We start from the raw sequence: 281,700 nt of genomic DNA on the forward strand, positions 1-281,700 counted from the left end.
TCTAATCATCGTTTGTCTGAATCAAATAAGTCATTTGTAAATCAATTATTTACTGTATCTATTCATAACAGTGTGCAGGAAGCCTTAGCTGATCCAAGGTGGAAAGCAATCATGAATGAAGAGATGAAATCATTGCAGAAGAATAAAACATGGGAACTCGTAGAATGTCCACCAGGAAAAAAGCCAGTTGGGTGTCGTTGGATTTATATTGTGAAGTACAAGGCAAATGGTTGTATTGAACGATTTAAAGCAATGCTGGTAGCAAAAGGGTACACTCAAACTTATGAAATTGACTACACAAAAACATTTGCACTTGTGGCTAAGATCAACATAGTTCGAGTATTATTGTCTTTAGCTGCAAACTTGGATTGACCATTACAACAGTTTGATGTGAAAAATGCCTTTCTGCATGGCGAGTTATCTGAAGAAGTATATATGGATCTTCCACAAGGATGCATGGTGTCAGAAAAGCAATGTTAGAAGGTGTGCAAATTGAAGAAGTCATTGTATGGGTTGAAGCAATCCCTGATAGCATGGTTTGGAAGGTTCACAAAGTCAATCAGAGTTTTTGGCTATTGTCAAAATAATTTAGATCACACTTTGTTCCTGAAAAAGCAACATGGTAAGATTACGACACTCATCGTATATATGGATGATATGGTAGTTATAGGAAATGATCCTAGAGAAAGAAAAGCTCTGCAAAATTATCTATTTGGAGAATTTGAAATGAAAGATCTAGGTCCTCTGAAATACTTTCTTAGGATTGAAGTTTCTCGATCAAGTGAAGGAATTTTTCCGTCTCAAAGAAAGTATGCCTTAGATCTTTTACAGGAGACTGAAATGTCGGATGTCAACCTATTGATACACCAATAGAAGAAGATTTGAAATTGTGTGTTGAGCCTAATCAAGTATCAACCGATAAGGGAAGATACCAGAGACTTGTGGGAAGATTAATATACTTAGTTCATACAAGACTATATCTTGCTTATGCATTGAGTGTAGTAAGTCAATACATGCATAATCCTGGAGAGCAACATATGAATGCAGTCATGCGTATTTTGAGGTATTTGAAGAATACTCATGGGAATGAAATTTTGTTCACTAAAAATGTTGATCATCAGAGTATAGAAGTATATACTGATGCTGATTGGGCCGGTGTAGTGGATGATAGATGATCTACATCTGATTACTTTACCTTTGTAGGTGGTAATCTTGTGACATGGAAAAGTAAGAAGTAGAATGTTGTCGTTCGTTCAAGTGTAGAAGCGGAATTTAAGGGTATGACTCTAGGTCTTTGTGAGACATTATGGCTAAGACTCCTCTTATAGGATTTAGGTTACCTATCTAGGCAACCAATCCGATTATTTTGTGACAATAAAGTCGCATGTGATATTGCTCATAATCCAGTACAACATGATCGTACAAAGCATGTCGAGGTGGATAGATTCTTCATTAAGGAGAAGTTGGATGGATAAGATTGTGGAATTGCCTAAGATTCGATCAGAAGATCAATTGACCGATATCCTCACCAAAGTTGCAGTCTCAAGTCGAGTGTTCTATAATTTTTTAGACAAGTTGGGCATGTGTGACATCTATGCACCAACTTGAGAGGGAGTGTTGAGATATTAAGAATGTTGAGATATTATGATATTAGTTGTTCTTTCCTTATATTATTATTTTCTTGTATCATTCTTTCCTATTCTAATAATGGTGATTACCTTCTATATATACTTTGTACATGAATGAATGAAATAATTAATGAAAAACTACCATTCATCAATTTGAAGAATTATTTAGAACAAAAATTTGATTTAAAACTTGGGGTATGGCCAGCTTGCTTTTCTATATTTTTAATTTTTTATATCTAGTGTTTTATTTAAAATATTTTCGTATCTATATTAAATAAATAAATAATTACAAAATCATAAAAAAGTCATAAAAATCATTTTAAAAGGTTTTTTTATTTTGCATTATATAATTACAAAATATGTTTTTTTTTTCTCTTAAAAGCAAAAAGCAAAGCTATAACTATCAGGCATGTTTAATATTTACAAAAAAATAATAGTAATAAAATAAAAATATTTATATTTAAAATAAAAATAAAGATGGGAGTTTATTCAATCAGTACCTTAATTACCAAGGTACCTTTAGACATATTTCTAATTTTATTAGCTTTTAAAAAATAGAAACTACATGTTATTTTTCATTCATGCTTTTAGTTTTTTTAAATATTAAGCATGCTTAATAATTATAATTTCATTTTTTATTTTTAAATAAAAGTAAACACATTTTTATAGCTATATAATAATAAAAGAAAAAATGGACCATTTTCATAATTTTCCACAAATTTTCAATTTTCACGTTGGGAAGCATTAAATCATTAGTTTGATGAAAAAGAATAAATGTGGATGAGTGTGTTTTAAAAATTATTTTAAAAAAAATTTACAAATAATTTTTTTATATCTTTTAATTTCTACTATAAAAAAGATAAAATTTGAGAAAAATAGTATAACTCAATTTATCCTTCTTTAAGCCTAGGAGTTGACATTTTAGGGTTGATAAAATAGAAGACAAAGATAGTATTTGGTAAAACTTAATAACTTAAAGTGAGTTGATAACTTAAATTAAGTAGATTAAGTATGTTTGGTAAAACAATTTAATATTATAATTTAAATTTAAAAATGACTTTAAGTATTAAGTTAAAGTAGTTAATTTATTATTGGAAACTTAATATTATAATTTAAAGTTAAAAATGAATTAAAGTATTAAGTTAAAATAGCTAACTTATTCTTAATCCTATTTTTTTTTTGTCTTATATGATAATTTCTAATGAAAAAATATTTAACAATGATAACTCCAAATTCATTACTCAATTTTTTTAGTAAATATTTTAAAGTTATTTTTATAAATCTACAATACTTTAATAAGTATGAATGTTTAATAAACAAGTTTGTTAATTAAAATTAAATGAATATTAGTTAAATTTTTAATAATAAATATTAATTACAACCAATGGGATAACCTTAATACTTAAAGTAAAAAATAAGTAATAAATTTTAAGTTAACAATTTAAAAATAATTTTATTTAAAGTCAATATAAGTTATTAAGTAATAAGTATTAAGATTTACCAAACATCCACAAATAATTCGGATAAATTATATAATATTTTACTAAATTAAAATTATAATATACAAAATACAAAAATCCAGTAGTAGCCTGTTGGGCTTGCTGAAGTTTGGGCCGAATTGGGCCAGGTGTATGTGGGTCAGGGGTTGGGGCTAGTATGGGTCCAGCTAAACCAGCTGAAGGTCCAAGTCCTGCCCAGTATGATGGGTTCTGAGGATTGGGACTTTTGCTAGACATGCTGCATTTGAGGCCCAAGAAAGGCTCAATTAGTAACATGATTTCAGTTGGGTCCAATTTATGGAGCTGACTGGCCCATTAAAAACCTGTAGAAACAAATCTACTTGATTAGCTGGCCCAAACCAGTTGGTTTCATTGAGGGCATGAACCTGTTTGGGTTTCCTCCATCCCTGTGACCCGTATTACCTAACTTCAGGCCACTTAGCCCAACTCTGTTTTTTCTTTAACAGGGAAAAAAAAAAAAAACCTCAAGGGCCTGTTTGGTTGTTGTTTTTGAAAACTGTTCTGGAAAATAGTTTTTGAGAACAGTTTTTAAGAACAGTTTTTGGTGTTTTTTAAAAAAAAATTATGTTTGGGAACTGAATTTTAAAAAACAGTTTTTGTTCTCAAAAACAAAAAAACATGTTTGGTTGAGTTAATAAAAAAAAAATTTAGAACAAATAAAACAAAAGGCATGTTTGAAAGATGTTTTTTTTTTCTTTTCTAATTAATAAAATATTTTCTTCAAGTAATTTTATATTATAAATTTATAAATAATTTTTAGATATATAGTTCATTTAAATTAAAAAAATTATTTATTTTATTAATTTATAAATAAAAATATTTTTTATATTTTTTTAAAATAAATCAAACATAATAAAATTATTTTTATTAATATTTTTTATTTAATCTTTAACTTTATTAAAAATTATAGCATATTCTATTAAATTGAGATAAAATTGTTCTCGATTTGTTAATTTTTTTTTTATCTCTACTAAAACCAAAAATTAAAAATGCCACCCACTTCTCTCTCTCTCGGGCATCAAGAAGCCCTTTTCTGAAGTTGCCCTCCATCGGGCATCAAGAAGCCCTTTTCTGAAGTTGCCCTCCAGCCGAGAGAATCCCTAAAAGGCCCTATTTTCCTCTGCCACTCTCAATCCTCGCAGGTACTAATCTAATCATGTTATTATTATTATTATTTTTTTTGCAACCCCCGTTTGATTCCCAAGAAAATCCATCCCCCATTCGATTTCCGGGAAAATTCATCCTCGTTTGATTTCCGAGAAAATCCAAGCAAAAACCCCAAGGAAAACAAAAAAAAAATGGATTTTCTTTTGCTCCCTGTGTTTTCTGGATCCGTTTTAGGGGTCTCTTTGCTATTGTGCCATTGGATTTAAATTTCACGAACCTTGAATCAAGACTGAGACTGTGCTGGAGAAGAGATGAGAACGGGAAGAAAAAAAAAACACGGAGAACATATGGTTTTTTTTTGTTTAATTTTGTTCTGTAAACAGTAAAAAAACGGGGAAAACAACATTTTGTTGTTCTCTAAACAGTGCCATTTTGAGAACACGGGAAACAACAAAAACAAAAATGACCCTCTCAACCAAACGAGTTTTTTGTGTTTTTTGTTTTCAAGAACAGAAAACAGTTCTTGAAAACACACTAAACAAACAGGCTCCAAATTTCCCTCCACTTTGGCCAAATTTTCCAAAAAAAAAAAAAAGAGAGAAATAAACCCCAAAACTCTAAGCAAATTAAACAATACTAATTGGAAATAAAATATTTTAAATATATTAATTTAGATAAAGCACTGAAATAATTTTATAGAAAATATTTTATTAAGAATTTAAGAGATTTGACCCAAAAGGTAGAAATAATGAAAGAAAAGACAAAAAATAGGGAAGTGGGCTATTGAATGCATGGTAGGGGAGAACTGTAAAAGGATGGACATGGTGAATGGTTATGAGATGTCAAAATCACATTTCCACCATTAGGCAGAGAGTCAAAACTCAAAAGCCCTGACAGCTTCAAGGATAACCGACACTTGTGATTCATTTATGGTCACCAATCACCATACATATCTTTGTCCTATTAAAACTTAAATATTGTAAAATCAATAAATACACAAATAAAAAGAAAATATTAGAAAAAAAAAAAAAAACTAAATGTCACATGCCCCTCAGGGTTGTTCACAAGGTAGGGCCCCCAAGATTCATCTCTGCCATTGATTTTATTTATTTATTTATTGGGTTGACATTGAGCCCACACGAAAAGGTTGTAGGCCCAATTATTGCTTACCTACCATCAGTCCTTTTAAATCCATCTCTTTCTCTCTTTTCTAACTTTTTTTTTTTTTTTCTCTGTTGAGTGCACGAAAACTTATGAGAAATATGTACAAATATGTAAACAAATTTGGCAAAGCAAGAAACACCCACCATACAGTATGGGCTTTCTCTAGTGGCATTAGAAAAGCTTAAAAACTCAAAGTGGGAGATTAATTTGAACGGAGATTTGATCATTTATTGAAGAGGAAACACAAGATTTTCAACACTATTTGAATGCATGCACCCAAACAAAACTTAAGAAAAGAACACATATACAAACCAATCCCCAAACCCCAATTCCCAAACTAAGAAAACCCATACCACCCCACTGTTTGAATTCCAAACAGAATTCCTAAAAAAGAAAAAGAAAAAAAGAAGAAAAAAAGACTTACACTTGATGGGATGCTATCACTCATTTTCATGCAGAGAAGTGATGGCCACAACTGCAAGCTTCTGAAGATTGAGCTTCACGACAGTGTCCACAAACATCTTGGTGTCTTCTCCTGTGTTCCCTTCTGGTATGTCCACAATATAAGACTCCAAAACGATGGTGTAATCCTTCCCTTCTTTGGAAAAATCGTTTACTGAAGTCACTGATCGATAATTATTCAGTCTGTGCTCCCCTCCAACAACTCTGAAGCTTAGGATATGCTTCTCATCATCCAGAATCTCAAGCCTCTCTGTGCTGGTGGAGGCTGGAAGCCCAGAAACCACAGTGACTTCTCTTATACTCCCAACCCCACCATCACCCCTCATGGTGCAATCCTTGATGAAGTGCTTGTACTTCTGGGGGTTCTCAAAGCTTCTCACAAAGGGCCAGACCACTTGGGCTGGGGCATCAATCTTCTGTGTTATGAGAGAAGTGCAGGTGTTTGGAGATGGCTCAAAGGTGTGGTAGTTTTGGATGATGGGCTCAAGGGCTCTGAATTCTTCTTCTGTGAGGCCATGGTGATGGTGGGGGTCCATGGAGGGACCGAGGTTGTGTGTTACACTATTGAGTTTGAGCGTTGTTCAAGAAGAAGAAGAAGAAGAAGAATGGAACATGGATATGAATGTGAATATTTTTTGAGGGGAGGTTTGTGGATTTATATTGTGGGGCTTGTGGGGTTGTTTCTAGGACATGTTTGCCCTTAGGCTTTCCATTTTATAGCCAACTTGTGGGGGCCAATGTTTGTTTGTTTCCCTAGAAATGGAAACAACTACTAAATCAAGGGTTTCTTGGGACAACTAGATTAAGGTTTGTATTTTATTGGGTTGGCCTTACCCTTTTAGTGCATGTCAAAAGGGTATCCCTTTTTATTTTATTAGTTTTTTTTTGAAAGCCATGAAATTCACGGTGGTGTATTACAATCCATGGGAAAATTTTTCTTATTTATTTATTTATTTATTTTTGTTTTATGTAGTCAATATTGATGTCTTGACTTTGAAAAAATTGAGGTAGTAGTCAAATTTAAATGCAACAGACAAGATGTCTTGATCAATCCTCTTGTTATTAGGTCGTGAGTTGATTGATTTGTTTATAAACAAAGGAGATAACAAAAATCATTTTTACTAAAAAAAGATTTTTAAATGTTTTAATGTTATTTATTTGTTTATTAAAAATAAATATTTCATCGACTTAAAATATTAAACTTATAAAAAAAATCTAATTATCCAAACATTATAGTTAATATTATTATAACATGTTAGCATATTTTATCGTACTAATATCATCTTTACCCTACAAAAAACCCTAATTACAACATCACGAACAACAATTTGATCAAACTTTGATACTTGAATCCTATTATATGTGCATTTTAGATTGAATTTCATCATCTTATTTGAAAATTAATTTGTCCCGTTATTGATGAAATTTTGTTGGGAAAAAAAGAGATGGGATGGAGGAGGAAAAAGGGGACAAGAAAGGGAGAAAGGGGGAAGGGGGAAAGGGACAAGTGCCCTAAAAGAAGGGTATAGTCTCAATCGTTGAAAAGGGCAAGGTGTAGACTGGTGGATCATGTGACAACTCTAACAAACTACCCGCGTGATCCCTAACTCCACTTTGCAGGATTCCCCAAACACACACCTGGCCAGTGGCCGCCCCCACCACCCTCCATCCCTTTTTTGTTTATTTATTTATTTATTTTATGCCACATATAGATATTATATTCCTATATTTATTATGTGAAAAAATGTATGGGAATTAATTAATTAATTAATACTTCCTATCAATATATACAATTGTGTCCAATTCAGAGCTGGTGTGTGCCAATGGATGACCAAAGTGCTGTGGCCATTTTCCAGTCTGACAAACACACCCCAGAAAAAAGGCTTATTGGACTTTACTATATCTTTTATCTTCTTCTGCTTCGCCTAATTTCCTTACCAAAGCACCATTGAGAAATTTTGGGTCTTGGGTTTCTCTCCCTTTACTTCTACCTATTTTAATGCCTCCATGGATATACATCATTTGTCTGCATTTCTGGCCTTTCCTCTCTTCACGTAACTGAACTGCTTCTCTGACAGATATACCATGAAAATTTTCAGTTCATTTAAAAAGTGAATAATTTTAAACAATTTTTTTAATATATTTATACTAAAATTTAAACAATAAATGAAACAATATTTCCAAACAATAATAATAAAAATATAAAAATATTCATTTTTCCACGTAAAAAAAAATAATAATGTGATGTTTATTTCCTTAATTTTTTTATAAATTTTATAAACATTATATCATGTTCCAGTTAGGCTCGGGTTGCTCAAACCTTAACCCGTACTCAATCAAATTGAATTTAGATATATATATATATATATATACCTCAACCTAGGGTTGGCTTTTGTTGGGTTGGACCAAAGTTGCACTCCTAGTGGCCCAATAAAAAGCCCAATGCCGGGGTGGCTTTGCTCTGTCAATGTACTATGACCACATGCATATCCTGGTCTCAGCCCAACCCTGGTGGCCCAACTCTCCAAGAAAATTGAATTTTCTTGGGTCCTTAACAGAAAATCCAATCCAGCATAAGCCCAATAAAATTTCATTGATTGTGTTACCTAGCTCAATGATCATGCCCTTTAAAGATGAACCACTGTTAGATGCTTATGTACTAATCATGATTTAAAGGGTAAAGTCCACATTTTTGCATTAATAAATGTGATAAAATACAAATATTGATTTGTTCCCACTTTCCCATTGACTAAAACTAAAAATACTTAGGTTATGTTCGGTCGGTAAGAAACATGATGAGTAATTTATCATAATCTCCATAACATATTTGAAGATCTCATATTTTTTTTTCAATTTTATATTACTCACTTTAAATATAAGTTATAAGAATTATTAGAGACATATATTGTTTAAAAAAAATTTGAAGTATTAAGAAATTTTTATTACCTCAACTCTATATATTTTGCACAAGATGCTTTATTTTTATATAAAAGTTTATAATTTTAAGAAACAAAAAATAGTAAGTACATCCAAATGAAAATCAAGGGCCAATTAGTTAATTATTTTTGAAAACAATTTTTTTTCAGAACAAAAAAATTAGAAAACATATTTGAAAATAAGAAAATTGTTTTTTGTTTTCTATTCTCAAAAACAAAAAATGAGATGTTTTTGGACAACATTTTTTAATTGTTTTCACTTTTCTTTTAAGAGCAGTTTTAAAAAATAATTATATAAACATGTATAATGATTAAAAATAAAACTCTAAAAAAAAAAAAATTTAAAACATATTTAAAAATGTTAAAAACATTTCAGATTTCCAAATAAATTTTTGTTATACAAAACATTAGATAACGACTTTCAAAAATTGTATCATTTAATATAATATTTAATAGATATAGAATGTTTTTATATAAATGTATGTTTTTAGTTTGAAATAAAAATTACCTACAAATTATGAATTATGGAATAATTTTTAAATAATATTAAAAATATGGGATATTTCATATTTTTAATAACAAATATTGTGATGTAATCTATTTTGTATTTAAAAAAATCAAACATTGAAATGGAATATTTTCCACTCCATTTTTATTCATTCTACAACTCGAATTTAGGAATAGTATAACATATTTTATTAAATATAACATCTAAAAATATCATATCTAGTTGAAAATAATATTGTAGAATATGATTATTTTATCATATCCAGCTAACCAAACATAGTCTTGAAATTTGTAATACTTTATAAGCTAAATTATTACAGAATTGACTCAAAACCCTTAAGCTATGATTTTTTCTCGAGAGATACAACTCAAAAATTTATGGGATATATTGGGTGTTATTTAATTTTATGGGCTAGGGGCTAAGGCATGGAACAAAACAGAACATGTCTCAAGGGAATCATGCAACAAAGAAGATGTTTCTCTTTTAAAGATGCATGCATCTTCAAAGCATCAAACATGTATTCACATCTCCACATGTTTTTAAAGAAAATTGAGGTGCAAAATGGGCTGTTTTAGCTGTCAATGAATAGAGAAGAATGTCATGTGTCGACTTGACATGATCGTTGGGCAGCAGAAGAATTGGACTGTAATTACTTTGGTTTGTATTTTCAACAAATAAATTGACCTTTTTCCCTGATAAAAAACATGGGGATACTGCTTGGGCAGCCAAAAGGGTGTCACATGCCATGATTGCAACCCTTCAAAAAAAAAAAATCATATTATTATGCCCTTAATGGTCCCATATTTTAACCCATAAGTCTTCCTACTAGTATCTCCTTTAAGGGACTAGGGATTGGCTCCCACGACCATAATTTTCCCTCTTTGCTGTTGGTTTCAAATATGGGGGCTTGGAAATGGATCTAAAATGTTTGACTTATATAATAAATTTTGAAACGTGAAAAATGATAAGTTTATTTAATTATTTCATTTTTTTATTTATAAAATTAACGATATTTATATATGATATTAACTTGAAAAAAAATATCAAATAAAAAAATATTTAAAAACTTAAAATTATTAGCAGTTGTTGACATATTCATCTCAAAATTTGATCTTGTAATACGGTTCAATGAATTGACAAATAAAACAAATGAAACTTTAAAATATAGGAAAAATGAGCTCTTTAGCTTCTTTAGTAGAAGAAAGGGATTGATCCATCATCCATAATCCATTATCTATTATCCATTATTCATTTAGGATAATTTAAGAAAAAGATATAATATGCTCATGCTATAAGTACCCCAAAAAAGAAAAAAAAAGAAAACCATAACTCTAGAAGGGGAAAATGTTTTGTGGTGTGATATTTTTATTTTTATTTTTTGTGGATTTTGGATGACTCTTAGTGGGATTATAGTGCATTGTCACCATACCATGAAAACTTTATAATAAAAAGAATATAGCATAATAATTTATAATCATATGCAACTGAGGTGACAGGGACATGCATGCATTCTGTATACATTAGTTGTGGTCATATCCCAAATTGGATTGTGACCTCATGTGGTCCCTTTTGATAATTCTACAATCCTCCATTGTGAAACTTGGGAATGAAAATTTTGCTGCATAAATGCCCTAATTTTCAATCATTTTCAGGTATTTTCCCATTGATTTCTTCCCTAGGAAAATGATATTTCACTATGAACTCCAAGGAATGGATAAAGAATTGGGATATGATAAGATGGGTTGCCAAACATTGTGAGTGAATGTCAATCACGAATGATAGGTTAATCTGTTGGTAATTCTTAATAGTGGTTAGGATGAAGTGATGGTTCAATCCATTGGTCTACAAAAAGGCAATCTATCAATTATGATCCACTGCCATACTAAGAGGAAAAAGATAAAGAAAAATAATAAATATTACTGTAAATGGACAATGCTTGTTGTGTTTTGTTTGGAGTGAGGGAATGTGGGAGAAAGACAATGATTCACTTAAAAATAGTCGAGTTTCACTGTTTGGTATCAATGAAATATGTGAATGAAATGATTAAGGGGTCTGTTTGGAATGAGGGAATTTGGGAGAAAAGAAATAGTTCATCTAAAAAATAGTTGAGTTCCACAATGAAATTAGTTCATAAAATGATTAAGGGTTTGTTTGGTAGTAAGGAATTTGGGAGAAAGAAATGATCTATGTTGAAATAGTTGACTTCCACTGTTTGTCATCAGTGAAATTTGTAATTGAAATGATTAGGAAGAGAACATACATCTTTGAATTCTATGAAAAATAATGAAAAAAAAAGTAAGGAAAAGAAAAAGGTGAGATTCAATTCATTTTTTCATGAGAGCGAAAGGGAAAAATGAGGAGCAAGAGAAGGTAAGACCCCATCTAGAGGTGTGATGTGAATTTGACTGCCTACCCTGCATTCATAACCTATTGATTGAAGTGAGAGATGTCAAATGTTTCTAAAGTTTTAGCTTTTATATTTGGACTTTACCTACCTTGCATAGCTGATATTAGATAGGAGCTTCTTATCATCCATTGGAAAAAAACTTCAATAATTTGAATAGTTTGAAATAAATTTATATATATATATATATTGTAAGTCAAATAAGAGGCTTGGATTCGACAAAATGTTAATTTCAACTATATGATATCACAATTAATATTTAACTCTGAATAAGAATGAAGTTTAAAATATATTCCACATTTTAAATAATTAGATTAATTAAAATAATATATCTCAATCTCACATCAACAAGATAGATTTGAAACACTAACCAATTAATTTAGTTGACTGTCCTCTCTTGCTACCTATATTCAATTGTAAAATTACACAACGGTTAAGATAATATAAATTATAGGGGCAAATAATTAGAATTAGACTTATATTATGCACTTTTTTTTAATTTATTTTTTATAGAAAGAGATTGCAAGGTAAGAATCTACACATTTTATTAAATCACACTAATATTCAAACTCAAACTTTATAATATCTTTTTTTTTAAAATAGACCTTCAAATTATAGAATTTATAACACAAACATCTTTCTTAACTAAGTAATATATTCTTCTATTTATTTCTCAATAAATATTATGATATTTTTAAATATCTAACACTTAAATTAACTTCTAAATATATTTCATCAATAAACTAATAGAATTAGAAATGTTACATTTTTTTTAGCCACATTTAATCTCCATATTTAAGAATCTATTATTCTAAACACTTGCCATGTCGGCTCTTAAAGTCATATATTTTATAAAAATTATTAATGCATTACCTAAATGTCTATTTGTTACCATTTTTATAATTTCATTAGAGTCTCTTATCACCCATCTTAAGCGCTTTTATTGTCTATCTTTGATTCATCAAAATTTAGATTAAATTTTTTATTGATTTCCATTGATTGTGTTAACTTGGTAACTAAGTGCAAATAACTTCCTTTAAGGTACGTAAAAGTGACCAAAGACACAAGGGATTCTTTTTTTTTTTTTAAAAAATAAATTATTAAGAATAGTTATTTAAAAATAAATATAAAAATTCATTACTTGTTTTATTTTGACATTGAACTTGACTTCTTTTATAATAAACTTATATTTTGAAAAGACAAATTCACTTTTTACACTTAAAATTCCCCTTTTTACCTTCAAAGCTTTTATATTGAACTTATATTTTTAAATGAGTTTACGTTTTTTACATTGAATTTGTCTTTTGAAAAGATGTATTCATTTATATATTGAACAATTTTTTTTTTTTTAAAAGACGAGTTCTATTTGACACTCAAAAGAGCCACAATTTTAGAATTATTTTTTGTGACATGTTTCTTTTTAAAAATTATTCTACTTGTGTAGCCCAAACAAGAAAGGGATATATGGATTTCATTAGTCAAAGTGTTCATTTACTTAAAAAATGTGAAAAGTAGGATCCTCTTGTACTTGAGATTCAATCTTCTCCCAACTTGCATCGTGGGTGATACAAAGACACTTCTAGGTTCATTGCCTTTTCCTAAAGTTGAAGTCTCTTTGGCACTCCACAACCAAACACATAAGTTTTATAGAAATGAAAATTCCTACTTAAATTTTACTCAAAATACTATGAAGATCAATTAAATAATTTTTTATTGATATAAAGAGGATTACGTGATTAGGAAGATAATGTAGTTTACCTAATCATAATTAGAATTCAAGTAGCACACGCAATTAAATAAACTATTTTCTCACAAAGGTTGATCTTTTTCAAGATTTTTCGCCGTCACATTAGCACACATGTGATTAATATAATTAAGTCCAAAGATTATCATAATCTAGAAAAGAAATCCCAACTTGAGTTCATTTTTTTAGTGAATCCAAAAGCACTTTAGACATGATTTTGACCCTTATTATAATCAATGGTCCCAAGCCAATAGAAGCTTACCAAAAATTTATTATACTTCCCATTAGAAAAAAGATACCTCTCTCATGATAATGCCAATAGGGTGTGATTGCATTAGCCTTATGGCATTGTTTTTCAAGTCTAAATAGGTGAGAAAGCAATTTAAAAAGGGGTTATTTGATTAAAAGAGTCTCTCAAAATCTAATTTTTGAAAAATAACCTTCTACCGTTTTTTAGCATCCGTTGGACAAAAATATCATTATTTTTTTATATAAAAATAACCCTTTATTTTAAAACTTACATGTAAATACTTAAAATAGAAAATAACATTTATGTAAAAAATGAATTACTTTTTCAGAAAAGATATAAGTAGGGTTAGATTTCTGATTTTAGGGATTATTTCATCCCTTTTAACCAAATATTTCTTAAAAAAATGACCTCAACTTGGTACTCATATACATGGAAACTATGGATTAAGAAAACCATTAACTAAAAGCACTCAATGAGACAAGTAGCTAATAAAAAAATTAATATAATTGGGGTTTAGCTTCAATCAAAAAATAAATTTATTTACTTTACTTCAATGGGAAAGAATATGATATCCTTCGTTTTCCTTTATTCTATGACATGTTTTACACAACCTTGGGCAGGTGGGCTAAAGTCATTGGATGACATGGAGACAAAAACAAAAAGATATCATATGCCAAACCCCTTTGAAAAAAAGCTCTTTCTTTCTTTCTTTTTGTTTCATTTTTCAATTTCCTTAATAGGAAGATAAAATGTTTACCTCACTATGTAGACTTTATATGCTAACCACACAAAATTTATAAAACCCATTTTCTATTGCATTCTAGAGTGTTATGCATTGACGTGACATGATTTTTTTTGCTCACAAATCAACCATTTCAATAATATATTCCCTATCATTTCATATGGACAAGAGAAGGGTTGATTCCCCATTGGTGGAGTAATGACTTTTGTCACTCAGAATATGGTTTTTCTAATACATTACACAAGACCCTTGTTCAGTCCATGTCATTGGCCCAGGGAATTGAATGGTTTGGTTTTATATTATATGTGGTAAGGTGGCCTTTCCATATAAGAGTAGATCACTTGGTCCTTCATGTAGTTTCCTTAAGAAATTGGACAAGAAACCAATGAATGCTAAGGGCCTGTTGAGTTCTTAAAAATAGTCAATAATTTTCTAGTTTGAAAAACATGTTTGCCTAACTATAGACATAAAACAAGTATTTTCAAAATAATTTTAAAAACAAATTGTTTTTTTAGTAACAATAAAATGCATGCATTATATATAACTACATGCAGAGAATAAGTCAAGAAAATTATTTATCATATTTGATTTTTTAAATAAAATTTTATTTCTAAAATAATTAAGAATTAATTTCAATAATCGTTGTCAAACAAATCCTAAATTTTCTAATTTATGAGTGTGTTCTTATAGTTTAGACCTTACAAACAATGGTTTACTTCTAGCTAAATTTCCAACTAAAAAAATGGTGTTGCCTCATCAACATCATCTTTCCATTCCCAATCTTCCCCTACTCTAAGACATTTCAGCTACCCACTTGGTGGATTTTGCCTTGTCTTAACCACCATTCCTCTCTCATTTTTCTTTGTATGCACTCCCCATAAACTAAACGTGCCCATATGTTTAGGGCATCACTCCAAGACATTGAGTTATATATTTCAGATATGGGGGCACCCTTGTAACTTGTAAGTGAAGCATACATCCCCATTATTAAACCCTTTTTCTACATCAGATACAGTAATCAAAGGAATTTCAACTTTTAAATGGAAATGACAAGCTAATTATCAAAACCAGAAGCCAAAAAATCACTTACTTTAAGGGTCATTGAGGCCTTAGAGAAGGCCATGAGCACTGGTTGGATAATAAGGTCATGTACAAAAATTTAATAAAAGTTAAGAGTAAATTTGAAAATATTTTCACTTAAAAGTGTTTTTAGTAAATACATTTTTTTCTAGAATTATATTTCGAAGAATCATTTATTTAAATGTTTCTCTAAAAAATATTAAAATTCTTAGAGTTTATTTGACAATGCTTTTAAAAGCTACTTTTAGGCTAAATATTATTTTTGAAGTAAAATAACGTGTTTTGGGAATATTTAGAAAATATTTTTTAAAAATTGTAAAATTATTTATTGGTGATTTTCCCAAAAAATACTTCTAAGAAAAACTAAAAGTATTTCGAAAAGAAATAGGCACAAACTTCCCAAGCCAAATGCCTCAATACATAGTTGTGTAGAATGCAGTAATGTTACTGCATATGCATGAATAGGAAACAAATTATAGGAGGTCCCCACATTCTCCATTTTGTACCCAGAAAAATATTCCATCCATATGATAAGATAAGTTTCTTCTTTTTTCATTAAAGAGATGGAAAAGAAAAACAATCCTTAATATTCACACAGGGCCCTTGACTTAACTTTTTGACACAAACACTTGGGTGGAAAATATCCTCATCAATCATTATATATAACAACACCAAATGTATTGCTCATTAGAGCCTTCTGAGATTCATCTCTGAGTCTGTTTTCTTTTGTGGGTGTTGGTGGTTGGCCTGTGAAGTAAGAGATTTGTCCGAGAATGGGTAGGAAATGCTCACACTGTGGGAACATTGGTCATAATTCAAGGACTTGCACCACTCTCAGAGGGAGTAGTGGTGTTAGTAGTAGTAGTCTTACTGGTGGGGTGAAGCTCTTTGGGGTGCAGCTTGAGATGCCTTCTACAACTCCTCTTCCAATGAAGAAAAGCTTTAGCTTGGATTGCTTGCCATCTTCATCATCCACACCCTCCTCGTCAACATCTTCTCGAGTTTCGGCCGACGAAAATTCTGATAAATTCTCCCGTGGTTACCTCTCTGATGGCCTAATTGCCAGAACCCAAGAGAGAAAGAAAGGTTAGTTCTTATATCCATTTTGTTGTGGTTGTTCTGCTAAAAGGGTTTTGGTAAAGGAAAATTTTCCTACTTGTAAATACTCCAGTATTCTTTCTTCTTCATTGATCTTTAAGGTACTTTCAACAACCTATTTTCTACCATTTCTTCTCTTCCCAAAAAGGGGGAAATCTCTATGATTTGGCCAGTTACATGTATGGTAGTTTGGCCTATTATATAGGCTCTTTTTCTGCAAATTCCAGTTCCATCACTAGGTTACTGTTTTCTTTCGAACTTTCACTGTATTTTTCTTCTTCAATCATACTTTGCTTCAGATGGGGAACCAAATTTTCCTTTTCTGCCAAATGGTCAGGTGTTCCATGGACTGAGGAGGAGCACAGGACTTTCCTCCTGGGGCTTGAAAAGCTTGGAAGGGGTGATTGGAGGGGCATCTCCAGGAACTTTGTGACTACTAGAACTCCAACCCAAGTAGCCAGTCATGCCCAGAAGTATTTTCTTAGACAGAGCAGCCTCAACAAGAAGAAGCGCAGACCCAGCCTCTTTGATTTGGTAAGAGCTTGTTTGGCAGTGATTTTAGGAAGCGTTTTCTTCGTTCTAGCACTTGAAAACAAAAATTTTTAAGTACTAGAAAGGTTAAAAGCACTCCTTAAAAACTCTCACTTTCCCTGGATCCAATTTACTGTTTGATTGTCATTCTTCAATACAAAACCCTTAACCATCTTTTCCTTCTCCATCATCCTACTCTGGCAGGTGGAAAGCAGCAAATTCTCATTTCATCTGGTCAATCCCAGCATTCCTCAACCCAATCAGCCCTCCATTCCATGTGGGTTTTCACTGAAGACCACAAATTCTACTCTGTTAGATCTCAATTTCTGATCAAGATTCCAAGTGGGGGCAACAGGAAAAACTGGCCATTGCCCTTCAGGCTAATATCTTCGAATTCAATAAAAGCCTCTCTGTGTTCAAGGAGCAGCAGCCCCCTGGAAAAAATGCAAACATCAGTTGAAAATCAGTCTTGGAACCTCATCCTCACACTGATAAGAATGATGTTATCTTGGGAATCTACACACGTTTATGCAGCAAAAAAAACAAGCTTATTATCCACAGTAGATTAACCGTTTTTGTTTTGTTAATGAAAGTAGTCATTGGATTGATTTGTTCATCAGCCTAAACATAACTAATCAAGCTTTTTTCACAAGCTATGGAGATTGACCAAGACTAGTTCTCTGCCCTCTCATTGATTATTAGATCCACGGCTCTGTTAGGAGCCCTGCTGTTGGGACACAAACCACTGCTGAATTTCATCAATCAAAAGCACATGGGCCTGGTTTAATTGTTGGTTCTGATGTTTTCATTGTATCAGTAATGATTCTTGATCATGCAGCATTCAGTTTTAGAGGACTGTCCTCTCTGGCTACAGCTTGAATCTGATTTGAATTCATGAATTCTCACAGCTTTTTGTATTTTCCAAAATCCTCCAATAAAGTTCACCATTTTTCCTAGTCTTCCATTATAACCCCTTTGTAATTAACTCAAGCAATGAAATTTAAGGGTTCTTTTTTAAAAAAAAAAAAGAAAAAAAGAAAAATAAAATTACTTCCAATTGTGGGGAAAGCGAGAAATAAAGAAAAGAAAAGAGTGCCAACTTTAATATGTAGACAATGAGGAAGCCATACGGGAGGTGGGCATCCATCACTTTTTGAGTATCAAGTGGAGTAAGTATTCAACTTTGAGGCAATTTAATACGGCTTATACCATGTAACTCCTCTATAAGATTGGTCAGCTTATGGAGGAGTCTTGGGCTAAATATGCTCATGAAACTATGAACATCCATCATTTAACCACAACCTCAAACGTCATACTCTTAAGTTGTCACATGTTCGACACTAAAGATTGATATCTGTCAAATACAACCACGTCAATCCCCTAGAAGTACGTGGAATGGTTTATTCTAAATACTTCGTAATAAACTCAAAAATGATCCTTTCAACCACAAAATAGTCAATAATCTCATCAGACACACAATCGACCAACTACATTGATTTATTCAACAAATATATAGTCTTCACCGACAGATTCGGATAATCTTTGAAATTTCATCGTGATAGGGATAGATAATTACAATCGTTGGTCTTTAATGAAGAATTCTGAATAAGGAAAATATTTTTAAAAATAGTTCTCAAAAACCAGTTTTTAAGAGTAGTCTTAAAAACAATTCTCAAAATTTTGTTTGAGAACTCAAATATAAAATACAAACTTTTTCGTAGTTACAATACAAAAGTTTTTAAACCATTCTTAGAACATTTCATAAAAAAATTTGAGAACTTAGTAAAGTCCGTCAAAAGTTTGACAATCTGCTGTAAAAATTGAATGAAGACGATGTTGGGTGGAGCATAAACATGGAAATGAAGATTTAAATTGAAGGAACTGATCAAAAGTAGTTGTTGATGATTAAGAGAAGTCAAGCCTAACCAGATTTTCAGAAATCTAAGCCATCTCCATGGTACTGTTTATTTTCTCTGATCTCTGAAATAGAATTGAAGTGATTTGTCGTCTTCGATGGGTGCTTTGAAGAAATAGTGACGTGTGAACTACCTAGCATGGCTTCTTTACTCCCTGTAACAATCAATATGGTCTCTCTCAACGATAAATTCTATCCTGAAACCCTCCACGTGACCATTTTCACACCCACAGAACAATTATTAGAAAGACTTACTCTTTTTTAAAGGACAATTTTACTATTCAATATATAAATTTGAGATTGTAAATGATGTGGTCCTCATACATGATGATTAGTACAAGTAATCAATAGTATATTTCTCGGACCCGAAAAAATTATTGTTCATTTTTTGAACAATCAAATGACTGTTTAAAAATTTGCTTAATTTTTTTTTCAAAAAAATTGAGATTTTTTAAAGAACCTTATAAAAAAAATAATTTTCAATATCTCTTAAATAAAAACCATATCCTAAGTTATTATATTGTTTTATATATAGAACATATAATTAAAAACTTTGTTACCATAATATTATGAATAATTATTTTCTACGAGCACTCATCAATTGAATAATATATAAATATTCAATTGATTAACACACAACTATTAAATGAAATAACTCACAATTATTCATTGAGTAATATAGCATGTGAAAAAATTAAATAAAAATAAATTAAATTATGTTATAATATATCGTAATGATAGTGTATTTATATTGTAAGTATAATGTATTTATATCATACATATTTCATTACAAAAATAATAATTCTAAAAATATTTATTCATACCCTATTGGTATTAATATACCGTATCAATATATTTATTAAAAAAAATTAGGAGTTTCGTGAATTCAAATTAGTATTTCATTTAGTTTCAAAACTTATTTATGATATAAGTATGTTGTGAAATATGGTATGATCATACAAAATTATCATTTTTATAAAAAAAATTCAAAATTTTCCTAATTAGATTTTATTGTAATGTAAGTATATTTTTATTGTAATTATAACATATATTTTTTGTACCTGTATTTTATAATAAAAGTAATAATATTGAAGATCACTTTTTATACCCTATTAATATTCAACATATCAAATGTATTAACATCATCCACTCAATGCATTGAGAAAAAAAAAATTATATATGAAAATTAAGAATAAAAATACTATGCAAAGGAAAAAAAATAAAAAATGATTGAACATTCTCCATTTTTTTTCTTATTCTTTTTAGATAATCTTAATGAAAAATTAAACATTTTATCTCCCTTGAATTTAATACAAAAACATAATTTAACAATTTAAAATTAATATATATATATATGAAAAAATCATCATTTTTATTATATAATTATAAAACTTATTTTTTTCTTAATAAAACAAAAAAATTAAATAAAAAACATATAAAAAAGAAGAAGCAAAAAAATGATATTTTGAAAATATTTTTTAGAAGTATTTTTGTTTTAAATAGTAAATTTAAATAACAAATTATACTATCATTATATATAATAATTGTAAGGGTTAAAACCCAAAATTTTGATTTAAAATTTGAATGTCAATAATTACAATAAATGTGGGGCCCACACACCATAAATGTCTTGAAAAATCAATTGAACTGCTTTAAATGTTTTTGAATTTTAAAAGTTTCTGTTGAATGATAGTTTTAATATTTAAGTCTATTAAAGTCCTCCCTAAAAATTGTTAGAAAAGACCACCTAATTATTCCAATCCAACCAACCCTATTAGATAATTCTTCCTTTTTTATTTCCCATAATAACAAAATAGAAAAAAAAAAAAAAAAAAGATTTTACAACAATGCAAAAAAAAAAGAAAAAAAAAGATCGGTTTGGTTTGGTTTGGTTTTTAAAAGCATAGTATTTTATGTATGGGTGCTTTTCTAGTATATCATTATAATAATAAAAATATAAAAACTAATAATAATTTGAATTGTATTGTACATTAACTAGGAATAATTATTTTCATAATTAAGTTTTCAAACAAAATTTTGTTTCTAAAAAATGGTTTTTAAAATTTATTTTTGAGAATTATTCCATGAAAACAGTTTTTCATTCTAAAGAGCCTAAAATAGTTTTCTAACTTAGAAAATAAGTTCAATAAACTTTTTAGAGGATTTTTTTTTTAATTTGTTTTAACAAAAAGTTATTTTTTAAAAGAAATATAAGATGTTATTGTAAAGCATTTTGAGTAACGATTTAGAAAAGATTAGGTCGGAAGGCATAGTCAAAAGGAAACATATGAATATTCTTATATTATCCCTTATTGGTCTAGAAGGATTGAGGAGACTAGGTTAACCAAAAGATAATTACTTCAAAATAGTATATAAATGTATGATATGGATGAATAATTGAAAAAACTATTTTTCACTATGCAACGAAGTTTTGTTTTTTAAAAACAAGTAATATCCATTTTTTAAAATTACTTTCAAAAAATGTTCTAGAAAACCTTTGACAAAAGGTAGCTAAATTACTTCAACATTTTCAATGCAACTCATATGATGTTTTTCATGTCCAAGTCCCGCATGGGCGCCGAATCTATTCAACCAATGACTCAGTCGTGTGTGAAAATTCAACTCATTAACTCTAAAATCATAATATTCCTTGGCAAGTTTCTATTTTCAGCGTTTTGAGCTTGACCCTACTTGCCAATTTGCAGGCTTTTAATACCTTTCTTGACATATAATGAATGCCTAATCTTATTTTTTGTGTAAACTAATTGACCAAGCTGCACATAAGTAAGTATCATCATGGTCTTTGAAGGTTTTTCTTTCAGGCTCTGAATCTCGACTCTCCATTCCAAACCACATCCATTCATTTGACATTTCATTAATACGTGATTAACCTAATTCAAAAAAATGATTACTTATTCTACTATAAAGTAGCATTTTTTCTATTTTTTCAAATTTATTTCTTTATACTTATCCTAGATCAATGAATAAATCCTTCCTTGATGATTGTTTTTTAAAATAATTTTTTGTTTTATAAGACAAAAAAAGAAAAAAGAAAAAATACATTTGATAATCGAAAAAAATAAAAATATTTATTTGTTAAAAAAAAAAAGAAGAAGATATTTTTAAGCAACAGAATGTTTTTAGATAACATATTTTAATTAATTTTAATTATTTTCACTTATTTTCTAAATATCATTTAAAAAAAATAATTATTCAAATATGAATATTAATGTATAAAAATTATTTTTAAAACATATTTAAAAACATAAAAAATAAACTAAAAACATTTCAAGTTTCCAAAATAGAAATATTTTAAAAATCACTTCTCAAGCTAGGCTTAAGATTTTATTATCCACTTCAACAATCCATTTTTTGTTTTTATACCAAAAAGTGTTTCTTGATCCCAAATTATTATGGATCCAAAAGGGTCTATTGCTTTGTAGTCAAGTTCAAATTTTTCTATCTCCGTCTCTTCTTTTTGTGAGCCATCATTGAACAGTCAAGATTTTATCATACACTGTCACGGGTCAAATTATGAGTCGGTATGGTACAATTGCAAGTGAATCCAAAATATTCCTTCAGAGAAGGAAGAAGATAAATCATTTTCAAGTTTGGCATCACCCATGAATAAGGACATCAAGGACTACAGGAATGGACATTAAGCAAGATGCTTTCTCCACAATGAATGAATTTCTTTTTTCCTTCCTATTTTCTATCACAACCAAACAACAATAGTGCTTTTTTCTCATTCAAATGTTAGGACAGATTCATCACATTTTAAAACAATCCCCAACCTATAAAGAATCCATCAAGCATGAATCTAACAATTATCAAAATAATCAATAGAGTCAAGTAAGAGAATGATTGGTATTCCACACATGGGATGGGGTTCTAACAAGCCAAACAGATCCGCCTTGTGAAGAGATGGACAAGCTGAATATATTTCACAAGGACATCACCAGTGGCCATGTCTTTCTACACACATATATGGAACTTCGATTTCTTCTGTTTACCTTCATTTTCTTGGCAACCAAACAATGTTGCATGCAAATTACGAGTGATATTCTTGACTTCCCCTCTGAGTTTACATAGTTTAGATGATGATCACAAACAGTGAGGCAACATCGGTTTCCAGTACAGTGATTTTGCTGTAAATATTTAGGGTTTTGTTGTAATCCTTGAGAGATGGAGACAGGGGATCACTTCATTTAAGTTTCAAGGTATAAATTCAGAACAGAAGCTTGATATGAGACTCAGAGAGGATTGTAAAACATACAATATGAATTCTCACTCCTCACCAGAACGCATAAACACAAGTGGTAAGAATCAATATCACAATGTTGCTAACCTGATTTAATGTCACAGACCCATGAACCATTACCTCATAATTACATGCCAAACACAACTGCTCTGAATATACATTCTCCTCAATATTTCTTATAGGGTTTGTCATACAAATAGTTACAGTATTACATATGATGATGATCGACTAATACACGCTCGTTTTGAACATATGTACAGAAAACCAAGAAACTGTGCCCCAACCTTGCAATAATTGGTAAGTAAACATTTTCATGAAAGCTATTGTAAAGAAGTAACATGGAACTTTGTAGAATAACTACTACATATAATAGTATTACTTTTAACCCCGGGAATGAGAACTCCCAGTGTCTATCAAGCATTTCCTCGACAGGTTTACTATTGAATCTGCTATTACTTTGGCACTGGATTTCATATAACCACCTGAATCATGGAACAGTTGAATCATGGAACAGTCAGGTTAGATTATGGGCGTGCAAGTACTCAAATCAGGTGGAAAAGACAGCCTGATGAACCATTTTTCCTAATGGTTTGCACAGGATTGCTATGTGAATCATAGCATGAGTAACCTGAGAATGATTCTATTCCCATACTGGTATTAGAAAGCTGTTTAACAAACAGGACATAACAATATAAAGCTCCTCTTCCTGCTGCACAAGGGACATATAGGTTCCTCCATTGGAGGATTAGCCCTAAGAAAAATCAAAGCAAGAGGCTAATAATTTGGTGAAAATACTTTCAACCATTGTAGGTGTCATGTTGGAATAGATGCAGAGTGCTCTAGAATGCAAGTGTTATGCCTCTGCAAGGTGACTTCAAACTTCTAATCTATCTAAAGAGGAAAGACATTTTCCTAGACCAAAAAATTTAGGATTATTTGTAATTTTCTTTTCAGTTCATGCTTGCCACCTACGTGGGAGAAGTGGAAAGTTAAAAGAATCATGAACTTTGGGACCCCGGGGGTGGTTTAGAGGTGGTGAGGATCTTTGTACTCAAAAGGCCTCAGATACAAAACCCAGCATGAGAACCAGATGGGTCCTCATTGAATGTTAGTTATCCCCTGGTTCATTTTTGCAAAACAGAGAACTAATATGATAAGTTTGGAGTTCACTGAACCTGATGTGAGCATGATGAGAGGAATTTTCTTCTCACGAGCAAATCTGAAAACCTTCTCATCTCTACTAGTTACCCCTTCAGGACTGATCTGCACAAGAAAGGATGAACCTTTTAAATACTCGTTAAAGCAATGCTATCTTGAACAGAACATCAAGCTAAGAACAAAGAAACAAAAAGGTGCAAAGAGCCTATTTTTACTTGCACGAAGAGCGCACATAGCCATGCCAAGAAAAAAGCTTGATGGTAGGAAAAGTGAGGCTATATTTGGTTCAAGGAAGGTACTAAGAAACATTGTTTCCTTATGTTTGGATACCATGAAAAACGAAAATGAAAAAAAAAAAAAAGTAAGAAGGAAAAGAGGGATAATGCTAAAAGATTTTTCTCCTCATTTTTCTACGAAAAGTGAGGAAAGCTTTGAGGAAGTGCATTCCTCAATTATTTAAGTTTCTTTCCCTCAAGCAAACCAACAAAAAGGGAAATAAAATTGGAAATAAAGTTCAGACACAAAAACAAAAATGAAAAAAAAAAAAGGAAACAACTTGATATGCAGTCATCACATCTCAACTTAGACATTAGGATTATGAATAGAGGAGAGAGGAAATAATATATCCTGGCAAATGAAATTAAGAGAGGAAAGGCTTCCTAGTTGGCTAAACAGATCCAAGGCCAAAATTACCTTCAACCTTCCCAGTGGATCTCCATCTAGGATATCAGTGCCAGCATTATACACCACCAACTCAGGATCAAACATGCGTCCAGCAACCTAATTTCAAATTAAAAAATTCTGAATGTTACATGACAATACTTTCAATAGTTATTTATTATAACTTATAGATAAACTCTACATGCCCAGACACCAAACTTCATGAGACATTTTCAGTCTCATAAGAATAGGTTGACAAAGATAATTGTGACTGCAAAATGAAGATATAATTTATCACAAACGAGCAATCACAAAAAAAAGGCAAATTTCCTTTACCTTCTACAATGATAAGTTTGTTCAGTCCTTAAGATTCATGCCTCTGCATATGTCATTCTTTTCTCAAAACTTTGGAAATTTTGAGTGAGAGGATCTCTTTCTAGAACTTTTCTATACTGAGTTCCACAGTTAGATGCCTTTAGATCATTTTTCTATATTAAGATGTACTCCAAGATGAATATGTTCAAGCTTCTCAACTATCCAAACTCACTTGTGGCTATTTTGATGCTCCATCACAAGAGAATCACGAGTCTTATGAACTTTTGAGCAAGAAGAGGAGGAGGAGGATTGCCTAATATAGACAAGTCCGGCAACTATAGTCCAACCCTACGTCATGATCCTACGTTCACATGTATAAGACACATTGTACAAATGCTAAAAACAGCTTATACAAGAATATAGCTGTTCTTGAGTTATTCCCAAAAGTATAAAATATGCTCATGATGTGGCCTAACATTAAGCTACAGACAACGTAAAAGAACATTAACCGCAAACCTACTTGTAAAAGAAAATTTCCAGAATGTCATTAACAAGAAGTGACAGATAATGTGGACAATGAACTTGTATAAAGATGATGTTTTAATCATTGGAGATACAAAGTAGAATATTTATTCCTGTCATACCACTCTTAGGTAGAATGAGAAACAGTGGCCTAAGGTGTTCCATGAATAAAGATAAAATGTATTCCATCCAGGCATAATGTGCATCGCTATCTAAGATGGTGAAAAAATTGACAGCAAACTTAAAATCCCAGAGGCTTACAAAATGTGAAGGGATAAATGATTGGAAAAAAGACAGCAGCTCAAAACATGTAAGTATTGATGATTGGCCAATAAGCCCTCATGAAGGCACATTCAAATTTTTTACTTTCCAATTGACTTGAATAGATGCAGCAGGATCTGGGGAACTTGAGAAAGGTAAAGACAAAAGCAGAAATGGTCATAAACAACAGCAATATGGTAATAAATACATACCTTGAGTGCTTCATCTAATTTTGTCAGGTACTCATTAGTTGTGGTCCCACTCTGTTGATGCCAAAGAAAAGGAATAAGTAGCAAACAAAGAAAAAATGAAGAAAAAAACAGTTGCGAATCTTATGATATAATTTTACCAGCCAAATATTCTTGGCTTACCACTACTTCAACCTTCTGATCAATATATCTCCTTGCCTCAAAATCCTGAAGAAGGAAACAAAACAATGCAGGAGTAAGATTATATGATCATGACACTTCTCTTGCATTAACAATAAAAACTAGTGGGAATCACATCTCATAATACCAAAGCACAAGATATGACCAAAAAAACGTGACTATTTACTCAAAGGAATAAGAAGAAAATTTTGCACCCAGAGAATGCAATGCAATTTCCATAAAAGGCGACTTACAGATGGATATATCCCAGGGTTGTACATATCCAGAATATAAACTCGTCCTGTTAGCACAGAAAATATAAGTGAAATTTCTAAAAAAGCAACACACCATGAGGAGAGATAAGAAATCATACTGTCATTGGAAAAATCCAATTCATGGCCATTTCCTTGATGTGCATCAAGATCAATTATCATCACCCTGTACAATTTTGCAGATAATGAGAATGAGATCCCATGCTTGAAGGTAACAATTTAAAATTGACATTCTGACAGAATAAACAATAAATGCAAGGGCTGCATCTATTACATATGAGCTTCAACAGTCCATACCTAGAAATATTCAACCGGATAAAGGCATAGTGTATGCAAAGAGAAATATCTGCATAAGCACAGAATCCACCACCTTTTCCTGCAGAACAGTGATGGAACCCTCCACCGACATTGATGGCCCATCCTCGCTCTTTTGCAAGCTTTGCAGCCAAAATGGTTCCCCCAACCTTTAGAACACATTTAAATTATTTTAGACCCTATATGGAAAGAAAACACAATCCAAGACAAATAATGATCTCACCTGCTTGCGAAATGGATAAAGAACTTTCTGCTGCACAAGACAATTGGGCAGTAATGCAACAGGGGGGACCTATATATCATAGCAATTCAAATTAGACAGGAATGTTAATGAAGCTGAAACTTTCTGGCATATTACAAGCACATATTTGATTGGGGGTATATGGATGTCCCATGGAACCAACAGCCATGATATTGACCTTAAAAGTAACATCAGCTAAATTTTTAAATTATGTAACTTTTTATTTTATCACCCTTAAAAACAAAAGCATCTCAAATAATGGACATTCAACAATCAATAAGGTCCATATGTACAGTTGCAAAGCAGCTCACTTAGAAAAAACAGATGATATCAGACACAAGCTAGATAAAATCTCCATAAAGTAATTATCAATCAAATATTTAGACACCAGGAAAAATACTTCAAGTACCTCAATTATAACAGCAACATTGAGACTGGTTTTCAGACTATTCAAGTATGATTCTGAATGTACCTGTATCAAGATTATTAAAAGATATTAGTTAAGTTTATGGATGCTAGTCCTCATGCAAGCAAAAAGCATTTTGTCTCGATGTCATGGAATCTCTCACGTTAATCCATTCCATGTTGGTTCTTAACATGATGGGGAAGGACAATGGACACATAAAAGAAGAGAATAAGAGTGGAGTCTTGGAGGAATTTGAATGCCTACCACTAGGAGATCATCCTTTGAAGCTTCCAGAGGCTCAACAATATGGTTTTTCTCCAAAGCACCATCCAAGATAAGGAACCGGCATATGCGACCCCACTTAGAAGAATCAAATGGGTGCCTACATCAATTGCATTTATAACTCGTAAATATTAAAATTACAATTTCAAATTCAAGGTGCAACCTAGGACCAAATCTCAACAGAGATTCCAGTTTTCAATTGGTGGCCAACAGAGCTCATCAAAATTCATTCATTTCCCATCATTACCCAAAGATAAAATATACCACTCAGCTTCTTCATAAGACAAACAGTAAAAAAAATACTATCCATCCATCTTATTGGATGTCTATAGCTATGGCCACGAAGATGGAAAAGAGGGTTTGTTACAGAATGGTACATGTTCAAGTATCACTTGGTTCAAAGAATGTCTGCTTTTCCAAATTCCTGGGAGCTTAAAAATTGATCTCTCTCTGTGATGGTCAAAGCCCATTCAATGAATAGCCATCACACCCTCATTGACAAAAGGCTACAGAACCAAACTAAGGAAATTTCTGAGGAAGTTAGCAACATTTCCAAACCTGGTGGCTGTAAGTTATGAAGGGTATTTACCAGGGTGTTTCATGGCCAGCTTGATTTTGGAGGAAAGTGGTCCCTCAATACCATTATAGTTAGACAAATGGTATCAGAATAATCACCCCTGATTATCTTCCGGGGAGTAGACCTTGGTGCCTCTTAATTTTCACTCCTTGAGCTCACGTGGTGTCAATTTTTCCAAATGCATCCACAGGATTAGTAATTAGACTCGGTACAGCAGTTAATTGACGTGTTCTATGAGGTTCCAGCTAGGCTTCAATAATTATGGAAATCAAACCACCCCCCCCCCCCCCCTTCTTTTTTCTTAATTTTTGACTCATTCTCGTATTCATCCAAACCTCAGGTACTAAAAAAATAGAGTGAAAACATCAACTGCTCGAAAACATAGAAGCAATAGACGCAGCAATGGAGTTTCACATGTTCTTACAGTTTTTCCATGCCAAGAAACGCAATGTCGTACGACGACGAGTAAATAATTGGAACCTAAAAAACCAAAATCTAGTTAAAATATTATTCAAATTCAAGCAGAAATGAATTGAATTACAGGCAAGAAAACGAATTTGAACAAGGGAGGGTACCTTAGTGAGAGGCACATCGAAGTAGAGCTTGCTTGAGAGGATACGGCCTCGCCGGAGAGTCTCCGCGTCGCTTGCAGAAGTTGAGGAAGAAACGGAAGCGGGATTTACAGGCGCGGTGGACATCCTTACACAGAATTGAAGGATTGGAGAATATGTGGCGACAAAGAGATTGGGATGTTTTAATTGCGGAATATATGAACAAAGAAGACGAACAATCCTTACAGAAAATTTGTTTTCTTTTTATTCCTTTTGGCTTTCTCGCGACGCGCCCAGAATATTAGGGTTTTGGAATTTCAGAGATTCTGTGGCAGTCTGCCAGGCAGTTCCCCTGCTTCGAGCCACGTCATCAAGATTCTTTTTCGGTTTTTCCCTAGATAAAGCGAAATATAAAATAAAAGATAAAAATATCTGCCAATTTTAAGTTTTTTTTTCTTTTTAAGAAACCTTAATGAAAATGATATTGTGCATCTGATTTTTTCTCGTAAGTTCTCAGTTGAACGGTTATATTCGTTTTTCTTATTTATGAATATTTTATTTTATTTTTGAACGGTTGTACTTGTTATTTATTTTAATTTTTTAAAAGATAAAATAAAATAAAAAATAAATTTTGTGTGACTCCTTATTTAAACAAAAATTGAGTTTAAATTCAGAACTCGGGTTACCTGTAGAGAAGTTATAGTGATAAGTCGTCACCTCTCTAAATTTGTATATCACCGGCCTCTACTAAATGAATAGAAAGAACGGTAATAATTAATTAAAGAATGGATACCGAAAAAAATCACCTCTCTAAGTTTGTATATCATCGGTCTCAACTAAATGAATAAAGAGAATTATAACATCAAATTATAAGAATAGATAAAATAAATAATAGGAAAGACATGAATTAATTTATTAAATTAATTTTAAAAATATTTTATTATTAAAAAAATAAATTTAGGTTAATTATTTCAATTTATTTATTTTAAAAAATGTTTAAATTTGTTTTTAATAAATGATTTGATTTGATTCAATTTTTAAGGAAGTCATTTATGCTTATTATTGTTAAAAAAAAATTATTAATTGCAATTTTATTAAAAAAGAGAAAAAAAGATTTGATTTTATTTATAAGAAAATGATTTGAAGATAATGAATTTTTATAATTTTATGTATGAAAGTATTTCAAATTGAATTTTTTTTAAAGTGATTTTTACAAATTATTTAGAAAAAAATATTAGTGGAAATGAATTTTAAATAATAAATTTTTTTTTCTACAAAACATATTTCAATCCCTTTTTATTTACCAAAAAATGTTTTGAAATATATATATAAGAAATATTTTTTATTAATATATAAACTGGATCGAATGTTAAGTGTTAGGATAAAATCATAATATTCCAACAAACACCAGAATTTTTCCATTATTTCTTTGTGCAAAATTATATAGGGAATAACAACTAACATCAATAAATAAATAAATTCATGCAATAGAGAAATAAATTAGACAACATAATTTTTATGTGAAAAACCCCCAAATTCAAAGAGAAAAATCACGGGACTTGTTCCATTTCAAACTTTCACTATCAATAATAATGGGTTACACTTGTCTTTTCTAGAATAATCTCTAAAGGTTGTCAAATACATCGAGTGCACGTATAGCCTTGAATTATACAATCTCTCCTAACAAAAAAAAAACAAAGAAAATTGGAGAAAGTATGCCATAAAAACATTTTTACTGTTTACGGATAGTAACACTAGTTTTCGAGCTCAAAATCTGATCTTCATCATTTAGATTGTAGCTGCTCAAACTTCAAACCTCTCCTTCAACTTTCAACTTGATCGGATCACAAATGAAGTAAGATCAATTTGTTGATAAAATCCGAGTAGATACGTTTTTCCTCTCTCTCCTCTAATTGACTTGGTCCCCAAGCACATGGGGCTCACTCCCTTGCATACGACGGAGCCCATCATGAGGGAGGGTCAACAATACCAATGGGCGGTGGGCGTGGGCCTCGAGCTGCCATTCAGTACGCCACTTTCCATTAGCGTATTCCTTTCATATCTTTTCTCTCATTTTCACTTCACTTTTTAAGTACGCGCTCCTTCACCTGTGGTGTGCGACGTTGCACTGTAGGAAAATCTATTTCAACTAGCCATAGGAAGGACAAATTCTGGCACGGACCATCAAAAGTGTAGAGTAAAATTTAGATGATTTGACGATGACACAAATATATGTTATTAAAATAGCCAAATAGGGCACTCTAAAAGGAAAGATTTTTAGAAGACATATGATAACTTAATTAATATAATCATTTAATAATTTAATAATTTAATTTAAATCATTTAATAGATTAAATATATTTAATACCATAATATAAAATTAAAAATAACACCTACATATTAAATTAAAATAATAAACTTATTTTGAATCTTAAATCACTTATGTCTTATTACTCACATATGTGGTAACAAGTATTACTAGACTTATTTTCTTTAAGGTAAATATTTTGTAATTATTTTATATATTTAGGATACAACGAATAAATTTATTACTAAAAGGTAAATATTACTTAAAATAAATAAAATTAATATGTAAATTTGATAATTTCAAAATATTAATTCAATTTGACCACACAAACTTGATATTAAAATAAAAATCTAATAAAAATATTTGAGATTAAAAATAAACTAATTATTTTAATTTAATACTTAAAGTTATTTTTCAATTTTAAGTTATAATATTAAATTATTTTACCAAACATATCTAATTTATTTAATAACTTAAATTAAGTTATTAAGTCACTTAAAGTCATTAAATTGATTTATCAAGCACTATTATAATATGCATAAAATATAACATACAATATTAATATATGCTACTATAAGTTATTATACCATATTTATTCATTGTTTTATTTTATTGTTGTTTTATTATGTTTTTATTTTAAAATAATATAAAAATTATTTAAATATATTTTTATAATTAATTCTAAAGATAATTTTCTATTTTTAAGTTGATTGAAAACCATTGTCAAAAGAAAATTTTAAAAACATCAAATTAGTATTTTTATTTTTAACCTTTTCCAAACTCAATTTTTCAAAAAAAAAAAAAAATATCTAAACATGTTTCACACAAAGCAAGGATTTTTTTTTTTTCATTTTTTTTAAAAATTATATTCATTTTTTTATCTAAATAAATAAATAAATGAGAAGCTTTCATCACTAGTTGGGTTATTAAAGTAATTAAGCCATTTGACAGACACCATGTATGACCCATAGGAGAAAAAAATATGATAATAAAGGAAAGGAAATGAGATTTTGTTAAAATTCATTTTCAGAATTTTAAAATTTGAAATAATAAAAAATTTTAATATCTCACTTTTTTAAAATAGTTTTTAAAAATTATAATATTTTTTAAACTTAATTTGCAAGAATTCTTATATTTGATATAAAAGTTATTATAATTTTTTATTCTTAAAAAATAGAAACCATAAAGTAAACATTTAAAGTGTCAAACTTTTCAAATTACAAAGAGAAAAAAATTCTAAAATGATGGGAAATAAATCAAAATGGTAATGGGCTAATATAAATAAATAATAGAAAAATTATTATTTAATATTTATTTTCATATACCATTAGATGTTTTTTCATAAAATAAAAAAACTAAAAAAGGGTAAAAAGGTAAAAGTTGATTATGCTTGTTACTACAGTATCCAAAGAAACTTATTAAATTTCCAGGAATATAATTCTGATTTATAAAATTTCTTTAGTAAAACTATTAGAAAAATAATTGTAAAAATTTGAAAATAAGACTCATATTATGAAAATATTAGAAAATGTTATAATTTAATCACAAAGATAATGAGGAGTATGAATAAGTTTAGGAAAAGAGATTTTATAAAAAAAATTATTTTGAAGTATCTTACATAGATTCAATAAATCAATATTTTAGCTTTTATTTATATTGATTTTTATTCAAATTTTAAACAATTTCATGCTAAAAAAACCATAATGCTAGCTAAATCTAATCTTGTAACCTAGTATTTTGTTCTTAGAAAATTTGAGTGAAATGGGGAAGAAGAAAAAAAGATTTAAAATTACTATATATATATATATTTTTTTTTTATTATTATTTTTTTTTATTTTATTTTGGCCGCTCCTCAAATTAAGCTTCATGCCTCAAAGATGAAAGGGACCACCAATCACGCATGATCTCACGATCAATGGTTAGATTAGTTGATCCGTGGGAGTATCACAAAACACCGAGTTCATTGGTCGTGGACTCGTGGCTCCTTCGTAATTAATCCCAACACACAGGTCAGTTTGTAAAATTCAGTAAAATAAACTCTGACAGCCCACCACATTTTGAAATTGAACCGTTGGTTTCCATCCATTTCCCGGCCATCTTCCTCGCTCCTCAGTGTCCTCACAGAGAATCCGGTGAAGAACTCAATGTCACAAAAATGCCGAAACCACCTTTTTTTTTTTTTTGCCAAAATTCCATTCCCCGCTCTGTTTCTCCTCCTAGTCCTGTCCTCTCTTTACCCTTTCTAGTAATTTCCCAAAATCTGGACGATGAACGATCCATCCTACTAGACGTTAAACAACAACTGGCAATCCCCGTCACTCCAATCGTGGAATTCCTTATCCTCGCCCTGTGATTGGCCGGAAATTACATGCATCGACAATACCGTCACTGCAATTTTACTCCGCAACAAGACCATCACCAAGAAAATTGGCGCCAGAATTTGTAACCTCAAGAATCTTATCGTACTTGACGTCTCCAACAATTACATTCAAGGCGAGTTTTCGGATATTCTCAATTGTTCTCAGCTCGAATATCTGCTCTTGTTGCAAAACTCCTTCGTGGGTCCAATTCCAGCTGATATTGATCGACTTTCACGTCTCCGGTACCTAGACCTCACCGCAAACAACTTCTCTGGAGATATTCCCATAACAATTGGGAGGCTACGGGATCTGTTCTACTTGTTTCTGGTTCAAAATGAGTTCAACGGCACCTGGCCAACGGAGATTGGTAATTTGGCGAATCTTGAACATTTGGCCATGGCCTATAATGACAAATTCCTACCTTCAGTCATTCCAAAAGAGTTTGGCGCATTGAAGAGCTGAAGTATCTGTGGATGACGGAGGCGAATTTGATCGGCGAAATACCGGAGAGCTTCAACAATCTGTCGAGTCTGGAACACTTGGATCTCTTACTCAACAAATTGGAAGGTACGATTCCGGGAGGCATGCTTACGTTGAAGAATTTGACCTATTTGTATTTATTCAATAATAGATTGTCCGGCCGAGTTCCTTCATCGATAGAAGCTCTCAACTTGAAAGAAATTGATATTTCCAAGAACTATTAGACGGGCCGATACCAGCGGGTTTCGGGAAGCTACAAAATTTGACGGGTTTGAATCTTTTCTGGAATCAGTTGTCAGGAAAGATACCAGGAAATCTAAGCCTCGTTCCTACACTGAAAATCTTCAAAGTTTTTTGCAATCGATTGAGTGGGGTTTTGCCTCCAGCATTTGGCATTCATTCGGAGCTCAAACGCTTTGAGGTTTCCGAGAATAATCTAAGCGAGGAATTACCGCAACATTTATGTGCTAGGGGGCTTTGATTGGAGTGGTTGCTTCCAACAACAATCTCAGCGGGGAAGTGCTCAAGTCCCTCGGGAATTGCAGAAATTTGCTCACAATTCAGCTTTCCATCAATCGCTTTTTAGGTGAGATTCCTTCCGGCATCTGGACATCACCGGACATGATATCGGTGATGTTAGGCTGAAATTCATTCTCGGGGACACTTCCAAGTAAATTGGCAGGGAATTTGTCCAGAGTGGAGATCAGTAACAAGAAGTTTTCTGGTCCAATTCCTGCTGAAATATCTTCTTGGATGAACAAATCTGTGCTCAACGCCAGCAACAATATGTAGTCAGGAAAAATTCCAGCGGAATTGACCAGTCTTTGCAACATCTCTGTTCTGTTGCTTGATGGGAATCAATTTTCGGGTGAACTTCCATCCCAGATCATCTCATGGAAGTGGCTCAATAATTTGAATCTCTCAAGAAACAAACTTTCTGGCCTAATTCCCAAGGCATTAGGTTCTTTACCTAGCCTTAATTACCTCGACCTGTCAGAAAACCAATTCTCAGGTCAAATTCCTCCTGAAACTGGTCAATTGAAGCTTGTTGTCCTCAATCTTTCGTCCAACCAACTCTCTGGGATGGTCCCCATTGAGTTTCAAAATGGAGCATATGAAAGACAGTTTCTTGAACAATGCCAAGCTGTGTGTCAATGTTCCCACTCTGAACCTCCTTAAATGTGATGCCAAACCGGTCGACTCCGACAAATTGTCAACCAAATATCTCGTTATGATCCTAATTTTTGCTCTATCTGGTTTCGTAGCTGTTGTTTTCTTCACCCTGTTCATGGAACCGGAGACCCAATTGCTGCGGGAATATCTCCAGAGAAGTTGTTTGCGGTGAGGTCTAGGTACCGGAGACGTGAAAGTCGATCAATATCAGCTGGAATTGGAACCACGAAGGAGTTTTGCAACAAGAGGAGATATTCGAGCTTAAAACAATTGAGAATAACCGGGAACTCGCCTGGAATGTAATTGTTGGAGACGTCAAGTACGACAAGGTTCTTGAGGTCACAAATTCTGGCCCGAATTTTCTTGGTGATGGTATTGTTGCGGAGTGAAATTGCAGTGACGGTATTGTCGATGCATGTAATTTCCGGCCAATCACAGGGCGAGGATGAGGAATTCCACGATTGGAGTGAGGGGGGATTGCTAGTTGTTGTTTAACGTCTAGTAGGATTGGTCGTTCATCGTCCAGATTTTGGGAAATTACTTGAAAGGGTAAGGAGAGGACTAGGAGGAGAAACAGAGCGGGGAATGGAATTTTGGCTAATAAAAAGGGTGGTTTAGCCATTGTTGTGACGTTGAGTTCGTCACCGGCTTCTCTGTGAGGACACTGAGGAGGGAGGAAGATGGCCGGGAAAGAGATGGAAACCAACGGTTCAATTTCAAAATCTGGTGGGCTGTCAGAATTTATTTTACTGAATTTTGCAAACTGCCCTGTGTATTGGGATTAAATTCCGAATGAGCCACGACCAATGAAACTCGGTGTTTTGTGCTACTCACAGTCGAGACCATAGAACTTGGAAGCTTACTCAATTCCAAAAACTGGATTTCGATGAACACGACACATTGTCCAGTTTGACAGAAAATAATTTGATCGGACGTGGTGGGTCAGGGACAGTATACCGAATTACTAATAACCGTTCTGGTGAACTCCTAGCGGTTAAAAGGATTTGTAATAATTACAGGAGATTGGATCACAAGGTTCAGAAACAATTCATAGCAGAAGTCGAGATATTGGGCACCATACGCCACTCCAATATAGTGAAGTTGTTGTGCTGCATATCAAATGAAAGCTCAAGCCTTCTTGTTTGAGTACATGGAGAAGCAGAGTTTGGATAGATGGCTTCATGGGAAGAAGCAGAGGACATCGTCCATAACTTTGTCTTGAATTGGCCTACAAGGTTGCAGATTGCCATCGGAGCTGCAAAAGGCCTACGCCACATGCATGAATACTGTTCTGCCCTGATTATACATCGAGATGTAAAGGCCAGCAACATCTTGCTAGACGCAAATTCAACGCGAAAATTGAGGATTTTGGATTGGCCAAGATGTTGGTCAGGCAAGGGGAGCCCAACACCCAGTCAGAAGTTGCAGGCACTTACGGATATCTTGCCCCTGGTAAGGCCATCAAGGTCCTCCTTTCCACATATTTTCATTTCCATAATGTATGGATGATTTTTATAATACAATTCTTGTATACTTGGATGACAGAGTATGCTTACGCAACAAAGGTGAACGAGAAGAACGATGTATATGGCTTTGGAGTAGTCCTGCCTGAGCTGGTGACGGGGAGAGAACGCAACGGCGAGCACATGTGCCTTGTAGAATGGGCATGGGGTCAGTTCAGGAAGGTTTTGGAAATTCTTCAACGGTGCAGTCCTCAGCAGGGCCATCGAAGAAAGAAAAAGGACCATGAAGTTGCACCCCTGCTTCGAAATGGCACTTAACCCACCACTCACAAGCATAGCGACAAGGGATCAGACAACGGAGATGACGATATCTTGGTTTGAAATTTACAGTCTGTACCTTAATCTCATAAGAAAGCTTGTAAATTAAGCCAATGGCTGGCTTCCCTAGCAAAATCCATGGTACAAATGCGTTGTTTCTTCAATGGAGTCTCACGCAATTTTGTTTCTTCGATGGTTGAAGGCCACTGTGCTGTCTACCAAAGAATGTCTTGTTTACTGTAAAAAAATAATCAAAGAAAATTAAATATGCCTATTGAAATTATTTATTCTTTATGTAGATAGTAAATAAATGAATAAAATAAATTTAAAGAAATATATAAAATAATTTAATAATATTAAACATGTTTTTTATTTTTTTATTTTCTTTTTCTTGTATTTTCTTTTAAATTTTTAAGCACCAAACATTAAAATTACATTCTTAAAAAATACTAAAAAAGAAAAATATCAAATAAAATAATTCTTTTCATATATGGTTTACTATAAAATCACACACAAAAAAAAAATCAAATATAATTAATAACTAGTAAAAAAACTTATATATTTTAAAATTTATTTATTCTTTATTTTAAAAATAAAACATATAAAACTAATTTATTAGTATCAAATCTCTTTTTGGTTTATGTTTTTCTTTAGAAATTCTAGAATTGAAAGTCAATATCAATATTTGAGATGTATAATTGAATTGTTGGTTTCATAATTGAAGAGTAGAGAAGAAAGGATGTGATAAACAAGTGGTTTGAACTCAACGGACAATGACAAAATTTTACCCTTTTTTGTGGTGCAAAATTTGTAGCATTGTTGCCACCAATAATTGGGGGTAGCCAATTTTCTGCCCACCAACTATAATAGAAGAATAGATAACCGTGAATACAAATTCAAGCAAAATATATATATATAAAATAAATAAATAAAAGATGAAAGTGAATATTTTATTATAGTTGAATGAAAATTAAGGCTTTGTTGGAATAAAATTATTATTATTATTATTATTATTATTAAAGAATAAGGGTATCAAGATTTTATTATAGTTGAATGAAAATAAATGTTTTGTTTGGATAAAATTACTATTATTTTCTGTTTTTTTTTATAGAAATTCTAGAATTGAAAGTCAATATCAATATTTGAGATGTATGATTAAATTGTTGGTTTCATAATTGAAGAGTAGAGAATAAAGAATGTGATAAACAAGTGACTTGGACCCTACGGACAATTGATTATGACAAAATTTTACCATTTTTTGTGGTGTAAAATTTGTAGCATTGTTGCCACCAATAATTGGGAGAGGTCGCCAATTTTCTACCCACCAACTATAATAGAAGAATAGATAACCGTTAATACAAATTTAAACAATATATATATAATAAATAAAAGATGAAAGTGAAGATTTTCTTATAGTTGAATGAAAATTAAGGCTTTGTTTGGATAAAATTATTATTATTATTATTATTATTATTAAAGATTAAGGATATCAAGATTTTATTATAGTTGAATGAAAATTAAGGTTTTGTTTGGATAAAATTACTATTATTTTCTGTTTTTCTTTAAAAATTCTAGAATCAAAAGTCAATATCAATATTTGAGATATATGATTGAATTGTTGATTTCATAATTAAAGAGTAGAGAAGAAAGAATGTGATAAACAAGTGGCTTTGACCCTATGGACAATTGATTATGATAAAATTTTACCTTTTTTTGTGATGCAAAATTTATAGCACAATAATTGGGAGAGGTCGCCAATTTTCTACCCACCAACTATAATAGAAGAATAGATAAGCATTAATACAAATTCAAGCAAAAAAATAAATAAATAAATAAACAAATAAAAGATGAAAGTGAAGATTTTATTATAGTTGAATGAAAATTAAGACTTTGTTTGGATAAAATTATTATTATTATTATTATTAAAGAATAAGGGTATCAAGATTTTATTATAGTTGAATAAAAATTAAGGTTTTGTTTGGATAAAATTACTACTACTATTATTATTATTATTATTATTAAAGAATAAAGATATCTTCGGAATTTCTTTTTAGACTAGTTGTTAAAAAGTAAATTTTTTACTACCATTTTTTAAAATATATTTGATAAATATTTTTTTATGAAAATAGTTTTTAGAGATTTTTTTTGTTTTTTAAAACAACTTTGATATGTTTTTAAATATTCTTTTTATAAAGTATTCCCAAAATAATAAAAAATATGAAAAATATTTTAAAAACTTTTATATTAAATATATTATATGCAACTGTTTTTCATATTTAACTTTTTAGAAAACTAAGTGTTTCTTTATTTTTCCCTTTGAGAACATTAAAAATTATTTTTATATGTTTCTTGAAACTCATTTAACTTATTTTTCTTTATCATATAAAAATTAAATAATTTTAAAATGTATAAATTTTTATAATTTTAATTATATTTGGTTTTATTTCATATTTTTCATAGTGAAAATAAGCCTAAGGAAATTATTTTTTTTTAATATTTTTTCCTTTTTGTAATAATTTTTGGGTACCAAATATAGCCTATAAGTGGAAAGGTGTTTCTTCAACAACTTATTAGTTTTGCTAACAACAAGTTTCCAAATTATGTCTTTCAATTAAAAAAAAAAGGTTATTTATAATTTAAAGCAAGCTCTAAGAACTTGGTATTTATGGCTAGATTCATATTAATTTAGGTTATGTTTGGTTTTAGAAAATTTGAAGAAAAATGTAAGAGAAATGAATTAGAGAAGAAAAGTGAAAGGAAAAAAAAATTAAAATCAATAAATTATTTGTAAATATTTTTTCAAACTCATTTCATTTATTTTTCTCAATTATATAAAGATCAAATGCTTTTAAATTATATAAATTTCTAATTAATTTTAATTATATTTAATTTTTTTATATAGTAAAATTAAACAAAAAATCATTTTCTTTTCACATTTTTTAAAGTACTTTCCGGGTGGATGGGTTGGTTAGATGTCTCAATTTACACGACTTGACCCAAATCTTTAATAGGCCCACTGGGCCAGGCCCATTCAGAATGGTTTGGACTCCATGATTGGTAGTCATTATCAATCACATAATGCTTCATCATCTACAATTTACACTTCTAGATTCTTCATTACATAATTATCATTCCTTTTGTTTTCCCTTTTTTTTTTTTTTTTTTAATTTAATATTTTACTATTCAAGGATTTTTTTCACCACTTCCAGATTCTTCGTTTCACTATTTTTTATTTTTTATTTTAACATTTTTCTACTGAAGGAATTTTACACCACTTCTAGACTCTTCCTCACATTATCATCAATTCATCATTCCTCTTGATTTTAGTATAGTATTATTAAAAGATGTTTTTTTAATAAATTTTCATTAAAATTTTAAAAAATGGCGGCTGAGTAACAAGAGTCCATTTGTAATTATATGAAACATTTTTTGTATAAAAAGTATTTTTTTGAAAAAAAAAATTTAAAAGTGTGTTTGATTGTGATTATAGAAAGTATTCGATAAAATTTAGAAAATATTTTTAAAATTTTGAAAAATTATTCATAGTATTAGAAAACCACTTATAAAGTCCATTTAAGAGTGATTCTTATAAGTGTATTTAGTCTTTTAACACTTTAAAATTTTTATCTTTTAAATATTAAAAATATAAGAAACACTTCCTAAAATCACTATCAAATATGAGCATAGTATTTTTTTAGAAAAATACTTTGAGTGCGTTTGACAATGATTCTGAAAAGTGTTTATAGTCTTTTTAACACTTTAAAATTTTTATTTTTCAAATGCTAAAAAAACTAAAAACACTTTTCATAATCACTGTCAAACGCACTCTTAATATATGATTCTCCTAAAAACACTTACACAAAAAATATTTTCACTCAAAATATTTCGAGTAGAAAAAATGTTAAACACACTCCTAATTTTTAAAAAACCATGTTATAGTATTTTTCTAGTTTATATCTTAATACTAAATGTTTTTTCTTAAATACATTTATAATAAAAATTCTATTAATAAAAACATGATAGTTTAAAAGCATTTGAATCATAATCTCCATCAAATGTATTAATCTATGATGCTTTTGTTAGTAGTATTTTCTATTAGAAATCCTTTTTAAGAAAAAACACTTAGGCCTATTTGACAACTCTTTTGAAGAACATATTTATATCCTTCAAAACAAAAAATTCGTTTGATAATCAAAAATTGTTTTTTATTTCTATTATTTTAAATAACATCTTTTAATTATTTTATAAGGGCTGTTTAAAAAAATAATTATACAACCATATAGAATGATTAAAAATAAAATACTAAACTTAAAAATTATTTTAAAAATATATTCAAAAATATTAAAAATAGGTTAAAAACATTTTAGGTTTCAAACGAGCTTTTGTTTTCAAAAATTATTTTCAAAAATTATTTTCTAAAATTATTTTTGAAAATAATTACCAAAGAGGTCCTTATTACTCATATATGAATTAAAAAAAAAAAACAAAATGAAAATGATTTTTCAAAAAGCATTCATTGAGTGATTATCCAAAAATTATTTTAAGCTATTCTCCAAAATTTATTAAATAATTCACTTTTATTGAAAATAAAAAATAAAACTTCTAAACATTAAGACTATGTTTGATTCTCATAATGTTTGAAGGAAAATACAAACTATATATATATATAATGAAAGAAAAAGTAAAAGAAAATAAAAATTATATTTAAAATTAATAAATTATTTTTATATATTACTTCAAACTTTTTAAAATTATCTTTTTAATAGATAAAAACTGGAATATAAGATAAGACATGGATTTAAAATTTATGATCCAAATAAAATATCGAAAAAATATCAACAATCAGATTTCATATATATATTTTCAAATATCATTATTTACATTATAATTTCATTAAATCTTATTATTTATACCCTAATTCCATTTGCTTATACCATTTTACTTTAGTCTCATTTGTTCATATGCTCATCCAACAACCTAAATTTCATTATATATATTTAGTAATTTAGATTTTTTGTTTTATATGTAATACTATACCTTAATATTTTCTCAAATATATATATATATTAGAAGTTTGCTTCATTTATCCCTCCGAATAAAATACCTATCCTTGAGAGTCAAGACCACTTGAACCTGAACTCGATGATAGATCTTCGGCCACCATCTCTTGTCCCTTAATAGGAGAAATATTATTAGTGTTTTTTTTTTTTTATTCTCTGACCCACTTTAAACAAAAGACAAGATCTTTTTATTTATTTATTTTTTTCAATGGGAAAAAGGTTCTTTTCTTCTTTCATTTCCTTACTTTCAACTTAGTACTTATTAAAATATTATGAAAAGACTTACTTATCTTTATTTATGATATTTTTTTTAAAATAATTCAACTTTATTAAAGCTTACATTCTTCCAAAGTTAGATATAAATTCAGATTATTCCAAATATACTAGTGAGTAAAATAACTCAAACAAAACAAAAAACTAAAAAGACAAACCAAGTACCAGTTAAAATAGGGAATAAATAACTCAAACATTTTATAAGACATACTTAATATAAAAAAATGAAAATAATTTTTTTTTTTAAATAATCATTGCTTTGTGTGAAACAAAAGTACTATTATTTTTACATTATCTTATGTTGTCCATAAAATAACACAATAATTTCAATGGTTTGAATGCTCTCCAATTTTTAAAATTCATTCTCACACTTCCAATCTATATTTACTAAAGTTATTTGTTCAATCCTAAAAACAAGAGAATATGTAAGTTAATGGATGAAAATTTGCTTTTTAACATAAGGATCTGGTTCAATACTCATACATGTACAAAAAACGAGACCAATCATATGGCATCACATAAACATTTTAAGTTTTATTACTTTATACATAAATTTAATATTATTATTTTATATATTGATCTTAATCCTTTATATTTGATCTTATCTATTTATACTTTAATTTCATATATCTTTATTTTTATTTAATAACTTAAATCTTATGATAAATTCTCGAGGACAAAAATGGATGTCGATTTGATACCTAAACTTTTTCTGATATTAGTAAATATGATTTCACAAATTTCAATTTTTTATTATCTTTACCTAAATCCAACGGGATTGATCACTTTTTTTTACATTCCATGGTTTGATAGCATGAATATGATTTTGCCACCAATCATATACTAAGTTGTGAATCTTGTGATACCCATTTTTCTACACCAACTCAAAAACTCCACTTTGTTGATCATATAAAAAAGTCACCTTCCACTCACTCATGTTAATCAATTTTAATAATTTTTATTTGCATAAAAATTTACATGAATGTAAGTGCTTTTGTTGAGTAATTTCATAAGATCCAACGTGGCCAACATTTCATCGTGCGTGTAGATATAGCATGGGAATAAGGACAAGTCTCCTTTTTTACTATTCCTTGTTTGGACTATATGAACACTTGTGAAAGCAACCTTCCCTCGTCTTATTCAAGCAAGCTGCTGCTACTTCCACGCCCTTCAACAGAGCGTGCAAACACCCTTAGTGACGCACACTCCTTTTTTATTTTTATTTTTGTTATTTGTTTATTCTGTTCCCTGTTTTTATTTTTAAAGAAAATAAAAACCATAATGCTTGCTAAATCTAATCTTGTAACCTAGTGTTTTGTTCTTAGAGAATTTGAGTGAAATGTGGTTAAAAAAAATTAAGAAGAAAAAATAAAAATCGATTTAAAATTAATAAATTATAAAGTAAAAGGAGAAGAAAATAAGAAAGAGAAATCAAAATATAGGAAAACTCTCTTGAATTTCATTAGGGGTCTCTCCCTTTTATAGGGAGTTACACAAGATATTTATGGATGATCATCCACAAGTTACTATAGTGGTACAAAATCTCATGTTTTATAACACTCCCTCTTGGATGATCATAAGAATATGTCTCATTAAAACCTTACTAGGAAAAACCCTATGGGATAAACCCTAATGAAGGAAAAATAGTATAATATTCTTTTGGATTACTATAACTAACTCGTTAAAAACCTTATCAGTAAAACCCAATGGGACAAAACCTGGACGAAGGAAAAAAAGAGTGCAGTATATCCATATTATCATTATCCCCCTCATGTAAACATGATTACGATTTCTTCAATATTTCAAATGGTAGATCTCTCAATCTTCGTATTCCAAAGTCATATCTTAACTTTTTCAATGTGGTCAAAAGTAACGCCTTTGTAAATAGATATGCTAGATTATTATTGCATGACCGAATCTGTTGAACATCAATCTCACATTTCTTTTGGAGCTCATGAATATAAAAGAATTTAGGGGAGATATGTTTAGTTCTGTCACCTTTTATGAATCCTCCTTTAATTTGTGCAATACAAGCAACATTATCTTCATGTAACACGGTTGCATTGCCTTTGATGGAAGGTAGTCCACATGTTTCTTGTATATGTTGGATCATTGACCTTAGTTATACACATTCATGACTTGCTTCATGAATTACAAGAATTTCTGAATGATTTGATGATGTGACCACCATTGTTTGTTAGATAAATCTCCATGAGATAACAATACCATTATAATTAAACACATACCATGTTTGTGACTTACATTTATATGGATCTGAAAGATATCCTACATCTATATATCTAAGCAATTGTTTCTTTAATTCCCTTGAGTAAAATAAACCCATATAAGTAGCTCTACAAAGATAACGTAATATATGTTTGATACCATTCCAATGTCTTCTAGTTGGAGCGGAACTATATCTTGCTAATAAATTGACAAAAAAAACAATGGTTGGACATATACAATTGGCAAGACACATAAGTGCACCAATAGCATTAAGATATGATACTTCAGGACCAAAGAATTCTTCATCATTTTTCCCAATAACGAAATGGGTCTTTTTTCACATCAAGTGATCAGACAACCATTGGAGAACTTAAAAAATGCGTTTTATCCATATAAAAACGCTTCCAAACTTTCTTAATGTATGTTGATTGATGTATTAAAACTTCATTTGGAAAATGCTCAATCTGCAGACCGAGACAAAATTTTGTTTTTCCAAGATCTTTCATCTCAAATTTTTTTTTTCAAGTAATTTGTTATTCCAAACTTTCAATTTTTTTTCAAATCTTTCATCCAACAAGATTTAAGTCATCAACATACACTGCAATAATTGCAAATTCGATTTCTAATTTCTTAATGAAGATGCATGGGTATATAGGATTATTTATATACCCTTCTTTTAGCAAGTATTCGCTAAAGCGATTGTACCACATGCATCCAGAGTGCTTTAATCCATACAAGAATCGTTGTAACTTGATTGAGTACATGCTACGAGGCTTTGTACAATTTGTTTCAGGCAACTTAAATCCTTCAGGGATTTTCATGTATATATCATTATCCATGGATCCATATAAATATACTGTAATAACATTCATGAGACGCATATCTAGTCCTTCTGGGACTGCCAAACTAATTAAGAAATTATATGTGATTACGTCCATGACGGGAGAGAATGTTTCCTCATAGTCAATACCAGGTTTCTGTGAGAAACCTTGTACTACTAATCACACTTTATATCTTATGATCTCATTATTCTCATTGCGTTTTTGTACAAATGCCCATTTTTACCCAACAACCTTTACATTTTTAGGTGTTTGACAATAGGTCCAAAAACTTTTCATTTTGTTAATGAGTTTAAATTTTCCTGTATAACTTCTTTCCATTTTGGCCAATCATTTCTATGTCGACATTCTTCCACATTTTGTGGTTTAAGATCTTCATCATTTCTTATGGAGGCCACTTGGAAAGTGAAAATAATATTATTTTGATCCCATTTTTCTCCTATGTATACATGACTTACTGAGATCTCACAATTTTCAGGTACCTATGCCTCTTCAAGGGTTTCTCATTTAATATGTGTCTCTTCAAGGGCTTCTTGTTCAATATATGTGCCTCTTCAGGGGCTTCTTGTATTATTTGTGCCTCTTCTAGGGTTATAGATTTTTCCATTTTAAACTGATCAGTTATTTTTTATGGCCTCTTTTAGAGTGCCAAGTTTTTCTTGGGTTCTACTCTTTTGGGGAGTTACATCCTTTAAGCTAACAGGTCCACTGTGTTTCAGGAGTATCTTAGATTAATTTGTTAACTATCTTATAGGAACATCAATCTGAGCTGGAGTATTTGTAGCCAGGATATATGACTTTGTCACTTTCTTTGTATCAATGAATGCATTTTGTAATTGATTTGCAAGATTTTGCAAATGAATGATCATTTGAACTTCTAGTTCACGTTGATTTGTATGAGAATCAAGATGAGTCAAAGTCAATGCATTCCAAATAATTTCACGTCGTTCTTCTGGAACCGACTCTTATCACCCTAACGGTGAAAAAATTGTCTCATTAAAATGATAATCTGCACAACATGTCATTCTACCTTTTAAGTGTATAGGTAGACTAATCACTAATTAAAAACTTCTGGTTTTGTAATATATATCAATATGACCTTTTACCCTGGGAGACCAAGTTAGTCTTAAAAGATTCTTCTGGATTTATCATCATATAAAGTGTTATTCACATGGAATCAAATACTACTAGTGACATAGTATAAGCTCTTTTGGAGCCTTTAATTAGGTTTCTATCACCTGATATAGTATTAACATTGTTTGACATCAATGTTGTGCAATTAATGAGACAAGAGTTTCGTCAAAATAACAAGTCATAAAACATTGTCATAAAGACTTCGTCTTTATAGATTTGAATAAATATTATCATAGAGAAAAAGTTAAAATCAATGGAAAAATATTAGTCATTGATGATAACTTAGCTTAATAAGTTGTGTAAAAGCAATGAGAGCATATATAACACAATAAAACAAATATGAAAAGATAATTTAAAATTATATATTTCGTAAGTATCTCACACATTTGATTTTGTAAGTATCAAACTAACTGTAGTGATGGATAAAGGTATGAGATAGATTCATGCATCTTCAAGTATAAATAAAGAAAATAATTTAAATGATAAATAATAAAATGTGAAATAAACTATAAAAGATGAATAATAAACAATGTGTTCAAAGATGATAACAAAGTAAACCTATTTGCAAAGAACTAAATAAAAGCATAACGTTTAATCATAACAAACATTTTCATCACCAATTAGATAGTCAATTTTCCTATTAGGATTCTCAAAGAAATCCGAAACATCTAAATGGGTTAGATCTACTTGGCCATCACTATCAATGAAGTTCATTTCAACTTCCTTTCCTTTTGTTGATGCTTGGTAAAAGTCGGCCAAATGTTTGGGCATACGATAGGTACGCAACCAAGACCCTTCATACCACATCTATAACACTTATTTTCATGGTTCTTAAGAGGTTTATCTTGTAAACACTTCCCATTTTCTTGTTTTACCTCAGTATTATTCCACTTCTAGTGGTGCAATGAGACTTTCCTTTTCTGAGAATTTGGTGAATTATTACTATAAGAATCATGGTATCGGGGATTTCTTCCACGACCACGAGTTTGGGACAATATTGCATTCACTTTAGGGAATGATTCAGATCTAGTTGGACGAGACTGGTGATTTCTCATCAAAAACTCATTTTTTGTTAAATCTTCATGGAGATGATGATGAAGGAAAATCAATGTTTTTGCGCAATCTTGTAGGGATGCTTGATTTCCTTCTTTGATCATAACTCCAAGATTCATTGACAATTTTGTTTTGAATAACTTCTGGTTATATAAGAAAATTAGAAATTGTATGCATAACTTCTGGTTATGAAACAATTGTTAATAAAATTGTTTTCCATAATTCCTATTGTGAAAAATAAATGAGTACGAAATAAAAATTAAATCCAATATTTTTCATAATTTTGAATTATGATTATTTTGTCAAAACAAGAAAATATTCAAATTTGTACATAGCTTCAGACTATGAACTATTTATGTATAACTTCTAGTTACACAATATTATTAAAAGAAATTAAAAGTTAATATCTTTCATAATTTCAGGCCATAATTATTTTGTCAGAACAATAAAATATTTAAATTTGTACATAACTTAGGCTATGAACTGTTTTTTTATATAAATTTGTATATAGCTTCAGGCTATGAACTATTCATTGGGTAGATTTGTGCATAGCTTCGGGCTATGAACTTTCATTATGTAGATTTGTACAAAACTTCAGGCTATGAACATTGATTTATTTATTTATTTTATAGTTTTTAGCTATATAATATTGTTTGGTATAACATCCAATTATTCCGTATAATTAAAAACAAATAATTAGAGATCATATACATAACTTCTGGTCATGTATCTGCAATTCTGTAATAGAAGTTATGAATTTACCCCATAATTTATCATTTACCCCATAACTTTTGGTTATAAAGATTATACATATTTATGTATTCACATAAAATAAATGAAAATAGAAATCAAAGGGTAATAAAATATAAAATCATGATATAAGTTTATCACATACCTTTTTGTAAGATTAGTCATGCTGATGACATGTTATAAAATTATAAAGTAAAAGGAAAAGAAAACAAGAAAGAGAAATCAGAATATAGAAAAATTCTCTTAAATTTTATTAGGGGTCTCTCTCTTTTATAGGAAGTTACACAAGATATTTATGGATGATCATTCACAAGTTACTATAGTGGTATAAAATCTCATATTTTATAACATTTATATATTAAAAAAAATTATTTATTTTTCCTTATCTATATAAAACTTAAATAACTAAAAATAAAAATCTAAGGTAACAAATCCACACCAACCAATTAGGTCATTTGAAGTGTACGGTAAAACATGAGTAATAGAAAAATGAAATTAAGATAAATAAAAAAAAAGATTAAGATATAAAGTAATAGAATCAAGATATTAAAGTGTGCTTAATGCGTCGGAGATGAAAAGGACTACCAATAAGGTATCAATGGTCAGATCAAAATTATTTGATCCGTGTGAGTAACACAAAACACCGATTCCATTGGACGTGGACTCGTGGCTCCTTCGTAATTAATCTCAACACACAGGTCAGTTTGTATAATTCAGTAAAATAAATTCTGACACCCCCTAGATTTTGAAATTGAACCGTTGGTTTCCATCTCTTTCCCGGCCATCTTCCTCCCTCATCGAGAAGCCGGTTACGAACTCAACGCCACAAAAATGCCGAAACTAACCTTTTTATTTGCCAAAATTCCACTCCCCGCTCTGTTTCTCCTCCTCGTCCTCTCCTTACCCTTTCAAGTAATTTCCCAGGACGATGAACGATCAATCCTACTAGACGTTAAACAACAACTCGGCAATCCACCGTCACTCCAATCGTGGAATTCCTCATCCTCGCCCTGTGATTGGCCGGAAATTAAATGCACCGACAATACCGTCACTGCAATTTCACTCCACAATAAGGCCATCAGCGAGAAAATTCCAGCCACAATTTGTGACCTCAAGAACCTCATCGTACTTGACCTCTCCAACAATGACATTCCCGGCGAGTTCCCGAATATTCTCAATTGTTCCAAGCTTGAATATCTGCGCTTGTTGCAAAACTTCTTCGCGGGTCCAATTCCAGCTGATATTGATCGACTTTCACGTCTCCGGTACCTGGACCTCACCGCAAACTTCTTCTCTGGAGATATTCCCGCAGCAATTGGGCAGCTACGGGAGCTGTTCTACTTGTTTCTGGTCGAAAATGAGTTCAACGGCACCTGGCCAACAGAGATTGGTAATTTGGCGAATCTTGAACAATTGGCCATGGCCTATAATGACAAATTCATGCCCTCAGCCCTTCCAAAAGAGTTTGGCGCATTGAAGAAGCTGAAGTATCTGTGGATGACGGACGCGAATTTGATCGGCGGAATACCGGAGAGCTTCAACAATCTGTCGAGTCTGGAACACTTGGATCTCTCACTCAACAAATTGGAAGGTACGATCCCGGGAGGCATGCTTACGTTGAAGAATTTGACCAATTTGTATTTATTCAATAATAGATTGTCCGGCCGCATTCCTTTATCCATAGAAGCTCTCAACTTGAAAGAAATTGATCTTTCAAAGAACTATTTGACGGGGCCGATACCAACGGGTTTCGGGAAGCTACAAAATTTGACGGGTTTGAATCTTTTCTGGAATCAGTTGGCAGGAGAGATACCAACAAATATAAGCCTCATTCCTACACTGGAAACCTTCAAAGTTTTTAGCAATCAATTGAGTGGAGTTTTGCCTCCAGCATTTGGCCTTCATTCGGAGCTCAAAAGCTTTGAGGTTTCCGAGAATAAACTAAGCGGGGAATTACCTCAACATTTATGCGCTAGGGGGGCTTTGCTTGGAGTGGTGGCTTCCAACAACAATCTCAGCGGGGAAGTGCCCAAGTCCCTCGGGAATTGCACAAGTTTGCTCACAATTCAGCTTTCCAACAATCGCTTTTCAGGTGAGATTCCTTCCGGCATCTGGACATCCCCGGACATGGTATGGCTGATGTTAGCTGGAAATTCATTCTCGGGGACACTTCCAAGTAAATTGGCAAGGTATTTGTCCAGAGTGGAGATCAGTAACAACAAGTTTTCTGGTCCAATTCCTACTGAAATCTCTTCTTGGATGAACATAGCTGTGCTCAATGCCAGCAACAATATGTTGTCAGGAAAAATTCCAGTGGAATTCACCAGTCTTTGGAACATCTCTGTTCTGTTGCTTGATGGGAATCAATTCTCGGGTGAGCTTCCATCGGAGATCATCTCATGGAAGTCGCTCAATGATTTGAATCTCTCAAGAAACAAACTTTCTGGCCCAATTCCCAAGGCATTAGGTTCTTTACCTAACCTTAATTACCTCGACCTGTCGGAAAACCAGTTCTTAGGTCAAATTCCTTCTGAACTTGGTCATTTGAAGCTTACTATCCTCGATCTTTCGTCCAACCAACTCTCTGGGATGGTCCCCATTGAGTTTCAAAATGGAGCATACCAAGACAGTTTCTTGAACAATCCCAAGCTGTGTGTCCATGTTCCCACTCTGAACCTCCCTAGATGTGGTGCCAAACCCGTTGACCCCAACAAATTGTCAACCAAATATCTCGTTATGTTCCTAATTTTCGCTCTATCTGGTTTCCTAGGTGTTGTTTTCTTTACCCTGTTCATGGTTCGAGACTATCACAGGAAGAATCACAGTCGAGACCATACAACTTGGAAGCTTACTCCATTCCAAAATCTGGATTTCGATGAACAGAACATATTGTCCGGTTTGACAGAAAATAATTTGATCGGACGTGGTGGGTCAGGGGAATTATACCGAATTGCTAATAACCGTTCTGGTGAACTCCTAGCGGTTAAAAGGATTTTTAATAAAAGGAAATTGGATCACAAGCTTCAGAAACAATTCATAGCAGAAGTCGGGATATTGGGCGCCATACGCCATTCCAATATAGTGAAGTTGTTGGGTTGCATATCAAATGAAAGTTCATGCCTTCTTGTTTATGAGTACATGGAAAAGCAGAGTTTGGATAGATGGATTCATGGGAAGAAGCAGAGAACATCGTCCATGACAAGTTCAGTCCATAACTTTGTCTTGGATTGGCCAACAAGGTTGCAGATTGCCATCGGAGCTGCAGAAGGCCTACGCCACATGCATGAATACTATTCTGCCCCGATCATACATCGAGATGTGAAGTCCAGCAACATCTTGCTAGATGCTGAGTTCAACGCGAAAATTGCTGATTTTGGATTGGCCAAGATGTTGGTCAAGCGAGGAGAGCCCAACACCATGTCAGGAATTGCAGGCTCTTATGGATATATTGCCCCTGGTAAGACCATCAAGACCCTCCTTTCCACATGTTTTCATTTCCATAATTTATCGATAATTTTTATCATACAATTCTTGTATACTTGGATGACAGAGTTTGCTTATACAAGAAAGGTGAACGAGAAGATTGATGTATACAGCTTTGGAGTAGTCTTGCTTGAGCTGGTGAGTGGGAGAGAACCCAACAGCGTGAACGAGCACAAGTGCCTCGTAGAATGGGCATGGGATCAGTTCAGAGAAGAGAAAAGCATTGAGGAAGTGGTGGATGAGGAGATCAAGGAACAATGTGACAGAGCACAAGTGACCACTCTCTTCAACCTAGGCGTCAGGTGCACTCAGACATCACCATCAGATAGGCCCACAATGAAGAAGGTTCTGGAAATTCTTCAACGGTGTAGTCAGCACTCAGCAGGGCCATTGAAGAAAGAAAAAGGACCATGAAGTAGCACCCCTGCTTCGAAATGGCACTTAACCCGCCACTCACAACGGAGATGACGATATCTTGGTTTAAAATTTACAGCTTGTACGTTAATTTCATAAGAAAGATTGTAAATTAAGCCAATGGCTGGCTTCCCTAGCAAAATGCATGGTACAAATGCGTTGTTTCTTTAGTGGAGTCTCATGCAATTTTGTTTCTTCCCTGGTTTCAGGCCACTGTGCTGTCTACCAAAGAATGTTTTGTTTACTGTAAAAAAATAATCAAAGAAAATTAAATATGCATGTTGAAATTATTTATTCTTTATGTAGATAGAAAATAAATTTAAAGAAATATATAAATAATTTATTAATACTAAATATATTTTTTATTTTTTTCTTGTATTTTCTTTCAAATTTTTTAAGTACCAAACATTAAAATTACATTCTTAAAAAGCACTAAGAAAAAAAAATATTAAGTAAAATAATTCTTTTCATATCTGGTTCAATATAAAAACACAAGAAAAAAAAATCAAATATAATTAATAACTAGTAAAAACAACTTATGTATTTTTTAAATTATATATTCTTTATTTTAAAAATAAAACATATAAAAACAATTTATTAGTATCAAATCTCTTTTTGGTTTTTGTTTTTCTTTAGAAAATCTAGAATTGAAAGTTAACATCAATATTTCACATGTATGATTGAATTGTTAATTTCATAATTGAAGAGTAGAGAAGAAAGAGAGAATGTGAGAAACAAGTGGTTTGGAGACAATTGATTATGACAAAATTTTGCCCTTTTTTGTGGTGCAAAATTTGTAGCATTGTTGCCACCAATAATTGGGAGAGGCCGCCAATTTTCTTCCCACCAACTATAATAGAAGAATAGATAACGATTAATACAAATTCAAGCAAAAAAAAAAAGGGGGGATAAAAGTGAAGATTTTATCATATTGTTTGGATAAAATTATTATTATTATTAAAGAATAAGGGTATCAAGATTTTATTATAGTTGAATAAAAATTAAGGTTTTGTTTGGATAAAATTACTATTATTATTATTCTTAAAGAATAAAGATGTCTTCGAAGCTTTTTTGTAGACTAGTCGTTGAAAAGTAAATTTTTTACAACATTTTTTAAAATATATTTGATAAATACTTTTTATGAAAATAGTTTTTAGAGAATTTTTTTGTTTTCTAAAACAACTTTGATATGTTTTTAAATATTCCTTTTGTAAAGTATTCCCAAAATATGAAAAATATTATATACAACTATTTCTCATATTTAACTTTTTAGAAAACTAAGTGTTTCTTTATTTTTTTCTCCTTTGAGAACATTAAAAATATTTTTTATATGTTTATTGAAACTCATTTAACTTATTTTTATTTATTATATAAAAATTAAATAATTTTAAAATGTATAAATTTTTATAATTTTAACTATATTTGGTTTTATTTCAGATTTTTCATAGTGAAAATAAACATAAGAAAATTATTAGTTTTGCTAACAAGTCTCCAAATTATGTCTTTAAATTAAAAAAAAAAAAAAGTTATTTATGATTTAAAGCAAGCTCTAAGAGCTTGGTATTTATGGCTAGACTCATATTAATTTATGTTATGTTTGGTTCTAGAAAGTTTGAAGAAAAATGTGAGAAAAAAGAATTAGAGAAGAAAAGTGAAAAGAAAAAAAAATAATAAAAAAATAAAAAAATAAATTTAAAATCAATAAATTTTTTATAGATATTTTTTCAAATTTGTTTCATTTATTTTCTTCAATTATATAAAAAATAAATACTTTTAAAATGTATAAATTTATAATTAATTTTAATTATATTTAATTTTTTATATATATTTTTATAGTAACACTAAACATGAAAAAAACCATTTTCTTTTAACATTTTTTTAAAGTACTTTCCGCGTGGGTGGGTTGGTTAGATGTCTCAATTTACATGGCTTGACCCAAATCTTTAATAGGCCCACTGGCCAGGCCCATCTTTGGACTCCATGATTGGTAGTTATTATCAATCACATAAAGCTGCATCGTCTACAATTTACACTTCTAGATTCTTCATTACATAACCATCATTCCTTTTGTTTTCACTATTTTATTTACTTTTAATATTTTACCATTCAAGGATTTTTTTCACCACTTCATTCTTCATTACATCATCATCATTCCTTTTTTTCACTAGACTTTTTAATCATAGGAAACCATGTAAGATGAATGTATGGGTGTATTTAGGATTTTTATATCGTTTCATGCATATTTGAAAACTCGATTTATGCATTAAAGTCACATTTTCATCAAAATCCGAGTTCTATTAAATGAACTTTAGGCAAAACGTTTCAAAATTAGTATATTATTTCATCTAAAGACCTTGCCTAAATGCTAGAAGCAAAAAGACCAGAAAAATATAGGTTTTCGAGTAAAAAATGGTGAACTGGTTGAGGTACTGACCAACCGGTTAGAGTACCGATCGACCGATTACTCCTTCCCGGTCGAGGTCCAATCGAAGGTAACAGTCACCTGCCAAGCATTTAATACTTCAACAGTTAGTGAACCAATCGACCCCCAACTTGATTGATCGATATTGATTTTTGGCTCCCGAAGTTAGAAACTTATAAATTGATAGCTCTACTTTATTTATGAGTAAAAGAACACATGCATTTATTTGTTTATCTACTTGTTCATGTCATAAAAGCTCTCGTTCTTTTATTGGTATATTAAATCTTCATTTGCATATTCTTTAGTGCACCTTTGTGATTCATCCTAACCTTGAGTTGTATTTAAGCCATTGCTGAGTAAGGTTGAGAGATTCAAACTTGTTAATTGAGTGTTAAAACCTTTAAGTGAGTAAAAACTTGAAGAGGTTATATAAAAGCCTATTGAAGCCGAAATCCAAGTATAAAAGGTGATTAGAAGCTTGGTTGAAGTTTCAAGTATAAATGGAACTTCACTCGATTAGGAGTTTAAGAAGAGTGGATGTAAGCAAAAAAATATTGAACCACTATAAATCTGAATTTGTTTTCTATAATCTTTCTCTTTGTTTATGTACTTCTTGTCCTTAATTTTATTGTGTTTAATAAGATTTTTTTTTTTTATAACTCCAATTCACCATGTTTTTATCTATTTAGATTAACCCCTTATTTCCTCAAGTACCAAACAAATTCTTAAGTGGTGTTTGTTTTTTTTACTTTTTATTGAAAGCAATTTAATTTTACAATTTAGGTTGTTTATTTTTCTATTTTTTTTATGACTTATTATAAACTTTTTACTAAATAAAAAAAATCAAAATATATAGCTTTTTTCTAAATAAAAAAAATAATATATTAGTTTTTTTATTTTTTAATACTTAATAGAAATAAAATACTATAAAAATAAACAACCTAATATTTAACACTATTAAATATTAAAATTCTATTTAAAATTAAATAAAAAAACAAACACCGTTTTGCAAGCGCATCTTAGAAGAAATTATGTCGGCTACCACAAGAGAAAGAGAGTTGGTGGAATGAGATATGACTCCTCTTGACAATATGAAAAAATTGAGCAAAAAAATGTGATGTGATGTGATGTGCAGTGCAATGCAATTGATACGTGGGCCCGAAAAGATTTGAAACTCAAAGAGAAATATATTGGATGCAGAAAATTGGTAGAAAAAGAATCCAATGACGCTTTGCACATTAAAGCCAGTTTGGTAACATAGGAACATAAAAAACATGTTAAACAATTAAAAAATAAAAAAAAAATTATCTTCTTAGAAACATAAAATATATTTTTATTATTTTCACTTATTTTTTAAGAACGATTTTAAAAAATAATTAAAAATAAAATATTACACACAAAAATTGCTTTTAAAACGTATTTAAAAACAAAAAAAAATAAGTGTAGACCCCCTTTTGAGGAGAAAAAGGGTTATAGTTTTTTTTAAGGGTTTTATATAGCATTGGAAGGGAGTATTCTGGAGGAGCTGACAGCACCCGAGAAGTGTGGGGGGACCCCTCTCCATGCATGGGACCAGCTGCAAGAGATATGGACGGCCATGCTAATGTACAGGGACTCGATCCTTGCTGACGAGAGGAGCAGTAGAGCTGGTGATGACTTGCTGAGGAAGCTAAGCAAGAGAAAAGGGGAGAGGAACGGGCGTGGTACCGGCGAGAGAGGGGATCTTATTCAACTTAGGAGGCTAAGGAAAGGCTCTCAGGTATGACTTCATGGACTCATTTTTATTCTTCAGTTTATTTTACTTCTCCTGGTTATCGTTTCTTTGGTTTGGATGTGGGATTTTCGTTGGAAGTTTTGCATTTACTAGTGTTGTTTTTGGATCTATTTTGATGCCACCATTTAGTTTTCAAGCTCAACATTGCTTTGTCTTAGATTATTTGCCCTATTTTCATGCACATAGCCCCCCCTTCTTACCAATATCCACTGTTATGTTCCAATATATCCAGCACCATGCGTGGCCATGCATGGCCACATCTTACCTGCACCAAGGATTGCATCTTCACCACCCTATACTCTCTCTCTCAATGGTTCTTCTCATTCTTCTTTCCCTTGCTTCACTCTTCTCTTTTCTCACCTTGGTTCATGCTTGAATCCTCGGCGTTTGTGCCAATGGTGCCACTCCGGCAGCCCCCTCCATCTTCGTCACCGCCACCAACTTCTGCCCGCCGGGCTACGCTCTTCCCAGCTACAATGGCGGCTGATGCAACTCTCCTTGTCCTCACTTCAACCTTGCCATGCCCGTGCTTCTCGAGATCGCCGGGTACCGGGCCCGAATTATCCCCGTTGTCCTCCGTCGTGTACCCTGCTGGAAGAGTGGCTGCTTGTAGAGCTGGTTCAGCTATCCCGCTGTCCACTGATCACAAACCTGATAGATCTGACGAACGTCAAAGGATTGAAGACGCTGGAGGTTTCATTATTTGGGCAGGAACCTGGCGGGTTGGTGGTGTTCTTGCTGTTTCTCGTGCATGAGAGGTGCTCCATTGGTGGTGAGGGAAAAGCCCAAACATTGTTGATGGAGGGCCTCATGCTCCCATGCTAGCCACCCTCATGGCCCAAGTCCATGTTGGGTTAGCCCATTTGGCTGTCTCATTTCTAAAAAAAAAGAAATCTCTAAACCCCTAATCTTCATAATCTATTAATCTATTATTTAATTTTATTTACATCTTATTATATTTTTACCTACCTTCTTTAACTCGACTTAAGCATAATTAAAAGACAAATTATTAAGGTTGAATATTATTTTTAAAACTTAAAATAATTTATATTTTATCTTCATAGCTTTAGTTTTGTCTAATCATCATGTATGAAAATTTCTATATAATTGTTTTATGTTGATCTCAATGAATTTTCTACATTCCGAATTTTAAGTCCCATATTCAAAACCTATGTCTTTTAAAACCATTCTTCAAAAATTCGACTTCCTAAATTAATTTTCAATTTCAAATATTCGACTGTTTAGAAATTATTCCTGGTATTATTATTATTAGTCCGTATTCATGTATTTATTTCTTTTAAAAATTCCAATCACTAAAATTCATTTCTTCAAAAATTCGACTTCCTAAATTAATTTTCAATTTCAAATATTCGACTGTTTAGAAAATATTCCTGGTATTATTATTATTAGTTCGTATTCATGTATTTAATTCTTTTAAAAATTCCAATCACTAAAATTCATTTCTTCAAAAATTCGACTTCCTAAATTAATTTTCAATTTCAAATATCCGACTATTTACTTTCATCCGTTTAAATATTATTCTTGTTATTATTATTATTAGCTCGTATTTATGTATTTAATTCTTCTAAAAACTCCAATCATTAAAATTTAATTCTTCAAAAACCTGACTTCTTAAATTAATTTTCAATCTCAAAATTTCCACTATTCAATTTCACTCACTTAAATATTATGTTTGTTAATTATTATTATTACTCCATATATATTTATTCATCCTCTTCTAAGATTCGCACTCATTAAAGTCCAATTCCTTCAAAAATCCAATATCCTAATTTAATGTTCAACCCTAAAATCCCACTATTTGTCTAAATGTTATTTTCTTTAATTAGAATTAGTATCCTATTTTCATTTATTTATTTATTTATCTATACCAATCCTCCAAAAATCTCATGCTTTAATTTAATTCTTCAAGTACTTGTTTAAATCTTGTTCTCATAAATCGAATTGTTATCTCATGTTTATTTAGTTATTTAAAATCTAATCTTTCAAAAATCCTTTGTCGTAATTTAGTTTCTCAGTAATTCGTTTAAATCTTATTTTCATCAATTAGGATTATCATCTCGTATTCGTCTATTTATCTAAAACCTAGTTCTTCAAAAATCTCTTGTCTTAACTCAATTTGTTAACCCTAAAAATTCTACAGTTCGTCTAAATTTTATCTTCATCAATTAGAATCATTATTTCCATGTCTATTTAAAGTCCAATCTTCCGAAAACCCCATGCCTTAATTAAAACTCCAATCCCAAAATCCTACTATCCATCTTTATTCGCCTAAATATTATTCTCATTAATTAGTATTATAATCTCATACCTACCTATTTATTCAAAGTCATATCCTTTAAAAATCCAACGCCCTAATTCAAATTCTTAATTAGAAAAATTCTACTATTCTTTTTTTACTCGTTTAAACATTATTTTTGCTAATTAGTATCATTACTCCATACTTATTTACTTATTTATTTCAATCATTAAAATTCAATTCTTCAAAACCGGACTTCCAAATTTAACCTTGAGACTCAAAAATTCCACCGCTCACTTTTATTCATTCAAATATCATCTTTGTTATCATTGTCATAAATTACACGTTTACTTATTTCTTTCTTCTAAAAATTCCAATAATTAGAGTCCAATTATTCAGAGATCCGACTTTCAAACTTAAATTTTCAAAATCCCACTATTCACTATTCATCCGTCCAAATATCGTTTTGATTAATCAATAATATTATTCCATATTTACCTATTTATTTCTCTTAAAAATCTCAACCATTAAGGTCTAATTCTTCAAAATTCCGATTTTTAAATTTAGCTATTTGAAACTCCAATTGTCCAATCTCCGAACTTAATTTTCAGTTTCCCATGCTCTAATTCCCGTATTTATCCCGCTACTCATTATTATCATTATCATTATCATCTTATTCATTATTTCTATAAATTCTGCCTTCGAATGATTTCTAAGATTTCCAATTTTTACACACCAACTTTCATAATTTCTACGCCTCAAATAACTTACGATTCTGATCTCTTTCAAAATTTAACTCCCATAATCCCAATTTTCGTAACTTATTTTTTCTTAAAAATCCCGAACTTTCAAATAATTCTTCAAAATCCCAATTTTCTTTCAAATCTAATTTCTAAAAGTTCTCATTCTTACATCTAATTCCTAAGAATCCAATTTTCAAATAATCTCTAAGATTCCGATTCTCAAATGAATTTCAAAAATCCAGTTTTCCTTCGAACAATTTTAATCCCTGTTTAGCGATGCATGTGATATGTTTTGTGCTCTATATGGTGTACTAACCCTCTCTATTTATAGCGTATGGTGGCTCGTGGCCCAGGTATGTACCCATTTTCCCTCTAATCGTTGTCTATGCATGTCTCAATTCTTATGTGTGCATGATCATTTAGGATATTCATTGATTTACTCATCAATTGCCACGTCAGCTTCATTTTATTAGTAGAGACCCGACTTTAGGGACTTAGAGGGGTGCTATGGTTTTTACCGTACCTTCCTGATAAGTAACCTGACCCCCGAACTCGATCCGGTTTTTCACAGACCACCTTTTCCAAAACAAGGAGTCACACTTAGGGTCTTTCTTTCTTATTTTGTTTACCCTTTGAAAATAAAACAAAAATAAGTGGCGACTCAAAGTCATTATTTTAATAAATAAAATCATTTTCAAATTAAAATCGAGCTCGTCATCGAGTGGAAAACGCATGAGCCGAAATACGGGGTCCACAAAATGGCGACTCCAAGTCATTATTTTAATAAATAAAATCATTTTCAAATTAAAATCGAGCTCGTCATTGAGTGGAAAACGCATGAGCCGAAATGCGGGGTCCACAATAAGTTAAAATCATTTTAAGTTTTTAAACAAATTTTTATTTTATAAAATATCATAAAATAATTTTTAAAAATATTTTTCATATAAAGTCTTATCATTCTTTCTCAAATTGAAAGTCTCTTCTTTCCATTCAGGTCATGTTTTGTATGTGATAATAGGAATTAAAATAAAATAAAAATGAAAAAACAAATTATAACACATGTAAGAGAAATCGATCAAAATTATAGTAAAAGTAAAATTTGATTTCTATAATAATGATATTTTTAGTTATATTCTCATTTAAAAAACAACCAAAATGCATAAATGAATAAAATATATAATTGATTTTATATATTTTTGTTCTATTCCAGGTTCTAACATTCCAAACGTGGCCACATGTTTTAGCCATATGTTATAGCTCGGAGATATCTCACACAACGCTTTCATTTTGCTTTCAAAATTACATTATTGGCTTTTGGCTTTTTGTGAGTATTGACAAAAGAAATATTAGGGGACAAGAACCCCCGCAATAATCGAAACATCGTTTCAATACCATGATATAACCATCAATTCATCAATTTAATTATTTCATCCGATTTAGGATTCTTAATGTCATGATTGTTGAGGCCTCGCGTCCCTGGTAATCCATGTAGTTGCCAAATGGATGGACGCACGATCTCAACCAATTAGATTCCTGGTTCAGTTGTTCCTACAAAAGGCGTCCGGACAAGGTGTCCGGACGCACCCTCCGATGGTTTTGTCAGCCATGGTTCAGAGAGATAAATCAGTTGGCCTTTTACTAGGTATTGCAAGCTTACCTTCTTCTTTGTGTGAAGGTCCATATATATCGTATCAGAAACTCTGTCTCCCTCTTTAATGATAGGGAGATATTTTGGCTTGTCATGATGTCTCTAGGTGGTGACAGGGCCATCATCACTCGTAGGGTGGCTGACAGAGATTGTAGGAGGCGCCGCAGCTGTCAGAGATCGTAGGAAGTGACTTGCCATCATTCCTGTCCTTTCACTCTGCAGGTGGTAGAACGTGGGCCGTGACAGGCTGTTGGAATGACGTAGTAAGACTTGCTTACTTTAGTCAACGATCCGGACAAACATATCCGGATAGGATATGTCGGTCGTCCGAATGTGATATGACGATCGTCCGGATGTGATGTTTGCGAGTGTCGTGTGCTTCTCCCTGAGGAAGTCCGGATAGGAGAAGCGCGCCACGTGTCTCATTTGGGGGAGATCCGGATGGAGCTAATCTGAATAGAAATGCGTGCCACGTGGCATCAGGGGGAGAGGTCCCTACAATGCCCTCCTTTTAACCTGCCCATTTTGCCCTGGCAAAATGGGCGGGTTAAAAAATGATTGTTTTTCTGAAACTGAAGTTGACTTTTTTGCTTGATTGGGCCACGTGGCGAGCGGGGGTGAAGAGGTAGAAAAGCATTTATGATGAGCCGCCGACTCTGGGTATTCCCAGGCAGCGTGTCGTTTCAATAATGGTGCAGCTTGAACGGTTAGAATACCGAGAGGCTTTGTCTCGCTATAAATAGCAGACTGTTTCTTCCTCTTGCACTTTTCCTTCTGCGTTTTTTTTCTGGTAGTGCGTTCTCTTCTACTTTCTGCGTATCTTCGTTCTTGAGTGAAGCTCTAGGGTTTTCTGCCGACAATACTCGTGTTGTGACGGTGACTGCATTGTGGTTCTCATCCCTATTTTCCCAGTTTACATTCGGTACGTTTTCTATTTCTGTTTTTCTCTTTGTTGTGTTTGGTTTGTTTGGTTGTGCCTGGCTTGCTGGGCAAGTTGTTTGCAACTGGGTGTCGATATTGGTTTCTGGGGTTTTTTTGGGGGGTTTTGCCTGTGTTTTTGGGTGTGTTTAGGGTTCCTGTTGTCCTCCTGTACCTTTTGTGGGCTATTGATTCTTGTTTGGGGTAGAGTTAAGGTTGTGGGGTCGGATTTTGCTGCTTTTGATTGTTAGCATTCCTCCATGCAGATTCCTTTTCAGCCCCAACCTAAAAAATGTCTACGAACAAGGAGGCTACTTCATCCAGTTCTTTCGGCGATGCTCAAGCTGAGAAAGCCGTGGATAAGCTGAATGTGAGGGAGTTCCGCAAACGCTTCTATATCCCAAATGGCGTGCTCGTGAAACTTATGGACGGAGAGGTCATGACGATTGAGAAATCTGAGAACAATGCCATCATTTTTACAAAGGAGCAATTCAATGCTGGGCTCCGGTTTCCCCTCCCGTCACTGTTCAAGGAATTTCTTCACTTCACCCAGATTCCTCCAGTTTACATCCATCCCAACATGGTCCGGGTGCTGATGGGATGCAGCATTCTAAGCATGTTGTTCAACCTGGACCTCTCACTGCTAGAGATTCTTTTCGTCTACTCCCTCAAGAAGGGGAAAAATGACATTTTTAGCATGGTTGCCCACTTGCCCTCTCTTCAACTAGTGACTGAGCTGCCGGATTCGACGAAGGGAGGAGCCAAGGGACATGTGTTGGTCCGGGGTGCCTGGGATGGGCTACTGGAGCATCCGGAGAGGCCATTTTCCCCAAACCGTTCTTTGGTGCTTCCAGGTAAGGCAGCTTGCGGGGTTTGTCCGACATTCGTCTTGTTGTTCTTCTTGCTTTGGTTAGTAGATGACTTAATATCTTTGGTTGCTGATAATGCAGGTCCGGACAAGAGGGGTCGCGTAGTCGAGTGGGTAGAAAGAGGGTCGTTCGCTCGACTGAACAAGTTATTTGAGATTATTGCCGCTGAGAGGCATCATGAGACGCTGCTCACTGCGCGAAACCTGTTGGCCGTTGTCCGAGAGGCCCAAGCGTACGTCATCAATATTCTCCCTAGGAAACTGCCAAAGAAGGTAGTGCCTAGGGAGCATTACGTTCTAAAAGACCTCCCTTTCTACAAGGAGGTGCGTAAAGCAGATGCTCAGAAACACCAAGCACTCCTCGACGATTGGGAGGGAAGGAGGAAAGAGGGAACTTTGCGGAAGACCCCGGTAAAAAATGCTCTGCATCCTCTCTTCCTGCTGGCGCCCCAGCGAAAAAGAAGAACAAAGAAGAAGCTGGTCCTCAATAAGGGGAAAGAAATAAAACTTCCAACTCCCCCAAAGGAAGTGGTAATGCTGCCTCCAACTTTTGTGAAGGAAAGAACAATAAGAGAGCTAGAGCTCCCCGCCTTTCCCTCTGTTTCAAGCGGCTTCGGACGTCTCGCGGGACTGAACCATTCGGGGCCTTCATTGCCAGCATCCGGACGGCTGGCTCTTCTGGCTGAGGGAGCGACTTCAGTAAATCAGCCCGGCTCTCCCCATCCGAATGCGGATGCAACCGGGGCCTTTTGTGTTGAAGCCTTGCCTCCTACGGCACCCCCAACGGAAGAAACGGGGGCAGAAAGTCAGGGTTTGCCTCCTTGCGAGCCAAGCCCCCTTGCCTTTGTACCGGTGAAGGGGCCAGCTACAAGGAGGTCTCATCCGACGCGCGACTTAAAGTCTGGCCTCATCGGTCGGCTTCAGGATCGTTTTCTGGAAGCCATCGAAGTTAGCTGCTCGTCCATCCAGGAAGATCATCCGGAGGGGAGTGAGACGGAGATGGCAGAAGCGAACCCAACCGCCCCGGTGGTGGTCCCGGATGGGGGTGCACCCGGAGAGACCCAGCCGGCCGAGAAAGATGGGGCCCCGGACCCGGGGGAGGAGTCACTTCCCAATGCCTCGTCAGGGGGAGTCCCATTGATGATGCAGCTTGCATCTTCGCTAGTGCCTTCAGCTATGTGGAGTTGGGAGAGATGCTGAAACGGATTCCATCCGGCTCAGATGTTGCTGTGCCTTTAGCAAAAATGTTCGAAGCGGCGAAAATGGTATAGTTTACTTCTTGATTTTGCTCGCCATACTGATGTGTTTGCCACATGGGTTTGTAATTTTTGCACTTCTTGTTTGTGTGTTTTTCTGCAGCTAGTGAGCGGTATTCGTGGCATGACTCAACAATGTGATTTTTTTTCTGACCTGTTGCGGATTGCTGACTATATGAAGGCCTTCGTTTCTCAACGCATAAACAGTGAAGGGGAACTGCGCTTGAGATTGAAGCAGGCCGATGCCAGTTTATCCGCTGCTCGAGATGACAACGAAGCCCTCCAGATGGATCTAGCTGAGGCAAAGAGCCGGGAGGAGTCTATGGACGCCCGCCTGCTTGAGGCGGAGGACGAGGTGGCCCTGTTGAGGGGAGAGGTGAGGCAACTTCGAACGGAGGTGTCTATTGAGAAAAAGCAGAGAGAGGATTTGTAGTTACGTTTATCAACCCAAAAAAAAAGAGTTGGAGGTTGAGTTTGCTGCGAAAGAGAGGAACTTGAAGCGGACTACCAAAAGCAAATAGACGACATGTACTTCTTCGGCTATCGCTGCTGTATGAAGAAACATGGTATCAAGCGGGACGTCCCTTCGATTCCCCCGGGTAAGGAGGAGAAGCTGCGCGGCAAGCCTTCCCAATGAGAGCTTTTCTTTTTGTAATTTTTTACTACTATCTTCTCTCTGTATTTTGTAGTCCGGAGAACTCTTTGTATACAACTTTACAAGTATTAATAAAACATACTTATTCATATTGTACTTGTCTCTTTCTGTGTTTTGTAGTCCGGATAACTCTTTGCATATAACTTCACAAGTATTAATAAAACATACTTATTCATATTGTACTTGTATATTTCTTTCACTGGTAATACTGCTTTAAATTGGACACATTCCATGGTCTGAGTAATGAGATGTCGTCTAGCTTTTGCAGATGATAAGCTCCACTTTCACTTGTTTTAGATACTATATAGGAGCCTTCCCAATTGGCTTGAAACTTTCCTGCTCCTATCTCAGCAGTATTTTCGAAAACATTTCTAAGGACCAGCGTACCATTTTTGAAGCTTCGGGGCCTTGCCTTGCGATTGTAGTAAGCGGATGCCCTTTGCTGATAGTCTGCCATCCGGATGGATGCAGTTTCTCTTACTTCGTCTGCCCAGTCCAAGTTTTTTCCTAACTCCGCATTTGCATCATCCTGCCTTCCTGCCTCGGTCCGGATAGTAGGTAGCCCTATTTCAGTAGGAATGATTGCGTCCATACCGTATGCGAGGGCGAAGGGAGTGTTTCCTGTCGGATGTCCGAGTGTGGTTCGATAAGCCCATAGGACGCCGGGTAACTCTTCCACCCACTTTCCTTTGGCTTGCTCGAACCTCTTCTTTAAGGCAGTGATTAGAGTCTTGTTTGTGGCCTCTGCTTGCCCATTACTTTGAGGATAACGTGGTATGGAGTATGAATTCCGGATGTTTAGTTCCGAACAGAAATTCCGGAAAGCGATGCTATCAAACTGTGGACCGTTATCGGCTATAATAGTTTGGGGGATTCCGAAGCGGCAAATGATGTTTTTCCACACGAACTTGGTGACATCTTTGTCTTTGATGCTAGCGTGTGCTTCAGCTTCCACCCATTTACTGAAGTAATCTGTGGCGATGAGCAGGAATTTTTTTTGAGCGAGTGCGGCTGGCAGGAGTCCTACTATGTCAATGCCCCACTACGCGAAGGGCTAGGGGCTTGAAATTGGCCTCAATGTCCCCGACGACACATGTGGTATGTGGGCATGCCTTTGACATTTGTCACATTTTTTGACATAGGCTACCACATCTTTCTTCATCGTGGGCCAGTAATATCCTTGCGAATGGGCCCTATGCGCTAGAGATCGTCCGCCAGAATGGTTTCCACATACCCCCTCGTGCAATTCGGCTAACACATACAAGGCTTCTGCGTGGTTTAGGCACCGAAGATAGGGGCCTGTGAAGGACCCTTTGTACAAGTGCCCCCCAATCAGAGTGAAACGGGCGGCTTGCACCCGGATCTTGTGTGCCTGTTTGGGCTCTTCGGGCAGAGTGTCTGTCCGGAGATATCTTATAATGTCGTTCGTCCACTCTTGGACGTTTGCTTAGCTTGCCTCAATGGTATTGCAAGTGGAAGCTTCCGCAACGGAAGGGTTGACTTGCACATGTATAGACAATAATATGGCTTCTTTGATGGGAAGGGAAGCAGCTATGCCTACTAATGTGTCGACGCGTCCATTTTCGGCCCGTTTAATCTTTTCGACCGTCCATTCGGAGAACTGTTGTAAGGTATCTCTCACCTTAGCCAGGTATAGCGCCATACGCTCATCCTTAGCTTTGTATTCCTTCTGGACGTGTCCGACCACAAGTTGAGAATCGCTACAGACACGGAGCTTGGAGACGGATAGAGCCAGGGCGAGGTCCAATCCGGATAGGATGACTTCATATTTTGCTTCATTGTTTAAGGCGAGGAACCCCAGCCGGATGGCTTGCTCCAGATGTTCTCCTGTTGGTGATTGCAACAGGAGCCCTACTCCGGATCCTGATGATCGTGAGGCTCCATCAACCCGCAAAGTCCACCACTCTTTTTCACCTGGTTCCTTGCGCTGGATAGGCCTTCGGGAGTATTCCAGCACGAAGTCAGCCATAACTTGGCCTTTCGTGGACAACCTAGGTTGAAACTCAATTCCATATTCGCTTAACTCTATGGCCCATTGAAGCATTCTGCCGGTTAGGTCCGGCTTGTGCAGAATGTTGCGAAAGGGCTGGTCAGTTAGGACAACCACCGGGTGGGCTTGGAAGTAGGGGCGGAGCTTTTGGGCTGCACTTCGAAGAGCTAAGGCCGTTAGCTCCATTTTTGAATACCTGGTTTCTACGTCCGCCAATGCTCTGCTGACGTAGTAGATAGGTTTCTGCTCCTTGGGCGAGGGGCATCGGAATAGAGCAGCGTTGATTACCCATTCTGATACAGCTAGATACATATACAATTTTTCACCAGTGATGGGGCTGCTCAGGATGAGCGGTTGCATGAGGCAATGTTTAATTTTTTTAAAAGCGCTTTGACAACTGTCTGTCCATCCATTGGCTCCAACTTTTCGTATTGCCAAAAAGAATGGTTGCAGTTCATCAGTGAAGTGGGCTATAAAACGTCATAGCGCGACAAGCTTGCCTGTGAGGCGTTGTAATTCTTTTTTGTTCTTGGGGGGAGGTGTATCTATGACCGCCTTCACTTGATCCGGGCTAACCTCTATCCCCCTTTGGCTGACCATAAATCCTAGGAATTTGCCAGCACTTACGCCGAAGGCGCATTTGGAAGGATTTAGCTTCATGCCATACTTCCTTAAGAGTTGGAAGACTTCTTGTAAATGGAGGACATGCTCCTCTCGAGTTTTGCTTTTAACCACAATATCGTCAATATATACCTCTACTGTGCGGCCGACCAGAGGTTTGAAGATCTTCGTCATCAGTCTCTGATAAGTGGCGCCAGCGTTTTTGAGTCTGAATGACATGACTTTGTAGCAATAGAGACCATATGGTGTTATGAAGACTGTTTTTTCTTCGTCATCCGGGGACATGAGGATTTGGTGGTATCCGGAGAAGGCGTCCAAGAATGAGAACATCCCTTGCCCAGCAGTGGAATCCACAATTTGATCTATCCGTGGCAAAGGAAAACTGTCTTTTGGGCATGCATTATTGAGGTTGGTGTAATCGACGCACACCCGCCATTTGCCTTCTTTTTTGGGTACCACCACTACATTTGCCAACCAGTCCGGGTAATCCACTTCTCTGACGAATCCGGCTTCTAGCAATTTGTCAATCTCGTTCCGAATAATTTTTTGCCTATCCGGGTGAAAACGTCTAACCTTCTGCCGGATAGGTCTGGTTGTTGGCAAGACGTTAAGCCTATGAGATGTAATGGAGGGATGAATTCCCTTCATATCAGAATGTGCCCATGCAAAGACGTCATGGTTTTGTCTGAGGGCGTTCTGCATGTTTCGGGTCTCTTCTAGTGTTAGGAGGGAACTGATATTCGTAAGGTGATTACCTTCTTTCGAAATTTGGACCATCTGCAATGGATCCGTTACCGGGGGGTCTTTGTCCGTCAGACTCAGTGATTGCTATTGGTCCCGCGCGTTGGAGGATTCAGGGAGGGGTTCGTCCTTCTGACTGGTTCCTGCCTCTCGTGCTATCTGGTAGCATTGGCGAGCGGCTAACTGGCTGCCATATAGGTCTATTTGCCCATCTTTGGTAAGGAAGCTTACCATTTGATGATACATGGAGGGGATGACTTTCATGTAGTGCAGCCATGTGCGCCCCAAGATGACATTGAAGGGTGATAAATCTTGTACCACCGAAAATTGTACGTTGAGAGTGACTGGACCAGCTTGGACCGGCAGTACAATATCTCCCAAGGAAGTAGTTGATGACTCATTGAATCCGGACAAGATTAGCCCTAAATTTTCTAGGTCTGTGAGACTGTGCCCTATGTGGCTAACGACCGATGCTTATACAAGATCGGCCGAGCTGCCCGGGTCAATCAGGATGCGTCTGACGTCGAAGTCTCTTATCTTTAAGGACATGATGGGGGCGTCGTGGTGCGGGTGCAATATCCGGGTGGGGTCTACTGGTGGGAAAATGATTGTCTCATCTATGGGGCAAGGGCCCCCCCAATCATCCCAGGTCGGATGGAGTTGACACGCTCGCGCACCGATGCTGCCCGTAACAACTTTTGTCTCTTTCGTTTGGAGTCGTACTCTTCGTTAGATGGGTCTCCGTTAATATAGTTTATAACGGCTTTGGGGGCGGTTGGGGCCCTGGGGGCTCCAGAGTTGTGATTTCGGAAAGCGTCTCTACCTCCAGCATCTGAGCAGAGGTATTGCTTTAAATGTTCCGCCTTTATGAGCCTTTCGACCAAATAATGGAGGCATCTGCATGTCTCCGTTGTGTGACCATGCTCCTTATGGAAGACACATTTTTTACTATGATCTCTTCTGAATAGGTCTGTTCCGAGGGGTCTAGGCCACCTGAAGTCGGCCATGTCTTGGATCATAGGGAGAAGCTTCTCATAGGATATGGAAAAGGGTGTGAGGGGTGGCCTTTCCGGGTGACTTGGCCCTTCCTGCCTTCGATAGGACGGCCTTGGCCGATCCGGAAATTTGGCATTACTTCCCGCGCCACTTCTGGATGTCTGTCCCGCAACCAAGACTTGCTGGGTGGCTGCTCGCATGTCATCTTCGAGCATTGAGTATTTGTTCGCACGCCGGAACTAGTCGTCCATCGTCGCAGGAGGCTTTTTAGCGAGCGATTCAAAAAATGGGGTGTCCGGACAGATGCTTCGCTTGAAGATCTGCAGGACAACATCCATGCTGTAAGCCTCTACCTGTAGTATGGCCTGACCAAATCGCTTCACGAACTCCCTTAAGGATTCGTTATCCTGCATTTTTATGTTTTGCAAAGTGCTGATGTTTTGCCTATGTCGAGCGGAGCACAAATATTGTCCCATGAAGGCCTTTGATAGGTCTCTGAAATTACCAACAGAGTTGGGAGGTAGGCGATGAAACCATGAGAGGGTCTGCCCTTGTAGGCTGGCGGAAAATACTTTGCATAGCAGCGCGTCGTTGCCTATATCGAGAGTCATGAGCTGTCGATAATGCATGATATGATCGAAGAGGTCGCTGAACCCATTGTTTGTGGAGAATTTGGGCACTAGGAATTCCCTTAGGGGCTCGTAATGAATGATATGAGAGCAGAAAAGCGTGAAGAGCATGTCGTCCAACCTTTTGCTGATGGAGCTAATGGGCAGCTCATTTGGGAAATTTTTCCCAGCTTGTCGTACTGCTAGGTGCGGTTGAACGTTCTGCACCATAGGGGTGACCATGGGGTCAGGGTGCGCTCCCCAGGTTGTGGCTACTGGCGGCCTTGGCCTCTTAGGCTCTTATGGGCCTAGTCTCGCGCGCATTGAGTTTGACAACTGGGGTCTTTTATCGCGTTGTCTTTTTGCTGAAAAATGAGTGGAGTCTGAGCCTTCCTCATGGGGAGCTCGGTGCATGGGAGTGTGTGGCTCATGTGACCTAACGTTGCTTGTTTCTGGAACGGCTCCTGCTGTCCCAGGGTATATTGACTCTGGTTCTGGCCTTGAGTTTGCTACCTGGCCTCTTGAACGCTGACGACGGGGAGGCCCCGTCGATGAAGCCTGGATGCGTAGCACCGAGTTTTCTTCTCTTAACCTTTCGGTCTTCTGGAGGAGAGCTTGCAGTTGTCGTTCGCTTGCCAACTGTCTTCTTTCGATGGCTTGGCGCCATTCATAATTATCTTCCTCTCCCCTACCAGATGAACGGCTTTGGGAAGGTGTGACCATCTTTTCCGGTGATTGAATCAGCGATTTTCCCACAGATGGCGCCAATGTTGAGACCTCGCGTCCCTGGTGATCCATGTAGTTGCCAAATGGATGGACGCACGATCTCAACCAATATAGATTCCTAGTTCAGTTGTTCCTGCAAAAGGCGTCCGGACACCCTCCGATGGTTTTGTCAACCATGGTTCAGAGAGATAAATCAGTTGACCTTTTACTAGGTATTGCAAGCTTACCTTCCTCTTTGTGTGAAGGTCCATATATATCGTATCAGAAGCTCTGTCTCCCTCTTTAATGATAGGGAGATATTTTGGCTTGTCATGATGTCTCTAGGTGGTGACAGGGCCATCATCACTCGTAGGGTGGCTGATAGAGATTATGGGAGGTGTCGCAGCTGTCAGAGATCGTAGGAAGTGACTTGCCATCATTCCTATCATTTCACTCTGCAGGTGGCGAAACGTGGACCGTGACAGGCTGTTGGAATGACGTAGTAAGACTTGCTTACTTTAGTCAACGATCCGGACAAACATATCCGGATAGGATATGTCGGTCGTCCGGATGTGATATGACGATCGTCCGGATGTGATGTTTGCGAGTGTCGTGTACTTCCCCCTGAGGAAGTCTGGATAGGAGAAGCGCGCCACGTGTCTCCTTTGGGGGAGATCCGGATGGAGCTAATCCGGATAGGAAATGCGTGCCACGTGGCATCAGGGGGAGAGGTCCCTACAATGATTATCGATTTAATCCATTCAAATCAATTTTTTGTTCAACACCACTTACATTTATAATGTTTTTTAAAATAATTTGTAAATAATTCATTTTTTTTTCAATCATTGTTTAGTAAACTTAACAAAAAAGAAATCAAAACATATTGAATTTAGTCTCAAAAATATTTCCAGAACAAATTCTAAAAAAACTAGTTTCTATCAAACTCCGCTTTTATATTAGAAAATAATTTTTATTTTAGATAACAAAAAATTATTTTAAAAACATTTACCAAAAAATTAAAGAAAATAATCAATAGGATGCACAAAATAAAAATAATGAAAGAGATATATAGAATGGAAATAATCAAGGAAATACCCAAAATAAAAGACTTAATGGAAAAGAATTATTAATAATTCCACAATCATAAGCAATTAAATATTAATAATATTTTATTATCTTAATTTAAAAAAAAAATCTTTTATAACTCTGCATATGTTCTTATCTAAACTTTGAAAAATAAGTAATAAAAGGAAGCATATTCATTACCAAATTATTCGATAACCATCAAGTCAAATGATAGGTCATTCGAGAAAAGCTTAACCTACTCTCACAAACCATCACTTTACTAGTTTTGTGACATTAGTGTTCTTTATCACTTTAAGCGAAGAACAGTGAGAAAAACAATAGTTCTATCTCGCAATATCAACTATGATTCAATGACTTATTTTTTATATGAACGAATATATTGTAAGTATTATATTTGGTATTGAAAAGGTATATGAGATATGAGGTATAGACTTCTCACCTAAAAAACATGTTGAAGATTCTCAGAGAATTAAAAAAAAAAACAAAAAAACCCATACTCTCTTGAAATATATTTAAGGTACTTTAAATATAAAACTATCTTATCATTCCTTTGGCAAAGGCTTTCATTTTGCTCAAGCTTAGTATGCCAAAATAGGAATTAAAATAAAATAAAAATGAAAAAATATATCAAAACACCGTATAATATAAATGAATCAAAATTATAATAAAAGTAAAATTAAAATTTAATTTTTATAATAATAAATTTTTTATTTATATTCTCGTTTTAAAATACAATCCAAAAACATAAATAAATAAAATATAAAATCGATTATACATTTCCATTTTCTATCCCTACATTCCAAACATGCCCTCGTATCACAATTTCAATAACTCTTTCATAGTAAAACTTGACTCACACAACTTCATCCATTGTTGCTTTCAAAGTAGCATTATTGGAATGAACCCCTCTTCAATTATTTGGATTAGCTTTTGACTTCTTATGAGTACTGACGTAAGAAATGTTAGGGCACAATGAACCTCTAAAGGGTAGTAATCAAACATCATTTCAATAATACCATCATATAATCAATTTGTCAATTTGATTATTTCATCCGATGTGGGATTCTTAACGTCATGATATTTGATTTATTCCATTCATCCAATTACATTTATAATGTTTTCGAAGTGAGAAAAACAAATATTCTATCTCAAACAATGCCAATTATGATTCAACTTTGATACTATTTTTAATAAAAACAATTTTTTTTTTTTTTAAAGAATCAACTAATGTCTATATATAAATCAAAAAGTATTTTTGAATTATTTTCTATAATGGGATATATAACAAAAAAAAAATGCTATTTTTGGAAGAAATATTTATTAATACCCAATCTAAAAATCACTTCAAGTAGTTTTTTAGAATTTTAAAGTTAATTATTTAAATTTAACTATGTACCTATTTTTTTAATAAGAAAAATTGTAAACGCAATTGAAGATTTTGACCCTTTTGTCATCTTTTTCAAAAATAATTATAATGAAAAAAGTTTCATATGCCACATGACAACTAATAATGATAATGATGATAACGATACTTGAACCTAAGTTTTATCATTTGCAATTCATTACTCAAGGTGAAAATTTTCTTTACTTGAATCATTATGCTTTTAAACCAAAAAAAAAAATAAAAATTATTATACCTGCCTACAAACAAACAAAACCATAATCATAATGGGATATAACAAAATGGAATAAGGGAATAGGAAATAATACTTCTAAATCTTTTTTATTCATAATTATATTATTTCTAAATTACATTGAGAAAATAATTTTTTTTCAATACTCAAGCTTGCCTTTTCCAAAAACCAGAAATCCTACTTAGTAATTAGGATGTAAATTTCATGATTTTATCAACGTGGACAAAAGGAAAATACAATATAGTTGAAGAATAATTTGGTTCCTAGGGGCTAAATGGGAATTATAAATAAAATCAATTACATATTTTGACACCTCAAGTTTATTATTTGGCCATGTCATGTAACGAATGGGGCCATGATGTCTTCCACATTAATGCTTCCAAACATTTTTCTAACTAGAAAATAAAAATTATTTGAGTTTTGAATGATTGATTTAGGTACAATGATTTCATCAATATCATAAATTCAAAGCAATTAAACAAAAAAAAAAAAAAAAGAACATTTATAAGAACCTTTTTTTTCTTGTCATTATCTAAAACTATCTGTCTGGAATGTTATGGACACAAAATTGATGGGGTATTATTATGAGATTGATAGTAAACAGCGCAATGATTAATTTAAAAAATTATTGATTACTTGTATCGAACAAATACGTAATCTAAAACCCCAATAATAATAATAATAATAATAATAATTATTATTATTATTATTATTATTAAATGTGTTTAAATATTTTTATAAAATATTTCGTATAATAATTAAAGATACGGAAAACCTTCAAAGGTAATAAATCTATAAAATTATTTTTTATATTTAAGTTTTTAAGTAAAATTTTATTTATAAAAATAATTAAAAATTATTATTTTTTAAATATTAATCAAACGAAACGATATTCATAAAAATAAATCAAATGCTGATGTAATCATCATGTGCAAGCCATAGTTGTGGGTGATGTAATATTCTGTGTCACAGTGTAAGTCGTGGACTCATGGCCAAATTGGACAGCTTGGAAGTTAAAAAAATTAAAAAAGACCCACAGCCATACCTAGTCGCCTTATTTAAAATCAATAATTGAATTGTTTCCTAATAATATTTACACTAGTGATCCTCACTTTATTTAAAAAATAATAACCCTTTCTTTTTAGTCATAATTCATTAATATTCCCGATAATCATAGGATGAAATTAATATTTTATATCTTGTCCGAGGTATATCTTGGTGACCATATGGGACATGGAACTTCCCTGCCCTCACATTTTAAATGACATGGTAGATGGCTAAAACTTAAACATTTTATTACAAATTATTCTTAAAAATTCGGACAACCGATTCATAAATAACCATTTTATTGGTGATTTTTTTCAAAAGTTATTATATGATATCGTATTACACTTTTTAATCATCTTATTTAAATAAGATATTGTTATCTTTGTTACCTTTTTAAATTGACGTTATTTTTTTATTTTCTACGAGAAATCTAAATTATGGTGCTATAATAACTTTTTTGACACATTCATCTCTACAATGTTCTTGTCGTGTCTAATTGAATCATGAACTATTAAATAATCTTATATCGAGATTGGAGATTGGTTCGGATAACATAAAAGACGATTCATTTTTTTTTTATATATAAATATTATTTATTTTTTAATGGATACATCGTTATGACTTTAAGATGTGCATATGATTAAGAGAAAATATTATTTTTTTAAAGTCTAATGGTTGCTCGAGACTTTAGACTTTACAATGCTTTTACCCGATCACATGTACAGGGTTAAATTTTTTTCACGTACGCAACTCTCGCAATGATGAAAGGGAAATGACAAATGACTTATGGAAGTATATAGTGGGAAAAAAAATGATTTGAATAACGTGTAGCTAAGTTGTATCACAATGACGGAAAAGGACATGACTGAAATCCATCCCGTACACGTGTCGCTTTCCTATTTGTCACAGTAACAGACACGTTACATGAATAAAACACGGCATCATTAAATCTCCCTTAAAGACGCCATCGGGACAACCGTTTCATCTCTCTCCGATAATCCAAGAGAGGAAATTCTGGAGAGAGAAAGGAGCTGGGATGAGTTCTTGGCAGGGAACGGCGAACTCTACATACAATTATTTGGTATACAAACAAACCCATTATCATCAGTTTCTTGAATTCTTCCTTTCCAGAGAGTTTGGTTTAAATTTTTGGTGAATCTATAGTTGGGATCTGTTGTTTTTTTGACAGAGATCGAGCTCTCTCACAATAGGAGAGAAGTTATGTGCTGCTTTTATACCGTTTATAGGCATAATTGAAGCTCTGGTATTCGCTGTGGCCGGTTGCTGCGACTTCCACAAAAACAAGCATCACAAGAAACTGAGATACGGGTTCAGAGAGCTCTCGCAACTCGCCCGTGAATCGCAATGTAATGTTCTCTATTTTTATTTCTTTTGGGTTACAAAAAAAATGAGGGGGAAATGTTGTTTGGTTATGGGAGAATGGGGAAAAAGGGAGAAAGCCTTTAGGGTGGTGAATTAGCAACGCAATATTTCGTTATTCGTTGATTTTATTTATTTATTTATTTATTTATTTCGTTGTTGTTTTGGATTTGAGTTGGGATTTGAAAAATTGATGGGAAATGTTGTTTGTTTGGTGGGAAAAATGTGGCAAGAAAAAGGAAATTGAGTTGGTTCAGTGGATTAATGGATCTTTGATTTTTGATTTTATGTCTTATTGCTTCAGTTTTGGATTAAATTAAGGTGTTGTTGGTAATGGTGCAGTTACTGTCAATGAAGTGGAGGCACTGTATGAGTTGTTTAAGAAGTTAAGTAGCTCAATTATTGACGATGGCTTGATTCACAAGGTAAATTCAAAAGGGTTATGATTTGATTTGGGTAATTTCTCTAGGTTTGAATTTGTTATTGATTAGTTGGGATAATGATTATTGATCAGTGAAGAACATATGGAAACCATCAAAAGAGCCAATTGAGTTCTGTATGGGTCTTGGAAGGTGGTCATTGTGTTTCAATAATTTGATTTTGTCAACATTTTTTTTGAAGTTCGGGCATATATATCTTGGTTGGATTCTGATGTCTTGTTTCATTGAATTGGGTTTATTTGGTGGAGAGTTGGAGCATTCTGCCATGGGTACCAAGTCATTATATGAGAAAAAGAAAAATCTATAATTGGAAATAAAAGGATGTTCCATTTCGAATGGAGTTTCTAGCAAAAATTAAGGCTATGCTTGGTTCTTGGAAAATTTGAGAGAAGATGTAAGGGAAAGAAAATAGAGATGAAAAACAAAAGGAAAAAATAAGTTCAGGAAAATATAAAGTAGATTTAAAGTATACTACTTCAAATTTATTTAACTTATTTTAACTCTTTTGTATAAAGATTAAATAATTTAAAAATGTATAAGTTTTTAACTAATTTTAATTATATTTGATTTTCTTTCATATTTTCATAGTAAAATCAAATATGAGAAAATCATTTTCTCTAATATTTTTTTTTTCTTTAGTACTTTCAAGGAACCAAAAATATCATAAAAGTATTCTGCAGAATCTTGATGATCAATCCGTGAATAGTTAAGTGGTTCTGAGGCCAGTGGTTTTGCAATTTCTTATTTAGAAGTTTATCCATAGACAAGCTAGGCAAGACTGAAAAGCTATTAATGACACTTGCTCTCAGTTAGCCAGTTACAGACTTCTAACTCATATTGCAATTCTCAATTGTCTGGCCTGCTAGATTGATATTCTCTTTATTATATTCAAGGGTGTGTGCTTATCTTTTTGTTGATATTTTTCATGTTGTAGGAAGAGCTTCAATTGGCATTGTTCAAGTCTCCGCATAGTGAGAATCTTTTCCTAGACAGGGTAAAGGAACTTTGACAACTTTTCATATTCTATTGCAAGGTTTCTGGACATTTCTTTGAATTTGTTTAGCACAACAACACTTGGATTAGAGTTTGGAGAAATGAAGTTTCATATCAAAAACCACTTGGAAGATTAAGTAGAAATACTTCCAATTTTATCTTCTTGTAGGAAGAGCTTCAGTTTGCACCATTCAAGTATCCATATGGAGAGATTTTTTTTTTTTTCTAAACAGGGTAAATGGATTGTGACAGTTTTTTATTTTTTATTTTTTGTCTGGCACAACCACACTTGGATCAGAGTTTGGAGAAATGTAGTTTCATGGAAAATCTCACTTGGAAGAAAAAATTAGATCACTATGGAAAAAAAAATTCTATTCATTATTGAAAAATGATTTAGAATCATGTGTTTTTTTTCTCATCATCTAGTTGGAGTTCCATGTAAACTATTTACAACTTCGGTGTTTCTTTTGTATAGCTGGGAAGGCCAAAGGATGCAGTAGTTTCTTTACCCTAGAATGGAAAACCCTCTTTAATACTAATCCAAAGAGTCAATTTGTTGGTAATATTTGATCAAAAGTTTTTTACCATAAGCAAGCCTCTTTGCCTATGGATGGAAAAATATCATGAGTTCATGTCATACTTGTAGTTACTATTCTAGAATGACTAGTTGTGACAGGTTAAATGTTTACTATGTGCTTAATCACATACATAATGATGGGTAAGGTGGCACCAGAATAAGTTTCAGTATGGGATCCTTTCCTTTTTATTTTTTGGCATATCAATTTGTAGGACTTTGTTTTTTTAACCATGTTTAAGTCTTCCTTTAGAACTAGATGAGCCCTCTGCTTGATAACTACTGCCATTTAGGAAATAGGAATAGGAATTGCTTTCACCCAACTGACTGCACTGACCAAGAACAAACTAGGTGTGAACAAAAATTCTGTGTCAGTAATTTGTGTGCTTGGGCTGTTCATCTAATCTAAAATCTGGACACATTTATGAAATTCGATGGATCCGTGTTCCTATGGCTACAATCATATTTTTATTACTTTATTTTTCTTGCTAGTTGCTGAAGTTAAATTCAATCAATTGGCTAGTAAGTACAGAAAATTGCTGAAGTTAAATTCAATCAATTGGCTAATAAGTACAGAAAATCATTCTTCTCTTTTATAGTTTAAATTATTGAGAGTTTTTATTTTTATATTTTTTCTGATTCATAAGACTATTTTGCAAGCAACTTTTCTTTGGTTTTTAATTAATATTATGTATTCAATGATTTGCCTTTCTTATCTAGGTTTTTTATCTTTTTGATGAAAAGAAAAATGGTGTGATTGAATTTGACGAATTTGTCCATGCACTCAATGTCTTCCATCCCTATGCTCCTACAGAAGACAAAATAGATTGTAAGAGTTCAAATGACAATTTTTCTTTTTTTTTTTTGGGTACAGATAATGAAAATATATCACGTGCTTATAACAAATCTGGGTTTCCTTTTTTTCTTGCAGTTGCATTTAGGTTGTATGATTTGAGACAAACTGGATTTATCGAGCGCGAGGAAGTGAGTAGACATTTTTTTTTCGTATCGGTTGTTGCCAAAAACTAGTAAGAGTATACATTCTGAAAATTATTGGTAAATTGTTCTAATAATATTCCATTTTTGGGGCTTTTTGCTAATTGAGGCCTCTACTTGTGTTGGCTTTTAGCTTTTGCACTATTTGTTTTCATTGAGAGTTAGGATGTTGGTTTTGTTACAAATACATCTGTTTGATAAAAATTACATATAGACTCTTCCAAAATGGGGGTTGGGTTGACCATCTCATTTGAAAATCAATTGAGACATCACACCTCACGTGGGTGACACATTAAGAGCAGTACATTGTTTCACCCAAACAATCCCTCCCCCAACATGACTCTCCTATGGCTCGAAGTCATGACCCTTGGCTCTGATATCAATTCTTGGTTCAAACTTGGATCATATTAGTTGAAAACCAATTGGTATCCAGTGAGGGTAGTTCAAACCTTTAATGACATGCGACATCACATTTCATGTGCTTGTTCTAAGAGCTATCATTTGGGTGAACCCATTCCTAGGCTTAAGAGCGATATTGTTACACCCCAACAAGTAGATCTTTAACACCATCAATACAATAGTTTTATCTGGTGGCTGCTCGAACTTGTCCGGATATTGTAGGCCTCTGAACTTAAGTTATGCAAGATGCTTTATCGTATACTCTAGCTTTTAGTTGCTGATACTTTTTACCTTTGAAATTTTCTCATTTTCATGAATATGTAAATTATAAGTTGGATTTATTCCCTTTGGATATACAACATATCTACGTGGGTTGCTGTGGTTTTATTTAGGCAGTCAAGCACTTGGTCATTAGTATTTTCTTGGTTCGAACATTTTAATACCATACTATTTCTTCAACTAAATCATCACAGAATATTCATCATAATCTAAAATTTCTGTTGATTTCAGGTTAAGCAAATGGTTATTGCCATTTTGTTGGAATCTGATATGAATCTATCAGATGATCTTCTTGAGGCTATCATTGACAAGGTGTTGTTTAAATTATAATTTACTTAACTCATAATCTCTCTTATATTGCTTAATATGCTTATGTGATCTTCATTCTATTTAGACATTTGCTGATGCTGATGCTGACAATGATGGTAAAATCAACAAAGAAGAATGGAAAGCTTTTGTACTTCGACACCCGAACCTCTTGAAGAACATGACTCTTCCTTATTTGAAGTAAGCAACCAGTTTATATGTCCCCTAATATCCTCTTTTTCCTCTTCTATATAATACTTCTTTCAATGTTTGAGGTCCATTATCTTCTTCTTAAACAACTAAAATCCACTGTTAAGCATCTTGCAAAAAACATCTTAAAAGGATATTTAGAATCCCATTGACTTCTTTTTGGGTTATGTTTGGTTTCTAGAAAGTATTAAGGAAGGAAATAAAATGTTAAGGATTTTCTAATGTTTGGTCATACCATCAAAAATGCCAAAGAAAATCACATATAATTAAAACTAATTAGAAATTTATGCATTTTGAAACTATTTAATCTTTATATCGAGGAGTTAAAATAGGTGAAATTGGTTTTGAAGTAGTAAATAAAAATAATTTATTGACTTTAAATCTATATTTTATTTTATTTTACTTTTTCTTTCCTTCTACTTTTCCTCTCTATTTTCTTTCAAATTTTCCAGGAATCAAACATGGCCTTAATGTAATTCCATCTCACTTCAGGGACATCACCACAGTATTTCCAAGCTTTGTTTTCAATACTGAGGTTGAAGAATGAGAATCCAAAGCTTTTTTTGGGCAAGGAATGCAGTCACTTTTGTAGATGCTTGAAGGGGGTGATCCAGAGCTTCAATTCTGTACAGAGCTGCTCTGTGTTGTCAATTCTACTCAATCTTTCTGCCCAGAAGGTTTTGGTCCATGTCAAAACATTGTTGCATCACTGCTGGAGATGGTGATGGTGCCGTGCCTTTGATCTATGAAAGCAAGGCCAGAACAGGCAGGTCAGTCAGATTCCTTCTCATTACCAGCTTCACCATTCATCTCCTACAGCATAACTCAAGCCCAGGGTTGTAGAGTAACAAACAGAACAGGTTTTTGTAATGTATGTATGTATTGATGTCTTTGGTTACCATTGTAAATGTTATTTTTCCTGGTAATCAAATGTTGGTTGATTGTGTTGAGCATTGTCTAAATCATGAATCATCTGTCAAATTAGGATTAGGATTATATTTAGGTTATGTTTGGTTTTTGGGAAATTTGAGGGAAAATAAGGTTAAAAAAAAGTGAAAGGAAATAAAAAGTGAAAGAAAATAAAAAATAAATTTTAAGTAAATAAATGATTTTTATATGTTACTTCAAAATTTCAGGTTTTGGATATTAAAATTAAATAATTTGAAAATGTATAAATTCCTAATTAATTTTATTTATATTTGATTTTTTTTTTACTATTTTTTGTAGTACAACCAAACATCAAAAAACCATTTTTTTTTTCTTTTCTTGCCATTTTTTGTGGTCTAACATAACTTTGAAGATTAACCCATATTTAGTAACTATTTTCAAAAACAGTTATTTGTTATCTGAAACACAATAAACAGGAAAATATGTTTAAGCAATTAGAATTGTAAAAAATAATTATACAAATATAAAAAATTATTAAATATACAATGCTATATTGAAAAATTATTTTTAAAACATATTTTAAAAAACATAAAAAATGTATTAAAGACATATCAGATTCTAAACAAATTTTTGTTCCATAAAACTACTTTTCAAAACTATTATCGGAAATGATTTTACATTTTTTAGAATAAAAAATATTTCTAACTCCAAAAATAGTTTGTTCTAACTTTTAATTGAAAACAAGATAATTTTTTAAAATAAATTAGAGGTATTTTTAATTGTTTTTTATAAGGTGTTCCAAGTAACAACCAAAAGAATAAAAAATATTTTAAAAACTTGTGTGATGTCGATAAATATACAATACTTTATAAACAATAAATCGAGAAAATTATTTATCATAAATAAATTTCTTTTTTTTAAAAAAATTAGAGTTATTCTTCAGAACTATTTTTTAAAAATATTATAGAAAATATTACTTATGACTTCTTTGACAATTATTTTGTAATTTAAAAAATATTTTAAAACTTATTTCGAAAATAGTTCGTGGTTTGTTTTTCAAGATAAGGAAAAAGCAAAAAATGCAAATTAGTGGGGTATGTGGAGGTACCTTTTATGATAGCACATGCCTTTTTTTTTTTTTTTAAATTAGGGTTTATGAGTTGTGGACCATTCTTCATATGATAAGATCATATTTCCATTTTTGGAGGGACAAACACAGTGGATGAGAAGAGAAAAGGAGTCCTAATGTCCTATCTTATTAATTTTCTCAAATAAACCATGCATCTTGAATCAGTCATATCAAAAAGAAGATTAAGATTGGGCTTTAGCTTATCTGTTTGATCTAAAATAATTAATTATTTGATACCCCATCAATAATTTATTCTAACACCCATCTTATCCAACCCGGTTTGATATACCTACCAAATACCATTTTAAGAAATAATCTAAAAATAAAATAAACAATCTTCAATGAAATGCTAATTTTAGTTACCTGGTTTGTTTGACAACGATTTGAAAAGTAGTTTTCGAAAAGAAAATTTGAGAATAGTTTTATAAATATCTAAAAATAATGATAAAATTGTATATTTTCTTCATGAAAAATAAATAAAAAAAGAAATTATTTTTCATATTTATATATATATTTAAAATAAATTTAAGGTGTTTTTTACAAAAATGTTATGACCAATAATTAAACATACAAGAATAATTTGAAAATTTTTGTATTATATGTAAATATACCATATCTTTTATAAAAAAACTAGAACTATTTTCACAAATTAATTTTTAATAATTATTTAATGCTGAAATATTTGTTAAAGGCTTTTAAATAAACATTAACATGATAATTAGATAGAAAATATTTTTATCAACTCAAAATTTAATTAAAAGATAAAGTCAAAAAAGGAAAAGAAAAATTATTTATGCATGAGTGTATTTTACATTTAAAATATTAATAAAATTTTAATAATTCTAATGAACAAAAAATTATTTCAAACCGATTAAATATAAAACCTTTTTTTTAATTAGATTTTGTCATTTTGATAGTCATAATGTTCATCATTTTAACGTTAAGAAAAAGTTTTCAAATATGCAAATTTAATATAAAAATATTACAAGAAGAAATTCCAGACAAAACAAGTCGTATGGATGGTTCAGTAATGAGAGGCCACGCGGTTTTTCCCGTTTCGTCTTTACACGTGTCACTTTTCTTTTGGTCACCAGTCATAACAGCTTGACATAAATAAAAATAGCATCATCCCAATAAATGGCAATATCTATCCATCTGGGCCGCCATTTTCGTCTCTTTCTGATAATTATAGAGAGAGAAAGTAGTTGCTATGATTTTTTTTGCAGTCGACAATGAACTCTACGGAGAGTTCTTGGGTAAGCAAACAAGCCCACCATCATTAATTTCTTCAGTTTCTTCGATCTCAGAAGTTTAGTTCATATTTTTGTGTTCATTTATGGTTGGGATATGTTGTTTTCGACAGAGATCGAGCCCTGTAACAATGGGTGGGAGGTTTTGTGCTTCTTTCATACCATTCTTCTCCATAATTGAAGGTCTGGTGTTCGCTGTAGCCAATTTCTGCAGTATTCACCGCACCCACCACCACAGGAATTTACGGTACGGGCTCAGAGAGCTGACGCAGCTCGCCGGTGAAACGCAATGTAATGTTTTCTGTTTTGTTGATCTTTTGTTCTCGTTCGGTTGTAGATACTCTTGAAAAAAAAGGGGGAACTGTTGTTTGGTTGGCGGGAAAACGTGGGAAGAGAAAGAGTGATTTTACGTGGTTTAACGGCAATATAATGTTCCGTTATTTGTTTGTCCTAGTTTTTTATTTGGGTTTGAATTGAAATTTAGATTAATGATAATAATGATAATAATAATGGGAAAATGTTGTTTGGTTGGTGCGAAAAGAGAAGTGAACTCTTAAGTTGGCGTGTCGCAGATGTTGATTTTAGTTTTAATTTGTAGGGGTTGATGTTGTGTTTGTGGCAGGGGTAGGGGTGGGTTTTGGTTGGTGGGAATTTACATGAATGTATTGCAATGTAAGTTTTGTTGTTTGTTAAATTTAGTTTCAGCTTGTGCTTGTTGCTTTGAGTTTGAAATGAAATTTGAAAAAAGAAAAAGGATGGAAAATATTATTTAGTTTCTGGGAAAATGAGGGAAAAGAAACGAAAACATTTACATAGTTGAATAGTATATTTCTGTTGTGAAAAACTAAGATAAGTAACAATGACACGGAGCAAAGAATCACAGAACACATTAGTACTCAATGATTCAAGTGATCTGGCCTAAAGACTACATCCAGGAGTGAATGCAAAAGCTCTTTGAACTCTTTCCTATAGAATTCCATGCCATTGTCATTTTCAAGTGCTTGATCTGTTTCTTATTTGCTTCTCGATCAAAACTAATTCCTTAATAATTAAAGATATCTAGGATATTTATTTTATGATAAGAAGAAAGTCTCTTACAAGAATAGATCCTAATAGGAAAATATCAAGGACTTACAAATTGACGCAAAAGAGACTTTCAGGCACTTTCCAATAGTTTTAGTTTTAATTTGTTGTTGTTTGTTATTTCAATTTGAATAAGAAATTTAGAAAATAAAAAGGATGATAGGGACATGTTTGGTTATTGGGAAATTGTGGAAAAAGAAAATAGAGATCTGATAGTGAATTGTAATATATTGTTATATTGTTGTTCAATTTTAGTTTTGATTTATTTTTTTGTTTCAGATTTGAACTGAGCCAGTGTTTGTTTTTTGGCTAAATAGAAAAAGCCAAGTTGACTTTTTCTATTCAACTAAAAATAATATGTTGATATCAACCAACATAATTAAACTAAATTTATTGATAGTAAGTTCACTTTAGTTATGTTGGTTGATGTCAATGTGTTACTTTTAACTGAATAGAAAATGCCAAATATTTTGGCGTTTACTATTCAGCTAAAAAAAACATCACTTGAGTTTTGGAAAAAATGATGGGAAAATGTAGGAAACAAAAAGAAATTATCTGCGCCTGGGTTGATTGATTGTAGTTTGTTGTTTATGTTTTGAAGCGAGAATTAAATTGACTGATTGTTGGTATGCAGTTACTGTTAATGAAGTGGAGGCTTTGTATGAGTTGTTTAAGAAGTTAAGTAGCTCAATTATTGATGATGGCTTGATTCACAAGGTAAATTGAAAAAGAGTAATTAACTTGTGGGAATTAATCAAATTTAATTTTTTAATGATTTGCTTGGGTAATTTTTCCTCTATTTGAATGTGTTATTTTTATTGGGGTAATGCTAATGAAGAAATTATAGAAATTGAAAGAGGCAATTTAGTTCTATATAAGCTTTGGAAGCAGGTCATTGTGTTTTGTAGCATTGTAACAAGTAATTTGATTTTCTTAACATTTATTTAATTGTTAGACTCTGATGTCTTTTTGATTCAATTGGCTTATTTGGTGGGGAATTCGAACATTCCACCATCTGTCTGGGGTATATAGCATTTATTGGAGAACAAGAAATCCATAATTGGAATTAAAAGGTATATTGCAGTTGGGGTTTTCTTGCAGAAATTTTGTATCTCTCAGGCTCTTGATAGTCACTCTGAATGTTTAAGTGATATTGAGGCTGATGCTGAGTGTTTAGCAAATTTTCATTTACAAGTTTATTCACAAACACGCTAGGTATGACAAAAAAAACACAAATGATGCTTGCTTTCTACTAGCAGGTTATGTACCTATAAATTGCATATTGCAATTGTCAATTATCACACCAGCTTCTAATCCTAATATACAATCAAATAGATTGATCATTTCATTCTTATAAACAATGATCGCTATTTCTTACTCCTATGCTTTTGTGTGTGTGTGTGTGTGTGCTACATCTAAGGGCCTATGCTTATCTTTTATTTTCTTTGATGTTTATTATCTTGTAGGAAGAGCTCCAATTAGCACTTCTCAAGTCTCCATGTGGCCAGAACCTTTTTTTAGACAGGGTAAAAAGCTGTGATAATTTTTCCTAATCCATTATTCAATTTCTAGACATTTCTTTGATTCTGTTTGACCCATAAAACTTGGATTAGAGTTTGAAGAAATGCACTGTCATGTCAAATCCCATTTGGAAGATTAAATAAATGAACTACCATCGAAATGAAATTCTGTTCTCTATCACCACGTAAAAAACAAAAAAAAGGCTGGAAAGAAGGAGGAGTAAAGGTATTGTGTTTCTTTTCAATGTCTAGTTGGAGCTCCATGTAGAATTGTTGACTACTTTGGTATTTCTTTCATATGCTTTGGTGGGGTGGGGAAAGTAACATTTATTTCTCAGAAAGAAAACTTTATTTTATCTGCAATTCAAGCAACACTAGTTGAACTAATCCAAAGAGTCAGTTTGTTGAAAAGTTTAGCAGAGAAAAGCTTATTACCAGCACTATTGTAGAATTACTAGTTGCTGCTCCTTAAACATTGACCTTGAGCTTAATAATTATACACAGTGATGGGTATGGTGGGAATAGGAAATGCTTGCCTTTTCTTGGCATGTAAATTTGTAGGACATTTAACCCTGTTATTTTTTCTTCCAAAGCTAGATGGACCCTCTGCTTGACATCTAGTGCCATCTAATGACAAAATTGCTTCTTTAATTGTAGTATATTTAGTCTGTTATTTGGAATTATTTAAAATAATACAAATGTATGATTTGGACTTGGATTCGTTCAAAATTTTAACCTGGGTTGGTTTCAATAACTGGCTTTTATGAAATTTAGCTTCATTTTGGCCTTGATTAACACATTCTTTAACATGTGCTCCACACACAATTTGATACTGGATATTTGTCCACCTCAAGAGATTTTGGAATCTGAAGTTTGCCTTATGTTTTGTTTAAAACTTAGTATTGCCTCAAATTCAGCTGTAGAAATCTGCTCATTTTCTTTGCCATAAGTTGGAGAGCTGTTTTCGAGGAAGAACTATCTGAACTCTACAAATTCTAATAAACCTCCTGTGCAATTGAGTAAGCTGAACCATCTGATAGAGTTTACTGAGTAGTACTGACTTGTACACATTAAAACTTAGTTATGATAAAAGATGTTATGTGGCAATGTACTTAACATATTATACTGGATCCCTGCTCCTTGATATGTGGTCATTTTTTATGACACTATTTTCTCACTAGTCTCAGAAGGTACTATAACTATTGGCTAATTCTATGGAAGATTATCCCTATCTTACTTCTAAGATATAAAATATGGGGTTTCTTTAATCCATAGCAATATTTTGCAAGCAACTTGTGTTTGGTTTCTAATTAATGCAAGTATTCAGCCATTGCCTTTTCTCCTCTAGGTATTTTATCTTTTTGATGAAAGGAAAAATGGTGCAATTGAGTTTGATGAATTTGTCCGTGCACTCAGTGTCTTCCATCCCTATGCCCCAATGGAAGACAAAATAGATTGTAAGAGTCCAAATGTCAAACCTTTTTTCTTTTTTGGGATTGATTGTGAAGATATGTCACATGGTTATAATACATCTGTGTTTTCCTTTATTTCTTGCAGTTGCATTTAGGCTGTATGACCTGAGACAAACCGGATTTATTGAGAGAGAAGATGTGAGTATAGTTTTCTCATCAATTGTTGCCAAAAATTAATAATGCAATACATCTGAAGAAATATTGATTAATGTTCTGATAAATATTCCATTTTCAGGATTTTAGCTGATTGGGTTTATTGTAAAGGCTGCCTGTGTTGGCTTGTTTGTTTTGTTACAAAGATATTCCAGGATCATGAAAATTTCACATAATTTCACATATTTGAAGGGGGGTGTAGAGAGCAATCAAAATCAATCTCTGAATCACATGTTTGTTGTAGTTTTGACGAGTGGCTGCCTGAAAATTTCAGGATGTTATGGGCCTCTGATCTTAAAGTTATGCTAGATGCTCTAACCCATACTCTAGCATTTAATTGGATAATAGCTTTCAGTCATGAACTTCTCCTACTTTATGAATAAAGAATTATAAATTGGATTTAGACCCTTGGAGTAAGGGAAGTCTACATGGCTTGCTCTTGTTTTGCTAGGTAATTAAGTGCTTAGTCATTAGTATTTTTGCAGGTTTATTATTCCTGTATGATATTTGTGATATCTTATAGCGGTTAAGAGAAGAAGTTCCTGACAAAATATGCAATAGTCTCCTCTTAATTATATGTATGCATTTTGAGGGGAGGGAGGGAGAGGGGAGGTGTTTGATTGTGATATCCCTCTTTAAGTTTTTAAGCACATTTTAAAGCTGTGAGCGGATAACATCTATACAAGTAGAGGAAGCAGGTCGTTACATATGAAACTCATAATCTAAAAGATGTCATTGTCTTTAGGTTAAGCAAATGGTAATTGTCACTTTGATGGAATCGGAGATGGATCTGTCAGATGATCTTCTTGAGGCTATCATTGACAAGGTATTGGGTTTACTTGATCCTTGATCTTTCTTTTGGAGCATGTATCCTCACATGATCTTCATTCTACCCACAGACATTTGTTGATGCTGATGCTGACAGGGATGGCAAAATCAGTAAAGAAGAATGGAGGGCTTTTGTACTTAGACACCCAAATCTCTTAAACAACATGAGTCTTTCTTATTTGAAGTAAGCCACCAGTTTATATGTCTTTAATATTTCCTTTAGTTACTTCTTTCACTGCTTCAAGTCTTCAATCTTCTTTCACTAAACCCAGAACTAAGGTTCGATCCCATCTCCCAGTTTCACCTTCAATCTCTTAAACTTGTTTCTCCTTATTGATTAATTACTTCTCAAACATAATTTGGTCATTTTCTAGGGATGTCACTACAGTATTTCCGAGTTTTGTCATCAATTCTGAGGTTGAGGACTGAGAATCTGAAGGTTTTCTCACAAGGGTTGCTAAGAGGCGATCTAGAGCTTCATTTCTCACAAGGGTGCTGTCAACTCCATTCAATCAGTATCGTCACTGGAGATGGTGAAGATGCCATTCCTTTTTCTCAAAGCAAACAAGATCAGAATAGCAGCATCACTCAAGTTCCTTGTCTATAAGAGTTCCACCATTCATCTCTTGTGATATAACAGGAGAACAGTTGTTTGTAATGGATGTGTACATTGATACCTTTTCTTTCTATTGTGATGGTATTTTTCCTGGGAATGAAATGATCATGTTGATTCTGTTGTGAATTGTCTAAATTTTGAGTCTTCCAAACCCTGAGACTAAGGTTAGAGATTCAGGAAAAGGCAACTTGACACTACTCTTTCTGTAACGCATCTTCCATGCCTAAAACCCTAAAATCTTCCTATCTCCCTCAGTATTGCATTTGGCAGTACCTGGTTTCCGGTTTCAAGAATGATAACAATATTATTTGATGAAATGCATGTCATTGTTCACATTATCAGTATAATAAATCATTGACACATAGAACAACAGACTCCCACCCAGGTCATTCATCCTGGAGTGTATACTTACAATCATATAACTGAAAAAAAAAAAAAAAAAGAGAGAAAAAGATTATCTAAGATCTATCCACTTCCATTCACTTCTTGTATTGCCCACATGAAACTGTCATTTTCCAGATCTGCTTTTATGCAAAAACAAGAAGGTAATAAGCTGGAACACATACACCCAGATCACTATCATCAGCATAGACTACAAACAGTGAGGGAAATACTTTTAAAAGAAGACATCCATAAACTTCTAGGAAACCCACTCTGAAGTGGGTCTCTAAAGACTCTTTAACAATTTATGAACCTTTATGACATATTGATAAGATCTGTACAGTTGATCCACTGCTGTGGTTCTTAACGGTATTTGATCAGTATCTGCTCACAAAAGACATGTCAGAAATCCACCTCCCAAGCAAGATCCCAAAATAAATAAATAAATAAATAAATAATCAGTTTTTCATTAACAGAAAAGTCCTGGATTTCTTATTTGTTCATAAGCTTATTTTTGGTGGGGCAAACACAAATGTGAGAACATGAACAAGGAGGGTGGGATGTTGATTTTCACAAATAGAAAGGAATATTAAGCTCAAGTAAATCAGAAGATTTGGCTTTGACGAAGGCACATGTATACTTCAACTTGATGTCTGCAAGTGACATCAGAATCAGTGATCAAGATTCAGCTGTCATGGCTTAGAATAACTTAAAAATGAAAGCACACATGCATGCAGGCAAGCAGGAAGGCACTGAGGTGGCTAGTGAGTTTTGTGTTCAATGTGGAAGGTGTCCAAAAAGAAGGTTAATTTAACTGCAACCATCACTTGAGAGATGAGACTCAAACTGGTCTCCTCTCTGAAATGTTGCAGCTCCTTCTGTTCCATCTGAGTGAACTTGAGGTGCCTGCTATGGGGAAATATGTAATGGACGAGACACCCAGATGACTCTCAAACAGGCACACAAACCCCACAAACACACACAGAGGGAGAGAGAGAGAGAGAGAGAGAGAGAGAGAGAGAGAGAGAGGACAGATGACAGATAGAGAGTGAGCACGCAGAGCTTCAAGCATGGACCCATGCAAGAACAGACCATGTGTGCTCACTCTCTTCTGTCACCTATTCCTTACCATTTGTAACTCCCATACAAACATAAGCCTGTTGGAGAAGACAAACCTACCCTCTTTTGGCCTCCTCCTCCTCCCACCTGAACTGTTCCATTACATTAAAACACTGCCTTGGTTCGGTGTATGGAGAAATGAAGATGTGCTCCCTTTATATAGGATGAAAAAGGGTAGGATTCATGGACATTGGAATAAATGTGAGTTTAACTTTTATTGGCCTTCCCTAATATTTTAATACTATTTAGCGGGGGGTGGAGGTGGGGGGAGAGAGAGAGAGAGAAAAGTACTTACCTTTTGATTTCTTCCCATACAAATCTAACCAGACTCATTTATTCAATTACTGTTACCAATGCATCTTGTAATTCTAAATCTCTAGCCACCCAATCTTCACTCTTCCTCCTTTATCACCTTCACCTCCCAATCTTCTCTCTCTCCCCATGCTTTAGTCTGGTCTTCCTCATTAAATGGTTTCCATAGAAAAACTTTGAACACCCAGAGAGACAAAGAGACAAAGCGACAAAGAGAGAGACAAAGAGAGAGAGAGAGAGATTATCTTTCTTTTAATAAAAAAAATGTCAAGCTTTATATGAGGGACTGTTTGGACATTCCATCAGAATAGACTTGCTCCACTGTTGTCAATGAAAGCTCCCACACTACACACACAGATGATATAGTAATGAGTAGAATGGCATCAGTTTAATTTGTATCTTCAAATACTAGTGAAACAACTTGAAGATCCATACTTAAACTCCAATGAAGTCTGTTTCATTGAAATTGAATTATACTCCTATGTTCTACTTGTAATTTGTCCAATGACAGTGCCTTCTTCAATAAACGAGAAGTCTTATACAATATAATAGGGAGCTCCACAGACCAGTCATGGAAAGCCTAATAAAGATGATGAGGCCTCTCATGTGGCTTCAGCAGCAGCAGCTTCATTAACACATAACGCATTTTAGCTAAGTTTCTCAAAGACTATACATGCAAAGCTGGCTAATCAGAAGTTAGAAGTAATCCATTTTGCCTCCGATCAGAAGAAAAGCAAAATACATCAAGGAAAATTCAGTTGCCATGGTCATTCAAATGCCATATCACTTCAATCCTGTAAGTGGGACTTTTATGCTTTACATATATACCATTGTGTTTGGTTGAGTAGAAAATTATTTAGGATTTGTTGAAATGGAATTGATGACTACTCAAGAGACTGGTCTATGTCTTGAATAGCTAGCTATGATTAATCAAAATGGAATCATTTAATTGCCAAGGAACATCCAAAGGTGCCTAGATTTATACTAACTAGAAATCAATTTGAATATAAAACAAGGAATTATTTGTAATGGTTGGCACCTTCCCTTTAGAAAAAGAAAAAGTAAAAGGAAAAGTTATCCGTAATGAATCGATCAGCCAATAAGAGTGCAACAGAGCCTCAATGACACAAGCCTGCTCAAAGACATAATACGGCGCTCGCTAAAGGAGCACAAAGTATATATGCTTTATATTAATCCAATGTATAATAATGCAAAGAATCATTGACAATGTTCAAACCAATCACTACAAACGCGTAGTTAATTACCGAACGTCATACCTTTTCCACATTCCATATTGTGCCTAATATTAATAGTGTGATTAGATATGATACTCGCATAGAGTAAACATGAGCAATGATAATTGGTTCACTAAGGCATTTCCTCAAATCATGCATGCACCTCATGTCACGTAATGATTCGGGGAAGTTAACCAGAGATTAAGATATCATAACAGAAGCGACTTTCGTGTTTGATGGAGCAGGCATTCAAATGATTGAACAGTGAGGATGATAGCTAGGAAGGAGCCATTAATGGTGGAAAACCTAAAATTCCTATTCCATAACATGAAGACTCTGGCTCCCATGATGACAAATGGTGGGCTCAGCTAAAGATATAAAATCTCTTTCCCTTTAGGGAAGTGGGCTATTGTTTAATGTGCTGTGGACTTTCCCTTTCAAGAGTGGGAGATGAGGGGAGTGCTGACATACATGTTGATTCCTAACAGCTTTGCTTAAAAAAAATTATGTGTGGAAAAAGAGTACAACCCACTTGCCTCACTTATGAGAAGCATCTTCTCTCTGCCACGAAGCCCTTTTCCAGGTTGCTCTAATGGCAGTTAAAGGTCTTGTGGCTTAGCATGTTCTGATCCTATCTTCTTCTACTTTCGGCTAAGAAAATGGATATGGACTTGTCGGGTTTTCCTAGACTTCCAAGTGGTGCCCTAGGGTAAGCCTCCTGGTGGCCTGAGCCCAGCCATAAGTTCCCTATCTAGTATGCTCTGATTTGCACCATCCAAGTGATTTTGAGTGAATGATATGAGAATCCTACTCTTCCCATTTGCCAAGTGTGATCAATCCTCAGGAATAAGTCCTAGAATTCTTGATATATTGATAAACACTTCGATTTTCTTAGCATTTATTCAACTGTTTCATAGCATTAAACAACCAGCCCTGGAGCTAACATCTATATTGGATGTTATATCAAGAATTTCAAACTCATAAACCGCAGTTGTTCGGTTATTATGGTAGAGATTAGAGGCAAGCCCACATATAATTCTTCCTAAACGTAGCTAGTATAAGAACTATTAGTAATTGAGCTTGAAGACAGAACAACCAATAAAAGTTGTACTCCTAGAAGGTGGATCAAACTGCTACTTTCAACAGACAGCAGAGGTGCAGCCGTGCAGCATCATCTAGAAGGAAGATTCTAGTAAGAGAACTTTTCGCTTCACTAAATCCTCATATTCCCACTCATTGGAAACCCTTTTAATCAGTTGTGATAGATCAATAAGATCATATTTGATGCTGCTCCATGAGGATAGATATAAAGGAAACAATAAAATATTTTCCATTCGTTATCACCGTACCAAAAAATATTAATTAAAATTTTCAATCAATATCTTCATCATATTCATATGCCATGTTCTCATTCTGTTTCAGTCCTTTTGGTCACCGTGAACAGAGACCTACTGGGTGTCTTATTCTGTTTGCTGCTTAAATTAAATTTGCACTATCATGTTTGGAGAATAAGAAAATAAGCATAGAAAAATGAGTAACTTTAATGTTAAACCTTATCCAGAATGAAGACTACTCCCATTTCTCATCACTAAGTCACTCATGGGAACAAAATCTTTTCCTCAGAAAAGAATATTTGATGATAGAATCACAAATATAGGCAATGCCACTAGTAAGTGTAAAACTTCCCTTTTAGACCGGTCAAAATTCTATCCATATGAAGTTAAGAAGTCTCAAAACAGGTACAAGATTTGAACCATGGGGCATGTTTCCCACAGTAACAAGATCATCAAATCTATATTGAGAAACCATAACTAAAATTAATATCAACCAAATTAGCAACATACTCTTGACTCTTTTTAGTAACTGTCAAACAAGTACCTCCTCTCATCCAAGTAATTCTAAAACATTTGCAGGCAGATCCTCAATCACAGAGTTGTAAAAGTTCTGGATTTCAAACAACATCCTTTCAGTGTCGCGAGTCACAAAGTTGATTGCTGTTGGATTTAAGGGTATGGAAACAAAATATTAGCTCAAAAGACACAAACAAGGAACAGAATGAATAAAAAGAAAAAACTTATCGACTGAGGCATGACAAACACTGTTCTTGAAATAGATCCACCCTCCTCGAAGACGAACTCGGTACACTAGGGTACCGGTGGTCTACCTCCAATATTCAACAACCAGATCTTGCCTTGGATGCACTCTGTAAGCGAGATGTGTACAACTCGGGTTTTTGAATAAATTCCTCCAAATAGATGTATGAAAATACTCCCTGAAAAACTCTCTGAAAAATTGGTATTCCTGTATAGAGATGGGTGACTTGCTTTTATAGGCCACCAACACAGTCCCATGAAAATCTACTTGTAATTAGAAGATGACACAAAGTGGAAGGTGATTCTACTTATAAAATAAATGAGACTCCACTAACACAATTTCATTAGGACTCTTCCAAAAAATATAACACTAATAGAATAAAATAAAATATAATAAAATAAAAAATAATTCTCGATAGGACATTTCCCAAAAATATAAAACTAATAGAATAAAATAAAATAAATTAAAAATAATTTCCAAAAATAAAAATATAAATTATTTACACTCTTCTTACAATCCCCCACAGAGTGTAAACGTAATTTTTTATTTTTTTTTTAAGAAAAAAAGAATCTAATGCATCAATATTGGTGCTAAAGGCTATGAACCAGTCTTAGGACAAATAAGTATTGAATCACAAAACATGGTGAAAATAAATTTCTATGAACCAATGTTTCTTTATGTAACTCAAGGGACTTTTATCCACATTAGTTTTCTCAACTACACTATGAGCTGTATAAAACGGGTTGGCACAAATAGGTCATGCACCCTACTTGGATATTCATGAAAGCTCTAGAGAACTTGCCTAAGTTCTCATAGGAAGCGGCCCCACCTCCACTCTCATATAGGTGAATCCATCAAATATGTTCTGCATTTAAACATACCATCCATAAGGAATATGGTATTCATTAAGAGTAAACACTCAACCTTAGTCAATGTAGAATACACTCAATCTACACCATAGGGATGGACTCTCATACACTTAGAGTTGATAGAGCACCTCAAGTCAACAAGTGATTTGTTATTACCCATATGAACCTACTTCATGGAATTTCCATTCTAATAGGTTGGGTTACCACCACTCTTGACTTTTGTAATAAACATAAGCCCCATCCCACTCGATGTTTCTTCCACTAGTTTCTTATTTAGTGGTTTGGTCAAAGGATCGGCTAAATTTAACTTTGACCTCACAAATTCTAGGGATATAACCCCTGTTTCAAGGGGTTACCGCACAATATTGTGTCTTAGGCTTATATGTCTGTTCTTCCCATTAAATATTTTACTCTTAGCCTTAGCAATTGCAGCTTGGCTATCACAACGCATAGACACAGACGAGGTTGGTCACGTTGATATCTGGTGAGAGGTTTCTAAGCCACTTAGCCTCAAAACTTGCCTTTTCTAAGGTAATAAACTCAACCTCCATAGTAGACCGAGTAATGCAAGTTTGCTTGGCAGATTTCCAAAAAACCACACTCCCACCAAGAATGAAAACATATCCACTAGTGGATTTCATCTCATCTGAATGAGAGATCCAATTTGCATCACTAAATCCTTCAAGGACACTTGGAAATCCACTAAAACACAAATCATAGTTAATGGTGCCTCTCAAATACTTAAGGACTCTACGAACAGTAGTCCAATGGTCCTAATTAGGACTTTGGGTGTACTGACTCAATCTACCTACTGCATAAGCAATGTCAGGTCTGGTACAATTTATTAAGTACATTAGACTCCCTATGATTTGAGCATACTCTATTTGGGAACCACTATGTTCTCTATTTTTCTTTAGTTGTGAGCTGGGATCATAAGGAGTTGACACTAGTTTACAACCAAAGTGTTCAAACTTCCTTAAGATATTTTCAATATAACACTCTTAAGAAAGTTTAAGTTTATTAGGTGTTCTAGTTATTTTAATTCCTAGAATCACATTTGTCTCTCCTATGTCTTTCATATCAAACTTAAAACTTAGGAATTTCTTGTAAGGTATTCTATTTTGAATATGGCATGCAAATAGGATAACTTCCCCCACAAGTTCAAGGGTTCTCCTGAACTTACCAAGATGGCATCAAAGGTTTTAGGACCTTGTTTTCGTTTTTTTAGGTTTAGGGAGAAGAACTTTAGCTAAATACCCCCACACTTTCAGGTATGCTATATTAGATGCATAACCCTTCCACAACTCATTAGAAGTTTTACCAGTTTTCCAGGTTGATAACAGATGAGAACCATCTTTTGGTTTTAGGTCAGTCAAAATGTGTTCTAAGTTCACCACATCAATTGCAGAGAAAACCCTTTCCTATCATCTCTTAAAGAATGTCCCATTGAAGGGATCAATTTTAGAGGTGTCAAGATGAGTGTAAACTAAGGAAGCTTCCATTTGGATGTATTTCAAGATTGTTGGATTTAAGGGTATGGAAACAAAAGACTAGCCCAAAAGGCACAAACAAAGAATATAATGAATAAAAAGAAAAACTTATCGGCTGAGGCGTGACAAACACTGTCCTTGAAATAGATCCATCTTCCTCGAAGACGAACTCAATGCGCTAGGGTATCACTCTCCTCGAAGACGAACTCGATGCACTAGGGTACCAGTGGTCTACCTCCAGGATTCAACAGCTAGATCTCGTGTACAACTCAGGTTTTTGAATAAATTCCTCCAAATGGATATATGAAAATACTCCCGGAAAAACTCTCTGAAAATTTGGTATTCCTGTATAAAGAGGGGTGACCTGCTTTTATAGGTCACTAATACAATCCCAATGGGAATCTACTTGTAATTAGAAGATGACACAAAGTAGAAGGTGAATTTACTTATAATTAGAAGATGATACAAAGTGGAAGGTGAATTTACTTGTAATTAGAAGATGACACAAAGTGAAAGGTGATTCTACTTATAAAAGGAATGAGACTCCACTAACACAATGACTCTTCCAAAAATAAAAAATAATTCTTAATATGACACTTTCCAAGAATATAAGATAAAATAAAATAAATTAAAAGTAATTTCCAAAAATAAAAATAAAAATTATTTACACTACGATTGCAACACCTTTCCTTCCAAGTCTCCTACTCCTTCCAATCCGGTGAAGGTAGTTCTCTGGTTGAGTAGGTAAGTCATAGTTGATAACCAGAAAGACCTGCTGGACATCAATCCCACGGGTGGTCGGTAGTGATGAGCACGTGAGAGGATCCAGAACGAAACTCTCGCATGGATCCAGAACGAAACTCTCGCATGATCAGATCCCTGGTCTTCTGGTCCATGTCCCCATGAGTTGCTGACACTGTATGGTCACGGCTCCGCAATTGGTCAGTGAAACAATCGACCTTACGCCTAGTGTTTGCGAAGATTACACTCTGGCCAATTGCCAAGGTTTAATAAAGATCACATAGTGTTTCTAACCTCCCTCTCAACATTGACATGAAACTGCCTGATTCCTTCAAGGGTCAGCTCTTCTCGCTTCACAAGAATCCTCACAGGCTTGTTCATGAACTTCTTGGTAATCTCAAGAACCTCAGGGGGCATTGTAGCAGAGAAAACACCCACCTGGATTCTTTCTGGCAGAAGCTGGAAAATCTCATAGATCTGCAGGCAAGAAAACAATTTAGGAACACAAGTTTTGGCTACAAAAATTCTTATGAAAACACGGACAAGAGCTAGATAAAGACCTGATCCTTAAAGCCTCTAGAGAGCATTTCATCAGCCTCATCCAGAACAAACATCTTGATGGAGTCAGCATGGAGAGAGCCCCGCCTCAGCGTGTCAAAAGCACCCGGGAGTACCGGCATGGACACCAGCAGAGAGGATTCTCTGATCCTCCCTGACCACAGTCCCACCAACACAAGAATGAACCTTAACATTCAAGTGATCACCAAGGGCTCTCATGACCTTCTCAATTTGCTGGGCAAGCTCTCTAGTAGGAGCAAGGACCAAAGCCTGACACTGGGTTAATTCCTCATTCAACTGCTGCAGGATCCCTGAGCAGAAAGTCGCGGTTTTCCCAGTACCGGATTGGGCCTGCTGAATCACATCCAGACCCTTACAGAAGGGTACAATTCCCTTTTGTTGAATTGCAGATGGCTTCTCGATCCCTTCACACAGAACATTCAACAAGCACCTAATCAGAAATCAAATCTTCCAGACCACAAAGATGAAATTGGATTAAAAAAGAATGAGGACTAGTGCAGTACCATATGCATAAATGCCTCTCAAAAGGTTTTCTTTCAATCCCATATCATCAAAAGTATCACAAATTTCATCATATGTTGTGAGAAACTCTCCCTCTTGCTTCTCTAAATCCCTTTAATCATGAACAAACAAACTTCTAAAACCCGAAAAACAATTAAGAAAAACATTAATATACAGAAATTAAATCAACTCCATTGGAACAACTTACAATCCATTCATGTTGCTGTCATGCTGATGAGAATCAGAGTTTGATGTTTCAGAAGATTTTGCCATCACTATCGAAAAAGGAAAAACAAAAGAAAATTACAATGAATCCGTAGGAAAACAGCTATTATCAATATAAAGCCTTCCAAATCAAAATCCATATTAAAAACACAGAAATATATGAACTGAATACAGACCAAAAATCACCACTTTACCGAGCATGAACATGAGAAGAAATCATTGATCTTGTTATTAAGAAAAGGGTGATGATAAATCTCATGGAAAAGGAGATATGTTATAATTATTGGCCTTTTTTTTTTTTTTAACAAAATGCTATTATTTTCTTACTAAGTTAAGTTTATACATATCAAGTCTAAAGCCCAACACTGAACAAGAAAATTCTAAGTATAAAAAATGCCTAGAATTAGTATTTTTTTTCCTCATTTTACTACCAAAATAGTTGTCTTTTTCAAATCTTTGATAATATTTCATCTATGTTTTCAAAAAAATAATTTATAAAATCAACTCATAAGTAATATTGCTTTTTCTCATATTGTTTACTTCATAATCTACTCAGCCAAGAGACTGAAGCCATCCAAAGAACATGAAAGTTATACCAGGACCACTTGCATGCATTACATAAAAAGGAAAATTTAAACACCATGCAGGAAAAATTTTCTCATGGACGGTTTTCTGGGAAACAAACGGACTTAAGAATCAAAACCCATGAAGAGAAAAGCAGATTACACTGAAAAAACAATGAAATCACAGAAGATTAAGTAAACCAACAAAATAAAAAATTAGAAACATATTGCTTTTCTTTCAAATTCAGAAGAAAATTTCAGAAGTTGGAGGTTGAGAGAACTCTTAACAGTTTTCTGAGCAGTGTGAGTAGATTTTTGGAGAATGAGTCGACTGATTTACACTGTGGGGGAATTGATTTAATTTTTAATTATAATTAATTACGTAACTAATCAGTTTCCTTTCCTGTTTGCTTAATGTGCCTTTGTGTCTTCAGTGCTTGTCAACCAATCGGATTACACCACGTCAGTACTGGTTTCCTATACTTCTGGCGGCGGCGGCGGCCGTCATTCTTTAAAAAACAATTGCACAATTTTTTATTTTTTATTTTTTTAAAAAGGAAATATCCAACTTGTACTTTATGCTATGTGAAGAAGACAAGTGTGGATTTGATTACAATTAACACCCATTATTATAATTGCATGTTAATTTATGATTTTCTTGATTATTTCTAACTATTTCAAGTAGTGAATAGAGTTATTTATTTGTCCCGCTTAAATATCTATATCTATTTGAAAATTTTTAAATTAAAATTTTGATCATGTTAGGAACTTTTTTTAGGTCACATTTGTTTTTTTATTTAATAAAAAAAATCAAAAGATTTAGTTTTTCTATTATATTAAAAGAAATCTTATTATCGATAAATTTAATTTAATTATATTAATTGATATTATCCAATTATTTTTAATTAAATATTTTAATTTTTTCTATGAAGTCAAAAATCAAACATTACCGACTTATGTATTTGATAAAAAAAAATTATTTCAACTTTAATCCAATACAAAAATTTGACATAATATATTAAAATAATAAGTCATTTTGTGAATTGAATATCAAACAATGTGTCAACATTGGATAACGTGCTTGTACGATTCTTATTAAAAAATTTATAATTCAATAAGGATAATATCATGAAATATTAAGTATACAAATTAAAATTCATGTTTTCCAAAATTTAGTTAATGCAAGCAAATCCATTCAGATTTCTACTTATTTTATTGCAAAATAATTAATTACTTCAACAAAAACATTTAAATAATGTCGATACTGAGTCTTACATTTTCTATTTTAAAAAATAAAAAATATTATAATACGTTGAACAACTATTTTCAATAATAATTTTTTTATTCAAAGAACGTGTGCGTCATATACTTACATCTCTTTTTTTCATAATACATTTAGCAACTAAAAAACTATTTCTGTTTTCTATTATTAAAAATAGAAAATAATGTGTGTTTTACATAGTATTTTTTTTTAGTTGTTTTTACTTATTTTTTAAAGATTGTTTTAAAAAATAATTATATAAATATGTAAAATAATTAAAAATAAGATAATAGATATAAAAATTAATTTTAAAACACATTTAAAATATTAAAAATAGGTTAAAAGCGTTTCATGTTCTTAAAGAGATTTTTATTTTAAAAAACATTAAAAAATAGTTTTTAAAAATTGTTTTCATATATAAAAAGTATAAAATTAAGTTTATTTTTAAATTTTGAGTGAGTAATTTTTTATTAATTCCTTCACTTTTTAAAAATTACTGTCATTTTAAGGTAAATTTTAAAGAATCCTTATATTAATTTTTAGAAATTATTATTTAAAGACAAAAAATAACAAGTGTATCAAAATAAAATGTAAATAAATCAAACGAAAAATTACAATCCATTTCTATTTCTTTTTTTAATGTTAAAATTAATTGGAAACCGAATTTTTTTAGATATTAGCATTATAAAAAAACTTCTAAATATGGGCCTCCTATTTACAAATATAATTTCTATATAATTTATAATTTAGAAAAATAGAAAATCCACCTCTTCAAACGGCGTCGTATTGAAAATTACAAACCAGTAAATAATATCAAACCCGGGGGCAAAATAAGGAAAGAAGATGAATATAAATCCCTCGCCCAGTCTCTTTCGATCTCTCTTAACGTTGCCTTAACTCCTCTTCACTGCGTGCGGATCCGAGGAGTTTGGGGAAACCCTAATCCTAACCCTAGCCCTAATCCACCTCTTGCTCTTCGCTTTCAGGTGCTCACTACTTTACTTCTCTATTTGTTTATAGCTTAGCTACCAGATCTTACTCTCGTATTCTGCATGTTTATTTTTTACTTTTTCTCCACATCTCTTACTGATTTTTTTTATTTTTTTTAATATAAAATTTTCTGAATCTGTCTTGAATGGCGCCATATTTTCTGTGATTGAATGATTGGTTGCTATATTTATTGCTAATGTTCCGTTGATTAAAGTTTTGTAATGCCCAAATTTTTAGGGAGAAAATTGGTTCCTTTTATTCGCGGTATGCCGAAGGCCTCTGGAAAATTATGTTTGAATATGGTTGATATTTGCTTTATTTGAACGCTTATACCATATATTTATCAGTAGTTTTCCATACATTGAAGCTTTACTGTAGAATTTATATATTTATAAGGGTTAATTTCACTCATCTTTCCTGAGGTTTTGGTTTTGGTTAAATAGACCTAACACCCATTGGTTTGAAATTTCATTAGGTACATCCCCCATCCTTCTTATTTGTTGTTTTCACTAACCTCCCCTCTCACTCAAAATAAGAAAGGTTTTGGCGAAATTTTAAACCAATGGGGGCTAGATGTACTTGGCTAAAACCTTGAGAGGGGTGAGTGAAATCAACCCTATTTATGATGTTTAGGAATGCGGGGAAAGTCTCTGGAAAATTTTGTAATCTCTATTGAATTTGCTTACTATTTGCTTTATTGAATGCTTATGTCATGTTTATCATTAATATCCCAAAGAATTTAAATTTTTCCTAAGTTATTCCATATATATTGTGAAGCTAGTTGGTTTCTGATGTTTACCAATGTGGCAAAAGCGTTTGGATTATTTTACGTGGAAAATTTTAAGCATTATCAGTGGTTGGTTTGTAGGTTGTGATTGACTTGTGAGGAAACCCTAATGCTTATATTCGAGATTTTTTTTTTCAAAGTTATCGAGTAGGAATTTAATTGGTTGGCAATTGTATAATGCGAATTGGGATTTTTTTTATTTTATATTATTACATAAGATAGGAGGTGTAAGTATTTATTAAATTCTTAGTCCGTGGGTTTATATCAACTTATTAGGAATTTGTAGTTTACAAATTAGTTTCTAATGTTTACCAATAAGCCAACAGTGTCTGAATTGATGGAACACAATAAATGTTGAAAGTCATTAGTTTTTAGGTTAAGATTGACTTATGAGGAAACCCTTATGATTATATTTGAGATTTGATTTAATTATTTTCTTTTTTTAAAGTTAGTTGAGCAGGAATCTGATCCAATCTATGACGTGAATTAAGAATTTGTATATTGTTGTCACATTAGATAATATGTGTAAATATTTGTTAAATTATTACTTTATAGGTCAGTATCGACCTACGAGGAAGCTATGGTGATTTTTTTTTTTAAATTAAGATTTTTTTACATTATTGTTACATGAGACAATATGTGTAAGTATTTATTAAATTATTAGTTTATTATATTATGAGCAAACTATGTTGCTTATTTTTTAAGTCAATTTATTTTTCAGTTAGTCAAGTAGTAGTAGAATGAAAGGCATGGAAATTTATTATTGGTTTTCCTTTGGATTCAATAGTTTGTCATGGAGGTGGCTTGTTCTAGTCTTTAATCGAGTATATAATGTAAAAGCTTTGACATTTCTTTTCTAGTATTATTGTTAAAGATGACACATTTGTAAATATTTATCAATTACTAGTTTATAGTTTCATATAGACTTGTAAGGTTAACAATAATGCTTATTTTTTAAATTCAGCATATTTCTTTTTGTGTTTAGTAATTTGATTGTTTGTGTCATGTGACATGTTGACCTATCAGTTTTTCCTTTTGTGTGATAGTTTATTAAGGTTGTGGGTTGTTTTCGGTCTTTAAGATCCAAAATGTTTTATGAATACATACTTTCTATTGATAGTTATGAAAGAATGTATAATGAATGCACAAGAGTGTGTATGTGTCCTTTCATGAATTCATCACAAGTGTTCAGGAATAAATCAATTTTGTAATTAAATTTGGTGTTGTTTCTATTCATGGGTTGATTTCATTACCACTCTTCAAAATATGTTTATAACTCATGTGCTTGCTATAGTCATGGCTGGCTTGGCACCGGAAGGATCACAATTTGATGCTCGTCAATATGATAGCAAAATGAATGAGTTGTAAGTTTTGTTTTCTATCCCTTAATCAGATGGTTGTTGCTGTTGCATTAGCAGTAATTTTCCTTGTTTCTTTATGTTTTATTGACACAAGAACTTTTGTGGATGTGATGCTAACGCTGTAATGTTATTAATTGAATTTCATGTTATTTTTGAATAATTGATGGGAGCAGACTTGGGACTGATGGACAAGATTTCTTCACATCATATGATGAGGTCTATGAAAGTTTTGATGCAATGGGGTTGCAAGAGAATCTCCTGAGAGGCATTTATGCATACGGTAGTTTACCTTTAATACCTCTTTAAGTAGGAAATATGTCTGTTGTCTAGGATAGCTCTCTTGAGGACATTCCACTTGTCAGTTGATTCAAAATGGTAAATTTAAGCTTTAACCATGCTTATATATATATGGTTCAAAAGTTTGTGGTTCAGGAGTAGTAAAATTCTACATTTTGCTGCATCATAAATCACTGCCTGATTTTTATTGTTATTTATGTTTTGAGCCACCTTCATGGAAAAATGAAAAGCTGAAAGTTGGATCTAACTTTCTTGGTAGGTTTTGAGAAGCCCTCTGCAATTCAGCAAAGAGGTATTGTTCCCTTCATCAAGGGGCTTGATGTAATTCAGCAAGCACAGTCTGGAACTGGAAAAACAGCAACTTTCTGCTCTGGAATTTTGCAGCAGCTTGATTATGGCTTAGTTGAATGCCAGGCATTGGTCCTTGCACCCACTCGGGAACTTGCCCAACAAATTGAAAAGGTTATGCGAGCACTAGGTGATTATCTTGGTGTGAAGGTTCATGCTTGTGTTGGTGGGACCAGTGTCCGTGAAGACCAGCGCATTCTCTCAAGTGGGGTTCATGTCGTTGTGGGTACTCCTGGTAGGGTTTTTGACATGTTGCGCAGGCAATCACTTCGTCCTGATTACATTAAGATGTTTGTGTTAGATGAAGCAGATGAAATGCTTTCACGAGGTTTCAAGGATCAGGTCCTTCCTTTGCCTTTGCTCTGTATATCTTTTTGTTGTGCTGTTTGCTACTACTCTCTATAACTGTCAGTATGATGTTGTCAGATTTTTGTCTGGATATGGTATAGTGGCATATTTCTATGACGTATTTTTTTATTCAGTGTGATATAAAACTATGCAGGAAAGGGAACACATTTGTTTATTACAATTTGGGTTCTGGTCTTTAGTTGGATATATCTAAGTTTTAGGCAGACAAGCTTTTTGTATATTTTAGCTATGTGGTTGCAAGCATTTTGTTGTGGGTTTTCTGACTTTCATGTGCATTCTAATGCTGATTTCTTGTCTTGATACTGAAATTTCATTTGGCAGATCTATGATATTTTCCAGTTGCTGCCATCAAAGATTCAGGTTGGGGTGTTCTCTGCCACGATGCCACCTGAGGCCCTTGAGATCACAAGGAAATTCATGAATAAACCTGTGAGGATTCTGGTGAAACGTGATGAGCTCACCCTTGAGGGTATCAAACAGTTCTATGTCAATGTTGATAAAGAGGAATGGAAGCTTGAGACACTTTGTGATCTCTATGAGACGCTGGCGATCACCCAGAGCGTCATCTTTGTGAACACCCGGCGCAAGGTTGACTGGCTGACGGACAAGATGCGCAGCCGTGACCACACAGTCTCTGCCACCCACGGAGACATGGATCAAAACACAAGAGACATCATCATGCGTGAATTCCGATCTGGTTCCTCTCGTGTGCTCATCACTACTGATCTATTGGCCCGTGGTATTGATGTCCAGCAAGTCTCTCTTGTGATAAACTATGACCTCCCAACACAGCCAGAAAACTACCTCCATCGAATTGGGCGTAGTGGACGATTTGGGAGGAAGGGGGTGGCAATCAACTTTGTGACCAAGGATGATGAGAGGATGCTTTTTGATATCCAAAGGTTTTATAATGTGGTGGTTGAGGAGCTGCCATCAAATGTTGCTGATCTCCTGTGATGAAGTTTTTGCTCATGGAGGTAAATGACTTTTATTTGAAAAGTCATATTTATTATGTTCGTTCTCATAGGTCTGGCATCTTAATTTATCATGGAATGAACTTGCCGTACAATTGGGAGATACAGGTCCTGCGCATTTCACATCGGGACACATCCATTGCTCATTTTGGGTATATTGGCAATCCGTTGTTGCAACTTTTGTTGCCTGAGTTTTCTTTTGTATTTTAAGTTTTTTAAGTTTCCTTGAACAATTTGAGAAATTGGATCTAGTTTGGATTGGATTCATTTTGTTCTATTTTAGTTTTTTGTGTGTGGGAGGAGAAGCTCAATATGATTAGAAAATGGTTTTTTGAGTTTCAGGAGGCTGGACTTGCACCATTCTTGGTTCTTCACTTCAAACCTTTCTTTGAGCTACTTTATTCATTTATAAGCGACATAACAATTGTTTTCCCCCTTTCCTTTTCCTTTTTTGAAGTCTGAACTACAGATTCAATTTTCATTCTTATCAAACAGAACCTTAACCAGAGGCTTCTTGTTTCTCTATGGTGTGGAACATGAAGATTAGCCCACACCTCACTCTTTTCTTTTCTTTCTTTTTATTTTTTTCCCTGTTCTCCCAATATTGTTTTATAATTATCCTACCTGTGTGCTTTGTTTGGGAGGAATAAAGTTGCTCAACTTGTATTACAAATATTGTTATCCCATGCCATTTCGATTTTTTCTTATGTTTTAGAAAAATTATCTTATTGCTCGATCCAGAACTTAGATTGATCAATTCATAACATCATCCTTCCTTTTTGATGATATTTATCTAGCCACAAAACCAGTGAAAATTTTGAGGTTTATGCTTCTCTCCCAAAATTGTGTGTTTCTCCTGAATGCTCCCCATATAACTCTTTTTGTTTATAGCCACATATACCAAAAGCAAAAGGTTTAAAAAGCATCCATAAAAAAAAAATGCAAAAGGTTAAAAAAGGGGGGCAAAACATGGTGTGCATGCACTGTGGTGGTAGTCTCTCCGGGGTCCTCTGAACTCATCAATGTTGTCTGTTTCATCTATACACAACATTTTATGTTCAAATATACTGTGGAATAATGATATGTTATGATGATCTGCTATGATCAGGAGCTTTAATACTCACTTCTGCTGCATGTCCCTCCAAAAAAAAAAGTGTCCAGACTGGCCTTATCCTCAGTACAAATCGATGTGAAGTGCTGGGCAGACATGGAACCTCATGGCTCCTGTTAAGATAAGAAAAATGTTGTTGGTGTTTCCATGGCATGAGAAGTTGAACATCATATTGTCTAATGTGCATATACTTCACTTCCGCTGTTCCTTTCTTCCTTTGTGCTGAAATTCTGGCCTTTCTGCTTCTTGTTCAAAATCTGGAGTGTGTGACCATTGAAAATAGGAATGAAATGGAATGGATAATGGGATGATGGGGGTAGTGGACAATTTTTTGAAAATTACATAGGTTTCGGTCAGAAAATCGAGGCTAAATTTGGAGGACAATCTGAGCCGCCCATTTTGTTTGGCTTTTTGTCTTTTGAGCTATTTTTTCAACGTCCTTAAAAGATTTTGGTTGAATGGTCAATCGGTGCCCTCCCTCCAAAGTCCAGCCTTTTAGGTATTTTTTCATTTTCATTAAAAGGAAAGGATTGAGGGAAAAAAGGATTCAGTAGATAAGGTGGTTTTACACTTTTACTTAATTTGGTTGAATTGAAAATAGAAACTATAATCCTTGATTCAGTGTCAAGATAATAGAAGCAATTTTAATAGCATCATCCAGAGAGAGATTGTATCATTAAAAGAAATGAGAAACTTGATCAAGTAGATCATCATTTCTTCTCTTGAAAGAAGAAATTAATTGTGGGTTTAAGTCATAATCAGAGGATCAATGGTTTTTTTTCAGAAATAAGTAATGAGATTTCATTTGGAGCCATGGTCAATTTGATTTGAAACAGAGTCTCAATTGACAAATACTCTGTAAATGAAAATTTATCACACATTTAAAAAAAAAAATAGTGTACTGTTAGAATATATTATTAAATTTTTATACATAAATCCTTGGCTTAATGGGGTGTCAATGCAAGGATTGTAAGAAGATGCCAGCATATCATATGATTCCCAGGTAAGGACGCCATCTAGAATAAATTCCCAGAGGCCACTGCCCCAGTCAGACAAACCAACCCCACTGCTTCTCATTCTCCTCTGGACCCCACTTGCCTTCTTCCTCCTCGACTTTCTTGTTAAGATCAACACCCCAAAACAACCCTATTCAGTATCTCTGCAAAGAGGAAAATCCATGGGAGACTACAGATCCAAGCCATATGTTGATGACAGGAGGCAGATAGATTCCTACTATGACACATCCAGGCCCACTCCGTCAAACTTTCATGATAAGAGGTCTTACAGTGTTCCTTATGCCCCAACCTATATGGGTAATAACAAGGACTTAAAGTTGAAGAAAGGGAAGAGCCAAAGTGGGACTTCTTCAAAATCTTGGACTTTCAGCGACCCTGAGTTTCAGAGGAAGAAGAGGGTTGCTAGCTATAAGGCTTATTCTGTGGAAGGCAAGGTGAAGGGGTCTTTGAGGAATAGCTTCAGATGGCTTAAGGCTAGGTACCACCGGATAGTCTATGGGTGGTCATGATTATTATTATGATTAATTTTTTAAGAATTTTGCGTTTGTAAGTTCTGTGCCTCTGTTTTAATTATGTGTCATCTTAGAATTAAGGTTCCTGGATTGGGATCATTAATTCTCGATGTGGGTTGTCCACATACAACTGTTTTCATCCTAATATTTGGTTACGCAGTTTCTGGGTTCAACTCTTCCGATCAAAATATATGATTTTTTAACATTTTGAATGCCATATACATGCATCTAAATTGTGGGGTAGGTGGAGGGACCACTGAGGAAGAGTTTCAAGATGCTTTAGGGTTATAGATAAAGTAGTTTATGGATTGATTGTTTCTTGGGTATTGTTATTTCTCATATTTTGTTCTGTGAATTGTGTGGCAATCTCAAAACTTTGTAATAAATTCATGATACATCCATGTGGGCAGGTCATAAATAGCCTAATTCTTTTGGAATTGCAGGATTTCAATCCATTCATTTAGCATTCTAGATATCGACTTGATAAAGTTTGTCTTTTGAGGTTGCCTTGATAATGAACAGCAACCACTGTGTGCTCTTGATTCTTTTAATTAGACCGGATGTTTTGAACACCAAATCCTTTTTTATTGCGGGTTTATTGTGAAGCTTGGATCACACAGATTTCATATGTTTTAGCTTCTAATCTTTTATGCTAGTTTCATATAATGTGTATTATTGGGTTTGGAGACTTGAATTATTCAGGAATTAACCTTGCTATTTGTATCCATGGAGTTTTAGTTGAGTCTTTATGCTTTTGTTTTACTTATTTATTATGAGAGTGTTCGAATAATTCAGAAATTGTTCTCACAAGGATGCTGGTCGAGTAAAATGGCACCCAACATTTACATTGAAAAAATAAAATAAAATGCTAATAGGGGCTTCCTTGTTTGATATATTGTGATTCTATGTTGCATGTTTTGGTGGTTTGTGTGAATGTGAAGGGAATCATCTAAGGTCACAGCTGATTGACACGACCAATGAGCTTTTCCCCCAGTTAATCTTGCTTGATAATTTCCATCAACTTCCTTGGGTACTTTCCAGTCTGGAATTGTTCCCCTGTGAGCCTGTGACACACTAGTTGCAACTTCTAGGAAGATATTTGAAACATTCTTGTTTGTTTCTGATCTTCTGATACAGTCCCAATTCAATCTTGCTGAGGTTCCTCATGCCAAGTTTCCTTCAGTGTAAGTCTTTTTTTTCCCAAATCACAAGCTTGATGAAATGAAGCCCGACCGACGAAGAATAATAACCTTTCCATGTAAGAAGTAGTCTCATTATTTAGAGTTCTTGCAGGTCATCCAAGGATGATCCCTACATTGTTCTTTAACATAGATCCCAACCAGCCTCTCCACTTGTTCTCAATTAGATGTTGAAACACACTTTTTTTTTTCTTCTCAGAAGGGTCCATCTTTTAAGCATGGCTTTGTTCCCATATACTTTTCAAAATTCAGATGTAGTTTCTGGTTTAACAATAGGGATTTTGTAGCTGTTTAATCTTCGTCTGTTTTAAGTTTTGATTCATCTCGCGTTCCTTTTTTGGATGGTGATAATTAGGTTGATTGGAAGGAGAAAATTTTCCTTGCATTAGGGTGCATGGATCTTGATTTAGCACTTTGTATAAATATTTGAGAATTAGTTCTAAAAATAGGTTTTTTAGATGTTTTAAAATATAAAAAAACAACCTATTTTTAGAACAAATTCTCAAATATTTATAGGGACTATTTTGAGTAACAATTGAAAATATGAAGGATTGTGAGAACTTTTGCATTGTAATTAAGTATAGATTACATTAAAGGAGAACAACTCAGAGAAAATTGTTTTTTATATTTGAGTTATCAAATAGAATTTTGAGAACTGTTTTTTGAGAACATTCTGAAGCAAACTTGAAATAATCTCATTACTTCATTGGTAACGTGTGCAATGTCTTCAGATTGTCTTTGTAGTGTTGGAAGAGACTCTCATTCTTGTGGGTTTCCTCTGTTTTGTGCTTTACATTTCCTTTGTGGATCCGTTTGACAATTGGGTTGATAATGCCTTTGTTGTAAGCGCATTAGAGCTATTCTTGGTCAGCCAACTGCCATTTCTTCTGGAAATTATCATTTAAGATTTGCTTCCTTGTGCTGAACTCTTCATATCTATATATATATATGAACTTATTCCAAACATCTATGCCTTGCCTTGCTTCCATGGGTACAAATATCACTGAAAAATTCTCTTACCAAATACCAACTCTAATCCACCTGCATTTTAAAATTGTTTTTGGAACAAGAATATGGGGTGGGAAAGGGAATGGGTGGGAATGGTGGTGACTCGTTATGTTGCCATTCATAAGTAAAAGAAATATTTGGTTAAAAAGGATGAAATAACATAACGTTAACTTTTCTAGAATCTTTAATTAGATTCCATTGTAATGCTGTCATTCATAAGTAAAATTCATCATTTTCCATCATAAGAATGCAAAACATAATGTGATTAAGATTTTTCTGGAAACGATGATTTGTAAAGTTTCATTCATATGAAATTGCATGTCACTAATAACATAACGTTAATTCTTCTAGAATTTTTAATTAGACTTTCATTATATGTATAATAAAAATAGATAAAACATACAATATTAAATAATATAGCATAACCATCTAAATATCTTAAATGGTAATTTAAGAATATGCTTTAGAAACAAATATTTAATTTTTCTCGATATGAAATTTAAGGTTTTTGTGATTTCAACCTTCTATCTGAAAAAGATAATATCATAGATATAATCAAATTTGAATCATAGCAAATAAGAATTTCAATGATTTAATAATTCATTTGAGTGATGTAAATGTGAAATGTATATTTATTTTCATATGGGAAACAAGCTATAAAAATATCATTTTCCAAAATAATTATTATATAGTAATAATGAGAAATGATTTTACTTAATTTTTTTTTTATAGTTTTTGGCTATACAAATATTATAAAATTATTTATTTACTTTATAGATTTTGACCATATGTATACTATAATATAATTTATATAGCATTTGAAAAAATTTAAATAAATGAAATACAACTTTATATTATACCTTCCAACAACGGTTGATTCTAAATAAAGTTTAAAACTATTTTGTTGCAACCATAGCGCATGATTGTCAGAAAAATGCCCCCATAATCCTGCCAAGTCATCATCCAAACTCTCAAATCAAGCCCTTCATCTTGCCAGCTCAGCAACAGTAGCACATGATTAACATAAGAATCTTGCCTAGTTGGCATCAAGCCCTCAAACCACACACCCTTGATCTTGCCAACTTAGCAATAGTAGCACATGAGTAACATAACAATCTTGCCAAGTCAGCACCTAAACCCTCAAATCCCATCCTTGACTTTGCCAACTCAGTAATAGGAGTAAATGGTTATTGTCAGCCCCTTAAAGCCTCGACTTAATCATGGAGGAATAGGCCTCATGGGGTAGGCCTTGCACCCATGAGAGCCTAGGATGAAAGCAGGGAAATCCTGGAGGTTTGGTGGTTCAAACTCCAGGAGCCATGTGAAGAGGTCGCAGGCGAGCCAGACGCACGCCGCGCGCACACCATGGGTGAGCCAGACGCGCACAGCGGGCGGGCCAAATGCGCACCGCGGGCGAGCCAGACGCGCACCACGCGCGCACCACGGGCGAGCTAGATGCGCATCGCGAGCGGGCCAGACGCGTATCGCGCGCACACTGTGGGCAAGCCAAACATGCACCGCGTGCGCACCAAACGGGGATCGCGCGCGCACCTGACTTAGGTGGTGCAGATGAAGGTTGAGGGACTTGGAATTTTAATTTATAATTAAAATTATTATTCTATTATGCCTCCTTAGACATATTGATGTCTCCTCAAGAAACAATGAAAACGACCCGTATTGCTCTTTAAGGGGGGGTAGGTGACTCAAAGGAGGAAGCCACCAAGAGAAGCCTTGACCGCACCAAGGGGGCACCATGGCACGACCTTGGGCGTGCCTAAGACACACGACACGACTCGAGTTCACACACATGGGCTCCACGACATGTGTGGTGTGCACCCATGGCCGCAACGGCATGGTGCGGCCTACCCCCTCCCTGCGCAGGCACAAGGGCGCCTAAGCCTTGTGTGGTGAGCCAGCTGATGAAACCATGGGCGCAATGCCATGGTCTGATGGTTCCAATAGCTGACTCTCACCAAGTTGCCTACGCACAGCGCAGGGGCGCTATGCCTATGTACCAAGAAGGATTGGCCATGGGCGCAATGCCATGGCTCGTTGCTGGTAAGTTGGGAAGCAAGCAACAAGCCCAAGCCATGGACACCTAGACATGGCACGGGCTCACGCATCAGTGTGGGGAAGGCGCACTGATGCACCAGATGCTTGGTCAGATGGTTGGGGCACGCTGCTTGACTCAGAGGGCCTTGATCAAAGACGTGCTGATGGGCACCCGGTCACAAGATGCACCTTACAGGGGAGGGGTCGGCTTGTTAGGGGGACTCACTAGCAACTTGGCGAGCAAGACCTGAGGAGATGGCAGTGCAACTAGCTAGTGGCAGCTAGCTCAGTGACCAAGTCAAGCCGTCATTTGACCTGCAGTTGGCTGAGGGATGATGGCTGGTGCAAGTGAGTGGCAGGAGCAGACCACTATCTGGGTGGTGGGTGGTTATGCAGGGCAATTGACGGCGGTTCTGGCCAATTGCATAACCGCCTAGTTGGCTCCAAGATTTGAATTAGGAAATTCAAATTTGTAACTGCAGCTTGAGTCTTTTAAAAGGGCTCCTACAGCCTTGAAACAGAGAGAGAGAGTTTGGGGAAAGGGTTCCTTCTCGTATGCCTTGGGTGAGAGCATTGTACTCTGGTTCAGGAAGCAATTTTGTCTTGTAAGAGTGATTAATACAAGTTGGGAAAGGATTCCCGTAACCTCGTGTATCCCTGTTGCTTTGTTAATTCTATGTTCTACTCTGTTCTTCTAAACGTTGGAAAGGGAAGGTTGGCTAAGGAAAGGTCCTTAGCACTGCACACTTGTGAAAAATTAAGTATGATAATCAGGGGTGTGACAGTTATCATAGTAATCTTGTCAAATCAGTATCTGAACCCTCAAATCCCGCCCTTGATCTTGCCAACTCAGCATCCAAACTCACAATTCACACCAGTGATGTTGCCAATTAAATAACAATAGCACATGATTATCATAATAATCTTGCCACATCAGCATTTAAGCCCCTCAAATCACACCGTTCATCTTGCCAACTCATCATGTAAACCCATATCACGACTCGATCTTGCCAACTCAGGGTCATTTCCCTATGAAATCTAACAACGTCCCACACCCAATATCCTCATGCCATCTGTATCAATGACATCACATTCTTCCCTATTGCCACACCCACTTTTTCTATTACCACTCCCAAACAACTCTGCCACTAGCAAAACGACAAAAGCACAAAAATTGTAGCAAGGGAAATCAAAACCTCCGCGAAACGTCATTTTATATACAGAGATACAACAAATTCTAGAGAGAAAGGTGGGATTCTAGAGAGAGAAAGGCAGGGAGCGATGTGGGAATCGATCTGCCTAACGTTAGCTGCCACCGCTGGCAACAATATCGGCAAAGTCCTTCAGAAAAAGGGCACCGTGATTCTTCCACCGCTCTCCTTCAAGCTCAAGGCATGTTTTTCTTCTCATGTCTCGTGTGATGTTGTTGTCTTTGTTGTTTGGTTGCCCAGAAAGACAAAGAAAATTATAGAAAGTTGGGATCTTTTGTATCTATGTTGTTGTTATTCCCTTTTTTTTTTCTTTTGTGGGTTGTTTTGGTTTATGACAATACGAAGAATGTGACTGAATTAAGCGGAATAGGTGTTTTTTCTTTCTGGGTCTGAAAGAATGAGGATTTTGAGGTTGAAGGTTGTGACTTTTTCCCACGTTTTCTTGGCAACCAAATGGTGCTGCTTGACTGGGATCTCAGAAATGAAAAACTTGTTATTCAGAATTGTGACTTTTTTCCGGTACTTTCTCCGCAACCAAACTAGGGATTAGTGTGAAGATTTGACAAAATTGGATCAAAGTTTTATATTTATTGATTTTGAGTGAAAATTATATGGAGTCGAAGCCTCAAATTAACAGTTTGGTTCATTCATATTCCTGATAGATTTGGATTGAAGTCAATTCCATAGACCCAAATCCAGAAGAGCAGTTTCATAGGAAAGACGGTGTTTATGAATGCCGTGGAATTGGGATTCCAAATCATGTTCATTCTGCACCTTTTCTTGCCTCTATGCTATTCCTATCTAACTTGAGTTTCTTTGTTTGTGGTTACAGGTGATTAGAGCTTATGCTTTCAATAAAACTTGGATTGTAGGTTTTTTGATGGATATAATTGGAGCTCTATTGATGTTAAAAGCTTTGTCTCAAGCCCCTGTAAGTGAATTGGTGGCAAGTGATATTGTTATTTTCTTTACATGACATTTGCTTTTATGGCCTATGACATCTACATTCCTATAAATTCTTTTTCCTGTCAGTTGAAAAACACTACCATTGCTGAAATTTGGGGTTATGACATATTTGTTTTGCTACCCTATGAAGCTGTTTCCTCCAAAATATGCGGAGGAATTGCTCTGTGTGGGCATTTGGGCCAGTGGCCTTAATCTCTCTCTGATTTTTTCATATAATAATAAAGAATACTTTGCCATTTCATGGGAACAAATTTATTGGAAAGATAGAAAATATTACTTCTGAATCCATCCATACGCCATTGCTACAATTTTGGGTTAGGAGTGAGAAAACAATACTATTTAAATTTTGAAAGTGTATGATTTATGATATACATATATGTCTTGTTATTTTATGAGGCGGTAGCCTCCAAAATCCCTGAATGAATATGCCTGAATTTGCATTTGTGCCGGTGACCTTAATGTCTCTCTCTGATGATGAATATTCATATCATGATAAAGGACACATACATTTCATGGGAAAAAGTTTATTGGAAAAATAGAAAGTATTAATTCTGAATTTATCTGTATTGTTGTTTTCCATGGTAAGTCCACCTTGTTAATCTTGAACATGAATTTTCAGGTATCTGTAATCCAACCTGTTTCTGGCTCTGGTCTTGCTATTCTTTCTATCTTTTCCCATTTTTATCTAAAGGAGATCATGAATCCTATTGACTGGATGGGGATTGCTATGGCAGGGATTGGCACCATAGGTAATGTAAGTTCTTGACAATTCTCTTTGTCGAATATTGCAATTGCAATGATCTTGTAGGTATTTATATATCACAATCCTGACATTGTCATGATTATTTATAAGTAAAAAGTGATGAGTGAATAAGCAATGAAGTTCTACTTTGAATACTTTCTTGCTTATTTACACACAAGTGAAAACTAGGATTTCTTATGGACTACATCTTTGAAACAATTTACTCGAGGATACAGAAAAGAACACAATTTTTATTGCTGTGGAAAAGTAATGGCTTCTTGAATCTATGCAAGCTTTGGGTCAAGCCCCTACAACCAAAATAGGAAATAGTCATCTTGTGGAAGAAGAAAATTGCAAGGCAGCTGCAAATTAATTGGGCAGAAAACTCTTCCAATGGACAGAAAATTGTGGGTAACTACATAGAAATCAAGTAATGTAACTACATAAAAATTGCAAGCGAGTGGTCTTCCCAAGCCAACATGTAAGATTGTCTCCTCTTTAGATGGAGTTGCTTAACTATTAAAATTAAATTATGAGATGAATTATCAGAACTGTTGTCTTGGTTTCATAAATTCTTTTTTCTATCTTGCTCCCTGTAGAGCAATATCTTCATTAGATCTTTAGCAATTGTGTAGTTTCTTATTGCCTTTACCCATGCCATTTTTGTCAACCACCTGCCCTTTGCCTCCATATACATGAATCAGATTACTCCTCTGTATGGGTGCATTTATAGTCTTTGTTTTACGTTGTTGAACCATCTTCAACAGCTTTCACTTGTCTTTTTATCTATTGGTTTCCCCTCTACTTTCTTCTGAATCCTCTTTTATTCTTTCTTTCTTTTTGTTGACATTTTCCATCTTAACATCTTCATTTTAGTTACTTGTTTTTTAAACATGTTTCTTAACTGCATAACATCCTTAAAACATCACTAATCTTTTTGATAGGGTAAAACATAACCAATATTGTTGTTTCCCTTTTTCTATATATTTGCTTTGCAGGAGTTGGAACTGGAGGGGAGGAGCAAAAGGCTTATTTGATATCAATTTTCCACTTGCCTTGGCTAGCATTCAGTGTTGCCATCTTGTTTGTAGGTATCTTATCCCATTACTATGGTTCCATGGTCAGTAATAATTTCAAGGCATCTATTATGTGAAAATTCTATCCATGTCACAAATGATCAACAGCAAGTACTAAATTATAAGGCAGGAGAAATCCCCTTGCTAGACAAATAATTATGGATTTATGATAAAAGGCAATGTAAACTGTGGACCTGGCACAGCTGCCAAGTTGTGGGTGCCTGTAGGTGTCTGTTATATAACCCTCCTAAACGAAAAGTCAAGCCATTGAAACATGACTACATTAAAATATTAAATTACATATCTAATCCAAAAGTATGATAAAATGAGCGCTAAAAACCATAGGAAAATTTAGAAATTAAAGTGGTGAAATTGTAGGATATGGGTCCCTTACCATGGCACCTTCTTGATTTACATAATGGTAACAAATTTGTTGATACAGGCTTGGAATTTCATTAGCATATTCGAAGGTGTTGTTCCAATTGTCAAATTATTGGACATGGTTGGGAACTTCTTGTTGAAGTATGGCAAAGAAAAATGAAAAAGTAAACAATGCTTCTTAGCATGCTGGCTTGGAATCTCATTAGCATATCACATATTTTGAGCTTTGAAAATAATGACCACCAATATATGTCTTGTCCTCTACTTTTATGATATGATTATATTGAATTTCATTCATACTGTACTTTATCCTTCTCACAGTTAGAGGGGCTATATCAAAGAGGATGCAATTTCTTCTTCATTTATTGAATTTATACAATTGCATATAGTGATCTTAAGCCTTATAAAATCCTTGGGAATTTAGGTACTTCTTAATGGATGGCTTCGTATCTACAGGCGTCAACGAAAAGTACAGGAGATGGTAAATTATAATTCATTGATCCTGGCACCTTTCATTTTTGTTCTTATTGGTGGTTTTTGTTTATTTTTTTTTCATTTTTTTTTTAAATTGAAGTTCTATGTTTTCTTATACTATATTTTTGGAGGTTTTGAACTGTGAAGTGCCACGTATTTTGTTTGTTTTCTAACTTTGACATTACTTTGTTTTGTAGATGCAATCTGAAGTTGTTGAGGAAATCATATACGGCTTGGAATCTGGCATTTTGTTTGGGTACTATTCCTGCCTAGACTCTTTGTAATTGGATGTCTATTATCTGCTTGGATTTTCCTTGATAGGCAGAGAAAATTTATTAAAAAAGCACCAAACAAAAGAAGGGTGGACAACCCATGTACATGGGGGGCTATAAAAGGGGTGCCAAAAGGTGGGAAAAACAACACCTGCAAGGCCCAAAACACTGAGTCGTCCCCATGTGGTCTATGAAATCATACAAGGATAAGGGGCTAGTACCTATGAACTGGTCACACCATGGGAACATGGTTGAAACAAGAAAGGCTTCGAGGGATTGAGCCCAATACTCCACCCTTTCAAAAAGTTACGTGATTACATTCTTGCCAAATAGTCCAAAAAAGGCATAACGGTGGTTCTCCAAGCTTTTGCTCTCTTAAAAATTACATGATTACATCCCTGCCAAATAGTCCAAAAGGCATACCAGGTGGTTCTCCAAACTTTTGCTCTCTTTTTCCCCATCAATCTTCTATGCCAAGTCAGATTTCATTTTTATTTTTTGGCTAAGGATGTAGGTCGGTTCAACAAAATGTTAATAAACTATGTTTCTTTTGTCTAGTTACTGGTGTCAAAATCTGACATGGTACATGGTGTCTGGTCTGGCAAGTTCAAAAAATTGTGGTTTGCACACATGTGAAAATATTAACGTGGCAGAACATTTGACAACTTCACATCTATGATGATACATTGTGTGATCAGAATGTAGTTAGAACTTAATTAATGGTGTGCAAAAGTGAACAATCAAAAAGCTATTAAAATCTTTCGATACATTTACTAAACTTGTGGATTACTGTTTTTCTCAGTTTTTAGTCTGCAACTTTTTCCTTAAAAAATGATAATAAAAATCACGTTGCAGGATGGCTTCCGTCATATCAAAGATGGGATTTGTATTCTTGGAGCAAGGCTTTTCCAAGATTCTGGTTCCCATATGCATTTCGATCAGCATATGCTGTAGTGCCACAGGATTTATTTACCAGGTATTTTGAACAATTGACATGGTTTGCAGTTACATTGCATCTGAGTAACAGCCCCCATCCTACCACAGTTCTTTTATTTTTGCCATGCTGGAAACTTCAATGATATGAAACTTGGACTGTCTACATGCAAATAGTCATATTGCATTTCAAATTCTTTGAACTCTGTTGGCCTATTGTATGTGTTAAATTCCAATACCCTATGTCTGTCTTCTTCTTCACTTGGGGCTGCATCAACTGCTTACCTTTTCCTTTGGCCGTCTTGTCTATAAAAAGAGGCACATATTGAACAATCACAACAATGTTATTCTTTGTAAACAGACGAGAGGCTTGAAGGATGGGAGGGCAATTGTAGTGTCCACATGTGCTGCTGTGGCATCAATCTTGACTGGTGTACTTGCTGGGATGCTTGCTCTGGGAGAACAACTTCCTTCAGCTCCAGATGCTCGTCTTTCGCTTTTATTTGGATGGTAACTTAATAGTGAACTCACCTATATTGCTGTCATTTCCAAAATATCTTAAGAGTCTAAGCCTCAGGCTACAGCACATGGAACATGGTGCATGTTAAATGGCGAAGGCACCTACTTAAAACTGATCCTAAATTTCTCGTCTACTCGTTTAGGCATTGTAGGAACTGGCAACGCTGCATCTAGAAAGGATTAGATGAAATTGCTTATAAGGGATCAAATACTCAAAACTCCAGATTTTTCATGCTTGTGTAGAACTTTTATTTACTTTAAAAGCCTCATATTGCAGGCTGCTTATCATTATAGGAGTGATCCTACTAGTAAGTTCGACATGGCTAGTAAGACACCTTCCACGACCATTACGACATTATGTTCAAAGTGGTGTTGAGAGGAATTTTGGCGTCAAGCAATCTGGATCACGTTCTGGAACACGTGTTAGGGATTCAAGTCCAAGTGCAGTTATCCAGGCAAGCACATTGCATCATTTGATAACGTCTCCTGCTAAAGCGAAGGCTTGAACTGAAACTATTGAGAAGAGTGTTGCATTTGCTTAGACATTGAGTCCTGATTGCATGTATATCGTGACGGCTAGCTGGTCTTGTTGATGATGGTGGTGTGTACAGTAGTGCACCTGCTTACAGGTTGATCGAAGGGCATGAAGTTTTTGAGATCATTCCTTCAATGATACATTTTTTACACCCTGGATTGCAGTATCTCTATGTTCCAAGTGTGTTATTGGCACTTTCATTCCATTCTATAATTTTTCCCACTTAAATTTGTTATGGAACCTTTCATGAAAGTTTTTGCATGTTATACCTAGACCCAGTTGATTTGTTTCACTTAATGCCATTCAGGCTGAATGGGTCGGTTATTATACTTAGAATAAATATTCTTTATTTTGTAAGAAATTACAGTTCATACCATTATACATATACATCATACATATACAACGGTCAGAGAGTTCAATGATTCTATAGACTAAACATTCGTCAAAGAATGGACTAGGATTATGGGCTGCCAAAATTCTTTCTGATAGTGATTATAAGCCATTCTTCTTTCAGTTGTCCCTGGTCCCTACCAAGTGTTCATTGAACCACAAGTTCTTGGATGAATTGTACACTCAACATTCATCTTATACAGTAAAAGGAACAGATCTTCATCTTTATTGTTCCCAATATTGTACAGCATAAATTAATGCCGAGCAGCAAAGTTCCTCTTATGGGAGCTATGGCAAAAACTTTCACTCCTGCAATCATTCTCATCAGTTTGGAATCTTTTTGTTTCCCCTTTTACTAGTTTCAACTTTCAACTTTGATTGCTGTTATACTCGGTTCTTTTTTTGCCTTTTTCTTTTCTCTTAGTCAGAGATATTTCCAAACTAATACCAAGCAAAATGGTAGTCAGTGATAAGGACAACAATGACAGAGACAAATGTCTGGAGAAACAATACCTGATTCTGAGTTTAGAAAGTTAATAAAGGAGGGACCCCCCACACACACATCTTATAGGATTGAAATTCCTCTTCAATCAATTCATGGTCTGTCTGGTAAACAGGTGCTGGCTTTTTAGTTGTTGCAGCAACCCATCTAGGAATTTAGGATGAGGAAAATGAGAGGAGGGGACCCCCACCCCATGAACAGAGGCAACACCCAACTCCACCTTTTTCTTATTGTTCATGAAATAACCAGACCAGAGGGCAGAGGTCCACCACAACTTAGACATCGATTGAAAACTCCAGAAAATAGAACACACACCTAATCTTGAGAATCTCAAAGGCATCATGGAATTCATGATGTGACCAATCTCAATGGTCCACATTGTGGCATGAAGGGGCATTCATGCCACTTTCTGAATATATATTAAAAAAAAAAAAAAACAGTTTTTTTATGGGCTCATGGTTTTCTTTTAGATCCCATATTTTTTTCTTTTATTTCTTTTAATAAAAATAGCATATGAAATTGGGAGAATGTCATCGTTTCCTTCCTCCCACCTTAACCCTAACCCATGTTCTTTACTCACTTTCTCTCTATTGTTCATCCCATTTTCTTCTTCTCCACCCTTTTTGGAGATTGAGGGCTAGGAGGTGGAGGGCAGGGCAGCCAGAGTAACCCCAAAAATTGAAGTGGAGATGGGGAAGAAAGTGGGGGAGATGTAGGACAAGGACATGTTTATAATTTCACATGCCCATTTAAAAAAAAAAAAAAAATTGGAAATTAATGGGGTCTGAAGCAAAACCCTGGCTAGAAAAGAATCCCACTTTATTTGATTCCACCCTTTTCCCCTATTTTGGTCAAAATGACATCACTGTCCCCTTCATACAGTGTTTGGTTAAGTGTGGTTCATCGCTGGGACAGTTTGCCCTATGTAATAGGACCCTCAGTGGGTAATCCCCAGAGAATACCATGTGATTTGCAGTTGTCCCACTCATACAATGCCAACTATATTCAAATAAGGCCAACCTTATCTCTTAAAAGTTAGGCACATGAACAGAATTTTTCATTAGTGACAGATCAGTTGGGCTCCTAAGATTCTGGACAAACTGATTTTCAGTAGTACTACCCTGCTACTGGTGACTGTTTACACCTAATGTAAAGGTTAAAAAAACCAAATCACCAATGCTTTTTTCTTCACACTCTTTGAGGGAAGCAAGAAAGAATCAACTTAAAGGAAAAATGGTTTCTAAAGTGAAAGAATCTTCAAACTTCAATTCTATATCTTTGGAAACTCCTAAAAGGTGCAATGTGTTTCCTTTGAGAATTCCATAACAAAAGGTGAAAATATTTGCAGTCAGCAGTAGACAAATAAGGTTACCCAAACATTCTAAAGGCCTCAACATCCTAATAAGATCATTGAGATTTATTCTATCATTTGACTTTGGTTTGTTCTTTGTAGTTTCATATTCTTTGTAACAGAATCTTCAATCAAGCCAAGTACCTAACTGTTGATCACTATAGGAATTAGGAACGGTCGTTATACCCTTCAACATCAAGGTCCCTTTCAAATGTATATAATCAACTAATTTCTGGTTTAGTTTATGTTTTGATAGATTTTCTATATTGAATTTTGCTACTCTCCCTAGCTTATAAGGTAGGAAGATGTAAGGTATGCAGTATACAGCCACCATCTCTAAGCTAAATTTACTTAAAAGACTACCATGCTTAGAAACTTGTACAAACGTGTTATGGGATGTTGATTTTCAGCATCCTAAAATTTCATGGCAAGAAAGAGCACTTGGGGGTGTTTGGCTTCCAAGAAACCGTCTCTTTGAACCTCCAAATGATCGCTTTCACTGGGAGCAAATGCTACGTTTGCTGCACCATTTGTGAAAGGTAGTGGAATCAAATCCCTGTTAACCTACATTTTCCTTTTGTATCCACATCCTTACCATGCCGAACCCCACCAGCACTAAAACAACAAAAAAACACTCCAAAACGAATATGGCTCAGAAACTAGGGAAAAAAAAAGTTTAATATAGTAATTTACTCAAAAATTATGATTCTCTATCATTTATCTTTGCATGGGGCCACATAGATTTCTCACTGAAATCACTTTTGAGTTGTCTAATACTAGAGATTTACCACAAACTCTATGTAGTCCTGCATCAATGAATTTACCACCAAACCGACGGTAGTCCCAGTCATCCCGTCCACTGAAAGTGGATAATTGAGCTACTGCCGAGCGGGGCCTTCTCATTTCGCACTCCAAGATTCTCCCTAAAACTGTTTACTCTCTTAATCTCAAAGTATTCTTGTCCTTTTATAAGTGGTAATAAACTGATATGACTTCGAAATAGTGTCAATTGACCTTTCTACTATAATCCAAAGTGTGTTGTGGAACAGCAAGGATGATTCTACTATAATTCAAATCACAATGAAGGAAAAATGTAAATAGCAATGCACGATAAGTGGTCCAATATGAATAGATTCTTGTACACAACTTAGAATGATGATGAATCACATCAGGTTCCAATTTTAGGAGAGAGACCTACCACCCAAAATGAATTTCACTGTGGATTTTGCGACTTTGGATACTCGCCCTGTTGCTCCATCTGCCAGCTTTCATGAGAAGCAACATGCTCATGGGCCGGAGTGTATTGCTGCAAAATTCAACCAAAAGACAGAAGATGTTAGAAATATCACATATTGGTTTGTCTCTGATTGTCTTGTGTCCCCAGCATAATTGGAACATAATTTTCTAAAATCCTGCAATTAGAACTGTTTCCATGCGTAGCGGCTTTGCAAACTTCTATTTGCTAATCATAGCACAACGAGACCAAAAAATGGATGTTAAAAGAAATGTTCTTTGATTCTTGGTGTTCTCTCATGACAATGGATCGAAGGGATCATGTCCAGGCATGATAAGATTCCTATACATAAATTTTCTTATGTTATTACTTTTTTTTCCTTTCAAAATCTGTCATTTTAATAGAAATTCTTTTTATAAAACACTTGTCATTTGAACCCAATCTTCCCCTTCATGTCTCTTTTCTAATCTTTCTTCAATTTTGAATAAATTAAGCACAACTAAAAAACTAAATAAGTAAATAAGCACTGGTTAGGTTGGGGCAATACCTCCATCTTTACTAGAAGTTCTTTGGCTGTTGGAGCAGAGACAACTATATGCCGAGCACCTGGCTTGATGAAGCCTTCTTTGACACCGTTGTCAAATAATGCAAGCAAAAAGTTGTAGTACCCATCAACATTTAGCAGACCAACCTGTGTAGAGTAATGCCTAATTAAGATATTATTGTTCACCTCATCCAATATTCTCTCATGAAATTGCCACTCTAACAGGATTTTGCATTTTTGATCTATACAATGCCACTCTGAGCTTACATGAATTGCAATATATGACGCAAAAAGATCATTCTTATGCTAGGATGTAAGCTTCTCTCTCTCTCTCTCTCTCTCTCTCTCTCTCTCTCTCTTTATTTTACAAGGAAAAAAAAGTATAAGAGATCGACGGATTACTGGTTTTTTATGAATTCCCAGTTGCGACCATGTAATCATCTCCAGCAGCTCTTCCATGGTTCCATATCCTCCTACAACAATTTGAAACTCAAACAATAGTATCCTGAGTATATAGAAGATGATCTACTTTTGTCTTTAAGGAATATAATGTCCAAGGTAGTTACCAGGAAGAGCAATAAAAGCATCAGCTTCTTGAGCCATTTCAGCTTTCCGCTCATGCATGTCCGACACAATTCTTACTTCTCCAACAGTTTGGCCAGATATCTGTCACCATTTTACCCATGTTAACAATATATTAGTAGTCCATTGTTCACATGCTCCAAGCTGCTCACAAGATTGAAGTACTTTCCATCATAGGGAACTAGAACCAACATTTAGAGTAGCCAGAAGCTATATTTTTCCTCAAATCTACCTCAATAATCATTAGAATTCTGACACAAAACTTAAATATCCAATAAAAATACGAACTGTTGTCCCTATCTATTTCGAACATTGAAGACCCTAGACAGTTAAAGAGTAAATGCCATTATCAAATTGCTCTCAAACAATAATAACTCCAGTTAGCAGAATGTTAGTTCTAAGATTTTGATAGTGCTTGGAAACTGCTCTTTGAAAACATACCAAAGGAAGCATCATATGTAAAGCTTATTGAATAAGGGAGAGATAATTGGATTGAGAACATGGTTACCTCAAGAGGCATGAGGGCTCTTGGAATGACACTGCACATAAAGAGCAACCCATATGTTAGCAAAATGATATAATCTAAACCAGAAATGTTTAGCTTTACATCGATGAAAGTTGACAAGTTTGAAGAAATGTTCCTTAGTTTACCCAAGAACATGGCAATCTCCATCATACACCGTCTGGGAAATCAAACCCATTAATCCAACACTTCCCCCTCCATAGACTAAGTTTATCTTTCTCTTTACCTGCAACCCACACCCATAAAAACTTAAAATGAAAACTCATAGAACAGTAATACAGAAGCATGGAAAACCCAACAACAGGCCTATCTTCGGATGGAATCATCGAAGAAACCGAGTTAGATGCACCAAACCATCCATCCCATAGTCGATAAAATACAAAACAAAAGCTCAGTGGTTTTTTAGAGCAAAACCCAAAACCCCAGAATAGTCACATTATGCCAAAACAGAGGAAATCCAGTTCAATAAATCATCAAAATAAACCAAGAACGATAATCCAAGACCTGTCCCATTTAGTCAAAACTGAGTTCAATTCATCATACAAAATGTCAAGCTCATCAAAATAAACACGGAATCATAAAATAAAAAAAATAAAAAAATAAAAATCATGTTCCAAGCCCAGAAACTAAAACCTATTCCATTAGCAAACAGGACAGAGTTCGACACATCAAACACCCATTGCAAAGCTCCATAAAATGAACACAAAATCATCAAAAAGATCATGTTTACAGAACCAAAGCCCAGCGATGGTGGCATTTCATCAAGCAAAAGAAACCCAGTTCAATTCATCAAACACCCATTTCACAGCTCCTTCAAATGACTACAAAATCATACAAAAATTCATGTTTTGGCACCAAAAACAAAAACGTCCCATTAACAAACAGAAGACGCCCACTTGAATTCGTCAAAAACCCATTTCAACTCCTAAAAAAAAAACAGTAGAATCGTCAAAAAGGCCCTTTTTGAGAACAAAAACCAAAGCTTGGAAAAGCACACTTGTCTTAATCAAAGAAAGATTCAGAAAGAAGTTGTAACGAGACAAACGAACAAACCAGTTCATTTCCCAATTCCAGAGCAGCATCACTGAAAACTTTCCTATTACCAGAGTTGCTCCCACAGAACACACAAACCCTCTTGAATTTGCTTCTTGTGTTGCTTTTTTCTTCCATTCACAACTCGTAAATCTTCTCAATCCAATTTCAATCTCAAACCATGCAAAACAATCAAAAACCTATATATACAACCTTTACTTTCACTCACTAATACTCAATCTTTCATTGAAAAATCAAAAGCAGAGAAGTGATAAGCAGAACCAGTTGCGTGAAAGAGCATCTGGGTCTATATTGAATTTGATGAGTCAAGCATTAGAAATGAAGAAATCAGAGGAAGGCCCTTGTAGAGAAAGACATGAAGCCCACATGCTCCATTTCCTTTCTAATCCAACGTCTCTCTGTCGGCTTTTAATATTATTAAAATTAATTAACTATTCAATCAATGGTAATTTTTTATTCTCTTGAAATTTTCCACTGTTTTTTTTATTTCCATTTTTTTTTTTTTTGAACAAATCGTAGAGTGGAGAGACTAAGCTGTAAGAAAAGAAACCAAAAAAAGCCTCAAATGGCTTCCACAGTTCCACACTTGTGGAGTTTTTGGAAAAAAAATAATAACACAGGTGAATGGAAAAAAAAAAAAAAAAACCAATGATATTTGCTATAAGATTTCAATTGACGGGGTTGTTGAAGAACTTGTACTTAAGAGTATGGTATGATTATAACTGGATTAGGAGAGGGTAGAGTAGGTAAAGAGCAAAAATGGAAAGTACTTGAAAATGGGATGATTCCAAATATGTAAAATGACAGGGCACCACTGCAAAGAAAAGAAAATGATGAATCTTCAGATGCCCAACAGGTGTCCACTCCTTTTTCTTTTTCTTCTTTTTTTTTCTTTTTTATTGCCTCTGATAAACTTTCTTTTTGTCTTAACCATATGGAACGCTACAAAAAGAACCGGTGAAGGTTCCAAGGTATGGAGTTTTGGCCTTCCATATATATTTAAAAAAAAAAAAAAAACCTTCTTAGTGTGTTTTGGTCACATGAACCTCAAGGTATTTTAAATTTTTTTCTTTAAGGAAATAGAAAAATATAGAAAAATTTTGTAGGTTTTTTTAAAACAAAATGTAAGTGTTTTGGTCACATTTACATTTTTTTAAATTGTTTTCATAATTTAATATGTTGTTTCAATATTATGTACATTTTTTATCGTGATATAAACTTTCAGTTTTCTCCTTAGCCATAACTTTAGAAATCAAATTCTAAAATATCAATAATCCAATATTTAAAAAAAAAAATCAATGAGTAATAAATTTGTTGTTATTAAGTTAGATAAAAAAAAAAAGAATTACAACTTGAGTGGATTAGATAGGTTGATGACTAAGTCAAACCCAATCAGAATTAAGAAACAATTAGCTCGAACTTAACTCAATCTAACTTCTAACCCAAGGTGCTAAACTCAATCTCAATTTAACTTTATTTTTTTAAAACTCATATTAAATTTGAGTTGGTTAAGTTAAACTCGAGTTGAATAAATTGAACTTGGTTGATCGAGTTAAACTTAAGTTAATTGGATTATATGATTCAAAACTCATCCATAATGATTTTTAAATTTTTTAATATATTTATACCAAAATTTAAATATTAAATAAAATAAAATTTCTAGATAACAATAAAAAAAACTTATATATCTTTCTTAAAAAAATGAAAAAATATATTATATAATTATAATTTGATATTTTTAAAAATCTAAGAAAATAAATATTATCATCCAAGATAATAAACATTAAAAAATATTAGATGAAGTTTAGATTAAACTTTTATTATTTGAACCTTACTTCAACCCAACTCAAATTGAGTTTGGGTTGAGAAAATTTAAACTCAATTCGAGTATTGAAAACACTTGTCCAAGTCAATCCAAACATCATATTAGATTCACCGATCAACTCAAATTACACCTCTAAATAAATATTGAAATAAATTTGTTTTTTTTATAGTTATCACCTTTTTAATTTTTACTTTTATTTCAAATAAATTCTTTTTATTTATAATTTATTATGGTAGATCTAGCAAATCAATAAAGTATCAATAATTTAATATTTGAAAAAAAAATCCGCTTTTGAATGATAAATTGAATAAAGTTCTTATTTATAATTCTAACTTTATTTTATATAGTAAAAACTTTATTTTAAAAGTAACTCAATTTTTAATTTTAAAAAATCAGTATAATTATCATAAATCAATTACTCATATTACTATATTTTTATTTTAATTAACGAGATTTGATTAAACATAATTTAACTTTATCCTAAAATTATCTCATAAATAACAATGATGATGATGATAGAGAATTATTTATTTTGCTTTTAAAATTTTCTTTATTTAGATAAAATGGAGAATGAGAGAGAGAGAAAAAAAAAAGATTGAAAGTGTTATGATTTTTTTTTATATATTTTCCTAAACAAATAAATAAGAAAAGTTAGGGAAATTGCTTTTATTAAAAATTTAATTTAATTTTTCTCAAAATTTTCATTGATATCAATTAAAAATGTTCTATCCACCGGTTTCTTTCCTTTTTTTTTCTAATTTATTTTCTTCAAACTTTTAAATAATAAATACAATATTTTTTTAACTATTCTATAATAAAAAAAACAGTGAAAATAAATTACAAAGTAAATGTCATATTAAATAATGTATTACTTAATTTGTTCCATCAACATTTTTATTCCTTTTATCAAAATCATTTAATATATATATATATATATATATATATATATATATATATATATATATATATATTCTTCAATTTTTTCAATATAATTATAATTTTCAGTTTTTTCACCAACCCTTTAATGAAAAAATTAGTTTCCATAAATGAATTAATTATAGCTTATTTGAAAATCCTTTTTATAAATGAATCAAGTAGAGTTTTAATGATAAATAGCTGAAAACATAGGAATTTATTTAAAAAGAAATTCAATTTCAACGTAAATCAATTAAAAAATAAGAGTTGATTTAATATAATTTTCATATACAAACTAAATAATTTTTTTAATTATTTTAATTTTTTACATGAAGAACTAATAATAAAAATTTTGATTCAAAAAATACACATGTTAGTATAAAATTATTTATAACAATTTTTTTTTATAAAAAAATGATAAATATAGAATAAAAAATTTATAAAATTTTAAAATTCACTTACCATATATTTTGTCATAAGTGATTAGCCAAAGTCCATCCTACTAAATAAATTAAATAGCTTTTGAGGAGTGTTTATTAACATAAATAAAAAGTGTGAACTACAAATTTTTTTTTTTTTCACTATCACACACACTTTTAATTATTTTTTCATCTAGGTAATGTTTGATAAAATTGGAAATCAAGCACTACAAAAATTTAATACCGAATTATAAATGCTAAAATAATAAATGTTGAATTTAATTTACCCATTTGACAATGGAAAAAACAAACTTAGGTGGGTGTTTGTTTTTTTAATTTTTTATTGAGACTTTAGGTAATTTATTTTTTCTACTTTTTGTATGTTTATTGTAAATTTTTTTTGTTGAATAGAAAAAGTTAAAATATTTATTTATTTTTAAATAAAAAATATATATATTAATTTTTTTTTACTTTTTAATGCTTAATAAAAATAAAATATTTAAAAAATTTATTAAGTATTAAAGTTTTATTTAAACTTAAGTAAAAAAAAAAAAAAAAACACCATTAAGTCTAAAAATAATTTCTTTTTATAAATTTAGCTTTGTAGTTATTATATGACTTTTTTTTTTACAAAAGTATATTATTGAAGTTAAGTAGTTACAACAATTTTTTAATAATAATTTATTTCCAAATGTAAATATTAATTTTTTTTTTAAATAGTTGTTTTCCATGGTAGAAAAATTGACATCAAACATTTTGATCCAAAGCATTGTCTAACTTCAAATATTTAATTGTAAGAATAAAATTAATTCACTCTGGCCGGATTCCGGCCCCAACAGTCGCCGGATTGTTGATTTCCTTAGTATCAAACTGGAGTCCAAAACAATTTCGAAATTGAAACGCGTTTCACACCAAACCCTTTTTTTTCCACAGGCATTATCAATTATGCTTTCAATACAATTCACAGGGAGATTCGCGTTAACGTACCCATTTTCACTCCAAACGAAAATCTGCAATCTTGTTTGCTGTCCGTACAATTCGATCTTATCCTCCACTCATCGACCATGGAACTACCGTCGTCTTCGGTGGAGATCAAAATGAGATTGTCGGTGTAACCGTGAACAGGATCCGACTCAGGAAGGCGTTATTTGAGAGAGAAGGAGCGGGTATTGAGGCAGAGCTCTGAGATCTTAGACCCAAGTTTCAAGAATCCGATACCTTGGTCGATGGAAATGACACCATTATGGCCGCCGCCCTAGCTAAGCTAAACGGAAGGGCGGACGCGTCTGGAATTGGGCATTGAAGCTGCAGACGAGCTCGAGTTTCTTCGATCAATGGGGCCTCCTCCGACGAGACAGAGAGTGAAGCTAAAGCCCTTGCCTCTTGGGCTCCACATTGCTTCTAATTACGGTTTTACCACTCAGCTTGTTTATTTATTTATAATTACTTATTTATCTGCAAGGAATATAATAAAATAATAATACAAAAATGATACCGTTAATAAATATTTCAACGATTGCTCCAGCCACGTGGAGACAGTGATTGTGAAATTACATTCTACCACATGCATCCGCTTATATTATTAATTGATATCAACGTACCTTTTGGTGTTTAATTGATATCAACGTACCTTTTGGTGTTTTTCTTTTATGAGATATTTTGGGATAATTTAAAAAATTGTAATGTAATTAAGAAAAAATATATTTTTGTGATGGAAACAAATACTCCTCTCAATAAATAAAAAAATAAAAAATAAATCATATATAAAATATAAGAAATTATAAATTTAGAATTGAAAAAGAAAAATGTTTTAAAAATTTTCTGATATTATCTAAGTTTCACAAATTTGCTTCCATGCAGATATAATGTTTTATTATAATTCTTTAATTATTGAAAAACTGAAATTAATTAAAATATGTATGCTAATTGATTAATTTTTCCATTTTCTATTAGTTGAAATTAATCAATATTAAAATTTTGAATTTTTTATTAGTTAAGTAAAGTCTAGGACACGTGTACATTGACAACTCTTTTTTATTATTTAAAACTTGTGTTGCCTGGGGTCTGGCGAGACACGTGGACCGCTGAACCTCACCTGAAAAGAACAGAAGGTGATCCCGTATGGTCTTTTTGGTCGCCGACCAATGAGCTTAGCGGAACACGTCATGAGTGGGACCCGCTGGAAAAGAGAGTGGGTTGGGAGAAAAGTCAGCACATGGATGACACCTCATCAAGATATGGTGGACCCTGTTTGTCGGTTTGACACGTGGGCCACTCAATTTGAGAGTTACTTATCATGAAAATTTTATGTTTATTATATTCATCGAGGTGTCGCCTTGCCTTACATTACACGCATTTCAATTAATCTGGATGAATCCATTTTTAGGCACCACATGACCTAAAAATGACGTTTGTTTCTAGTCAGGCTTTTGGGTAGTTGCATTCGTTGAAAAGAAAAATGTTGATTTATGACTACATGCCAAACAAAAGCTTGGATTTCAGTTGGTGTATGCATAATTGTTTTTTACTTTTTAATTTGTTGTCTAATTTCAACTTTTTTTTTTTTTAATAACCGTGGATGTTCGGGTTAGCTTACGCGCACCTCGACTAATCCCATGAGACCCTAAAATTAACGATCGATAAACCTCCAATGACCTTGAGGGGATTCGAATTGGTGACCATTAGGAAGGCCGGACCAATTGAGCTACCCCTCGGGTTTGTCTAATTTCAAGCAATTTGAATATATAACTGATACAGATATGACCCAGAAAACACAACTAGATTGGGAAAATCGCTTTCACATCATTGAAGGAATTGCTCGAGGTCTTCTTTTATCTTCACAATTACTCTAGGTCTTCTATTCATTGGGATCTAAAAACCAGCAACATATTGTTCGATAATTACATGTACTCCAAAATATCAGATTTTGGCTTGGCAAGAACATTTGGAGAGAATGAATCTAAAGCAAAACACAAAAAGGGTTGTTGGGACATTGGGAGTGATCACTATTTCTTTTGCCTATCAAACAACACACAGCAAGTGATTGCTACTTCTCCAAGCACAACCTAGGAACATAATGCATGCTTGAGATTGTGAGTGGCAGGTGAAATGTAGCCTTTTCTCAAGCAGACTGCACTCGAACTTGTTAGGATATGCAAGTATTACTGTAGGCCAGGGTTGTGAATATGTTTTACTGGCATGTCAAGGCTTGGGATCTATGGAAAGATGGCCAAAGCATGGAGTTGATGGATACTTCAGGTTTGATGAGTGAGCTCACACTATGTGTTCAGGTGGGTCTCTGATGCATCCAAGGAAGTGCAGAGGAATGGCTGACCATGTCAGATGTTGTTTCAATTCTTAGCAATGAAAGAACACAATTTTACCTACTCAAAAGCAGCCAAACTTTCATACTCTAATTAGTGTTCAAGACACTGATTCACAAATGGAACAGCCAAAACACTACTTGAATCGTGTAACACTCTCAGCGGTAGAAGCTCAGTAACCACAACCAATACCATTGTTTGTAAACTAGTTTATGGACTCAATGCTAGCTGCCAGAATAATTCCTTATTTCTTCTTGTTCCCCTTTTTGATTTGGCTACTGCTTTGGCTAACATAATATGCTATACCCTATTCCATTCATGCAGTTTAATTGCACATTTTAAAATTTGCAATCAGCTTCAGACTTCAACTTCTTTATGTCAATGGTGTAGATCCATGTTTGTTCATTTTATTATAATCGTTTTTAAGTAAAGATTCTAGTTTCAAGGTTTTCTCTTAGGTATAGATTTCTCATCCAATAAATTTCATTTTAGTCAAACTCGTTACTTTTAGCTTAGGTAGGGAGACACAGAATCTTCACACAATCAGCATTTATTTCCAAGAAAATTTTGAGGGAGCAGCAGGAGTAGTAGGAACTCCAAATACAAGCTAGACATGATAATGAATTCAAAAACTTCTGGCTAACATAACTTGGGAGTAGCAGGAGTAGTAGGAACTCCGAATACAAGCTAGACATGATAATGAATTCAAAAACTTCTGGCTAACATAACTTGGGAGAAGCAAGACACATCTTTCTTACTAATAGCTAGCTATGCTATATATATATATATATATATATATATATATATATATATATATATATTCCATCAATTAAAAAGTGCATGAGTCCAATAGGCAGAAAAAGGAATTAGCAAATAGAATGGAACACAGAAACTTACAAATAATATGATTCACGTCTTACAAGTCAATTATAGCCCTTTCCCAAACAGTTGAGACATTTTTGTACCCTGCAATACCATGGGAAACCATCAATTCTTTATACCTGAAAAAAAATAAAAAGAAGAGAAGAAAAGAAAAGAAAACTATGACAAGATATGCTTTGCAAAATAGGAAAAAAGAATCAAAAAGGTTGGTTAAGAATCAAAAGTTGGATTCCTAAATTTTCAGAGCAATCAAACTGAAAACAAAAGAGAATTTTTTCAAAGCAAATGCAACTCCAACCTGTTTCCATCACAAGTAGGGCAAACACAAGGGTTTATAACAACAGGGTCATACAGAGGAGACCATTCGATTGTGGAGTTTCCCTTGCATAGCTTGCATATGTAATAGCCTTTTCCTCTACAAACTCCACAAGGCAATGCAACCTTTTTCTGCAGAAATGCCAAAAAATCAGACAACCCCATCAAAATTATATGTGTGTACACAGAGAGAAAGAGGCATCTCTTACGCGTTTAGCGTCGGCAGCTGCTCGAAGCGTTCGCATGGTGAGAGAGGAAGCGAGAGAGAGAGCTAACATTCCGCCGGATATGATAGCAGTTGCAGCACCCAAGGCCCTGAGTGGCTGCGGCACACCGCCCATCATATTCTTTCTCACAGGCGTTTCCTCAAACACTTGGTGTGCCTGCAAATATATATATAAATTTGAGTTGAATCGGGTTTATCGGTCTTTTAATTTTTACTTACCCCGAGCATGACTTTTAGCCAAGTTGGTGGTTCAAATGGGCCTCTTACAGTCCAGTTCATTTTGTCGAGGCCCATATCCAGCCCACATTAAACAAGATGGCCCAAAAGTAGGCTAATGTATCAAAAGGGTTTTTCAAAAGGACAAGCATACCCCCACAAACCAAATGGGTAACTGAATTAACTGCCAACAGAAGGGCTTTCCCAAAATAGGAATGCTAATTGCTGTCAAAATTTGCATCTGCCTCTTCACCTCTGTTTCCTTCATTTCATTCCTCAATTCAAGCAAAAATCTGTTTTTGGGTGCTTTCAGAAAACACATATCCAAACCCCCCAAAACTCCCAAAACATATCCATTCTCCAAGAAACATTTCCTCAAAACAGCTTTTTGGCAATAGATTTTTCAAGTTAGAAAGCTGCAAAAGCCAAAATCCCAGGAAGGGGGAGGAGAATTAAATCTTGTATATGAAGCTATGGCAAGAAGAGTTCCCACAGCAGAGACCCATCTGATCCACCCTGCCCTCTCCATCTCCCTTCTCGCTGCCTGGATTGCTGCAACAATCGCCATTGTTGCAGCTCTCTGTGGCACAAGATTCCGGAAAAAACCCACCCCATCACCGTCTGAATCATCTTCTGTAAGTCAAACAACGAAAATCCTTCAAACAGGGAGCCCACCACCAGCCACGGCGGCAGTTTCTGTGCCAGTAGAACCATCTCCAACCGGAACAGAGATGGAAGGGGAAGGTGGGAGTCGACCGGAGAAGACTCAGAGCCTGGAGCCGGAGCCGGAGCCGCTGCCGCTGCCTCTGCCTCCAATACGGCAAGTAAACGAGATGGGTCTGACCCATATGCCAAGATCAGTATCGGTTTCGCAGAACAGGGGAGGAGGGTTTTTGGTGAGTGGGAGCATAAATCTGCCGAGAAGCTTCTCGGTGGCGAAACACCTGCCGTTTACGAAGGAGCAGAGAATGCAGGGGAGGAGAGAGAGATCGAAGCAGCCGGATTCCATTTGGACGAAGACGATTCTACTAGGAGAAAGATGTAGGGTTCCCAATGATGATGAACATGTAAATGATGGCAAGGGACAGAAGATTGAGACCTACCAGCCGAGGGGACCCAGATCTTTGCCGGTTTCCCGGACGAATTCTTTCATTGACCCCGAAGCAGTTCCTTGCTAAACGGGAAAATGAGAAGGAAAATAAAGAAAACAGAAGAAAATGTGGGTGTTCAATCGATTATCTCTGTGTCATCCATGGGGTTTTTGCTGCTTACTTTCAAGCCATGAAATTTAATTTTAGGATGATTGCAGAATGAAAATGGCCGTTTTCTGCTCCACTCTGATCCTGTTTTTAGGATGCATGATGAGACCAAAACTCATTTCTTATTAATAGCCCTTATTTTTAAAATTTTATATTAGAGGTAAGAATGTTTTTTTTTTTTTTTTTCAAATTTTAATTGAATCAAAAATTATTTTTCTAAAAAACTTAGTGCTTTTTGACAACTATTTTCAATAATAGTTTTCTGTTATTCATAAAAAAAAATATTTTTGATAATTAAAAACTATTTTTTACTTTATATTCTTAAGAATATAAAATGAAGTATTTTTAGATAATATTTTTTAATTACTTTGTTGAAAATAGGTTAAAAATATTTTAAATTTTACTTTTATTTTACAAAATATTATACAACAATTTTTTAAAATAGTTACCAAATAGAAACTTACGTTTTCAACTTTTTCAAAGTTAAGCTAAACTTGCATTTTTCAGTCAAAAGTTTATAATCAAAAGTTTTTTTCAAGGTTTCTATACTTGGTTGGGTAATCTTATTTAAACAACTTAATATGAAAGTTATAAAAAAAATATTGTTTATGATAAAAATCTATTTTAATAAAACTTTAATATTACTAAGATATTCCCTTAAAAATTATGATTTTGCCTTTAAATTTAACTTTAACTTTCTAGATTTAATTTTCAAACACAATATTTAAAAAATGGGTTCATAGATGGGTTTGGGTTGAAGCCCTACACCAAATGGGTCAAACCCACTAGTTTAGGATCCCGTTTGGACTTAAGGTGTTTGATAAAATTTAATATTTATTATTTAAGTTAACTTTAAATTAAATTATATTTAAGTTGTTGACTTAAAACTTATTATTTAATTCTTATTTTAAGTATTAAAATTGTTTGATAAAATTAACTTAAAATTTATTTTAAATCATTAAATTAACATATTTATCTTCATAAATTATAATTAGGGTAAATAAGATTAAGTAACAATGAAGATCCTAAAACAGTAAAAGAAATCATGAAGGTAATTAAGGCAAATGGGGATAAAAATGTAAAATAAAAATAAAAATTTATGAATAAATTAATTATTTTTACTTATTACTCAACATTATTTTTTACTTTTAGTCAGATCATTAAATTACTTCACCAAACATACTTAATTCACTTAATAATTTAAATTAAGTTATTAAGTTACCCATCACTCACTGAATCCCAATAGAGATTAGGCAAACACCACTTTCAAGGACTGGTTTCAGCTGCCCATGTGAATAGCATGAAATCACTTTAGCTATAGATATTCATATCCTATTTGGCATCTTACCAACTTTTAATCAAAGCCAAAAATTTGTATCTTTAAATAAAGGGATTTAAGAAAAAATAAATAAAAATTAAAATATACATTAAAAAAAAAAGAAACATTATTAAATATACAAAAATAAAAATAAAAATTATAACATATGCCCATTTGTACCATTAAAGATCTGGTCAAAGAAAATTTATTGTATTTTCTAATGAATTTGAAGTATTTTGTCCTTAAATTGAAGGAGACAGTATTCAATGATGTGGAAAATATGGTCCTACCTCACCTTATAATATATGATTCTAAGATATAAAAATGATTCTACACCTCAGGAAAATACCTGTTCTTATCTTTTTCTTAAGAGGAATGAGTTCCCATTTGGTGTCAACCTTTCAAGGTATCAATCTAGAACTTACAAATCATCATTAAATTTCTCAAAAAGAAAATATTATTCTCCAATTCATGAGGAAGCAACCTCAACCACAAAATATAATAATAATTCCTTTAAAATATGTTAGCCCTTATCTTAAATAGTATCATTCCATATCTTCTCCAAAAAAAAAAAAAAAAAAAAGAAGTATGAATCTCTACCTTCAAATATCATATCACCCTCTTATCAACAACCACCTTAAAATATAAGTTTTTGGGTTGAAAGTTTTATATTTGAAGGGTAAATACGTAAATGTGAAAACTATTTTCTTTTTTGATAAATTAAAAAAAAATTATTTACTGGTTTGGAACTGTTTTTTAGAATAATTTTTTTATTATTTAGAATAAAAAATCAGAGTATTTTTAAATAACATATTTTAGTTGTTTTATATTATTTTCACTTGTTTTCATGATTTTTAAAAATAATTATACAAATAGGTGGAATGATTTAAAATAAAATATTGAATATAAATTTATTTTTAAAATATATTTAAAAATATTAAAGTCATATTAAAAATATTTTAGGTTTTCAAATAGGCTTTTATTTTACAAAAATTAGAGAATAATTTTAATTGTTTTCAAAAATTATTTTTCAGAATTGTTTTAAAAAACAAACCTATTCTAATTTGGACTACTATGTTAAAATTTTTATTGAACAAAAATTCTTTTAATAAATCATTGATATGTGTATAAAATTTCTATTAAACTTTTCCAAAACAAAGCCTAAATTTCTAATGAATCATATTTAGGCAGATCAAGGCCTAAACCTACCTAAATAAGTGATATACTTAAATTTTGTATTTTTATTTTGAAAAGTACCATTTCGGTTAAAATTTAAAATTTTCAAATGGTGCTCTTAAATTTCATTTAAAACCTTGTATTTTTATTCTGAAAAGTACCATTATGGTATAAAATTTAAAAATTTTAGTTCAAACCTGGTTTTTTAACTTTTCATTAAAAATAATTTTCTTTCAAACTTTAGTTTTTTTTTTCAATCATTTTTTAATTATTATTTATTTCTTAAACTTTTTGACTGAATAACAAAAATTAAAATATTTAACTTTTTCTAAATACTAAAAATAAACTACCATAATTATTGTGAACTTATTGATTTTTCTTTTTACTTTTTAATACTTAATGATAATATAATATTTAAAAAATAAGCAATTTAATACTTGACCTTATTAAGCCCCATTTAATCTTAACTTTTATTTTGAATCAAGTAAAAAAAAAAAAACTTCATTTTGAAATTAAAAAATTTAAAGTTTATTTGAAAATAATTAGTGAAATAAAAAATAAGAATAAAAAACAATTTTGTAACTTAAAAAATATATTCATCAATTTTTTATTTTACATAAAAATGCAATACTTACCAAAAAAAAAAAAAAAACCTTATATTTTCCTGCAGTCAAAAAGTGGCTATCATTTTCCTTTGTCCAGAGAAGTCCACCTCAGTAACGCGAATCACATGATGATCCTGGTGTGTTGGAGTCAAGAAGTTCTATAGTCCTGCTCCTACACCATTACGCCTTACCTCAATCCTTTTAAATCCGTATTCCTCGCCTCTGATAACCCAGAGAGGGAAGAAGATTTGGGAGGAACGAAAGTTCAAGGAAACCTCCTCCTTCCAACGGCGAAGGAGAACGGGTTCCTTTCATCATTCACGTACCTGTTTTCCTTTCTTCCTGGTGGGTTCTCTTTCTTCCACATCTTCGGTCTCTCTCCTTCGTTTTAGGCCAAGATCTTCTATGTTCTTGATCAATTTCAACTGGGTCTTGGATCTCAAGGGATTTTGATTTGGATCTCTGTTGTGGATTTTGAATTAATATCCTGCATGACGTTGATTGGTTTCAAATGGGTGTTGATGATTTGGTTGTAGATTCATGAGGGCATTGTTATAGTTGAAGGGGTTTTCATTGTTCGATCTATTAACCGATATTTCTAATCGTGTTAATGTGGGTTTGATTATTTGCTGATTACTGCTGGTTTTCAATTGAAATCTTTTATTATCCATCGACAATCATAATGGGTGCTGGTCCCTTTGGTCATGAATCCATGAGGATAATTTTATAATTAGGGGGGTGTTCCGATTATTCTATTCCTAACGTCGATTTTGATGTATATGGTTGTTATTGGAGGAAAGGATCGGCTTGTGAACACACCCTACCTGTTTCTGGGTGTTCTCAGGCTACTGTGTCTTCCCTTTGAAGAAAAGGTGTTCTCTTTTTGTATCCCTAGAGATAGATGGGATAGGGAGTTCTTTGAGCTGCAGGCTGGCTAATTGATTAAAATTTGAAGCCATAGAGGTCGAGGGAGTCGAATTGAATTAGTTTGAGTGGGAGTAATTTGAGATGGGTTCTTCACAAGGGTCTACCCTGTCCACAAATGTGGCAGGGTTTGTCGATGGGTCAACAGCTCGTACAGAGGTATCATACATTGATACCATGCCTGTTTATGTTAAGGAGCTTATTGCCGGAGGTGCTGCCGGAGCATTTGCCAAGACTGCCGTTGCCCCATTGGAAAGGACTAAAATACTCTTGCAGGTAAAGCATCTGATTTTCTTTTCTCATGGTTGATTTATACTTAAGAAGATTAGTCAGTGTTTATCAACTTATTAGTTCTGATGCATTTCTATTTTTGTTCCCCAATATCACGTGTGATGAAAATTCTTAAATTCATATATGGAATTAAGATTTTGTAAAGCTGCCATGTGCAGATGCTTTAGAATTCAATCTTTTTGAGCCCTTGAGGCTTGGCTCAAGTGGTTAAAGTTTCAGGAGGGTTTGAGGGAGGTTCCATGTTCAAGTCCCAACGGGGACAAAAATTTACTTATGTATATATTAAAAAATAAATAAATTCAATCATTCTACTATGAAAAAAATGAAAACAAATGAATAGAGATGATAGCTTAGCTGGAATGACAATATTGAGATGATGAGTGGTTGGACACATTTTTTGGTGGGGCAGATGTGTTTTATTTTCTTAAGTTTGGAAGAAATGTATGTCTGGCATGATGTCATAAAGATTTTATATTTGGAGTTTGTCATGGAACCTTCTAAACAAGGATTTCACTATGCAACTTTGGTGTTTCTCAAGTATATTGGTTGGTAGATCTTCATTAAGTTACCTGGTTATTGCCTACTTGTTTATATCTTAACAACATACTTTTTGATGCTAAGAAACTACACACAGTTCGTTGTAGATCTTCCTAATCCCTCTCTTCTGTATATGGATGTTTATAGACAAGAACAGAAGGATTCCATTCTCTTGGTGTGTATCAATCTCTGAAGAAGATACTAAAGCATGAAGGTGTTCTAGGATTTTATAAGTAAGTCTGAAGTTATTCAATTTTTACTCTTTGTTGTTTTCCCCAAAAATGTTTTTCCTAACTTATGCTTAATTGTCTTCAGAGGAAATGGTGCTAGTGTTCTTCGTATTGTACCCTATGCAGCCTTACATTTTATGACATATGAGCAGTACAGGAGCTGGATCTTGAACAACTGCCCTGCCCTAGGAACAGGGCCGGTGGTGGATCTTTTAGCTGGTTCTGTCGCCGGAGGGACAGCAGTTTTGTGCACATACCCATTAGATCTGGCTCGAACTAAGCTTGCATATCAGGTAATTGGCTTACATAAATATTGTTTTTATGGTAATATTGCTCTACCCTTTCATGTCTGAGGGTGGTGCTTAATTTGCCAATATGTTATTTCTTCATGAGTTCATGCACATTATTTTATATGATTAATCATGTTGAGTGGATGTGATATAAAGAATGAGCTTATGCGCTTTACATAATTGACATCTATGTATACGAATCTTTATTATGATGTAATCCTGTTTCTAAGTCTACTTAAGACTTTGATAAATTGTTTCTTCATGGTGAATGCTTTTGTCTAATTAATATGTGCTTAAACGTGTCAAAAAATTTGATGTATAATAGTTACATCTAGCTTGTTTTATGCCATTGGACACTGTTTTGAATCTAATTTTTCCGCCTTTCTATATAGGTTGTTGACCTGAGAGGAAGTTTCAGAAGTGACATGAGAAGTTTGCAAGCTCAGCCTGCTTATAATGGCATAAAAGATGTTTTTAAAAGTGTCTACAAGGAAGGGGGAGTACGGGCACTGTATCGAGGTGTAGGTATGTGCTTACTGGTTATTTTACATTACAATACACAATCTTTTATGGCTATACATATATGCTATTTGTAGTGGTTCTGAATGGATAGTGTTTTAGTTTGATGACAACTCAGTTTTTGGGAATGTTTGGTTTGCCTTGCTGTGGTTGATCTTAATTATGCAGTTAGTTGGAATTAATTGCAGTCTTTCTCAAATTTCTGCTCTCTTTGTCTGATGGCTTAGGTTGTAACGTAAATGTTCTGTGATTAACCTTGGAACTTCTTGCTCTTTTAGTTTGAATCATTTCTTCCATTTCAGTTTGTTACTTTTAAGTCTGCGGAAATGAATCCTCTCTTCTTTTTTTCTTCATCCTTTTTGAGCAGGTCCGACACTCATTGGAATCCTTCCTTATGCTGGATTGAAGTTTTACATATATGAAAAACTTAAGAGGCATGTTCCTGAAGAGCACCAAAAGTCTATTGCAATGCGTCTGTCATGTGGGGCATTAGCTGGCCTGTTAGGGCAGACCTTCACATACCCATTGGATGTTGTTAGGAGACAGATGCAGGTATTCCTCAATTTACTCCTTCTATGCCTTTGGTGGGTTGTAACGTTTTTTTCCCTCCTGGTCTTATTAAGCATGAATTCTTTCTGTGGAGTAATTAAGATCTGATGCTAAATGCTGTCTAAAGACATGCTCTCACTCCCAACAAACAGCATAACTACCTTGGATTCCTGCTTAGGAATGAGAGGTCCTAGATTTGAGTTGCAGGAGGAGTAGTGTGCCAAGCATGGCTAGTGGGTTTCTGCATTACAAAAAAGGGAGTTGTCTCACTAAAACATGTAATGTGGATATTTAAGAGTGAAGCAGCCGGAACTGGCCATGGAAACATGTTAGTTGAACCTTCCTGGTTTAATAGTTGTGTCAGTCTGGATTCACTTGGTGACATCAACTTGTGTCTTTATTATCTTTTAAATAGTACTTCAGAAGCGCAATGGAGAACTGGAGTTGACCTATTGATTTAACAAATCAAGTTATCCTCATGGTGACATTCTGTCCTGTTTCCATCTGGTCTGTGGATGACCTAGGCTAGGGGTTGTACTGTGAGGTCATTGGTTGATGTTTAAGTGCTCAACCAACCAGGTTAGTCCCACATTTTGAGGCCAGTAACTAGCCATATTGTGGTATGTGAAGGTTAACATCATCAGCATAGGGACCAAAAATTTGGAATTATTTCTTCATGTGTCAAGAAGAAACTCGGAAGGGATTTGAGTCAGGTTTTGAATTATTAGTCTTGTGTTATTTGCAGGTCGAAAATCTGCAACCTTCAATTCAAGGTAATGCTAGATACAGGAACACTTTGGAAGGGCTAGCGACTATCACCCGTAATCAAGGATGGAGACAATTGTTTGCAGGCCTAAGCATCAATTATATAAAGGTAATCCTTGAACTGCATTGCTCAAATCATTATGCTTTCACCCAACTCCAGTGTAAATCCCAATTTCTACCACTTTTTACCGAGGGTGAATTTAGATACTGCTTTTTCAATTTCGCCCTATTTTGTCCAGAAACACTCGATCACTTTGTCTATTTTCCTGCATTTTTATTGGATATTTCCATGTTGACTTTTAACTAATTCCCACCCAAACTTTTCTGCACGGTTTGATAGTTTATCAGCAAATTTTCATATTGTTTTTCTCAATCATTTAAAAAGAAACAATAATTTAATAGCGTCGCTTTCCTTTTCCCCTTTTTCTGACAAAGAAAAAGGAGAACACCCCTAAGTTGAATGGTGGGTACATGGTATTGCTTGTTTCCTTTCTTTGTTTCCTACCATGTGAGAATGGCAAAAGGAAAGAAGAAAAAGTTCGCTTTCAGACTCAGAATAGTTTTGTATTCTTCTTCTACGCAAGTTCTTGTAACTAATAAAGCTTTATAACAATGTTCCCAGATCGTTCCGTCGGTGGCAATCGGCTTCACTGCATATGACATGATCAAATCATGGCTTCGCGTGCCACCACGACAGAAGGCTCAGTCCATATCTGCTGCATGAATCTATGACCAAATTACCAAGACACTATTTCTACTTTGCATCGTTAAATCATCTACTCTTGATCTTCTGTGTGGATGAAGTCTGGTTTAAACCCATCAGAAACACTCTATCTGTTTGTAACAACAATAGCAATGAACCACCAGGTTCTTCTGCTGCTAAGTTTCATGTATTTCCCTCTACTAGGTGCTCTCAATATTTGGTATTTTGCTGCATAATATATGATATGATAGCATTTGAGAAACTCTGCAATCCCAAATCTTCTATTTTACATGGATAATTTGCTACCAATCTTATGTGTTATAGCTTTTTTGATAGGAGCAGGGGCTGTCAATGGTCGGTTGCAGCAACTTGCAACTAAACTCATATCACACTGCAGTTTAACGGCATATTTCATATAATCTACTTTCCCACATATTTTCCAAATCATCAACTTTTTCCAGCCCATCAGCCCAAATAAAGGGTTTGATAGCTACCATATATGTCCAAGAAACAGAAAACTCAAACTTTGGCACCATTAGATCCTCATCAAAGGCACCTTATTTTGCACAAATCATGTCAATGTTACCGACTCACAAATTCATATGGAGACATGATTCCCATCCATTTCAGATCTAATCATAATCATTATTGTCATCAAATCACAAAATAATCGTGGGGAGAAGGAAAACGGATGCCATTTAAACCTGGTTTAAACCCAAAATTTATCTAATGACTCGTGTTTCTAATTAACTCTGTCATTATGGTCAGCACTAATTGTCTTTTTCATCCATTATGTCCTCTTGTTCTTTTTGACTAGGCGCTTAGACTTTCACCTTTGATGCACTACTATCGGGTTATAATTTGGATGATTTGGTTAGGTTGATGACTAATTCAAACCCAACTCGAATTAAAAAATAATTGATCCAAGGTTAACCCAATTTGAATTCTAACTTGAAATAATCCGTGCAAATCCAATCAAACTTCATTTTTCGAAGTAAAAGTTGAGCTCAAGTTATTCAAGTTAGATTAAGGTTGATCGAATTGATCTAATTGAATAATTCAAAATTCATCTATAATATTTTTAAAATTTTTAAATATATTTATATGAATATTTAAATAGTAAAATGGAACAAAATTTCAAGGTAACAACAAAAGAATAAATATAAATTTATATATATTTTTTAAAAAATAAAAAATATATGATATGATATAATTTGATATTTTCTTATAAAAATATAAAAAAAAATATTATTATATAGAATAATATGCATTATATATATATATATATATATATATATATATATATATATATATATATATATATATATATATATATATATATATATATTATAAAAACATTAAATTAGGTTTGGGTTATCTGAATCTTAAACTAAATCCAATCTAAATTGAACTCGGGTTGAAAAAACTTAACCCAAGTTCAACCCGTTGTGTTAGTTTGGATTGGGTGGAGTCAACCAACCCAAATTGCACTCAAAACCGGTACACTCTTTTTGAATGGAAGATTATGAGGTACGAGGCTGACATAGCAAATGGAGGCTTCCGCGAAGGTCTTCCCCCAAGGAAGACTCAAATTTGGGCTCTCTTACCTATTTCTAATTAGTGCCATGTGGGCATCCACGTGGGCATCCCGCTAGCTTGCTGACGAGGCACCAATGCCATTGGGTAGCAGCTGAATGGGTGGAAGGGCATATTGGAAATCCCATGCAGACTTTTGGAGGATTCTTTTTCATTCCAAGCCATGGGCCATCTTGCCAGGTTGATTATTCCCAGAATCGGTCACCACAACATAATTATCCAAAAAAATAAAAAAAATATCCCATGAATAATATTATTTTGTACGGAGGAGCGACCTTGACTATATTCAGAGGACCACAAGGCAATTGAATAGTCTTAAATATGAGAAAAGAAATTTGTTGGAGAGTAGCCATCATCCTCCTTTCCATGCACACGACATACATTTATTATATCTAGCAATCCAACCACCCCCAAGAAAATAAAGATGAAGAACACAAAAAAACAAGTGATTACAAGGCAAGTGGGTGTGACTCACTTGGCTTTATTGTTCATGCTGATTGGCCTCATTCATTAGGGTTCCTCTTGGGTACAAAAAAACCACTTTCGTGGTCGGACTTTCTTACCGTTCGTGTAGCAGTGATTTTAGAAAATATTTGTAATATTTTTAATATTTAAAAATTTTTATTATCTAAGTGTTTAAAAAATTAAAAATATTTTATAAAATTATTATCAAACATACTTTTTTTTTTTTTTTTTTTAACATATCTCATATAAATATTTTAAAAATATTCTTTATATTTTTAATTATTTTATAAAAAATAATTAAATATAGATAAAATTTATTTTATAATAGAGTTTGTTCTTACACTGAATTTTCAAAAAACTAATTTATATTTAAAAGTAAAACTCTTTTGAACTAATTTAAAAAATAAAATTATTTTTAAAAACATTTTTCAAACATGATATTATTTTCAAACATGAGTTTGGATTAAATTCATGTCAACATTTTGGTGACAAATTTGATATGATTTGATTGATTTAATAATCCTTATAATTTTAAACTAATTAACTCAATCAGAAGATCCAACTCAACCTTATATTTAAATAAGATGACTTAATTATTACATCAGTTATTATTTATTTAATAATTAGATAAAATTTTGATTTATATTTTTTACATGATTATTATATATATTGGATTTGAGTTGATTTATGTAATAGAATACTTACATTTTAATATGATAAGAATATGACTCACCCATACATATTTTTAAAACATATTTAGAAACGTATCAAACATGTTACAGAGGTACTTTTGTTCTATAAAATATCATAAAATAATTTTTTTATCAATTTTTTTATCGTAGAAAAAAATGCACATTAATCGATTTAAAATACGTTAGAACGGGTAAATCAAACCAAAATTCGTAGTTTTTTCTCAAATTAATTTAATAAAAATTTAAATTAAAAAAAAAAAAAGCCAACTTAATTCGATTGTGTTGAGGAAAGAGACAAATAAATGAATTAGACTTTAAATGTTGCACCTGCTTTTTGCTGGCGTATTAAATGAAGCATTAAAAAAGTTGACTTCCACTGCCCCCTCTATTTTAGGTTTTCTTTTGATAATCTTTTTCTTCTATTTCTATGAATATTTTAATTTCCCTATATAGAGTCCAAGGGTTTGACTTAAAAAAAATAAAAAATAAAAACATGTTTGATAAATATTTTTTTAAAAAAATATATTGTTTAAAAAATAGATTTAAGGTGTATTTAGATTTTTTTAATAAAATTTTTGAAATAAAATTAAAAATTTGAAAAACAATTTAAAAACTTTAGAATTACAAGTATATAAACGTATATATAAAAAATAAGATGAGAAAACTAATTTTAAAAATTATTTCTAAAATTTCTTTTTTGGAGAATCATTTACCTAAACATTATCAATCAAAACTGAAATCTCTATTTCTCATACATTTTTTTTAATTCTTAATAATTAATCAAACTCTACCTTGTTTATCTTAAGATGTATGATTACCTAAACTAATAACTAAAAATTTATTTGAATTTTTCTCTATTTGTTTTATTGTATGGTTGGTTTAAAAATTAAATTAATTTTTTTTTTCTTTCACATTAGTTAATGTTATGCCACACCCTTAGATTATTTTTGGATTTAATAATCAAACATTATCATAGACTTTAAAAAAATCCACAATGGATTTAATAATCATATTTTTTTGTGTGGTGGATATTGAGAATCTTATCCAAGCCAACTTGGTATATATTAGTAGGTTATTATGTAATAATTTAAATTTTTACATGGTATTAAAATCTTAAATTCCATAGCGAGTAGGTTGACTTCATAAATAAGATCACAAAATTCTAGGTTTGGAATAACAATCATACCAAACTCTTTTAAGCAGTCTTACTTTTGGTATCATTGGTTGCTTTTCTTGTACATTTATCATTTTTTTTTTTTTTTGCATTTTTCTTATTTGATTTAAGTGAGATTAAAGAAAGTCTATGAATATGGTAAGAAAAAAAAAGTTATTAGATGCCAAAATTAAAGGTATGTTTTTAATAATATGAATAAAACTTAAACATAAAAAAAAAAAAAAAAAAACGTTTTTTAGCCTTATTTCCGGTAAAAAGTATTATAAGCTTACGTATGATATAAAAGTTTTCAAAATATTATTCGTATATTTTTTTATTACTCAAAACACTAAAAGAGAAAAAAAACATCTTAAATTTATTATAAAAAGTAAAAACAACCTAAACTGTCAAACTGTTTTTAAAATCAAATTTTCTTTTCTCTCATTAACCTTTTAGAAAATGGTTTTATTTGATTAAAAATAGAAAAATTAGAAAAAAAATGGTGAAATTTCATTAAAATAACACGATGTTTTCTTCATTATCAAACCATCTACAATGAGAATTTTTAGAGTTTACAAAAATATTGAGCAGTGAGGGACAAGCAAAAGCCCAAGAACACAAGAACCGAGAGGTGATGTATTTGAACGCTTCAAACTCGGTAACCCATGTAGCCAACTGGCTATCCTGTTTACCAGGCAAAAGACCAGGACCGTGGAGCTAGCCCCTCATCCCCACAATTATTGAAGTTTCTCCCAGTCTTTCCCCTCACCTTCAATGAAGGTTCTCTAGTCACCAGCCAATTTTTTTTCCACATTTACTCGTGTTTTTCTGTTGACGCACCAACCTTGATTCTTCTTCCCCTTTTCAGTATAAATAAGCACAAGTGTGATAGTCATAGACATGTGCTTGGTCCCGTGGTCTTACATTCAAACGTTTGGTCTTCAGTAGAGAGAGGGAAGAGAGAGAGAGGGGGATTTGAGAGGACCTGGTTTTGGGCTGGCAGGTAAGCCGGAGTGTTTGGTTTCCTGGATTTCATTTTCTAATGGTGTGTGCTGCTTTTTGAGTTCATTACTCTGGATGGGGTTGTGTTTTTTGGAGTTCTTTTCTGGTTTGATTTTGAATTTGATGACTCTGAATTGACTTCTGGGGTATTGATTTGGAGGGTGTTTTTTTTGGGGTGAAGAGAAACTAGTTTTTTCTGTTTTTTGAAAAACGGGTTCTGTCTTGGAGGAAATCCTTTCTAGTTTGTTCTGTATTTCCTTTAATTTTCGTCTGTTTATCCTTCATATGGGTCTCTGAAGCTCACAAATTTTAGTTCTTTGATTTTTTGTAATCAGGTGACTCACACAAACTGAAATTTGGACCGCTATTCAATCCATGGGACTGTCTCTCTCCACACTGTCATCTGCGTGGAATCAAATTCTAGAACACCAATTTTTCTGGTTCTCAAAACCCATTGAGACGCTTATGGTAAGAACAACGAGCTTGGAGAGAAAAGATGGAGAGAAGGCCATGAAAGCAGCTAGCTTCAAGTCAGATGAACCAGAGAAGAAGATTGTTGAAAGGTCACTAAGCTTCAAGAAGTGGGAATCTGAAGAAGCAAACGTTGAACCGTCTGTTTCTGTGTCATCTAACAAGATAATCATGGAGAAAGTGGATTTGAATTCAATATCTTTGAAGAGTAAAATCAATGGATCACCAATCCATAAATCAAAACCCACAATTTCTCTCCCTGAACCCATGATCTTGTTTTCTCCTAGACCCATTAGCCAGCTTGATGCTGCTGCAACTAAGGTTCAGAAAGTCTACAAAAGCTATAGAACTAGAAGGAACCTTGCAGATTGTGCAGTTGTGGTTGAGGAGCTCTGGTTTGTCCCTCAACATTTAGTTTTTCAATTCTTTGTGTTCTATTACAATAATTCTTATCCCTTTAATTCAAAATTTTCAGGTGGAAGGCATTAGATTTTGCAACTCTAAAACGTAGCTCTGTATCATTCTTCAACATTGGGAAACCAGAAACTGCTACATCGCGATGGACACGGGCAAAGACAAGGCTTGCCAAGGTGTTTGATCAGTGTCCTACTAGTATTTCCCATGTCTTTTGTTTGGAGACTTATCCCATAAAAATATAACTAAATCCCTTTTGTGGTTGCAGGTTGGGAAGGGGTTATCCAAGGATGAGAAGGCTCATATGCTAGCCCTACAACATTGGCTTGAAGCGGTAAGCTCAACAGTAATATACTTCTTGCATATGTTTTATTAGGCTGTGTATTAGTCTTTGAGTTGCCATACAGAAGATGGCAAACCCGAAAAACTATTAAACATTTTTTTTTTAATCAATTCGCTTAGATGGTAGTCATATGTTGCCAATTGTTGTAATGGATATGCCTAATCGTTTCTTTTTGCCGCGCAGATTGATCCACGCCATAGGTATGGACACAATTTACATTTCTACTATGATGCCTGGTCTGCTAGCAAGAGCACCGAGCCCTTCTTCTTTTGGTAAATACTCTTTGGAGAGCCAGACTCTTGATTTTGCAGCTTGCCCGTCTTTTACCGCAATGTTCTTAACTTGTCTTTTTGCTTGAAATGAAGGTTGGATGTCGGTGATGGTAAAGAACTAAATCTACAGAAGTGCCCAAGAGCCGTATTACAACGCCAATGCATTAAATACCTTGGACCAGTGAGTCTTAGCCCTCTGTTCATGTATACATACATACAATACAGTCTATGTGAAATTTCCCACTGATCGCTGTTTTTTGATATTGTAGAATGAGAGGGAAGCGTATGAAGTGATAGTAGAGACTGGAAAGCTCGTGTACAAGCAAAGTGGAATGTTTCTAAACACTGAGGAGGATTCTAAGTGGATCTTTGTGCTTAGCACATCAAGGGCTTTGTATGTTGGGCAGAAGAAGAAAGGTGTCTTTCAGCACTCAAGTTTTCTTTCTGGAGGGGCGACGACCGCTGCAGGAAGATTGGTCGCCCATGATGGGATTCTTGAGGTACCCACCATGAGTAATACATCAAGTCGTGGCTTTTATAGTGTTCTATTCGTGTTTTGACCTTACTCCTTCTCGGCTTTTTTTCCAGGCAATATGGCCATACAGTGGTCACTACCTCCCATCTGAAGAGAACTTCAAGGAATTCATCACTTTCCTTGAAGAACACAATGTGGACTTAACCAATGTCAAGGTACTCAAATCACTTCAAAAAACTCGTCTTCCAAACTTTATGGCCATAGGCCTATACCTGATCATGCTCAATTGGTCATTGTTTCCTCTACAGAAATGTGCGGTAGACGACGACACCCCTTCATTTAAAGTCACCAGCGACGAGTCCAACGCGGAAACCATGGAGACTGAGTCATCATTTGTTGCAAGTGCTGCTGATGCGGAGGAGCCCATCAAGGACTCAACTGCTGATCAAGAAGATGACACCAAGGCAGCAGCAGCCACTGCAGAAGCACCGGTCTTTGATTTGGCTAAGCGATTATCCTGCAAGTGGACGAGTGGGGTTGGACCCAGAATTGGATGTGTTAGGGACTACCCAGCAGACCTCCAATCTCAAGCTCTTGAGAAGGTTAACCTGTCTCCTACAAATACACCCAGCCACTCCAGGAACCGGTTGCCCATCCCTTCACCAAGGCCGAGCCCCAAGGTCAGGATCTCACCAAGGCTTGCATACATGGGGATCCCTAGCCCAAGGGTGTCAGTTGTTGCGAATTAGGGGTTGCATGACCTTAGCAAGGGCACAGCTTGTGCCCTTAATGAGAAGGGAAGGGGCTTTTACCCTATATGATGAAGTGGTTCTTTGATTAGTTTATTGACAAACCATTGTATATACAAGTAGCTGAATCTGATTTTGTAGCCTCCAGTGGTATTAAATAATTTTGTACTCCGGATAATGACTTCATTTTTTTTTTTTTTGCTTTGTAAGTTGTGAATATGATGTTGCAGTGCATTATTGAGCAACTTTTATTGAATGATTGAAGCACTGCTTTCACTTTCTCTTAGCTTTGCCTTTGCCTTTTTCCTTGATGCCAAACAGATGTTATTTGTCCATTGTTTTGTTTTGTTTTAACTTTTTTCTTCTATCTCTATCTTTAGTTACAATAAAGTATGATGGAAAAGAAATGATAACTAAAATGATTTTTTCTGATGGAAAAAACAAATGAAGATCAAATATACTTCAAAAAAAAAAATGTAAAAAATTCAGGGCTTGTTTGAGGACTTTTGTCACTTCTAAGGCACAAAAATTTGTTTGAGAAGTTTAATATGAAATAATTTCCCATCTTGTTCTCCATGTTTTCAATTCTAAAAACACTTTAAATTATTTTCAATTTTAAAGAATAAAATACAAAAAAAATTGTTTTCAAAAACAATTTCTAAATAAAAGCCTCCTATATTTTTGAATTATATAAAAGATGAAAAAAAAAGTAAAATAAATTTAAAGAAATATATAAAGATAATTTATTAATTTTAAATTTATTTTTTATTTTGCACCCCTATTCCTAAATTTTTAGAAACCAAAGATGCCCAACAAAAATTAGAAGGAAGAGCCTGTGAATCAAACCCTAGTTAGTGTGGAATTTAGCTTTGACTTTGGCACCAAGAGACTATTGACCAGTAATTTTCCCCCAAGTTTCTTCTTGGAAAGTCTAGGCATTTTGTGGAAAATGTTTTCCATGCTGTACTTGTGGCCAAGCATGATAAAATGGTCAAAGTGGAACCAGTTTTAGTCAAATTCTAATCAAATTCCACACAAGGGCAATTGCTCTCATCCCAACACACTTTTTCTTTTAGTGGCTGTCTAAATTAGAATTCTGCCAACTAGATTCCCACCCTCAAATACAAGGGGTTTAATCAATAGTTGAGTTCTATTTAATTTTCTTTTAATATTTTTTAATTAATTTTAAAACCTCTAAATTTGGCAAATTAAATGTCATCTTATTCCATAGACTAAGTGATAATTTGATGGAACACTAAAACCAAGTTTGGGAGAGTTTTGGTTTAACACAAATTTTACCCATCTTTGAATAAAATTTTATATTTTTTTAATGTAATTTATTTTTATTTTGGAAAAGCAAAAAAAAAGTGAAGAATCAAAAACTAAATGCTATCATTTGAGGAAGTAGTTTTATTTTATCTTATTTTATTGTCTTCATGCATGTGCCCATTGGAATTTGGATTGAAAAGAGGGGAACTAAATAATATAAAAAAATTATTTCAAATTACATATACGTTCAAATCTTATTGCTTTATACCAAGTTTAATATTATCATTCTATACATCGATTTTATTATTTTATATCTTAATTTATTATTTATACATCGTTTTCATTCTTTTGTATTTTGAACTTACTGTTTGCTATCATTTTTTTGATCTAGATTTTACCTTATATTTTAAAAACTAAAATGCAAATATATTAAATATCTCTTTCATACCTTAAATTCTTTCTTTTATATAATAAGAAAGCAAAGTCAAAATTGAGTTTTAAAATTGGTCAAAGTAATGCAAACTTAGGTGAAATTACTTTATCTACATCCTTGTGTTTGGTTGGTGGGAAAGTGGAGAAGAAAGAAAAAAAGAAAGAAAGAAAACAAATTTTGGGTTATGGAACTTGGGGGGTTGGAAACAATGATGGAAAGACAAAAGGTGTTTTTGTGCAGATTGCAATTTTTTTCAACTTTGCAAATCAATTATTGATTGCTATTTTGACCTTTCAAGCAAAAGTAAGGGTCATGTTGGGAATCTTAAGTTTCTTGCCTTCAAATGGATTCCATTTTCATGATTTTTAGTGTAAAGTTGGGTACAAGTTGAGGGGGAGGTAGAATAAGGTTTCAAGTTCCATGGAATAGTTAAAAGCACAAATGAAAATCTATCTGCTGTTCAACACACTCATTAGTAAGAGTAATTTTTTAAAAAAAATTTAATTTTTTTTTTAATTACAAGAATTAAGGTGCCTTCATGCATGTGGCAAAATGAGTCAAGATGAATTTTCAACTCACTTTTGAGGACAAAGAAAGCTACATCTCACCAGTATTTCAAAGCCTGACAAATGAAAATCCAACTTGTTAAATTATGTATTCTAAGTATTAGTCATATTTTATTGGAAAGAAAGGTCAAGTCTTTGTCCTGCCTCTTATAATATATTCAATATTTATGCTTTATGCCTAGGGTTGGCTTGACCCTTCTGTTTGGTTGGTGGGAAAGTGGAGGAAAAGAAAGAAAACAAATTATGGGCCATGGAATTTGGAGATTGAAAACAATGATGAATGTTATATTCTTATTGTGCAGATTGCAAAGTTTTTTACTTTCTAAACCAAATATTCATTTCTCTTTTCAACTTTTAGGCAAAAGTAGAGGTTCTGTCAATCTGTTGGGAAATTATCAGCTTGTTACATTTATGAAGTTTTTAATTTTCATGGAATAAAGCACACAAACTTTTTTTAAATTTTTTTTAAAAAAATTTGAAAATAGTACAAGAATCTTTTGAGACTTATAATGAAGATATAATAAATTTAATTTTTAAAAATTTGAAATATTAAAATTAATATCAATATCTAGACACGAAAATTTTAAATTAATACCATATAAAACCTACAAAAAATTGAAAATGATAATAAATGAAGAAAAAATAGAAAGGGTGTTTGAAACAAGTTGAGACAAGGACACCCATCTAATTAATAATTTTTATAGTAAAAAAAAAATATTAGTGTGTAAATACTATAAATATCCTAAAAAAGAAATGAAAATGGTAACCTAATTATTGGTACAGAGAGGATGAACCCATCATGAATTTGAATATTTGGGGTGGAATCATAATCTAATTATACTAAAATTAGTATATATAAAATTTTAAAATGGAAAAAGGGAACATGAGGGACCAGACATGGTTGAAGTGAGCAGATCTTCCAATGACTTTATTTGGGATTTTTGTCTGCTTTGTTGTTGGTGTTTTTGTATCTTTTCATGGTCTGACCAAAAGGGGTCGTGCCTTTTCATGATTTTTCTAAAAGGTGTGCCTGGTTTTCTTGTAATATTTTGAAGAAGCTAGGGATGTTTGTTTAGATTCTGACAGGGATTTGAGCGGGAACTGACTCGTTTGTCAGTTATATTTCGAATTTCAAATGTTCAACGGCTCTCTGGTCGATGCATAGGCATAGCCACCCAATCAAACCAACCAAAACCCACTTCGCTCTCCCTCTTTGTATTGTATCTCTCTAAACCCTGTTTCTCTCTCTTCAGTTATCTTCCTTCTCTCTTTTCTTTTTCTTACTGTGAAGTGTGAACTGGTTTGTTTATTTTAAGGTATTTGGAGGTCTGTTTCTTGGAGAATCTGAGCTTTTTCTTGCTTGTTTTCGTCCAAGCAAGGGTTTTTGAGATATGGGTGGTTCGGGAAAATGGGTGAAAGCGCTGATAGGTCTCAAAAAGCCCGAGAAAGACGACCATGTAAGCTTAGAATTTTCGCTGCAAAGCTAGCATCTGTTTGGTTGCCAGGAAAACTCAGCAAAGCAAAAGAAAACGAAGCTTTTTCTGCATCTTATCTTTTGTTTGGTTTTATGTTTTAAGAGCTGGAAAATGAAAATTTTAGCTCAGCTGAGCAAATAGCTGGGTGGAGATGTGATTTTGAATTTTCTCATAAACTAGACGGTGTCATAATTTTTTTTTCTCTCTTCATTTTTTGTCTGTAGGAGAAGGTGGGGGGTAAGAGCAAGAAATGGAGGCTGTGGAGGAGCTCATCAGGGGAAATGGGGTCTTCATGGAGGGGATTCAAAGGAGGGCATAGAGCTTACTCAGAGGGATCTGACTCTTCATCAGTGGGTACTGATGCTTTCACAGCTGCTGTAGCTACAGTGGTTCGAGCTCCACCCAAAGATTTTAGAGTTGTGAGGCAAGAATGGGCTGCAATCCGGATCCAGACTGCTTTTCGTGGCTTCTTGGTAAATGGGTTTCTTTGTTGTTTGTTCATTTGTTCGTTTATTTTTATTTTTTATTTTTTGTCTCTGTATGGTTTGCTGAGAAAATGATGGAAAATAATAGAGAAACACCAAAATTTGGAACTCTGGTGTTTTACTTCATGGAATCTGAGGCGAAAAAACTCAGTTTCAACTCGATCTACCACGCATACCTCATTGTCGCATTATAATGTTGAGATTTTGACTTTTGGAAACCAGATAAATGGAACACAAAAGGTTCAACATGTTATTTTCCTTTATTTTCCTCCTTTTTCTCAGCTAAAAAATGGAGGGAATTCTCTGTTAATGGGTTAATAGATCTATGCAGATGGATAGTTAGAAACTTAACTGCAACTGCTAAATCAGTAAGGGTTCTAAGCCCCATCAACCTTCAAAATTTTCACCAGAAATAGTTAGAGTACATTTTTGAAAACTAGTAACCCATAGATCTTAATGTATGAGTTTTAGATCTTCACTAAAAATTGCTCTCTAGGTATATACTTTGAAAATCCTAGAGTCACATATACAAGTTTCAGCTCTTTGTTTGAAGTTTATGCAGTCATGAGATAACACTTTATCTACAAGCAACAATTTAACACTAACTGAGAAATCAGAAATTCCTTGAAGTTTGAAGTTTAAGCTCCTGTTGATTGCTTATTGTGTTCTTCGTCTGATTACCATTTGATTTGAAACTGGTTGTTATTGCTTTAACTTGATTTGAGAATTTTTGAATTTAAATACAGGCAAGAAGGGCTTTGAGGGCCTTGAAGGGAGTGGTTAGGCTTCAAGCTCTAGTTCGCGGCAGACAGGTCAGGAAGCAGGCTGCTGTGACACTAAGGTGCATGCAGGCTCTTGTTCGAGTTCAAGCCCGGGTTAGGGCTCGTCGTGTTAGAATGTCCATGGAGGGACAGGCTGTGCAGAAGTTGCTGGACGAGCGCCGCAGCCAGGCTGATCTCTTGAAAGAAGCTGAGGTACAAGAACATATGAAGTTGAGTTGGTATATTTCTCTTGTTAATTGTATTAGATTTATGGATTAAAGTTTTCTCCAACACATTATAGGAAGGATGGTGTGATAGTAAGGGGACGTTGGCAGATGTTAAGACCAAGTTACAGATGAGGCAAGAGGGAGCCTTCAAGAGAGAAAGGGCAATTGCGTACTCTCTTGCTCAGAAGGTAATGAGATATCAAGCTTCAAATTCTTTGCCATCTTTCCCTTTCACTTCAATGAGATTGTTAACTTCAGTTCTGTTTCAGCAATGGAGATCAAGCCAGAATGCAAATTCCCAAACAAATGTCTCAGTGTCTTCAGTCAAGAATCACGAGCTTGATAAGAGTAGTTGGGGATGGAGTTGGTTAGAGCGTTGGATGGCGGCCAAGCCATGGGAGAACAGATTGATGGAGCAAGCCCACACTGATCCATCAGAGACAACTCCACCTTTTAAGCACTGTATGAACCCTCTCTCAGGCACCCATTCAAAATCTTCAGAACCAGGCTCAGTGAAGGTGAGAAGGAACAATGTAACTACCAGGATTTCTGCAAAACCTCCTCCAATTGGGTTAGTCACTCGGTCATCTTCAAGTCCAAGTTCTGAGTTTCAGTACGATGAAAGCTCAGCTTCATCTTCAATTTGCACATCTGCTACTCCTGTTTCTGGGAACACTGTCCTGACTTCAGATAAAACTGAGGACAGCAGTAACTATCGGCCAAGTTATATGAACCTGACCGAGTCGACCAAGGCAAAGCAGAGATCTCACAGAGTTCAAAGGCAGTCTATGGATGAATTTCAGTTTCTCAAGAAATCAGGGTTATACTGTAATGTAGATACAAAAAGCAGTGCTGGTTCTGATCCTCCATCAGTTAATTTCTCTAAGCCGCTTTACCTTCCAACCCGAATGGATAAAGCCTCTGTGAAGGTAAGGGAAAGGGAGAATTGCTTTTATGAGTAAGAAGGGAAAGATGGGGTTGGCTTGTGTTTGTTGCAAAGATCAACTTCTTGTTGTTCTCTATGATGGAGAAAGTACTTAAAGTTAGAAGCTCTTGTGCCATCTGTATTCTGTACTGAAAATCCATGCGGGGAGAGCCATTTTTCTTGTGTGAGTTGAGAGTTGTTTTCCCAGTGTAAATTATTGAGTTTGGTTCTTCAATTAAGATGTTTAGACTCCCATGTTTCTTTTCTGATCAGATTGATCAATGATAAGTGATATGTTCATGCTAGGATCTTTTATTTAAAGCATTAACATCACTAATGAAAAGCTTGCTCAGCCAAGTTCATTTCATGGTCTTCTTTTGATGGCTATGAGCTTGACACTGCTTGAAGTTGAGCAGTAAGCTGTACTCGAGTTCCAGAGGTTTCTCAATCTTGGGGGAATGGTGAAAATACATGGTTTTGGTATAGATGAATCAGTGTGAGCTTTATTTCTAGCAAGGAGAACTTCTGGCCTAGGCATGCTCGAGGCCCAATTCCAAAGGGTATGTAAGTATAAAGATGCCTTTGTTTCTTCTCCTCACAATTTGGATCAAACCTCTCTAGCTGAACTTGTCCGGTTCTGGGAAACTTTTTGGATCTTTTGCTAGAACCCCTGGTGCCATCCAGATCCAGGAGCCCTGCATTTACAGACAAATAAATATATATACAGTTCATGCAGCATTGCACATATATTTATCTGCAACATTTAAATATATGATGCATACCTTTGGGAGAACATAACCTCCTATCTCTACTTGTGTGGATGTTTCTCCCAATTAATGGGGTGAGTGTATAAAACCTCATTGCCTCTTTCACAATCTGCAGTTAAGAAAATCAAACTAAAGAAAGAAACATCGAATTTTGATGATAAATGAACAAAAAGAGACTTTGCCTGATCAAGATAGGGGAGTTTGTGGTGGAGATCATGAGCTGTGGGCATCTGATCAGGCAGGCCGAACCTGTCATTCTCTTCAAACAACTTCTGGATGCTCAGCAATTAGATAAACAGTTGAAGACAATGTGAAGGATGTTGTTGCAGACCCTGCAAGTAGGTGTTCATGAGTAACTGCACTAAGGTAGTCCATGGTGAAGACATTCTTCGTCGCTTTCTCTGACTCCCTTGCATTCAATATAACTGACAAGAAGTCCTTATAACCTCTATCCTTGTCCTTCATCCTCTTTGTGACAATCTCATCAAGCCTGCAACTCAGTTTCTCACTAATCTGCTCAACTTTCCAGTCCATTGTACCAGGTATCCTCTTAAGGATATGATGAATTGGTTTTTAGAGTATGGGGAAAAGCAAGCCTATAATGATCGAGAAAGATCCCGATAGATCCACCTTAAGAGTTGCAGTGGAGTTGAATAGTTTGAAAACGAGGGAGAATTTTATACAATATGAAAAAGACACCACCAATTATTTATGTATTCACTCTTTTAAGTCTCAGATTACAAAACCTGAACCCTTATCCAACGACTTAAATTTCATCATGTTCATTGAACGGCCAAGACAAGGAGTTTACTTAAAGCATCAACATTACTGATGAAAGGCTTGCTTAGCTAAGTTCAACCATTTTCATGGATGTCGTTTGATGGCTCTGAGCTTGACAGCATGTTTGAAGTTGAGAATTATGCCATACTCAAGTTCCAGAGGTTTCTCCATGTTTGGGGAATGGCGAAAGACATATCTTTGGTATAGATGAATCAGCGAAAGCTTTACTTCTTGTAAGGAGAACTTCTGGCCTAGACATGCTCGAGGACCAATTCCAAAGGGTATGAGAGCATAAGGATGCCTTTGTTTCTCCTCCTCACAATTTGGGTCAAACCTCTCTGGCTTGAACTTGTCTGGTTCCGGGAAATTTTTTGGATCTTTTGCTAGAACCCCAGGTGCCAACCAGATCCATGTGCCCTGACAAATATATACAAGTTCATATACTCGTTAATCTAATCTGTATAAGAATACATGCATACACATTTACATGTTATAACCAGGGCTGCAACTTGGCCTGGTTCGTTAGATTGATGTTTCAAGCTTAGTCCGAATTAAGAAGCAATCAACTAGAGATCATCGCAATTCTCTAAGCTCGGGTTGGTTAGGGTAGATTTGGGTTGGTCGGGTTAGACTCCAGTTGTAGAATCCATTGATAATATTTTTTTTTAAAAAAATCTATATATTTATATGAAAATTTAAATAATAAATATGACAAAATTTTAAGATAGCAACAAGAAAAAAAAAAAAAATATATATATATATATAAACGAAAAAATCATATGATATAATATAATTTGATATTTTTTCTTAAAAATTTATAAGGAAAATGAATATTATTTTATAAATATTGTAAAAACAGAAAATCAGGTTTGGGTTAGGCTTGGGTTGTCCAAACCTTGGCCCGAGCCCAACCCAAATTAAGTTTAGGTTAAATAACCTAACCCAAACTCAAATCTGAGTATTGAAAATAATTGCTCAAGTCCATCCAAACATTGGATTGGATCGGACTAACCCATCCAAGTGGCACCACCCATTTTTACAACATTCAAATATGTCATATACCTTGGGAAGAACATAGCCTCCAATCTCTACTTCTGCAGATGTTTCTCTTGCAACTAATGGGGAAACTGTATAAAACCTCATTGCCTCTTTAACAACCTGCAGTTAAGAAAAAGGAAGCAAGAATAAATAGTGATCTTTGATGGGTCAGACCCAATTGGGATCAAAAGTAGACCTAATGAATGAGAAAGGAACAACAAGAGACTTTGCCTGATCAAGATAGGGGAATTTGTGCTGGAGATCATGAGCTGTTGGCATCTGATCAGGCGGACCGAACCCGTCAATCTCTGCAAGCAACTTCTTCTCCACTTCTGGATGCTCGGCAATCAGATAGATAGTTGAAGACAATGTGAAGGATGTTGTTGCAGACCCAGCAAGTAGGTGTTCATAAGTAACTGCATTAAGGTAGTCTGAGGTGAAAATATTCTTCATGGCTTTCTCTGATTCCCTTGCATTCAATATGAGAGACAAGAAGTCCTTGGAACCTCTATCCTTGTCCTTCATTCTCTTTGCAACAATCTCATCAAGCCTGCTGCTCAGTTTCTTGTTAGTCTGGTAAATTTTCCAGTCCATCGTCCCAGGTATTCTCTTAAGGATATGTTGAACTGGTTTTTGGAGAATGGGGACAAGTAGGCCTAGTATAATTGAGAAAGATCCTGATAGATCCATCTTAAGATTTGTGGTAGAGTAAATATGTTGATTGATGAACTCTGATACTTCATCACTGTTCTTAACTTCATTGCTGGATGGTGGTTTGGAGAGACCAAAATGAACCCCAAATGCAGCTTGCCCAATTACATCAGTGGCCAGTTTGAGGGACAAATTGGAAAAAGTGATATCTTCCTCTTCAGAAGACGGGAGATTTCGAAAGGCTGGTTCAATGAATGCTTGCATGGTTGGCACCAGGTTGGCTAGGTGAGATTGCTGGTAGACTGATATTATGGTGTTTCTCATTGTTGACCACCTTGCATCCCTGCAAAGCCAACTTTCATCAGATATACTGATCACTTTAAATCAACTCACTTGAATTTAAAATCTGCTGGCTTTCTTCTTTTTAGCTTGGTATAGATTGTTGGCTCACTCAAGTCAGATACATATGGCATCTAACTCATTCTTATAGTCTATGTATTTATGGAGATACATATGGAGAAATACCTGGTGAAGAAGAGACCCTTTTGGTGGAGAGGGGATGCTGAGATGGCAGAGGGAATGCTTCTGTTGGGAATGTCTTTGAATTTCTTTATTCCAACTTCTCTACAGAGCTCTGCATCTGCTACAATCACCAGGGGCTGTCTACCCACATGGAACCTACCCCACAATGAATAAGATCATTGCAAAATGGGGAAAAGGAAAAAACAAAAGAAGTGAAATATCAATATACAAATGGTTTTCTGATGTGGGGGGTTCTGAAAAGGGAAAGTAAATCCAGACCCACATGAAAGATTACTTACAGATGAATAAGAAACTGGGAATTCATTGAAACAAACAAATGTGCAACAAGAAATTCAGAGGGCAGGGAGTATAGCAACCAAGGGCACTTGTCAGGGCTCAGAAACATTTTTTGGGTTTGTCTATTTCTACACTGTTTTAGGTGTCCAAAAGAGGCTTTTTTCCAACTTTAGTTTTACTCGAATCTTATCATCCATTCAAGTCTTTTCATGGGGATAAGGTGGAGACAGTAGTGTTGGCTGAGTCACAAAAGATTTGAAAAAGCAGAATGAAATGTATCTGACCAAAATGAGACCATGGAGCAATGGAACTGTGGCAGATGACTATTTCCTATTTTTACTCTTTTTTTTTTCCATTAGCTTTGATCATTAGTGCCCAAGAAGAGGAGATAGGTTTGAGGTTTTGGGTAAGAAACAGAGAATTAAAACCAGATAGTGGGGTAGGTAAAACACCAGGCTCTCCCTAGCCTCTTGGCTTTGAAAGCAAAAAAAAAAAAAAAACCAAAGCTCAGGTCAGGGGTTCAAGACCTGGTAGAGAGGAGGGGAAGAGGAAGAGCAATAAAAAATTGGTATTCTAAAATACCACTTTTTACTTGATTCCCTTCTTTGTCCCATGCAGGGGAAATGAAGAAAAGAGCTGTGAACTCACCTGAAAATTGGACCATATTTTTTGGCAAGGACTGAGAACACATCATGACCATACTTGGCCATCAAGGGGAGGTGCCCAACAAGAGGGAAGACTGGTGGACCTGGTACCCTTCTCACCCTCCAATAGGGTTCATACAAGTAGCCCAAAAGTCCTCCTAGCATAGCCAACACTGTGAAGAAGGCTGGTGCCATGGGTGTCCTTATGAAGGACACCCCAATCTGTATCAAACCTTGGAGGGCTGCATCCATATTGAGAGAGAGATTTTAATGAAGAAAGAGAGATGGAGATAGAGAGATATATATATTGAAGGTCTCTGCAAGAGACCTTTCTTAATTGATAAGGTCCCTATCCCTCTCAGTAGGTGGGTGATGCCCACTTAGCCTTTTCTTCTCATTGAATGATAACATTTGAGAAATGCCCACCCTGTATTCTATTTTCTTACTAAGTGGCTATTTATTTCCCCCCTGATTGGTGAAGAAAATTCAGAGCTCTATATTTTCACTGTCTCCAAAAACAGCCACAGCACAGCTGAAGCCTTGGACTGCTGAAATGAGGCTCTTTTCCAACTCATGGCTGGTCTTTTTATCTAATCTTGTGCCTGATTTTTATTTAATCCATGTTCTTGCTTTCAATGACAAGGGAGTTGCATTGTCTTTCTAGGAGAGAATATCCTTCTCATTTGATAATGGCATTGTTGGGATGCCCTTTTGGATTATATGCTGTCATTGTTTGAGCTTCCTCTTTATAACGATTACTATTATGCATTAAGAACAATTATTCCCCCTTTTTTTTCCCTTTTTTATTTGATTTTACGTCACTAGAAAAACAAGAAGGAAGAAAATGAGAAGAATATATTTTTTATGTTTTAAAATTATTGTACATGGTGTATAATAAAGAGATATTGGGGGAGAGAGAGAGAGATTTTGATGAAGGAAGAGATATTGGGAGAGAGAGATATATATATATTTGAAGGTCTCTGCAAGAGGCCTTTTTTAATTGATAAGGTCCCTATCCCTCCTCCCATTAGGTGAATTGATGCCCACTGAAGCCTTGTATCCTCATTGAATGATAACATTTGGGAAACGCTCACCCTTTATTTTATTTTATTACTAAGTGGGTTTTCTTCTAATTGGTGAAGAAAATTCAGAGCTCTATGCCCATAGATTTTTACTACGACTCCAACCACAGACACAGCACAGCTGAAGTATGGGTTTGTCTTCTTATCAAATCACCTTTTTTTTTAAGAAAAAAAAAAAATTGAGATCATAGGATTTGTTAACTATTCTAACACATTGCAAGCCAAAGTGGGATCATTTCCTCTTTGTTAGCAAAATAAGCCCTTATTGTAGGTTGGAAATTTTGTTATATTTTATTTTCTAACTTAAGAATTTTTTTAAATAATAACTCACTCTTTATTGAAAATCTAAAACTGCTATTCATCTAATCGAAAAATCACAAATATATCTAAAAATATTAGACTTTTGGTATATTAGGTTTATAAAGCTTACAAAAGGGATTAGTATATTTTTCTGAAATTAAAAAATATTTTTCTTTAATATTTAAAATCTACTCAAGTAGAAAACAATGCTCAAGAGGTAGTTAAATGCACTCAAGTGCTCCTATCGAATTTCTCATAATATTGTTGAGATATTCATGTAAATCAAGTTTGGAAACTTTGAAATATCAACTCCCTAGTGTTTTTTTGTGTATATATACCTCATTATAACCTTTTTAGATTTAGAGATTTGGAGATGAACTTGATCGGAGAGCAAGTCTAATAAGCCACACCATTCCCAATCTCTTAAGAAAAATTCAAGCATTGAATTTAGTTGTTGAAGACTTCCTTCCCTTCAGTGAGGGTAATGTGTATTCACTAGAGTACTTAAAAGTTGCTATATTGTGGATGTGGAACTGATTATAAGTACTGAAAAATAAGTTTTAAGGGTAAAACTATCAAATAAATTTGTGTAACTTATTCTTATATAGTGAATTTAAATTAGATATTTTATAGCACGTGGTTTTTTTTTTCATAATTAGTGTGAAGAGTTTTCAATGTAAAAATTCATATATCTCATTGCTTATTTTTGTGATTTTGGGATTACTTCGATCATATGTAATATCTTGGATATCCCGCAGGTTTAATTGGGTTAAAAACTCATTTTCTTATTTAAGAAAATTTTTAAATATACTCATTCACCCTTGGTGGGTGTTAACCTACACCATCATTCTCATGTTAGAAAGAGAAAATTCCACCAATTTAGAACTGCATATTCTAGTCTTCCCTGAAGATTGATTGAAGAGATGACATGAAGCCAAAGATCAAGATTTTATTGAATAAACATCCAAATAATTTATTCATTAAAAGGGCATACCCTAAATAATCAGTTCATATAATACTGATACACCAACTGATATTTACACAAAATATAAATATACAGAAGTCCTATAGGAGGCAGAGACAGAGACCATAGCTCTGAAAATGAGTCAAAGATTGAGAACCCTTCTTTCGAGTCTGGATCTGAGGTTTGGCCTGCAAAATTCACCAGAAGAAAAAAACACACAATTATAAAGCAATAGAAACTGAAAAAAATTAGAAGTTAAAAATTAAAAATTAAAAACCAATCATCATCAAAGGATACAAAAGAACAGGTTCATAGGTTGGCCTCTTTGCAACTTTCACCAATCCCTGCGGTGTGACAAACCATGAACTCCATCAGTAACAGACAAAAGCAATTCTATATGCAGACAACAGAGGCCAAATTTCATAAGCCATACCCAAGAAGAGAAACAGTGAAGAAGTTGCAGAGGCCAATTCAGCAGACCAGAAGAAAAGACCAATTGATTTAATCAGAGCATTTCTTCATGATTTGGACCTGAGAAAAGCCATTTGGTCCACAAGGTCTTGGAAGTCCTCACCCCAGTCTGAAGGCGTTGCAACCAAATCCTCCACCTCCACATCAGTTTCTGGTTCATGATGATCACCCAGTCGGAGTGGGGGTACTTCTTCCTCATTGCCAGCAATCAGATCATCACTCAATAGTTCCTCCCAGATTACATCATTGACAGAACCCAAGTTGTTATCAATGGAATCCGCTTTCGGGTCCTTGATATCTTCACTTGATTCATTGTCCCAGCCGCCTGAGAAAAATGTCTCTATCTCTGATTCAATACCCGACATGTCCCCATCATCTTGATTTGTGTAGCTGAACGCTTGGTCGATGCTTGCCACCGTTATCACTTCCTGCAAATTCTCAGCACTTTGACTGGTGGTTAATCGTCGTTTTCGCCCGATTTCAGCCCCTCGAAGTTCCCTTCTCTGCTGGATAAATTGCTGGACAAAGGAAGGGTTGTTTAATGCTTTGGCGAGAAAGGTCATCATCTGCATCTGCTTCTTCTCTGTGTTCTGCATTCGACCCTCCATGGCAACTAGTTCATTCCTGGAATTCTGTTGTTGCTGCCGCAGCTTCCCGATCTCTGCCATTAATACGTTTCTGTCTCTCTTCAATCTTTCAAGTTCATCCTCCAATCCGTATTGCCCTAATTCCACACAAGCTCCTAGTCCTCCTTGCTGTGTATTCTGTGAGACATGTCTTCTTCTCTTGATGTTCTTCAGCAGATGCTTCTGCCCTCCCAAAAACCCTTCATTTGCAAACTCCCATCGATCTGGATCGACTTTTCTAAAACCCTGCATCCATTGCAAGCATCAAAGCCCATCAGAATCAAAGCAGTAAAGATTGAAACTTATAAAAAAAAAATCAAATTAACTCAATATAAACTAGAATCAACACAAGACTAGTGCAAACATCATGAAATTACAATAGTTTAGAAAATATTCAGAAGATTATCAGACAGAATCCTGGATGGACAGAATTCAGATTCGACCTTACAAAACAGCAACACAGGATCAGAATGACAATATTTATCAAAACCCACAAGAAAATAATCATGTAAACCCTAAAAATACAAACTCCCAGATTCAAATTCCATGAATCCATAAAGCTGAAGGCAATTGAAAGTTTCAACAAAGCTGCAACCCAAGTTTGGTGAAAACCACTCAGAACAGTAGAATTAAAAAAACCCACAAAAAATATGCAACAGAAATTTGATAGAACCCTACATTGATAACCAGCATGATCAGATTCATACAAACTGCAACGAACCCAGAATACAAAAACCAATTCCCAGAGCAAAACCGAAGCAACCCAGGTAAGATCACAGAAAATTAAGAAGAAAGAAGCCCAAATTCAGAGCACTTACATATGTGTTGAGCTGGCGAATGAAGCTGGAGAAGTTACTGTGCTTGAAGTACCTGGGAAGAAGAGTAGTAGAGAACTTGTGCGAATCCCAAACAATGAAGCTGTTGCGAGCTCTACTCCACGAGACCACTGAGTCGGTTGCTGGGTCTTCCACCATATCGAAGGTCTTCGTAAGAAATGGAGGCGGACCCACCTCGTGCAGACCCTCCAATGGGTGAGGAGCAAAGCCTGGTGAAGAAGATGATGATGATGATGAGCCCATAGTCCATGAAACCACTGGTTCTTCTTCTTTGACCATCACTCCGTCCATGGCTTCTTGCTTCTGTGTTTCCTCTGCAAAAATGGTGAAATGAAGACGATTCTTGAGAGTTGAGAGTTGAGAGTTGAGAGTGAGAGGTTGAATTTGAAGAGTGGAGGAGGGAGAGAGTGTGTGACTTTAAGGACAGGGAAGCGAAACTTCTGGAATGAGTGAGATTTTTTGGCTGTCAGGTTCTGAACTTTGTCAGAATTTTCCTCTGTTGTGTGGCCACTGGCCCACGTAATCACACCAAAAGTTTCTGGAAAGTTCCTGATATTTTGAGATGAAAAAATATAACAAAAATAAATAATAAATAATAAATTGTTTTGATTTGGAGAACAATACTTATTTTTTATGTTAGGAAAATTTGATGGAAAATATAAAGAAAAAAAAATAAAAAGATGAAATAGACAAAATGAAAAAAATATATATATATATATATATATATTTAAAATTAATAAATTATTTATATATTAGTCATATTTTTAATAAAACAAATATCAACAAATAATTTTTCTTACCTTTTTTTTAATATTTTCCTAAAATCAAACATAATATAAATATAAACTTATTTTTCATTTTCTTCATCATTTTAAGATTTAAATACATATTTTAAAATTATATATATAATATATTCTTATCTTTATATAAGAAACATTTAAGAGTTTTTTAAAAATAGAAACAATTTGCATATTTATTTTTTAAACATTTTTTCATTGAGTAATTTTTAAATAAAAAATTAATATTTGAATATTCTATTAAAATTTCCATTTTCTTTTATTTTTCCTTTTAAAAAAATATTTGTTTTACTGTTAGGAACATCAATGGATCAATGGGTTTTAGATGGTAAGAAAGGCCCAGGCCCAAATTCTTTCTGGGTCCATAATGAAATTGCTTGGATAATTTATAGTGGGTCAAAAAAAAAAAAACAAAAATGGGCCCATACTACCAGACCTCTAGAGCACAGCCCAATAAACATGGTAAGGCACATGATAGGGTAATTTTATAAGTACTTCAAATCAAGAAATAAAAAATAAAATATTTTAATGAATTTATATTATTTTCAAAGGTAATAATAATGAATATATTAAAAGAATATCTCCTAATAATCATTTTTTATTGTTAAAAATAGTGATAATTCAAAATATTAAAAAATTATTATTTTGAAATTTACTTTAAATGACTTATTTGTAAATAAAACCAACACCACATTTTAATTTAATACTTTTTCCTCATATATTATTTCAATCATCATTTGATTTAGAAATAAAAACAAATTTTTTATTTACCGTTGACATACTTAAAACTTTGGTAGATATTTCTATTCTTCGTACCATGATCACTAACTTTGATATCAATTCTTGAATCGGACTTTGATTGTCTCATTTGAAAACCGATTAATGTCTAATAAAGAATAGGTCAGACCATTTATGATACTCGACATCACAAATAATTATTTAGATGTCGACATTATAGCAGTAGAACGTCTTTTTCTTTTCCATCCATTTCTTCTTTTAATCATCTTTTCCTTCCCAATAATACACTAAATGAAGAAATGTGCATAAAGTAGCAAAGCAATAGTGGGAGGCCTCAATGTATAGTAGTGGCAATGGACCATCTCCCAAACCTAAAAGCAATGGGTGCAAATATCCTACTCATAAAACACTATAGTCTACATGTAAAGGACCTTACTTTTATTTCAAGGATGGGTCCAAACATGGCATAAAGCTCCAATGCCCTAAAATAATTGAACCCCCAAAAGATATACAATTGAGATTCTATAGAATTTAGTTCTCTAAATAACCATGGAGAGGCCCTTCCTCTATCCAAATTAACATGCCCAAATTTTTGTGTCCCTGCACTTAATGGAACATTTGGTTGGTGGGTCACCCAATTGATATTAATTCCCATAACCCATAAAAAAAAAATATATTCAACATTAAGTGAGTAAATAAATTAATAAAAATATGAATATCCAAACTATATACTTTCATAATTAAATTAGCCCATGAAGCCCCTTCCACATATCAATTGAAAAGTGCTCACCCTAGAAGCCCACATGTGAAACTTTCATTGATGTGACCATTATTCTTTATAAAAAGTACCACAAAAAAAGCTAAGTTACATTTACACGTACATACACTATGTCAATGGATTTTGTGCCACTAATAGTGCCTATTGATCATTAAATTAATAAGAAAAATAAAAAATAATAATAATAAAAACAAAATAAAGAAAGAACAAAAAAAAATAAAACAGTCGATTACCTCATTTGCTAGCTGTTACACGTCACTTGCATCATTGATGGGCCCAAATCTACCATGCCTCCTTAAAAAAAGTCGTTGCCCTATTTTATTTATTTTTGATTGTTTGTGAAGTATAAATTAAGGTTTATTTAAAAGAAACATGTGAAAGTTTAATTAAAATAATAGAATATAAGGATTCTATTAATAAAGAAGTATGTTAATAATGTGGAGCAATTTTACTTAACCTTCCAAGAAATTCCAAAATTCAACATATGATTCACATTATCTAAATAAAAAATTGAATAATACCTAAACCAAAATGTTAATATAATAAAAAGATTACATCCAATCCATAACTACGTAAAATTTGATTGAGACTTAATGCCACAACTTAAGTACAAATAGATATTATTTTTTTAAGTCTAAATCAAAAAAAAAAATTTGTCAAATTAGACTTCAATTGTCAATATCAAGTTGGATTGGATTGAATTGTATTATATATATTAATAATGATTTACTCACAAATTGATTTTATTTTTTCAAGTTTAAATTGATTAAAATTAGTTAATTTAGATTTGGGTTGTTAATATCGGATTAGATTGTACATATTAATAATGATTTTTTAAAAATAAATTTATCCAAAAACATATAAAATGAAATATATGATAAGCTATAAAATATTAAGCACGATATTATTTGAATTCATAACCTAAATTGACTTCGAATGGCAGAAACTCTACACAAACTCAATTATAATATTGAAAATAATTTTTCAAATTGATTCAAATATGGTAGTATTTGAATTGGGAACTCGAAAGCGAAGTCACCATCCAATAGGTGGGACTAGGGACAAACAAAACCCTAAATTTTGTGGGTTGGATTTAATAATTGAGATGATGAGGTATGCCACGTGTAGGGTGGAAAAAAGTAGGGGAGTGAGTCATGGAAGAAGAGACAAAGGAGTGACGTGGCAGAAGGCAGTGGGGAAAGATCCCAAATTTTGAGAGGATCAAGAGAACTACATTTATGAACCGACAAAGATTCAGATCATGACGTGATCATCCCGGTCCCACGCCCACTGACCTGTCACCTCAGCTTGCGTCACCCACCTGTCACTTCAATCAGTCAACCCCCAACCTCACTGTATATATCTATTTTTTTTTTATTTTTTATAATATTTTAATTTAAAAACCCAACGGCGCCGACAGCTTGTCAAAGCACCTCTTTAATACAAGGGGCGCTGCTAATTTGCGCCAATTGGGCCTCAACACCATTTCATTTTTCCCTCCCCTAAATTCAAAACCATTAAAATCATAAATGAATCAGGATAGGGATGCGGGTAGAATAATAGATTTGAGGAGCCTGATTCGCTGACACCTGGAAACCGTACACGTAATACATCCTAGATCACTACCTTCCAGACGGGTACTGGACCTGTGGTCGCTCACGTGGGGGTTCCTCTAATCATTTCACAAACCCCTGGTTTTCTAACTCACGCGCCAGTCTAGCGAGTGCAGGGGACGTGGTGCTGTACGGGGTACGCTAAGGCTACGACTTCCATGCGTGGATGGTGGAGTGTTCTCCACGCTTGTTCTATGCGCGTGAGCCATGAGGTCATAACGCATTTATTTCTTTACTTTCTGTTTTAATATCTAAAATATTCAGGAAAAAAAATTATGCTATGGTTTACTGGATGCGTTTAAGTCATACGAATAAAAAAATTTATTTTAATAAAATTTTCAGATAAATGCCTTTCTAATGATTTTTTTTTAATTCTCTATTTATATTGAACTCTTTTCTATCAAATAAAATAAATTTTAAAAATATTTTTGAAAAAAATTTAAAATTATATATCTAATCCATCACAAAATTTTAAATTTTAAATTATGCTTAAACAATGATGTAAGAATCTAAATTTATTTTCAAATTTATAATTATTTTATAACATAATTTTCATATATTAATTTAATCGTTTTCAACCATGCGGATGTTATTGATTATGAGTCTAAAAGTATTCAAATTTTTTCTCTCATATCTATAAGACATCACAATCACCTAAGTGCAGATACAATATATTTATTGTATCGTATAAGATTATGGGACTAAATAAATAAACATTCCTTACAAAGCCAAATAAAAGTTTACATCGAATCGATAATCGATTCTAATATTATTTATAACAATCTATTCCTAATAATGTAAATGAATTTTAAAGTTGTAAGGGCTTCTTTAACTGATAGTACACACTACGTACATGATTAGGAACATAATGTTACATTAATATAATTGAAATCATGTCTCAAAAGTATAATTTAAAATTTGTGATTGTTTAAATATTTATATTTTAAAAAAATATATTGATTTTGTATAATTTTTGCAATAAATTATATTGCTAAATTTTAATTAATTAATTAATTATTTTTGGGACACTTTTGGTGATTAAAAGGAGCCCACGCACCCATAATGTTTGTAAAAGAAAAATGAAAAAAAAAAATAAGTAGCTTCACGCCACCATAATGGCAAAATGTTTATGGTTGGAGTATTTTAAAATATGTAACATGACTTTATTCTTGAGTGCAATTTTCCCTTTTGTATGAAAGGACGGGGATTAAACAAGGATTTGCATTATTTTTGAAATCTTTGGAGTGGGCCACACAAAACAAATGTCACAATTCACTTTATAAAAATTGTTGCATTTGAATTGTATGTGGTCAAGATTTACATCAACCCTTTATTTATTTATTTTTAATTTTAGATAATATAATTTAATTTTATATAATATAATTTTATTTTATTTAACCTCCACCTATGTCCACATACAAAAGTAGTTTCCCAAGTCAAAAAAGTAAAATTTGAAGTCCCAATTTCACAAGTCACTTTCAAATCAACTCAACCTTGGGTGCTCCCTTTTTACCCATCATATCATATTTAGGGAGCACCAAAACTTTGGAAGATTATTCCCCTAACTAAATAGTTGAAATTATATCAAGGGTAAAAATGGTATCACACTATAGAATTATTCGACATTTATCGGTATGTAAATCAGGTCGTGTCACTTATACAACTCTTCACTTTTGTTAATTTATACTCAGGTTATTGCTTTATACTTATTATATGATTTCATTTCTTTACATTATAATTTTATATTTTTATACATTTTATTTAATAATTCAGATTTTATTATACTTTTTAATCCAATTTTAAAATTGTAAAGCACAGTTTTTGAAATTATGAGATTTGAGGTTATTAAAAAAAGAAAATTGAATTTTTAGTCAAAACTTTGTATAGAGTTTCAATACATGATTTAAAAATCGGACCGGTTAGTCTGATAATCAATCGTCCAATCCAATTGTCAACTAGTAATCAAATCAATCCAGTTCACCTTATTAGATTAATTGGTTGTTGAATTTTATATATCAATGAAATCAACCGTTAAACTGGTGAATTGAACGATTTGTCGTGAATTGAACAAATTATAGGGTTTTTTTTTTTTTTTAAAGTCTAAAATGGTGTTTTGATGTATTTTGCACTGAAACAATGTCGTTTCATCTAGGCAAAAATCTACTTTTACAAGCCCTAGCTCCTCAACTCGGCTGCTCCACACCAACTGCCCCTTGCTAGGAGCTTCCCTCAGGGCCTCAACCCCCCACCTTTGACATCTCTAGCCAGTAGGCTTGCTTCGATGCTAATGGCGACATTGACGGACGATAGTGATGCTAACGATTGTAATGCCCACGACGAATCCACCGACAAGAACTTAATTGTTGTTCGACTCCCTTCTTCATTATTTAGATATTTATCATTTGATTTATCTAATTATTTTTTTTTTGATATTTGTATCATTTTTAATTTCTAATTTTTTAAATTCTAATTCTTAAATACGTGATTTTATATATTTAAATTTCTGAATTTCGATTTAAATCATTTTATTAATTCGAAAATAATTTTTTTATTATTTTGAAATAAGTTTTTAATTTAAAAATAAATTTTAAAATTTGTGATTTTAAAATAAATAAATGATTTTCAAATAAAATTTTTACTATCAAATATATATTTTTTATTTTCAAATAAATTCTGATTTTTTAAATTTGTGATTTTATATTAATGACTTTAAATTTGTGAATTTAAATTTCTAAATTTTGATTTGAATAATCTTATTCATTTAAAAATAAAATTTAAAATTTATTATGTTAAATTAATTTTCTATTTAAAAATGAATATCTAATTTTAAAATAATTTTTTTATTATCAAACATATTTTTGACTTTCAAATAAATACCTAAATTTATATTTTAAAAAATTGATTCTTTAAATTTTTATATTTTGAATTTCTATTTTTAATTATCAAATATTAATTTTACTTATTATTATTATTTTTATTTTTAATAATATATAAATCGATACGACAAACCAGTCATAATTCAATCTGATTTGATCACGATTTAATCAGCATCCATGCATGGTAACTTTTTTTTTTTTGACTGAAAGAAGCGTTCGATTTTGAAAACATTGGATTCAATGCAGTACAGTGAATTTAATGATAAAGTCAACATGACTGGATGTATGTGAAGTTATTTAAAGTAGTTAAAAAGCTTGGAAACAGCCAAAACAGGAGTGGCAATAGCCATTGCCTTTAGATCTCAACCACAGAAAGTCCGATGTTGAACATAGCACGGTTGGATTTGATCCGGGATTTGACCTATTGCATGGTGACCACGAGTACCACTACCACACAGCTTCCATCACGATCTCGTGCTTCGGAAACGTCACCATCCAATCAGATACGACCTCCATGCTGACAATTCCAAAGTCAAACCAAGGGTACCCCAGTCATTTCGATTCCAAGATTCTAGTGGGGCCCGTTTCGGAAAATAGGTGGTGGTGATGTAATCACATATGGCAGACACCATATACATTTACCACCATCAACGGCTCGCATTAAAGGAGTTTGAAGACTTCATTCATGACGGCGGGGCCCGCACTCCACGATGCTGACACATCCACGTGGTGTTATCCCATTGGCCCGCCTCCCCGCTGCCCACAATCTCCTCGCCTGAAGGAAAGCGAGATGGACACTTCCACGTGTCGGATGGAGAACGTCACGGCGACGAGGAAAGTATAGGTTTTTACTCCGATGATTACGTCACCGATGGGTTTGTGGGGCCCAGAAGTACCAGGAGTTTTGTACACGTCATCAGACACCGTCCTCTCACCGTTCCACGTCGAAGTCAAGATGACGTCACCCTCATTTATTACTTACCCCCATCACTCCATGTGCCCGCTCACGCCACTTCACCTACGGGAAGTTATCCGGTGTTTTGGAGCCCACCGTACTATGTGAGGACCGGACCACGCTCTTGGGGGAGTTCGTGGTCTCCACTCTCCAATCATTCATGCATGAGCTTGGTAACCGGCGGAACTTACTTCATCGGCCCACAATCAAAATGAATTTAACTACAGATATAATTATTAAATTTATTAAAGCAAATCTACAAAGTTATTCTTAAATAGTAAAACAAAAATAATAAACAGTATCAACCCTAAGTTTGTTTCTTGAAAATTTTGGAGGATTTATGAGAAAAAAAATTTTAAATTAATAAATTATTTTTATATTTTCAATATTTTAAATTTTATTTATAAAGATAAAATAATTTAAAATAGGTAAATTTTAATTATATTTGATTTGTGTGAAGGGACATAACCTAAGAAATGGTTAAAATCGGTATTTAAATCAATTAAGAACAATCAAAAGAGAATTAAGACAATCAACATCATGATGGATGAACACAATACGTGTAAATATCAAAGTTGATATTTTTTTTGGGGGATCCAGTTGCATGAAAGCGCGTGTAATTCCTTGTAAGACTTCCAAAGCATGTAAAAGAAAAAGGCGAAAAACAGTAGATTGTGATGTAAGCAATCACACTGGAAGCCCATTTTTCCTTCTTTTCTTATATATAAATCCTCTCACCCCAGTCCACCTCTCCCTCAATCCCAATTCCCCCCATTTCCCTCGACTTCTCTTTCTCTTCCTCTTCCTCTTCCTCCGCCTCTTCTCCGGCGATGCAAGGTGTGCGGCGCTTCCGGACGTTAACGGAGGGCGGCGTCCGCCTGGAGCTCACTCCCACCACCACCTCCCCGCTGGCCATCGACGTCACTGAATCAACCGAGATGAGGATCCAGCGCCTCATCTCCGAGAACCCAGTCATCATCTTCAGCCGTCCCTCCTGCTGCATGTGCCACGTCATGAAGCGCCTGCTCTCCACCATCGGCGTGCACCCCACCGTCATCGAATTGGACGACGAGGAGATCGGAGCCCTCGCCGCCCACTCCGCCGACTCCACCTCCACCGCCCCCGTCGCCCCCGCCGTCTTCATCGGCGGCACACGTGTCGGAGGCCTGGAGAGCCTCGTGGCCCTCCACCTCAGCGGCCACCTCGTCCCTCGCCTCGTCGAAGTTGGTGCTCTCTGGGTATGATAATAGCTGTAATTTTGTTCCTGATTTGGGGTTATTATTGTATTTGAACAAAAGACTAGGAAAATAATTTTGTTATTATCAAAAAAAAAAAAAAAAAAACCTCACCACGAGTACGCTGCACCTCGTTGATGGAGCTCTACTCGCCGCTACAGGACGACAAGTGCATGTAGGTATTTTAGGATAATATTGTGTAGCGAGTACACATAGGTTCCTACCTTGATGAAGCAAGGAGGACCGTTGAATTTGTAGAATTTCTGATGAATATCATGATTTGATCTTGTTGGGAAAAAAATATTCCGTGTGAATGGTTTGTATAGAAATGGATTGGCGAATACTTTCTTTCAATGATTGATAATAGTGATGCTGTCAGTGACATTCTCACTAAAATTCCCAATTATATATATCGTTATTTTAAAATCCCGCATTTACCAAAAATAGGAAAAATTTGTACAAAAAATAAAAATAAAAATTCCATACCATATAAAATTTTCAAAACTATAATAAAAGATGGTTGGACTCATATTTAATCAAATCAAACTTTTTATCACATGGTGTGTATAGACAAGATGACAAATGGTTTGGAACTAAAATCGAACCCGAATTTGTCACGATGCCATAAGACATTGTGAATCGATGCGTCATCCATGGTATGGGGGCCATTGGCTCTAAAATTAGGTCAAAAACATGTTAGAATTTGGGATGGACCGAAAAATATACCATATATTAAAAAAAAGAAAAAAAAAAAAGAGTACTGGTACATCTTTTGAATTATTTTTTTTAAATTAGGTTTATTTTTTTAAAAATAGAACTAACTATTTTCCACTTCTCATCAAAGGGGTGTTTCCTTTGGGCTGGGAAAAGACGAGTGATGGAACCAAATAAATAACTAGTACAGCCCTGTGGGTGTGATGCACACGTGGCAGACATGCTGTGGTCTTGATGTGCGCCGAGTCAATGGACCCCACCTAGAATCTTTACGGCCTAACGTAAGAAGAATCTACTAGTGAATCTCTCAAAGGTGAAAAGTTTTTCTTAAAAATAAAAATAAAAATATTAAAACATTTATATTTATTTATAAAGAAATGAGAATTGGGCAATTGAAGGTTACCCCACAAGAAAGCTATCATAATGGTAGGGTTTGAGGGTACACTTTGTCTTAAAACCATACTCTAAAGTTTCAAAAGCCTCTTTAAGTACTTTATCAATTTATTCTTTCCTTTCTTTTCTTGAATTATTATTTTTTTAAATTTTCTTTTTTTTTGGGAGTGAGGTCATGGTTGCTTTGGCTTCTTTATGGGGTTCCCACTTTATTATATAAATATATTTTTCTGAATATAATTGGCAAAAAATTTAGTTTGAACCCTTTGTAGGGACATGACCTTCCCAAGCTTGTTGATGGCCAATAAAATTGTGCCATGTGTAATTTCCATCTTTTGAAAAAGTGAAACCTTAAAAATACTTGTTTCTTTGCTTTGAAAGCATACCCAAAAACAAAAGCTTGATGTTGGGGAGGGGCGGTTGTTCATGGCCAAGAGTGAGACCACTACCAAATTGGGCCATGTCCTATATATATATATATATTTATAAAAATACTATTTAATTTATTATTAAAAATATAAAAATCATCATAATAGTTTTGTTAATAAAACTTTCTTTATATATATTTTTATAATAAAATTGTAAATAAAATAATAAATATTTTTTAAACCAACATTCAATGCCAATGATATTTTGAGAGTGACAAGACCAATAATTTGAAAGATGTTGATAGAAACTTTCATTGCACTACTCCATAAACTTCTCCAAGTGTTTATTGATGTGTGAATTTTGTATATTCCTGGTCCAGTCACCTAATAAAAAAATATTTAGATTTATATTAAAAAACCCATAAGTTTAGAACTTATGATTGGGGTGATAAATTTAAAAATAGGTTTCTATATGGTGTCTAATGTATGAACTAGGTCCCAATTCCCCAACAATTTCCAAGTAAGGCAGTGGCTGCTTGATTGGGGAGCCAATTGTCACCTCAAGGTTCTTTCTAGAACCTTCTAAACAAATCCTTCCAGAAGTTTATATTTTAAAAAAAATAAAAAATGTTTAATAAACTTTTGAAAATAATTTTTAAAAATTTAGATAATAATTACTTCTAATAAAAGTGGTAGATATGTTAAATTAGAGCTCATTTAAAAGTGATTCTAAGAAAAACGTTTTTATTTATTTGGGTTCTAACAAAAATTAAAAGTGCATTTGATAGTAATTTTAGAAAGTGTTATCAACTTTTATAATACTTGAAAATTTTTATCCTTCAACTATTAAAAATACTAAAAATACTTTTTATAATCATTATTAAACGCAATCTAAATATTCGATAAATTTTTAAACTTTGGAAAATCACTTAAAACAGTAATTTAATATGTGATTTTTTTTCAAAAAATGTCTTTGTTAGATAATATATTATTAAAACACTTTTATTAATTTATATCCATACATAAAAGTGACTCTAGTTTATATATAACAACTCGTTTCACAATGGTTTTAAGAAGTATTTTTAAATTTTTTAACACTTCAAAAGTTTTATAATTCAAGTATTAAAAAAACTAAAAATATTTTATAAAATTGTTAACAGACGTATTCAAAATATTACTAACAAAAACACTACTAATAAAAATGCTTTAATCAAAACTATAATTCAAAGGCTATTTGGATTAAAAAACATGTTTTAGTTGTGTTTTAAACTATATTATATAACAAAAGTGTTTCAAATAATTTTTAAAATTTTCAAAATTTTATTAAGCATCTTATTTTTTAAAAGTGTTTTTCTTAGCTAAGAATTACTTTTAACCTTCTCAGGATCACTCAATCAACTTTCTAATCAAACTCTATTGGGCTCGTGTTTCTAAAAAGCACTTCTAAGTTCTAACATAAAAAAAAACCATTTTTGGAGTCAAATAAAACTATTGACAAGATTTAAAAAGTCATATCTTAAAAAGTAAATTTTTTTTAAAAAAAGTATTTGATAGGTGATTTTCTTAAAAAAAACTCAGAATAAATAAAACCAATCCCAATCGCATATACCAAAGCCAAAGCCAAGGAGACATCCAAGTCTGCAAGGCTGAGTCTTGACAATGTGATTTCTGAAGTAAGATCTGTGGCCACTAAAATGAGTGACTACTTACCACTGAAGTACAAAACCAACTCTACATTTCAAGTAAATTATGCTCTCTTATTTGTGTAAAAAAATCGAGGTTTCAATTGCCAGAGCATCAAAAAATCAACATGGCATATGAATGACATCTATTCAGTATCACAGATCAATCTTATCAAACTCATTTGTGCTTCAGAGAAGTATGTTGTTGCTGTAATCCTTGCTCCAACCTACCTCATTCTACTCTAATCCGTTTGTATCTTAACAAACGAACAAAAAAATCAGTTTTCTTGTGCTTAGAATCCGCTCCAATTCATGAACTTCTTCACTTCATCGTACAAAACCAAAATGGCAGCACCCCCAGTACTCCTAAACATGTTTGAAACCGCCCCACGGTAAAATGAAGCCACCCCCTCTGTTCTATAGATCGTCCTCCAGCACTCCAAGGTGCTTCTGTACATGGGTCGTTCCAAGCCTGACTGCATCATCATTCGCCTTCGAACTGTGTCCAATGGATACGACAACAGCCCTGCAGATGTTGTCACTGCTTGTGCTGCCGCCCATCGTTTCCATAATGCCAACTCTGGTTTGGATTCTTCTGAGAGCATTTCTTTGATTGTGTCAAAACCCCCAAAGTAAAGGCCCCTGTGAACAACCATTCCATGTAGGGAGGCAGGAAGCCCCCTGTAGATCCCTTGAATCCCATCTTTCTTCAGTATGGTATTCAGGAAATGGTAGATTCCACGGAACTGACGAGCTTCAGTTTTTCCAACATCTGCAGCGAGGCGGGTGTGTGCAATATCAAGTGGGTAGATGATAATTAGTGTTGTACAACCTGCAGCAGCGCCTGCTATGAAGTTGGCAGACACACCATATGTAACATGACCATCTAGAGAATTGCTGCACCTCAGCATATTCTTGTAAAGATCCTGCAGAGCGAAGTCACTGGTTAAATGCTAAACTAAGGAGTGAAGGGGGAAAATAATAATTCAGAAGTCAATAGATTAATTCTCTTTCAGCCGTAAAAAGGGTCTGCATACCTGCTTCTTTGTGCACAAGCATTGAACAGAAAAATTGCTTAGAATAATCGAACAAGAACATGGTCGAGAAATTGGAAGTATACAATCTGGTAGGTCTACAAAGTTTCTCCTTAATTTATCCCTTAGATAGATGGTCGAGAAATTAGAAGTACACAATTTGGTAGCTTAATTTATCCCTTAGATAAACAGGGCAAAGATCGTCCTTACATGCCTTGTTTATGTGGAAAAAAATGAAATTCACAAGTTATATGTCATGCAAGCAATTTGATCTTTTACAAATAAAGGAGTTGGAGGGTGTTGATCAGCCAACACAAAACATGATGAATGGATCTCAAATTAAAGAGTTTGAAAGATGAGCAGAATACAAGGAATCACTCTTACAGAAATGGATGTAAGAATTCATGGTAGCTTCTTTTCATAGAGACCTCTTCTCCTTGTACTTGATGGTAATTTCCTTCTAGTCACTGTGTTAGGGCTTGATTATTTTTAATGGGATATAATTTATAAAAACATTGTATTATGGAAGTGGATGACCCACGTGTTAGGGTTTGAATATTTTTAATAAACATAGTATTCTGGGAGCACTGCAGCAGATGGGTGCATATATATATAAACTTCTTATTTCTAGTGCTCTACAGGTAAATAACCATTGGTGGGTTAACTTAAACCATTCTTCAGCAAGGAAATACGGGAGCATTGCCACAACTAATACAAGTAGTTTATTACTTTACCTTTCCTATTCAAGTATTGAACAGTCTTCAATTACTCACTTGCGACTGTTTTATGATCCATATATTCAAATGTTCATTCACTTTCTGAAGTTTTTAGAGGCTAGCTGTTTAGAGTTGGCAGATTTGAAGCACCGCTATTTTGGAAGTGCGAGACTTAAATCTATTCATTTTGGTGGTTTGGGCACAACTAGTAGAAAGTACCAGGATCTACAAAATTAGTTAGACTAATTGTATCTACTTCACATGTTGCTACAAATACTAATGCCACTACTATCGATGGTGTTGCTGCTGCAGCAACATCTAGTGCCTCTATCTCCAGTAATGCTACTACATTCTACTGTTTTAGTAAAAAGACAGAAGGGGATTAGTTGGAAACTGCAAGTCAGGCAACACTCAAAAGTGTGTTTCCACTTTAGCCATCCAATTCCCAAATCTATTGCAACCTCCATCTAAATGCTCCCTCCATGAAGAAACCCAGCAAAGATTACCTTGATCTTGGTCTCATACTTTGATTGTTTCCCTCGTTTTCCATTCATTTTCGCTCTCTTTACAGGATCACGAGGCTTAGTAAAAGAGTCAGGGTTGTATAGCTGGCTCAATTATTAAGCCTCTTCCTTGTAGGAGCAGTATGATTAGAAGTTACATAGAAAAAACTACTCTCCCTGCCTTAAATGTTTGTTGACGAACAGGCCATGGGATTGAGTTGTAAAAGACCAATCCCCAATCATTTCTAAATTAAAGTCATTACCATTCTATAAAAACTGCTTTCCTTGTCTCTTGTCCCTATGATTACTAATTTACTTCAGAAACACTCATATAGGAGCATACCCACTTTAACCCACTTTAACATTGAAACCTTTTATCGATCAACTTGTGTGCAACACAAATACGCCCAAAATTCACATTCTTTAACAAAGAAATCTCTTTACACGTCAAAAGAATACACCCTTCCACAGACCCATCTTAAGAAACAGTAGCTAAAACACAAAAATCATGCTGTTTTCTTCGTATTATGAATGTGCTATACCAAATATACAAATTAGAGATTCCAATAATTAAGGAGTCCATTTAAACTAAACCACAAAAAATTTGAACAAAGGTTCTTTTTTCGCCTATCTTGAAATCAAGATTTTGAATATTTGTCATCTGGGACCCGCCAATTTCCCAATCAAAAGCAACGTAAAATCAAGCATTCAAAATTTAATTCTCTTTTCTTCCTTTCGTTTTCTCGGCAACCAAACACGACAATTCATGGATTAAACCAAAGGAACAACAGAATTAAAGAGAAAACGAGAGCAAAAACGCAAATGGCAATGCAATCACACACACCTTAAGGGAGAAATTGAGAGCAACGGAGGGGTAATAACGTAAAACGCTACTCCCATTGCCCCTCCACAGAGAGAGAATGCCCTCTTCCCTGACCGTACGAACGATACAATCGCACATGCCCTTGAACCTCCGGTGGCGGCCGGCGATGATAGCAACGTTGCTCTCCTGGGTCTGCAGCAGAAGCTTGGCTCTCTCAATTGGGGCCACGATCGTGTGCACCACACCCCCCATCACCGCTCCCGCCGTCAGATCTTTCTGGAAGCTGGTCAGCCATTTGGGCGGCCCTGATGCTCTCGTTCTTGATCTTAGGTCACCCTCATCTCCCTCCTCCTCACCCATGTAACCCCTTCAACTCTCTCTCCCTCTCTCTCTCAAATTCTATTACTTCCCTCTAGAAATGATGGCTTTGGGATTGTGGGATTGTGTTTTGAGAAAACGTTTTCTCTCTTTCTGTTTTTGGAACTTGTTTCGGAAAACAAAGATCAAAACCAAACTCTCCTTTCCCTTGGATTACAAAAAGGCCTCTGTCGATGTGATACGACGGAGTTTTCACTCAAACGGGGGCTCTCCACATCAATATGGTTCAACGGGTGATAGGCTTTCGAAGAGTGACCACCCATGTCACCCCGCCACGTGGACCAAAATTTTCTCAAAAAATTTAAAAATAATATTATTCTAAATGTTTTTAATTTTGTAAAAAACCCTTTTTCTCGAATTTTGAAATTAAATAATGGTTTCCGAAACGGAAAAGAAGGCATGTGAATCGGAGGAGGCATGACTAGAGAAATGGAAAAGGAGAACCAATGTGGGGGAGGTTGGAGGCTTCGACTTCTCCATTGGATGAAATTATAATGGGCTCATTCAACCTAACCTAGGAGAGAATTTCCACCATGGAAAGGTATATTTTTGGTATCTATAGTGAAGCCATGATTAATGAGGTAGTGTCAAGTCTTGTGTCTTATACGGTATCATTAAAGTGGTATAATATACTAGCTTAGACTTTTCAAGAAATAAACAATGAGGTGTGTTGTTTTAACATATTAAAAAAAATATAATATAGAGTGTGTGGGTTGGGGTTAAGAGTATGGGGATTCAATTAATGATTTTCTCAACCCAAGATCAAATGACTAGTTCATGTATTAAGAGTTTGAGTATCACACTAGTGGGATGCCTAGCTTAAAAAATAAAATTTAATATAAAGATTAAATAATTTAAAATTTTATTTATTGATTTTCCACAATAAAACTAAACATAAAAAATAATTGTTTAAAAATAGTTTTTTGGTATAATAATTTTGTTAATTAGATCATACTTCCCCACTTTGTGATAAATAATAATGCATGTTCGTTTATTAAATAGTAAAAAAATTAATTAGATATGGTTATATTAATTAATTTAAATAAAAATGATTAATTGACTTTTATTTGATATTTAGATTTTTTATTTATGCATAAAGTTTTCATGATGCTACAATATATTTTTAAATACAAATAATGAATTTTTTTTACTAAATTGTTCTTTTATAATTTTTATTAAATATTATATATTTATACATATTGCAACTTTTTTCACTCTTTTTTTCTTTATAAATAAATTATACAAATGGATGTACTTCCTTTCTTACCAATTTATTTACATATTTTATTTCTTTTATTTATTTATTTTATAGATATTAGTTCTAAAAAAATATTAAGGAAAAAACAAGCCAAAAGAAAAATGATTTTTTTTTTCATATTTAGTTTCACCTTAGAGAATACAAAAGAAAATTAAATATAATTAAAATTTGTCAAAATTTTATATATTCTTAAATTATTTAATCTTTATATAATGAAAGGAAATAAGTAAAATAAATTTGAAAAAACATATAAAAATAATTTATTGAGTTTTAACCTATTTTTTCTTTCTTTCTATTTTTCATTTCTATTTTTTTTCCTTCACATTTTCTCACAAATTTTTCGCAAACCAAACATAGCTTAGCAAGATTAAATAATTTTAAAATATATAAATTTTAAAATAATTTTAATTATATTTTATTTTATTTTATAGTAAAATCAAACATAGGAAAACATTTTTCTTAATATTTTTTTCTTTCCCTTCTATTTTTTGGATACCAAACATAGCCTAAGTCTCTATTTTTCAGTCATACGTTCTTTAATTTTTATTTTTATTTTTAATTTCGACCCATTTTAATCCAACTTAATTTATTTATTTTTGAAACATATTATTTTACCCCTAAAATAAAGTTTCGGGCATACACTTTTTAATTCAAAAGAACTTTTTATCCCTTTTATTTTTATTTACTTATTTATTTATTTTTATAAAAAGACTATTTTACCCCTAAAATCATATTTGGGGCGATTACAGAAAAACAGAGATAATCGGTAAAACAAAAGGGACCAAAAATAGAAAAATGATACATCATATGGTGGTGAAGAGCCCAAGAGTTGTGCTTTCTTCATAGTTGAGGTGACCGGTGGGGCTTCCTCCTTCAATTGGTAGGAACCATCTCAGCATTCTTCATGCTCCAAGCACTAAGTGTTGAGATATTCAGAGTCTGATTTCCACTGTTAAATGCATAAAGGTGTGCTTCTGTATTAATAGCCAACTCTGGATAAACCCTGGCAGTAATGCAAGTCTTCCCCTTCCCCCCAAAACTCTCAACAATAGAATGGTCAATCTGCACAAGAATGAATCGAGAATTTGAGTATAGAAAGTTTGCTTCGCTATAGAATCCAACCTATTGAATAAAATCACATCTTCTGAGGTCACAAGTCCCTTCAAAATGATTTTCCAATCAGTTTTGAAGGAGAATGTTTCCAGCAGAACACGGGATTTCCAGGAAAATATGGTCTTAACTGAAATGAAAAGAGCTATCTCTCTCTCTCTCTCTCTCTGCAACATACCAAGCTTCTGAGCGAAATCTGCTCGTGATTAAGGTCTATATCAACAAAAGCTCCATAGATGGTTTTGTCCACGTCTTGTCTCAAAGAGGACCTGTTAAAAAAGTGAAGTTCATAGCTTAGAATCATGGCGATAGATGGATTTAAGCAGTAGTTGAATTAGCCACCTACCTGCTCTGATCACTGCACATAAGCACGATGTGTTTCTCTTGAGTACTTTTGAAGATGCGAAAGAAGATTGCAGTTTGTTCTGTCAAATTGTTTGAAGCCAAAACCAACAAGCCAAATGGCCCGATCCCGCCTTTAACTGATACATTCTTTCGACTACAGAGGGCTTGGGGATCAGTCCAACTTGGATCCATCAGCTCAGCTTCTTCCAAATGTGGGAAATCAAATGAAACTTCTACATCAGCCTGCAAAGTGGGGAAAGAAAGAAGGAAAGTTTAGTTTGATTTTGTATAGGAAGGATGTTAAGGCAAAAGACCAGTGCCGCAGGACTAAATTTAGTTACCTGAGAAGCTGTGATACCAGAAACTTCAATTACAGAACCACCCCTCAGCTCCTTATTGTGGAAGGTCACTTGGTTCTTGTGTAGTATCGCTATTTCTTTGACCGGCCACTGTACTAATCGTTGGCCATTTTGATCGAGCAAAACACTTCTAGGGAAGGACTACAAGACAAAGCACATATGCCTTGAGTACAAAGATAGGAAGTTTTATGACAAGTAGATAGTATGTTCATTTCGATGATTTTTCAGATTACCTGAAGCCCAGACCATCCTTTTTCAGTATCTTTGTCAGCTTCTTGTATCCAGGCCCACAGTATCCGCCTCTTTTTCGCAGCATCAAAAAATGTTTTGGATGCATAAAATTTCCCATAATCATATCTCAAATCTGAACCCGCATCCAGGAAACCAGTCTCAACCAGATAGGTATCGGTTTCAGGCACATATTTTCCCATTATGTAGTAGTCATTCCCATTGAAGCTTGCCTTAAGCACATGGCGTGTCTCTGCATTTTGAACAGAGGTTTCAACCCCATTTCTGCTGCTAATACTGACAGGGTAGAAGTCTGGACACTCCCACATTCCAGTTTTATTGGATGAATGAAGAGGGGTTTGGCTCTTATTCCAGTTCACAAAGTCTCTACTTCGATAAAGAAGTGCTGTGCCATGACCATTTATCAGGCTTCCAACAAGAATTCTCCATACTTTGTCTGAGCCTTGCCAAGCAGTGGTAGGGTCTCTGAAATTGCTTGCATCAATGCCATCAATAGGAGTCATTAGAGGATTATGGGGTGATTTTATCCATTCTCTAAGGAGTGGGTCAGATATGTTCTTGGGCACAGACAAGTTTTGGACTTGGCGGTTTTGAGAATCTTTTCCAGTGTATATAATGACAGGTTCTTCTCCGGTAAGGATTGTGGCAGAACCAGACCAGCAACCATTGATGTCAAAAGGGTCAGTTGGTTTAATAGCAAGTTCAAGATGAACCCAATTGACAAGATCATAAGATGTGGAATGTGCCCATGTAATGTTACCCCATACTGCAGCATAGGGATTGTACTGATAGAACAGATGGTAAACTCCATTGTAGTACATTGGCCCTTTGATGGATAGAACAGTATTAGTAGAAATAATGTGAAATTTTAAGCAAAATGAATGCCCAAACTAAGTAACACAAAAAGGAAGACTTTCATTTTGTCAGCTTCCTAGCAAAGCATCAAACCCCAGGACATTTTCTGATCTGTTTAAGTTGTTTAATCCACGTGAATATTGCTGTCGAATTATCTAAAAACGGATTAGCTCTATATATCTTTATGGAAAGCCAATTGATTTTCAGATGAGATGACTAAAACCTTGAGCTTAACATCATAGATTTGAGTCCTGTTGGAGGAGAGATTATTAGATATACAATAAGACTCGTCCTAATGGAATGTTAATTGATTTCTACATGAGGTGACTAGCCTAAAAGTTGGTAACTTAAACTAAACTAGAAATATCAGAGCTATGATTAAGGTCTCGAGTTTAAATCTCTCCTTAAGCTTCTAGGAAAGTTGTTATTTTTAACATGGTATCAGAGTTACAAGTTAATCAAAGGTCTTGACATCTCAAGTTCTAAAGCTTGAGTCTCAAGGCCCGTCTTTATTCTCAACATGGTATTAGGGTTATGGTTAACTAGTGATCTCGGGTTCTCAAGCTTGGGTCTCTCCTTATGTTTCTATACATCCTTAAAGATTACATGATGGTTATTAATTCAGTTAGACAAGGAGTACTAGGAGAGAAGATATCAAAACATGTAAGAATGGGAGAAACAAACTTACCATTAGGATCTGTATATCCAAGCCCCCATTTGCCAAACCCACCAAGTCAACATGCCAAACAACCAATACAGACAGAAGTCAAGACATGAAAAATTAAAAAAAAAGAACTACCTTAAAGATGAAGAAATTAATGTTACATACCATTCATCCAGTTTTTGGGAGGCTGGAAGTGGTAGGCAGTCCTGTAAGGCTGGTCCGCTGGATCAGATTGAAGATTTCTGTAACTATGATGAGAGGTCTCTCCCTCAATCCCATGTCCACCCACCATAAGGCACAACCCCACAACCCAAATCCCAAATCTCCCCATCTCTTTCCTCAGCTTTACAGCAGATTTCCCTCCGTCCCTATGGCAATTAATACTGCAGAAAATGAAACAACTCAAACATTACTCTTATCAGCTTTTCTTTGAGTTGATCTTGACTTTGTATTCAGTGCAATTATAGCCATCAAGGAAAATGTGTCAGCAAGATCAGGCGACTTTTCAATGTCATTGTTATCTGCCATGTCCTTCATTCTTTGTTTATTGTGAAATGCAAGGGGGAAAAAAATAAAAACAATCCATAAAATCCTTCCTTCATCTCACCTTTGAAGCATAAGTTCTTCAGTAATTATACCTCAAATCCAACCAGTTCCATAAAATAGGAACTCATTCTCTTCATTGGTTCCAACATTGCTCAACTCAAGATAGGATGATTAGTGTAGTGATCAAAATTTTGATGCACCAAAGCAAAATATTACTGCTTTCGTGACGGTCGCATCCAATTTTGTAAGCCAAACAGCAAAGCCATCATGATGCCTACTGAGATGAGTGTTAAGCTACCAATTATTTTAGAAGCTTAAGTTGTTAGGTAGGAAGTTAACTATATATATAAAAACCCGAACACCCCTTTTCATGGATAATCTTTTTTGATGAATTTGCATGTGTTCGACATCTAAATCAGGAGAAATAAGCATGTGGTGATGTTCAAAATATTAACCTCCCGTTGAATGACTCTAATATCATGTTAAGCTACCAATTGATCTAAAAGTTTAAGTTACTTAGATATTGAGTCAGTAAAGTATATCAAGTTTATTAGGGCTATATAGCTGATAATGAAGGGCCACGAATCAGAGTTTTAGTGAAACCCCACCCTACTGCAAGTTGAGGCAAACCTCTTCACACCACACATTCAAAAGACAAGCTGTGGCTCCAAAATGGGCAGGCTGAACCAAGCACTGCATGGGAATGAACACACCTATGCCATGTATCATCTTTTCATTTGTTAAAGTGGTTCATTGGAAGGGATGTGTGATATCCTATATCAGATGAGATAGGAGAAAAAGCTCATGATGCTATATATATATATATATGGGTTCTTCTTAATTTTATTGACACATTTTAAAACTATAAGGGTTCAAAGTAAACAATTTCTGCATATTTGAGAGTGGGTTGTTATAAGATGAGAGCTCTATAGAAAACCTTTTCACATATTCAAAACTTGGAGATGCCACAAACAAAGTTAGTCACTTTCTAGATTATTTTCATTGATCGATGCATCAAAATCTTCATAAATTGCCCATTTACTGTCCCATTTTCTTCCCCAAAAATATAAAACACATTAAAGGCACTAATTTTGGGCTAAAAGTTCCAGACTTCAGGCCAAATGTTCACCACACAACTCACTTTGAGGTGACTAATGGTGAGTCAGAAGTGGTCAAGAGCTCATGAGCTGAGCTCTCTTCTTAGTTGAAATGGGAGTTTCTTCTTCTATTGGTAGGAACAATCTCAGCTTTCTTCATGCTCCAAGCATCAAGTCTTGAGATTTTCACACTTTGAGTTCCATTGTTAAATACATACAAGTGTGCTTCTTTATTAATAGCCAACTCTGGATAAACCCTTGCAGTTATGCAGCTCCTCCCTTCCCCACCAAAACTCTCAACAATAGAATGGTCTATCTGGAAAAGAATGAACCCAAAATGTGAGTAATTAGTGGTAGTAGAAGACAATGAAAATGATTTTCCAACCAGTTTTGGAGGAAAATGTTTCCTCCAGAACATGGGGTTTCCATGAAAATATGGTATCATCTGGTTGTAGGAACGAATGGAACTGAAATAAAAATGAAAAACAGCTGACTGTAAAATACCAAGCCTCTTAGGGAAATCTTCTCACGAAGAGGATCTATATCAACAAAAGCTCCATAGCTTGTTTTATCAACGTCTTGCCTCACAGATGACCTGTTAAAATGTGAAGTTCATAGCTTAGAATCATGGCAGTTAGATGACTTGAGAAGAGACTGAATTGAAAACCTACCTGCTCTGATCACTGCACATAAGCACAACGTATTTCTTATTATGAGTTTTGAATATGTGAAAGAAGATTGCAGTTTGTTCTGTCAGATCCTTAGAGGCCAAAACCAACAGACCAAATGGCCCAATGCTGCCTTTAACAGATGCATTCTTTTGAGTACAGAGCAGTTGGGGATCAACCCAACTGGGATCCAAGACCTCTGCTTCTTTGAAATGTGGGAAATCAAATGAAACTTCTACATCAACCTTCAGAGTGGGGAAAGAAAGAAAGAAAGAAAGAAAGAAAGAAAGAAGGTTTAGTTTGCTTTTATATACCAAGGATATCAAGGCAAAAGACCGGTTCCATTAGTAGGACTAATGTGGTTACCTGTGAAGCTGTAATACCAGGAACTTCAAGTACAGAACCACCCCTGACCTCCTTATTTAAGAGGGTCACTTGGTTTTCACGTAGTTCCTCGATTTCTTTGATAGGCCACTGTACTAATTGCCGTCCAGTTTGATCGAGCAAAACACTCCTAGGAATGGACTGCAAAAGAATACAAAGGCCGGAAGTTCCGTGACATGGACAGTATGCTCTATATACTCAATAATGGTAGTTATGGAGTTTTACAAAAGGCTTATTGATTCAAATGCATACTGAAAAGGGGGAATTCCCATTTCTATGTTTTATCAGATTAGTTCTCTGCAAAAAGAACAGGTAAACTAGATTACCTGAAGCCCAGACCACCCTTTTTCAATATCAGCCGATGAACTGTCAGATTCTTGTATCCAGGCCCACAGTATCCGCCGCTTTTTCGCAGCATCAAAAAATGTTTTGGAAGCATAAAATTCCCCATAATCATATCTCAAATCCGAACCAGCATCCAAGAAGTCAGTCTCGACCAGATAGGTATCGGTTTCAGGCACATATTTTCCTATTATGTAGTAGTCATTCCCATTGAAGCTTGCCTTAAGCACATGCTGTGTATCTGCATTTTGAACAGAGGTCTCAACCCCAGTTCTGGTACTGACAGGGTAGAAGTCTGGACACTCCCACATTCCAGTTTTATTGGATGAATGAAGAGGGGTTTGGCTCTTTGTCCAGTTCACAAAATCTCTACTTCGATAAAGAAGGGCTGTACCATGATCATTTATCAGGCTTCCAACAATGATTCTCCATACTTTGTCTGGGCCTTGCCAAGCAGTGGTAGGGTCTCTGAAATTGTTTGCATCAATGCCGTTAGTAGGACTCATTAGGGGATTACGGGGTGATTTTATCCATTCTCTAAGGAGTGGATCAGATATGTTCTTGGGCACTGCCATGTTTTGGACTTGTCGGTTTTGAGTATCTGCCCCAGTGTATATAATGACAGGTTCTTCTCCGGGAAGTATTGTAGCAGAACCAGTCCAACAACCATTGATGTCAAAAGGATCAGTTGGATTAAGAGCATGATCAAGATGAACCCAATTGACAAGATCATAAGATATGGAATGGGCCCATGTAATGTTTCCCCATACTGCAGCATAGGGATTGTACTGATAGAACAGATGGTAAACACCATTGTAGTACATTGGCCCTTTAAATTATAAACAAAATGAATGAGGACGAGGAATAAAATTGAATGAAAAAACGGAAAAAAGATCTCAAAACCAGTATAAGTTAGAGGAAATCAATCAATCTTACCATTAGGGTCTGCATATCCAAGCCCCCATTTGCCAATTCCACCAAATCAGACAGAAGTCAACATAAAAAGAATAATGATCTAAAAGATGAAGACATACTGAAAAAAGCAGGAGAGCAGACAGATTGAAACTTAGAGAATATATAGCTATGGGGTTTGTGAAGACATACCATTCATCCAGTTTTTCGGAGGCTGGAAGTGGTAGGCAGTCCTGTAAGGCTGCTCTGTTGGATTAGATTGAAGATTTCTGCAACTAGGATAAGAGGCCTCTGCCTCAATCCCATGTCTAGCCAGAAAAAGGCACAACCCAACAGCCCAAATTGCAGATATCTCCATGGATTTCTTCAACTCAATAGCAGATATTCCTGAGATGAGAACTTTGGTTCTTCTTTAAGTCAACTAACACAAGGCTCATCTATATTTTTACACCATATATTTGAATATTATGCAACTTGCATTTATTAATTATGAGAAAATTCATGACACTCCGATGTTTGTTCATTAAAAACTCCAGAACATGTGGTTAGAAGCTTAATTTATAGGCTATTATAGTAATATATTTTCTTTCAATAATATTAAACCACCCACAAGAACCAATGTGATACAAACACAAAAATTCAAGATCAGTGACATATTAAAATACTTCTTACCATATGAAAACTGGTTTGCCTTTTTGTAGTGTCCATTTCTTCAACTGGTCACTGTCCTAATTGCCTCCTGGTTCCATCAAACCAAATACTCCTAGGAATTGGCTGGAAAACAGAATCCATAAAATCCTTCCTTGATCTCACCTTAGAAGCATAACTCCTTTAGCAACTGAAATTCAAGTCCAACTAGTTCCATAAAATCAGTTTCCGGGAAAATATTTTCCTCTCTCAGGCACTTCATAACATGCTTGAAACTTGGATTTATGACCAAAGTGGTGACCCCAGGTGACAGAGGATAAGAAACCAGAGATTCCCATATGCCAGTGTAGTAGGATGGCAGAGGATAAAGTCCAGAGATTCCCATATTACCGATATTCTCTGCCTGGTGAAGAGGATGCTGATGCTTAGATTAGTGAACAAAATCCTTACTTTTAATGCAAACTCTCATCCAAGGTTATGCTGAGATTTCCAATCTAGAGTTTGATTGGGTCTACATACATTGAGAACTTATGCCCCAGTCTTTTAAGGAATGGTTCAGACTATTTCTTCTTCAATGAAACTAAGTACATTTAACATATAATATTCCACTAAACAAAATGATATAATTTCTTCCATGGAAGGATTGTAGCAGCACTGGGCCATGGCCATCAGCTATTGGTGTCTAATGGATTGAATCCAAAGAATGCCATGATTGAGATGAGTAAACTTGAGAAGATCATACATAGAAACAGATGATCATGTATAATTACATTATCAAACATTCTGGCATAAGGATAGTATCAGTATCTGAAACTTATTATTGGAAACTATCATTCTGTGTTCCCATTCCTTTGTAAAAGCGCCATAACCAATAACACAACACACCCATCATTTAATTGGTTCACTTTTCTTGTATATGAGTCATTAAATATCGAGGACAGTTAATTCAGTGGCTTCAAAGGCTAGTCAAATAGGAAGTTGACAGAATTGGAATAGTTGGAGAGAGTAAAAGAGGAATCCTAGACAGGTTTAAAGAGGTTGGAAGTGAGGAAATGTGATATCTTGCATCGGTCAAGGGAAAGGTTTCTAATATTATATATGTATAGACTCCTCTTAAATTCTTAATCACATAAATTGTCTTAAAGTTGTGAGACATGCTAAACTCAAAGCATATTGTGACAAATGGTATTAGAGTCGATCTTATTCTATGGGAGTTTGTTTAGCCCTTCCAATCTTAGGACACATAACAAGGATCATATGGGTGATTATAATATCCTACATTGGATACAGTAGAAGATATGAGAATGAATTTTTCTTAACCATGTAAACAAATTTTAAAGCAATGGACAATGGACAATATCTACACAGTTAGGAAAGTGTCGTGACATAAAAGCTTCTATAGCATTGGTTTCTAGGTTTTATAAAAATATCAAACACTTCAAATTCCATTGCCGAACAGAAGACAACATAACCCAAAAATCAATGAGAAACATTATCCCCATGTTGTACTAAAACAAAGGCCATGAACGCCCAATTGACCCATTGTAATGAAGCTGAACATGTGAAACTTATTGAATCAGACACAAGTCCAATCACAAGTGGTCCTCCCAATACTTAGATGTCCTTGATGGGTCAACATCTTTGCCAACCTAAGCCAATATTAAACTAGGCCAACCAAATTGGTTTCTCCTAACTTATCAGAATAAAAGGAGACCATTACTGATACTACCCTTGTGTCTTCAACCAGCCTGGGGTGCTCCATGGTTCCGTCTTTCACTTTACTTTCCCGCTTACCAAACACTATATGTACCAAGAACTTGAGCTAACAGTACTATCACACAATCCAGTTTGCAGTCAAATGATTGGCAATGGCACATCCTTAGGCTCCATATATATATATATATATATACCATGGAATTGGAATTAAGGATTGGAGGTGACCAAAACCTAATAACATGACCACTGTTGCTACACCCCATGACTAATTACACTATCTTGATGTTTACACATCCCCACCATATTTCAACATTCATAGTCTCTGGGTATTTTCTTATGACCAAAGTGGTTGAGATAGATATAGTTAGGTTGTTGATCTATTACCTAATAGTCTAAATTTTTGAATTGAATTAATAATTTAACATGATATTAGTGATTAAACAAGTTCGAGTCTCTTCATTTGTTTATTCTCATCAATTTTGAGACTCACTCGAATCTTTGTCTTGCTCTAGTCTCTTCCATGCATGTGACAAAGGTTTTTATCCATTTATATAATTATATCTACACGTGAGAATAGTGTTGCGGGCCAATTACCGATGTGAAGCTTTTAAGTTAAATCGATAGCTTAACATTTAAGAAAACATTTAGGTTTATGGTTACGAGGGTTCAAGCGATAAATTGAAAAAAATAATAATAAATGAATTAGATGGGTCTGAATTAAAAATAACTTTGCTGCCTCAATTCATGATTTTGAGATGCAGGAAATGGTTCAAGTCCTGTCACTTTTGGGTCAAAATTTCAGGAAAATGGAGGAAGAGTGAAGGAAAATTGAGACATACTGATCAGAAATGGTTCTCTAGTTTTAAGCCTTTTGGCCTTCAATTCCTAAAGTCCATTATGAGACAATGGAAAATCCTTGTGAGGATATTATTTTCTAGATAGGTACATCACGTGGGCTACCTTTATAATGAATAAATATAATATTTTCCACCCCAAAATTAAAAAATTAAAAAATTAAAAATTAAAAAAAGAATCAGGGTGTTGATGAGCTGGGTGCATATCATGGTGTGGGGATGAAACTCCTTTTTGAATGTTTCCCATAATATGATATATAGATATTATATTAGAGAAAAATGAATGATGAAAATGACAAATGCAAGCTCATATATATATATATATCACTTTGGTATTGAGAAGAGAAGACAAGTCCATTGAGAACATGAACCAACACAAGGACAGTGTATCTCCACAAGAAGTCACATTATTTGTCTCTTATTTACTTAATTTGTTGCTTGCCTGCCTTGAAGATAGATTACTTTTATTCTTGTGGTCTCAAAGGCTAATTCAATTATTTAAAAAAACAAAAAAAAAAAAAATAGGCCTCGAGATGAGAATATAAATAAAAATAAAGTTGAATCACGATATAAAATAATAGAAAAGAAAAATCAAAATCAAAGTAAGCTCTAAATTTCATGAGAATAAATTTTGAATAAAACATGTAATGAATTTATCATTCTTGTATCTTATTTTACTCTTTCACAAGGGTTTTCAATTTTTTTTTTCATTTTGCTTTAATTTTGTACTAGTATTTGATATCAAAATGTGGACCAATTTTATCAAAATAATTTTGTCATTTTGTGTAATTATTTATTGAATTTTGTTACAACTTTGTGAGTGGTCCTTTAACGAATGTGGTTCACACCTACATGATACAAGAAAATGACGACTCATTTAAATTTTTTTCAAAAAGACTAAAAATGAGATGTCAAAAAGTGAGTTGAATTGCAACATTGAATTCCATGAAAATTTGGTGTTGACAATTATACTTGAAAGTAATTTTTTTTTTTTGAAATTAAGAATAAATGTGAATTTTTCAAAACTTTTTTTTCAATAATACATTAATGAAAATAAAACAATATTCCTAGAAGTTAGTGAAAAATTAACACTTAGGAAATAATAATTAAATAGAATATTAAAGACAATGATGGTCTATCCTACTTGACCTCTTAAAACCAAAAAGCTATTTTTTAAATTCAATAATAATAAGTGCACCGCAAATTTTGAAAAGAACACAATACGAAAATAGCATTGACAATGATTTTTCTTATTCTAAAATCTAACGTATCTAAGAAGTTATTTCATATTTAATATAATTTTTTTAATATCAAACTTCAATTTCAAGTTTCATCAAGAAGTAATCTAAATAAAAAATTCACACAAATCTAATTCTAATTTGATACAAGAAAATTCATCTTTTTATCAACTTCAATATTCTTTTATAAGATAGAAACAAATATGGAAACATGGATAACTCTTGAATTGAGTATTAAAATAATATTAAAAGATGATTTATACATGATGTTTTACCAAAATACCATTGGAAATATCTAGAAAGTGTAACATTATTAGTGGGCATTAATTAATGATCAAAAAATGATAATAGAAGGACAAATACCGGTAGAAAGAGGGTTGTAGTTTTGTAAGAAATAGAGTGGAAAGAGGAAATGAGCAAGGATGAAACTTCCTGTACTGGTGGGTAATGTAAGAGACAGGATCTATTGATGATTTCAAGACCTGTCAATACCCTAATCTTTCAAGTCGTACCAAAATTTTTTTTAGTATGATTTGACAATGGAGAATAATGCCTGCAAACCCACCATCAATGACTAGCAGACTAAGTTCCTAGGTGGGTCATGGTGGGTTATTTTCTCACAGTGAGATATGCTGCAGAGACTTGGTTAATTTATTCATTTTTTTCCTTTTCCTTGGCTGTATGATCATCATTTTAAGCCATACCCACTTGCTAAAAACCCTTGATTTGCAACCCATTTATCTTTACAACATTGTCGTTGATGATTAATCTGAGTAGTTTCTTTGAATTTACACTTGGGTTGAAAAAAGTATGGCCTAAAACCCTAATATCAACTAGAATGAGAGATGATAAACATGAGTATGATTTAAGGGAAGTTTTTTTTTTTTTGCTTTTAATTTTTTGAAGTATTTTTGAAGAAATTGTTTTATATATGGAGGGGAAGGGTTGATGGAGAGATGTTGATACACACTCTCTCCCTCAATTATTTATTTTACCATAATAGAAAAAGCGATGATGGGTTAGGCAGCATGAGGGGCCCTATTTAATTTCAGAAACAGTGAAAAATGTCAGGAATTCAATTATTTAAATGAATGTTGATTGTTCTTTAGTAATAATAAAATGGAGGAAACTAAGGGGGGAAGGAGGAGGGTGAAAAAACAAGAGAATAAAAAGAACTGTTCTCCATGAGCATGTCTGTTGGAATTCAATCACTGAACCAATCATAGTGGTGAAGGTGCACAGAGAGGAAAGAGGGCCTTTTTATTAAGCTTTTTAACCCCTTACCCATCATCTTCTTAAGCTGATCAAAAAAGCCTATATATACCCTTTAACTCCTTAGCCTCCTCTCTTTGTTTTTCACAGGCTTTGCTTTTATCCTACTTTTCAAGGGAAGGGAAAGGAAAAGCTGAGTAAACCGATGTGTGAAAGAGAAGTTGAATTGATAAAAGCAAAAGAATTTTAATTATTAGAAAAAGTTTTTTATGGGATTGGGAAGAGAACAAAGGAAAAGACAGAAAGTGCAACGTCAGAACAAGTCTGTTGGGTTGGGTTTTGGTTTTTGAATGGGTGGAAGGACTTGAGAGAGATCCCTTCTCATCCACATCTCTCTTCTCTCCTCTCTCTCTCTCTCTCTCTCTCTCTCTTCTTGCTTACATTTTTTTGTATACAAATTCTTCTTTTTATCTCATTATGGGAACTGGGTTTGGTTTGGTTTGGTTTATTTGTACGTATTTGTGTGGTTTTTGTTGAATCTTCTTGGTGTTAGCATCTAGAAAAGCAAGGGTTTGTTGTTAGAAACATCAAGACTATTGGTTTCTCTAAGGTTTGGTGCTGTTCAACTTAGGAGTACTCAAATTATACTTATTTATTTTTCCTCTCTTTTGCTTTTCTTTTTCCTTTTTTTTTTCTCTGATTTCTCAATGATTTGAATGAACACACAACACAGTGGATACTATAATAGGCCTTTTGATTAGGGTTTGCGTTCAGATCTCAGGACATCATGTCACAGATCAATAAGTTAGTTCATGGGTCATCAGACTCATCACAGAATTCTTAGTGTATGTGCATGTATTGCATCATCCTCAGATTAGAACCCACTCTGTAACTTGGTATATATCAGAGGCGCAGAAGAAGATGTTGAAGGGTTTGATGGTAGATGAGAATATGTCCAATTTGACTTCTGCATCTGGGGAAGCAAGTGCTTCTTCAGGTACCAGAAATGAAACAAGCAACATGTACCCACAACAGTCTTTTGTTTCAGCAAATCAAGCACCAGCAGCAGCAAAGAAGAAGAGAAGTCTTCCAGGCAATCCAGGTTTCAAATTAATTATGGAATTATATATTCACTAGTAGTACTGGATTCAATTTTTTGGTTTAATTATCATATGGGGTTGTGATTTTTCTTGGTTTTGGATCAGACCCAAATGCAGAAGTGGTAGCTTTATCACCCAAGACTCTCCAAGCAACCAACAGGTTTATATGCGAGATCTGTAACAAAGGGTTTCAGAGAGATCAGAACCTCCAGCTCCACAGAAGAGGCCACAATCTGCCATGGAAGCTGAAGCAAAGAACAAACAAAGAGGTGAGGAAGAAGGTGTATGTGTGCCCAGAGCCTACATGTGTACACCATGACCCTTCAAGGGCTCTTGGAGACCTCACAGGAATCAAGAAGCACTTTTCCAGAAAGCATGGGGAGAAGAAGTGGAAATGTGAAAAGTGCTCCAAGCGTTATGCTGTTCAATCAGATTGGAAGGCTCACTCCAAGATTTGTGGCACAAGAGAGTATAGATGTGATTGTGGAACCCTTTTCTCCAGGTAATTCAAACATAACATAATTTAAGATTCTTTTAGAAGAAAATATATATATTTATATATATCACAACCCCAGATGATAAAATAATAGAAAATGTAAGTAGTGTTTCAAGAGTAAAATTCAGATTTCTTTTATTCATTCTTCACTTCATATATATATATATATAGTCCAATTTCACATATCCATGAAGCTTCCCATATCTGTTTTGGTTTCTGCACATGAGTGAGGGAGAGAGAGAGAGAGAGAGATGAAGAAGAAGAAGAAATCCCAGGTTCATGTCTCATTTTTAAATTTTAGTTCAGTTAAAGAATTCCTGAGATGTTAAACCCACTAATGCCTTTTGTCTACGGAAAGAAAAGAATGAAAATACAAAAAGGTTATGAGAGAGAGAAGGGGAGAGAGAGAGAGAGTACTTGTGTACAGTGTGAGCTGCATTAATTCTAATGGTTTGTTCTTTTTGTTTTTTCTGCTTGTTTTTATGGTTGCAGGAGGGACAGTTTCATCACTCACAGGGCCTTCTGTGATGCTTTAGCAGAAGAGAGTGCAAGGGCAATCACAGGAAACCCACTTCTCTCCTCACAACCTGGCTCTTCATCCTCCCATCTTAATCTCCAACCCCAACTCCATAGCCATGGTCTCCAAGCAGTACTGTCACTGAAAAGAGAACAAGAACAGCACCACAGTTTCAATCTAAAACCAGATATTCCACCATGGTTAGCTTGCCCACCAGTGCTTGAAGCAGGCCCAGGCCCCCCATCTATTGATCTCTCCTCCTCATTATTCTCTGCAAGTCTAGACCATCCCTTGATATACCATGAAAACCCTAACCCTAATTCCACGCTTCCATCTTTCCATCACACAGCTTCTCCACACATGTCTGCAACTGCATTGCTGCAACAAGCTGCACAGATGGGTGTAACAATGAGCAAGCCTTCTCCATCACCACCCATGCTCAGACCCCACCAAGCTCACATGTCTGCAGCCAATGCTGGTTTCAGTTCTACAGCAGTAGCCACATCTACAGCTGGTTCTGATCTGGGTTTGTCTTCACGTGATGAGATGGCAAGTGGGTTCATTCATGGCTTGGCTTCTTTTGGGAGTAAAGCTGCTGTTACCTCTGGTTTCATGGAACATGTAGCTACAGGAGCAGGAGCAGGAGCTGCAGCTCCTTCTCTATTTCATGACATGATGAGTTCTTTGTCTTCTGCCAGTGGGTTTGGAGGCCCATCTTTTGAAGAGGCTTTTAATGGGATGTTGAATCCAAAGAGAGAGAATAATCTTCAAGAAATCACCAAAACAGCAATGACAAAATCCCATTTCAGCAGAAGTGATCATGAAGGTGGTGGTGGCAATGATGGCTTGACAAGAGATTTCTTGGGTCTTAGAGCATTCTCTCATAGAGACTTTCTCAATATTCCTGGGCTTGATCAGATGAATTCTGCTTCTCCCTATGAGCAGCAGAATCAAAATCAAACACCTTGGCAAGGTTAGCTTTTGGGTAACCTTCCCCTCCCCTCCCCTCTCAGTAACACTTCATTTTTCTTTCTGCACTACATCCACTATACCCAATGTTCCCCTAGAGTGAGACCTTTCACAACCTAGTATTTCTGTGGCCCCTATTGAGTTGTATGAACACTTAATAGTTCTCTTCAATGTTCCCTCCCTCTGATTTTCCTTTTTCTTTTGTCAGTTTTGCTTGTTCTCTCATTGTTATTGTTTTTGTTGTTGTAATTCATCACCATTCTTCCATATATAATAAAAGAAAATTTCTACAACTTCTAGCTAGGGAAACCCAATTCATACCCTCACTTCTACCACAAACCACGAAGGTCCATTGTATGCATCATATAAAATCCACATTAAATTTAAAAAATAAAAATAGAGAATTTGTACTTCTGATCAGCTTCATCATAAACCTGAAATATGGATTTGCAGTTAAATTCATATATAGTGTTGTATCTCATCAAGAGACTTGGGCCCTTTTTTTTAAGATACAAAGGGAATTAATTAATGATATATAAGCTTGTGGGGATTCCCATAATTCATGAACTGTCCGTTTCATCCCTTGATCCAGTCCTCTTGAAGCCTCTAGAGTACTGTCTCTTCCAACAAACACCCTATGAGAAGCCACTTCTGTTCTTTCTCAGAGTCTACTGCTTTCAAACAGTTTGAAAATGTCATTAATTTTCCCAGCTTAAATTTCAAGTTGGAAGGGTTTAATATTATGCCCACAATGTGTATATATATATATATATATATACAGAGAGAGAGAGAGAGAGAGAGAGTATTGTAGGGGAAGTATAAAGAAGAAGAAGATGGTACGGGGTGGGGGGAGGGGAAGTGGAGTATGGTTGATGGGTACTAGAGCTTTGGATGCTGCCAACAAAGATTCGTGGAGTGTGCATAGATGGACATGTGAGCATGGTTAGAGGGGGCTATTTATATGTAAAACCATAAAGGAGATGCTGTTTGACACCTTATATGGATGCATATGATTTCAATCCCGAGGATACACATCATTTATTGGAGCAGATGGTTGGTCATATTTTCTCTTTTCTGCTTTCAGATTCTTCTCATTATTTTTTCATATATATATATAAATAAATTTTTGCAATTTATCCTATATATGATCATAACATAAAAAACCTTATGATGTTGAATATTCTTGTATATTTTCAACAATCCATTTGCACTTACGAGGTTTTTTTTGTTGGGTTATAATGCAAATGGTATATGATGGAACTCGAGTGGAAAGTATCGATTCATTTTTTAGGGGAGCATGTAAGATTTAGTGTTAATCAATAAGTTGGAAATACTTTGTAAGTATATTTTCATTATAGAAATTGAAAGGATACAATTGAAGTAAGTTTAAAATCCAAAAATAAAATATGTTGGAATTTGTAGAACACTTTTTGTTCAAAAATGTATTGTGGGGGAACCTGGAACTTGATTAGAGAAATGAATGTAAGAGAGGTTTTGGGCCTAGTTGGAAATATTTTAGAAAATAGTTTTAAAAATTAGTTTTTAAGAATATTACGTTTTTAAAGACATATTGATATTATTTTCTAAATTAAAAAGTTTATTTGCGAACATGAAATATTCTTAATCTAATTTTTTTAGTTTTGAATATTTTTAAACTATTGTTTTCATCTATAATGTATTATTTTCAATCATTTTTCATAGTGTTTAATACATTTTGCCCCTTCAACATATCATGTAATTTGCACATTATCCCTTTAGGTTTAAAATTGAACGGAGTGCATCCCATGCTTCTTAATTAAATTGCAACACTCTGTCTTAATTGTTGAACGATGTTAGTTTTTGTGGACGATTTTTCGACACCTGGATTTTGTCAATGTGGTCATACATGTCATGACACTTCACCACGTTGGGATTACATCTCTAAGGATCTCGATTTCTCGACAAATCTGGCAAAGCACAATGTCCTCATGGTTTTCGTATATAACCTTCAAGACATACAACCTCCCTATCAGCCTGTGAAGGACCTTGTACACAGTGCCATCACTGCCACTTCCGATTTATTGATTCTCTCTAGCTTTAAGAACACTAACGTCGTTGTCGCCATCGCCGCCTTCCCTTAGAGGACAAAGACAGCTGTTTGGGGGTTTCTTGGGGTTAAGATTTTTCAAATTTACCCTTCATTAATCAGTCATGTGCACAACACGTGACATTTCTGTCCACTAACACCGTCCAACGATCAAGGCAAAGTGCTGCAATTTAAGAAGCATGGGGGTTAATGTGTTTGATTTTAAACCTAAAGGAGTAATATGCAAAACATACGATAGGTTGAGGTGCAAAGTGTATTAAACAATTTTTCATATTATATAATTATTAAAAAAAGGAACTCTTAACTAATAAGTGAAAACAATTTTAAATAATTAAATATGTTTTTAGAAAATACTTTTTTTTTTTATAGCTAGTTCTCGAAAAGCTATTATTTATAATATATATATATATCAAATATGTTTTTGAGTTTCTATTACCATGTTTTTTGTTATACCCTTTAATCACACTTGAAAAACCAAAAAATAAGATGAGAGAAAAAAAATATTAAACAAACACATAAGGAAGCTTATTTATAAATTTGATTGGAGTGTTTGGGCTCATCACCAATAATTTAAATGAATAATATTAAAGAGAGTTTAAGATCTTGTTTCACGAATTACCTAAAGGAATGAATAGATAACAAAGATTCTTTATCAATTAGCCCTAATATTATAAATTTTTATTTATTTATTTTTCAATTAAATTGATAAGTATTAATTAATTTAAGAATTCTAATGCACAAAGCCTCCTCAAGACTTTGTGAATTTAAAATTTTCATGGTCAAAAACTAAAAGTTATCATCCATTAATTATGAAAAATTGATTACATAGATTTACCTAGTAATCGCTAGAGGTGCAACTTTTACAGGTGGACCTAACCTAATCCGACTTAAGTAATCATTTTCAATACTTAAGTTAAATTTAGGTTAAATTTTTTCAATTATCCAACTCAATTTGGGTTATATTTGAACTAAGGTTTGAGCAATTCAAGCCTAATCGAACCCAATTTAATATTTTTTATTATATTTATAATATTATCCTATATTAAGAATATTCATATTATTTTTTATTTTTTAAGAAAATATCAAATTATATTATATCATATATTTTTTTTCCTTATTTTAGAAAAGTATATAAATATTTTTAATTTTTAGTTGTTATCTTGAAATTTTCTTTTATTTAACATTTTAAATTTTCATATAAATATTTAGAATTTTTTTTTTATAAAAAAAACACTATTGATTGATTTTAAATTATGCAACCTCGTCAATTCAATCATCATGAGAGCTATTAAACATTGTGAATTTAATAGTCCTTAGTGGACTATTAAACATTGTGAGGGGACTAAGGACTTGTCAACACCATGAGAGGATGCAATCCCCTACCATAAAACCAAGAACAAAGGCAAATCAATTTGAGAGTTTGAGCTCAAAAGCAACAACCTCTTCCATATGAATTTGCAATTTGATGAAAATTAGAAACTTGCAATCCATTAAAACTAAGGCTCGAATGCTAAGGACTTTTTAAGTGTGCTTTAGTGACTTTTATTAGCACTTGAATTTGCTAGGCATTTGACTCACAATATATTCCGCGCTTTATACCTTATTAAAAGTTATTGTCCTTTTCATAACTCACAATATATTTAAACTAAATATATTATTATTTTAATATTAATATATTGTCAAATTCTTTTATTATTATATAATATTACAAAATTATTTTATATTATTATTATTATTGTTGTTGTTGTTGTTATTGTTGTTTTTCTATTATTTTTTGGAATTTTCACAATATCTATAATTTTTTTTTTATCTTTTTATGCTCATCAATATTTTTTGTCAAAATTTTTATCATATATTTTTCATATATCCCAATATATCTATAAAATTTAACTACCAATATATATATAAAAATTGATATTTTCATCTTTGATCTTAATATCTCAAAAGAAACCTTTTTAAAACTTCTATACAGACTTTTGTCAAAAATAAAAAGAAATGGGAGAGATTATGACTATTTTGATAAGTATTTTTCCTTCCAAATAAAACAATATATTCGGATAATTTTCTAGATTTTTTTTTTAAAAAATAAAAAATGTTAAAAAAATCTTATGCAAATAACATGGACTTTTCATAAAAATACAATAATTTTAAAAGTATAAGAATTAAAAAAACTTTTTATCATATCAATTTTTTTTAAAATAATAGTAAAAATCCCTTCCTTTTTATGATATTGTAATAGTAATATATTTATATAAGAATTACTAAATCTGTTTAAAAAAAAATGGAAATGTATCATAATCCAATACAAACTTTCCATAAAATTCTTCTTGGTCAAAGCAACATTGAAAAAGTACTTGAAAGAGAGACATCGATCGTAACCTTAGAGTCAAAGCTTCATCAACTCCAATCAAAACCTCATAATAGTGACAATAGTCTAAATTTATGGCAAAAGGTAAATTTTAATTTCGAAAGTTTAATTTTTAATTTTTTTTTAAAAAAAATTAATTCAAATATAAAAAATATTTTTTAAAATTTATTCTCTATGAAAGTAATGTGATATAAAAAATTTCTCCACATATTTTCTATATTTTAAATTATTTAAAAAAAACCTAAAATTAAAATTTCATTACAGACTTTTTTTTTTTTTTAATTTGGTTGACCTTCTATTTCGAGGAAGTGAATAAAATCCATTTTATGTAATGTAATTATATATATATATATATATATATATATATATATATATAGTCAGTGACTTAATTGCCCTTGGCTGACTCTGAGTCTTATCAGACAAAAGTCACAAAACCATATGTTTAGATAAAAAAAATAAAATTATCCAATGGGCAATTTTGACATTCCGCACTTCTCTTGCACTGAGGAGATGCGCATAATACACCGTGCGCAGCGTAGCCGCCTTCACCGCCATATATGATCTAACTTGCGATATTTCTCTCTCCGAGTTCGAGTTCTCGCTCATATTTTTCGTTGTCGTCTACTCACAAACCATAGAATTTGCGATTATATATATATATATATATATAAGATTGAGAGTTTTAGAGAGAGAAATTGGAGAGAGAAAGATCAGAGCTTGTGGGTCTCTTCAGGGGCTATGGCTTGGAGGCGTCTTATCACTCAGGTGACTTGAAATTTCATCAAATTTTTGTAATTTCAGATTTTGTGTGGATTGTTTGGTGATGAATCTGAAAACCCTTTTCATGATTGTTCGAAATTTCACGGTTTATTTTATTGTTTTTAAACAAAGCTAATCTCAACATTTTTTCTAGGGTTCTTGAATTGGTGTAATGATTATTTTAATCTTGGAGGGTTTGAGTTAGGATTATGATTTTAGGGTTTGAAGCTCTAGCTGGTTATAGTTATTGGGTCTGTTTAGTTTTATCTTGAATCAGATTTTTTATTTGATACCATTTTCAATATAACTAAAAATGAGCCCTTTATTCTTGGTTTGAATTCTGTGAAAAGATGGATGCGGGTTTTACGTATTTTGTGCGGCGAAATAACAAAAAACAGAGTATTTCAAATGTTGTCACTTTGATTCTCCTTACTTTTCTGGGCGCCTAAACCAAGCGTTAGTCGGAAGCAATTGTTTCTGGTTCCAAGGCTGAGGATTTAGGGAATATTGCATTTTGATTGAGAATGGAAATAGGTCTAATAAAATTTGGTGATCCGGGTCTGGTCTGTTTTGCCCCAAAGCCGATAGTAATGGGAACCTGGATAACTTCAGCTTTGCAGCCGCTGTCTTGAAGTCCCGTTATCATTTCTTGTTGTTTTTTGCACATTTGTGTTTTGTGATTGTTGAGGTTTGGTTTATTTTAGTTTATTATATTTGAAATTTTGGATCTTGGTTCACGAAACTATCCAGGGTTGATTAAGTGAATGGGTGGTCCTCCTTTTTATGGCCTAAAAATTCAATTTTTATTTCTTTTATGAGTTCTTTGATCAATATTAATATACAATTATTAAAGCAAAGAACAATCCCAAAATTGCCATATGATATACGTGAAAAACTACCTAAAGAGTCTTACAAAAACCGTGCAAATATAAAAACCATGGGCCAATCAAATGTAGAGCAAATTCACTAAATTTGAAAGAATGAGTGTATAGTTTTTTACTTGGATCAGATGCTACCTTCTCCCAAGGATCTTCTATTGGCCAATACCTTCACTTATTTTCTCATCCACGATGCAATACCTAGGTGCTCCTTAGTAAACTCCTCAATGACTTGAGGGGGTTTGATCAATTACCGCGAGTGATCTTGATCAAAGTACAAGCTCTAAGAGTAAGAATGCATAGAAAATAATGACAATGAACTCTAGGTTGCAAGGTGTGTAGAAACACAACTAATAGGTATATTTAGAGTTGAACAAGCCCTTGTGGGCAGGACTTAAAAACTGATCATAATAGGAAACGTGAGCGACCTTCTTGATTTTTTTTCCTTTTTTTCGATTTAAAATCTGGCCCATATATGATTAACAATACACCTAAACATGTCATTACGCTGCCAACAAACTTAACCGTACTTAAACCATACTTACCTAAAGATCCCTTTGAACAAATCTGAAACAATCTTGTGTCTTCAATTCCAATGTGAAAACCCAAGTCCATAGAGTTGAATCCAAGAATGTTAGAACAATTTGAACAAAGTTGTTAACATATTTGTTAAAAACTTATTATACATGATACAATACAACGATATAATACATTTTTTTATGGAAATCGATATGTATTGCAATCCATATTTTATTTTAAAGTGTATCTTACGATACATATACGATACACGATATGATATGTGATATTACGATACAACGATACATACATTTTCAACTATTTTCTATAATTTAAAAAAAATCAAATTAATTTTTTTTGTTAAAAGAATTTATTATATTAATTGTTTAAAATATATTAAAAGATTAAAAAATCATCATAAAATGGAGAAATAAGTAAAATAATCTTATATAAAAAGTTACATTCTTGTTATCAGATGCTAAATTAGAAGTCAAGTAAATTTATGTTTACAATGAATATTGAAGAATTTTCATTTGAACGGTTTGAATGTTGATAATGAAAATGATGGTGATTAGTGTATAAAAATAATATATTCGCCTTTTTTTTTTAGTGGAAAAAGGAATGATGATGAACTTGAAAAGCTGGAACTTTGAAGATGACACATGAAGGTGCATTTAATATATATATATATTAACAACACAATAAGTGCATATGCTTAGTTAGAATTTGGAATTAAAAATCATAGCTAAAAATTGAAGAAGTTTATTTTTGTGGATTATGTGATAAATCTATATATTAAAGCTATATTTTGTTAAGTTGAACTTGTTAAAACTTTAACATTCAATGCTTTCATTTGATATAATATAGTTTAGCTCTTTAGATCCTACTATCGTTCAGAAAATTGGTTCTATATTACCTTATACTTCATACTTTCAATAGATATATACATATATACATATTTATTTATTTATTTATTTATTTTTCACTATATAAAAAACTTACAATACACAATATGATATGATACAATACATGATACAAAAAAATAGAAAAACAATACACAATACGTTTTACGAGTTACCTTAACTAACTAGTCTAGCTCACTAACAATATGGACCTTATTTTGCTTCTGCAACTGTTTTCTTGAAGTCTCATCATCATTTCTTAGGGACTTAGCATATGTATTTTGTGATGGTTGAGACTAGATTTAACCGAGTTGAGTATATAGACCTGATTTCACTTCTGTAGCTATTCTCTTGAAATCCCATCATCATTTCTTGGTGATTTTAGCACATGTGTGTTTTATGATGGTTGAGACTAGGGTTACAAAGTTGAATATATGGTGCTTTTTTCTTATTCGGTTGAGTGATAACTCCTCACCCCTTTTATATGGGAAAGTTGCATGCTGGTCCTGATATACTGTGCTTGATTTCTTCTTTCTTATTTCAATGTTCTTGCTGTAACAGGTCTCAAGGCAGCAATCAGAGTTAGGACAATTGAAAACTTTGTTTGTTAGAAATTTTCTTCCTTCCCAAAAGTTTGGAGGTATGCTGTTTATTGTGACATTAACTAAAGCCATATATGTCATTGATTTTTCTTTTTTACTTAGTTTTCAAATGTTAAGCATATAAATTTAACATTATCCACTTACTAAACATTCTTTTCAGATTCGTTTCCTCGAGTTTCCTGTGGCCTGAAATTTTAATTTATTTGGATGATAACCTAGAAAAACGATTGCATGAACCTTTTCATAATTTTGATGTTGTTTAACCAACATATCATCCTTTGTGTACATCAAATTTTTAATGTACCTGTAAACTAACAATGCTTGCAACTATGGGCAGATGCTACATCCACAACTTTATCCATAAAGAACTCTGTGGTTCTTATAAGTTCTGACATTAAACTTCGAATATAGCTTCCCAAATTAACAAGTTTGTCAATAAATTGGTTTTTTTCTTACATAATACATTCTGCACAATCATTGTTTTAGACCAATTCTTGCAATCATCCATAGGCCTTTCTGTAGGTTTGCTTTATGTAGCTGCATTATTAGTGGTTTTAATCTTAATCTGTCTGATTACATGGTTTAGTGATGTGTGTCTTTGCTTTCGGCTGTTGCAATTCTTGTGGAAGTTCTCAGATTACCACATTTGATTCTAGTCCTATTTGGCATAGAAAAGCACTGATAATCTGTCAGTTCATACTGAAGCAGTCAGAATGTACTACCAAAGGAATTGGCATGGACTTGTGAAGTGCTGGTTTCTTGAAGTTGCCCTTTTACTGTTCATGCTTTTTACTTGTCTTTAGGGACAGGCATGCATGCACGCATAGAAGAATAACATGGAGATATGCAGACATTTCCAGATTGTTGATTCTTTTTCAATTCTGTGTAACTCCATTTCTTTTGGTCATCTGGAAGTTCTGATTTGATTTGGTCTATAAGTGTGATGCTGATATTCATTCTATCATCATCTTATGTTATTTTGAAATGCATAGTTGAATCTTAAGACCATGAAGCTTTCACTGTTCTTTTGTTTCATTGTGACTCTAGACAAAGTTCTAGTCATCTTCCTTTGCTTTTTATTTTTACATTTATTTTTTTAATGAGGCATTAACTTCCAAATAAAGGATTGTTTTCCATTTATCTCAAACTCTGATAATAACTTCTGTTTTTTTTTTGGTCTTATTGTGCAGGGAATAGGTTTCCCAGTGCTCAAGAAAGGTTTCAATCAAGTTATGTTGGCAATTTAGCTCGCAGAGTACGTGATGCAGAAGGAGCAAGTGATGCTGCCTATCTTAAAGAGCTATATCATCGAAATGACCCAGAAGCAGTGATAAGATTATTTGAAAGTCAACCATCATTACATTCCAACCCTTCTGCTCTTGCAGAATATGTTAAAGCTTTGGTCAGAGTTGACAGGTTGGACGAAAGTGAGTTGTTCAAGACATTGCAAAGAGGTGGGTATGGGAATAGAGTTTCTCCTTTTGACTTAATTATTTCTCCTTTTCTTTGTGTTTGTCTAACCACCTGTTAAACTTAACTATCAGGTAGTGAGTTAAAAATTTTGTCATGTTAAGCAGCAGGCACCTTTTTATATTTTCTACATTATCTGTAATTAATTTTCTCTTTTAACAGCTCATCTGGAGATCTGGACCTCTTGGGATTTTTCTTAGTAGCAAAATTTAATACTTAGTGAAACATTTTTCCCAGAAAAAGCTTTTCATTGGTCAAACTTTTCTAGATAAATAAAATTCAGGACATTGTGTTGAAAAAGCCAGGGAACTTTGAAAGTGGTTGGATTTCAAAATACGTTTGGATTAAAAACCTTTAGTGAGAATAAATGCTTAATCCATTTGTTTCTTTTTCTATGTCTCAAGGTTTGTAATACTGTTTCCATTCTCTATAGTGCAGACTTGTTATCAATATATTCCTTATTGAAAAAAACATTGACAAAATTTTGTAAGGGGATTTTGTTCTCTTGTCATAAAGGAGTTTTCGTATTTTAATTGGAATGGTGTTTTAGAATGGTGAAATTGCAGCTTCTCTACTCTTGGTGTGCTCTGACATATTTCAATAACGGTAAAGCTAGTAATTGTTATGAAATTATAATAAGCATTGCAGATGTCTACGGTCAATGGCAGACTTGAAAAATAACATGTTTAGAACTGATATTGTAATTGGTGTTAATGTAGGAAATAAAACACAAATGGAACCTATTCAAGGATTCAACCAGAATCTATGGACTGTCAAAATTCTGTATGTTTGAACTTTTTACATGAGTTACTAACATGGGGGAAGATTCCTTGTAACTCTGTTTCTGACTTGTTGGCTTTCCTACATCACTCTCTTTTGAGCTATCGAGAGTTATTTTTTCTCATGTGACAATTTATTTTAGGTATTACTAGCTCATTTGGGGAGGGAGAAAGTACAGGTGGCCTTTCAGCTTTTAGAAATGTGGGAAAAGTGACAAAGGACAGTGTCCTCGGAACGGCTAGTGCTCCTATTCATATGGTAGCTTCAGAGGGAGGACATTTCAAAGAGCAGTTGTGGCGTACATTCCGCACTATTGCGCTGGCCTTTCTCTTGATTTCAGGTGTAGGAGCACTCATTGAGGATAGAGGAATCAGTAAAGGTATTTGTCTTGATACTTCAGGTGCTACCCTCTGAATACGATTTTATGCCAGATGAAACAACACTACCCTACGCCTATCCTCATCCTCTCCCCCCAAACAAACATCCCCACCCTCTCTTCTTTCTCTCTCTCATGTGGTTGTTTTCCATGTTTCAGGACTTGGTCTAAATGAAGAGGTGCAACCTAGCATGGAATCAAATACAAAATTTAATGATGTAAAGGGTGTTGATGAGGCAAAAGCTGAGCTAGAAGAAATAGTTCACTACCTTCGAGATCCTAAGGTAAGTCTCTATTTTTGCATGTGTGTTCCAATGTCACCAACAAGGAGATTCTATCCGTTATTTGCAATGTGTATATCTAATGCCATATACAAATATGATTTGCTTCTTTCCTGGTTTATACTAACTTATTTCTTTGATATACTCAAATAAATTCAAACGATGTTTTGTTTGTTCCCTCTTTCCTTAGTTTTGTTTCATGATCTCTCTTGAATCCCATTTGTGTACAAAATGAGTACCTGCTTAAGATTCTTTAGGATATCATTTATTGTGTTTGCCTGTTAATATTTCTACTTCTATCACTGTGTGCCAAATGTGGAGCATGCTTGTCAATGAGAAACGTACTGGGAATTTAGAATTTCTCATATCAGTTGTAGAAATATTAATTTTTCTTTATAAATAATGCATGATTTTAAATTTCTGCAACAAGAGAGATCCTGAAAATACTTTGTACTTTCTTTGGTGCACAATTGTCTTCTACAGCTGACAGATTTATTTTCATGGAAACACTGGATATATTGGAAGACCGATCTTTAAGTGAAAATTCATAACTGAAGAATTGGGGATTGGATGCAGGCAAAATCCCCATCAATGCTGTTTTTGGCTAGGGAGTGGGAAAATCCATTCAAACCTTTATATTTTTCTATTTGTGAAATTAAAGCAACCCTTAATAATTATTGATTTTTGTTGCCATTATGTTACTATTTCCTTTTAGGTAATAAGAAATACAAATACATTTAATCACTTGACCTGAGATGTATTCATGTCAAAATTGATGTTTAATGATATTCCTAAAAATATGATGCATTGTGAAAGATGCTTCTAAGCTTAAAATATAGACATTGTTGGTTTTGTGATGTTGCAGTGTTAATAAGAATATGAAAAATCTTTGGAATTCTCAGCCAAAATAGGAAACTTAGTATAAACAGGAAAATAGGTATTTGCTATTTTTGGACTTGAGATAACATAGTAAGCAATCAAATATGTAATTTTCACTGTCCAAGTGTATAACATTGTTATCAGCATGTGATGTTGCTACTGTGTTTTCTTATGTATGGTTGTTTGCATTATCATAACCAATTCTAGGTTCCATTATCATAACTTTCTCCTGTGTCTACTAAATATTACATTAAATCATGATTGTTTTTGCGAAGTTCCCTATTCTGGAATTGGAGTGTAAAAACTTCCATGAAATTAAAATGTAAACCCTGAAGCCCTATCTCTAGTTAGAGTTGTATATCTGAATAGGTTTCTTATTTTATGTTTCCCTTGTTACAGCGCTTCACTCGTCTAGGTGGCAAACTTCCAAAGGGTGTTTTGCTTGTTGGTCCACCTGGCACCGGCAAGACCATGTTGGCAAGAGCTATCGCTGGAGAAGCTGAGGTGCCTTTCTTCTCATGCAGTGGCAGTGAATTTGAAGAGATGTTTGTTGGTGTTGGAGCCCGGAGGGTTCGGGATCTTTTTTCAGCTGCGAAGAAGAGGTCGCCTTGTATAATTTTCATTGATGAGATAGATGCGATTGGCGGAAGCCGTAATCCAAAGGATCAGCAGTACATGAAGATGACTTTGAATCAGTTGCTCGTTGAACTGGATGGATTCAAACAAAATGAAGGGATCATAGTGATTGCTGCAACTAACTTCCCTGAATCTTTGGACAAGGCACTGGTGAGACCTGGTCGGTTTGATCGTCACATTGTTGTCCCTAATCCAGATGTAGAAGGGCGGAGGCAGATTATGGAATCCCATATGTCAAAGGTATTGTCACCCTCTACCAAAAATTTTAAGGTGTTTTTTGTACAATGAACACTAAGTTGGAGTAAAAAAGGGCTCTACTTTTCCAGTCTTGGGAAGGCTTTGCTTGTGTGTCTATTTGCATGGCTGACCAGTATCAAGGTTTTGCTTTTCCCCTTGGCCTAATGTATCTAAATACTATTCTACAGGTTCTGAAGGGGGATGATGTTGATCTGATGATAATTGCTAGAGGAACTCCTGGGTTTTCAGGTGCTGATCTTGCAAACTTGGTCAATATTGCTGCTCTCAAGGCAGCAATGGACGGCGCTAAAGAGGTTACCATGGCTGATCTGGAGTATGCAAAGGACAAGATTATGATGGGAAGTGAACGCAAATCAGCGGTTATCTCTGATGAGTCACGAAGACTGACAGCTTTCCATGAAGGTGGTCATGCCCTTGTGGCTATCCATACTGATGGAGCTCTTCCAGTACATAAAGCAACAATAGTCCCACGTGGGATGTCACTTGGCATGGTTGCTCAATTGCCAGACAAGGATGAGACAAGTATCTCCCGTAAGCAGATGCTTGCTCGGCTTGATGTCTGCATGGGTGGCCGAGTTGCAGAAGAGCTTATCTTTGGAGAGAGTGAGGTCACTTCTGGTGCATCTTCTGATCTCCAGCAAGCAACTTCCCTTGCAAGAGCAATGGTTACAAAGTTTGGTATGAGCAAAGAAGTTGGGGTTGTTACTCACAACTATGACGATAATGGAAAGAGCATGAGCACTGAGACTAGGCTCCTTATTGAAAAGGAAGTAAAGCATTTCTTGGAAAAAGCCTATAACAATGCTAAAACCATCCTCACTACTCACAGCAAGGAGCTGCATGCTCTAGCTAATGCCCTGCTTGAGCATGAGACACTTACAGGAAATCAGATAAAGGCTCTGCTTGCACAGGTCAACTCCCAGCAGCCGCATCAGCAACAACAACAGCAATTGGTTACATCACAGAGCACTTCACAGTCTAATCCAGTGCCTCCCTCAACACCCAATGCAGCCGCATCTGCTGCTGCTGCTGCAGCTGCAGCAGCAGCTGCTGCAACTGCTGCAGCCAAGGCCAAAGGCATTGCCCCTGTGGGATCTTAGCATGAAACAGCTGGTAAGACTCTTTCCAAGTAGTAGCTATCAGTATCAATGTGCATATGGCAATTTACTTAAAACCCTTCTGTTTCCAAGAACGACCATGCTAGTTTCATTGCTGCCTACTTGCAGTGATGTCCAATTTATGTAATCATCATGAGCTCGGAAGTGATCGAAAGCTGTAGGAGATTAATGGCAGAACCCAGATCGTAGCAGTTATAATTTATGCCCATTGGAAAGTGTCGTCTGTCCCCTTTCATTTTAGTGCCACAAAACTGACTATACTGTCTATTTGAATTTTGTTCACCTTCACAACATTTGTAAAGCACTTACCATGAGTTACTCTCTCTTTCCTCTTCTTTCTCATAATTGCCTGTGTGGATTCATGACAAAACAAAATGAATCAGAGTTATTAGAGATTATCATAAGAAGGGCTTGTCTTCAACATTATCTGGGTTCAACCATTGCTGGAACCTGATACATATACATTCACTCAGCTTTTTATTCACCCTACTCTTTTCTAGTGTTTTGATGTTCAGACCAAGGTCTGTTGCCTTGAAATTTTCTTTCCATTCTCAGTGGTCTTCTCTGTGTTATGAGGTATCTGCTGCAATTTCCATTTTTAATGGGAGTTTTGAGACTTGATCTGGAAAAAATTGCTGAATTTAAGTTTGTAAGCTTGGTGATGTTTACCCAAAGAGAGGAAAATTCTTGCAGGGTGATATTGTGGGCATTAGCCTTCATTTTGCGACTTTAAAATGTGTCTATTTATACGAAAATATTAAGGTATCGAAGTGGTATTTGATTCCAACATATATAGATATACACAAATGGGATCAGCGGATAAATAATGGAATAAAAAAAATTGTATATGTGATATTGGTATCTTTTTTATGGCTATAAAAAAAAAAAAAAAAAAAAAAAAAAAAAAAAAAAAAAAAAAGTACCATGATATCGGAGATGGACTCCTATTTATATTTGGTAAATTTTCTTTCTTCTATAATGGTCTAGAATTTCTTCTTGTTTTCATAGTGTCTCATGGCCTTCCAAACTCCATCGAGGATTAACTTAACTGATGCATCTTGTTCACTTTTGGATTGACTTAAATTGATACAAATTGTCCACTTTGGACCATTTCGGATTTGACTTGATTCATTCTCTTAGAAAAAATTGTTGGGTTATGTTTGGAAGTTGTGTTTAAAAGTAGTTTTTTTGTTTCTTTAAGGAAAAAAGAACGATAAATTAGTTTTTTGTTTTTAAAAATATAAAACATAATGATTTTTAAAATAATATTTTAATTATTATTTTTTAGATTATTTTTAAAAATAATTATATAAATATAAAGAATGATTGAAAATAAAGCATTGTAATAAAATTTATTTTTAAAAACATGTTAAACATGGTAAGAATATTTAAAAAAATTTAACATAGAGAATAATTTTTAAAAATTATTTTTGAAATTTAGTTTCACTTGTTGTCAAATTATTTTCAACCAATGAGAAAATTTGCAAATGATAAAATTTCAGTTAGGGCCTGTTTAGGATAATATTTTATTAAATATTAAATAATTTCTTACATAAGTTAAAATAAAGTTTTAATAATCAATAATTTTATAAAAAAATTATATTAAGATCTTTTTTTAAAAAAATTAAATTATTTTAGTAAAATTAATTAAATATATGAGAAAGATTTTATTGAACTTTTTTATAAAAAAAAATTAACTTCTTGAAAATTAATCCAAATAAGATAATATGATAATAGTAATGAAGACAAAAATTGAAGAACAAGAGTTCTGAGCATTTTTTAAGTCCTATAACTTTGAAAATAAATATGAATTAGAATTTTTAAGAAATAGTTCACTTCTGCCACGTGGCAAATTTTTTTTGCATATGAGAGCTCACCAGCCGAGGACAGAACTGGAAAATCACAGGTTCCCTCCGACTCCAGGGTTTCTCTGATGTCGGTGACTCGGCCGAGTCCAACTCACCTTGAACGAGTCGGCCCTCCAGGTGAGTCATCTGGCTTACCCATGTTTCAAATCTTCGATATCACATCCAAATTCGATGAAACAATGATATTCCCTCAATACCCGTCTCTGAATTATCACAAATCCACGATCCTTGTATGATCAAACGGCTTGCGAATGAATTCTTATACGTAGGTCTCAAAAAAAAAAAAAAAAAAAGGAAAATTCGGTAGTTAGTTGGTGGTTTTTCTTGTGTTTGATGTTCAAATTTGTTAAATGGACATTGAATTAACGTGGATTTTAATGACTGATTGCTTGAAGATTTGTGCTTTCATATTTGAAGTTAATTTTCTCCGAATTTTGTAGTTAATACCTCTGTTTTCAGTAATTTCACTGTAAATGGCTTGTGTGGCTGTTATTGCAAATGTGTAAAGAGGGATTGTTATAAGAATATTTCTTTTGAATGATTGTTCAAGAAGATTTATGGGGCAACTTTCTTTGGGATCTTTTGTCTGTTTTAGGGGATATTCATGTTATGGAGACATAATTCTAATAAATGGGAAATGAAATTGTACGAAATTATGAATGAGTTGAGAAACTATCATTTAAGTGAAAATTATTAATGTGCTTAATTTTGATGGGAGAATTTTGATTTGATGGTGCTCTAGAGATTCATCGTCTGATCAATTAATGTGTGAAGGCTATTTTTATTTCATATGACTTATTTCTGGTTGTATTTAGCTAAAATTTGTGGTTCTAATTTCTGAAATGCAGTATGTTTTTCTTGTTCCCCGATGTCTTTGAAATGCTCCATGTTGAATTTATGATTTTCTTGTGCGTTTCTCTATATCTTTATTATATGTTTTTGTTTCAAAGTTTGCATAGGGTCTTTAATGATTTAATTTGAATTGCAACATTGAATCTTTTTCCTATATCATCTGCAGTAATTAAACAACAAAGAGTTGTGATACAGAACCAACATGGTGAGAAGCTTGTGGGCATATCCCATGAAATAGGCTCCAAGGAGCTTGTGATCTTATGCCATGGATTTCGATCCTCGAAGGTTGGTAATCATGTTATGTAAAATACTTGCAACTTTTTACTCGAGAACTATGAACTGTCAATGCTTTCTCGCACTTATGTCCTTATGTTTCTTTTCCTTGAGAACTATGAATTTTCAATGCTTTATCATGCTTATGTCCTTATGTTTCTTCCCATTTTTCTTTTTCCTTTTCTTTTTGTTGCCTAATATTGTTAGATGCCTTGCAGCTTTGGTCCCTTATTTACACATACTCTTTGACAAACTGTTTTTTTCATGCGAGGATATGGACTTTATATGTGAGGATCTTGTGTCGAGATTGATTTCCAAAATTCAGATCTAATCTTTTCTTTTTGTTTTTTAATCTCTAGGAGCGCATTCCTATGGTGAACCTTGCTGCTGCTTTGGGAAAAGAAGGAATCAGTGCCTTCCGCTTTGACTTTGCAGGAAACGGGTAAGTCATCTGTGAGAAAGGGAAGGGGAAAAAAATTAGATGGTTAAATTTGTTAGACTTTGTATGTGGATTGGACTTCTTGTGGTTGCTCCTCAATTATCATTCCTCGCATATTCTGGTTGAGAAGTACTGAAATACGCTTTGAGAATCAGCTGAATTTGTGCTTTTGTATCATATATAATATGCTTTCAGTTTCAGAGTTGTTCCAATTGAGTATGCTCCTTCTGTCTGGAAGTTCTGCATCAAGATCAGTATTTAGGAGTCACTTTGCTTAACCCTTGTTGGTCTTCTGCAGTCTAAATACTCACACTAGTGGGTAGAGCTTGTTTGTATTTTTGTAACAGATCAATACGTGCCATGCTTCTTGCATTTTTCTTAAATATGCTTTATCTGTACTCAGCTCAGAATCTTTCAGGTTTTTTATACATATCTTAGAGAAGGATGGCGTCTAATGGTTGTGTCTCATTCAGATGTCTTTGTTTGAAGGATTGAAAGTGCAGGGTGAAAGATACAGTAAATTCAAGCAAATAATTTTCCTTTAGCTCCCCAAATTGTCCTCTCCCATTTTTGCTGTCCAAGATAGCCCTTTTAAAATGTCATTTAAAAGGCTTCTGGAACCTACTTCTCCTTTTATTGTTTATAACTACTAAATTATTTGGACTTATTAACAAAAGTAGAGGAACTCATCAAAAGTTCAAGGGTGAGCTCATTAGGAGTAATTTTTGTTTCTGAATTCCCTTCAAAACATACCCTTATTGCTGACATGACATATGAAATACTTGATGCTGATACAAATAATGATAGTGAACTGTTTATGCTCTGCCTCCCAGGGAAAGTGAAGGTTCATTTCAGTATGGTAACTACCGTAGGGAAGCTGATGATTTACGTGCTGTAGTACAACACTTTTATGGGGAAAAACGTGTAATTATTGCACTTGTTGGACATAGTAAAGGTCTGTCTGTTTATATCTTCCATGCTCAATTTATTGAACAAAACCCACAATTTGGACATAAAAGTGAAGAATTATACATGCAAATAAAAAAAAATATGTTAGTTTTATCTGAATCATTTTTGTTGAGTATTCAGGTGTCTCTAAATGCCTTCACTCTATAGATCTTCCATGGTGGAAGTTTAACTTCTTGCAGAACGGCTAAATATGACAATGCAGATCCCCAAACCAATATTCTCTGTGTGGTATTTGGGCCTAATATGATTAATGGAATTGGAAGACAATATAACTTGCTTCATGTGTTTCATTATATGGACGGTTAAAAGTCATAGAAAGGTAATTCCTAGTGAAAAACTATTGATGATTGATTTTCTTTGTTACATTGCTACTAAAAATATCATATTCTCACAAGAAACTATTGATGATTAATTTTCTTTGTTGTACTACTCGTGATATTCCCCAACTTCTTGGATGCATTGGTTTGTCAATTTAAGTCATGTCTCTTTGAACCTGTTAATATCATTATTTAAGATTTTATCCTTGAGCAAATCTTTTTGGTACAATGATAAAGAAGTTATCCCTTCCAGTTTATGTTTGTAGTTCAGAAATAATATACTGCCTATCATAGGTGTCCTTAATTTTAGCTAGTATTGAAAATTCATTCAAATAATACACCCCTTTAAACTATAATGTTGAATTATTCTTACAGGAGGAAATGTGGTGCTGTTGTATGCTTCAAAATATAATGATGTCCATACCATTGTGAACATTTCTGGCCGCTTTTATCTGGAGAGAGGCATTAAAGGTCGTTTAGGTCAAGATTTTTTACAAAGAATCAAGCAAAATGGATTTATTGATGTTAAGAATAAAGGGGGTAAGCTATTAACATATGGCTTCTTATTTTCCTTACTATCATGATTTGTATGTCGTATATGTCAGTGGCTCTGTCAGCATACATGGTTCCACTTTTTTTTTTCTATATGGAGCTAAAATTTCTTTTATGATCTTAAAATTTAAAATTTGGTGGTTCCATCAGTGCCTTCTTCCATGAACATCTACAGTTACATGCTTTGAAAAATTGCATGGACTCATGGTACCACCCTGAGTTTCATAGGTATTTAGAAGGCACCAAGCATATGCTAGAGTTCAGAATAACCATCTATGCCTGCTGACATGTCTATATATTTGCAGGGAAGTTTCAGTATCGTGTGACTGAAGAAAGTTTGATAGACCGTCTAACTACGGATACTCATGCAACATGCCTCTTGATTCAAAAGGATTGCAGGTCTGAAAGTTCATCATTTTTCTTGACATTTCAGCCATATCTAAATAATGGAAGAGACAAATTGCTGGTTATGATAATTTATGATCTGTGAAACACCCACTTTGTGGTATTTATCTTTCGCCACTATATAAGTGTCTCAGAGATATAAATTATGATTTTTCCCCATCCTATTTTTTAAGTTGTGACTCTTCTCTCTTCATAAACTGAGTGGGGAAGGACTAGGTCTCTTCTATGTTTAAAACATGGGTGTGACATGCCTGTCCAAATTTATTGATCTGGAGTATTACTTATCTATTCTATCAACCTTCCTTACACCTCAGGGACAACCAACCAAACTGCATTGTAACTCGATAATGCTCAACTTCATGAATTCATATCATGGAAAATACAAAGATTTTTTCACAACAAAATGGACCCATACTTTTAATGTCTGTTGCTTGTCACTCTGCTAAACTTAATTCTTCATAGGTTTTTGGATCATTTCTGAACTCACTGAATTTTGGGGTTAGTTGTTGGACTTCTTACAAGAAATTCCTGATTGATTCTGAGATATTAAATAATTATTGGTTTAGAAAGATTTGCAAATCAAAGTTGTTGCCGTGAGTTTTTTGTCTAGACAATAACATTTGGTGTTGGGCACCTCTAGATTGTATGATAAAATACTATACCATCTTTGCAGCTAATTGGCCATTCATTCGCCTTTTCATGATTTCTAGTCTGAATTTCTAGCACACATTGTAATGTTGCTGCTACTACAGAGTGTTTACGGTTCATGGTTCCTGTGATGAAATGGTGCCAGTGGAAGATGCTTTGGCGTTCGCCAACATCATACCCAATCACAAGCTACACATTATAGAAGGGGCTGATCATGAGTTCACTTCACACCAAGGTGAATTAGCTTCAGTTGTCCTGGACTTTGTAAGATCATATCCACCCTGCAGCAAAGGTATATCTGAGCAGTTACCACGATCATGCATAAGAGCAGATAATTCTACCCGTTCGCGTCTCTGATTGTCAGTCTGCAGATTGAAGAAGCAACTGAGCGATGATAACGAAATCAGAACTAAATTGTTTGGGGTCATAGACCTGATATTGCAAATTGAGCTCTTCTAATTCCACCCATATGGAGAAACAAGTTTGGCTCTCTTCTACCTGTAACATGATTATTGATTCATAGGCTATTGTTGAGATTAGAAGATAACAAAAGTTTATAGTTACTGGAGAGCTTCTGTATGGTTTCTTACATTTAACTCAACAAGGAAACTGACTCCTGTATTTAATTAATTTTATGTAATTTCCATGCAAAGGAAATCCAATTTGTTGGTAAAAACTGTATGTGGATGAGAACTGATTTGTTAAATTATACCTGTTGAGGTGTAACAATGCCTTTTTTAAGTCAGGGATGGATCACCTAAATGACGGGTTTTACCATAAAAGGTTTGAACTACCTTACTAGACCCCAATTGATTTTTAAAATGAGATAGTCAAGGCGATCCAAGAATACCAATAAGAATGATTTCTGCATATTTAGGAAATGTTTGCTTCTGACTCTACTTGGTATGTATATATATATATAATCATTCTTATTCTCACTTCTATCCCATTAAAGATGCACTGTGTAGTGAAATACCAAAGTACAGGTAGACCCTAAAAGTTCAAACAAAAACTCTCAAAACATTTCTATTTTTATAGCCCAGACCCTTCTCTAAAATATAACCGGGAGCCCTCATTAAGGGGTAACCATAAATAACAACTTATAAGAGATACAACACAGCCTAGATGAAAAAGGGTACAACAATGAGATTGATGACAACTTTCACTCCGACCAAGATAAAAGATCCCATTGAAACGGCTAATCCCAAGCATATTGTACATAACTCTGATGGCACAAATTGTATATTATCATAAATAGCTATTCCAGGTAGTACCCATTCCCCAGGAGAATTTATAACAAAATACAGATCTTTGTTTTCATCCTCTATATTGAGATACATCATAAGACCAACAAGTTGATTCGAGATCTCGCTCTCAACCTCTTGGCCTAAAAAAAGCAATCTTTCTTGATGAAGTCCATTGATTAGGATAAAATTGTATCCCTCTCTAGCTATCTATCCTGTATATTTTATCAAGCAGAAACGGTCTTTGGCTTGACACCAATCTTTCTCCAAGAAACGCTGGGCATGATCTGTTTTGTGTCAACACGATCCTTGAACTTGACAGCAAAGTTGAGCAATGAATCCAGAAGAGAGTCGGAAAGAAGATGTGGTTTCAATCCCAACTCAATGAGCTTAGTGTGCTTGGCGTTGTAGTAATGCTCCTCTGCTTCTACCCTAGGGTTGGGCACAGATATGGTTTGCACATCAAGCCCGAGCTTTTTCCCTGCTTTTGTAACAAGGGTGGCAAGATCATTGACAGAAAATTGCTCTGTAAATTGATTGAAGACCCGAAACTCGCCTCGCTGTGCTGGGTTTGCAATGGCAAGCTCAACACATTGAACTGTATCTCTTATGTCAAGGTATCCCCTGGTCTGCATGGAACAAATGGCGTTCAAAGAAAAAGCGCAAAATGATTAAAACACATTCACAAATAGGAGCAGGATGGTCTGGTGCAGCAATTTTATGAGAAGCAATGAATTTACATGCTAGGTAGGAGTACTTCTTAATTTCTACATGAGAAGCAGCTATTGAAGGACATGATCCAAGCAGTAATGATTTCGAATTATTGAGATGAGGAATCTTACCTGGCCCCCTTTGCCATACACAGTAAGTGGATGTCCAACAGCAGCCTGAACACAAAATCGGTTAAGTGCAGTTCCAAACACACCATCATAATCAAACCTATTACAGAGCTCCTCATGCATTTCAGTCTCGTCTGTCCTCACCCCATAAACTACTCCTTGATTCAGATCGGTGGCTCTTATCCCCCAAGCCTTGCAAGTAAAAGCTATGTTGTTCGAATCATGGACCTTGCTCAGATGATAGAAAGAACTGGCTTGCTTGGGATAAGGCAAAGTATCTGTTCTTCCATTATGAGTAATAGTTATGTAACCCTCTTCAATATCAATGTTTGGAGTTCCATATTCTCCCATTGTGCCAAGCTTCACTAGATGACACTGCTCTCTGAACTCCTTGATAGCAAAAAGAACATTGAGCGTTCCTATCACATTATTGTGCTGAGTGAACACAGCTCTTGACCGATCAATCATGGAGTATGGGGCAGACCTCTGTTCCCCAAAATGAACAACTGCATCAGGCTCAAATGACTTAAAGCTTTCTGATAAGAACTCAAAGTCACATATATCACCAATGTAGAGCTGGATGGATTTTCCAGTGAGAGATTTCCATCTCCGAATGCGGTTGTGGATGGAAGAAATAGGAGTCAGGGAATCAAGACCAAGCTGATGGTCAAAGAGGCGGCGCACTAGGTTGTCAACAATGGCAACTTCGTAATTCTTGTTGGATAGGTGGAGGGCAGTGGCCCAACCACAGTAGCCATCTCCACCAATGACCATCACCCGCTTTGGCGGAGATGGTCCATTGGAGTTTTGATGAAAGACAGAGCCAGGTTGTGTTGGAGCTTCTTGATCTAAAGGCAGAGTCGTCGCACGGACAGTACAAATCCTTCGTTGTTTCCCTCGTTGCACAACAAAACTCCCAAATGGACAGTACAAATCCTTGGTGGTCTTTAAAGAAAAATATGCAGGAAATGCATTTGAGCTTTCATTCAATTGTTTGGAGTGAGGCTTCCTACAGGAGGTTATTTTCAGAGAACAAGAAGTTGAAAGCAAATGAGCCATATCTAGCTCTTCCCCACAAGTACCCGAAAATTCCTGCAAATGAACTAAACCAAAGAGTCCAGCTGAATTTCAAGGTCTAGGAACTGCACTTCCTAGAAGAATTAGCTTTGAAAAGTCACCAGCATTAACAAGAGTGCAGCCAGCAACTTGAAAATCTATAACAATGAATCAGAGATCAAAGAAAACAAAAATCACACAAAACCCAGTACATAAGTAACCGTTTGATTCACGCTAACCACAGGTTTCACAGTATATGAATTTTTTTGGGACATTTCAACAAACATGGAAGCCGCATTGCTCAAGAGTAAAATAAACAACATAAAACACATATCCTCCAAATACACAATTCATCTTCAAAGAAAGTGATAAAAATGAGCTGAAAATAGATACAGTTAAAAATAAATTAAGCTTAAATGCCGAGCTTTGCTCGGTTGATCAGAAAAATGTGTGGAAAAAAGAAAAATAATCAAAATTCTACATCCAAATAATAGCATCAGGCTTCAGTTAACAGGAAGGTTTTAGTTTCCAAAAACCCAAAGGCTTAAAAGTTGAAGAATCAACATCTGTTCCGTTCCCAAATTTTCCCACAGCCAAGCAGAGCATTTCGGAAAAACCATATAAAAATAGAATTAAGCAAAAACAATAGGAGCCGAAGTGTAATTTAGTGAAGCCCTTACCTTCGTTTTCTGAGCAACCAAACAGAAGAAACTGATGGAATAGTAAGGAAAACCGAAAGAAGATGGAAAAGGAGAGGGTTTCTTCAAAGTATCAAAATGGACTTCAATCGCATATTCTGTTTCTATCTACTAGCTATCATGGTGCCTATGTTACCATTGGATACACCGCCCGTCCATGAAACCCCACTGTAATGATGACACGTGTAACCGTAACAAAGTATCATAAACAATGATATTTAGGGAAACATCATAAAATAAAAATAAAAATAAAAATAAAAAAATAAAAAATAAAAAATAAAAATTCTTAAAAAAATTGGTAACAAAAAAAAAAAATTGTGACAATTTTGCATGAATAATTAAATATTGATAACGCATATATTAAATTTATTTTTTAACCCTACCAACAACAGAAGCAGAAAATTTCAAGGTGCATGATCATATTTACATCTGGGGATGCTTCAGGACGTGCCCAAATACCTATTATTTGAAAAGGGTGAGGAAAAAATCTGTTTATATGTGTGTTTTGATTCAACAGCTATCATGATCTGCATTCATAATTCAACAAAATTGCATCCATTACTCAAAAATATAGATGATTTTTCAACTGCAAAAATACATATGTTTCACCCTGGGAATAATGGGAGTCAGTCCTGGTAGTACTGCTGACCTTTCAGCAGATATAAACTATCACAAAGGGTGCTGGAAAACCAACTCAAGGATTACATAATTGATAAGGGATGTCATATTTGTGTAATAAGATTCCGACGCTGGTGCTGGATGGCATGTTTTCTTCTTTCTGGTGATAGCTTTTATCAGTTTTGGAGCATTGTTGTAGATATGAATATCAGCACCAGTTCCCTTTCGACTCTGAATTCAAGCAGCCGAGACCTTTCTCCCGTCTTCAATGAAGTAAATGGCAGTTTCAGGCACCTGAAGCGCATGGCAGAAAGAAGATAAGAGGGCAGTGGTTAGCTCATCTGCTGTTATGACATTTTTTCAGTTTTAGCAAAAACATAAAGGACTTCATCAGCACTGAAAGGCTCTTTTCTACAAACCAAACAGCTAAAAGTTTTGAGCAACCTACATTTTTCATCCCCACTATTTGGTATTGTTCTATGTCGCAAGTGGCTTTCTTTTACCAGCATGCAGTTGATTTAACAATTTGATCCCATCCTCATGTGTTAACATAATGGTTGAAAGATTATAACTATGATTCTTATGTTAATTCTCTTCGTGATTTCAATGCCCAAGAACCAAATTTACATGGGGGTTTTCCTCTTTACAACAACTCAAAATGCCATTCATTGATATCATTCTAGTGATAAATAGAAATCATTCTTATTTGAGCCCTTCCAAATGCGACCATTAGTGATAGGGAATAAAAGAGTAGAGAGTTAAAGTAAATTACATCAGGCCAGGTATCTGTTACAAATTCTACAATGTCGTAGGATATGTCCCCTTGAACATCAATTTGCTCCTTATCAGTTGGGCCCTGCGAAAGAGGAATCATTCATGAGTTGTAATAAGAAATAACAAAAATATGTAGGGAAAAAGCAGTTCGGTGTTAGTAGATATATGATATATGCACCTTAACAACAGATGCTCCGGTGGCAAACTTCTTCCCAAGCTTTTTGGAAGCATCACCAAGTTTAACACCTGAAACAATATTCTCATGAGTTTAACTAGTCATTGCTGTAATCTCTCTACGGAGGTCCCAAATGTAAGAGTGGAATAGAGTCATGTTGGCATATGGCTCACCAAATAGGTCCAGTCCTTTCACAATTGTGATACACTTGCGCTTATTGCGCACAACCTTCTCAATAATGACCTCTTGTTTCTCCTACAAAATAAATCACATGGTCTTCATTAATGCCACTATATTTGAGCAAAGCATAGAGAACCAGAGCATCACAGGGAATAATCTCATCAATGAAATGCCAGTGCACAACAGTTTTGTCTTCTCAACAGTTACAATTATTCAGGTGAGACACTATGTGGATAGCTTTCAACTCTTATGAACACTTCATAATAGACAAGCTCACCTTTTTTTTTTTTTTGATGATTGATGAACCTTTCATCTCTTACACTCCATGGAGACCCAAACCTAGAGGTGCCGACCACGCCTGCTACATCCAAAACTGGGTAATCTAAAGCATTCAACCAGTGTCATGAATCAAACCCAGGACTGTGCACCTCTACCACACATCCTGGCATTCATTCCAACCCATTGGGCATCCTGACGGGCTGGTTGACTCTGGGAACTTGAGGGCGCCATGGCAAATTCATTTGAAAGATTAAGGGATGCTATCTATATGAGATTGCAAGAACCTAGAGATGTGGCATATAGACTTTTTTGACAGGTAGTATACATATATTCAATTAGAATCGACAGAAGTCATGGACAAGCTTGTCCACAATGTTCGATAATACACATACAGAACAGGACATTCCTGCATATTTGCTGAAGTAAAGATACCAATAAACTTACTTTCTTCTTTATTTTTCCACCAGGAAGACGTTTTACTTCCTCTTGCTTAGATGTTGACGTTTTCCCTGAAATGGAAACAAAAAATATGAATAAAGCAGAATGTTAGGGCCTCTGGGGTAGCAAAAATGGTTGATTTTTGAAATTTATTTTTAGAATTGGAAATGAGGAGAAAGGACATGTTCATTTTTGGGTTGTTCAAAATGGTCAATATGCTAATATGCTAATATTTTATCAAAAACAATAACCGACCTTCATTTAAATAAATAAAAAATGTAACCATTCTAGGAAATTTTGAAAAAAATTCCAAGAAACATGTTTTCACCATTTCTTTTCTATGTCATTTCCACTATTCTGTTTTTGAAAATAGGACTCAGTTTTAGTTCCTTCAGACCCTTTACATAAAGCAGGGAAAACCTTGTTCAAAACATGATCACAAGACCCTCGAATGCTAACCAAAATTTGTCTCTATGCCATATGCTGGTAAGGCATACAACTTTTACACACACTGCACAAAGTAGGGAGTGAATACGTGCAATTCCACAAAACAAAGTTCACTTGCAAATGCAAATTAATTCAGTCAGGCATGGCACAGAAAAAGGGGTATCTGTCATCCAAAAAATATATAACTTCAATCCCACAAGTGTAGCTAAATTGTATTGAATGTGGATATATAATTTTGTGGGTTGAGGAATTGAAAGACACCCTCTTTGTAGTCGTTATCTAGTAGGTTGATGGAACAATGACCACAACTTAATAATGATATTAGATGGTGGAAACATATTTACAGACTTGACATTACAAACATATTCACACAAGCACCGACATGGCCCTTATGGAAGAAGCAACGAGACATCCTGGTACTTTTTCTTTCTCTGTTTCTTGCTTGGGGACACGAGCAGCTTCTTCTCCTTTTTGTGTGACTGGTCTTGGTTCGGAGGGATGTGAGGTGGTTTTTGCTGTTGATTCTCTGGGAGAGGATAGCTGTCCCCTAAGGATGGTTTCGGTGAACAACTCTTTGTTGGAGTTTGAAGAGGCTGGGGTGATCCTGATAGAAGTTGCAGTGGGTGAGAAGGATAAGGAAGAGAGGTCATGTCTTGGCTTGGTTTCAAGTGCAAAGGTGCCTATGCAGAATTGGCCCTCAAGCAACCTGGCAACCTGGCAACCTTCAGTGACTGGATGAGCATGCCACCAATGGGCTTCGAGGCTGAGATCTTGGCCCTCAGAAAAATACAAGCTAGGAAAGAGGTAAGGGTGCGAGAGGATGGGAAGAGAAAGAAGAACTCTTCTTCAAAATCTGAAAGGGAATTAAAGAAATTGATGTGTTTTGTGCAAGGGATCAGAAGGTAAATGATGAGGGTGTGGATAGGGAGAGTGGGAAATCACAGCAGTGGGTAGAAGATGCCTTTTTTCATCTTTTTGGATTGTTAGATGGGCTTCTGCTATGTTTGGGTCACAGCAACCAGTTTGGTAGGCAGGCCTACACGAAGGTCGTCTGGGGGTACTTTGTTTTCTCTAGGTCTTTTAAGCTTTAGGCTTGGTTCGGGGGGCAGGTTATTGTTGCCCTTTCCTTTGGCATGCCAGAAGGTGCTTTTTGTATACTCCGTGTGTACTTTGATGCACCTCTATTCAAGCACTTTTAATTTAATCATTCTTTTTACCTATCAAAAAAATATTTACAGACTTCTAGGCCTCATTTAAAAGGCACTCCTATGCAAGAAATATTCACTTCAGAAATGAGGAAAAAAACGGATAAACAAAATGAGGTAGAGCAATTTGTAAATGATTTGTACTCTTCAATTATCTGGAAACGCATTTCACTATTTTCGATCTTTTAATTGATTTTGCAAATGAAGCAATCAAAATGATTGCATATAAGCGAAAATTGAGAAGCAAATTAAATCTATCATCTGTTTTCTATTACATATAACAGTTTGTCATTGGTTCCAATAAACCTAATAATTAAGGGGACAAAACAGAAAAGGGAAAAAACTTACCAGAAGGAGCAGTCTCATTGCCAGCCCCGGAAGAGATCCCAACTGACTGTAGCTGTTCAGAAACCTTGTCAGCTTCCTTTTCACTAGCCTCTGAACATGAATACCAAAAAGATAAGAACTTATAGTTTGATTGGTTGCCGAGAAAATGTAAAAAAAAAAAAGTTTTATTATTTGGAGCCTGAGAATAAAATCACCCAACGCATCCAAATGCAACTACTTCTCACAATTAAGGTGGTCTTTTTTTTTCCCAACTAATAACCAAAACAACATGAAAACAAGTAGTGACTAATACAACCCATGATTTTTCCCCAGTTCTCCCAGCAATCAAACGGAGTGCTAGGGCTTGAAGATCACACGTAGTCTCCACTATACCATGCCTAGAACAAAAATTCACATCTGGGTTTTTTATTTGCCTTCCGAAACAAAGCAACATGAACCAAAAGACCAAAACATTTTCATTCTTTTATCGTGTTCGCTCTACATCAATTCTCTCAGCAAACGAAAAAGAAACCTAGGGTTTTAAAGATCCATGGGAAAATGGAAAACGAGTTTTTTTTACCTTTAAGAAGATCTGGGTAGAGTTCGGGCGCGTTCTTGATCAACCATGGCTTGCATTTCTCAAAATCGGGTCCGAATTCGCAATACTCTGCTGGAAGACTACAAACGGAGCAGTACAGAACCCGTACCGGTTGGGGTTTTTCTGCCATTGAAGCCTTCTCTCTACTCTCTCCTCTCTCTTCTCTCCTCCTGCTCTCTCTAGATTTGATCTAGGTATGGCTTCACCGAAGTCCGAACCAATTATCGGGCACTTGGAGAATTTTGCTTTCAGGAATTTTGTTTCTCGGAAAAAGAATTGGATTCTTCTTCCCGGGAATTTGTTTGTCGGGAACTTTAGACCGACTGTTTGGGTAATGATCAGATGAGGTCGAGTTCATTTGTGGTCATTACTTGGCAAGACATGATTAGCTACGCGTCGGAAGTCATTTCTCTCTCCTATGACTTTACAGTATCAACTATCAACCAATCATACTTCGACATGCAAGTTGCATGGAGAAAGATGCACTGGGCCTTCGGGATGATTAAAGAGTTGGCCTTGGGGCATTGGAGGCCCTGGGTACATTGGGCCTAGGGCTTTGAGATCTAGAACGTATAAATTGAAGGCCCGTTTATGATACTTTCATTAGTCCTTTACAACATAGTAACTACATATACTTATCCTACTTCACTTCCCTGAGCTTTCAATCTTGCTTTCGAAATTGATAAGTCCCATAAAATTGATAAAGCGTTGGATCTTTATGCTTGTGGAGCCACATAGCCTTGGATGGGGTAAATCCCTTGGTGGTGATATGCCTTCCTCTTCTCTATCCAATTCAACAAATTGGAGCTATGTATAATTTTATCCTGTGTACATGAGCCTCCAACCTCATTCACCAAATCCAAGTCTTCAAAAGGTCCTAAGAATTTGATAGCGGGAGATTAAGTCCACCATTGAGGTGCACCAGGTTTATATAGGATCTCACGAGTCTTGCTCCTAATTTGAGTAGACATAATAGCATTAGGATGTCATACCCTAACTGGGACGTTATCGAAGGAGTGTGAAGATCAAGTGAAAAGGTTATAGGGTAATTACTTACTCGAGTAAGGTAACCCTGTCATTAATGAAATAAAAAAGGTGTGTGTTAATACCATTCATATGACGAGATGACTTAACACTATCTCGTATGTTGTAAGGTGGTACTAGCCTTGCATGTGGAATCAACTTGGCATTACCTTGTTAGGATCAAGGTCAACTACTCTTGTGATACCACCTCCATAAGTTAACCCTCTTATCTTGCAAAAGAATGATATCTCACTTAACAAATACCTTCCTAATTTTATAGGAAGGTGCACTCTTTTCGCATGATCACAAGAGAGTATCCTATTAAGGTAAATTTCAATAGTCATGCTAAGCACATCTTGCAACCTAACATGGGTCGTATCAATGTATTCACGCAACTATACAAAACATATACAATCCATACAAGTAAAAAATCCTCTCATACATATTTCAACATGATATTGGGGATCATATATCACATTGGAACATGTGAAAAGGTGTGAAATTAGGTTTCAATATAATAAAATTTAATGTAGTCATTTTTAATGGTTATAAAAAGTTTTTAATTTAGTTTTACTCTTCTCAACTAAAACCTCAAATGGTCTTTTTTAAAAAATAAAATAAAAACAAAAGTTGTTATTAAAACGTTTTAATACGAAGATCGATTAACCTTAAATGTGTGATTAATAACCTTTTAAGAAGATGACAAAAATAATTTCAAAGTTGCTATTATAGTTATATCTTTCAAGACAAACACATAACTTAGTATGCGAACCCTAATTTTGAATATGATGGTTAACTTATTTTAGTTACTAATAGCTTTCAACCACTCATCACAATGATTGAGTAAAACCATTAAATTTTCATTTTTTATTCTTAAAATAAAAAACAAAACTAAAATCATTCTTAAAACCGTTAAATATTTATAAAAATAAAAGAATATAATTTAAAATATTTATATTTTTCATTTTAAAAATGATAAAAACAGAAGTGTATTCATAGGAAAGCTCTTAGTTTAAAGCCAACCCCACTAACATGGCACCATGAAGACATGAACATGGCATCAAGCCTCCCCACCAAGCACACATGCCAGCTACCACTAAACATTAAAAAGGAAATAAAAGCTTATAAATATTATAGGGTTTGTGATAAGCAACCACTAAATTTCAAACTATCCAAACATGATATTAGAGAGTTTGGGACAAGCAACATATCTATGTATGCAAAAACACTTCTCTAGTTAAATTCTGATATGAAGGAACTGTATACTTATATATAATATAATTTTTTTTAAATATTTTCTATATTTTTAATTATTACTTAAAAAATTATAAAAAATAATTGAAAACACCTAAAATTTATTCCAACTAATAACATATTTAAAAAAAAAAAATTGTTTGCTATCAACAATTCTTGGGGTATGTTTTTTAACTTATAAAATTATTTTTTATTCTGAAAAACAGGAAACTGTTTTTGAATAAATATATAACTGATTCAAAAACTGTTTTCCAAATTTGAAAACATATTAGATATTTTTTATATGAAATATTTTTTTAAAAATAAGATTTTTATGAGAATATTTTTCAGTTATTTTCAATTAATATAGTGTTGTTTTAAAAATATTTATACAAATGTAAAAAATGACTTAAAATAAAAATAAAAAGCTATTTTTAAAAATATTTGAAATAAAAAATAAGTTAAAAATATTTCAAGCAAATTATTAAAAACTAGTTTTTGAAAACATTGACTAAGTCTTAGTCATTACTTCTTCCACGAGTATATTCTAAATTTTTTATATCAAATAAATTATAAATAAAAATGATATTCCGTATTCCCAAGTGGGTGGCATATTCGGATCGCCTCAAATCGCTCGTGTCCCAAATGTCTGATTAACGGGTGCACTCATGAATTTTGTGGGGTCCAATGCAACCATGTTACATGTATTCCATTAAAATATTTGTTTTCTTAAATATCTTGCTTTACTCTTTTTGGCTTTCCATAACTGCCATTCTAGTGCTCTCAAGTGTACTCTTCTACACTACCATTCAAAATTTCAAACACATTCACTATAATAATGAAAAAAATAGTAGTTATAATAACAAAATATTCTTATTCTTTTGTGACTTATTTTAATTATTATTCTTACTAAAAATAAAATTGAATGATTTTTTATCATTTCAACATGATCAAACAAATATAACAAAAATTATTTCTAAATTTGATATATTTTTAAAAGTAAATTTTAATTTTTTTTGTGTTTTTTTTGTTTTTTTTATTTTGGTACTTTCCTTGAAGCTTCATGCACATAATTTTAAATTTTTTTAATAAGTAGAAGGACTTATCGTTGGGGAGAAAGAGCCAAGTCATTTTAAACGGGTGGTGTCACGTGATTGTGTGGGCTCCACCTCAACAGGCTGTCCAGTAGCTAGATACGTTCCCCTGGTTCCGGTTCCACGCGCATTAATCACAATGAGCGAGCACGCTCCTGTGGGGCCAAGAAAAATCCACTAACAACCACAAGTTCGCAGCGTGGAAGATAGAGCGAGTGAGCGTGTATTTCACCAGGTGTCCGTGCTACTACCCCTCTCCACTTTAGCCCAAAATATCTCCTTTTTCTTTCAAAAAAACATCATAGAAAAGCTGTCATTTCATTATATAATATTTATAATATTTTGTCTTTTATTTGAAATAAATTAATATGGGAATTGATTTAATGATCTTAAGACCCGTTTAAATTTTCAATAGGAATTCAAATTTATTCTTATGGAAATAAAATCTTAAGACCCGTTTGGGAATGGTTATCATCAATAGAAAATGAGTTAGTGTTTGGATATCAAATAAAATCACTAATGGAATAGATAATAAATAAAAAAATGAATTTTGTTTTGGATAAAACTAAGAGTCAAGTGATTGTAAATAATTTTTTTTTTTTAAATTTAGAGATTTTGATTCCTCTATTTTATATAATAATTAATGGACCTTTCATAAACCAATTTAATAACTTAAAGTGATTTAATAATTTAATTTAAGTCATTAAATAAATTAAATATATTTGGTAAAATAATTTAATAGTATGATTTTAAGTTAAAATAATTTTAAATAATAAATAAAAACAATTAACTTATTATTAAATTCGTATTTTTATTTTACTTTTTTATCACAATTTGTCATAACTATCTCTACGATCTCTTTGGCTACTACATGACCTTCATGATTACTTAATTTTTTTTACCTTAATTATAATTTATGAAGATAAATATATCAATTTGATAATTTATAATAAAATTTAAGTTAATTTTATCAAACAACCTTAATACTTAAATAAACATCAAGTAATAATTTTAAAATCAATATCTTAAAGTATAATTTAATTTAAAGTCAATTCAATCATTAAATAATAAGTATTGAATTTTATCAAATAAGTGTTAATTTTTTTTATACTTTTTTCTTTAAATGTAACTTACTCTTAGATTTCAGATAATTTATTTATTTACTTTTTTTAGATTTACCATTTATTTCTTAAATTTTTTCCAAAATATTTAGTTTTTTAATGCTAAAACTAATATGTTAATTTATTCTTTTACTTTTTTTAATAAAATATTAAAAAAAAAACAACTTAATATTTAATATTATTAAATATTATTTAATTTTAAGTTCTATTTAAAAAAATTCCATAAAAAGTAAAAGAAAAAAAACTTTAATTAATACGCACAAAGAGAAATTGAATACATCTAAATAAATGATATAAAAAATCATGTCGAACAAATATTCAACTTGGAAATTCATTTAATAGAAGACTAATATGAATCAAAAGTCATCCCCTTTCCTTGTTAGTTTTTCCAAAAAAAGAAGAAAAAATAAAAACGTATATAACAAGTAAATAAAAATAAATTGAAAAATATAATTTTAAAAAACATTTTACTTTGAAATAAAATTTTAAGACACAAATGGAAATAAAGATATATGGGGAAAAAGGATAAAAAGTCAACCCTAAAATTATGCCAATAAAAAAATTGATTCTTAATTTAACAACATTATTTTTATCCATAAAATGTGATTTTATTTTATTTTTAGATTATTATTAAAAAAAAAAAAGGTGGGGAGGAAAAGGAAAAGCAAAGTTGGGTGTAATAATTTTTGAAAAGTGTGTGGCGGTTCACAAATGATGGCCAGGCTGTAAGAGGACAACTCCACCCTCGGGGCTCAGTTTCATACCTCCCCACATTGCAATTTCTATCTTTGTTTTCTATCCATTTTCTCTCTATATCTCTCTCTCTCCTCTCCTCCCATCCCCTCTTCTCACATCAGGAGAGATAGGGAAGAGAGAGAGGCATTGTTCCCAGATCTCTCTCTGAAATGGCAGAGACAAAGAGGTACATTTCAAAGGAAGAGCTCAAGACCCACAGCAGGGATGGGGATCTATGGATCTCTATACAGGGGAAGGTCTATAATGTGTCTGATTGGGCGAAAGTGCACCCAGGTGGGTCTGCTCCATTGCTGAGTCTCGCCGGCCAGGATGCTACTGACGCTTTTGTGGCCTACCATCCCGGGGTTTTGTGGAGCCGTTTGGACGATTTCTTTACTGGGTTTCATCTCGAGGACTATGCTGTTTCGGAGGCGTCGAGGGATTATAGGAGGTTGGTGTATGAGTTTACGAAGATGGGGTTGTTTGAGAAAAAGGGGCATGGGGTGTTCGTCACGCTCTGTGCGATGGCGGTGATGTTCTCCGCCTGTATTTATGGGGTTCTGGGGTCTGACAACACATGGGTTCATCTCGCCAGTGGCGCGTTGATGGGGCTTTTCTGGATTCAGAGTGGGTGGATTGGGCACGATTCTGGGCACTACCAGGTGATGATGAACAGGCGTTTGAACCGCTTTGTGCAGGTGCTGAGTGGGAATTGTCTTGCGGGGATCAGTATTGCGTGGTGGAAGTGGAATCACAACGCTCATCACATTGCCTGCAACAGCCTCGATTTCGATCCGGATCTTCAGCATATGCCTGTATTCGCGGTATCTTCCAAGCTTTTCAGTTCCCTTACATCTTATTTCTATGAAAGGAAGATGAATTTTGATTGTGTGGCTAGGTTTCTAGTGAGTTACCAGCACTGGACTTTTTATCCTGTGATGTGTGTTGCTAGATTAAATCTATTTGCTCAGTCCTGGTCTTTGTTGTTGTCCAAGAGGAGGGTTCGCTACAGGGCTCAGGAGATTTTGGGGCTGCTTGTGTTTTGGATTTGGTACCCTTTACTTGTTTCATGTCTGCCCAATTGGTGGGAAAGAGTGATGTTTGTTGTTCTGAGTTTCTCCTTTACTGGAATCCAGCATGTTCAATTCTGTTTGAATCATTTCTCATCCAGTGTTTATGTGGGTCCTCCAAGTGGGAATGATTGGTTTGAGAAGCAGACTCATGGGTCTCTCGATATTTCCTGCTCCTCTTGGATGGACTGGTTTCATGGTGGGCTGCAGTTTCAGATTGAGCACCATCTGTTTCCTCGGCTGCCTCGGAACCAGCTCAGGAACGTCTCACCCTTTGTTCAGGAGCTTTGCAAGAAGCACAATTTGCCTTATGATTGCGCGTCATTCTGGAAGGCCAATGTGTTGACACTCGCGACACTGAGGACTGCAGCCTTGCAGGCTCGCGATCTTGCCAACCCGATTCCAAAGAATTTGGTCTGGGAAGCAGTGAACACTCATGGATGAGCTTCACAGCTTCAGGACCTCTCCAAGGGTTTGGGCATTGCTTGCAGCAGCTATATAAGCCTATCAGGCCTTAATTGGGGTATAATAATTTTATCTTGGTTGATTTCTGAGGGTGATGATCCTTGATTTCAATGAAAGAAATAACTATCTCTGTCATTGCTTGGAGGCTTTCATTATTTGCTTATCAATCTGCATGTTTGTGAATTGGCTCATATCATTTTTGGATTAAAGGACAAACCAATGATACGGTTGATCTACATGCTTTTATAGCTCTTTCTCCTCTCAGCAAAGGTTTTTTTTTTAGTAAAAGATGTATATTGAATTGCATCAAATGCTTGCATTTGATAGCCTATCCTGTTTTTCTGGGTTTTTAGGTCTCTCTCTATATATTTAAATTGAATTTGGATTTTCATTGTTGTGTAGATTAATGGATGTAACATTGTTTAGTTGTGGTTTTCATTCAATTCCAAAACTACTTTCAACATCAAACATTGATCTTTTTTTCTCTTCGCTGGCTATCAGAAGTGCATTGAGGTTTGTTATATTTACTATTTCTTGCTTCATTCCATGGAAGGTTCCCAATTCCTTCTATTTCAAATTTGGGAGGCAGAGCCTATGGAGTTGTGTGAACTGTCCTAGACTTTTAACATCGATGCCATCTTCTTCTACCCACAGCAGTTAAAATGATTTTAAGCTTCTGTAGGATGTAATCTATCCTGTTAATCCTCTGCTTAAGGTTTCTGTCACAGACCTGTGCTCATTAACTTTGTGGAAGATAGAAAGTAGAAACAGGTGATCTTCCAATTTTGCAGCATGGATCAATGTTTGTCTGTGTCTTGGTATTGAGACTTTGCCCTCTCTGTCACTTCCTCATCATCAGAGTTCGCTGAAAAATTCCTTGTTCCACCTTCATTCTTCTTGGTTGAGAACTGCTCTGAACAAAAGTAGATCTGTTTGGTCACCTTACTGTAATGAACATTTCTCTGTTTTTACTGTACAAGACACTGCTGAATCCTGAAGTTCCCACTAGTTTTCAATGAACTCCATCTTGCTGTTTGGCTTTTCTCTATTTAACCAACTACCACTGGAATTATTTCTGGCTTTGGTTAGAAGTTGGAGCCATGATTTCAAAGTGATAATCCTTATATTCTGAAACATGAAATTTCCTCAGGAAGCAATGTTGTCCTTACTCCTTACTCCTTACTCCTGTGTTAGGCTTAAATGTGAAAATTGAGAGAAGTTTCTTAGAAATCTTTGGTAAAAGGAAATTTTTTATGAGGGTGGGAAAAGGGTTTTCCTTAAAATTGGTTTTCTAGCAAAACTTTATGGAAAATCAGGCCAAACACCAAGTCATAACTAATAACTACCAACTTAAAATATGGTGGCATCTGTTAGGGATTTTTATACCCAACACAATAGAATATTCCTTCCTTCTGATCAGATGTTGAATTCAGTATGAGGACAGCAGTGTTGTGTGTTTGTTTACCCTGGTGGCTCTTTCCTGGAAACACCCATATTCACAGCACAACAGTGGGAAATTTCCCCTGAAAATATACTCATCATTGTAATTCTTAAAATCGGAAGATGCTATCATGGTCATCTTTGTATTATTTCCTTTTTTTTTTCTTTTTTTTTCTAATTATTGATATTTATCTTTCACAAGTTCAATCAATTCACACGTTTAATGGATATATCTGGAATAATAAACAAGGAAAAAATGTAAGTGAATTTTAAAATGATTAAATCTCACAGCCATAAGATTAGAGGTGACGTGGAGGTAGGAATAACTTGGACAGATTTCAGGTTACCATCCTCATCTTTGAAATTATTAATTTTTATCTTTCACAAGTTCAATTAATTCACACGTTTAATTGATGACATGGAATATTAAAAAAGGAAAAAAAAAGAAGGAATTTTAAAATGATTAAATTTCAAATCCACATGGGTTAGAGGTGATATGGAGGTAGGGGTCCAACTTGGATGGGTTCTCATGGTATCATGTTACCTTATTAGGTTACCGTTCTATTATTTTCTTTTTTTAATTGATGTTATCATATTATTATTTTTTATAATTTTTTTTCCTTTTTTTAAATTATTAATTTTTTATTTTTCATAAGTTTAGTTAATTCACACATTTAATTAATGATATGGAATATCAAATAAGGAAAAAAAAAAGGAGAATTTTAAAATAAGGTTAGAACCATTATGGCCTTGCTTACTAATTGTTTTTTAAAATGGTTTTGAAAAATAATTTTTAAGAATAATTTTTAAAACTGTTTTCTTATAGAACAAAGGTATATTTAGAAATTTGAATGTTTTTTACTTATTTTTAATATTTTTAAAATAATTTTTATATCTAGAATTTTATTTTTAATCATTATACATGTTTGTATAATTATTTTTAAAAACAATAATAAAAAAATAAGTAAAAATAATTGAAAATAATTTAAAGATATTTTTTTAAATGTTTTATTTTCTGTTTTCAAAAACAATATTTTAGTTTTTAAATATGTTTTCCAATTTTTTTGTTCTAAAAAATATAAAACTGTTTTAAAAAATAGTTGTCAAACTAACTTTATATAATTTGATATTTGAAAGGATTTTGGCAAACTTTTTTAAGAATCGCACTGAATTTAGATTAAGTTTTCTTAATTCAATTTTTTTTTCAAAATATTTTATAAAAAATAGTAAAATAACAAAAACTACCTTAATTTTATTCTCAACAATGATTTGAGTTGAGAATAACTTCTAATAAAACTATTTTAAATTAAAAATTTATCAAATGATTTTTCTTAAATTAAAAAACTATTTTTTAATCTAAAATATGACATTATTTTCAAGAATAATTTTGACTATTATTTGATAAGCCTCATCCAAATAAATAAAGTAAAAATGTTATATCAAGAAATATTATCTATATCTTCTTCATCAACGGTCAACTAGCAAATTCATAGCAAAGAATTCAAACACCGATCCAAAATTTTCTCACACACGGAACCTCAATAGGAAAATGAAAGTGAGCGAAAGCGAACCGTCCGCCGCCGCCGGCCGTCACGGTTCCCAAGCTTGCGCTGCATGCAAGTATCAACGTAGAAAATGTAAACCCGAATGCCCATTAGCCCCGTTTTTTCCTTCGCATGATAAGGAGAGATTCCGTAACGTTCACAAGCTTTTTGGGGTGGCCAACGTCACCAAAATCCTCCAAGAAATTCCCCCCAGTTTCAGAGAAATCGCCATGAAATGTATTATCTATGATTCTTCTGCGCGTGCAATTGCACCAGTGGGTGGGCTGGGGGAGGTGGGTTTGGGTTTGGAGCAGTTGATTGCAGTTCACATGGCGGAATTGGAGGCGGTTCGTGGGCAACTCGAGGCATTTCGGGCCATGGAGAGAGCGAATGGGGAGGGGGGTTGTGATGCGTCGGCGCAGTGTGAAACGACGTCGTTTGTGTGTGGTGGGCAGTCGAGTATGGACGAGTGTGAAGGTGTGATGGAGGTCAGTGGTCATGGAGGCCTGTCACTGCGCTTTAACTCCTCCAGGTTTGAGTTCTTTGTCTGAAAAACCCCCTCATTCCTATACCGTGGTAAAGGAAGAAATCAGTGCAAACCAGCCTACGCCGAAGCATGATGATTTGGAGGGGGAATTTTCTCAGTCTCCTCTATTTTCTCTGAAATTTTAAATTTCTAGGTCTGACGTGTTTAGAAAATTTTCAACTTCTGTTCACATCTCTTTGTATAAACTTCATTCTTTTTGTTTCCTGTAACATATAGTAAAGTTGTATTAGGTATAGATGAGATACCATTTTTTTGTTGCCTGCCACATATGCCATTTAGGAAATATGTTTTTAGGAAATATTTTGAAAAACAGTTTTTTAAAAATAGTTTAGAGTGTGTTCATTGTGAGCCTTATTTGGCCACACCATAAATCTATTTTTAATTTTTTCACATTTTCTTCCCATTTATTTTTCTTCGATAGCTTTAATGATTAAATCTCCTAGGAGTAAAATATTTATTTTAAAGCTAGAAAATATAAATGTTATAAAATAAGATTTTAAAAACTAAGTATATGTTAAAACTATAAAATTAATTATTATTTTCTAATTTCAAATCAATACAACTCCACACTAAAGTTGCAATATTTAAACATTTTTAATAATTAAACAAAAATAATAAACTTGTTAATCTAATATAATCATTTATCCTTTTTATATTTTTCATATTTGAAATAAATAATAAATAATATAATTAAAAATAATAAATCAATATTAATACATTGATTCAAGTTTTATTATGGTATTGGTATTTTTCTTACTACTTGGGCAAATGATAACCTAAATATTATCATCTTGGAATTTTTCTAATTCAAACCCGACTCTAACCCGTACCGGACTTTGGGCACGGGTTCGCCAACAGTTCGTGATATTGCGGTATGGGTAATATAGAATCAAAGGAGCTGTAGAAAACAAAACCTTGGGGCCCCAGTGCCAGCCCATTCCCATTCCCTTTCCTCGAAAATCTGTATTGGTCTCACACAAGTATTCATCAAATAAGGCAAACTTACTAGTTGCCCTGTGACTCCTATATTTTGTATTCATCTACAAAAGGGCTCTCAAGATTTCCTCACATCTCTTTCAGGCCTTTCTAAACTTTGTCCCTCACCACCCAAAAGGAAGAGGATCAAGCTAGCTTTAGTTCTGGCCACACTCTGGCCGATTGATATGGCATGTGAGCCCTTCTTGGAATTGCAAATATACAAATGGGGAAACAAATATGCAAATTACAGAAGAGATGATTCGGACACGACATTCCATCAAACAAAACTTTGATACCATATCGATACAAATGTGCTCTTTTAAGTTTTCAACACATTCAAATAAAATAATCACATCTATATAATAGTAAAGAAATGTCCCAACAAATAAAGAATTTTAATTGACTTACCATGGAGCTTGCTAGTGATCATTGGATTAATCATCAGCTGCTAGTGAAGTTGGGGGTGCTTTCTGATTGAGAAGAATACCCAGAAGACAAAGGAGAATGAACCACCCCATCTTTCTGCCCACCCTTCATTCTAATATCTTCTATCATCTTATGCATCATACTCATCTTTGGGCGGTCTCTAGGCAGAGGGGCCAAGCACAGCAATGCAATCTGCAGAAGCGCCTTCATCTCCTGCTCCATCTCTTTATACCTCCACAGCTCAAAATCAAACACCTCCCATGTCCACTCCTCCTCCTGCCTCATCTCAACCCACTTCGCCAAGCTCGTTTCCCCTTCCCCCACCACCATCTTCCCTGTCAGAATCTCCAACAGCACAACCCCAAAGCTGTAGACGTCGGCTTTCTGTGATAGTTTGGCATGGTGGTGGTTGACCGCCAATTCTGGTGGCGTGTAGGCGTTGTCTGATGATGAAGACTGAGCAGGCAGGAAGTGGTGGAGACCAATGTCTGCAATGCAGGCATTGCCGGAGGTGTCAACTATGATATTGGATGATGTGAGGTGTCCATGGGTGAGCTTGGATTTGTTGCAGCCATGGAGGAAAGCTAGCCCTCTGGCAGCACCTGAGGCCAGCTTCAACCTTGTGGTCCAATCTAATGGGGTCCTTCCTGGTCCTCGATTCCCTGCAAAATTTTGTAAACTTGGTAAAAGAAGAATAGAAGAAGTGATACATGGTATAGTTTCTCTGACAACCCATTTTCCAAGGAAACAAACAGTTCTAACCGTGCAAGAGAGAATGCAAGCTTCCATTGGGTAGAAAATCATAGACCAAAAGCAACTCATCTCTGGAAAAGTAGTATGCTCTGAGGCTCACAATATTACGATGCCTCAACCCACCAATTTCTTTCATCAATCCATCAATCTCCCTCCTTTTCAACCCTTCTCTGACTCTCTTCACCGCCACCACACCGCCGCCCTCCATCACTACCTTGTACGTGCTCCCCACGCTTCCCTTCCCCAGCAGCTCTGCAGAGGCCTTCAGCAGATCATCCACCTTAGAGAAACCCTTACACCCTTCAAACATCACCATCTCGTTTCTTTCTCTGGGTGCCCCATCAGAGCCCCCCATTTCTCTATGGACCCCAGTTCTCCTCCTGCTCATGCTCCTGTAACAGCACCATCCAACGGTCATGATTATCCCCACGCCCGCCACCGCATCGAAGATGATGATCACGAGGATCAGTGCATCACTCACTCTCCTTTTTCTCTTACTCGTTTTTGTGGGACCATTCGAACAACTGTACCCCAACGGCTTCCCGCATAGCTTCGCGTTTCTGGCGAACGACGACAAAGGGAACTGCGACAGCCATGCCGGGATTTCGCCGGCGAGATTGTTGCCGGAGACGTTGAAATCGTAAATTGAAGAAGAAGAAGAATTTGACGAGAGCGTGCCAGTGAATGAATTCTCTTCGAGTCTTAGGGTTAGCAAGTGACGCAACTGAGTCAATTTATTCATCGGAATTTCTCCGGAGAAGTTGTTGTGGGAGAGGACGAGGCGCCGGATGCGACGGATGCTGGACACGCCAGCGGGGAATTCTCCGGAGAAGCGGTTGTCAGAGAGGTAGAGGTGCTTGAGGTTGGGCCAGGAAGAGAGGTTGACAACAGAGGAGAGGCGGTTGTGGTTGAGGCTAAGAAGCCGGAGCTGAGGGAGGCGAGAGAGGGCCCGAGTGGACCCGGTGAGGTTGAGGCGGTCGAGAACGAGGTGGGTGACTTGGCCATTGTTGCAGGTGACGCCGAGCCACGACCCGGAACAGGGGTGAGTTGAATTGGACCAGGAGGAGAGCGAATTGAAGTGGTCTGAAGACGATTTGAAAGCCAGCAAGGCAGTGAAGTCAGGGTTACAGAGAGAAAGTTGGAGGAGAGAGAAAATGAGAATTGTCACACACAGTCGCCTCATCGCCATTTTCTTTCGTTCTCCCTCCGAAAGAGAGAACGCAGGAAAAATGAGAGAGAGATTGGAGGAAAGTGGATCACTTTATATGCCAAATCGAACGGTGGGAATCAAGTGTGGCCGCGGTGCACGCTTGCTTTGCTGTAGTGCCAGTGGGGACTTATCTCAACCAATAAAATCACGGAACGTGGCATCCAAAATCAGAAACAGCCAATTAGATTAGAACACATCACAAAACTAGCCAGTGAGTAGTCTTTTCAGGACCGTTGTATAGGTCAAGGCCAAATACACTTGTGGGGTCCACTATATTGCATTCTTGGATTTATTTATTCTATGAATAATCAAATGATATATTTTCTAACTAATTCCTTTTTATAAATACACCTATTTTTTATTTTTTTATTTTTTAAAAATCCCTAAAATTCTCAATAAACAAGCGTGGGCTATACTTCATTACTTACTTATATAATTCCCTTAATTATTACAAATGAAATTATTTTAACTTCAAAGATGAGAGTGTACACTCATAAATTTGAGTAGATTAGAAGCAATTTAAAGATGATTAAAATGATTTTTCTACACATAAAAATGTTTTATTTTTAAAATCTTAAAAATAATTCAAAAGAATACGTTTCAAAGTTTTAAAAATTTATTCTAAAAATAAATTATTCCCAAAAACAATTTTAAAATATTTTCACTTGTTTTTATGAAGTGTTTTGAGTTTTAACTTATAAATCTAGAATATGAAAATATTTTATGAAGTTTTGTATTTAAAATTTATTTTTAAAAATTATTTTCGAATTAAAATTTTCTTTTCTTTATTATTTTATTTTATTTTATTCTAATTTCTCATAACCAATATTAAAATTAAATTTATAATTATTTATTTATTTTTCCTTGCGTCTTACTAATGGTACCATTCTTTTCTTAAGCTACAAATGTAGAGGGAAATAGAAATAGAATTGTATTGAAACTTTTGTGATGGAATACTTTTTCCGTACTACCTTTACGCCACCACCGTATCTTCAATTTCAAAATCCTACTAAAATAATAATAATTATTACTTTTAAATGTGGTGAGGAATAAAAGTAGAAAACAGTGGAGAAGAGTAGAAAGCGTGTGTTTGGGAGTGAGGAGCATGATATCCGTGATGAGGAGCCTAGTGTCCGCGTTGCATTTACAACCAAACATGAGGTGTCTTTTATTGCCCACCTCACCAGTCACCACTGGGCTTGACTCCCAGGCCTTTATGTGAGTTGTCTTGAGCTAACTTCCCTTTGGTGCCCACACGTTTGGCTTGAGTCCTGCTCACCTGGTCACCCCCCCTTGCCTTCTAGTTCAGTATGACCAAGACACCTTGTCCACTTCCTTATTCTAAAGTTGGCCATTTTAACCCTATCCTAAATTGTGATTCTTTCTATATTTGTTTTCTTTAATGCACACACCAATTAGCTTTCTCCTAGGACCAGGCCTCGGGCATTCAACTGTGGCCCAGAGATAGAGGGCTTGTGTGCTCTTTTCATTGGCCCAGCTAACTGTCTCTTAGTTTGTCCAATGGGCCTCTGAGTTGGAGGCCCACTCCAGGGTTGAAGGGAGACAGGGATACAACATGAGCAAGTGAATTACATTGGAATCCAATCCAAGCCCAACTATTTTAATATTAAATAACATGTATTAGATATAAATTAGGTTTTACAAGAGATGGTGAAACCTCAATCCATTCTGATTAGGGTTTAAGTTGAACATGTTTACGTAATTTAAGTTTTTGGGGTTTAATTTATGTTAAACTTGATTTAATATTTTTATAATTTATATTATTTTATGTAATAATATTTTTTTAAAATGTGAAATTGTAATTACATTATATCCTATGTCATTTTTTTTAAAAAGATAAAAGAATTATTTTTTATTTTTGTATCATTGTTGTGATATATTATCTCATTTATTATTTAAATTTTGATATAATTTTAGTCTGTAACTTTAGAAGAAAAAAAACATATTGTGGGTAGGTTGAATACAATATAACTTGCTTTATCTAACATAATTTTGGTTCATATAATATGAGTAACTCAACTCTAATTTGACTCAATCCAAAGATTAAAGAAAAAAAATAAAAAAAAAAGGGAAGTAGGGTTGCACACATTAGATTAGACATCAAATTAAATTGGATTTTGATTGAATAGTTTTTGTTAGGAATTTGAGGCTAATCCAACCTATGGTAATCACCCTAGAGGGGGGGTGAATAGGGTGATGGTCGATTTTCGCAAATTTAAACAAGTGAATGCAAGAGACAATTATATGCAAGTATATAATAATAAATATATAGACAATTACATATAAATTAAAGAGTAGGGAAGAGAGAATGCAAACACAAGAGTTTATAGTGGTTCGGCACAACCCAGCCTACATCCACTCTCCTCTAGCTTCAATCCCGAGCTTGAGGTTTCACTAATCCAAGGCTTCCAAACCAAGTCTTCAAGCAATACAATTGGATTATGGTTTCAATTCACCCTCTTGGACTTTTGGCTCTAAGCACCTTTTACACTTCTCAAGAGATATCCTACTCTTAAACAACCCCTCAAGTGATACCTCTCACTTGAGAAACTCCTCTCAAAGATTTACAAATGAATGATCTCTAAAAAATCCTAACACAAGAATTTTAAGCTCAAATGATACAAGAAAAAACTAGGATTGAATGATGCATTAAAGATATGCAAGTTCTGAAATAATGGTGCACTCAAAAATACTCTTTCAAGGCTCAAATATAATCAAGAAAGATTTGAGAAGGTTTTGTTCTTGAAATAATGAAGATTGGAGCCTTTTTATAGAAGAAAAAAGTCAAACTAGCTGTTGGAGGTTCGACCGGTTAACTAGCCGTTAGCATTTAATGCTTGGTAGGTGATCGTTGGGCCTCAACCAGACCTCAACCGGACCTCGACCGGACCTCAACTGGTTGAGGTTCAGCCTTGACCGAGAAGAGAAGGTCATTGGGAGAGAGAGAAATTTTTTGGCCTCCCTCAACTGGTCCTCGACTGAACGAGCATAACCGGTCAATCGGTTAAGCCATTTTTTGGCTCAACACCCAACATTTTTCAACTTAAAATCTTTTAACACAAGTTTGAAAATCATTTAATACAAGGTTTTAATTGAAAACATGAAATCATCCAATTCTTAAGATATTTAAAACAATATTACTCTTGGATGATTTTGGTATATAAATAAAGAATTGAAATGCATGAAACTCCTAGTGTACCAGCAACCTTACAAAGAGATCTTATGAAACTTTGGTCTTGAAAAACTCTTCTCTTTGAGGTGGTCTTCTTCTTCATGATTTCTCCTTGGTTTGATTTATCTTTGTGATTGCCACTTTGGAAATCGTCTTGTCTAATCACACTTGAAATATAATCATTAGTTCTAAACCTTGTTTTGTTATTATCAAAATAAAAATTAACCAAACCTTTTTAACTTGGATTGGTGGTTCCAAATCTAATTATAGCCCAATCTTATATGTAGTCATGAAATCTCATTCCAAACTTGTATATTTAGAGTTTAAATTAGAGAAGAAAAAACCCTATAATATCAATTTAGTGTTTGGTGGTTCTAGATTGCAATCGATCCGTGGAGCAACCATTACAATGCCCCCCTAAACTTGTTAATGCTATAAAAAGGTCATTATAATCCTTTTTTGTTTTTTTACGTTTATTTTTGTAACATCACCTATAAATGATGTGTGATGATCATCTATTTATGATGACTTACTGCTCAAATAAACTTTGATCAAATAAAAGTATTTAGACTAATGTTACTTAGAATGAGTTACTTACCTAGAGTAACCCACAATGCCTATAGGAAATTGAATGATACTAATTGAAATTATGTAACAAAATTTAAATGATTGATTGTGCTATTTGGTATGCATCAGTTCGATGGTTCGATACTGAGGTCAGGCCTTACCCTTAATATTTGTACCAAAATAATGTTTTACCTTTAAATGCCCGATTAACTACTAAGAATCAATTAGCTGTAGGCTAGAGTAATATTTCACCCGTAACCACAACCCATCCGCTGATTCTTTTAAGTTCTTGTAGGGCTGGAGGGGACAATGAAACAGAGAAAACAGCATGATGTCACGACTGTGGGCCTTCGGCTAAATTGGGCCAACACAATTTAATGTGGGAAGCCCACCCCCCTGAACCCAATAAAGGCAAGCCCACGTGTGTACGGATCTAGTGCTCCCCCCACAATTAATAAGCGGACCCCAAAATCCGGTTGAGATTGACACATCATAATCTTTCTCATTTCTTATATGATTAATCAATTTTGAGCCAATTAAAATTGAGAAATCCAAAAAAGTTTAATGGGGTTGACCACACCTTATCAAAACCATTTTAATAATGAAGACCACCCCCACAAATTCCAACTGCCTCCACTCTTGAAGCACATAAGCCACGTGCACTCTATTTTTAAGCTTCATCCATCTCATTAATTAAAGCCTCCGAGGGTAGGTGTCATTGATTCAAAGGACAATAACCTTGTTTTTTCATAGGTTTATATATATATATATATATATATATATATATATATATATATATATATTAAAAATAATTCTAAAATAAATATATATAAATATTATATCATCTGTCGTATGTCAAAGCTTTGTTCACACCGGGTAAATTCTTGATTAAAATTTGTGATAAAAATAAGAATACATATTGATTTTAAAAAATATTTTTGACCTTTTTAATATTTCAATAATAAATTTTTTAAAGTATTATTTAGAAATGGAAACAATTTTCTTAAAATATAATTTTCTTTTTTAAATTTAGAAAACATATTTGATAAATTTTCAATTAAAAATATATTATTTTTTAAATGATAATTAAAAATACAAAAGATATAGTAAGAAATTTTTAACATTTTTATTATTATTATTATATTTTTAACAAAAAAAATATAATTAAATATTTTAAATATTATTATTATTATTATTATTATTATTATGTTTTGACATTTTTATAAATCACAATCCATGTGCATGAACATAGGAGGAAGATGAAGAAGAAGAAGAAGAGAGTTGCAGAAATGGTGGAAAATAAATGTATTATTATCCGTGCAAAATCACTTACAAGTTACATCACAAAAATATAAAATTATTACAAAAGAAAGTAAACTACTATAATTCTTTCACCACGTTTTTTTTTTTTTTTTTTCCCCTTTAATCTACTTGATTGATAATCTCAATTCCTCAAACAAGAAACAGTGGATAAAAAGGAAAACAAAGAAAACAATTGACTGACTGTGACTGATGATTGGGGACTGAAGAAAGGAGTTTGATTTGATCATCAGATGTTCAGAAGGTCCATTTCCAGATCTTGATTCTGAGATCAACCTCACACCTGGAGTCAGAAGTTGAAGCAACTGATGGAGATTTACCTTTTGGAACTGCAGCTTGGATGCCATCGCAGGTCACTCTGATTCCCACCTTGCTGCTCTTAAACCCTCCCATTTTGATCTTCACCTTCGTGTCCATTTGAAATTCCAGAGGCAACCCACTTTTCTTCTTCAGATCTGATCTCAGGGAAGTCACTGAATCCGCGTCCAGGTCGCGGGAGTGGCTGGAGAGAGTGGGTTTCAGGACTGTGAAGTCCTTGGGGCTGCTGGCGAATGCTGGGTAGGATCCGTTGGCGAGGATGACGTCGTTCGATGAGATGGAAACAGTGAAGGGGTCGTAGAAAATGGTGATTTTCTTGTTGGGGTTGCGGGCGGCGATGGTGAGGTTGAAGGCGGCGGAGAGATGGCCGGAGGAGGACGCGTCGGCGGAGGAAGCGGAGAGGTTGAATTGAGTTGTCTTGAAGGTGGAGACTGAGAAGGTCGGGCTGTGGGGGCGGTAGAACACCCAAAGCGCCGCGCCGGCGGTGGCGGCCAGGAGGATCAACAGGAGAAGCACGAGAAGAAACCAGAAAAAGCAGCAGCAGCAGATGCTCCGGCACGACCGGCGGGGACGCCGGCGGTGTGCTTGTGGGCGGTACGTCGGGCGAGTGGGGTTATAGAGGTGGGATTTCGCCGGGGCCGCGGCTGGCGCTGTGGTTCCACCGGGTGCAGCACCGGTGGTGGTGGGTTTGGAAGATGGGTACACTCTGTCTGTCATTTTCTCAGGAAATTCAGAATCAGATTCCAGAAGAGAGAAAACGAGACGGCAAAATTACAGAGAATGAGAAGAAGAAAAAGAAGCAGAAGAAGTGAAAATGTAAAGAGAAAGGAAAGAGAGAAGTGGGTGGAGTTGGAGGAAGACAGCAACAGTCTGCCCAAAAGAGATGCCACCACCACACCAAATATGGAATCTCCCTCTAGTTTTCTCACTCTCTTACTTGTGGTCTCGAAAAATTTTCAAAAAAATAAATAAATCATCCAAAAGATTATTTTCACCAAAAATTATAATAAAAATAAATTAATTAATTAAAAATAAAAATTTGAAATAAGATTGCTTTAATGTGGAGGGACAACAACCAGGGAACCAATCTTACTATAAACTAAAAATTAACTTGACCCAAAAGTCATTTAGATAAATAAAAGTATATAATAATAATAATTAAAAGAAGTGCACAGAAAATTAGGGAAGATAGTGAGGAGAGATGAAGCAATTTTTGAATGGAATCAAGTTTTTGTACTTGGGGATTGTGTTGCCGACACTTAGAATTTCTACTTTTTTTTCAACTTTAGGATTCCATGTGGGAAATCATTTACATGCAATTACTTTTTTGGATCACTGCCACACATGTTCTTTCTCCAGTGAAAAGGTTTTCACCACCCTTATTTTCTAGGGAAACAGTGGGAAAATTTTTCTCTATGATTTGTTGAGCCTTTCCTGCCATGGTTGGTTGGTTGGATGGTAGGGAGGCAATCATGGGGTGATTTAATTCTCATGGTTTCTTACATTTTTGGGGTAGTCCTTGGCAGTTGGCATGGAGCTTTTGGGTATGGTGTAACATAAAAATATAGTTAGGATTAGAAAATTGGATTTAAAAAATATTAAATAAGAAACCAAATGTTGTTGTTATTATTATTAGCTCAAATCAAATTATTTAGTGAAGGGTGATATGTGATCTTAAAATTACATTCTATTTGAGAAGCATTTTTGAAAAATAGTTTTTAAAAAGAGATTTTTAAAATGGTTTTTTGAAATTGTTTTTGAAAACTATTTTCTACATTTTTACATATATTTAAAAAAAACATTTATATTACTTTATTTTCAACGATTCTCCGTATTTTTATAATTATTTTTAAAAATATCTCATAAACAATAAATGAAAACAACTAAAAAATAACAAATATATATATTATTTAAAATCACCCTATTTTCTATTTTTCATTTATCCAAACATTTGTTTTGAGGAATGGGCTTCCAACCATGTTTTCTAGGATTTGGGTGAAAAGGTTTTCACCCCCATTTGTTGAAGGTGTCCTCCATGGTTGGTTGGATGGTAGGGTTTGGGGGGCTATTGATTCTAAAATATAAAGGCTGAGTTCCTGAATTTTCCAGGAATGATATTCCATATATTTTCCCCACCATTGCCCAACTCTCAAGTCATTCCAATTCCAAGAATTTTCAAATTCTAAACTTCACACACAACCATACTATTAACAGTGCCTTTAATTTCCTTCTTCCTCCAGCATTTTCCATTCTGGGGTGGGAAACCTTTTACCAGGAATGATGGGGGAAAGCCCCTTCATTTCCATTGTGCAAGTAATGAACCACATTGGACATTCAAATTTCACATCTTACCAAGAAAAATATGACCAAACAAGGAAAACCCACCTCTAATCTAAAAAAGGGTGTTCACTAATCCATTCAGGCACTAGGTATAAGCATCTTTTTGCCATCCCCAGTCCAACCTGATATGAATGTGACCATGTGAATGAGACTTGGAAATCAATGTGTACCAAAAGCCACCAGACACACACCAAGGATGGGCTTTTGGCCTACATTTTTTTTTTCTTTATGTTGGGCATTTAACATATGATATATGTGAAAGTCTATAGGGGGCATGTGGAGGCATGTGAAGGTAGGTAAGTGGATGTCTGACAACAACATACTTACAAAGGAACACAAAGATGCATGTGGTGAGAGGTTGGTAATGTGCATTCTCATTATTGTGTTGGATGTTCATTCTATAGCCATCCACATGATTTGCAGATCAGAAGAAGGAAGAAGGTGTTACTACAAATCTATTGATTGTCAAAGGAAGAGACTTAAATAAAACAGGGAGAATCCTTGTGATTATCCAGAATGGTACCATGAATCAAAGCTGGTGTCATGGTCCTTTGTCATACCCCTCATCTGCAAGGCCCTCCACAATCAAATTTCCCTACATTTTTTGGGGTTGCTGGGCTTGTCCATGTGACTATAGGAGGGTAACCCATGTGAGAAGAAAGAAACGAGGAAAGTAATATTCAACTTTTTTTTGTAGACAGTCTCTATCCGTTATGGGTTTAATTGATCCTCACAATTTTAAAATACGTTTATATAACCAAGGAGTCCATCATATATATGGTGTCAGAAACTTCTTTCTCCATCCTTTGTCTGATGTGAGATATCAATCACTCTCTATAAAAACCCAAAGTCCTTATTTTGTCACACGAAATTATAAAACCAATAAACAAATACCCTTTGAGGCTAGACATATAGTCTCAAACGGGGATCAAATAGTGACTTTGATATCATCTGTAACAACTCACTCCCTCCTATGTAAGACACCTACTACATATATGGTATCAAGAATTTCTTCCTTTGTACTATATGGAATCATACAATGTAATTGAAAGGCGAGTTTTATTAACACGATTCATTTATAAAAATACATGAAAGCATTTCATATATCCACGTAAAAACATGAAAGAACTATAAAGTTAAAATATTATATAAGTTTATACAATGAAAAAATAATATCACTACGAATTTAGGTTTTACTCGTGTGTACATTTAGTAAAAAATGACATTTCGATTTTGCTCCATAGTCTCAAGGATTGAGAAAGCTCCATAAAATTTACGAAAAATAATTAAATGTAGTAACACGTTATATACAAATAATATGTGATTTTCTATGATATCCCGAATCGTCTTGAACAGAATTTTTTGATACTTATAAAAGATGACTCATCGAAAATGTATGAACATGTTTTATAACCATGAAAAGTAGTCCACCTACAGCATTCTTCAATTTTCCAGAATCATTTCAGGAATTTCTTCCCAGCATCACCCAAATCCCAAGTCCTTCCAATACCCAAAATTTTCAAATCCTGAATCATGCTTTAATTACAATATTTGCCATTCCGGGCTGGAAAATTTTTGACCAGGGAGAGCAAAATAAGAACCAGACAGAACCAACCCACCTTCACAGAAGGATTCACTCAACCAGAAAGGCACTAATTCAAGATTGTAGCAACATCAGTAGAATCACAATAATCAGTAATCACAAATTTTCATTTCCTGATTTAAGGAAAATTCTTCCATGTTCTAGGCAGATTACCCAAAAAGGAAAAAAAAAGAATAAAAAAATAGGATTCATCTTGTTGTTCATCTAACAAAATGTATTTGGCGACAATCAGTAAAATTGATCTTCGGTTACCTCAAACTCATCCGACTGCTACTAAATTCTCAGACATCTACAGCTGCTGCACTGCAAGGGAGTTCACTGATTTTGTGTATTCTGTTTACCTACACTCCTAAAGATCAAATAATTTGTCATCAGTGCCTTCACCAATCTCTTCCTCTTCATAGACGGTCTTTCACATCACCCAATCTGTCGTTAGTCCCATGGACATGTATGAACAAGTTAGAGAATTCCTTAAACATTTCATAGTATTGATGCACCCAATAATAAGGAAATAAGGAACAAGAAGATCAGTCTGTCATTTTGATCTCAAGCAAGACCAAAGTTGACACATGAAATAAAAGAAACCATGCATCTCCATAGATTTGTTACACTAGTTGTTTGCAAGCAAACCCATTACACCTCCAGGAAATTTTCTAAACAGAAACATGTAATCCTAAGGTAAGCTTCAGCAAAGAACTAGAAAACAAAATATTAAGAGAGCATTTTTGACATTAGAAAATGGTCCTTTTTTCCAATGCCCTTCAAGACAAGGTAGAATAATCTGGTTTCCAGGCAACTTCCAACTGCTCCCAAATCGTTTGTTTCACTGAAGAAAAACTTAAATATCCCTACTGATTGGGAAAACAAAATTCTTTGTCAATCGAGTAGAGTACAACCACAAAGCTTAAATACCTTGGAGTTTTGATGCTTCTGAATATAAGCATAAGAGTGAGGAGGACAGGAAATATGACTGAACATAAGTGCTCCAAGGAGTGCCCACTGATAAGGTACCAAGTTGCACGGTAAACTTTATTGTCAGCAACAGATTCGAATTTTGCTAGAAGGTAAACACCTGTTCCAGATAATTTTCAGATATTTAAGTGAAATAACTCACAGCCTCAGAAGCTAGGCATGGCCAATGTATTAATTTAACAAACATCAAAGCATCTAGAAAAGAATAAATCCCTCCAACTAAGCATCAGACAACGACAAAGGCTATGCGAGCAAAATATGCAATTTTATCCAAAGAAAAAGAAGAAAAACCAAAAAGAAAAGAAAGAAAAAGTAGATAGATACTAAGGTTTTTCTCCCATACAGGATAAAAAAAATACTAAAGTCATTTTGCTAGATCTGGATCACATGGAAGTTGTCAGAATTGCCTCTTGACCAGGGAATTCACTTCTAGTTTAGTTCTTTGCTCCAAGCATGGCAGCTCACATGTACTCTTAGGGCATATTGGGCATATGATGAGTTGGCTGGACATTTCAGATTAGGGAAAAGAAATGCATTCGGAAATTTGTGTGCACAGCCAAAAGAAAAAAAATCAATAGATCCCAAATTTATACAAGATATATTTTTTGATAGGGAAAATTTTTTAACCTTCTATTAAAAATATTATCAGATGTAAATTTGTTAAACGGGATCTGCAGACATAATAGTAAATACTGCAATCCAAAAGCATACTTGATGGCCTACAACATACTTTTGAATAAGAAAATCAAATAACTGTTTACAACTTAGTTCTTTTGAAGTAGTTCTCTATTTCAAAGGCAAGAAAAAAGCCTTGGGTTCTTTGATGATGCAACAAATAAGGAACACCAGAGGCTCACACCTGAAAGTGTGAAGTAAACTAACAATCAACCAATGTATTCCCTACAAGATTGGTTTTAAACCTAAACAAACTAACCAAAGCTCCAGTGATAAAATCAAAAAATGACACAATCTATATTGTACACTGTAAACGTGGTATTCCTATCATGTCTTATAACCTGATTTATGTTTATCAGCATACTGTAGGCATAAATAATTTGGTGAGGTCCAAATGTTTCAATTAGTAAGTACAACATGGTTTCAAGTGATCAACTGAGTGACCAGATGAAATAGAAATTTCAAGGCTTGCATGGCATGGACACTTGGTTGACAAGATGTAGTCCCACAAAATCAGGAGAATCAGGACACAGACCAGAGTCTTAAGGCATTGAAATAACCTGTGTTTCTTTATCATTACTACCCACACATATCTTGTCAATTTCAATTATAAGGTGAGGAACAATTAAAACCCTGTCTCAACATGCAAGCATTTCAATCCATGAGCAGGGTAAACGAACTCCAAGATGGAAAAGGAACATGCAAAAATTAATATCCTATGAATTCCCACTATGTATAGGACTTGGATGGAAATAAAACCCGGAGAAGATTTTTCTCTTCTAATGTCCAAATCCTTTGCTGACAAAACCTTTCCACTCAATCAGCTTGTGTTAAATGCCCAAAATCACTTTATGATGCACCAAAGTTATCTTAAGTTTTCTTCCCAAATCCAAGTAACCTTATAATGACAGACTAACAATGTCCAAAACGGTTAAGAAAAGCCTACCAAGCGCCCTAATAAGGATGAATCTCCAAGATATATATCAAGAAAGGGAATTAGTATTAGCTGCAATTAAAGTAGGATTGGTATTACTTGGAATTAAATTAGGATTAATATTTGTGAGAGTCTAATTAGGATTAGTTAGTTAAGTTATAATATAATTAGAATTTGAGTCATGATAGGTTATTAGAGTCCTAGTAGACTTTGGATGTTATAATTAGAATTAGAGTCATAATAAGTTATTAGAGTTCTAGTAGACTTTGGATTTCTTAGACAAGTTTATAAATAGGCTAATCAATGTAAATCAAATGGATGAATTGATATTAATAATATTGTATTTTCTTTCATTGCAAGTGTTGCAATCCTCAAAATGATGAAATCCATTGATTTTCTTTAAGGTGAGACTCCTAGAAGGCCTTAGTGAGACTCTAAGGTTTTCGATCTTTTCTTCGTTTTTTCTTCTTTCTCTCTATTTCTTATCTTATATTTTTTTTCTACCAAAAAATTTATTCCTTATTCCTCTCCTTACACCTTAAAAATAAAACCCTAGCCCACCTACTTTTGAATTTAGGCAACCATCCTAAGGTTGTCCTAAATCGGTTTTGGTATCAAAGCGAAAATTCTTAGCATGAAGGCATATGTAATTGAGGAGTGGAGCAACATATGCAAACATAGTTGAAGGCTATAACTTTTTTATGCAGCCATTGGTGAACATACCAAGGCTAAACGAAGAGGAGGATTGGCAATGTACTAGCATCTTCCGAACTCGTGTTGCTTGCCAAGGGAGATTATGTACTTTGATTATTGATGGAGGTAGTTGTTCCAATCTAACGTCAAAGGAGCTTGTTGAGAAGCTTAATCTAAAGATAGAAGATCATCAAAATCCCTATCAAATAGCATGGGTAAATGACACATCTATTTTGATGAGTTCTCATTGTCTAGTGAGTTTAATTTTAGTAATAATTTTGAGTTATCAATATGGTGTGATGTTTTGCCGATGAAAGCTACCCATATTATGCTTGGAAGATCATGGCTTTTTTATGAAAGAGTCCAACATGATGGATACGGGAACACTTATACACTTGTGCGCAATGGGTGTAAGAAGATCCTCCTTCCAATGAAGGAAATTCCACCACATAAGCAACCAGAGAAAAAATGAGCACCCTTGAAACTAGAAGAGCCATCAAATACTCTTACTAAAAAGCAAGTCGAAGTTACTAGAAAAGAGAAAGAAATCATCAATGATGAATCTAGAAAGCAAGAGGTGATGGAACTAATCCTAGATCAACCAGTAGAAGAGCTCAAAGAAGTTGTAGAAGCTTAAGAAGAATCAATGTTTGACTTCCCAAGGCCAAACATTATCATGAGTGGTGGCAAACATAAAGAATCTACTGAAACTTCTCTTGAACATAGGGAATTTAAGAATTTTATTCTTCTACAAGATAGTTTACAAGAAGAGTATGGGAAGCAACTCTCCACAAGCTTGTTGAAGACACATAATTATTTCGAGAATTATCAACTTGTTTTAGAACATCGAAAAGTTTTTCAAAGTCTAGTATTTGTCTTGCATGAAATTGAACAAGTTCAAGAGATCTTGAGATCCTCTCTTAGCATAGTAAAGAGACGACGAAGAAAGAAAGGGTGGAAGGCATTGCTTGGAATTTCAATTGACCATGGAAAATCACTAAAACTCGAGGTTGAATTTTTTTTCAAGTCAAGGGGAATTGATGAGAATGAATCTCCAAGATATATATCAAGAAAGGGAATTAGTATTAGTTGCAATTAAAGTAGGATTAATATTACTTGGAATTAAATTAGGATTAATATTAGTTGGAGTCTAATTAGGATTAGCTGGTTAAATTATAATATAATTAGAATTTGAGTCATGATAGATTATTAAAGTCCTAGTAAACTTTAGATGTTATAATTAGAATTAGAGTTATAATAGGTTATTAAAGTCCTAGTAAACTGTGGATTTTTTAAAGAAGCCTATAATTAGGCTAATCAATGTAAATCAAATGGATGAATTGATATTAATAATATTGTATTTTCTTTCATTGCAAGTGTTGCAATCCTTAATAATAAGATTCCATTGATTTTCTTGTAGGTAAGACTCCTAGAAGGCCTTAGTGAGACTCTAAGGTTTTTGATCTTTTCTTCATTGTTTCTTCTTTTTTTCTATTTCTTATCTTATATTTTTCTCTACCATACAATTTATTCCTTGTTCCTCTCCTTACACCCTAAAAATAAAACCCTAGCCCACCCACTTTTGAATATAGACAACCAACCTAGGGTTGTCCTACATCACGCCCATTGCAAGTCATTTTACAAGTAATCAAAACTGCCTAAAATGTCCATATTCCCAATAACTAGAGTGAAATCTAGGAATCTGTTTGGTGGTTTTTAGCATTTGTAAAACCTTAATGCATGTTAACTAGTATCAATGTATGTTTATGACACAAATATAAACCAACATAATGTTTTACTACCTACTTTTGAAATGCTCCATTAAAATTCTTACCATTTATTGAAGTTAAGAGACAAAAATTAGCATTAAAAAAAACATACAACAAACAAACTTTCTTGGTCAAACTCAAATATTGAGAGTGCTATACTATCACTCTTGGTTTTCACTTTGCTTTGCATAAAAATACAAGAGGGGTGCAGGAGTTCATAATTCAGAAACATGAAATGGAACTAAATGTGTTTCCTTTAATTTATTATAAGGCAGAATAAAAACAAAAGAAGAAGAAGAAGAAATTAAAAGAAATAGCAGAAACTCCATACCAGTAGCACAAAGCCAATATCTCGAATGAGTATATTTTGGTGTGAACATAAATGTCATAGCTGGAATAGCAATGCCCGGAATCAGTTGGAACATCATGCACAATCTAAGATCATTAAAAGCTCTGCAACCAACTAGAAAACCATATTCAGCAGAAAACTAACTTAGACACAATTCAAGCCTAAAATGTTTACTTTAGAGACCAGTAAAGAAAGAACAGAAGACAAGCAGGAATTAGAAATAAAATTAAAACAACAAACTAACCTTTCACAAGCCACACCAACCAGAGCAACTAAATTGAGTGTAAACAAACAAGTCAATCCAATCATCTCCCCCACCCTCTCCATAATAAAACTAGCAAAAAGTGAAGAATATGCTATCATAATCTGCAATCCACAATGCATAAAATCATAGGAAACCAAGTTACATCGATATTTTGAAGCATATTAAGCACCCATGTTAGAAAGAACACAACATGAGTATGGTATAAGTGTGTGGGATATGTGCCAAATACAACTATTGTTGGAGCATGCACTCAATGGGTGCATACTGAGTGTTCAAAGATGATTTCCCAGAGCACTTTCTTGATCTATTACAATGTCACATAGTTATTTCCGAAAAAGAAAGCTAAGCATCCATGAAAAACATGCTACCAAATTCAAACCCTTTTTCAAAGCAAGGTAAGAATTGGATAAACACAGCAGCACAATGTTAGAATTACAGTAATTCTATCACATATCCAAGTACATTTAACAAAGTGAAAGCAAAGTTGGGAGAGAAAATGTTAGAATTACGGTAATCCAATGAAATGCTAACCGGCAATTTATCCCAAATAACTCTGTTATCATCAGGCTTCAGATGATAATAAGAAGACCCAAAAGCCACACTCGTCGTTCCAGCATAGTAGAGTGCCCAACCCCAAACTTCTGCACGCGAACTACATAACCAATTACCAAAAAAACCTATCAAAATCAACACAAATAGCTTGAAAAGCCAAGAATATAATAATAATAAATCCCTTCTCATCAAAGAACAATCTTCACTACAACCTTAACTCTACCATTCCTGTCAAAGTACTCATTTGAAAACTACAGTTGCCTCATCAAGTTACAACAGATTGTTTGGTTGCACAGCATTGCACATTTCCATGAAAGTAAAATAAAATTAAAAGACAACCCACAAATTGGCCCTGTCCCTAAACAATCTGTACTGCAAACTAACCATTTCTGTCTCATTTCAAAATTACACTAGTCTTATAAAGTTTTAGTACAGATTTTTTTTTTTTTTTTTCTGTTGTCTCGAAATCGTTTCGAAAGGAAGTGAAAGAGATAAAAACCTAATAACAAAGGAGTTCCCACTGAGGCAGAGGACAAAACCCAGAACACCAAGAACCAAGAAAGGGTAGTTCGTGATCACATTCAACGTATTCGGCACTCCTGCAAAAAAAACAAAAAACCCAGGTGAGAAAAGGTAATTAACATACATATAGAGGGAGAGAAGAGAGTTCCGAGAGATGGGTACCAAGAAAATTGCGCATATCAGCGAAGAGGTGGTGTTTGGGAGAGTGCGGGATCTTGGGTGTGGCAAACATGAGACAGAGCCAGCAGAGACACACTGCGACCCACATACGAGTTTGCTTTACTCTGTGAAGGTAATAATTCATCCACACCATTTTCTCACTACTCAAAATTTTCTCGCACTTTCCCTCGCTTTCTCGACCTCGCTTTCCTCTTTTCTGTAATTCGAATATCGTCAGAATCACTCTTTGCTGGTTCGGGGCTTGTTCATGATCCTTGGCCTCTAATATTGGGTTGGGCCCCTTAGGCCTCTAAGATTGGGTTAGGCCTCACTACTCACAATTTGGAAAATGAGGAAATGATTTGTTTTTATTTTTTTAGAAATCTTTTTCATTTTTCAAAAAAAAAAAAACTTGAATTTCTGATTTAAAATTATTTTCAAGATATACTTCTTGCTTTTTATTTTAAAAATTAGAAAATAATAAACTCTTACATGTTGTAAAATTATAAAGTGAAAGGAAAAGAAAACAAGAAATAGAAATTAGAATGTAGGAAGAGAATATAATAGATTTTCATTAGATGTATCTCCATTTTATAGGGAGTCACAAAAAGATATACATCAATATGGATGACCATCCACAAGTTTCCATAATACGATAAATTCTTATATTCTATAACCACCCCCCCCTTAAATGATTATAAGAATATATCTCATTAAAACCTTATTAGGAAAAACTCTATAGAAAAAACCCTGAAGGAAAAAGAGTACAGTATTCTTTTGGATTACTACAATTGCCTCGTTAAAAATCTTACCAGTAAAACCCAGTGGGACAAAATCTGGACAAAGGAAAAAAAGAGTGAAGTATATCCATATTATCATTTTCCCCCTCGTGTAAACATGATTATGATTTCTTCAACATTTCAAATGGTAGATCTCTCAATATTTGTATTCCAAAGTCATACCTTAACTTTTTCAATGTGGTCGAAGGCAACGCCTTTGTGAATAGATCTGCTAGATTATTGCATGACTGAATATATTGAACATCGATCTCACATTTCTTTTGAAGCTCATGAGTATAGAAGAATTTAGGGGAGATATGTTTAGTTCTGTCACCTTTTATGAATCCTCATTTAATTTGTGCAATACAAGCAGCATTATCTTCATGTAACACCGTTGCATTGCCTCTGATGGAAGGTAGTCCACATGTTTCTTGAATATGTTGGATCATTGACCTTAGCCATACACATTCACTATTTGCTTCATGAATTGCTAGTATTTCTGAATGATTTGATAATGTGACCACCATTGTTTGTTTGACAGATCTCCATGAAATAGCAGTACCATTGCAATTAAACACATACCTTGTTTGTGACCTACCTTTATGTGAATCTAAAAGATATCCTGCATCTGTATATCCAAGCAACTGTTGCTTTGATTCTCTTAAGTAAAATAAACACATATCAATAGTTTCGTGAAGATAACACAATATATGTTTGATACTATTCCAATGTTTTCGAGTTGGAGCGAAACTATATCTTGCTAATAAATTGACAGAAAAAGCAATGTTTGGACGTATGCAATTGGCAAGATACATAAGTACACTAATAACACTAAGATATGGTACTTCAGGACTGATTGGAGCCAAAATATGTGCTATAATGGCACATATTCGATATGATTTGTGCACCAAAGGATATTCAAATCACCCAACTTAACCTAAATCAATGCTAAGGCCCTAGCCATGAGTTTAATCTATACTTTGGAGATTTATCTCAGGTTCAAGGGAAGAAAATTGTGCAAATTGAATGACTTTAGATTTTGAAAGATCAAAAAAGGGCTAAATGAGGAAATAAGTGAGTCAAGATTCATTGAATGTAAGGAAAGGCAAAACAAGGATATCATGAGGTTGGAGGATGATAAATGACCATTATGGAGTAAGAAAGAAAGCAAGAAAGCATGGGAAATGAGGCATGAAGCAAGATTTAGCTGCATGGAAATTTAGAACTCAAAAATCTGATGGCATTATATACTCTAACTTTGAGGACAAATTTGGAGCACAAATTTGGAGCACTTTCTGGAGTCCATTATATACATACTATATATCGTTTCGAAGCTTGGTAAGTCAGGAGTCCAACGCTTTAAACGGTTTGCAAATCGGAGCTGAAATAAAGAAGTTATGGCCATTTAAAGACAACTGCACCAAGTTGGAGGGTCATTTCGAAATGATTTCGAAATTCAACTTATGATTTCGAAATTCAACTTATGAATTCGAAATCCACTTCGAAATGACACCAATTTCGAATTCACCCACTGCCACTTTGATGTTCCGCCTCCTCTACCTCGGGAATTGCATCTAAATCACTCCATTCGCCCTCGGTGGACCCCACACGACTAGAAATCACCATTTTATTATTTTTTAATCATTTTTAGGAAATTATTTTGTAATAAGTGGCCAATGAGAGTGTGCCACATGTTAGGTAATTGAGGATATTATATAAACTCTCTCAATTCTAGGTTTTAGGGATATTGGATTTTTTTTCTGGAGTTTTTGACATTGAAGGAGGAAGAAGACGAGAACTTTGGTTTGTTTTCTTTTTCTTCTTTATTGAATATATTTTTTTTAGTTTCTTTTGATTCAAATTATGGATTTTTACCCTACTATGGATTGTGAATGTGACATCACCCCCATGAGAGGCTAAGATCCAACTTGGGGCTTGAAGCATGAAAACCTAAGGTCTAGGAAACCTATAAGGACAATGGGTGAATTATTATAACAATGAGATTAATTATTGGTTGAGTGACAATTTATCAATTTTTTTATCTTATCCTTGTGAGTTCGTTTAGGGAATGATACGGTAGGTTATTACTTGATACTAGTGATTCTAGGTAATTCTTGATCATTAGTTATCCTCATCTTACCTACCGTTATTTGCCCCTAAACAAAGCTATAAGGAGTAGGAATAGTTAAAAAGCCAAATCTTAAATTGATAATCAATCTCATTCATTTGATGGTTTTAGGAATCTGCTTTAAAAAGGAAAAATTAGGTTTCGGATACAATTTTGAGTTATAGAACTCAACTTGATTGCGAGTGGCCAAGGATCCCAAAACCCTAAGATCATATTACTTAAAATACCCTTGTTTTCTATAATTTCTATACCCTAGGTTGGATTGTGGAAAACCCCAAACTTGAATCAATTGAATTTAAAATCAATATTCATTTTCTCTTATTAATTTAATTTCTTTTACTTAGTTTCACATTATTCACATATTGTTTTTCACTGAAGGATTTAAACAAAAACAATTCATTTATTTTAGTATTGACAATTTTCATAAGCTAGTCCTTGAGAACGATACCCGGAATACTACAAAAGTCGTAGTGACTCTTTCTCTAGTTTTTCTTAACCAGAGTTACTACGTAAAAAGGCTAAGTATTTTGGTACAATAGAGAAATTTCGGTCAAGGACCAAGTTCTTCATTCTTTTTCGCAAAGAAGAAATGGATCATTTTTCACATCAAGTGATCGGACAACCATTAGAGAACTTAAAGAATGCGCTTTATACATATAAAAATGCTTCAAAACTTTCTTAATGTATGTTGATTGATGTGCTAAAACTCAATTTGGAAAATACTCAATCTATAGGCCGAGATAAAATTTTGTTTTTCCAAAATCTTTCATCTCAAATTTTCATTTTTAAGTAATTTGTTGTTCTTATGAGTTCTTCAGGAGTTCCAACAAGATTTAAGCCATCAACATACACTGTAATAATTTCAAATCCGATTTCTGATTTCTTAATGAAGATGCATAGGCATATAGGATTATTCATATACCCTTCTTTTAGCAAGTATTCGCTAAGGCGATTGTACCACATGCATTCAGATTGCTTTAATCCATACAAGGATTGTTGTAACTTGATCAAGTACATGCTACGAGGCTTTGGACAATTTGTTTCAAGCAATTTAAATCCTTCAGGGATTTTCATGTATATATCATTATCCATGAATCCATATAAATATGTTGTAATAACATTCATGAGATGCATATCTAGTCCTCCTGGGATTGCCAAACTAATTAAGAAATGATATGTGATTGCGTCCATGACAAGAGAGAATGTTTCCTCATAGTCAATATCAGGTTTTTGCGAGAAACCTTGTGCTACTAATTGCACTTTATATCTTATGATCTCATTATTCTCATTGTGTTTTCGTACAAATACTCATTTTTACCCAACAAGTTTACATCTCCTGGTGTTTGGACTATAGGTCCAAAAACTTCTTATTTTGTTAATGAGTTTAACTTTGCTTGTATAACTTCTTTCCATTTTGGCCAATCATTTCTATGTCAGCATTCTTCCACATTTCGTGGTTCAGGATCTTCATCATTTCTTATGGAAGCCACTTGGAAAGTGAAAATAATGTTATTTTGATCCCATTTTTCTCCCGTGTATTCATAACTTACTGAGATCTCACAATTTTTAGGTATTTGTGCCTCTTCAAAGGTTTCTTGTTCAATATATGTGCCTCTTCAGGGGCTTCTTATTCAATATATGTGCCTCTTCAGGGGCTTCTTGTATTATTTGTGTCTCTTCTAAGACTATAGATTTATCAATTTTAAACTGATCAATTATTTTTTATAGCCTTTTTAGAGTGCCAAGTTTTTATTGGGTTCTCCTATTTCGGGGAGTTACATCCTTTGAGGCGACAGGTCTACCACGCTTCAGGCGTATCTTATATTAATTTGTTATTTGTCCTATAAGGACATCAATCCATGTTAGAGTATTTGCAGTCGAGATATATGACTTTGTCACTTTCTTTGTATCAATGAATGCATCTTATAATTGATTTGTAAGATTTTGCAAAGGAATGATCCTTTAAACTTCTAGTTCACATTGATTTGTACGATGATCAAGATGAGTCAAAGTCAATGCATTCCAAATAATTTCATGTTGTTCTTCTGGAACTGGTTTTTTTCTCCTTAACGACGAGAAAATTGTCTCATTAAAATGATAATTTGCACCACATGTTGTTAGAAAATTAGGCTAATCCAATCTATGATAATCACCTTAGAGGGGGGGTGAATAGGGTGATGGTCTCTTTTTGCAAATTTAAACTATGTGAATGTAAGAGACGAATATATGCAAGTATCTAATAAAACAATATAGAGACAATTGCATATAAAGTAAAAGAGTAGAGAAGAGAGAATGCAAACACAAGATTTTATAGTGGTTCGGTGCAACCCGACCTACATCCACTCTCCTCTAGCTTCAATCCCAAGTTTGAGGTTCCACTAATTCAAGGCTTCCAAACCAACCCTTCAAGCAATACAATTGGATTATGGTTCTAATCCACCATCTTGGACTTTTGGCTTCAAACACCCTTTACAATTCTCAAGATATACCTCACTCTTAAACAACCTCTCAAGTGATATCCCACACTTGAGAATCTTATTCTCAAAGATATACAAATAATTAATCTCACAAAATCCTAGTACAAAAACATTAAGCTCAAATGATACAAGAAAATTAGGATTGAAAGGTGCACTAATGATATGAAAGTTTTAGAACAATGGTACACTCAAAACACTCTTTCAAGGCTCAAATATATTCAAGAAAGTTTTGGGAAGGTTGAGTTCTTCAACAATGAAGATTTAGAGCCTTTTTATAGAGGAAAAAAACCAATTTAGCCGTTGGGGGTTCGACTGATCGAGCCGGGGGTCAACTGGTTGACTAGCCTTTAACATTTAATGTTTGGTAGGTGACCGTTGGACCTCGACCGGACATTGACCAAACCTCCACCGGTTGAGGTGTGGGTCGACCGATTCCTCATCCGGTTGAACAACCATTATAGAAGAGAGAGAAGGTTCTTTCCACCCCTCAACCAGTTGAGCTGGCATTCGATCGATTACTATTCACACCCTTGACCGATTGAACTAGAGGTCGACCTATTCCTAGACCAGTTGAGCCGTTTTTAACTCAACAACCAACTTTTTCAGCTTAAAACCTTTTAAACAAGTTTGAAAAACATTTGACACAAGGTTTTAGTTGATAACATGAAATCATCCAATTTTAAAATATTTAAAACAAAATAACTCTTGGATGATTTTGGTGCATAAGTAAAGAATGTAATGCATGAAAATCCTAGTGTACCAACAACCTTACAAAGAGATCTTATGAAACTTGGGTTTTGAAAAACACTTTTCTTTGAGGTGATCTTCTTCTTCATGATTTTTCCTTGGCTTGATTTGTCTTTGTGATTGCCACTTTGGAAATTGTCTTGCCTAATCACACTTTAAATATAATCATTAGTTCTAAACCTTATTTTGTTATCATCAAAACCGAGATTAACCAAACATTGGTTTCACACATGTCATTCTACTTTATAAGTGTATAGGTAGACTAGTCACTAAATAAAAACTTCTGGTTTTATAATGTACATCCATATGACATTTTACCCCAGGAGACCAAGTTGATCTTAAAGTGTCATTCACATGAAATCAAATACTACTAGTGACATAATATAAACTCTTCTGAAGTCTTTAATTAGGTTTCTATCACCTGATATAGTATTAACATTGTTTGTCATCAATGTTGTTTAATTAATGAGACAAGAGTTTCATCAAAGTACAAGTTATAAAACATTATCATAAAGACTTCGTCTTTATAGAGTTTAATAAATATTATCATAGAGAAAGAGTTAAAATCAATGGAAAAATATCAGTCATCGATTATAACTTAATTTAACAAGTTGTGTAAAAGTAATGAGAGCATATATAACATAATAAAACAAATATGAAAAGATAATTTAAAGTTATATATTTCGTAAGTATCTCACACATTTGATTTTGTAAGTGTTGAGCAATTTATACATGAAACAACTAGGAAGTATTTCAATAATCAAACTAATTGTAGTGATGGATCAAGGTATGAGAGAGATCCATGTATCTTCAAATATAAATAAAGAAAAGAGTTTAAATGATAAATAATAAAATGTGAAATAAACTATAAAAAATGAACAATAAACAATGTGTTAAAAGATGATAACAAAATAAACCTATTTGCAAATAACTAAATAAAAACTTATCGTTTAATCATAACAAACATTTCCATCACCAATTAGATGGTCAATTTTCCCATTAAGATTCTCAAAGAAATCTGAAACATCTAAATGGGTTAGATCTACTTGGTCATCACTATCAATGAAGTTTATTTCAACATCCTTTCCTTTTATTGATGTTTGGTAAAGGTCGACCACATGTTTGGGCATACGACAAATACGCGACCAATACCCCTTCATATCACATCTATAACACTTATTCTCATGATTCTTAGGAGGTTTATCTTGTAAACACTGTCTATTTTCTTGTTTTACCTCAATATCATTCCACTTCTGGTGGTGCAATGAGGCTTTCATTTTTTGAGAATTTGGTGAATTATTACTATAAGAACTATGGTATTGGGGATTTCTTCCACGACCACATCCTCGTCATCGTCCACGAGTTTGGGACAATATTACATTCACTTAAGGGAATGATTCAAATCTAGTTGGACGAGACTGGTGATTTCTCATCAAAAACTCATTTTTTGTAAACCTTAATGGAGATGATGACGAAAGAAAATCAATGTTTTTGCGCGATCCTACAAGGATGCTTGATTTCCTTCTTTGATCATAGATCAAAGATTCATTGACAATTTTGTTTTGAATAACTTCTAGTTATACAAGAGAATTAGAAATTGTATGCATAGTTTCTGGTTATAAAACTATTGTTAATAAAAATTGTTTTCCATAATTCCTGTTGTGAAAAATAAGTGAGTACAACAGAAAAAAATTAAAAGCCAATATTTTTCATAACTTTGAATTATGATCATTTTGTTAAAAATAAGAAAATATGCAAATTTGTACATAGCTTCAGACTATGAACTATTTATATATAACTTATAGTAACACAATATAATTAAAAGAAATTAAAAGTTAATATATTTCATAACTTCAAGCCATAATTATTTTGTCCAAACAAGAAATTAAAAGTTTATATATATATATAGTTTCAGGCTATGAACCATTCATTAGATAGATTTGTGCATAGCTTTGGGTTATGAACTTTCATTATATAAATTTGTACATAGCTTCAGGTTATGAACATTATTTATTTATTTACTTTATAAATTTTGGCTATAATATTGTTTGGTATAACTTCTAGTTATACCATATAATTAAAAATAAATAATTATGGATCATATATATAACTTCTGGTTATGTATTTGTAATTTTATAATTTTCCTCATAACTTTTGGTTATAAGGATTACACATATTTTTTATAAATTCTGGTTATAGGGATTGTATATATTTTTCATAACTTCTGGTTATAGGGATTGTACAAATTTATGTATATAAATAAAATAAGTAAAAATAGAGAGTCAAAGAGTGATAAAGTATAAAATCATTATATAAGTTTATCACATACCTTTTTATGAGAAAGAAGAGAGAAGATTTTTCTCTTTGAAGGGAAGAACGTCTTTCTATTTTTCTAAAGAGAATAACATCTTTCTTATTTATTTGAATAGAGAAAAATCTTTATATTTCTTTTGTAAAGATTATTCATATTGATAACGTGTTATAAAATCATAAAGTAAAAGGAGAATAAAATAAGAAAGAGAAATTAGAATGTACGAAAAGAATAGAATAAATTGTCATTAAAAGTATCTCCCTTTTATATGAAGTTACAAAGAGATATACATCAATATGAGTAATCATCCACTAGTTTCCATAATCCGATAAATTCTCATATTTTATGACAGACCTATATTTAAAAATTAAAAATTTAAAAACCATTTAAATAAAATTTGAAGTATAAAAAATCTCTTTTCTTAAATTTAAAAAAAAATAAAATAATTTAAAAAAATATAAGATAAATTTATATTTTTTTATAAACTACTTTTATATTTAAAAAAAAAACAGCATCTATATCCAAGCAAATTTTATTTTTTTATTTTTTTATTTATATCCAATGTAAATAATTGCATGCACGTTCTACATCCACTGAGTCTAGACTTGTATGATGCATTTCAGGAAGAGGCTAAAGTGAAGCGAAAAGCGAAGGCTCGTGCTCCTTCCACAAAAAACGGTGTCGTTTTTAAATTCGTCAACAATGGCTTGCTTTGGCTGTTTGGCGGTCGGCCAGGTCTGTGATCGACAAGTGACACGTGTCATGGAGAGGAAATAATCTCACTGTCCCGCATTGAGTTGACACTTTGACCGATAAGCTCCATCCGCCACGTGGCTAATATGTCCAATTTTCCTTTTTTTTTTTTTTTTGGTACGATTTGATATGAAGCATGCCCTTTAGTGTCCCAATCTCAGTGTCAATCAGTTGGGTTAAATTAAAAGAAGGGCGACAAAAAGTTTGAAATGACTCCGCCCAAAACCCTTGCCGTTGAATCGTTTCATTGCGATGATTATGAGTTGTTTCTCACAAAATTCGAGAAAAATTTAGGAAGGAAAAAAATTAATGATTCTTTTTGGTATTCTTCGCGATTGATCGGAAAAAATAGTGAAATAATTAAAAATAAAAAATAAAAATGATAAGAAATATTCATTATCCCAATTTATTTTAAGGTTGTTCCAATTTTTATAGATGAATAGAAATTATGACACATCTTTTTCTTAATAAACATAAAAGATGTGTTTTGATTTTAAAAAACATAACCTATTTCCAAGGTTATGTTTGGTGTCTTAAGACACAATCCTTCAAATGATGTGTCTAATATTTTAAACTCACATATCTTCTTAAGGTCACCGTCAAATCTATAAATAGAGACTCCTCATTGCATATTCATTCATTCATTTATCCATTTTTTCCATTTTTTCTCATTTATTATCATTCAAGTCATCATTAACTTCGAGTCTAGTCATTTTTCTTTTTTTATTAAATATTTAGTAAATAAAATAGTATAAATTATCAAGTAATTTGCTATATCTTGTGATTTCAAACTATCACAAGAAAGTAATCATTGTATCTTGAAAGACGATTGTCAATAAACTGTAAGCATTTAAGTAGGATAAATTCGTCTTAAGGACATAGAGTCAAACTTTAGCTTCAATTAACTTTGTTTATAAGTTTCAAATTTCTACTTCATTTTATTAATATATTTATTGTGCACATTTATTATCCATGTATTTTCAGTGATTTGGATAACAAATGTATATATAAAAAAAAGTATCACATTAATTAAAAACTTTTATAATACTTTTACAAATTATCACTTTGCTCGGGTTGAGAATGGATTGGTTACCTCCATCTAGATCTAACTTGGTTTATCCCATTATTTAAATTAATTATCATCTATGATCCAAAAAATTTATAATATTCTTATAAAAAAATCATGTTTTAAAAATATCATCTAAAACACTGTTAATATTTTTTAAAATTATTTCTTTGCGGATGGCAATAGGTTGAATACTTCCCTTGGTTATAGGTGGCAAAGTTTGATATGATTCCCCGACATGATACAAACTCAACATGCTTTTTATGGGTTTAGGTTGAACATAAATGAGTTTTGGATCAAATTTATGCCGACTTGTATAACTCGTTTAATAAATAAATAACTTTTGGATCTAATTTGCATAACACAAATTTGACACGGATTGACCAATTTTATAATCTTATTACTAGTCTAATTACATTTTAAAATTATTTAACTTATTTTAAAATAAGTAAGTCAATTCAGTTATAATTATATTTGACACGATTATTATTTGTATCGATTGAACTATGTAATAGAATACGTTTTAACACAACCCACTAACATGAATTATCACCCATAATTTTAATCATGCTTTGATCATTTAAATCAATTTTCATGCTAGCCCTAAAAAAAATTTAAGCAAAACAATTATAAAATGAAACTTTCTCATACTCACCTCATCTCTTCACATTTATTTATTTTTATTATTCTAAAATTTTTTACTATATAAAAAATAAACATAATTTATAATTAAACAATTTTATATAATTTTTTATTTTATGTATCCAAGAAGAGAAAAGTGAATTAAATTACTTTTATTTAACTATATCTTGTTAGAGACGTATCCAAAAAAACAACTCATCCCTTGCTATCTCTATCCCATTGCTTAGATGAGAATTAAGGCATCATTAATATTTTTTCTATCCAGAAGATTCTAAAGAGGAGACATGAGTTGTGTTGTATAGAAGGATTAAAGGTAGCGTGACAAGTAGGGTTTGATACTAACCAAACACAACATTATTAGCCTATTTTGGTAGATTGTCAAATCTTGGCCTTGGACTAAGCCACATTATCATTATCCCTTTCTTGTTTGGTAGATCAGATGTCAATTCTTCTTCCTCAACATCACCCCTAATCCCTAATCCCTAATCCTAGGCTCTTAGCTCTTAGCTGCCAAACACATCCTTTAAATACATGGCACCTATGTGTGTCAATTCCACTCTCTCCCACTTTCCTTCCAAACCCCACTTTACAAAAATATCTATTCTCTTTATTAATTTTTTATTAAAATTTAAAACAAATGTAGCCAACTTTAATGTTAAATTATGTAGAGACTAGAGAGAACATATTTAAAAATTATTTTAAAATTTAGATATTTATAAAGAAACAAATAAAACCATAAAAAATTTAATTAAAAAAATATTATAATATAAAGCCGACCATTTGATGATCAATTTTTCTTAAAAATATTACAAAATTTGATTTAAAAAATGATTGTGAATCATTTTTCAATCATGGATGACGTAGAATTCTTCAATTTTCTTTTTATTTTTTATAATTCATACACTCTAGTAATAAAATTATTCAAATAGAATTTAAAAAAAAAACCATAAAATTACAAAAGTTGACGAAGATTGAATTAACAAATTGGGGCATGATTTGGAGGTGAGATCCTCTTGGAAGAATACATCACCCCACATTGAGATCAAAGGATCATCATCCATGCACACCACTTGATTGATGTTAATGCACCGTACCAAAACAACACCCCAGGCACGTGAAACACCAACCAAACATCTATTCACACTGAATTCCCTGAACTGCCCCCTACCTCTTTGCTCAACTTGAGGCTATGACCAGTGGGCATTTCAGGAATTCAGGCTGCCTCTGCAACTCTCCTCCCCTCCCGTCCAATGGATGAGTTTAACTGGAATTACCAAAATGTCCCCACCAGACGAAAACAACACAGGTCACACAGCTTGGAAAAAAGTTAATATTTTGGACATAAAAATGAATGAAAATATGACGATATGTTGAAATTGCCCACGCTTTATATGCCATATATGCAACAAGCGGTGGGTATTTCAGTAATACGTCTCCTCCCTTTCATGTGCATGAGTACACTGACCAAAATGCCCTTACGTATTATAGGGCATATTTGAACAAAAGTTGAAGACTGTGGACGGTAATAGAAATAAACCCGGAATCTAAACATGGCCCAAAACTATCAAAAATTTAAAAACCACCTCCGAAATGGAAAATACCTTACTTTCCAGTCCCTCTTCCGATCATCTCCTTGTACCTTATGATCGAATCCAGCCTCTGCAACTTCAATTGCTGCTTGAACTTGTTGATGAAGTCGTCGGCCTTCGCGTCCACCTCCTCATCGTCTTCGTCACCCTCCGCCACCGTCGCTTTAGCCTTCCCCTCCCTCACAGTCGCCGGTCGGCGACTCTCCACAATGTCACCCTCCTCAAAATGCGCGAATGTCGACTTCGCACTCGCCGACTTCTTCATCTTCTTAGACAGCCTCACTGGAGTTTCACCGGACGCCGGCTCCTGATCCGACTTGGTCCTCTCAAAGGGCCGCCCCTGAATCTGACCGTAAATCTCATCTAAGGTTTTCGGGCTTTCCCCTTCATGACTCTCCGGTTCCGGTTCCCGCTCCAGCTCTGGCTCTGGTTCCGGTTGGTGGGTGTGCCGAAGAGCGAAACGGGTGTCCTGTTCAGGGAGCTTTTCAGCGATGGAGGGAGTTACGGTGGTGGGTTCCTGAGACCTGTAGCTGTAGAAGTTAATGGACTTGAGCCTCTGCAACACAGAGGGAGATCTGGGAAGCTGGGGCTGTGGGTCTTGGGAGCTGTCCCGAGGTTGCTGATGGGGTCTTTGAGTCCCCAGACCAGAGGTAACAAAAATGGTACCGATCATCAGGTTGAGGAGGAGGAAGAGGACAGCGGGTGTGAACCAGCTGTTCATGGAAGCCCAGATCGACGGTATAGACATGGATTCTTCAAACATGGTTTTTCTCCACCACAGAAGAAAAAAGAAGAGAAAAGAAAAGAGAGTGGCTTTGCAGAGATGTAGACAGAGAGAGAGAGAGAGAGCACTAAAGAGACCAAAGACGAGATGGATTTTTATTTATTTGTGTGGTGATTTTTGGTATTTTAATTATTATTAATAATTTTCCTTATTTTTCCAACATTTTTAATTTTCAGAATCCCGAGGAACACGTGGTGGGGAAGGGGGATGAGGGGTTTGGAGGAAATCGACAAAGAATAGAATGGTGGTGGGTCGGAGTAAATGTAAGGCCCTAGTTGCATTTAATAAGATGTCCAAGCATTTATCTTCTTTATATTTCCATTAAATAATAATAATAATATATAAATTAAATAATTATTTATTTTCCTTTATTGTTGTACTTAATTTTATTTTAAGGTAAAAAATAATTATAGAAATATGAGGGGGATTCAAAAGTGAGTGGAGTAGGGTTGGTTAGTTATGGAATATGATATAAAAATGAGAAAAATAAAAATCTAGAGATTAGGGTAATCATGACAATTATGCACTTTTATGTAACCATTTGTGGAAAAGTCAAGGCCTATCAACTAGTGAGCCACCCTAAGATTCCTAGAGAATGATCCATCAAATAATTTGAATTTCACCCTTTTGGATTTTATTTTATTTTTTATTTTGGCTAGTGACTCCTTTTCCCCTTTTTAATCATGCACACCCACATCACTATGTTGGTTCCTTCCCTCTATGATTTCTTAATTTTTGGAAATTAAATATTATATTTGGATTATTTTTATTTTTTAGTAGTGGCCAATTTAAAGTAGTTTTACTCTATATTCCAATAATATTTTTATTAAAATTAAAATTAATTTGATTTTTTATTTTATTTTTAATGTTTAGGCGTATGAATATCTAGATTGTGGTTGTGTTTCAAAACACATTTTGTCTTATCCTTTTTTTTAGGCAATGTTTTATTAGCCTTATATAGTGGGGTCATGTCTTATTTAAATATGATAGACTTTGTTTGGGATAATATTGCTAATTTTTTATATGAGAAATTATTTTTAGAGGAGCAAAACTCATTGAATCAACGGAAGCTAAGTCAAGTTAAAGGAAGCATGAAAGCCCCAAAAAAATGTCTCTTTTTTTACTTCAAGAAAAACTTCTTTATCCTTCGCTTATTTTTCTCTCATTATTTAGCACTGAAACTCTTTCCACTTATGAATGAGACTATTCATTTGACGGTCTCGTATATAAGACCTACACCCTTACACATGAATGTTTAGAGTGAAATATCTATCACAATCATCCTTACTAGTCACTTAGGGATATGAATCTCGATGAGGTTTCTTCTATGAAAGAACTTCTTATATAAGTCAAAATAGAGTTTTTACGAGAAATAATATATTTTAAAAACTTTTACATTAAGCTTTTATTTTATGCAATAAGTTTTTTGAACAAAATTAAATAAATACTTTAAAAAGCTCTAATTGATCTTTTTTTTTAAAAAAGAAAAAGAAAAAGAAAACAACTTCGTTTCTTATATGTCGAACCAAATATGGTATTTGAGTGCTCAAGGCAAGTCTATGCAATGCATAGTGCGCTTTTAGCTGTTAAACTTTTACTTCTGACTAAGTCAATTCCAGGAAATGACCCCTTAAAAGAGTATTTTCTAAGCATCAAAACTCAAAATGTACAAGATAAAGTGAATTCAATTGTTTAATTGGATGCTTGTCATGGCATGATCTTGACACATCATGGCAACTTGTGGTATGACCTTGATAGGGAACTTTGCCATAAGCAAGACAATTCACCTTGGTATATGACCCATGTCCTACCCTCCTATCCTATGGCTCGATCAAATGTATGTGATACCAACATCTCGCGAGAATGTTATTGAGTTGATTTGTCACTGGTCATATACTCTCTCCAAGATTAAGTCATGCTAGTATGGATATTAGGGTTGCAATTTGGATAGGTTGAATTCCCTCGACCTATATGCTCCTTGAGGTTCATATTAGCCTCAACAAGATTTAAATAGACTAATATCAAACTTGAGTTCAAAAAATATTAATAATTGATATAAATTGAAAGCGCAAGCAATTCATCAAAATCTTAACATGTATGTAATTATTTATTTATTAATTTTAATTATATTATTTATTACTTTATTTAAAATACAAATACCCTTAAAAATGATAAAGAATAGCTTCTAATCTTTCTCATTTTTTTATTATATTAAATTAATAATTTTATCCTTTTTTTGTTTATAAATTGCTCAAGTATCATGAATGTTAAATTGATAATTAATAATATATTTTATAAATTTAAGACATATTTAATTTTTAATATTTTATTCCATGATATGATTTATAATCATAAAATTCAGTCCGAAAACAATAATAATAATTAATATTATTGTTTCTACTTCTAATGCTTACGTGGTCAAATGATAGGTACTATATAAGGATTTAAATTTTTTTTTTTCCTTAGGATATATTGTTTTTGGACGAGGGCAATATGCTCGGGAAACAAATAGAACTTTTGAGAACATAGATAACGTGGGCCTCCCTTGACATAGCCCGCCGACATAAAAATCAACTGGGGTAGGCTCACAGCACACCTAAACACCAACTCTGTCTTGATGGCCCATAAGTCAATGGGCCTGATTGTTTTGGGGCCAAACCCAGCCCAACATCTATGCCTAAATTGCAAAATAAAATTTGTCCTGCCCTTATGACTTGTTTGACAATGTTTTTGAAAGTAGTTCTAAAAATAATTAGTTTTTGAGACTAGTTCTTATGAGCCCGTTTGTCTTTTATCAAAAAAATTGTTTTCAAGTACTAGAAAGACCAAAAATATTTCCTCAGACACTACCAAATAAATTCTAAAAACAATTCTCAAAATAATAGTTTTTGAGACAAATTTTTAAAAATATTTTTCTCATGGTTTTTAAAAATAAAAGTCCATTTGAAAATTTAAAATATTTTCAGCTTGTTTTTTATGTTTCTAAATATTTCTTAAAAGTAATTTTTGTCTGTAATACTTTATTTTTAATCATTATTATATTTTGTATAATTATTTTTAATGCAACCCTTTAAAATGATAGTAGACAAGGAAAAATAATTAAAACATGTCAAAAAAAAAGATTGAAAATAATTAAAATATGTTAACAAAAAATAATTTGTGATTATAAACAAAATCTATGATGATCTTATTTAATATATATTTTATAAAAAAATAATAATAATAAATTACTTTTTTTTTTTTTTACTAATAATGTGATATCAAATTTTGATAATAATATGTGGTCAATTCTATGGTTAGAAAAATAATTGTCTAACCCATCATTAAACTCCATTTTTTTAAATGATATAATCTTATAAATTTACTATTGCAATAATTTTGAATTAATTTTATGATCACTTTATTTAATATATATTTTATTTCATTAATATTAGCAAATATCTCTTGCACAATTATAATTGAAAAAGAATAATTAAAAGGTCTCTATGCGACACCCTAAACCCAAGTGCCGAGTTACCACGATCATTTCACATATCAAGTTCAATACATGAATGACCTCAATTAATAAATCCAAAAGGTAGCTATAAGACAACCATCTCAAAATGATTCAAAAAAGTAATCAAAGCGTAAAATAAAGGCTATAAATTTCTGTGAAACCAAGGTTTGGTTAATCTTAATTTTGATGATAACAAAATAAGGTTTAGAACTAATGATCATATTTCAAGTGTGATTAGGCAAGACGACTTCCAAAGTGGCAATCCAAAGACAAATTAAGCCAAAGAGAAATCATGAAGAAGAAGACCACCTTAAAGAGAAGAGTTTTTCAAGACCAAAGCTTCTTAAGATCTCTTTGTAAGGTTGTTGGTGCACTATGACTTTCATGCATTTCATTCTTTATTTATGCACCAAAATCATCCAAGAGTAATATTGTTTTAAATATCTTAATAATCGGATGATTTCATGTTTTCAACTAAAACCTTAAATTAAATGATTTTTAAACTTGTATTAAAATGTTTTAAGTTGAAAAATGTTGAGTGTTGAGCCAAAAAAATGGCTCAACCGGTCAACCGGTTGTGCTAGTCCGGTCGATGACAGGTTGAGGGAGGCCAAAAAGTTTATCTCTCTCCCAGTGGCCTTCTCTTCCCGGTCAAGGTTGAACCTCAACCGGTTGAGGTCCGATCGAGGTCCGGTTGAGGTCCGATTGAGGCCCAACGATCACTTTTCCTAACGGTTAATCAACCGGTCGACCCATAACTCGATCGGTCGAACCCCCAACGACTAGTTTGACTTTTTTATTCTATAAAAAGGCTCTAATCTTCATTGTTTCATAAGCTTAACTTTCTCAAATCATTCTTGATTATATTTGAGTCTTGGAAGAGTGTTTTTGAGTGCACCATTATTTCATAACTTGCATATCTTTAGTACACCATTCAATCCTAGTTTTTCTTGTAACTTTGAGCCTAAAGTTCTATTACTAGGATTTTGAGAGATCATTATTTGTTAAAGAGAGGGATATCTCTTGAAGAAGTGTAAAGGGTACTTAGAGCCAAAAGTCCAAAAGGGTGAATTGGAACCATAATCCAATTGTAAAGAGATTGGAAACTTGGTTGAAATTTCAAGATAGTGAAACCCTCACTCGGTTAGGAGGTTGAGGAGAGTGGACGTAGGCAAGGAAGTGTCGAACCACTATAAACTCTCGTATTTACACTATCTCTTCCCTAATTCTTTTAAATTATATGCAATTGTCTTTATTTTGTTTATTATATACTTGCATATAATTGTCTCTTATTTTTGCATAGTTTAAATTTATGAAAAAGAGATCATCACCCTATTTACCCTCCCTCTAGGGTGATTACTATAGTTTGGATTAGCTTCAAATTCTTAACAATTTCTAATCTAAAACTAATTAAAATATCTCAAACATTAAAAAAGTTTATTGGTTCTCACCGATAGTTCAATAAGAAAAATCAATTGTAGTAGATAATTAAATATCGGGAAATATTACATTTTTACAAAAATCAATTAGCAATAACTCATTTAATTTAATAATTTAATTCTTTTTTTTTTTTGAAAAATTTGGCACTTCTAATTTTATGATAAAACAATATAATACAATTTGAATAATCAATTTTTATACTCAAAAGAATTTTATAAACAAACATTTTACTCTATCCACTAATAATAATAATATTATTCCCAAATAGTGAGACTAGCACTAGATAGTTAGTCTCGATCTGATTCTCTTGTTGATGGACAAAACAATTTCCAATTAATGTCATTTCAAGGGCCAATAGCCTCGATCTGATTCTCTTGTTAGTGGACAAAACACTTTCAGATTAATGTCATTTCAAGGGGCATCAATGCTCTTATGCCCTTGGGCTTGCAAAGTCAACAACAAAAATAATTATTATTTAACTTATTTATAATTCTAACTGCATATTTTATAATTTTATGTGAAAATAAATTTTAAAATTTTATTTAATTTTTCATGTTTACATTAATAAATTCCTTCATTTCATTGACAAAATGTTCGAAATTTACAGAGAATATTACATCTGTTGATGTTGATATTTTAAATCTTAGGTATTTTTTTAATATAGATTTAAAATATATCAAGAAGGAAAAAGCCAACTGAACATGACGAATCAAAGAAAAAAAAGATTCTACAATTTTGGAAAAAGTTAAAAAAATTGATGCATTCCTTTAATAATTTGTCCATTTGTTTTCTCCTCCATTTTGGTTCTTTTGTTTTTTGTCTGGCAGCAGATAGTGGGAGACTTAATACCAAATGACTATGATCCTAGGGGGATGTGGTCACTATATTTATATTTATATGGTGGGATTTTCTTAATTATGCATGTGTTTTAAAATAATTTAGGATCAGAAGTGTTTTCAAAAACAATTTTCTATCATCTAAAACAAAAAAATTAAGAAAACACATTTGATTATTAAAAATTGTTTTTTCTTCTATTCTTAAAAAAAAAATGTATTTTAAGATAACATCCATTAATTATTTTCTATCATTTTCTCTTGTTTTATGATTGTTTAAAAAAATAATTATATAAAGATGTAGAATGAATAAATATAAAATATTATATATAAAAATATTAAAAATAGGTAAAAAAAAATTAATTTTTTAATAAAATCTTAAAAATCATTTTTTAAAATTATTTTTGAAAATAATTATCAAACATGCCCTTAGTATATGTTTGGATATGCATTTTTGTTTTTTTGTTTTTTTTAAAAGGTAGTATTTAAATAATAAATTCTATATAAAATATATCACTTTAGGTAAAAATAAATTCTAGAATATGAGATAGTAAAAATGGTTATGATATCCCATATAAAAATTAATATTATTTTTCTAATTTTAAAAACAGAGAACATAAATTAATTATTTGTTAAAATAGCCATTAGAAAAATAAGTGAAAATAATATAAAATAATTAAAATATATTTTTTTATAATAATTTTTTATTGTCAAACGTTATTTTTTGTATTTTTTATCATATATAATAAAAAATGGTTCTGAAAAACAATTCTTAAACAAACTCTAATATATGTGTAGATATATATTTTTATTTTTTGTTTTTAAAAATGATATGTAATAACAAATTCTATATAAAAGACATCACCTTTAGTAAAAATAAATTTTAAAAAATGGTTTGATACCACAATTTTTTTAAAATAATTATTTAAAATTTATGATATCCCATATAAAAATTAATCTTATTTTTCTAATTTTAAAAACAGAGAACATAAATTAATGAGAAAATTTTTCAAATTATTCTCAAATTTCAATAATGGGTGACCCAACATCGTAATTTTCGGGAAAATTATTGGTTGGGTAGGCACATGGGTGTTTATATGAGAATGGAAGGATAAAGTATTCTTGGGTGGTTGAAGAAGAAAAGAGATGTTAGGCTACTTCTTCATTATTAGTGAACATGTTTCGTGATGTTGTCACTTGTCATGTAGATATGTTACAAGTTGGAAAAATGATCATGGGGAGTAGGGACCACCTACCCCTAAATAAATTTATAAAATGGGTCTTAGAGATGCCAAATTAGTGATATTTGTTTTTTCTCGGGAACCAAACAGAAGCCCAAGGAGCATCCTGCAGTACTTTTCCTAACGATTGATCCAAACATGCGAGGTGGGATTCGTGGGAAATAAGATGGGAATGAAAATAAAAATAAATAAAGTGAAAAAAAAAATAATTAATTAATAAATATAGTAATAGAATAACAGAAGGGTGTCGACACTATCGCGCTCATCTACATGCAAAAAGCCGCAACTGTTTAGTCCATTCCCCTCCGAAACCTTGCCATTCGTCAAACTATGTCGACATTCTTTTCTCTCCAAAATCCCCCTCTTCCCCACCCAATTTCAAACGAATCAAACCGCACCAAGCCCTCCGTCTCTGCTTTTCTCTCTCTCACAGACGGATGATCTGAGGATAAACGCAGGATTTGTTCTTCAATGGTGGTCTTTGAGGTTTGTTGCAATTGTGGTCGCTTCTCTGTGTTTTTTTTGTATCTGGGGATTGATTTTTTGATGATTTGGATTTTGGGATTTGGGATTTTCTGTGTTTCAGGAATTGTTTCCGGTGCTTTCCTTTGGACGGTTGAAGGGAAAGACCATGATTTTTTCGGGTAAAGAAAGTAACTGTTTGATTGGGAATTGAAGGAAAAGGGGAGAAAGCGGAATCTGAATCTGGTTCTTTTAGCGGTGTTGTTCTGTTTTGATTTTTGATTGTGAAAAAGGGTGCATTTTACTGATGCGAAATCGAAGGAAAAAAGAAAAAGGAAATGGGAATTTGGAATTGGCAGCTGTGGAATTCCGAAACTTTTTTCCAATTTCTCACCAACCAAACAGGCGAAAAAATGGAAAATTGGATTAGACATGATTCAGAGTTCAGAATTGTCTTCCAATTCCATCGTTTTGTCAGCAACCCAAAAGATGCAAATGAAAATTTTTCCGTTTCTGTTCATAATTTACATGAATTGGCTGTTGTTTTAGGTTTCTGAAATTTGAGTTTTTTTTCCCCCTTTTTGGATAAAACAGAGTCGATGCTACGGACAATTTCTCAATCTATGGCCACAACGAGTTGCGGCGGAACCGATTTAGAGACCTGCCGAGATGAGTCAGGCGCACTCACTCTCAAATTCGTCGCAATCGCCGCAATACTCGTCGCCGGCGTCTCTGGCGTCGCCATTCCCCTCGTGGGAAAGAAGCGCCGCTTCCTCCGCACCGATGGCAACCTCTTCTTCGCCGCCAAAGCCTTCGCCGCCGGCGTCATCCTCGCCACCGGCTTCGTCCACATGTTACCCGACGGTTCGACGGCGCTGTCCGACTCGTGCCTCCCCAAAAACCCCTGGTCCAAGTTCCCCTTCTCCGGCTTCTTCGCCATGGTCTCCGCCCTCGCCACCCTCGTCGTCGACTTCGTCGGAACCCAGTACTATGAACGCAAACAGGAGCGGACTCAGGCTAGTGAGGCCCGAGTCGGGCCTTCGGACTCAGACGGAATCGTCCCGTTTATCGAAGCTAAGGATCCCAACGGAAAGGTGTTTGGAGAAGAAGAAGGCGGAGGAATGCATATAGTGGGAATGCATGCTCACGCGGCGCACCATAGACACAACCACCCTCAAGGGGAGGAGTCTTGCGACGGCCGCCGCGGTGGCCACGATCACAGCCATGGACACGGCCACTCTCACGGGTTTGGGTTAGAAGATGGTGATGAGGAAGACGGCGGCATTCGACACGTTGTCGTTTCACAGGTGAGTTTTTTTACTTTCATTTTTATTTTTGTTTTTGCGTGAGTTATTACTCTTAATTAACTTTCGTTTTTTTTTTTTTTTCCTTTTTTTGACTTTTTCTCATTTGTCTCGTGTGATGCGGCTGATGGCAATTGGGATTTCCACGTGTGGGCTCCCTTTTTTGGGAAATTCATTTTGTGGGTGTAGTTTAAAAAAAAAAAATGAAATTAATACCCACACCTTTTTTAAAGATGTCTCATTGCGTAGGGTGTTTGGTAACGAAGAAAGTGCAATTTTAATTTTACTTTTCATGATCTAAATATGGATGAACTGAATTGGCAGGTACTGGAACTAGGAATCATATCCCACTCGGTGATAATAGGGCTATCACTGGGAGTGTCTCAGAGTCCATGCACCATAAGACCCTTAATAGCGGCATTGTCATTCCATCAGTTCTTCGAGGGCTTCGCCCTGGGAGGCTGCATCTCCCAAGCCCAGTTCAAGACCCTCTCCACTACCCTCATGGCCTGCTTCTTCGCCATCACCACCCCAGCAGGCATCGCCTTCGGCACGGCCATTTCTTCCTCCTACAATCCCGACAGCCCCCGGGCGCTGGTCATCGAAGGCATATTCGACTGCGTCTCAGCCGGCATCCTTATATACATGGCGCTGGTGGACTTGATTGCAGCGGACTTCCTGAGCAAGAGGATGAAGTGCAATGTTAGGCTCCAAGTCCTCTCATATTTGATGCTGTTTCTTGGAGCTGGCATGATGTCTGCTCTTGCCATCTGGGCTTAGATAGTTAGATTTCAATTTTTTTCTCTTTTTTTCTTTTTCCTAATTCTTGTTTTGGGGCCTAAAGATTCGGTTTTTTTGAGTAATACAAGCAAGAATGAATTTGTTGATTTTGCTTTTTCTTGGTGCGGATATGAAATGGTGGGATTGGGAAAGGCTCTTGTGTTGGAAAAAATTAAGACATTGTTTGGGATTGTATTTTAGAGTTAAAAACATGTTTGACAATTTTTGCTAGAAACAAGTTTTTAATGTTTTTTTTTTTTTTTTGAAAAATTGCTCTACAAATATAGGAAGAATGATTAAAAAATAAAGCTATTTTTATGAAATATTTAGAAATGAAAAACATATTGTGGACCCCGTATTTCGGTTTATGCGTTTCCCACTCGATGACGAGCCCGATTTTTATTTTGAAAAATTGATTTTTTATTTGATTAAGAAAATGACTTGGAGTTGTCAATTATTTTTATTTTATTTTTAAAAGGGTAAACAAAATTAAAAAAAAAAAAACCCTCAGTGTAACTCCTTATTTGGAAAAGGTGATCTACGAAGAACTGGATCGGGTTCGGGGGTCAGGTTACTTATCGGGAAGGTACAGTAAAGACCGTAGCAGCCCTCTAAGTCCCTAAAGTTGGGTCTCTACTAATAAAATGAAGCCGACGTGACAATCAATAAGAAAGTCAATGGATGCTTAAGTCAAATCATGCACATATGAAAATCGGAACATGCATAGAGAATGATCAAAATGAAAGTGTATGCGTACCTGAGCCACGAGCCATAATGCGCTATCAAGAAACGGGATTAGTACACAATTAACGAATACGAATTATAGCTCATGCATATCGGAGCGCAAAATGAAGATCAAACAAAATATATCAAGCACAACCGTTGACAATCAATAGGGATCAATCATA

General features: G+C 33.9%; 34 protein-coding genes, 1 non-coding gene and 2 pseudogenes across 53 annotated transcripts; 19 read left to right on the forward strand and 18 right to left on the reverse strand.

The window, feature by feature from the left end:
* Positions 1-5,620: 5,620 nt before the first annotated feature.
* On the reverse strand, positions 5,621-6,597 carry LOC104878981 (abscisic acid receptor PYL2). Its single transcript, XM_010650031.3, has one exon. It carries the CDS (start codon positions 6,415-6,417, stop codon positions 5,860-5,862), a length of 558 nt encoding a protein of 185 aa, XP_010648333.1. The 5' UTR covers positions 6,418-6,597; the 3' UTR covers positions 5,621-5,859.
* A 9,450-nt stretch (positions 6,598-16,047) lies between these two features.
* LOC100242268 (transcription factor MYBS3) lies at positions 16,048-18,136 on the forward strand. Its single transcript, XM_002277640.5, has 3 exons — positions 16,048-16,631; positions 16,981-17,177; positions 17,379-18,136. The coding sequence occupies exons 1-3, from the start codon at positions 16,319-16,321 to the stop codon at positions 17,502-17,504; spliced, it is 636 nt and encodes a 211-aa protein (XP_002277676.1). The 5' UTR covers positions 16,048-16,318; the 3' UTR covers positions 17,505-18,136.
* Positions 18,137-23,477: 5,341 nt separating this feature from the next.
* LOC100264550 (histone deacetylase 2) lies at positions 23,478-29,673 on the reverse strand. 2 transcript variants are annotated; one of them, XM_002277706.5, is made up of 13 exons: positions 29,303-29,673; positions 29,152-29,207; positions 28,133-28,250; positions 27,872-27,934; positions 27,445-27,513; positions 27,204-27,370; positions 27,008-27,072; positions 26,889-26,935; positions 26,638-26,682; positions 26,479-26,529; positions 25,202-25,288; positions 24,526-24,613; positions 23,478-23,832 (listed from the first exon to the last, which is right to left on the reverse strand). In XM_002277706.5, the coding sequence occupies exons 1-13, from the start codon at positions 29,423-29,425 to the stop codon at positions 23,732-23,734; spliced, it is 1,080 nt and encodes a 359-aa protein (XP_002277742.1). In that variant the 5' UTR covers positions 29,426-29,673; the 3' UTR covers positions 23,478-23,731. The 2 variants fall into 2 exon arrangements, with proteins under 2 accessions (XP_002277742.1, XP_059592120.1); XM_059736137.1 differs by lacking the exon at positions 23,478-23,832 and having other exon boundaries at positions 24,521-24,608; positions 29,303-29,659.
* A 4,068-nt stretch (positions 29,674-33,741) lies between these two features.
* LOC100261200 (receptor-like protein kinase 5) lies at positions 33,742-37,380 on the forward strand (annotated as a pseudogene).
* A 12,166-nt stretch (positions 37,381-49,546) lies between these two features.
* LOC100256117 (receptor-like protein kinase HSL1) lies at positions 49,547-52,612 on the forward strand. The gene is made up of 2 exons (XM_002278827.3): positions 49,547-52,172; positions 52,266-52,612. The coding sequence occupies exons 1-2, from the start codon at positions 49,547-49,549 to the stop codon at positions 52,610-52,612; spliced, it is 2,973 nt and encodes a 990-aa protein (XP_002278863.1).
* Positions 52,613-56,631: 4,019 nt separating this feature from the next.
* On the forward strand, positions 56,632-57,563 carry LOC104879041 (uncharacterized). The gene is made up of 2 exons (XM_010650492.1): positions 56,632-56,793; positions 57,222-57,563. The coding sequence occupies exons 1-2, from the start codon at positions 56,632-56,634 to the stop codon at positions 57,561-57,563; spliced, it is 504 nt and encodes a 167-aa protein (XP_010648794.1).
* Positions 57,564-75,551: 17,988 nt separating this feature from the next.
* On the forward strand, positions 75,552-81,129 carry CBL06 (calcineurin B-like protein 06). Of its 3 annotated transcripts, none has more exons than XM_010650033.3 (9): positions 75,552-75,683; positions 75,792-75,969; positions 76,325-76,407; positions 77,357-77,416; positions 78,710-78,818; positions 78,921-78,973; positions 79,895-79,975; positions 80,058-80,170; positions 80,632-81,129. In XM_010650033.3, the coding sequence occupies exons 1-9, from the start codon at positions 75,639-75,641 to the stop codon at positions 80,648-80,650; spliced, it is 741 nt and encodes a 246-aa protein (XP_010648335.1). In that variant the 5' UTR covers positions 75,552-75,638; the 3' UTR covers positions 80,651-81,129. The 3 variants fall into 3 exon arrangements, with proteins under 3 accessions (XP_010648335.1, XP_003631807.1, XP_059592121.1); XM_003631759.4 differs by having other exon boundaries at positions 80,672-81,129; XM_059736138.1 differs by having other exon boundaries at positions 78,734-78,818; positions 80,672-81,129.
* A 2,299-nt stretch (positions 81,130-83,428) lies between these two features.
* Positions 83,429-88,931, forward strand: CBL07 (calcineurin B-like protein 07). Its single transcript, NM_001281007.1, has 9 exons — positions 83,429-83,452; positions 83,560-83,737; positions 85,164-85,246; positions 85,996-86,055; positions 87,398-87,506; positions 87,607-87,659; positions 88,420-88,500; positions 88,574-88,686; positions 88,877-88,931. Exons 2-9 carry the CDS (start codon positions 83,578-83,580, stop codon positions 88,929-88,931), a joined length of 714 nt encoding a protein of 237 aa, NP_001267936.1. The 5' UTR covers positions 83,429-83,452; positions 83,560-83,577.
* A 1,591-nt stretch (positions 88,932-90,522) lies between these two features.
* On the reverse strand, positions 90,523-90,626 carry MIR156C (microRNA MIR156c). The gene has a single exon (NR_127734.1). It is a non-coding gene; the product is annotated as a microRNA MIR156c (primary transcript).
* Positions 90,627-94,049: 3,423 nt separating this feature from the next.
* On the reverse strand, positions 94,050-98,712 carry LOC100247327 (eukaryotic initiation factor 4A-1-like; annotated as a pseudogene).
* A 2,613-nt stretch (positions 98,713-101,325) lies between these two features.
* Positions 101,326-105,955, forward strand: LOC100249159 (eukaryotic initiation factor 4A-11). The gene is made up of 5 exons (XM_002278083.5): positions 101,326-101,474; positions 103,560-103,629; positions 103,800-103,906; positions 104,183-104,613; positions 104,962-105,955. Exons 2-5 carry the CDS (start codon positions 103,562-103,564, stop codon positions 105,595-105,597), a joined length of 1,242 nt encoding a protein of 413 aa, XP_002278119.1. The 5' UTR covers positions 101,326-101,474; positions 103,560-103,561; the 3' UTR covers positions 105,598-105,955.
* A 1,716-nt stretch (positions 105,956-107,671) lies between these two features.
* Positions 107,672-108,426, forward strand: LOC104878982 (uncharacterized). Its single transcript, XM_010650035.3, has one exon. The coding sequence runs from the start codon at positions 107,903-107,905 to the stop codon at positions 108,248-108,250; it is 348 nt and encodes a 115-aa protein (XP_010648337.1). The 5' UTR covers positions 107,672-107,902; the 3' UTR covers positions 108,251-108,426.
* Positions 108,427-113,701: 5,275 nt separating this feature from the next.
* On the forward strand, positions 113,702-119,982 carry LOC100243991 (probable magnesium transporter NIPA9). Of its 2 annotated transcripts, XM_002278206.4 has the most exons (9): positions 113,702-113,904; positions 114,556-114,654; positions 115,309-115,438; positions 116,430-116,518; positions 117,313-117,369; positions 117,560-117,618; positions 118,490-118,610; positions 118,929-119,077; positions 119,364-119,982. In XM_002278206.4, exons 1-9 carry the CDS (start codon positions 113,794-113,796, stop codon positions 119,590-119,592), a joined length of 1,044 nt encoding a protein of 347 aa, XP_002278242.1. In that variant the 5' UTR covers positions 113,702-113,793; the 3' UTR covers positions 119,593-119,982. The 2 variants fall into 2 exon arrangements, with proteins under 2 accessions (XP_002278242.1, XP_059592122.1); XM_059736139.1 differs by lacking the exon at positions 114,556-114,654 and having other exon boundaries at positions 113,714-113,904.
* Positions 119,983-122,900: 2,918 nt separating this feature from the next.
* Positions 122,901-126,190, reverse strand: LOC100266322 (cytokinin riboside 5'-monophosphate phosphoribohydrolase LOG8). Its single transcript, XM_002278269.4, has 7 exons — positions 125,801-126,190; positions 124,876-124,973; positions 124,733-124,763; positions 124,209-124,308; positions 124,045-124,115; positions 123,646-123,789; positions 122,901-123,170 (listed from the first exon to the last, which is right to left on the reverse strand). Exons 1-7 carry the CDS (start codon positions 125,915-125,917, stop codon positions 123,078-123,080), a joined length of 654 nt encoding a protein of 217 aa, XP_002278305.1. The 5' UTR covers positions 125,918-126,190; the 3' UTR covers positions 122,901-123,077.
* Positions 126,191-129,764: 3,574 nt separating this feature from the next.
* Positions 129,765-133,914, reverse strand: LOC100261115 (uncharacterized). The gene is made up of 3 exons (XM_019219174.2): positions 133,689-133,914; positions 133,463-133,611; positions 129,765-133,248 (listed from the first exon to the last, which is right to left on the reverse strand). Exons 1-3 carry the CDS (start codon positions 133,821-133,823, stop codon positions 133,206-133,208), a joined length of 327 nt encoding a protein of 108 aa, XP_019074719.1. The 5' UTR covers positions 133,824-133,914; the 3' UTR covers positions 129,765-133,205.
* A 4,448-nt stretch (positions 133,915-138,362) lies between these two features.
* Positions 138,363-143,349, forward strand: LOC100256030 (mitochondrial carrier protein CoAc1). The gene is made up of 7 exons (XM_002278374.5): positions 138,363-139,479; positions 140,179-140,264; positions 140,347-140,554; positions 140,944-141,076; positions 141,438-141,622; positions 142,365-142,493; positions 143,007-143,349. The coding sequence occupies exons 1-7, from the start codon at positions 139,288-139,290 to the stop codon at positions 143,106-143,108; spliced, it is 1,035 nt and encodes a 344-aa protein (XP_002278410.1). The 5' UTR covers positions 138,363-139,287; the 3' UTR covers positions 143,109-143,349.
* A 4,216-nt stretch (positions 143,350-147,565) lies between these two features.
* On the forward strand, positions 147,566-151,005 carry LOC100250890 (IQ domain-containing protein IQM1). 4 transcript variants are annotated; one of them, XM_002278472.5, is made up of 9 exons: positions 147,566-147,996; positions 148,331-148,861; positions 148,942-149,056; positions 149,149-149,214; positions 149,407-149,495; positions 149,589-149,676; positions 149,765-149,995; positions 150,084-150,185; positions 150,279-151,005. In XM_002278472.5, the coding sequence occupies exons 2-9, from the start codon at positions 148,371-148,373 to the stop codon at positions 150,717-150,719; spliced, it is 1,623 nt and encodes a 540-aa protein (XP_002278508.1). In that variant the 5' UTR covers positions 147,566-147,996; positions 148,331-148,370; the 3' UTR covers positions 150,720-151,005. The 4 variants fall into 4 exon arrangements, with proteins under 4 accessions (XP_002278508.1, XP_059592124.1, XP_059592123.1 ...); XM_019219603.2 differs by having other exon boundaries at positions 147,641-148,038; XM_059736141.1 differs by having other exon boundaries at positions 147,632-148,038; positions 150,084-151,005.
* A 3,171-nt stretch (positions 151,006-154,176) lies between these two features.
* On the forward strand, positions 154,177-157,113 carry LOC100254187 (protein IQ-DOMAIN 6). The gene is made up of 5 exons (XM_002279018.4): positions 154,177-154,444; positions 154,687-154,935; positions 155,694-155,921; positions 156,010-156,123; positions 156,205-157,113. The coding sequence occupies exons 1-5, from the start codon at positions 154,379-154,381 to the stop codon at positions 156,895-156,897; spliced, it is 1,350 nt and encodes a 449-aa protein (XP_002279054.1). The 5' UTR covers positions 154,177-154,378; the 3' UTR covers positions 156,898-157,113.
* A 191-nt stretch (positions 157,114-157,304) lies between these two features.
* LOC100249079 (cytochrome P450 711A1) lies at positions 157,305-158,161 on the reverse strand. Its single transcript, XM_019219266.1, has 4 exons — positions 157,959-158,161; positions 157,810-157,876; positions 157,643-157,736; positions 157,305-157,555 (listed from the first exon to the last, which is right to left on the reverse strand). Exons 1-4 carry the CDS (start codon positions 158,159-158,161, stop codon positions 157,305-157,307), a joined length of 615 nt encoding a protein of 204 aa, XP_019074811.1.
* Positions 158,162-158,314: 153 nt separating this feature from the next.
* LOC100243924 (cytochrome P450 711A1) lies at positions 158,315-162,038 on the reverse strand. The gene is made up of 5 exons (XM_002279050.5): positions 161,564-162,038; positions 160,622-160,774; positions 159,677-160,439; positions 159,470-159,565; positions 158,315-158,824 (listed from the first exon to the last, which is right to left on the reverse strand). Exons 1-5 carry the CDS (start codon positions 161,809-161,811, stop codon positions 158,492-158,494), a joined length of 1,593 nt encoding a protein of 530 aa, XP_002279086.3. The 5' UTR covers positions 161,812-162,038; the 3' UTR covers positions 158,315-158,491.
* Positions 162,039-163,870: 1,832 nt separating this feature from the next.
* Positions 163,871-166,284, reverse strand: LOC100245740 (heat shock factor protein HSF30). 4 transcript variants are annotated; one of them, XR_785545.3, is made up of 3 exons: positions 165,821-166,280; positions 164,339-165,248; positions 163,871-164,249 (listed from the first exon to the last, which is right to left on the reverse strand). XR_785545.3 is itself a non-coding variant. In XM_010650040.3 (3 exons), exons 1-3 carry the CDS (start codon positions 166,127-166,129, stop codon positions 163,945-163,947), a joined length of 1,227 nt encoding a protein of 408 aa, XP_010648342.1. In that variant the 5' UTR covers positions 166,130-166,284; the 3' UTR covers positions 163,871-163,944.
* Positions 166,285-174,146: 7,862 nt separating this feature from the next.
* Positions 174,147-174,903, forward strand: LOC100268063 (glutaredoxin-C6-like). The gene has a single exon (XM_002278616.5). It carries the CDS (start codon positions 174,426-174,428, stop codon positions 174,837-174,839), a length of 414 nt encoding a protein of 137 aa, XP_002278652.1. The 5' UTR covers positions 174,147-174,425; the 3' UTR covers positions 174,840-174,903.
* A 3,138-nt stretch (positions 174,904-178,041) lies between these two features.
* LOC100266251 (probable ADP,ATP carrier protein At5g56450) lies at positions 178,042-181,659 on the reverse strand. Its single transcript, XM_002279074.5, has 2 exons — positions 181,085-181,659; positions 178,042-178,913 (listed from the first exon to the last, which is right to left on the reverse strand). Exons 1-2 carry the CDS (start codon positions 181,421-181,423, stop codon positions 178,281-178,283), a joined length of 972 nt encoding a protein of 323 aa, XP_002279110.1. The 5' UTR covers positions 181,424-181,659; the 3' UTR covers positions 178,042-178,280.
* A 1,730-nt stretch (positions 181,660-183,389) lies between these two features.
* Positions 183,390-186,318, reverse strand: LOC132252558 (beta-fructofuranosidase, insoluble isoenzyme CWINV1-like). The gene is made up of 5 exons (XM_059736142.1): positions 184,747-186,318; positions 184,496-184,654; positions 184,156-184,397; positions 183,988-184,078; positions 183,390-183,761 (listed from the first exon to the last, which is right to left on the reverse strand). The coding sequence occupies exons 1-5, from the start codon at positions 185,581-185,583 to the stop codon at positions 183,573-183,575; spliced, it is 1,518 nt and encodes a 505-aa protein (XP_059592125.1). The 5' UTR covers positions 185,584-186,318; the 3' UTR covers positions 183,390-183,572.
* Positions 186,319-187,804: 1,486 nt separating this feature from the next.
* Positions 187,805-191,364, reverse strand: LOC100262911 (beta-fructofuranosidase, insoluble isoenzyme CWINV1). Its single transcript, XM_010650041.3, has 8 exons — positions 190,903-191,364; positions 190,423-190,617; positions 190,255-190,263; positions 189,303-190,147; positions 188,959-189,117; positions 188,596-188,837; positions 188,429-188,519; positions 187,805-188,240 (listed from the first exon to the last, which is right to left on the reverse strand). The coding sequence occupies exons 2-8, from the start codon at positions 190,586-190,588 to the stop codon at positions 188,028-188,030; spliced, it is 1,725 nt and encodes a 574-aa protein (XP_010648343.1). The 5' UTR covers positions 190,589-190,617; positions 190,903-191,364; the 3' UTR covers positions 187,805-188,027.
* A 4,651-nt stretch (positions 191,365-196,015) lies between these two features.
* On the forward strand, positions 196,016-199,273 carry LOC100257789 (protein indeterminate-domain 7). The gene is made up of 3 exons (XM_010650044.3): positions 196,016-197,000; positions 197,104-197,500; positions 197,987-199,273. Exons 1-3 carry the CDS (start codon positions 196,820-196,822, stop codon positions 198,987-198,989), a joined length of 1,581 nt encoding a protein of 526 aa, XP_010648346.1. The 5' UTR covers positions 196,016-196,819; the 3' UTR covers positions 198,990-199,273.
* Positions 199,274-203,971: 4,698 nt separating this feature from the next.
* Positions 203,972-213,373, forward strand: LOC100252645 (ATP-dependent zinc metalloprotease FTSH 4, mitochondrial). 3 transcript variants are annotated; one of them, XM_019219543.2, is made up of 8 exons: positions 203,972-204,199; positions 207,051-207,129; positions 208,282-208,545; positions 209,484-209,720; positions 209,877-210,001; positions 211,277-211,753; positions 211,939-212,884; positions 212,998-213,373. In XM_019219543.2, exons 1-7 carry the CDS (start codon positions 204,173-204,175, stop codon positions 212,869-212,871), a joined length of 2,142 nt encoding a protein of 713 aa, XP_019075088.1. In that variant the 5' UTR covers positions 203,972-204,172; the 3' UTR covers positions 212,872-212,884; positions 212,998-213,373. The 3 variants fall into 3 exon arrangements, with proteins under 3 accessions (XP_019075088.1, XP_059592126.1, XP_059592127.1); XM_059736143.1 differs by adding an exon at positions 206,198-206,255 and having other exon boundaries at positions 203,981-204,199; positions 211,939-213,373; XM_059736144.1 differs by lacking the exons at positions 203,972-204,199; positions 207,051-207,129 and adding an exon at positions 209,281-209,344 and having other exon boundaries at positions 208,359-208,545; positions 211,939-213,373.
* Positions 213,374-214,702: 1,329 nt separating this feature from the next.
* On the forward strand, positions 214,703-219,888 carry LOC100247545 (uncharacterized). 2 transcript variants are annotated; one of them, XM_010650046.3, is made up of 7 exons: positions 214,703-214,874; positions 215,776-215,894; positions 216,242-216,324; positions 217,155-217,276; positions 217,983-218,147; positions 218,465-218,558; positions 219,238-219,888. In XM_010650046.3, exons 1-7 carry the CDS (start codon positions 214,823-214,825, stop codon positions 219,239-219,241), a joined length of 639 nt encoding a protein of 212 aa, XP_010648348.1. In that variant the 5' UTR covers positions 214,703-214,822; the 3' UTR covers positions 219,242-219,888. The 2 variants fall into 2 exon arrangements, with proteins under 2 accessions (XP_010648348.1, XP_002279053.1); XM_002279017.4 differs by having other exon boundaries at positions 219,317-219,888.
* Positions 219,889-220,361: 473 nt separating this feature from the next.
* On the reverse strand, positions 220,362-223,161 carry LOC100242408 (UDP-sulfoquinovose synthase, chloroplastic). 3 transcript variants are annotated; one of them, XM_010650047.3, is made up of 3 exons: positions 223,032-223,161; positions 221,299-222,509; positions 220,362-221,085 (listed from the first exon to the last, which is right to left on the reverse strand). In XM_010650047.3, the coding sequence occupies exons 2-3, from the start codon at positions 222,352-222,354 to the stop codon at positions 220,684-220,686; spliced, it is 1,458 nt and encodes a 485-aa protein (XP_010648349.1). In that variant the 5' UTR covers positions 222,355-222,509; positions 223,032-223,161; the 3' UTR covers positions 220,362-220,683. The 3 variants fall into 3 exon arrangements, with proteins under 3 accessions (XP_010648349.1, XP_002279085.1, XP_010648350.1); XM_002279049.5 differs by having other exon boundaries at positions 221,299-222,398; positions 223,032-223,159; XM_010650048.3 differs by having other exon boundaries at positions 221,299-222,387; positions 223,032-223,154.
* Positions 223,162-223,588: 427 nt separating this feature from the next.
* On the reverse strand, positions 223,589-229,173 carry LOC100264692 (translation machinery-associated protein 22). Of its 2 annotated transcripts, XM_002279073.5 has the most exons (7): positions 228,073-229,173; positions 227,514-227,603; positions 225,520-225,584; positions 224,790-224,871; positions 224,620-224,687; positions 224,440-224,523; positions 223,589-223,961 (listed from the first exon to the last, which is right to left on the reverse strand). In XM_002279073.5, the coding sequence occupies exons 1-7, from the start codon at positions 228,218-228,220 to the stop codon at positions 223,905-223,907; spliced, it is 594 nt and encodes a 197-aa protein (XP_002279109.1). In that variant the 5' UTR covers positions 228,221-229,173; the 3' UTR covers positions 223,589-223,904. The 2 variants fall into 2 exon arrangements, with proteins under 2 accessions (XP_002279109.1, XP_059592128.1); XM_059736145.1 differs by having other exon boundaries at positions 223,589-224,523; positions 228,073-228,557.
* Positions 229,174-233,225: 4,052 nt separating this feature from the next.
* Positions 233,226-235,222, forward strand: LOC100259521 (acyl-lipid (9-3)-desaturase). Its single transcript, XM_002279153.5, has one exon. The coding sequence runs from the start codon at positions 233,467-233,469 to the stop codon at positions 234,808-234,810; it is 1,344 nt and encodes a 447-aa protein (XP_002279189.1). The 5' UTR covers positions 233,226-233,466; the 3' UTR covers positions 234,811-235,222.
* A 2,598-nt stretch (positions 235,223-237,820) lies between these two features.
* Positions 237,821-238,366, forward strand: LOC104878984 (LOB domain-containing protein 22-like). The gene has a single exon (XM_010650049.2). The coding sequence runs from the start codon at positions 237,821-237,823 to the stop codon at positions 238,364-238,366; it is 546 nt and encodes a 181-aa protein (XP_010648351.1).
* Positions 238,367-239,612: 1,246 nt separating this feature from the next.
* On the reverse strand, positions 239,613-241,749 carry LOC100250812 (probable leucine-rich repeat receptor-like protein kinase At1g68400). Its single transcript, XM_002279137.5, has 2 exons — positions 240,529-241,749; positions 239,613-240,428 (listed from the first exon to the last, which is right to left on the reverse strand). The coding sequence occupies exons 1-2, from the start codon at positions 241,706-241,708 to the stop codon at positions 239,782-239,784; spliced, it is 1,827 nt and encodes a 608-aa protein (XP_002279173.2). The 5' UTR covers positions 241,709-241,749; the 3' UTR covers positions 239,613-239,781.
* Positions 241,750-246,779: 5,030 nt separating this feature from the next.
* On the reverse strand, positions 246,780-248,207 carry LOC100254397 (NDR1/HIN1-like protein 13). The gene has a single exon (XM_002279270.4). The coding sequence runs from the start codon at positions 247,842-247,844 to the stop codon at positions 247,047-247,049; it is 798 nt and encodes a 265-aa protein (XP_002279306.1). The 5' UTR covers positions 247,845-248,207; the 3' UTR covers positions 246,780-247,046.
* A 2,897-nt stretch (positions 248,208-251,104) lies between these two features.
* Positions 251,105-258,217, reverse strand: LOC100245671 (uncharacterized). Its single transcript, XM_002279154.4, has 7 exons — positions 257,964-258,217; positions 257,779-257,878; positions 257,259-257,379; positions 256,707-256,828; positions 256,445-256,566; positions 251,983-252,142; positions 251,105-251,496 (listed from the first exon to the last, which is right to left on the reverse strand). Exons 1-7 carry the CDS (start codon positions 258,112-258,114, stop codon positions 251,469-251,471), a joined length of 804 nt encoding a protein of 267 aa, XP_002279190.2. The 5' UTR covers positions 258,115-258,217; the 3' UTR covers positions 251,105-251,468.
* Positions 258,218-270,179: 11,962 nt separating this feature from the next.
* LOC100249297 (pathogen-associated molecular patterns-induced protein A70) lies at positions 270,180-271,339 on the reverse strand. Its single transcript, XM_010650052.3, has one exon. The coding sequence runs from the start codon at positions 271,213-271,215 to the stop codon at positions 270,466-270,468; it is 750 nt and encodes a 249-aa protein (XP_010648354.1). The 5' UTR covers positions 271,216-271,339; the 3' UTR covers positions 270,180-270,465.
* A 6,964-nt stretch (positions 271,340-278,303) lies between these two features.
* LOC100244130 (zinc transporter 4, chloroplastic) lies at positions 278,304-280,899 on the forward strand. 3 transcript variants are annotated; one of them, XM_002279388.4, is made up of 4 exons: positions 278,304-278,732; positions 278,833-278,890; positions 279,303-280,015; positions 280,337-280,899. In XM_002279388.4, exons 1-4 carry the CDS (start codon positions 278,718-278,720, stop codon positions 280,790-280,792), a joined length of 1,242 nt encoding a protein of 413 aa, XP_002279424.1. In that variant the 5' UTR covers positions 278,304-278,717; the 3' UTR covers positions 280,793-280,899. The 3 variants fall into 3 exon arrangements, with proteins under 3 accessions (XP_002279424.1, XP_019075126.1, XP_010648356.1); XM_019219581.2 differs by having other exon boundaries at positions 278,460-278,732; positions 278,833-278,966; XM_010650054.3 differs by lacking the exon at positions 278,833-278,890 and having other exon boundaries at positions 278,460-278,732.
* The last annotated feature ends 801 nt before the right edge of the window (positions 280,900-281,700 follow it).

This window comes from Vitis vinifera, chromosome 4, assembly GCF_030704535.1.
Source record: "Vitis vinifera cultivar Pinot Noir 40024 chromosome 4, ASM3070453v1".
In the NCBI taxonomy this organism is placed as follows: Eukaryota; Viridiplantae; Streptophyta; class Magnoliopsida; order Vitales; family Vitaceae; genus Vitis; species Vitis vinifera.

Coding starts and splice junctions, on each gene's coding strand:
- LOC100259521 (XM_002279153.5), top strand. CDS start 233,467: ATGGCAGAGACAAAGAGGTACATTTCAAAGGAAGAGCTCAAGACCCAC.
- LOC100254187 (XM_002279018.4), top strand. CDS start 154,379: ATGGGTGGTTCGGGAAAATGGGTGAAAGCGCTGATAGGTCTCAAAAAG. Junction 154,445..154,686: donor AGCCCGAGAAAGACGACCAT/GTAAGCTTAGAA, acceptor TTTTGTCTGTAG/GAGAAGGTGGGGGGTAAGAG. Junction 154,936..155,693: donor CTGCTTTTCGTGGCTTCTTG/GTAAATGGGTTT, acceptor ATTTAAATACAG/GCAAGAAGGGCTTTGAGGGC.
- CBL06 (XM_003631759.4), top strand. CDS start 75,639: ATGAGTTCTTGGCAGGGAACGGCGAACTCTACATACAATTATTTG. Junction 75,684..75,791: donor ACTCTACATACAATTATTTG/GTATACAAACAA, acceptor TTTTTTTGACAG/AGATCGAGCTCTCTCACAAT. Junction 76,408..77,356: donor ACGATGGCTTGATTCACAAG/GTAAATTCAAAA, acceptor TTCATGTTGTAG/GAAGAGCTTCAATTGGCATT.
- LOC100242408 (XM_010650047.3), bottom strand. CDS start 222,354: ATGGCTCATTTGCTTTCAACTTCTTGTTCTCTGAAAATAACCTCCTGT. Junction 221,086..221,298: donor TGTATGGCAAAGGGGGCCAG/GTAAGATTCCTC, acceptor TGTTCCATGCAG/ACCAGGGGATACCTTGACAT.
- LOC100249079 (XM_019219266.1), bottom strand. CDS start 158,161: ATGGACTGGAAAGTTGAGCAGATTAGTGAGAAACTGAGTTGCAGGCTT. Junction 157,737..157,809: donor AACTCCCCTATCTTGATCAG/GCAAAGTCTCTT, acceptor TCTTAACTGCAG/ATTGTGAAAGAGGCAATGAG. Junction 157,556..157,642: donor GAGGTTATGTTCTCCCAAAG/GTATGCATCATA, acceptor CTGTAAATGCAG/GGCTCCTGGATCTGGATGGC.
- LOC100257789 (XM_010650044.3), top strand. CDS start 196,820: ATGTTGAAGGGTTTGATGGTAGATGAGAATATGTCCAATTTGACTTCT. Junction 197,001..197,103: donor AAGTCTTCCAGGCAATCCAG/GTTTCAAATTAA, acceptor GTTTTGGATCAG/ACCCAAATGCAGAAGTGGTA. Junction 197,501..197,986: donor TGTGGAACCCTTTTCTCCAG/GTAATTCAAACA, acceptor TTATGGTTGCAG/GAGGGACAGTTTCATCACTC.
- LOC100264550 (XM_002277706.5), bottom strand. CDS start 29,425: ATGTCCACCGCGCCTGTAAATCCCGCTTCCGTTTCTTCCTCAACTTCT. Junction 29,208..29,302: donor TCGATGTGCCTCTCACTAAG/GTACCCTCCCTT, acceptor TTGGTTTTTTAG/GTTCCAATTATTTACTCGTC. Junction 26,683..26,888: donor ACCCTGGGATATATCCATCT/GTAAGTCGCCTT, acceptor TTCCTTCTTCAG/GATTTTGAGGCAAGGAGATA.
- LOC104879041 (XM_010650492.1), top strand. CDS start 56,632: ATGCTAATGTACAGGGACTCGATCCTTGCTGACGAGAGGAGCAGTAGA. Junction 56,794..57,221: donor GGCTAAGGAAAGGCTCTCAG/GTATGACTTCAT, acceptor CCACTCCGGCAG/CCCCCTCCATCTTCGTCACC.
- LOC100243991 (XM_002278206.4), top strand. CDS start 113,794: ATGTGGGAATCGATCTGCCTAACGTTAGCTGCCACCGCTGGCAACAAT. Junction 118,611..118,928: donor CCACAGGATTTATTTACCAG/GTATTTTGAACA, acceptor CTTTGTAAACAG/ACGAGAGGCTTGAAGGATGG. Junction 119,078..119,363: donor CTTTCGCTTTTATTTGGATG/GTAACTTAATAG, acceptor CTCATATTGCAG/GCTGCTTATCATTATAGGAG.
- LOC100245740 (XM_010650040.3), bottom strand. CDS start 166,129: ATGGACGGAGTGATGGTCAAAGAAGAAGAACCAGTGGTTTCATGGACT. Junction 165,249..165,820: donor TTCGCCAGCTCAACACATAT/GTAAGTGCTCTG, acceptor CAATGGATGCAG/GGTTTTAGAAAAGTCGATCC. Junction 164,094..164,479: donor TGCAACGCCTTCAGACTGGG/GTGAGGACTTCC, acceptor TGAATTTTGCAG/GCCAAACCTCAGATCCAGAC.
- LOC100268063 (XM_002278616.5), top strand. CDS start 174,426: ATGCAAGGTGTGCGGCGCTTCCGGACGTTAACGGAGGGCGGCGTCCGC.
- LOC100250812 (XM_002279137.5), bottom strand. CDS start 241,708: ATGGCGATGAGGCGACTGTGTGTGACAATTCTCATTTTCTCTCTCCTC. Junction 240,429..240,528: donor CTTGCATTCTCTCTTGCACG/GTTAGAACTGTT, acceptor AAAATTTTGCAG/GGAATCGAGGACCAGGAAGG.
- LOC100252645 (XM_019219543.2), top strand. CDS start 204,173: ATGGCTTGGAGGCGTCTTATCACTCAG. Junction 204,200..207,050: donor GGAGGCGTCTTATCACTCAG/GTGACTTGAAAT, acceptor TTGCTGTAACAG/GTCTCAAGGCAGCAATCAGA. Junction 211,754..211,938: donor TGGAATCCCATATGTCAAAG/GTATTGTCACCC, acceptor ACTATTCTACAG/GTTCTGAAGGGGGATGATGT.
- LOC104878981 (XM_010650031.3), bottom strand. CDS start 6,417: ATGGACCCCCACCATCACCATGGCCTCACAGAAGAAGAATTCAGAGCC.
- LOC100264692 (XM_059736145.1), bottom strand. CDS start 228,220: ATGGCAGAAAAACCCCAACCGGTACGGGTTCTGTACTGCTCCGTTTGT. Junction 224,872..225,519: donor GTGGAAAAATAAAGAAGAAA/GTAAGTTTATTG, acceptor TTTATTTTGTAG/GAGAAACAAGAGGTCATTAT. Junction 224,688..224,789: donor GAAAGGACTGGACCTATTTG/GTGAGCCATATG, acceptor ATATTGTTTCAG/GTGTTAAACTTGGTGATGCT.
- LOC100247545 (XM_002279017.4), top strand. CDS start 214,823: ATGTCGGTGACTCGGCCGAGTCCAACTCACCTTGAACGAGTCGGCCCT. Junction 217,277..217,982: donor ACTTGTTGGACATAGTAAAG/GTCTGTCTGTTT, acceptor TTATTCTTACAG/GAGGAAATGTGGTGCTGTTG. Junction 218,148..218,464: donor TGATGTTAAGAATAAAGGGG/GTAAGCTATTAA, acceptor ATATATTTGCAG/GGAAGTTTCAGTATCGTGTG.
- LOC100250890 (XM_059736141.1), top strand. CDS start 148,371: ATGGGACTGTCTCTCTCCACACTGTCATCTGCGTGGAATCAAATTCTA. Junction 148,862..148,941: donor GTTGTGGTTGAGGAGCTCTG/GTTTGTCCCTCA, acceptor CAAAATTTTCAG/GTGGAAGGCATTAGATTTTG. Junction 149,996..150,083: donor CCCATGATGGGATTCTTGAG/GTACCCACCATG, acceptor CTTTTTTTCCAG/GCAATATGGCCATACAGTGG.
- LOC104878984 (XM_010650049.2), top strand. CDS start 237,821: ATGAAAGTGAGCGAAAGCGAACCGTCCGCCGCCGCCGGCCGTCACGGT.
- LOC100254397 (XM_002279270.4), bottom strand. CDS start 247,844: ATGACAGACAGAGTGTACCCATCTTCCAAACCCACCACCACCGGTGCT.
- LOC100266251 (XM_002279074.5), bottom strand. CDS start 181,423: ATGGGTGAGGAGGAGGGAGATGAGGGTGACCTAAGATCAAGAACGAGA. Junction 178,914..181,084: donor CTCTCAATTTCTCCCTTAAG/GTGTGTGTGATT, acceptor TTCGCTCTGCAG/GATCTTTACAAGAATATGCT.
- LOC100244130 (XM_002279388.4), top strand. Junction 278,891..279,302: donor AAAGACCATGATTTTTTCGG/GTAAAGAAAGTA, acceptor TGGATAAAACAG/AGTCGATGCTACGGACAATT. Junction 280,016..280,336: donor GACACGTTGTCGTTTCACAG/GTGAGTTTTTTT, acceptor CTGAATTGGCAG/GTACTGGAACTAGGAATCAT.
- LOC132252558 (XM_059736142.1), bottom strand. CDS start 185,583: ATGTACTACAATGGAGTTTACCATCTGTTCTATCAGTACAATCCCTAT. Junction 184,655..184,746: donor AAGGATGGTCTGGGCTTCAG/GTAATCTGAAAA, acceptor TTTGTCTTGTAG/TCCTTCCCTAGAAGTGTTTT. Junction 183,762..183,987: donor AGATTTCGCTCAGAAGCTTG/GTATGTTGCAGA, acceptor ATTCTTGTGCAG/ATTGACCATTCTATTGTTGA.
- LOC100256117 (XM_002278827.3), top strand. CDS start 49,547: ATGCCGAAACTAACCTTTTTATTTGCCAAAATTCCACTCCCCGCTCTG. Junction 52,173..52,265: donor TTATGGATATATTGCCCCTG/GTAAGACCATCA, acceptor CTTGGATGACAG/AGTTTGCTTATACAAGAAAG.
- LOC100261115 (XM_019219174.2), bottom strand. CDS start 133,823: ATGATGGGCGGTGTGCCGCAGCCACTCAGGGCCTTGGGTGCTGCAACT. Junction 133,612..133,688: donor CAGCTGCCGACGCTAAACGC/GTAAGAGATGCC, acceptor GCATTTCTGCAG/AAAAAGGTTGCATTGCCTTG. Junction 133,249..133,462: donor CCTACTTGTGATGGAAACAG/GTTGGAGTTGCA, acceptor ATGGTATTGCAG/GGTACAAAAATGTCTCAACT.
- LOC100249297 (XM_010650052.3), bottom strand. CDS start 271,215: ATGTTTGAAGAATCCATGTCTATACCGTCGATCTGGGCTTCCATGAAC.
- LOC100245671 (XM_002279154.4), bottom strand. CDS start 258,114: ATGGTGTGGATGAATTATTACCTTCACAGAGTAAAGCAAACTCGTATG. Junction 257,879..257,963: donor TGATATGCGCAATTTTCTTG/GTACCCATCTCT, acceptor TTTTTTTTGCAG/GAGTGCCGAATACGTTGAAT. Junction 256,567..256,706: donor GTTGGTGTGGCTTGTGAAAG/GTTAGTTTGTTG, acceptor AGTTGGTTGCAG/AGCTTTTAATGATCTTAGAT.
- LOC100243924 (XM_002279050.5), bottom strand. CDS start 161,811: ATGGATGCAGCCCTCCAAGGTTTGATACAGATTGGGGTGTCCTTCATA. Junction 160,775..161,563: donor AAATATGGTCCAATTTTCAG/GTGAGTTCACAG, acceptor ATTGTGGGGTAG/GTTCCATGTGGGTAGACAGC. Junction 158,825..159,469: donor GAGGCTATGTTCTTCCCAAG/GTATATGACATA, acceptor TATATTTGTCAG/GGCACATGGATCTGGTTGGC.
- LOC100242268 (XM_002277640.5), top strand. CDS start 16,319: ATGGGTAGGAAATGCTCACACTGTGGGAACATTGGTCATAATTCAAGG. Junction 16,632..16,980: donor AACCCAAGAGAGAAAGAAAG/GTTAGTTCTTAT, acceptor CCAAATGGTCAG/GTGTTCCATGGACTGAGGAG. Junction 17,178..17,378: donor GACCCAGCCTCTTTGATTTG/GTAAGAGCTTGT, acceptor CTACTCTGGCAG/GTGGAAAGCAGCAAATTCTC.
- LOC100256030 (XM_002278374.5), top strand. CDS start 139,288: ATGGGTTCTTCACAAGGGTCTACCCTGTCCACAAATGTGGCAGGGTTT. Junction 140,555..140,943: donor GAACTAAGCTTGCATATCAG/GTAATTGGCTTA, acceptor CTTTCTATATAG/GTTGTTGACCTGAGAGGAAG. Junction 142,494..143,006: donor TAAGCATCAATTATATAAAG/GTAATCCTTGAA, acceptor CAATGTTCCCAG/ATCGTTCCGTCGGTGGCAAT.
- LOC104878982 (XM_010650035.3), top strand. CDS start 107,903: ATGGGAGACTACAGATCCAAGCCATATGTTGATGACAGGAGGCAGATA.
- CBL07 (NM_001281007.1), top strand. CDS start 83,578: ATGGGTGGGAGGTTTTGTGCTTCTTTCATACCATTCTTCTCCATAATT. Junction 88,501..88,573: donor TTGAGGCTATCATTGACAAG/GTATTGGGTTTA, acceptor TTCTACCCACAG/ACATTTGTTGATGCTGATGC. Junction 88,687..88,876: donor ATGAGTCTTTCTTATTTGAA/GTAAGCCACCAG, acceptor GTCATTTTCTAG/GGATGTCACTACAGTATTTC.
- LOC100266322 (XM_002278269.4), bottom strand. CDS start 125,917: ATGGAAGAAAAAAGCAACACAAGAAGCAAATTCAAGAGGGTTTGTGTG. Junction 124,309..124,732: donor GAGCCCTCATGCCTCTTGAG/GTAACCATGTTC, acceptor AAATGGTGACAG/ATATCTGGCCAAACTGTTGG. Junction 123,790..124,044: donor TGGGAATTCATAAAAAACCA/GTAATCCGTCGA, acceptor TACTCTACACAG/GTTGGTCTGCTAAATGTTGA.
- LOC100262911 (XM_010650041.3), bottom strand. CDS start 190,588: ATGGAGATATCTGCAATTTGGGCTGTTGGGTTGTGCCTTTTTCTGGCT. Junction 188,838..188,958: donor CTGGTATTACAGCTTCACAG/GTAACCACATTA, acceptor CCCACTCTGAAG/GTTGATGTAGAAGTTTCATT. Junction 188,520..188,595: donor ATGTGCAGTGATCAGAGCAG/GTAGGTTTTCAA, acceptor ACATTTTAACAG/GTCATCTGTGAGGCAAGACG.
- LOC100249159 (XM_002278083.5), top strand. CDS start 103,562: ATGGCTGGCTTGGCACCGGAAGGATCACAATTTGATGCTCGTCAATAT. Junction 103,630..103,799: donor GATAGCAAAATGAATGAGTT/GTAAGTTTTGTT, acceptor TGATGGGAGCAG/ACTTGGGACTGATGGACAAG. Junction 104,614..104,961: donor CACGAGGTTTCAAGGATCAG/GTCCTTCCTTTG, acceptor TTCATTTGGCAG/ATCTATGATATTTTCCAGTT.